The sequence below is a fragment of the Emydura macquarii genome, unplaced genomic scaffold (assembly GCF_026122565.2).
Source record: "Emydura macquarii macquarii isolate MOO-44397 ecotype Brisbane River unplaced genomic scaffold, CSIRO-AGI_Emac_v2 contig_3477, whole genome shotgun sequence".
NCBI classification, from domain to species: Eukaryota; Metazoa; Chordata; order Testudines; family Chelidae; genus Emydura; species Emydura macquarii.
Window position 1 is genome coordinate 8,092,087 of NW_027133614.1, and position 288,358 is coordinate 8,380,444.

General features: G+C 39.3%; 3 protein-coding genes across 4 annotated transcripts in view; 1 reads left to right on the top strand and 2 right to left on the bottom strand.

The window, feature by feature from the left end:
• The window catches only part of GLRX2 (glutaredoxin 2), a 6,011-nt gene extending 256 nt beyond the window's left edge, over nucleotides 1–5,755 (bottom strand). Inside the window, exons 1-4 of the mRNA XM_067535183.1 lie at nucleotides 5,499–5,755; nucleotides 4,313–4,376; nucleotides 1,725–1,901; nucleotides 1–1,013 (exon numbers count right to left, since the gene is read on the bottom strand). The exon at nucleotides 1–1,013 is cut by the window's left edge and continues 256 nt beyond it. Of these exons, the coding sequence (XP_067391284.1) occupies nucleotides 867–1,013; nucleotides 1,725–1,901; nucleotides 4,313–4,376; nucleotides 5,499–5,755 (645 nt within the window). The 3' untranslated portion in view covers nucleotides 1–866. The remainder of the gene's footprint in view (nucleotides 1,014–1,724; nucleotides 1,902–4,312; nucleotides 4,377–5,498) is intronic.
• An 8,261-nt stretch (nucleotides 5,756–14,016) lies between these two features.
• Nucleotides 14,017–156,273, top strand: CDC73 (cell division cycle 73). Its single transcript, XM_067535087.1, has 17 exons — nucleotides 14,017–14,370; nucleotides 22,009–22,114; nucleotides 25,150–25,219; nucleotides 25,994–26,056; nucleotides 26,145–26,197; nucleotides 29,380–29,468; nucleotides 32,525–32,741; nucleotides 46,363–46,461; nucleotides 48,188–48,266; nucleotides 61,931–61,995; nucleotides 120,254–120,311; nucleotides 124,266–124,301; nucleotides 124,515–124,602; nucleotides 140,600–140,761; nucleotides 142,670–142,770; nucleotides 150,346–150,487; nucleotides 152,663–156,273. The coding sequence occupies exons 1-17, from the start codon at nucleotides 14,240–14,242 to the stop codon at nucleotides 152,697–152,699; spliced, it is 1,596 nt and encodes a 531-aa protein (XP_067391188.1). The 5' UTR covers nucleotides 14,017–14,239; the 3' UTR covers nucleotides 152,700–156,273.
• On the bottom strand, nucleotides 90,108–99,958 carry B3GALT2 (beta-1,3-galactosyltransferase 2). Of its 2 annotated transcripts, none has more exons than XM_067535163.1 (2): nucleotides 99,461–99,958; nucleotides 90,108–94,465 (listed from the first exon to the last, which is right to left on the bottom strand). In XM_067535163.1, the coding sequence occupies exon 2, from the start codon at nucleotides 94,325–94,327 to the stop codon at nucleotides 93,059–93,061; it is 1,269 nt and encodes a 422-aa protein (XP_067391264.1). In that variant the 5' UTR covers nucleotides 94,328–94,465; nucleotides 99,461–99,958; the 3' UTR covers nucleotides 90,108–93,058. The 2 variants fall into 2 exon arrangements, with proteins under 2 accessions (XP_067391264.1, XP_067391263.1); XM_067535162.1 differs by having other exon boundaries at nucleotides 90,108–94,468.
• Nucleotides 156,274–288,358: the final 132,085 nt, after the last annotated feature.

The window sequence follows — 288,358 nt, forward strand, 5'->3', positions numbered from 1 at the left end:
ATGTTTCCAACTGTTACATGAGGAGTATATACAGAACTGTAAGAAAAACAATTGTAGCTGATCATGATACTGCCTTTAATAACAGTAGAACTTTTACTCTGGCACAAATGCTGCAGAAATTAATTAAAATCACAATAACTGCAGACTTTATATGAATAAAAAACATTAAATGGTTCTTTTTAGTGTCTTCAGTGTACATAATTTGACATGAAGAAAACAATCAATTTCCAGCAGACTTGATTTTATAGGAAACACTAAATTGCACTGTCAACCTTTGTTCTAACACAATTACAGTAAAATTAGCTAGAAAGTGTAGCAAACCAACTCACATTGCAATCAACAGGATCCAACAAGGCGTTGAAGGTGATAAGCAGTGCAAGTTTTCACAAGTTGTGTCACCTATTTCACAGAACCTGGTTTAGCACTTTTTAACATACTTAAAACATATATAGTCCTTTACATCTCCAAAGATGTAACAAAAATATTAGCTAACCCACACAAATGGCCTGTGAGGTAGGTAATTGTTTTTACCTCCATTTTAACAACAGTGAAACTGAGGCAGGGAGGGATTAAGTATTTCCCCAAGCTGTAATGCCTATGTTAGAGAAATGATTTCAAATTAATAAATTACTGGCTCCAAGCCCTAGTTAGTCTACTGGACCATGCTGCACACCGAGGCCTAAATTTTCAAGTTTGGATGCCTAAAGATCAGCACCTAAATCCATAGTTAGCCCCCCCAAATAAATGGCCTAGTTTTAGACCATGTGCGTTCTCAGTACCTCTGAAAGTCAGGTCATTTATTTAGAAGCCTAAAGATGGATTTTAGGTACCTAACATCTAGATAAGGGGTACTTCTGTAACTAAGGCTAAGGTAGGCTACATGGCAGATTAGAATTTTCTGCTCTTCTCATTTGACACTGATGAACTAATGGAAGTAGTTTGCCTTCTTGGTGAAGCCTTTGAGTATCTGTAGCACCTCCGATGAAAGCTCCATTAATAAACACTCTTGGAACCTGTTAAGTATATAAAAATTCCATTAGTTATTTTGTGGAGATAGGAAAAAAACCAAGTGTGGTCATGCATACTGCCATATAAACTTATGAATTCTAAGCTTTTTTTTTTTTAAAACAACATACTTGCTATTCTATGCACCACATTAGTGGACAGTTTTACATTTCCATAATAACTTTCTATAAAAGGGGTCCCAAAATGCTTTATATTAAACATAGGCATCACTTCACCTTCTCCTTAAAAGTAAGATATGTCACTTACACATGGGTTTAGAAAAGCAGTAAAAAAATACTGATTCAAATGAAATTACAGGGAACTTTTATAAAGGCAGAATGTAATTCCCAAAGTTCCCAGGACACTGGGGCTAACACTTCTATCCAAGCAAAAAGTGCCATGATTCTTTAATGTCCCTGATGGATTTCAGTTGTATGTCTTTGATGTGACGTTTGTTGTCTCATCTGAAAGACAGCATCATCAGCAGTACAGTAACTATCATGACTCTGGAGTGGCAGGTCAGTACCAGGAGGAGAGAGAGACCTTACAGAATCCTTGCTACAGCTTCTTGCAGCATCTTGTTTTACTGAGCAGCTCATATATAAGGTTCAACCCTGCTAGCATGCAAGATCTGATGAGGTCACAATCTATTAGCTATTGCGTTAGTACATGGACCCTCCACTCTATTTTAATTACTACATCTGAGAAGATGTACTCACCGTCCTACCACCAGTCATTTGATGAAGAATATCTTGAAACTCGCTTCCATATTCATACATGTCTAGTTCTACTGCTGTGTAATTTACATTCATATCCTGGAACAGTTTCTTTGCCATTTTGCAGTAAGAGCATGTTGTTTTGGAGAAAATCACTACACAGTTGTCCGAAATGGTTTCCTGTATTTTTTTTAAAGTTTCAGTCAATGTATTCTGCATATAAATTAATACATTTAATTTGTATCTAACACATTCTTAAAGACAAAGACTTAGACAAAATCAATATGTTTTATCTTTTCATTATGGTAACAAATACCATATTGAGTGGGTGTTCCAATGGGTCCGGCCAGGATTGCTTCTTGACCCTATACTATTTCACATTTTTTATCAACAATAATGAAGAAAACAAAAAATTATTACTGATCAAGTTTACAAATGACACAAAGATTGGGGGAGTGGTAAATAATGAAGAGGACAGGTCACTGATAAAGAGCAATCATGATAGCTCTGTAATCTGGGAACAAGCAAACAATGTGTGTTTTGAAATGGCCAAATGGGAAGTATACATCTAGGAACAAAGAATTTAGATGGTAATACAGTATGGGGGACTGTATCCCAGGAAGTCTCAAAAGGATTTGGGGGGTCATGGTGGATAATCAGCTCAACGGGCTCCTAATGAGACACTGTGGCAAACTGGCTAATGCAATACTTGGATGTATAAACAGAGGAATAGCAAGTAGGAGTAGAGGTGTTATTTTACCCCGGTATCTGGAACTGGTGCAAGCACTACTGAAATATGGTGTCAAGTTTTGGTTACAGTTCAAGAAGGATGTTGGTAAATTGGAGAAGGTTCATAGAAGAGTCAAGAGAATGTTAAAGGATTAGAGAATGTGCCTTATAGTGATAAACTAAATAGAATGAACTCTGGGACCCTGTCTACACTTACCTCCGAGATTCAGCGGGAGTTACACAAGCTACACAAAAAACGTGTGTAACTCCCGTCGACTTCTCTGCTCCTCTTCTGCGCGCCATCTTCACTGCACTGCGGCGACGGGAACCAGGTTCCCATTGACACAGCGCTACGCCACTTGCAAAGGTGGTCTTAGTACGTCGATTTCTGGATCGAGTCAGCGGGTCTTCACTGACTACTCAGTCGATCCAGAGAAATCGATTTGATGGCGGCCAGTGTAGCCGTAACCTGAGTCTAACAAAGAAAAAGTTAAAGGGTGACTTGATTACAGTTTACAATTACCTACATGGGTAACAAATATTTAATACTACGCTGTTTATTCTAGCAAAGAAACATATAACACAATTCAATGGCTGGAAGTGGAAGCTAGACAAGTCAGACTGCAAATAAGGCATACATTTTTAACAGTGAGGGTAATTAACATTGGAACAATTTACCAGGGGGTGTGGTAGTTCTCCATCACTGGATACCCTTCTAAAAGTTCAAACATGAATTTAATTCAGGGATGTTGTATGGCCAGTGTTATGCAGATCATTCTAACTGATCACAATAGCCCCTTCTGGCCTTACAACCCATGATGCAAGACTAGCTGGGCAAGGGAACAAGGACCTGGAGGGGTCGGGGTAAGACTAGGACTGGCTGGGCAAGGAGAGTGGTACTTGGATGAGAAGCTTGAGGACCGGAGACCAGGTAGGTGAGGAGAATGGGACTGGGATGAGAAGCCAGGAGTGTGGAAGAGGCAGGACTGGCACAGGGACAAGTTGTAAGGGATGGGGGAAAAGAGACCCCCCCACTTGGGGGGAAATTGGCAAAAGGGTCTGGGACCACTAGAGCATACTCTCCTCCAAAACCCACTTAAAAGTTAGAGGGACAAGATATCTTAATTCTGACGTTTCCTAACTAGAATTCTTGATTTTGCAATTTTAATAATGTATTTGCAACAATGGGTGTGTGTAATTTTACACTGTTTGGGTGATAAAATGCAAGGGTGGAACAAAGAAGATGCCTCTAAAGAGATTTGAGGACAGACTGTAGACAGGGTATATAACAAACCCCAGGGAACAGAACGTTGTAGTGGTCTGGCATGACAAGACTGACCCTTTCAAGAATCCCCAAAAGCATAACAGAGCTGTGGATAACACGGCTGTGATAAGTCATCTAAAAGTAAAAAATGATGCATGTCTGACAGGCTCTTTAATCAAAAGGATGAATGTGGAAAGAATGATAAAGTTCTCTCTAGAAAGTCTAGAAAGCCTCTGTTACTTTACTGAAGCTAAACCTGAGATATTTTCTAGCTCTCATTGGTGAAGTCACTGATTTCATGGGGTTTAACCCCCAAGACATCATCGGTTAATAATGACACCAGTGCTGAACTTAACTGATTTGAATGGGACAGTGGGAAAGTATAAGGGTCTGCCCACATGGATCAGATTGCAGAACTGGAGATCAAAAACATAACACATTATTTACTAAACTCACAGCTCAGATTCCGTAGGCTGATGTAATAAAAAACAATCCTTGTAATGGTTAGAAAAAAAAGGAAATTAGTAAATTACTACCCCTTTTTCAAAGGCTAGAAATAATTATTCTTTCTGAATTAATAAATGACCTCTTTATTTACCTGGATCTTGTTCACAGTAGCAGCATTAGACAATCCCATTGAAGTAGATGGACTATTTCCCATTCTAAAAACAAAAATATTATACAGATAGACATATAAAACCTCTTTTTGTAAAACAGTCACTCATTTTTATGGTTCTCGGGTTATTTCAGATATTATACGATGGCTTTCTGTCAAACCACCTTCACTCCCCACACCCCACTATATGTTGGTTTCTTTAAATGGTCATTTCTAAGGTCTAGTTCAAGACTGAAAGTTCTTTGGAGCAACAGCTGTCATTTCTTAGGTATTCACAACATACCCAGCACAGAGATAGCTTGACTCTGAGTTTAGGCACAACCACAATATAAATATGAAAAAAATAACAATATGCCATCATATACAATTGTGGCAAAATGTCACATTTGAACACATTAAGCCACATTCCAAGAAGTTAAGAAAAGGAACAGCACCTACTTTTGATGCCCATAGCCCACAACCCTCTGGTATCTCAGGGTTTTGTCTCTGCAGGCTTTGACATTGCAGCCATTAGCTGGACATGAATTACAGAAACGTTCCTTTTAAAAATGCCACTGAACTAAAGGATTCGCTGCTTTAAAAGGTTGGTTGCTTTAATCATCCTAGTGTAATTAAAGGGGCTAATCTGCCCTAGCCATGATTCAGTGGCAGTGATACAGAGCGGCCCGCACCGGTATGGCTTCTTCTGGTTTACACGCTAGACCTTCCAGCGATGTAACTTGACCAGTAATACACAACAACAAAACTCACACAAACACCCCGCACCCGCAATACCGGTGTAGGCAGCTCTCCTAACGCAGATCAGCGCCGCCATGGGAAACGGGGAGGGCTCGGGTGTTTTATCTGCTCGGCTGCGGCAGGCGATGGGGGGCGAGCAGATCCGGGGGGATCAGCGGCTGGCAAGTGGGGCTCGCTCCCTTCCAATCCGGGCCAGGAGCGCCCAGCACCCGAGGCGGGGAGCGGATCCTGACCCGAAGGACGGCGGGGCTGGACGCCGGCAGCACTCCCCGCTCGGCGGCGACAGGGGGCCGGTGACAGCGGGGTAGCCCCGCAGCAGCCACGGAGCAAGCGGGCGACTCCACGGAGCGCCAGAGCCGCCCATCCCCAGAGCCCCGGTGGGTCCCAGGCGAGTGGCGAGTCAGCCCCAGGGCGACCCCGCCGCACCGACCTGAGCTGAGCTGAGCTGGCGGCGTAACGCAGCGCTCCTGAGTCTGAGCTCGACTCCTCCTCTCCGGGGACCGTGCGCTTCCCGGACCAGGGGAGGAGCCCGGCTACGGCCGCCTGCGCGAGCTGAGCTGCCCGCCGCGCTGCCTGCCTGCGTCTCGCGCGGCCCCCGCCACAGGAGCAGCGACAGCGCCCCGGGACCGCCTCGCGAGCCCTGTTCCCACCGCGCTGGGGCGGGAGCTGGCGGTGCGGTGCGGGCATAACGAGAGAGGCTGACCCGGGAAAGGAGCCCCCACCCCGCCCCACTCCTGGCAGCGTTTGTTGGGCTCCCCCCGCCCGGCCTCCTTCATAGACAACCCGAAACCCAGCCCGCTGGCCTGTGGGACACGCCGTGGTACTGAGCCGCCTTCTGCTGGGCGGTGCATTAAGTCAGGCCAGGTGGTTGCTAGGTCATCCTGGCCCCTGGGGCAGAGGTGGGCACGCGGTGTGGCTTGTTTTGGAAGGGTTTCGTTCTTGGTGTCAGAGAAGGCAGGGGCAGAGAAACGTCCTGGCGCACGGAGCAGAAGGCGGTGAGGTTTGTGATGGTTCTGGGGTGAGTTTATTTCACTCTCTTAGAGTGACCAGATGTCCCGATTGCATAGGGACAGTCATGATATTCGGGGCTTTTTCTTATATAGCTGCCTATTGCCTCCCACCCTGTCCCTATTTTTCACACTTGCTATCTGCTCACTCTTAGCCTGACTTCTAGTGAAGTTCGGTCTCTTGCACGATGAGGTTTTACGCATGTTATTTATATAGAGTTCCTCTGTGCCAGAAGAGCAAGTTGTCCACCTTCCTCGCCCTGGAGCTTTAGGTAGTCTTTTAGAAACACTGGGCCCAGGCCAGAGAATGCCTTGAAGATCAGGCCTTGAATGTTATTTGGCATTCTATGGTAAGCCAATTTAGAGAGGAGAGGACAGGTACCAGGTGCTTATAGTAGCCCACAAAACACTATTGTCTCTCAACTCCTCCACTGCCAAAGCCACTGAAGAAGCAGGTTACAGTGGAACACTTGCTGCCACTCAGGCAGGGAAGCTGGTGAAGATGGTCAGAAAGAGAAGTTAGGGAAATGATGAACACAGGGAGGCCAGGAGAAGAGAGGAATATTTTCAAGGCACTGGAAGAGAGAGAGAAAAATCCAGGGAGATACTGGCTAAAGAACAAATAGTCACAGGCAGTGCAAATATTATTTTAAGGTTAAAAAGCAAGTTTTGAGATTGTCATATTTTATCTGAAGCCAAGGGTGTTATAATACTGTTTACCAGGGCAATAGCAATGAAATACTGTATTCCTCTTATGGGAAAAATAATGTTGGGCATTAGATTGCTCTATAGTAAATTTTGGAACATTCCTATGAAATAGATATTATACAGTGGAGGTGCTTAGAGATTAAGTGACTTTCCCAAGGTTGCAAGAGTGAATTTCAGAACTGAGAAAAGAAGCCAAGAGCACTGCTTTCTATTCCTGTCAGCTAACCACTAGGAAACACCAGAATGGTTTTGTCATACTTCTATTTATTAGTTCTCCATTTCATTTTAAATTTCCATTGCAAAAAAACCCCATCTTTTCTTCCTTTTAGTTTCTTTCTTCCCCTGCTATTATTTATCTTTGTAATTGTATTACAGTACAACTTCAAATATACAAACAAAATCTCCCTGTTATATGAAACCGTCATGAAAAATCCATATATTACCTGAATCCTCAATTATCTGAACATGTTCAATATCACTCATGCCATTTGGATAATCAAGGTTGTACTATATTTAACTCTGTAAAAATACAGTCTGTAGTAAAGAGGCTATAGAAAAGAAAACTTCATTGTATTGCACATTCTAGTGGCCTGTATAGAGATCTCCAGAGACAGACAGTGGACTTTGATATGTCATAGGGATATTATATTTGGGACTATATAATATACAAATTAAGCAAATGTTTTTACCAACGTCTAAACTAAAACATTCAGCTTCGTAGTCTTCTAAATCTTAACATGTTTTTCTTTGTTTTAGAATTCCAAGTATTGTGCAATAATACATGCTATAGTTGTTCTGTAACGTACACATGCCTCATCCATGTCATGAAAGGTCCTTCAGCATGCTAGTACTGGAATGTGTGAGCTTTCTGGCCAAATGTCCCATTGGATAGCCATACTCGTATAGGCCCTCTGAGCTTGCCAATCAGGATATATACTATGATTCCATTAGTGCAGCAGAGCTACTAGCACTCTCCCACTTCCTTTTGAAACTAGTAAGAAATGCACTATTCAATATCATTCTCAGTGATTCTAGTTTTTTCCCCAAATGATAGCTGAAAGGTAAGAATTGAGAATTGAATAATTGGTATTATTTTGTTCTTACTTTCCTAAAATAAATTAAAAATCTTCTTCAACATGCAAATGTTTACTAATGAACTACAAAAATAGTATAAGCATTACTAATTTGATATTTGGTAATTAGGAAAATAGCAAGTAATGGGTCAATTGGAACTGACGGATTGTTTTGGCAACTTTATACTTATTTTACAACACAAACATAATGTGCTAGACTAAACTATATAATATTCATAAAGTACAGTTCCATAATACTGTATTTAATACATTTTGATATTGGTACAATACTAATATGCTTTCTCATTTCAGATAATTTCCTCCACATTTGAAAAGAGAATTGGTAAATGTCTTATAAGTGCACGAAAAAGCTGCAGTTTGCTTTTTTGCTTAATTTATCACTTATTAAGACTATCTTTGTGATGCTGAAATTCTTGTGCTCACATATGTGCCATAATGATATCAAATTGCAAGGTACATTCTTGTATTGGCTGTTACCCCAACTCGCCAGTGGCAAAATTTTATCTGTGAGATCTATACAAAGGAAATACCGGCATTCATGCAAAGAAGGAGAAAAAAACAAAAATAGAGCTATGACTAAAAAAAGCCAGTAGTTTTCTGACATTTAATCAAGCTAATATTGAAGATATTCTAGCTCATTTGTGATGAAACTGATAAGAATGAAGTATCCAGTACCACATGAAAACAGTCGTATATCTTTCAGCTCTGTCAACAGATCTTAACTAATAGAAAGCTGTCTAAGCTGATGACATAGATTTTGATTACAGTGTAACACAAATAAATACACAAAACAAATGGCAGAATCTATTTTATAACCTCCAATATTTATAATTTTTATTTAAGATATATCAACGCGAAAGAGAAAAACACTGTACAATACATTTTTTTTCAGCCATGCATATGGTTGACTACTTACTGTGGCAGGCATTGCTCACCTATCAACAGACTGAGGGATTATTAATTTGAGTACTTTTTCATTCATCAGAATTATGATGATTGTGGTTCGTGGATAAAGGAAGGTTGTACATACAGACTAGAGGCTGTGCCATACAGATCCACATCTATTTTAGGTTTACTTTGTACTGACAAATCTACGTATGAGCCTGCCTGGAGTGTAACACACAGTTTGAAGAAGTGTGTTGCAAAAATTGCTGTCTTTTGGATGGGACATAAAACCAAGATCTTGACCATTTGCGTTCTCTAAAAGTTCCATTATTGTTTTTTGCAAGAGTAAGGCTTTTAGCTCCAGTGACCTGAGCAAACTCCAGTTGAGTAATTAAATTCTGCCTACCTAAAATTATCCTTAATTTTAATTTTTCATCTTCTAAATAGCTGTGCACTGTTGCATTATGCATGTTAAACAGTTGCTCAGAGTTGGTAGCATTTTGGTAGGTAATGTAATTCATTATATTACTATGTATTATAGTATATTCATATGTTACATTATGATATAATATGTGTTTCATTATGTGTGTATAATATATATTAAGTATGCTGCATAGTTTTTTGTTATAACATGAATGGTAATATTTATAGTATCTCAAAACAGGAAATGCTGTGAAAAATGCCCGTTTCTCTATATCTCACCATGCGCTACTTTGAAGAACATAAATTCTGTAAGTCTCTCTTTCATTTCATTCCTGCTAGTCTTGAAAAACTTTAAGGAACCTCAGAGCATCCAGGATTTGAATGTCAGCTACTGAACTGTACTGTAGGCCTAACAATTCAGTGTAGTATTATTCCTGAGGAGGTAACAGAATCTCATTTTCAGGTGTCACTCTAAAACATAAAGGATTTCTAGTGTGTATAGACTTGAATGGACTTCCATTCAACTTCAACTTCCAAGGAAGTCCTACCCTGCGATCATGAGAAAACAGATAAACCTGCCAGAAGAGATCTGCTACCACCTCAACTATTTAATTTCCCCAGGATGCAAACCCAGTGTAACAAGTGAAACATAACATGATTTTTTTAAAAGTAGTGGCAGTAAATATGTGATTCTGATGTTTGCATGAAGTTTTGTTGCTGTTGTTATTATGGTATGTTTTCAGATACCACAAGAAAATAAATATTGATTCTTCCTCCCACTCTTTTAATGATGCTGTGGTATTTGACTTTTTAGCATTTTGTTTTTTATTGCATTGGTTGTGATGTGTTTTATTATTATTGGTATCACCTTTAATTTTAAAGGGAGAGTGCCAAGGCTGCTATGCCGCAAATTTGCCCCACTTTCCCCCTTATAAAAACATTTTTTTTCTGATGTCTTTTATTTTCATGACAAACACACACAAGTTAGATAAAAGCATAAACTACTCTTGCTGGAAGGCTGTGGAGGGTGGCAGTGCTCAGACAGTGGCTGCTGCAGCTCACCGAATGACTGGAGATGGGGGCTGACAAAGCTCTAGTTCATGAAGAGTCTCATCCAAGATGCTCCTGACTGGGAGAGATGTCTAGCCCCACCAATTGGCTGGGACGCACTACTTAAGGCAAAAAGAGGTACAGGAAGTTATCTGAGTAACTAGGTAAATCCTTGGCTGCTGCTACTACCGGCCCTGCTTACTTGTCTGACTCCTGGTTCCTCCCTGTTCCTGTCCTTGTTCCAGACCCCTGTCTTCTCCCAGTTCTTGCTTTTCTGCCTCACATCAGGTCCTTACTTCTGTGCCTTAAACCTGACACTGACTCTGTCCCTTGCCTTGATGCCTGACTATGATTCCAGTTTTGAGCTTTGGCTTCACACGTGAAGCTGACCGCAACTCTGGTTCCAGACACCTGACCTGATTCTAACCCTTAGGCCTGACTGTCCACAGCCCCTCTCTACAGTTGCAGCATAACACACTTTTATTTCTTATAGTTCAGAATAATACAGAAGAACCTCAAAACAGAGAGAGAGAGAAAGCAGGCTGCTCCTTAAAACAGAGAGGCACAACTCATCCCACCATACTCATCTTTCTATACAAGCTGTCTTCAAATTGACTCTGCTTGGCCCAGATCATACACTTGCTTACAGAGCTTCTTAGTCTGCAAGCAGGATCAGGAAACCTCTGTGAGCATTTAAAGTGACAGATCATAATTTTAATACAGTTGTCAATACACTGTACTCTCTAATCCAGGATCAGTGTTTGGAAAAATGTTGTGGTTCCAAAAGCATTTGTACGTGTCTCCCAAAGTAGGTCTAATGGGACATCTCATTAAGCAGTATAACTAGCAAACTAATAGTTCAGTCATTATGAACAGCAATTAATAATAAAAATAGTGTAGGTTATTGGTGCAGTACAACAATATTGACTGAAAGTATGCTACACCAAGATCTGAGTCTTTTCACAGCCCAAACTACCTACTTGTGATGGATAAATGAGATGCCAGTTAATAGATTGCGTAAACCAGCATATGATCATTCCTCTTTCTTGTGTGCTTTGATCAGTAGTGAAACAGCAACATTGCTGTTAACTTATCATTAAGTTTCTTATAAAGTTTTGACACCATGCGATTTTGCTTGCATGAATGGATTTTGTAATACTTGCTTACAAAAATCAAAGGATTTATTGGAACACTGCAATAGTCTAAGCAGCAATACCTGCACCCATTACACATGGTGATTTCAGTCAGAGAGACTACATCAGAAAGAACCAACTTTATTGGTAATGGCCAAAATTTTAAAAAGTACCTAGTGATTTTAAAAACTCAGGTTTTTGGTGCCCAGTTTGAGACACCTGAAAGAGGCCTCATTTTTCAGAATTTTTTGAGCACCTGAAAATCAGGCCTCTTTCTGGAGAGTCTCAGTTGATATGCCCAAAATTACTGGTCACTTTTGAAAATTTTGTCTAACATGCACAACTCCCCATAAAAATAACTACAACATAGTTAACAATCAGCATTTCTTCAGAATATTATACAGCCTATAGTCAGTTTAACAGAATTTGTAAAACTATCTATAGTAATGCCATCTGGTGACTCCCAATAATATTACACAGTCACGGTGCATGGGGCAGTTCACATCTCTCAGAGATTGTTTGGGGCTCTCTGCAGCACTGCAGACTCATGCAGACATTCCTGCACCAGTTACACTTGGTTCACATTTTGAAGGATATCTTCTCAACTATAAAGTCTAGATAGTTCTGGTTTATTTTCAGATAAGCACCGACAGTTTCCATAAATTTCAACAGGAGACACAGGTGCTTTGAAAATTAGGCCACTAATTTTTTTAAAATGAAAGCTTACATTCAGAAGTTGGATGATGGTTTGCACAGTCTACTGTCAGATGGTAGGTTGTAGAAAATGTACCAGATTGTCAATGGAGTGAGACCTGATGCAAGCCAAATGTACATACTGTAGAACCTCAGAGTTACAAACACCTATGAATGGAGGTTGTTCATAACTCTGAAATGCTCATAACTGAACAAAACATTATGGTGGTTCTTTCAAAAGTTTACAGCTGAACATTGACTTAATACAGCTTTAAAACTACTATGCAGAAGAAAAATGCTGCTTTTAACCATCTTAATTTAAATGAAACAAGCACAGAAACAATTTCCTTACCTTGTCACTTTTTTTTTATAGTTTCCCTTTATTTTTTTAATTTCTGTTGCTGTCTGATTGCATACTTCCCATCCAAATGAGGTGTGTGGTTGACTGCTCAGTTCATAACTCCAGTGTTTGTACTCTGAGGTTCTACTGTAACTGTATTTGTGAACTATGTGGTACTTTTTATAGAGTGGCCTGAGTATGTGCACTACTGCCTTCCATTGGATGGAAGTCACTGCCTCAAGTGTTCATCAGTTATTTTTAGTGGTTGACCAGTAAATTTGCTAATTTTGTAATTTCGCTTTGTGAATTAATTCCCTTTACTGGAGTGAGACCTAGTTTAGGTTGACCTAGTTATGGCACTTGGGTGAGAAAAATCCACACCTTTGAGTGCTGCAGCGATACCAACCTAACCTCTGGTGTAGACATGGCTAGATCAATGGAAGAATGCTTCTGTTGACATACCATCATCACTTGGGGAGTTGCTACAGCAATGGGAAAACTCCTTCCACCACTGTAGTGTGCGTCTAGAGTATGACGCTACTGTGATATAACTACGGCATTGTAGTGTGCTGCTGCAGCTCCTGTAGCACAGACATGGCCTGAGTGATTGATTCATTCAGCTTTCTGGGTTCAGGCCTGTATTTCTGGAGCTGCAGTTCAGATTTGTAGTCCTGTACTGATAGAACATGGTTGCCTGAAAATTGTGGTGCCTCATTAGATGTGCAGCTATGGACATTTGCAATACACCAAACAAGGCCCTGGGCTTGAGCAATACAAAGATACAATGTATGCCAGATACATAAGACAGGAAGTGCTTGTTCATGTATGCTCTGAGAATATACTCTTACAACAGATACTTTATAAGAGTTTATGAGAGGTTCAGAAAAGGGGCCCTAGAATCTTAAAACTCCATCCTGGTTGCTGTAGTTCCTCAAGCCGCAAGCTTGACATGGCTGACACAAAAGCCTACGTTATCAGCTTGTTGGAAACCCAAGGATGCGCTATCAAACATACCAGACTTGAAGGGCTTGTCTCTCTCTTCAACAGATATTGGTCTAGTAAAAGCTACCACCTTCCTCCGGTCTCGCTCTACACATTTAGCTCTTCTATAACACAAGATGAACATGCTCCCCAGCCAAGAGCTGAGTTTACAGCTAGCCAGACTAAGAGCAATCTTATACAAACCTGAGATTGGCTCCCAGGCTGCAGGGTCAGGCAGAGGGAGCTGCCTATTCAGGCAGGCCTATAGGGCAGGGTGAGAGGAGGATGCAGTGTTGCCAACTCTCATGAGTCACATGATACTTATTGTTTTCCTTAAAGCCCCAGCTCCTGGAGTCAAGTGAACATGTGATGATTTCAGCCTTCATGCTTAGAGAAGAAGTAAGTTTCTAGCCTGCGTGGCTGTGGAGAAAGCTTCAAAATGTAACCCCCGTGCACCTAAAAGACAAGCAGCAGGGAAATAAAAATCTCTTATTTTTAGGTAGTCTCAGGCTGGTAAAGCCGATTTGATGAGTTCTGGAGAGCCTGACTCATGATTTTCTACATGTAGGGTTAGCAGTACTGAGGCTGAAAGGCGGACGGGGGTGGAGAGAAGAGGAGCGGCGGGGGCAGGGCCCGGTGCAGGAGGTGGGGCAGACGGACCCTGTGGGCGGTGCTCCCCTGGCGGCGGGCGGAGCCGGCTGGCGGTTGCGCTCAGGCGTTCGGCGAAGGCAGCCCGGCCGGGCCCTAGCGGCTGGAGGCGGAGGGGTCCTCGCGCGGCGGCTGGCTGGGTCTGGGTCCAGGCTCAGGCTCAGGCGGCGGCGGAGCGGGGGGGCCCGGGCCGGCGGCGCGGCGCGAAGATGGCGGACGTGCTGAGCGTGCTGCGGCAGTACAACACGCAGAAGAAGGAGATCGTGGTGAAGGGGGACGAGGTGATCTTCGGCGAGTTCTCCTGGCCCAAGAACGTCAAGACCAACTATGTCATCTGGGGGTGAGTCGCGCGGCCGCCGCAGGTGCCCCCCTCGCCCGCGGGCAGGGGGTGAAAGCTGCCCTGGAGTTGCTACGGCTGAGCGGGGGCGCGGCCCCTCGATCTCCCTCTTGGACCCGCGGGGGTCCCGTCTCTGCTGCGGGCTCTGCCATGTGCTGAGAGCCGCCCCCCCCCCCTCCCCGGGACCGGCCGTTTGTTTGTTGGGTGGGTGGGTGGGTGGTTGGTTGCTCCTCCGGAGGCTCCCGGGGCTGGACGTGGCCCCTTGTTTCCTGGTGCAGCGTCCAGCAGGGAGCGCGTCCTGGCTGGCAAAGCGCGGGTGGGGACGGGCGTGAGGGACCCGAGCATGCCGGGGAGGGCTGAACGCGGTGCGTGCCCCTGGGAGGGGGGGGGGGATCCCGGGGGCTTTTCTGTCATCCTGAGAGCCTTGATCTCAAGTCAAACGACGAAGTGGCTTTTCTTCCTTTTGGGAGGAGCCTGCCTTCACCCAGCGCTGAGATTCAGCCGGTTCGAGAGAGCCGATCCGGCCTCCCGCAGGGAAGAGACGCTGATTTCTCTCTCTCCTGCCCCGGAGCTGGCAAGAGGGTTGTGTCCATTTCTCGCGTTGGGGTTGTAAACTCCTGCTCTAAGAGGGCACCTATAGATGAGGACCTACTGGCTTAGGTGAGAGTTGTTTTTTCTGACTTACCTAGAAGATTAGTAGTAAAACCCCTTCTAGGATAATTGGCACTTGGTTGGTTTCCTTTCAGTAGGAGGTACTAAGTTTTCAGTAGTCTTTGCTTACTTTATTTACCTTTTCATGAGGCTTTGTTTCCAAAGTGTTCTCTTTTCCTTGGGTAGGGAGTACAGTTGGGCTCAGTTAGAGGCTCCTGATCTGACCACCTGTGAACTTAGCAGAAGTTTGGAGTCAGCTCTGCAGTCTGGGGGTCGTACAGGTCTATCCTTACTGGGGCCCCCTCCTTGCTGTAGTACCAATGTAATTTGTGTCTCAACTTTTCTGGGAGACAAAAGCTGTAAACAAGTACATTCACAATGCAAATACCTCCCCAGATAGAAAGAGGGTGTGTTTATTTTTTAAAGTGAACTATTAAAATGTTAGTCTTTGTACCTGATGAATTTCGTAGCTCAACAGAGTTATTGTCTAAAAGCCAAGGGGTTGCTTTTTCTTCCTCCTTGAAAATCAGTATCTGCCACCTAGAACCTGTATTTTTTAGTTGGACTTAAGTAACTGTCATTAAATTGTAGTAAAACATTCCGTTTCTCCCAAAAACAAAAGTGTTGAGAAAGCTGGAGATGAAAGGGAACAAATAATTTTCCCAAAGAAGCTCCATAGGCAGGGAAAGGGGAGATAACACTCTCAGGCCTGGTCTGCAACAGAGTTACCTTGAGGTAAAGCAGCTTAAGTCAACCTAATTATGTCAGTGTTTACACTACTGCCTTGCTCCTATTGATGTAAGTGCCCTATTACATTGACATAATAACTCTACCTCCATGGGAGATGTAGTGCTTATGTCAGTGTAGTTAGGACGATGCAGTGTCAGTGTAGACACTGCCTTACTTACTGTTAGCTGTCATTCTTGGCTGTTGGCTGTCATTCTTGTCAGTTTCACAGCTCCACTCTGCAGCAGGTCTCTCACAGCTGGAGCCCTGAAATTGATGAAATACTATGAAATTGAGCCTGGCCACAGGTTTCACAGCTGCCCCTTTCATCCCCCAACTGTCAGCTGGGTATTGGGCTCACAGTTGGAGCCCCTGTTCCCCAGCTTGGGTAACAGCCCCATCTGTGAGATCCTGCCAGGCTCAATTTCACAGCAGGAAGCCTACCAGCCTTTCTTGTCAATTTCACAGCTTCAGCTGGGAGCCCCTGCTGCTCTGAGCTTGAGGCTGAAATTGACAAAAGAGGCTGGTAGGCTCCCAGCTTGGACTGTCACCCTGGTGTGGGTGGTAGGCTCCAGCTGTGCGCCCAGCTACTGCCTGGGCTCTCAGCTCCCCACTCCTTATGGAGCTAACCAGCTGGAGCCCAGGTGGCAGCTGGGCTCCCAGTGGGGAGCTCCACATAAGCTGAGAGCTCTCAGCCCTCCACATTGTCCCTCTTAAATCAGTGCAAGCGCTCCTGGTGAGGATGTGCACCACCAACAAAAGGAGGATAGTGTGGATGTGAAAAACCATAGTAATTACTGCGGTGGTTATGTGTCGACTTAAGTTAAGGTCAACTTAAGTTTGTAGTGTAGACATGCCCTCAAGGATCTTTCAGCTGGTCATCTGAGATCTGGGGGTTTTATTGAAGATCACCTGAATTAGGATAAAACATTAGATTTGTCAACCGGACCAGACCAATGGTCCAGCATTCTACTTACAGCAGTGGCCTGAACTTTTAGAAGAAGGCAAAAATCACCACCACAATGCAACTAGCTAATTGTTCATTCTTGTTAATTTGGGGTTAGAGTTGGGGATTTGTTTCTGACCCTTTCAAGTAATCAGTTTATAATCTGAAATATGTGACTTTATTACCCTTCTTCCAGGGTGTTCAAAAATCTGCTTGAGTTGTATAAGCACTTCCTGGTTATATGAGGGAGGTGACTGAATTACCCATTTTGGCAGAATTTAAGGCGAGAGGAGTGATTGCTTAAATATCTTTCCAAATGTTAAATGATTTGGTGCTGTCTCATTGAGCAAGCGGGGAGACAACTTTGGGGTGTCTCTTGCTCAGAGCTTTCCCAAATAGCAACCAATAACATTTAACAAGACTCTGGTCAGTTTCATTACTGCTATTCAGAACTAAATGGGGCAGCAGAGATGCTAACATCATAGAGTCGAAGAGATGTAGGGCTGGAAGAGACCTGGAGAGGTCATCTCCTCTGAGGCAGGACTAAGTAAACCCAGATCATCCCTGACAGGTGTTTGTCCAACCAGTTTGTAGAAGCCTTCAATGATGGGGATTCCCCAACCTCCCTTAGAAGCCTCTTCCAGTGTTTAACTATCATTAGAGTTATTGTACAAGGTTTTTCCTAATATCTAAGCTAAATCTCCTTTGGTAAAGATTAGGCACATTACTTCTTGTCCTACCTTCAGTGGACATGGAGAACAATTGATCACCAACATGTTGAAGACTTATCAGGTTCCTCCTCAGTCATTTTTTTCTAGATTAAACATATGCAGTTTTTTTTAACCTTTCCTCACAGATCAAGTTTTCTAAACTTTGTATCACTTTTGTTGCTCTCCTCCAGACTCTCTCCAGTTGGTCAACATCTTTCTTATAGTGTGGCACCCAAAACTGGATACAGTAGTCCAACTGAGGCCTCGCCAGTGCGGAGCAGAGCAGGACAATTACCTCCCTTGTCTTACATATACTGTTCCTGTTTATATACTCCATAGTGATATTAGCCTTCTCCACAACCACACCACAGTGTTGACTCATGTTCAATTTATGATCCACTTTAACCTTTTTCTGAAGTACCTCTGTCTAACCAGTCATTCCCTATTGTGTAATTTGCATTTCATTTTTTTCTTCTCAAGTGTAGTAATTTGCACTTGTCTTTATTGAGTTTCATCTTGGTTGAATTCAGACCAATTCTTCAATTTGTCAAGGTTGTTTTGAATTCTAATCCTGTCCTTGGAAGTGCTTGCTGTGGACAAGATGCTGTGGGTGTGTGGAAGGGAAAACCAAGAGTCTTTGGTTTTGTGGAAAGAGTGTTTTGGGAGGCAGAAGGAATAGGAGGGGAGGCTGATTCAAAAGAAGCTGCTTTGAGCAGGGTCCAAGGATAGCATCATGAGGAGAATCTCAGTTTCTTCTTTTTCCTAGCAATATGAGGGTTGCATGTTACTTCTGGACCTTCCTGGTGGGTGTTCCTTCCCTTTGTTTCATATCTGCCTTGGTGGAAGAAATCCAATAAATCTTTCAAATCTTAAGTTAGACTAAATAATTATTCATGTAACTACCCAGTTCTTGTAGGGGAGTGGGACCCACCTGGCTTAGAAAATTAGTAATAGGATTCAGAGCTTTTTATAGCTAGGTCACTGGATAGAGTCTAGTCCTTGTTCATAGTTGTTAATGCCTGACTGTATAGTGTGTATGGTTTCAGTCCGGTATCTAGTAGTGTGTGTCCTCACTTCATTGTAACTGACAACCTTCACTGCAGTCTGGAAAGAAGGGTCAAAGACTGCATGGTCATGGAGACAGAACTATCCTGTGAGCCTTAGAATTAGTCCCTCTAGAATTAAACGTAGATATATTATCAAGATCATACGGGAAAGTTTCCATTGCTACTGTATGTGTTCTGGGGATAAATAGCTTTTACTTCCAAAGGATTACATTTGCTCTGAAATCCTTTCTTTAGCTGTCTTTTAACATCAGTTTGTTTTCAGTGGACATAGGGCAATTTTAAAATTGCTTTTATCATTCTTTCACTGCTAAATAGATTACTCTCACAGGGTTGTTAAACAGTGTGAGAGTTGTTTCTTGGCCTGTGATTTGCTGTTTGTTGCTCCTGAAAGGCAAGCAAAGAGTCAAGGGGCAGACAAGTAGATCCAGAGAAAGACCTTAAGGAAATCTGTTAACCAAGCAGAAGGGACAATCTCTAGGGTTGAGAGGTTAGTGAATAGTGAACAACTAGTTCATTGTTGCTGTAATTTGTGTGATGGACAGTGTACATGTTTATTTTGTATGTGCGTGTTTCTGAAGATATATCCTTCCCTTGAGGTAATGGAGCTGTCCATGTTGTTGCTTCTTTTGTGCATGAGAGAGAAGTTTTTACAGCAGCAAAAATCAATATCTTTCACATCTTCCAGTGTGAAAGAGAATAGAAGATAGTCTGGTGGATTAATAAACTCCTAGCATCTATGGATTGAGGGTAAATGGATGAACTGGAAATACAAGTGTCTGGTTTAAAAAACAAAAAAATTTTTGCTCTTGCTTAATGCAAATATTCTATTTTACCAGTATAGAATTAAATTGTTAATCTGGAGTTACATGTAAATGGAGAAACACACAAGGTGAAATGAAAAGTATTCTATTTGTGCAGGCCTAAATTCAGAATATTTTGTTTCTTTTGAAACACTCCATGACATTACTAACACCAAAAGTAGGAGACTGCATTAGTCCTTGTCCTGGTTTGGATGTTTGTGGTATCAACTGCAGCAAGCTACAGTTTAGATCTTAACATGTAAGCAAGGAGAAGAACTGACTTTCAAAGGGACTGCCTATAAAAGAAATGTAAATTTTAAAGTCTTGGCATGTATTCAGTTGCACACCCTCTCATGGTTTCTTGAGGTGGTAGTAGGCTGTTGTTAAACCACGTAGATGCATTGTAAGACTTGGGGCCAAATGCCTTCAATTGCCCAAGTACACCCTGGGGTGGCTAATTTCTGTTCATATAAGAAAATGTTTTGAAAAAAATCATTGTGGGATTTATATAATGTCATTCTACTATGAAAAGTTGTGCCTCTAAAAAAGGATGAGTGATAAGAGCATGGAAAGTTATACATTGCTTTTGTGCACTGTTTTTGAGTATATTTATTTAGCTGTTTTTTCCTCTCAAGGTCCGTTTATTATTTTGACTTGCCCTTTCAGCAGCAGCTTATGACCCAATAGCCCCTTTCAGATTATTTTTCGTTTATATAATATGCTTATTGAAGAAGCTCCCATTTGACTTTTGTGCCACAAAGTGAGTCTGAAGTGTCTAAAAGACTGAAAACTGCTGCTTCAGTATCAGTTTTGCACTTCCCACTAAGTGCTGTTTAGACTGGTTTTCCGTCTTCAGCTTCTCACCATCTTACCTAACTGTCTCTTTTCTCCCACCTCCCGGTAGTGTGCCTTATCGTAGTGTCCTTGCTCCCTATTACCTTTCCCCTCACCCATGATGGGAGTAGGAATTTTTTCTAGGGGTTTAACCAATGAAGTACTTGAAGTGCACTGTTGTGAGTTGCTGATGGCTGTTAGATCATCAAAATAGCCTATCAGAATGTGGCTTTGTAATACCACATCCTGAGCCAGAGTAGTAATAAAGAATCAGCAGTTTTTTGTCTTTTTATTGATCAATTGCATACTCAAACTCAAATTATTGGTTATTTTGCCTGATCACATAGTAGTTCAAAGAAACAAGGACTTGCTCTGAAGTGAGACCATCTAAAATGATTTAAAAAAAAATGTGCTAGCACTATTGCACAAACCAGGTATCTGTTGTGGATGACGACATGCTAAATGATGCTAAGTGAAGGAGGAGCTTTCATTACTTACAGGGTTCAAGACATTTTCTAGACACCTACTAGCCAGTGATAGAGAGAGATGGAGGGGCGATGACTTGGGCCTGTTCCCTCCCTCTCACCTTTATCAACTTCTGGGGATGGCAGGTTGCTGAGATTTCTACCCGCGTGCTGACCCCAAACCCTGGCTTTGTGGGTTCTAGTTTTAAAACCAGCTTTTGGCTAGTATGTATCTAACTGATTTGAAGCTATACACCCCTCTCTCTCTCTTCTACTTCCCTCCTCAGTGACATGATTTTTGATAGTTTGGCTGAGGATCTGTGGTTCTGGATAGTATAACTGAAACTGACCAGTCTGGTTAATTTCACTCTACTGTTGGTTAGTAAAGCAACAGTCAAAGCACCTGTAGAGGACAGGTGTCCGCAGTATTGGGATCACTACTACTAGTACTATATCCATTTATACTTGGTTCATATTTGGTAGATGATCTTTAAAGCATAAAGGCTCAGTAAGCTAAAATTCTGCAGATGGTGATGTCTTATGCCCCCCACTTACAAGCGAATAAGCTTGTCATTTCTGGGCGGGGAGGGATTTCTACTAGGTGCTAGTTTCATGGCTAATAGTTGGTCACGAGGCACAGAAATAGCTATTTAGGTTTTCTGAGATATGCTGGAAAAGTGGTTTATACTTCTGCAAAGGAGACATTACTTTGAAGATCAGGCTGAGCTCTTTGTGTTTTGGACAGCTCTGTTGCTGAAAAATGACACTGTCTGACACCAGCAATCTGGGAGTTCAGTATAATTTTGTAAATCTATTTCCATCTTACTGTTTTACCTTCTGAATAGCTTGCTGTTATGTTCCTTGTGAGAATCCCTTGATAAAATTTTGCTCGTATCCAGACTCTCTTGCACCTCAAATGCTTAGAATACACTTAGTTTGTGAAGTCTCTGAGCTCGTCACTATCATAGATTTTACAGTGAAGTGTCTTTCATGATATCTTGGGAACACTGTAAGTTATTTCCCAATGGATGTTGAAAATCTCCCCACCCCCGTCCCTAAGAGTCTGAATAAATTAGTGCAGCTCTTTTGAAGATCAGAGGAATAAACATGAAGTCGTGGTTTGTCTTTCAAAACTGTTTAAAAGAAAAACAAATGTTAGGTCTTATATTCCAATTCTTGACTTCAATATACCTTCATTAGCTGGCCTGTTCTCTTGCACCTAATTATTCTGGCTGCTTTTGGAGTTTTGAATCCATTCCATGTAGAAGCTGTAGGTATGTGGTGATCCATTGATAAAATATCTGTTGTACTCAAATTTGTCGGCATGATCAGTGGCTTTTCAATCTTTTTTGAAAATAGCTTGATATAACAAATGAGATTCATAAGGAGTATGTATGTGAGGGAAATATGGTTGTAAATAAAATCTGTTTCTTGATGTTACAGGACAGGGAAAGAGGGCCAGCCCAGGGAATACTACACTTTGGATTCTATATTGTTCCTGCTGAATAATGTGCACCTTTCACATCCTGTTTATGTCCGGCGTGCTGCAGTAAGTAGACCAAATGTAACTTTGTTCTTTGATAACGTTGGAGGGTGCATGCTTAACAGCTAAAAGTTTTGAGTGTTCATGTTAGTATTTTCAGGAAATTAGGGGAATAGTTAAAAATCTCTATCAAAGTATTATGGCATTAACTAACGTACTGATAAATACTAAGCTGTTTCTTGAGAGTTATTTGGCAAACAACATGATATAGTGTAGTTTTAATCATGAACAGTAAAAACATAACTTTCATAAGCACAGCTTTCAGTGACTTGCATTATTGTTTTCACAACTCACCTACCTGGAAGTGTGGTTGGTTGGTATAGTCACGCTGTAATTTTAGGTACAAAGGAATGTTCGGTAATAGTCTCCTTTCCTCTGAAAAATTGAAACCATCTGCATTTTTATAATGAAACATCACCACCATTTTCTGACAAAATGCCCACTCCAGACTAAATTTGTGCAAACTAATTTTACTGCTCTTAGTTCTTCCCATAATGTGTTGTATACTTTTTCAACTGTAAGAGGTAAGTTGTTTATAGCCTGTTCACACATGCTCCTTAAAGAAGTTTTTTTCATAAAAAGCACTTGCTAACCCAGATCAGAGTAACAGGAGTGAAAACAATACAGGGCTACTAAAGAGCACATAGAAAATATTTCAACATCATTACTATATTGCTGAAAAAGGCTATCATCTTGTGGATTTATCAGTATTTTAATACTTCAGTATTGACAGTACAAGTAAATCACTTTGTGACCTATTTCTTCTTTCTTGGATGTTTCATAAACATCAAGGTTAATCCAAGTTAGTACAATATTTTGTATGCTGTTAGTGTCTCTAGTTAGTCTGAAATATTGAAACTGACTAAAATCTTTGACCTGAAGAAGAGCTTTTTGTAGCTCAAAAGCTTGTCTTTTTCACCAACCTCTCACGTACCTTGTGTCTCAGGTCTTTAGATTAACTTGCTCTTAGTTTGTTTTATTGAATGAGTAGAAAGAAACCGAGTCACTTTCATTGTAATTATAATATGTAACATACTGAGTACTGGACTTAAAGTGCACTTTGACATTCTTTGGAAAGAAGAGAATTTAAGAGAGAACCTTACAAAATCATAGGGAAAAGTAGTCATAATAGTAAAAGATTGTGTGTTAATCTGAAGCAATGCTGGTTATGGTAACTGAGCAGATACATCCTTTGGAAAAATGTGTGCATTTGAAAGTGCCTCTGCTATTCTGAATTCATGTGGGAAGAGGGAGTTAAATGTAAAATAATCTATTACTACTTATTTGTAAGTTTGAAAACAGGAGAGAAAAAAGATTTTGCCTTTCTTACTCTTTCAGCTAGGAATTCTTTGGTATATTTGAGCAGACTTTAAAAAGCATTCTTTTGTTCATAAGTCAATGGCAAAACTAACAGAAAGACATGACAAGGATGTTTTATTGGTTCATTAATCTGTGTTTCATTTGAAGCATAGCATCCCTGCTATGTGTGCTTAGTGATAGTTTAAACCCTGGTATTTAAAACTATCAAAACAAGGGCTTTGGGGCACATACGGTCATTTATCTTTTCAAAAGATTTCTATTTAGTACATCTAAAGAACCAGATTAACACGAATGTTTGTACATAGCTACTTTCTTACTTTTGCCCTTTTGAAGATATCTTTTACTTAAAGCATCTTTAAGGTTTCATTTTGAACAGCAGTTGAATTAGTAGGAGAAATATAAATGCTGTTTCTTAACTTGAAATGAAAACGGGAAAGGCTGACCCTGCAAAAATGTAGGATCAGATATGTGCTCTTCAGTGGCAATAGCTTCAATGTTTTTCCAGATATTCTGTGTTTGTGACAAACTAACTGAACTGAAAGGGATACTGTAAAGATTTTTAGGCTAAGCATTTGCTTACCTTCAAAGTGTTTCCATCTAGTAGACTTTACTTGAAGGTAATTTAGTTTATTTTGTACTCCAATTACATACATAATCATAAGACTATTGTAGGCAAATGCACTACCTAAATCCAAATAGTAGCTAATTACTATGATGTAAATTGGAGCTCAGGTGGCTAAAATAATAGGCTAGTCTGAAATTCTAACAGATTTAGAAATAAACCTATCAACCAGAATTGTACTTGACGTGGCATAGATGACCCCAGAAAGGAGCCAAGATGTTAAATGCCATGCCCAATCTTGCTGTTGATTTATCTGGTTAATTTTAAGTAAGTGAGAATAGAATGTGCACCTTGAATTTTGGATGCAGCTAAATGAATTATGCATCCAGCAATGTCGAGCAGCTACCTAATATGTATGTTATGTACCTAGAACATTGCTGGATGCTTAAAAACTAATTGCAGTCTGTTGGCTGTTGACCTGTTCATTGTGTTGGTGTTACACTTACCTTGATGCATTTAAGTGGAGCTAGCTGTTTCTTTGAATGTGTTATTGAAAGGGTTTGCGTAGGCTGGCGATAAAGCTTACTATGCTTTTCTCTTCTTCCTATTTTAGCTTATGGTTTATTGTCTAATCATGCAGGAACAATGACAAGTGCTTAAAAAAAAAAAAAAAAAAAGCCTTCCTCACTTTGTTCATTTATGAAATAATTCATTCCCTGATGAAGTGCTGCTTTATGTGCAAACGCTAAATTTAAACTCAAATACTCAACACATTTACTGTAAAAGAAACAGTGTTGAAAAATAGGATCTTTCTTGTGAACAATTTAAAAGGAAAAAGATATTGTGAAACTTAGTGGTTTGGTTTTTGTTATGTATTGCTAGCAACATTTTTCCACAAAAACAGCTTGCATGTGGTTGTGTAGTTACTAAGCACTATGCGTAAAGTTAGAATCCACGTCTACTAGGTTTTCTCCAGCTTTCCATTTCTAACAATCTTACACAAATTATCTGGTAACTAAATTGTTTGTGAACAGCAACTTCTAATTAAAGGAAACGGCTTCCCCACAACCTTTATACCTATCAGATTATTTTGGGTTTTGTTCTGAGGCATCATGTTTTAGGGTGTGGTCTATCTAATATCAAATCTTATTCTTTTCAGACTGAAAACATTCCTGTGGTAAGAAGACCTGACAGAAAAGATCTACTTGCGTACCTAAATGGGGAAACAAGTGAGTGAAGTTTTTCCTTTTTAACGTGGCTAAAGTGCATTTTATTTCTTCACTTTTGGGGAGAGGAGGGAGATATGAAATCAGAGGGGACATGTGAACCTGTATATGTGTTTGAATATATAAGGCCTGTTCAAATACCTAACAGGTATTCTTCCACCTCATTATTCTAAATTTCACTCGCCTATCCCTGTGTGTCATTAGTAACTATCATAACGTAAATAGTGCCAGCTGAGTTGAGAACTTCTTCATATATTAATGCTGCGCTGTGGTAGGGACGTGTGTGTACTTTTTTCCAGAGTGTTCAGTAACAATCTCAATTCTGGGATACTAGGTTGTGTGGTTTGAGTCCTAAAGTATGCTCAAATATGATATACTACATGCTAACACTTATTCATTACCAACATAGCAATTGGTTTGGTCTTCAGCATTAAAATCTAGGTACCAGTAGTCAGAGAAGAGAGGTGCTTGAAGATGTTAGCATGTCTGTAGATGAATACTAAGGCACATGGTGTGTTCAGCTATTTTCTTCACAGTTTTTTTACAGTATCTTTTTAGTAAATTGGAATTTGAGGCTACTCACTTTTTGTAATATGTATGAAAAACATGCTTTTATTTCAAACGGGGCCCATTCTTTTAATTTTCTCTTACAAATGTAACTGAACTTGCAGAGAGAATTGATTCCAGGTTACAAAATATTTTTACCTTTGTGGTGCTGTTTGGTTTGTGTGCTCACATCTTCTGATACTTACATCAAATTTTATGTTTAAACCTTAGCAACATCATCAAGTATAGACAGAAGTGCGCCACTTGAAATTGGTCTTCAACGATCCACTCAAGGTATGATTTCACTGCTAAGCAATCTTGGTATGAATTTTATGAAAGCCCACCACAATCCTGCATTTTTAATTACCTTTTTTTCTTGTAGTTAAAAGAGCAGCAGATGAAATATTAGCAGAAGCAAAGAAACCAAGAATAGAGGTAATACAAGTGGCTAATGTCATCCATATGAATTTCTTGTGGGACTAACTTGATTTTTTTTATCTGGTATTGTAATTTAGATAGATTTCCTTTCCTGAAGGTTCCCATTCTTCCCCCATTAATGTGAAGGAGAGTTGTTTATGTGAATTAAAGGGAGACTGTACTTAGTACTTAGTAGGAATTTCAACCTCTGCTTTGAACTTGAATGTTTGACTTACTGGCTTAAAATTCTAACATCCCTAAGTGGTCTGTAGTGTGGAAGGAGAAATCTGCAATACACACTTTTAAGTTACATTTATAGCTCATGGATGTATACTGTGTATTGTGTGCTGAAAGTTAGCCTACTTGCTTAAGTAAGGGCTGCAGGATTGGGACACAAATCCTATTTCTTGGGAAGCGGAGGTGGGGGGAGGGTGGGAAACCTAGGCACATTTCATCACCTTAACATCTAGCTACTCTTACTTCCCCATTCAAGACTTGGGCGTTGTAAATAAATGTCAGTGTTCCCATCATTATTCTAGGTGTCTTTTTAAATGGATCCTTCTCATTCTTGGTTTATCTGTTCTGATACTGCAATGCCCTTGGTAAAATGTAAAACTTCAGTCCTCCATTGCTACTGTTCGTTTGGCCTAACATTCTGGAAATTCATTTCATGGTGTATTTACACAAGTGCATCTTCAAAATAATATATTCCATTTATCTCTTCATTTAGTAGGTGGTTAGCATTACTTACAGTCAAGGCCATGATTCTGTGAGAAAATCTGATTTCATGTTTTTTCTCAGTTGGTTACAAGTTTTCTCTGTGAAATTGGCTATATGTATGTCCTGTGTATTGCAGGCTTCTTTTTAGATGGTTTGAAACCAACAGTTGAATATTACTAAAGATTACTACTATTTTATTTAAAAAAAACCAAACTTTTATTATTTCCCATAGGGAAACAATTAAAATATTGTCCTGTGTCTCGGCTATTTTAAACTACAATCATGACTTATTTTTACCATTCAGCTGTGGAAAAGTATGGACTCTGTCCATTATTTTGTGACAAGAAGCAACTTTTCTTACAGTACAATCACCCCCAAAAGATTTAGGAGGGGGTGATGCCGTTGCTGATAAAGTGGATGAGACATGCTCACCATTAGTCCATTAGTGAAGCTATGGCAGATTATGCCACCCCTTCGGTAGCCTGCTGCTTAGTAGATGAGTGATTCAAGCAGCACTAATATCAGTAATTGGCTATATGACTAATGGTCTCTTTACCCCTTTTTGCTTCATTTTCAGATGTATGCAGAAAAGCATACAACATAGCTTCACTTTAAGAGCTTGTCTGTGCTATGCCCCAGCAATGCCCATTTTTTATGTTTACATCACAGACGTGTTATGGTATAGTTAAAGCAAGATTGGACAGGCCATGGGCTGTGCAGCACAGTATAGACGCTCAGTTGTCTCTGGACACAGTCTAGTTTTTATAGACTAAAATCCTGTTTTAGTGTGTCCTGGAACTATGCTACAGCCTTGTTCTGTCCGGCCATGTTTTAACATCAGGAGACAAATATGAAACCAGGTCCCCTGAAAAGTGGTTCTTACAGTATACATGGACCCTGTCTAGCTGTTTCATATGATTGCTCGGTTTACTAACCATGCTAATGAACGCTCATTAGTCTTTTCAATAGCAAAATATTTAAAAGCTAATGAATTTAAGGCTAACCCGTGCTGATTAGTGGTCACTGCAAAGAATTTGTTGGCTACTACTTGATGAAAGCAAATAATCTTTTTGAAAAACCAATTAGACATATTTAAATTAACTGGGAGCAGAGAGGCACCTGTTTCTTAAAGTTAACGTTTCTCCACTGTGTTTCTATTTTTACTTTCTTGGCTAACAGTCTTCAGCTCAGAGGCCCACATCAGTATGTTAACATTTGTCACAGTTGTTTAACTTCAGTCTTCACCTTCTAATAGGCTGCATACAGTGCAACCTCGCTAATTCACGCTAATGTCTGGGAGCCCCTTTTCCAATTAGCATTTATGCCTTTCAATTATTTGTAAAATAAACAGGGAGCGGCCACATCAGTTTCCAGCTGTCACTCTGGATTTGCTTCTCAGAGTCTTTGCAGACACTTCAACTTTGCAATAGTCAAATTTTTACTGGAGCATGGTTTGTGCAGCAAAGACACTAGGGGGCAGTCGGATGTACTGCTCTACAGTTTTATTGCATTATCCTATGAAGCCATGGTTCTGCTACTCTTCAGCGACACTGCAGTTTTCTTACATTTGCTGTGGTCTTCCGAATAAACCAGATTTCTTTGTAAATAGTTATTAAAGAAAACGCTGGGCTGTTCTAGCAGCTCAAAGTTTATAAAGCCTGTTTAACTAGCTATCTGAGGATTCTCCCTGTGCAATGGGTCCACATCTGCCTGATGGCTGTACTGTGCTTCAGTGATCTGTAGCTGCCAAAATGGTCCCTTCAAGCTATAGGCAGTGGGATGCAACTTGGAACAGACTTGAGGCTACTTTTAAGTTTTTCTGTGAGCCAAACTGACTTTGGTTGGCCCTAGTTCAAGGAGCTGAAAAGATAAACCCACCTTTGCCATCTCCTCCCCTTGCATTTCTGCTTTCAGCACAGTTCAACCAACCGGAGGATCTAGCTCTTTTTTTTTTTTTTTTAACTAGTTAATTACTTTAATTTATGTTGAGAGTATCATTTGGAGAGGATCTGCATTAAGACAAACCAGATTTGACTTTCTTCGTGCTAATACATCACTTAAATATCTGTGCAAATCTTAAATACCACTTAGATCCTTGTTTGGGAGGGAAAGTGAGGTGATGGAATTACATGTTTCAAGAAATGTGTTCTGGCAGCCAACATAAAAGCCTTTACTGTTTTGCCATTCTCTAAATTGTTGTTTGACTGTGACTTTCAATATGTGACTAGTAGCTTTCTTTAGTTACGTTAACTACTCAATGCCGTTCTTTCAAGAGTCACTTTTTAGTAGTCCACCACTCTGCAATCATGTATGCAGCATGGTGACAAAACCACACCGGATTGGCAAAGAATTCCCTTAGTCACAAAAGGTTAACCATGGTGATTTCTGTGAAGCTTCAGGTTTAATCTTACTCACTTTCAGAGCAAAGAGAGAGATTGTACTGAAGCTGTTTTATAGATAAACATTGCTATTGCTACTAGGATGAAGAGTGTGTGCGTCTTGACAAGGAGCGGCTGGCAGCTCGGTTGGAGGGGCATAAAGAAGGTATTGTGCAGACAGAGCAGATCAGGTAAGAAATCTTACTTCACTCCTGGACTGATAGTTGCTAGTTTTAAGGACTGTAAAGGAGACCATTTATTTTAACTGCTGTCAAATGTATGTCCAGCCACCCCACTGAATTTCCTTCGATTTCTGCAGAAAAACTGCCTCAGTCTGTGGAAGAATCTCAGCCATCAGACTGAGAGACAGAGCTTCATGTGAGTGGAGGTCAGACTCCTCTTTTGGAGGGGGGACGTCGCAGCAGTGACTGACCAGTCAGCACCTAGAAGTGATCAGACTGTTGCTTTGTTGCTAGCGATTTCCTTTTTCCTTCCGTTTCTGCCACAGTATTATATAGACATACTAATAAAATGGGAAGCACCAGAAAGGAAGCTGCTGCATTAAAAACAAACCAAAAAAACCCAACCCCCCCCCCTTCCCTCCCTCCCCAGCTGTTGAGGAATGTGGGTATATTCACTTTGCCTCCAGAAGGAGGAAAACCTTGCAAGAAACAAGCTCAGGGGCAGATAGGTCTCCTATTGGGTCCCTAAACAGGACTGCTCTTCAGTTATATGTGTAGGTGAAGCTCTGCTAAACATGCAGAGAAGGGAGGAATAATGGAACAATTGGAGGACAGTGCACTTTCATTGGCACAAGAAATCATCAGCATCTTAAGGATTCAAATAGCTCAGCAGTTTCCTTTCCTTGTCCTTTGTATCTATACAAAATTCTGTAGGGAGAAAGATGATTCTTTCAGTGCCTTAGACTGGGTCTTCCTAAACCTGGGCAGAGAAGCTTAATAGAGCCATGGCAAAGCCTGGCTGATGTAAAGGCCGTGGGTTTAGTTGGCATAACTGCCTATCATTTCCCTCCTGTCTCTTTTTCCTTCTTTAGACCTATCCGTTCATTATTACCCCAGGATGCCTCCAGGTTCTGTCCTTGGCCCATCCTAGTTCCCTAGGACAGATTGCTAAAGCATGGAGCAAGCATATTATATTTCGGGACATCTTGAGTTTGACATTGTGGAATGTGTCAGGCCCTAGTTGGTTGGAGTAAAAAAACTAAAGAGACATGGGAGAAGAGACCAAGATTTTGGAGGTTTCCTTTTTCTAGCAGCTCTAAACTATGAAAGAACAAAAAAGGGTCCCAAGCAGTTCTAGAGCAAACAGGCAGAACTTCAGAGCCAGGCAGAACATTTCTAGAAGTAGGGAACTCTTCATAAGACAAGCATTATGAAAAGGTACAAAAATACCCATTTTTCCCTAAAATACTTTGAACCAACTATTAAAAAAATCCTGGAGCTCTAATTGGAGCAGTCCCAGTGGAGCAAAAAGGTTTGTCATTTCTCTGTCTGTTCCTTTGTCCTGAAGAATACAATAATTGAGAATGTCAGAGTTGTATACTAAACATATTCTTTGTCTGTTTACAATGGACAAACGAGTGATCTTTTTAAGACTCTGCACTGGGACTCAGAAGGTCTGGATTCAGTTCTCGCCTCTGCCGCAGACCTTTCGGGTGCCTTGTGCACATCACTTCATCTCTTCCGTGCCACAGTTTCCTAGCTGTAAAATGGGGATAAAGCTTCCCAATCTCCTGGGGATATGGTGGATGAATTAGTTTGTGAGGCGCTCAGATGCTGGGGTGAGTGCCATAGTGAACAAGACTTCAAGGTTGATAAAGCAGTTTAGATTGTACAGACAGTGTGATAGGGAGGCCTCAGTTGTCACTATTCCAATGTTCATCTCTATCGACTAGCTTTGGAAGAGCTTTTGGAACCTGGTGAAGTGGGTAGTCTAGAATCCACAAATGACATCTGAATCCATGATAAAATATACCTTTTGTTGATACAAAGGAGACGGCCACCTGCATAGATGCCGTTAAAGGCTAACTGCAATAAAAGAGTTCTTAATCAGTGTCTAACTTCAAAAAGTTTAGTGACCTGCTCTTTGTACTGAGTTAGGTCAATGAGGGCCGTGGTGTTCCTGATGCTCTGACAGCGTCACAGACTGCCTTCTGTTCTGTTCTGTGGAGTACCAGGCAATGCTGCACTGAGGGTTGCTGAATATTTATCAGTATTTTTTGTATCACATGCTTTGTGTTTTTTTAGTAGTACAAAAGACATCCTTTTAAAATGCAAGTGACACAATATTTAAAGGTATTAAAGTGTATGCACATGCCTATTAAGCTACTAAAAAAACCACACAAACAAAAAGATCCCCTTCTGGATACCTTACTTTCATAAATAGAATGCATCCCAATCACATGTTCCTTAGGTAAACCTTTTAGTGTGAACTGCAGAATAAAATGAAAATTGACTTAGACACAGACTACTTTGCCTAACTCAATTTTCATTTTATTCTGCAATTCACCTTGAGAATGATGGTATCTGAATTGGTGGAATTGGGCTGTCAGGTAGCTGGGTTGCATACATGTGTTTACATTTAAATGCGAACAAAATGAAACTTAAAAAATATAGGATGGGGTAATCTTGGATCAAGAAGAATTCTTTCAAATGCAGCACAGATTCATTGTGATAAAGTTTAATACTATCTTGACTCTTTAGTCTGGGTGAAATGTACTGGTTATGTTGGTCCACTTCTTAATGGACAAGTGGCAACATAATAAAACCACTACTATAGCTGGAACTAAACTACACTCTTTTTATCAACCCCAGCAATGGCCAAGGTTTGAATAGAAAGGGAACATGAATTATATTTATTTGTGGGTAACCGAGGGATAAGTGTTGTCCATACGGAAGATGGAAGCATTTAGTCCCAGGCTGTACATTTCACAAGACATTGGCCTGTCTCTGTCTCTTTTGTACTAGTTTTCTTGTGATGTTATTATTACTTGGCAAGTCATCTGTCTGGGGAATGGCTCCAATTGCCAAAGTTATAGTGCTGAGATGGTGTAAACACCTTCATGTAAATCTAGGGAGACATGGAGACCACCTTATGCTATATGGCACAGGTATACACTTTAGTAGTTCAGGAGGAAATCAAGGTTGATTGTTCATGTGCAGTTCAGCATATACAACTTATAATTGATTTATGCCTTTACTCAGTCTCCTCTGATGTTCTTGTTTAGATCCTTGTCTGAAGCCATGTCTGTGGAAAAAATTGCAGCTATCAAAGCGAAAATCATGGCAAAGAAAAGATCCACAATCAAGACAGATCTGGATGATGACATAACTGCTCTTAAACAAAGAAGTTTTGTTGATGCAGAGGTAGATGTAACCAGAGATATTGTCAGCAGGGAGAGAGTGTGGAGGACAAGAACTACAATTTTACAAAGCACAGGCAAGGTAATACTTTTATCTTTTTTGAACCAGCAGGTAGAGGCTAAATGCATTGTCAATACTGAGTAGCCGAGGAAAAATCCCTTCTCTTTTTTAAAATTGAACAGAATGATTACCAACATGTATTAATTACACCTAGGTAAGAAGCCATTTAATTCTCTTTTCATCTTTGTAATTTTCTTTGCCAACCCTTCTGTATTGACAGCTACAAATAGTAACTGAAGATACTGTTGGTCATGAAGATCCTTATACCATATTTTATAAATAACTAGTCATCTTGCTCATGTTACTTGTAGGATATAAAGATAGGGTTTAAAAAAAAATGCTAAAGAGTTTCATTGTTAAATCAATTTCTACCTTTTTGCCCAACTTTTGTGCCTATGGTTTTTTTCACTAAAAATTATAAATAGTTTGATACAAAAAATGTAAGATTAACAAAACACAGAGTGGCAGGAAAACAGTAGGCTGGATGGCTACTGGCACATCTGGAAAAAGCTTAGTTGAGAGAGGAGGTTATTTTTATCTTCCTTATACTGGGCCTTGTCATTTGCTTAGACTTAGTAAAGTCTAAACTGGAATAGTTCAAAGAGAAGCTAAGTAGTTTGGGCTTCGTGCTGACCTTATCTTAACTCATCCTGGAATAAAGCTGGCGTGAGCCCTGGAATTGGCAAGGTTCCTGCTCATTGTCATGCTGAGAAGATTTCTGCCTGGTTCAACCCCTTGTTAGCTAACAGATATTAAACTGGCAGGGAGAGTAATAACACACACAAAAAACCTCTTTAGTCTTGGGACCTAGGTGGTGGGATTTACAAGGAGGGAAAACTCAGAGGAATAAACAAAGATATATTGTAATTGTTAGAATGATGGAGCTGCTCTTCTGGCTTTCCTACCTAAACACTGTCTTGCTGAAAGAATATTGCTAGAGCTAATCATGTTCCTGCTGCTGTTTGAGTCTGGCTGGGGTTAGTAACAATCTCACTTACTAAATAAAATTAAGGTATGAATATTCAGGATTTTAGCAATTGTCTCAGAAAACATGTAGGAACTGCAGAAGCCTCGGTGGCTTTTTCCCTCCCCCAGATTGTGGCACTGAGCAAGAGGGGGCATTGCCATCCTTACTATGGGACTTCCACAGGAACCAGATGCAGTGGAGTTAGGGGAGGACGTGGGAATCCCACCTCAGAAGCTCTGCTATGGGAGGGAATCAGGGAATAATGGAGTTGGGCAGATTCTAGAACAGGCCTCTCCACAAAGGTGGGGGAAAGATAAAGGATGAGGCATGTGGGTTGTCACTAAGCTTGTTCTTCTCGATGGGACCATTGCAGCCAGTGTGAGGAAGAGAATGAGCATGGAAGAAATTCTTCACTTCCAGTCTACCCACAGGAACCAGGGGAGAGCAGTGGGTTACTGAGGGCAGTGATAGAGAGTGATCAAATCTTAGGACCTCTGCTGGGGCATAGAGTGCAGTGAGGTAAAGTGGAAGGGCAGAGAAATGGATCTCTTCACAAAACCCTACTTGCACAGTTCTCTGTGCTGGGTTGGGACCTTGGTCCCTTGTTCTACCAGTAGTTCAAGGTGTTCTATGCAAGTGTGAGAAATAATAAACTAAAGACAAAGTTATTTGGCTTCACCAACTGAATATGAAATGAAAGTAACCACATTTTGCTTTCACAGCAAAAAATTGCTAAATTTGTTAGTGTGCTTGGGCTCGGAAAAGTGGTGGTGTAAAAATGGTAGTATGGCCTTCCATGTTTATAGTGTGTCCACAGTTTGGGACTCAGATATGTTCAGTCCACAAGCTTAAAAAAAATCCTAACTGACCATTCTGTCTGGATTCTGAATATTGAGCAGTTCAGTATATATAAGTTCAGTTAAATCTGTATTAGAAGTTGGCAGATATGACTTAATACACAAAGGAACAGATGTATTGAGTAAACAGGTGCCATTTTTGTAAAATCACTTTTCAGAGCCAAACCACACTTTGTGATATCAGTTATTTAGTTTATTTTTTCTTAAAAGCAGCTCACTTTGAGAACTGCTTTGGAAGATAAATTGTTTAGAAGTAATTTAGCAGTGCTGCATACCTTGAGGTTTGAGTTAAAGCATCTAACTTGGAACACAGTTGACTTGTCTTAAAGGGACACTGCCAGTTTGATCTGTAGTGAACTATTAAAAGACAGAGTAAGTCGTTTCCAACATTACATTTGCTTCTCAATCCCTTTACAAGTGTTTGAGGTATTTTTACAGCCACAATTTCCTATTTTAAGGCATTTTGCTCATCTTTGTGTGAAAGACCAAGACAAAGTAGAAACTGATCGTATGCAATGTACTGTCAAATGCACAAAATAAATAGAAGTATAGAGGAAAATCACTTTTTTCCCCAGTGTAAATCTAGGTGTTACTTAAAAGAGTAGTTAAAAATATTTTCAACAGAAGTGAAATATTTACACTTATTTCTAATTAGATTGGAGATCAACCTTCCCTTTAATTTGGACAAGTCTTGCTACTGTAGTTCACGCTTCTACTTCAGTGATAGTAAATAGCAGTTTCATTTACAAAGTGATTTGTTTTATATGCAGTTAAATGGAGTCAGAAATATCGACATTCACCAGATTAGGTGGTATAAGGTCTTGCCACTGTAGTCACTTTATTAACAACTAAATCAGTTTCTAGAGAGAAGGTGTGACTTATCTTGTCAGATGTTGTGTTATAATTTCAAGCAATTTGAACTGAAATAGTGACTGGTTCAGATATACCAAAAAAGATATTTACCTTTTTTAAAGCTACAAATCTTAGGAAAAAAATTAATGAGATAAGAGATGCCTCTTGTAAGTTCTTCAACTACAATTTTTTTTTTTTTTTTTTTTTACCAAAGTGGATATATACTCTGTCAAAGATAATAGATTGGAGCTTTAAATAGAACAGCTGTGGAATAAAAATATTGAGAATCAGGAGTGTTGCTTTCCTGCTCCAAAGATGCACCAGACAAGAAGGGAAACTTAATTTCAAGTATCTGAACTACATTTTGTAAAACAAAGGGCTAAATAGACAACGAAACCCTTACCTTGTGCTGAAACAATTATTCCTTAATCGATTCCTTCCTTTCACCCTGTTTTCTGCCCCCAGTCCCAAATAACCTGCAAGTTGAGTATTTGAATTTTTCCTACAGCAGATTTTGATGGCCTGTCTGTAAGCAAAGAGCATTTCCTTTGTTTAGTATGTACTATGAGAGGGTTAGTGGCACTTTTTCTTCCTTTATAAAAAAATAAACTAGTCTGTGCTGGAGCTGGAAGGAAGAGCTGCAAAGTTCACAGGAATATTGGCAGGGAGTCTTTCCATCGCAGTGATTTTTTGATGTACCCAGCTTAAAAACCTTTTCTCACAGCATGCCCAGAAATATTTCTCAGATACTAAGCAGTGTGGTAACTCAGTGTTGGGTTGAACATGTGAGAGTTGTGTGAGGAAGAAATCTCCAAATTGAAATCGAACAAATGCCCTATAATTATGCTTGTGTATTTATGCTCTCCTTTGAAGTAAGCCTCCATTCTCGTGGTAGTAGGGTGTTTTGAGAACTTCGTGAGGTTTTCCACGTTTATTTTTTTCCTCTAGAAGCCATTTCCAATGTACTTCAGTTTAAGCAATAAACTCCAACATTAACTAAAGTGAGAGCCTTTAATCATGTTTTATTGCTGAATATTTTTCCACAATCTAAAGTATGGGATGTTTCAAAGTTAATTTTTCTGAGATTTCTGATGAGATTGAGTCCTACCCACGGAAGTGAGGGAACATTAGCTAGCCCCATTCTTTTCCTATCCTACCCAGTCTATGGGAAGGACTACACCAGAGTACTTCCATGCTGCCTACTTCAACCAGCAAGTTGGAATAGTTGCTAGATCTCTTTTTATGATGCTTATGCTGAGAGTTCCCAGCTACTGTCTTTGTGGATTTCATGGCCCATTTCTTGACATGCCCCTGAATCCCTTCTTTGTTGGGCTCTTTGGGGGTGGTGCTTTCACAGTTCAGGACAACTGTACCTGTATTTCATCTCTGTAGTCCAGCAAGGGCACCAGTTCTCAGGCTTCCAGCTCCCCAGCTGGCATCTCTCTCTTCCTCCTGACTGGGGTATTTCTAGGCACAGTTCACTGCCTATACTATGATATCCCTATCAAGACACGCTGCCTGAACAGGCCAGCATCTCTGCTTTCTCTTCAAAGGCTATGAACAATGTAACTGCTTGTGATTTTAAGTTACCACTCAGCTTTTTCTAAGCAAGCACATTTATTCTTGGGATAGAAGCATTACACAGAAAACCTTTTAAAAACAGCAAAAGAACCTACACACTGGATAACAAACTTACCAGAGATCACCCCCATCTCCACAAGGCCTCTAGTAAGTGTCAGTCTTTCCAGCCCTTCCCTAAGGATTGGGGCCCTCCTGCTGGACAGAAGGAGCTGTCCGTTTGCTGGATCAGAAAGGAAGGCTCAGACTAAACTCAGACTATTTATCCTTCTTTGTCTGTTGGACTCCGGAGAATCCACTTTAAACTAGTATATGCAAGCCTCCCTAGTAGGTGATGCCTCTCTGAAGGGTACAACCTGAGTGAATTTACCTTATTGCCATCCACTGTTCTTACTTCCTGGATGGCTGTGGTTATCCTCCACCATGGAATTACATGCAACTCCTGGCACTCAATGAATATTGTAAGATATCCCAAAGATATTTCAGGAAGTTTCCGTATCGGTCACAAGTGCCATATCTCTCACTCTGGAGAGTGGGCTGTGGCACTAAACAACCCTACTTAAGTGGCATAGAAGGCCTCACACCAACTGTCTATGCCTGGGTGAATTTCATCGTAGGGCAGTAGAATGCCCAGAGGAAAGACTGGAGAGACAAGGTGGATGAGGCAACATCTTTTAGTGGACCAACTTCTGTTGGTGGGAGAGAGACATTTTCGAGCCACACGGAGCTCTTGTTTGAAAGTTTGTCTCTCTCACCAACCGAAATCGGTCCACTAAAAGATATTACCTCACCTACCTTGTTTTTCTCATGCTGGAACTGACACAGCTACAACTACACATGAGTAGAATAGTCTCCCATCATCCCCAGAACAGTATATAATAACGTTAGAAATTTAATATTCTGTACTTTTTTATATAAGGGTATTGTTGCAAGATTCTGTATAGCTGTAGCTGAGTAGGCTTTGCTGTTGCTGTAGCACTTTAATAAGACCTCTTTAAGGTTGTGGGATGAAGCTTGGAAATTTAAAGAAAAAACATTTTGTTCTTTGAGAGTAAAAGCAATTTTATGTATGAGCACTAGGTGGCAGAATTGTTCTGTGCCCCTGAAATTCAGTTGTTGCAGTGAACTTGATATCTGAAACAATCAATAAGGGTGAGGCATGCCCAGTTAAATTATAAACTAGTATCCTTGTTACTAGCTTGTTCAGACTGAATACATTTGTAGTTTAAAAAGGATGACTGTCTAACAGTATGAATGTGAGGTTACTTCACCCTCCTTGTCTCTGTAATATCATGGGACCAACACTGCCACAACAACTTTGCAATTCTCATGGTAGTTTCATTTTATCATCCAAATCCCCATTTCATTCTTACGGGAATTTACTTGGATCTGCATTAGTATTTGTAATGGAGATCAGCATACATATTTTGAATGTAAGTTTCTTGTTTTTCTGGATAAAAACACCCCCAGTATGTATTTTACCTGCAATTAAGAGCCAGATTCCTATGCCCTTACTCACGTAGAGTACTATTCAACTTTACTCTACAAATAGTCCCATTGAATTCCTTGGAACTACTTGTGAAGTAAAGTACTGTCTGAATAAGTGTTTTGGAATTTGGTCCTAAATAAATAAATAAATCACACAGGAGCAGCATTTCTAATAAGAGCTTGTCTACACTGGGGAAATAGCCTAAATAGCTATTGTGGAAGAGCTCTCCATGTGAATGGTTACTCCACATTGAGTACCATTGTGCAGTTTAGATTAATCCACTTCCAAAGTGGATTAACATAAACTGCACAAAAGCACGCTTAGTGCAGAATAATTGTGTCGAAACAGGGAGCTAGCACAGAATAGCTATTGCATTTTAAATTCACACCCTTGCTTATTTCACAATAGCTTCCTTGTGTAGACCAGCCTCATGAGAACCTTAAAGGTAGTCTGTTTTCAATAAATTTGTCTATAGGAAAAAATAGTAATGAAGCAAATGAAGCACACTTTTCTGCAGTTTTAATCATTGTCTTTCTTTGACATATTGTAATGTTTATGGCTGTTTCAAACTCCTGAATTAGTCTTTATTCTGTTTCACGTAAAAATTTCAAATGTCTTTTTCATGTAATACCTTTTTAATATAAAAAGACTAGTGGAATAAAGTATAATAATGCAGAACAAATGAGGTGTGAAATCTGTTCAGCAAAACATAATCCACGCCTATTTAGTGGAAATATCTATCTATATTTTCTGCCCAGACTGTAGTAGGCTATCTTACTGCTGAAACCTCTAACTGGAACCTTAGGAAGTAACACTTGATTCAAAGAGAAGCTTTTTGTGAACGTTAGTGTGTGGTTGTTGTATTTAGACTTCTACAAAATTTAATTCAGCCTCTCATTGTTTCACATTCTTTAAACATCTGACACAATCTTAAAATGTATTACTGTGATGTCGTAATAAACCTCATCCACACTAACCTAACCACAGACTCAGTAGAACTTAGTTGTCAGTGCCTTGGCCTACTTCTATCCTAAAAACCCAACTAAAACAATTGCTTAAATGTGGGTACCTCACACATTAGAATGATGCTTGAAGTGTTGTCCAGCTACCAAGTAGCTAACAAGCCACAATACAGACAAAATCTGCATGTAATATAATTTGACCTAGAGGTCTGCTTGGACCTGAATCAAAGAGGGTAGAGTTGTTTTCTGATCCAAATCTCTCCTCTACCCCTCCAAGCCTGAGTCAGCAACCATTTCCTGCCCATGCGTTTGGAATGGCAGGGTTGTATGTGCTGGTGACAATCTGCCCTGCTGTCTGCCGCCCCCGATGCACTGTGAATGTGGCGGATTGAGAGGTGCTGCATCTCATCGGCACACATCCTGCAGCTGAGGCAGAGCAGTGACGTGGAGGCGGCCGGCAGAAGCAGGGCACACCACTGCTGCAGTGCCAATCCCATAGGCGAGGAGGAGGAGAACTGAACTGATCCAAGCCAGGGAGGGTCTGGGTTGTCTTCTCAAGTGACCTGACCTGGACCCAACACTTGTGGTCGGGTCACAATGGGTTAAGGTCGAATTGTGGGGCTCTAGTTTGACCGACGTCTTACTTGCCACCAGAGACTTCCATTCTGCAGTGAGCTTTCTGCAGGCACTCTTGTATCTTGTAGAAGTGGCACTTGAGTTGGCACCAGTTGGGCAGCGTGTGCACTTCCCCAGGTCATTTAAAAACAAATGGATTATTCTGGAAGTGAAGGTGGACTACTTAGCCTGTGGGGCGCTCTGAAAATAAAAGTCTGATTTAAAAGAAAATGATTAATTTTATTTGCCTGACTTTTATCACATTTTCCTTGCTCCCTATCAGCTGCTGTCCTGTTTTCCCACACTTCTCTCTTCCCTTCAGTCTTTTTTCCCTTTGCTTGATATTTTGGTCACTGAAGGGTTTTTAAAAGAATAAATGGGAAATTCTGATTAACTTTTATTTGCAAACAAGTTTGTCAGTATAACATGATGAATAAATAGCAGGTACAGATGTCCTCGGAAGCAACAAATAGCTTCCGCACAGCTAACAAATGTAACCAGACAAAGAGAAACCACAAATGTTTGGGTTGTCTTTAAATACCAGGGTATTTCCATGTAGTCACTGGATCTTTAAAGCACTTTTCAAGTTACCCAAAGATTTCCATAAAGAAGCCATTATTAGTTTGTGCCCCAAAATGGGGGAATTTTAGTAATTGAAAAGTGCACAATTTGATATTTAAACTAAATTTGGAGCAGAAGCTAGAGGGATTTTCAGAGACCAGTGTGGATAGATATGAAAAGTGAGAGCTTAATGTTGCTTCTATCTTTCAGAAGTGCTAGCTTTGAAGGTCAGCTGTTTGCAGTACTGACTTTTCAACTCCATCTTTTTTCTGTCACACCATTGTAATCTTGCGTTCCAGAACGAGCTCACGTACAACAGTGAGATCCTCATTTGTGGATGTTTACTTTTAATATAGAGGTTGGACTAAAGAGAGAGACAAATATTAATCTTGGTCTTGGGAACCTGTATTTTCACACTGTTGGAAACCTCAGCACAAACATTTTACAGTTCTGCATTTTATTAATGACTGGTAATATAACTTATTTGAGCAGGCTAGGAAAAATTCTATTGTGTGTCTGCATGCAAAACCAAAAACCTGGTCCGGACACATGACATTTTTACTTACTTGCCAGCTGAGAAACTCTCAATCTTTGCTTAAAAATCCTTCACGTGTTGATTGACTGGCGTGTCTGACCTAGGGCTGAAAATGAAAATTGAACTTAGTTTCCCTGTAAATGCAGATGAAATGATTTTCACCCAGACTACTACTTAGGTAAATTCCTCCCTGGTCTCAGCATATTCAGTTTTACCTCCTGGGTTTCAGAAGTGGTTAATGAGTTGTTCAATCACTCCAAGATGCAGTATAGGGTGAAGGGCAAGGAAACTAAGGCATGAAGGCAACTAGTGATATGCTGACACAATTGTAACACAGGGCTTGCTAGAATTGATTTCACAGGTGATACACACAGTATGCTTTAATAGATACCTTTCCCTTCCCACCCCATCAAACAATCCATCACTCCTCCCACACGCTTCCATTCCTAGCCCAGTATCTCTCTATTTCCCTTCCTCAGCATTTCAGATGCTCTTCTAGGTGCTTCTCCTACCTGACAGGTGTTCCTTATGGCAGTAGTGAATGTGTCAGGCATGTATCCTGTGGCCTTTACTGCCAGGGTGGGGGACAGATAACCTTTGACTATGGTGGTGGGGGGAAGGAGGGGTTAGGCAAGGAGAAAGTACACCATAGAGTTGGGCTGGATAGTCAGTTGGAGGCTGAATCCATTTCTGTTTCAGAGGTGGCCAGGTCTCAGCTCACAGATGGCAGTCTTCCTTGCAAGTGGAGGAATTGTCTCCCTTTTCTGATGTAGGGAGTTGGGAGCAGCAGTTCAATCCTAACTGGTTTTGAGTAGTGGATTTATGTGCGTGCTGGAGTTAGACTTGGGGAGCAGAACTCCAGGCTTCCTCTCATTGCTGGGTCTGGACAGACAAGTATCAGAGGCAGGCTGCCATGTCTTCAGAGCTTGTGTTCAGTGCAGAATTTTAACCCTACCTTCTTTCCTCTTCATGCCCTTGTTAGAGCAGCCAGTGGGGGGGTTTGCGCTGATTAAGGGAGCAGGAGGGGAATTCACAGTGCAATAGCTTCTGTGGCCACAGCCAAAACACACCTACAGCTGCCTCAGTGAGCCATAGCTAACAAAGCCCCAGCCACGACTGACCATTGTAACCAGCAGCCCTGACTTTGTGTGTGTTGCCATCTCTTTTCTCCCATACAAAACTAATTCTTGTCTACAATAACACCACTGTACGGAGAGCTGGTCTGACCATTTTGGGATTGAGTAGCCAGATGATCCTTTTGACGTGCACCCCAGATTTAACTGACTTTACATAAGCATTTGTGTGGATGAGTTTTTAGATATCCTTCTGTAGCTAAGCCCAGCTGGAGAATCGGGGGTGGGGGGGGGGGGAGCGGGGAGTTCAGAACTTACTTAGAGATCTGTGGAAATCTCCTGCTGTTCTATATGTCTCTGACTGCATCTTTGATAGTCACGTCTTTATACATGTTGTCAGGCTGACAATATGCTGCTGCTTGTCTCATATCTAAAGAAATAGTGATTTAGTCATGGTTTTTACATTGGATCATGTTACTGAAAGCTATATTCCACTGCAATTTCTCTTTAAAGAGACTCTTTTAACTTGCATTTAAATACACTGTAGCATCTACATGCACGTATCTTTGCAGTCATAAACGACTGAGTATTTTCTAGTTTAAAAGGATACTGTTTCAGAACAATAAATCGAAAGTAGCTTTGCTTTGGTGTTCAGGCATGCATTGCACAGGTGTGACACGCTGTACCCCATGTACACTCTGATGGTGTGATTTGTGTATCATTCATGTTCACCCTTACAGTGTAACTGTGTATTGTATGATGCAAAGTATGGCATGTAAGGTGTTTTTGGAATGCTCATGACATACTGAACATTATTATTATGGTAGCATTTTTCCTGCAGTGTACAGATATAACACTCTGCTAGGTCATATCCCCAGATGTGTGTGTCACATGGCTTGAATAGATGCAGACAAACACAGAGCTGAAGGTACACACCCCGCAGAGGCATGCATACAGGAATAATGGATTTGCCTAAACACTTTTGAGCACTTTGGCTCAAGAGGGAAAAATCACACCCATTACCGGACATTGACTATCACCTGATCCCACGGGGTGTCCAGGAAACTTGCCCATGGGGGGGAGCCTAGTTGCTAGAGGCATTGCAGCCAGCCTGTGTGGTAAGCTAATGTCATAGACTGGAAGCTACTGAAATATTAATCTTAATTTAGGATGCGAGTTATCCTTCAGTTTATTGTAACCAACTCCTTGACTCGTTATTAATCTCTTGATTTATATTAATCTGATTTATATTCACTTAAGTTTATTGACTATAGCAAGATTTTATTTGTTTGTTTTATCTAAAACAGTGCATGTGGATTGAATGTGTGCAGAGACCTCACTTAGAGTGACAGAGCTGGTGCATATCAATGTCTTTGATAAATTGACAGACAAATATAAATGAGCTTGCAGGATGCAGTGTACAGCACTGAACCCTGTAAGATGACAGTTCCCTGGGTTGCATTTGGGACTGGTGGTGTTTGGTGAGAGTCTATCCATGAGTAGCTGGCCAGAAGTGCTCCTTCACTAGGTCAGGGACCCATTACTTGCAGGAGGCTGAGAGTGGACTGACCCAGAAGTGGGTGATTGACACTCCAAAGTGGAGTAAGTCGGGGTCCAGGAGTGAGGAATTGGGATGACACAGCTACACCCCAGTCCAGATTGCAGGGGGGAATGTCACAGCAGGCCATCCATTCCAGGCTATTCTTGTAAGCAGATAGGCATTGTTCATACAAAGATCTTGTTCTGATTGGAGAACTTGAGACTTCTATTACAGGCTCTTTTAGTAGGACAGTGTGATTGATGGATGCTTGCATTGACAGACAAACCTCCAGTGCTCCAGGATTGGTGGTTGTTAAATCACCCAGTTTAGAAACTGGGAAATTCTCTGAAGCTCTGCTAAAAATGCATACTTGGAATTATTTTTTCTTAATGGATTCATGTTTGAGTGTCAACACTGTAGTCCTTTAATGAAGGTTTCTGCTCAGATTTCTCCACCCGAAAGAACTTTCAAATCGGTTTTGAGAGAAGTTCCTTTAAACTTTTTCTTTCAAAACAACCATTTCAATTCAAGGAAATCCTTATCCCTAAGAACAACTTTCTGGAGAGGAAGCATTGGAGTTAACTGACAACCTATTCACTAGAGCCAAGTAAATTAACTTTGAACAGATTTTGCATTAGTGTTTTGTTCCTTAACATCTCGTTTAGGTGATTTCCTATAGATTGATTCCGATTCAGAACTCTTTCTTGCTCTGCCTTGATTGGATATCCAGTTTTTAGTGTTAATACCAAATATGTTGACCTAGAAATGTATATTACTGTGGGAGAATCTTCTGGGATTTTTAAACTCTTGTATTTCCGAGGTATAAAAACTGCTGTAACACTTACAGAAAAAGCTAAGTGTGTGATGCAAAATATATTTAGCTGTAATTAAATGATATACAGTATATTTGAGAAGTGATGCATTTAATGCATAGGTAAATATATTTGTGTATTTGTTTACTGTACTTTATTTGTTAATATCTTAATTTTTCAGTGCTGACTAGGGAAAAGCCATCGTGCTATAAATGGTTTATAAGAAGTTCCTTTTACTTTTGCAATCATTTTACAGAACTAAGGTTTATCAGTAATGAAGGACATCTGTTGTGTACATATGTCATTTGCTTAATTTGAGGTGCATCTTGACTGTTGATGCAAAGCGTTAAGTAGGTGCCAAATTAGCATTTATATTCCTATTTTGAAACACAGAAAATAATCCTAGAAATATTATTTAGTACAGAACATCTTAAAACACTGGATAAAACATAATAGGAAACCTGTCCAATAGTAAATTAGGGGCTGGGGTACACGACACATGAATGAATCAAAATTCTTAGAATGAAATCTTTGTCTGAGTAGAGAGATTCAAATGCCTTTTAATATAATTTTCTGTACTTGCCTTCCTACATTCAGTACATATAGAAACTATTTCAAATATTTTTTTTTGTTCATCACAATAGTGAGGTGCCAATTCAAAATTAAATATTAAATTTATAATCTCTTTATAATCTGAATCTACTCCCATCTGCACAGTTAACCTAACTCAAAAACTTGTACCCATTTATTTTAAAGTTGTAGACATGGCTGTTTTCCTCCCTCTAGAAGAACATGATTTCAGAGCAGGCATCTCTCTTTGCTTGCCAAAAGTGTTCTGCTCTGCCTTGTTTGCCCTGGTGGTTTTACTTTGAGAACAGATGGAGTTCTGGCCACTTGAAACTGTTATGACAAACCATGGGCTGAGCTGGTTTCAAATAACTGGATTCATAAGGTTAGTTAGGGCTTTATGTACAACCAACATCTTGTATTACATCCATAAGCAGACTCAGAGCTGGTGAAACAAACCTTGTGTTCATAGTGGCTTGCCTCTAATAAAAGGAGAGGGGGGATTCTTCCATAACTAAAGTTTTTGAGTAGTTATGCTGTTAGTTGAGCATTTCTTAAAATACTCCAGCCTGGAGGTGAGAGTAGCAAAGGAGAGGACTGCATTGAAGGAGTTAGCCAAAGATGGGAAGGCACTTCATACTGCTGCTGTGACCTGGGAATCTAGGCGCACCCACGGGTCCAGTAAACTCTTTTGATTACAAACCCTCGAGATAAGAGAAGCCATGCTATCTCAGTTAAGTAGCAATTATAATCGGATAGCTTTCTCCTTCCTGCCAGCATCATTGAAATTGACACATCAAATCAGACCAGTAATCAGTCTAGTTGGGGTATATCACCTTTGCTTTGAGTTTGACGGCTGGCTTTCAGCCAGAGCCCTATGTTATGGAAAGGAAGAAAATCTTAGAATCTAATTTCAATCAGGAGAGCATAGTGTTTGGTACTGACAGACTTATGATTCCTGAACTCAGTTGTCTCCATATCTCTGAGTGGTCTCACCTCAATTGAACAGATAGGGTGATGTGATGGAAATCCATGAGAAATGTGAGAGTTCTTGCATGACGATTCAGTTCTTTAGATCCTCCCAAAAAGCAGTGAACGAAATCACCGTAATTGGTATGCAGTTTTCCTCTGTGTTTACAAGTAGGCATACGTTCTTTGAAACGCATGTATTTCTAGTGCTCCGAGCAGCTTAGATGGTCAGTGGGATTTCATAAGTGTCTAACTTGTTTTCCAGAATTTTGCCAAGAATATTTTTGCAATTCTTCAGTCAGTAAAAGCCAGAGAAGAAGGTCGTGCACCTGAACAGAGACCTGCACCGAATACAGCACCAGCGGTAAGAATAGCTCTTCTTATTATGGAGGTGCTGGTCATGGCTCCATAGCTGAGGTTGCCTTGAGTAAATAATGGCAAGAATTCTTCTGAAACTACTTTTTACTTTGTTTGGTTCTGATTGAATAAATTACAGTAACTTTTCATGCAGAATTTTTCCTTAGACCATCCTTACCTTAAATTGTATATAGTGGTATTGGAAGAATTGAATATGCTTCATTTGTTCAATATGTGTTTGCTACTTACAGACTGAACAGTTCATGCCAACTACTGTATGTACCAACCATTCGCTAGCATTCTGCAGCTACTTGGCAGAGGCTATCGCCATTTCCAGCAAAATGCCTTGCTAACTGTATTTTTTTGACAGATGAGGTAGCAAAATGTTTAAGAATCTGGAACATGACTCATGAGCCTCAACAGATTGAACCAGCTTTCCTATGCCTGTGTCAAATCAATAAGACAGATAAACCTGAACAATAAAAACGTATATCTAGGCATTAGATCAGTGGTCCTCAGACTGTGAGGTGTGCCTCCCTAGAGGGGCGCCCCGGAACTTTGAGCAGGGGTGTATGTGGCATGTCTGGGCCAGCTTCCATGGGGGGGGGGGGTAGGGGGAGCTTCACCCAGCTCTGTTCTGCTGCCCCTTCTGCCCCACTATGGCCCCAGCCGCAGCTCTGCTTGGCCCCCTCACCTTCCTCCCATCCCCGCCCAGGTCCAGCCCCAGCCGTAGCTCCGTTCTGCCCCCACCTCCTCACCCAGGTCTGGCCCCAGCCGCAGCTCTGCTCTGCCCCTTCCTCCCCCGCCCAGCTCTGCGTTCAGCCCAAATTCCTCTGCTGAGCTAACTGTGCAGGAATGGGTGGGGGGACAGGGAGCGGACAGATTGCATTACTGGTAAGGGGAGTCGTGACAGGAAAAGTTGGGCACCACTGCATTAGAAAAAGAATTGTTTTGAATTGTGATGTTTACTGTTGAGTTTTATGAAACTTAACTATTCTTGAACTCCTAATGGTAATCTGCTATGAAAGCCAGTTAGTCTTACGTCGATTTATTTTTATGTCCCTTTGTTACATGCCAATATAGCAGATTGGAGTGGCAAGATGAATTTCAACATTTAAATGCTTGCCTTACACTGAATTTCATAAATTGTTCATTGGACTATTCAAACATACTGTTTGGAATGATTGTAACTGTGTGACTAAGTCACCTACGTAAAAGATGCATGAATTGATATTTAGTGCATCATTAAATTGGCAGCATTTTGAAAGTGCATTTTAAGTATGCCTTTTTTCCTCCCAATTTAATCTTGTTCTATAGGTTCAGCATCACTTTAGCTTAATTTTTGGTTCACTCTTTGCCATATGTTGTCAGATGACCATTCATTCTTGAGCCCCAACATGTTAGCAAATACATGAGATTGATAATTATGGATTTCATTCATTTTACTCAGTTAACATGGCTTTCTATTGTTACTTCTGTCTTGCTTTCAGAATGTTGTCAGTTCTCTAGATTTGCATGTCACTAAGTATTTTTTTTTAAACCTACTATCTTAATAAGGGGTTAAAATGAAGTATATTAATTAAAAGTACAAATCTGTCTGAAAACTTCCACCTAGTTAACTGCTCAAAACTGTAAAGTTTACATACATTTTAGTTCTTGAACTTTGGAAAATATTGTGTTATGCTACACATCTCAAAAGGATGTTAATTATCTTGTTTGCTAATTTGTTTTAGGATCCCACTTTACGGAATAAGCAGCCTATTCCAGCTGCCTACAACAGATACGATCAGGAAAGATTCAAAGGAAAGGAAGGTAAGCTGATCTCACAATGCTAATTAGTATTAAGGAAACATTGCATTTGAGAACTGAAAAGTAGAAACTGACTAGTCTGCTTTTACTGTCAAAAGCTGAATAAATTGCAAACTATAAGCCCATAAATGGTGACTGAAATGTCTTCACACACAGTCTCTTACATTAACACAAGCTAGGAATCTTATTTATTAAAATAATTTTTTAGCCTTCACCTTTAAGAAACAGACTATCTATTTAAAAACAAAACCTAAATGTTAAACACTTTTTTGGTTCAGTTTCAAGGCACAGACAGTCCCTTATGTATAGTGTAAGCAGTTTCAATTCATAAGGCCTGGGTACGTAGCATATATTAGTCAAGCCAATAATCAATTTTCAATACTAATTAAAAAATAATTTGATAGAGCATCCTTTAAATAGTATGTCCTGAAATTAAAGAGGGGAAAAATCCTTTTTTAGAAAAAACTGAGTTCTTCTGTTTCTCAATGGGTGCTTAGAGTATTTTGATCCAAGTACATAATATGTTCAGGTCCATTCTTCTGTCCCCTACCTGTACTCTTTTTACAAACTCCTCTGCCTGTTGCCTCAACCATTTGACACTGCTTTACTGCTCTCGCAACATCTGGGAAGGGTGTGTACCATTAAGAAAATGCAAACATAGTGTTATCAAATGCACAAAGTAAACTAGAAAGACTTGAATTTCAATTACAATAATTTGAGAGGTTATTTGTAATGATGATATGTTAACAATTTTCTGATAGATATATGGGTTTTTGTAGTTGGTGTGCCTTTAAATTTTCAAGAAAGAGTTGAGCTCAGAAATGAGCCCTGCGTTCGAGGAGAAGATTCACGCAATATAGAGTATATAAAATCACTGATCAGCTTCAGTTTCCATCGTGGTTAAACTTGTGTAAACTTTTATGGAATTAAATTCAACTAAATTGTCTTCTACGCCTTTTCCTTTTCCTCACTCTTGAACATGGACTGAATTAATGCTGTCTTCTCATATATTGAAAATCATAAGAATAACTTTTTGCAAATGCCAAGGCAAACTTCCTAAATAATATTCTGAGTGACCTCTTCCCTCTTTAAATCTCAGAATAAGAGTTGTCGTCATCTTCTTTTTTTTTTAAATTGAAACCTGTCTGTGAGATCAGTAGTAATGGTAGAATGTATGTGCTGCCAGAAGCCGTTTTAACTTGTGGATAGCTGTAGAATTCAATGTATGTCATTAAAGATTTGGCACTGTGCAACTTCCATTCTTACTTAGCTAGTCTAAATAACCTACAGACACTATCCTGTAAAGTAGATGTTGACTCTAGCTGGTTACATTGAAATAACTTTTTTCATACAAAGAAATTAGAAATCACTATTGCAATCTTACTTAAATGTTTAGTTTTTAACTTTGTATTGGAGAGAAGATAAGACATGAGATATGATGCTTGAGGGGATTTTTATGCCGGCAGAATTAATTTTGAGGTCGGATTCTATATACAATTGTGTACCCAAAACTCCCACAATATCATGTACAAGAAGTTCAGGATCAGACCTTCCCACATCCATTTAATTGGTTTGTATGATAGTTTTGCAAATAGGTTTCTACATGTGGTTTTATGATTCTACAGATGAATTTGTGTGTGTGTGTGCTTGCTGTAGTCTGTTTAGATTTAATTTGATCACACATGTGCTTTTAATTTATAGACTTTGACATTGCTGTACTTTTATTCCACTCCCATTGTCTTTATTTATTACTTGCATCGAGGATGACACTAAAAGAAAATGCAGACAGGATATTAGCTAGTTTTAGAGTTCTGAAATTTGTAAATGCAGTCCAGAAGGATCATGCATCCTTTAGAGAACTGAAAGGACAATGCCACATTTCTCCCCTCATATTCTTATTTCTGGGTAGCCTTTTTAAAATCGACAGAGGATTATTTTTTCCTCTTAGTGAAAAATAAGTTCTATTACATTCTAATATTACACTTCTAGCATCTTCTTTGTTTGTCAGTTATGTCATTTATAACTTTCAGTCTTCAAGATTTAACACTTACCTATTCATTTGTTTTATTTGTTGACGAAAATGATAAATAGCTTTTTGGGAGACTTTGTATTGTAATATGTCAGTTTAAATTAGTGGGGGGAGGGGACATAATGCTTAAATGAACATGTGGCTGAGTGGTGTTTTCGCAACGAAACCTCACCATTTTGATTAAACTCCCACTAATGTCCTTTCCTTCCAGATGACCAATTAAACTTTTTCAGTAAGCAAATTCTTCTGGTACACATCTTTATTAAACCGGTGAACATGTTTATGATTCTCTCAGGAGGATGAGTGGCTAATGGAGGAATAGAAAAGAGCCACGTCTACATTTGGCAGGAGAAAGAAACCAGAAAAATTTCTCCAGCTGGTTACCAGAAAGCTAGTTTTTGTTAACCAAATCGGTTTCATCAAGGGGTTGTCATTTGTACAGTAGGGCTCTAGATAACAAGAATAATGGTTATATAGTACTGCAGCTAGAACTATATTTGCCAGAATTCAATATGGACCTCCACTTTGGAATGCATCTTTAGTCTGATCTCCGTGAGTATGTAATCCTGACGATGCATGGAGTTTTGGACTTCTGCTCAGGATTTGAAGTGAAAACGTTAGCACCATTGCTTGTGGTGGCTGTTAGAAGGCTGACCTGAGGTGAGTAAATTAGGTAAAGATTTAGTTTTCCCTCCTTGCTGTATGTGCTGCTGATGAGGGAAGTCTACTGCTGTTCATAAGTGAAATGTAGAAGTCAGTCAGTAAATGGAATGAAAATTGAATTGTTCCAAATATAGCTCTAGCTGCATCATTGTATAACCACTATTCTTATTACCCAGAGTTGTACTGTACGTTGGGCATCCCTTTGGTGAAACCAGAAGAGTAGTCTTAACAGAATCACTTGCCATTGGGACCTTTATGAAGTCCCTTTCTGTCTAGCCATGTGGATGTCAGAATCCTGAAGAATATACTGTGTTCATCAAATCGAAAAATTAGGTGTTTAAAGGAAAATTGTAACGAAATAAAATTTCATCACTTGATTGAATACAAACCAGGACTACTCGATTTTTTTTTTTAAGTTGCCCTACGTAAAAACTGCAGTCTGAAATAAGCAATGAAGCAGACATAATGTCAGTCAGATGTGTCTGCAGGCTGATATAAAGGAATTCTCTACAACTCTTTTTAGATACGTTCTATATCCTTTCAGTTTACTATGTACATCTAAGTAATACCTTTCATCTGATCAAGAGGTCCTGCACAGATCACCTTTGAAATTTTTGTCCTCTGCCCTGTAGCTTTGTAACCAGGTAGCAGGTGGCATGCCAAAGCTAAAAACAAGCAACTCTGCTCTTAGCTGATTTCCTCTCTTTGCTTTGACTCGGTCAGTCCCTTCTCCTTGACCGACCCCAACTCGGCATGATAAATCTGACCAGAATTCATCTGGGACTTCATTGGGTCTCTGAAAGAGCACAGATGTCTGCCTGGGTGGAGCAGTTTGCTGGATCAGTACCTTGGGGAATTCAGTACAGTCCCACCATGTGCCAAGGGTTCTGGCTTTACCTGGACAAGCAAGAGAAAGATAAACTTGGTGTCCTGATTAGCACTGGAAGTAAGGGGTCAACTCCCTTCTTATAGGCTTTCTGGGCTTTGAGTGGGTTTATGCTGCCACCTCTGTGGCTTAGTTGGCCTGTTTGGAGGCTATGGAACACCTTATTGGTTGAGCCCCTTCCTTCTGTCAAGCCCCTGGGAACTCAGTCAGTGCCTGTAATTTCATCTCCACCCTCCTCCATTGCCTTGTGATTGATAGTGTCCACAATTTATTGCTGTTGGACTTTCTGTTCTGCTCTCAGTTCTTCCAGAGCCTTTCTGAGGTTAGGAAGGTGTCTTCTTTTAATGCAAATTGGTACCGATTTTTGTGGGTTTTTCATTTTCCTCAGAGCATGCAGCAAGGGGCTTAGTCTGACTTGAGAAGGAATTGTTCTTCTTCTGCTATAGCAAATTCTTTAGGTGATCAGTAGAGATTAATTGAAGTAAGGGATGGGAAAAGAATGGCAGAGTTGTCATTACAATTCCTGCTTATTAGATAGGTGCAATCTGATTGCTGTGCTGTGCTGTTTTGAAGACCTCATCTTGCAACTCCTGGGTAGAAGGTTGACCCTTGTCTCTAATGAAGAAAGGATGATATGGCAGCCTTTGTCCTAATCTAAGCATTATTTAGTAAGAGGGAGCTAGGGGTGGCACCTTTTAGGATATGGGCTTGGCCTTCATGGAAACTTGCCAGGTGACCATGCTGGATTAGCCCTATTGGGTAATTTGAGGAAGTGAAGAGGGAGTAATCTTCCCTGTTTCTGTTCATGTAACAGGTAATCCCTTCTGCCTGCCTTTTTAAATCTTTTCCTGTGTGGTGTCTTATTTCCTGCGTTGTCTGGACCAGTGAAAGGAATAGTGCATTTTATGTGATTGTACCTAGCCAAAAGTTTATTTTTCTTGTTAAAAAAATCTCGTTTCTTTGACTAGATTCCAGTGATATATAAAAGAATGAAACAATTTGCCTTTTTTCTGGGTAGAACTGATATGTTAAAAGAGAATATACTGCCTCGTTGGCGATTTGTTGCAAGTGGTTTTCTTAATGCTAAGAACTATTGTTCTGTCGTGTGGGAAAGGGAAAAAGTGACTTTCATTTGGGTGTGAGAAGCAAGGTTTGTGGTCATTTGAGCTTCTATGGAATTTACTTCTGAAAGTATTGGAGTAGTTGCTCAGAGAGTCTGATTCTAACTCATGTGACCTTCATCTTTTGAGGCAGAGTTCCCTTTTTCTTGAGTAGAACATTGGAGATCCCAAAAATCTAGATGATGATCTAAATATTTGGGACCTATTGAAAATATTGAGGACAATTTTAAACTTGACTTTATGAACAACAGGGAAGTGATGGATAGCCATATTGCGGGGATTGTTTGCTCATGGATCTTTGATAAGGCAGGCTACTGCATTCTGAACCAGTTGCAAAGTTGCAAGACCTGAAAAAGTTTAAAAGTACAGTTTAGCACACTGCAGTAGTCTGGGGTGGGAAGCAACACCAGCACGAGTGACTGAGGCTTTCTTCTATGCTGTATAGTGCAAATAATGCATGTGTCTTAAAATCAAATCCCACAGTTCTTCATATTTACAATGTATTTATGTATACTGACAGTGAGCCCCTGCTCTGAGGTGCTTATAATCTAAAGACAAAACAGGCACAATAAATCTATCAAGTTGTTAGCGTTGCCTGTGGTTATCTTTTTATGGAGACCTTATGGGGCTTGAGATTCTGGGAGAGATTTGAAGGAAAACAGGGCTTATTACTTGCCCTTGAGGCACAGTAACTCGCAATACCTGAGCCACATAACTGCCATTATCACTAATGGTGATTAATAATTGAGACAAACTTGGATCCTTTAGCACTCCGTCTGCATTCAAATATTCCAACCCAGGTGGGTACTCTAATCTATTCTCTGTATGGCTTCTTTTTGGTTGGGGGAGATTGAGAGTCAAGGGGTCTTCTCAGGTGCCCATATCTTTATAAAAAAGGAAACATTCACATTCTTATTTCTAAAACTACTCCATATCCTCAAAGATAACCGAAGCCATGGCTTTACATCTTTAAAAACAAAAAGCCCTGTGGGCTTAGCAGAGCATGGTAATAAACACTGACAAACATTTAAGCAGAGCACATCAGCCTTTGATAAAGTGCAAATAATTTTTGGAAATGGTAACCATCTGATAAAAATGATAACCTTCACTATATGATGTACTAAACATTCAAGTGGAAAATAGGTTTAAGCTGCAAAAACAGAAACGCTTCATAACTATCAGCAGCTAAATGTCTGTTGCCCTCAGTCTTTTGCTCTATAGTGTCAACTTAATATTCTGCAGGTCATGCAACTTTCATGGCATCCTTTAAACTTGTTATGGTTCTGTGCTATTTCTAGCAAATTAAGCCAGACAGCTGACCTTTAACAATTTGATTTTATTAAAATAAAAAGCTGGTAGACCTGCATATTCATATGTTTCTATTGTGTATCCATTCATTTTGTGGATGAAATCACATACAAAAACGTGGATGTTAAACATATAAATGAATGCATGGTGAACTGCATTTGGAGGATCAGTTGGCCTGGGTGAGAGCAAATCATATTGGGCACTAATGCCAGTCTTGAGAACATAATAGAAAAAAAACAGTCTTCTTGAGTGAAGAGTTGAATATATAGTGAGGCATTCATTCTTGTTACCAACAGGATTGGTTTTTGTATGGTTGCCTCTAATATGCTAACTCTCTTTTAGAAAAAGACAGAAGAATGTAATAATTCATTATAGAAAGAAGAGTGCAGTATGCCCAAACTTGGTGACTACAACACTTTAATCTCCCCAAACGAGGATCTTTTAAGCTACAAAATTCTCCCAACTGTCCAGATTTCTTTTGCTTGTACCATATTTTATAAACCCGCTTTTGCAATTTTAAACCTAAACCTGTTTAGGTCTAAACCTGTTTCAGCCATAGCAATGTGCACTTCTTGGAAAGACTAATGGTTCACCTATCAATTGCACTAGCTACTACTTGCTTTCTATATGGTATAAAATGTCAGGAGAGGGGAAAATCATGTTTTTCATGGGGAAAATTGTGGTTCCAATCCTTGTTATATCTGGATGGCTCAATAGCAGTCTGCCTCATTGCTAAATTTGTATTCATTGAATCACCCACAAACTACAGTAAAGTGAAAAAGTAAATTGTAGATATGTGCAGCATAGTGATTATATATGCACACACACAGTAATCTCACTATTGTAAAAGCAAACAAACTGAATTCTAATGAAATTGATAAGAGCTCTTTTAAATCCAGTACAATCTACAACCAAGAATTCTGAATCTCGTTTCACAAAAAAAAAAGGCCCCCGTCTCTCAATCTGCCTCATGCATAAGCAAGGAGGGTGCAGTTTTCCCATGGAATTAATTAACTCCAAAGAGTAACTGGCTGTCAGCATTCTTGTTCCTATGACTAGGATTGATGGCACTTACTGGAAAATGCTTAATGAACCTTGTGTTTGGGTTGGGCAATCCTGGCGTAGGAACCCAAGGAGCAGCTAACCCTAGAGAGAAGGCTTGAGTTTAGTTTTATCTTGTGAAATCTTACAATGTTAATTAAGACTAATTCTACTAAGGGGGTGAGAGTTTTTTTTTGGTTCTTCACAGTGTAGGAAGTGTTTTAGAACATTATTGGAAAAGCACATGCTTTAAAAAAGTTTCTGAGGTGCTACATTTTCATAGTTTGTACAAAGGCGGAGTACAGAACCTACTGCGAACATAGTCCTCAACCTGAAGCTGGAGTGCTGAGCAACTGTGCAGCTATTCTGCAACACCTGCTGCAGTCTGTGGGGACGGGGTTAAAGGAGAAGAATTCCTTACATTATATATTTTATCACAGCACTTATTTTTAAACATTTCTAGTTCTCTAATACAATGTTGTTAATAAGTAAAACTTTGGATTTCATATTTATCATTGGAAGTTTAATTATCTTATTAAAGATAAGACATCTCAAGGGAGCCTGATTTTTCAGAAGGTGCTGAAGTGCAAATATCATGTTGGGCAGCCAAAATCATTAGTTACTTGTGAAAATCGTGGAATCAGCATATAAATGTTGGGTGAAATTCTAGGGCCTATGATATGCAGGAAGTCATATTAGATTATCATAATGGACCCTTCTCCATTATGATAATCTAATATGACTTCCTGCATATTAGAGGCCCTAGAATTTCACCCAGTGATTATATGCTGAGACCATGATTAAAACTCATTGTTATTAACCTATGAGAATAACAGGAAAACTCACAGAATTTACCGCTATTTCCTTTAAAGCTAACAGCTATAAGGATACCCGAAAGCATTACCTATGCTGTCCTAAATAACCTGTTAAAATACTGGAACTAAATTATATGTACAACTTGCCACAAAAATAGTGTGTGCAGTGATTTTTAGCTGAAGGTTGAAACGAAGCCAACAGAAACAATGACACACTTGTGTGTCTTCACTGGAGCCTATCTATTTGCTCATTTATCAGAGGATCTTGAAACATGAGAAGGGTTTCCTAGTATTAAACTAACAATTACTTCATCAGTATGGCTAAGCATGGATTTAGATTCTTTTAATCTCAATTTTACTACGGTATTATCCATGGCAGACTTAACTAGGAAATTCCTTGCTTATATGGGTTTGTTTCTACCTTGGATATTTCAGTGTGTTGGCTTAATATGGGAATCAGGTTGCTTGTTAACATAAGCAATTTAAAATGTGTAGATTTAAGATAATGGGTTAAAACACTTTAACTTGGCAAGATATGGTAAGTAGACTGCTGACTTACAGCCAAGTTTCTGTATGTCCTGGGATGGATCATTATTCAGAAAGTGGTATCAGTGTGCTCACCTAGCGGGCTCTCCTTACGGTCTCTATGCCAAATAGGACAAGTTTTATTACAGGAATGCTTTAGTCAAGGTAGCTGCGATTGTAAATGAGTTTTTAGATGTTAAGTACTATTCTTTGAGAGAGCAAAGAAGAAATCTATTATACCTGGAGTAAATTGAACTGCTTTAGCAGTCCTGTACTAGACACAGACCAGTGATTGTTCTCAAGCATGCTTTTTTATTATTCCAGCTGTGGGTGAAAGGAGAAAAGTTGTCTCATCTTTAAAATTAAATTGTTGTTATATATCACATTAAACATGTAAGAATGTTTCTTACAGCTCCATCCATCACAAATGGTCTATCTATCCTCACCATGGACAATCATGTTACTTGGCTGTACACCTGGCCAGTTCTATTATCCCCGCCTCAAAACAATTTGAACTGTTAAGGCAAACACACAGCAATTACTTTGCTCAGCCATTATTTCCTCACTTCTGGCTTTGTGACTTTCAAATTGCCAGTGAGCAGCCACACACTCATTAACAATACAAAATTGACTTGCATACTGGATTTTCTCCCTTTCCTCTTACCCTTTACATTTAACTCATTTTAATTTTGACTGAGCACTAAGAAAGTCAGAGAGAATTTCATGCATGTCATCATTTTGATGGCATAGACCACTTCTTTCTAATGTCTAACCTGCTGCATCTATCTTGGCAATATAACAAGCTGTATTTTTGATTCATAACTGCTTCTGAAACAAAGGCAATACCCTGTCTTTGAACAGCACAGCTGGCATCCTTCTCCCGCTTACATCAAGGCTTATCCTTCATTTTGAACACAATGGGCACTTAATTTAGCCAGTGACATGCTTGACCACTGAGCAGTGGCAGGGTGTTCTTTGTTCTTTAGGACACTCAAGTAATAAACTGCTTTAAAAGCAGTGTCTAAATTGTTGTGCACTGACCTTTTAGACTGCTTTACCTGCAGAATTCCTTTCCATCAATCAGATTTTTCAAAGTGGTGTTAGTACATGTGAAAAGTGCTGGAATGATAGCCCTGAAGATTTGCATCATCTTATCTATAGAACATGTTCAGCTGAGGTGGCAGTAATATAAACTTTTCCTCACCGCCCCAACAATGCTTTCTCCCCTGACCTTGGGGGACTACCCACAGAAGTGAGATACTGGCCTTTGTTTCTCTGCTGAGACTGCTATCTAGGTTCCCACACTCAAAAAAAGAATTGCTATCGGAACTGACCCTTTTTGTGATCCCATCTAGTATAAACTGGATAGAGATTTGTTGGACAGCCATCTGATAGCATTCTTTCTGTCATCACAGGCCACAATGTCTTGTTTGCCACACCTAAATGTTTTCCAGTGTTTAACAGAAAGCCTTGCTGTTGGATTTACAATGTAGACGTCAGTCTTTCACCCACCCTTGTAATTTAGCTTCATGTTTAAGTACAGTTGAATTTACACAATAAATCTAATATGCTCAGATTGCCTACTTTTGAACTATACATTTATAAAATAGAGGGGGGAGTCCCAGTTTCTAAGGCTGCTTTTTCAGGTACTAAACAAATTTGTTATCAGAACCAAGTGGTCAATGAGGTTGTACTGTGAATTTATTTCTTGTCTTGTCATGGGGATTTTAAGAGCATGCTGCTGTTTTATAAATGAGTAGTAGCATTTTCTACTAAAATTCTAAATTTTAATTATACACAATGGCCAAGATTTATTTCTTTTGTGCTTAGAATTAAATCTTAATTTAGAAATAAATAGAATCCTACAATCATAAAATGAATGTAATTAATAGTAGAGAATAAGTATGCAAGGCATCCACAGATTTTGATTTGAAGAAATACAGGCTACCGTGTGTCTTCATATTTTTCCAGCTTGGTGTAGGTGAGCTCAGCGATATTTTACATCTGAGTATTAGAAGACTATGAAATTAATATTTGTACATAAAGCTTCAGTTATTATACTCAGGTTGGTATTAAGAGAGGCTGTTAAGAATTCAGTATGAACTTTCAGTTGTAAAGTTATTGAACTGTTTGATATATGATTATAGGATGGGGATTTATAAACAGTCTCTCTTAATATCTGATGTATTTTATACAGTTCAATTATTTTTGTTAATGTAGTTTAGTAACTGCTGCATGGAGCCCTTTGTTTTTTATTTGACTTCTAGTAAATAGGGTTATATTCACCTCTTGTTTGGAGTGAAATTCGGTGTCTGATTTCATTAGCATAGTGGTTCTTAAAACAGATTAGTGGATCACTTCGATATGGTCTAAAGAGCTGATGCCATCAGTCATGAAACATGTATAGCTGAAAAGGAAAGTGGTATCCAGTCTTCGTTTCAGATATGGATGAATCAGCCTTCAACCAGAGCTGCTTTGTGTTCCTAGCAGTGCTCCCTTGTTGTGCTGCTTCTGCCTTTTTGGGTTCCTTCCCGGGAACTCAAGTCTGTTCAGTCTTTTTTTGTCATTTTTTACTTAATGTGGAGAGTAGAAATAAAGAGTATGTATAAAAATTGTGGTGGTGGAATGTAACCAGACTGAAAAACTCACTTCAGCATACTGGGTTATTTTTGCTTTTGGGCCTTCTCCTTTTACATGGAATCAGGTGTGGTGTTTGCTGCAGAATGAGGCTGGGAGAGAAAATGATTCAAGATTTCTCAAATGGTCCACAGTGTGTAAAAATTTGACACGTGCCAGGTTATTGAACCATCTGAAATTACTGATAGGCTATAACATGGGAATTGCTATACCATAATAGACAACGATTCAGTGGTGTTGGGTGAAAAATGAGACCCACTTCAATTTAGGCCTAAGCAGTTTATTTTAGCCGTTATTTTGTACATTTTAAGACAATGCTATTATCACCTATGAATGACATATACATGCAAAAACAGAAAAGGCAAGAAAGGTAACTAATCAAGTTCTCTCTCCTGGGGCCAGAGCGACACTTTTCATATCTCTGATCTCTGCTATGTTCTTCCCTGTGTCGTCTCCGCTCTTGTTGTCAATCACCTATCTTTGCGCAGAATCAGTTTACCAAGTTACCTCATCTGTGTACCTGTCTTATTAAAACATTCTCATGTATGGAGGGGATGGTATGATGAGAGTGCCTGCAGTGGCATGTAGCTGTTCTGTGACTGCTGGCAGCAAATATCTCCAAAGGCCAGTGATGGGATATTAGAGGGGGAGGGCTCTGATTTACTACAGAGAATTCTTTCCCAGGTGTCTGGCTGGTGGGTCTTCCCCACATTTCCAGGGTCTAACTGATTGCCATATTTGGGGTCAGAAAGGAATTGGCAGAGGTCAGATGGGTCAGGTTATATTGGCAGAGGCCCTGGGGGGTTTTTGCCTTCCTCTGCAGCATGGGTCACAGGTCACTTGCAGGTTTAAATTAGTATGGATTCTCTGTAACTAGCAGTATTTAAATCATACTTAAGGACTTCAGGAACTCAGCCAGAGGTTATGGGTTTATTATGAGAGTGGGTGGGCAAGGTTCTGTGGTCTGCTATATGCAAGAGGTCAGACTAGATGATCATGATGGTTCCTTCTGACATTAAAGTCTGAGTCTATTAATTACAATAGCTAACCTAAACTAAAACGTTTTTCCTTATCCTGCTAAAACTTACTTTTATCTGTCTACTTCTGTCATCTGTTTGCTACTGTCCAATCCACTGGCTCTATCCAGTTCTTATTTATAATAGTTGTTCTCTTTACTGGTCCGTTTTTATGGCCTTGAGTTTTTTCTTGTTGGAGGGAAGGTGGCATACCTGGAGCTTGACATCCTGCTTTACTCTGCTGTTTACATGGACCAAAGTTTTTATAAATAAGACACACAAACTAGGTTTTATGATTTACATAGTCCTGAAGCTGTTTCAGCTAAGTTCTGAAATTCTGCATCAGCAGAGACATGCAAAAATTCCTTTGTTTTCTTGTAATACTATATATAATATTGATTTCTCTAGTTGGTATGTATATTTGACTAACAATTTGTGGCACAGTTTTTTAATAGTAGTTACTGTCACATACTCCAGAGGAAGTTATAACTAACCTTTCAATGCATCTCTTGAGGAGTAGTAGGGGAAATTTCTTCCTAATCTTACTGGTGATCGGTTTATGTTCTGAAGAATGAGGATTGATTAGTCATTAACACTTTTATGCTATTAGTGTAACTTCAGTTACTATTGTATTCAAGTAAATGTCTAATCTTTCTTGGTTTATTGCGATTTTAATAGTGTGTACATGCACGTTTATAAAATTAATTTTATCTGGCTTTGAATGTGTACAATGCAGTTCATGAAACTGTATGTTAGGAGTGCAGTTTTTGGTTGCATAATTGGGTCTTCTGCCTCTGTTAGAACTGCATTTAAAATTGACTACTTTTATCCTATTAAAGGTGAACATGCTAGAGTGAATTCATATATCTTATTTTGCTATTGTACTAATTCCAGTTTGTTAAAGTCTCCATCAGGTTTCCTTTGAGTATTCTGCATATGTTGAGTTGTAAAACTAACATGCATGTCAGGATATCAGAACCAAATTTAAGGGCCAAATAATGCACTCACAACTCTTGTTCTCAGGTCTTATTCTTTTTGAGCCACTGTCCTGTTTTACTCTAACAGGAATAAGTGTATGAGGATGTGTATTTAGAGCAGCACAAGCAGCAATGCACTCGTGCAATATTGCAGAGAGATCAGAGGAAGAAAGATGACCAGTCAAACTGGTTTCATAGGCATGGGTAGTGGAGTGTTGTCCATATAGCACTGCTGCTGAACTGCTTATAGGAAAATTGGTTACAGGAAAACAAACATGCAAAAATAGGTATCTGCTCAAAACAAAACACTGTGAGCTATCATGTTTACGAGCCACGTTTTTAACCAGTGTTAAACATAGAGAGAATTCCTGATCCCTACTGAAGTTTTTGGCAGAACTCCCTGGGACCTCAGTGAGACCAAGACTTCACCTAACCAGTCATAGGCTGTGTTTAGAGCCAACCAGGGTAGTAACAGTAACTAATACAGTTAAAAATTAGTGTATGTACAGAGTTAAAACACTGCAGCAGGAAGGCTTATTTCCTCCCAAAAGTGACTGGAAAAGAATTTCCTATTCTAGTAGTTTAAACATAGGCATTGTTCTGACACTTGCATGTGGAATGATTTACAAGAGACTCTTTTGCTTTACAGAGACGGAAGGCTTCAAAATTGACACTATGGGCACCTACCATGGGATGACTTTGAAGTCTGTAACGGTAAGTTAAAAAAAGCATTTCTAAAACGTAGTACGCCTCTGTGATAGCATATATAAATGCTTCAGGTTTACTTTTCCTTTGCCTCTCAACAAAGTTGTGTATTTGTTTGTTAGCAGCATTAATGAGAAATCAACATCTGATTTTAAAACCAGGGAAAAGCACTACTTGTGTATAAATTAAAGAGCTCTTTTTTAAGGTGTTTGTAACCCTGTGTAGAGACTAACACTTTGCCTACACTAGAAAGGATTTGCCAGTATAGCTGTACCAGCAACCCTCCCCAGCGAAGTGCAGATGATACCATCAATAATTCTTTTGCTGGTACTGGCAAGAGTTCTTTTTTTGTTGGTCTAACCGTGCTGCCCTAAGGCTTTTGCTGGCCTAACTGTGTTGGTTAGTGGTGTGGATCCTCTCCCCTTTTCCCCCCAACTGACATAGCGAAACTTTCAACTGTAGAGTTGGAGTATTGTCCCACATCCTACTTTCTGTTTGGATTTAGTTCAGTGGTGGTAGAGTTCACTGAGCACTGCAGTACGTGTTTAAGCTTTTTCTTCCATCTAGCCTGGTCAGATTGACAACCATTTGTACCAAATGGCTTGATTTATCTTTTTAGTGTAGATTGCTCTATATATAGATGAGAAAGCAGATACTTTTAACCAGACTTTTTGTTCATGTGGGTCTTAAAATGTCTATTTGTATGGAAGTTGGTTGAACGTTTTCAAACAATGCTTATAAATAGGACAGATGCTCCAAAACGAACATAAAGGCCTCATTAAGACTTTTGCCATCTGTATACCTATATAAATCTGATGAATAGAAAGCACTAAACATTCTTCCAAATCTGTGCACCTGCTACTAGTGTGTGCTCCTAATTTGAGTATAAAATAATGCCTAGAATCTAAATATCTCAAAACCAATTGGTTCTTGTTTGAATTTTTTTACTTGGTCTAATCAAAATGGTTGTTTGTCATTGCCCTCCTCCAACTGAAAACATTGGCATCCAGTTCATTTTAATATTTAATTTAGGTAATGAATCCATTTGCTGCCAAAAGTCTGCGTTTTAGATTAATCCAAATGCATTGGTGTGTAGAACTGAGGAAAAAAATGTGGCTTCTTTTTCAAGTGCTTGCTCGTGTCCATTCCCTTGTAAGTGTGTGCGCGCCCCGTGCACAGTTACCAGAAACATTTTCCCCTTAGCAGATCCCATAAGGCAGGCTCTGGCGCCCCTTGGAGCCTTGCGCATATGCCACAGTATATGAGGCGCTGCCAGCCCTACGCCCCCTCAGTTCCTTTTTCCCGCCACTGATGATTTTTGCTTGCTTCGGCGAGTGCCTCTTAGCTGTAGCCTTTTGTTTTATAAGTACTTCTTAAGTAGTTGTTTAGATAGTTCTTAGTTACTGTTGTTGTAGTTGATCAGGTAGTGCCATTAGGGACCTCCACCTGGCATCGGGGTATGCTCTGATCTCCGAGCTTTCAGCCTTGTAAATCCTGCCTTTCTGATTAGCGATCCCCACAAAGACTGCTTAAAGTGCCTTGGGGAGTCTCTCATTGAAAGGACAAGTGCTGCATCTGCAAGGCATTCAGACCGAGGACTCAAAAGGACCAAGATATCCATCTGAAGGCCTTGTTAATGGAGGTGCCCTTGAGACCGGCATTGGAGCCGTCCCACTCCCTTTCGGCACCGAGCACCAGGTCAGTGCAGAGTGCGCTGCCGGCACTGACTTCATCGCAGCACCGGGCTTCCTCTTCACCAAAGGAAGAGGCCCAGAAAACAATGCCTGGCAGATGACCGCTTCCCTGTGCAGAAGAGATATAAGGATTCAGGGTTGAGCTCCAGGGCAGCTCAGAGCCAGTGCTCTGAGCAACCCCCGCAGGGGCAGGTTTCACCCGGTACTGTGAGCCCTTCCGCAGAGCGTCCCCCATCTCCGGAGTGTGGAAGGGGACTGCCGGAGGCTCTTCAGGTGGCAACCGATTTGTTGGCCTTGCCCATCCCACACACCCCCTCGGCCCAGATGGAAAGGGCGAGGGGTAGAGCGCCTGCATCGAGAGGAAAACCCCCAATGGGGCCCCTGCAGTGACTGCACACCTCACCGGACCCCCGAGGAGATGGATCCCCCTGAGAGGCTGATCCCCTAGGTCATGTTTCCCGACACCGAGGTGGTCTCCAGGAGCAGATCACCAGTACCGCAGGAGCCAAGACAGCACGAAGTGTCACTCATGATCGCTGGCACCAAGGGCCGTGGCATCGATGAGTCGACACAGGTCCCACTCAGTATTAAGCAGATACTCCCCATCTGGGGCCAAGTACAATTCTAGGTCACCGGCACCGATGAGTTCGCCTGCACATGGGTAGTGCAGAACCGTCACCAGCATCGCGACGCTCACCTAGAGAAGACCCCCACTGGCAGTGGGCTTCGATACTGAGAGGCTCCCAGTCGCCGCTCCTGCTCCTCCTCTTACCATGGGCAGTCCTTCTCACCGAGTCGGTCCAGGCAGCAGACTCGTACTCCCAGCCACTGAGACGTCGGTCAAGGGAGTGCCGGGAAGAGGTGCATATACTGCTCCCCCTCCCCTTGGTACCATGATACAGGGAAACAATTGAGCTCTGGATGATGCTGGTCCCCGGCAGGAGGGTCTGGCGATTCCAGGAAGGGAAAGGACCCAGTGGATCCCCCCACCTAGCCTTCCTGACCTGAAGGACAAGAGCAAGGTCCCTACCTGCCCCCTCAAGAGTGGTCTCAGGGCCAATGGCCACCCCAATGGCAATACTGGAAGCCCTGAGGGTTACAGGTGACCTCGGGACTCTACTCCCTGGTCTCGTCAGTGAAGCAATCAGGGCCCCCAGCACCGCCGGCAGAGGCCCATGATTCCGAGTAGGGAGAGGAGTTGGACCCTATGGAGGGTACATCTGCAGGGCCTCCCATACATTCAGCAGAAGTGCCAGCCTCTCTGGCACCGGGTCAGTCATCCTCTTCCTCTCCAGATGAGGCACTGGAGACAGGCCCATTGGCTCCTCTGGATCACTTCTGAGCACACCAGGAGCTTCTAAAAAGGGTGGCCTCCAACTTCAGGCTGGAGGTGGAAGAGCTGCAGGAACAGACGGATGACCTGTTTAATGTAGTGGCGGCGGCAGTACCGTCCCAATTCACCCTGCTAGTGCACAAAGGGATCCTAAAGCTGGCGTAGGATGTCTGGCAAACTTCATTCCCCTTCCCCCGACCTCGAAGATGGTGGAGAAAAAGTATTACATTCCCTCAAAAGAATTCAAATACTTGTTCACCCACCCAGCGCTGAGCTCCTTAGTAGTGGAGGTGACAAATGAGAGAGACGGGCAGGGTCAGCCTGGCTCAACTCCCAAAAATAAGGACCGCAAGAAACTAGACTTGTTTGGAAGAAAAATTTATTCTACAGCCAACCTCTAGTTCCACATCACCAATCAACAGGTGTTGTTAGGGAAGTATAATTATAATTTGTGGGACTCTCTCAAGCGTTTTGGGGAAGCCGTACCTCCGGATCAGGCCCAGGACTTTTCCACAGTCTCAAAGGAGGGTAAGACAGTGACCAGAGCAGCTTTGCAGGCTGCCTTGACGGCAAGGGCAATGGCCTTGGGGATCTCCATGTGCCATTGCTCATGGCTCCAAGTCGTCCGGTCTCTCCCAGGAGGTGCAGCGGTCCATACAGGATCTACTGTTTGTTGGGGCTGTGTTCTTCTCGGAACAGACGGATGTGAAGCTCTATGGGCTTAGGGACTCTCAGGCAACACTGCGTTCGTTGGGTCTGTACATGCCACAAGCTTCCAGGAGGTGGCTTCGGCCCCAGCAGAGCCAGCAGCAGCCCAGGTTCCCAGGCACAGCGCTTCAGGACCTGCAGGAGGGGAGGAGAGAGGCGCTCAGGCAGTCAGCAGCACTCATTTTGATGGTGCGCAAGAGGACAGCATACCAGCCTTGCACCTGGATCCTGCATCCCTACCTTTCTTAAACTGTCCTTTCCTTCTGGCCTGGACCCATATAACATCGGACTGCTGGGTCCTGGACAACATTGGAACGGGCTGTACCCTCCAATTTTCCTCTCCTCCTCCCTGCACCTTCCCGTCCCTCTTCAGGGACCCCTCTCACAAGCAAATCCTCCTACAAGAGGTGCGCAATATTTTCATACTGGGAGCTGTAGAGGAGGTCCCGAAGGATATGAGAGGACGAGGTTTCTACTCCCGATATTTCCTCATCCCAAAGGCCAAAGGGGGTCTCCGGCCCATTCTGGACCTGCGGGGCCTAAACAGATACATCAGAAGGCAAAAATTTCCCATTGTTTCTCTGGTCCCTATTATCCCATCCCTGGATTCAGGAGACTGGTGTGCTGCCCTCGATTTGAAAGACGCATATTTTCACATACAATCTTTCTGGTTCACATAAGATTACTCAGGTTCATGGTGGGGGGTTCCCACTACCAGTTTACAGCCCTCCCGTTTGGCCTATCGTCAGCCCCGAGGGTGTTCACAAAGTGCATGGCAGTGGTGACTGCTTATCTCAGGTGTTGAGGGGTGGAGTTCTACCCATATCTGGATGACTGGTTAATCAGAGGCAGGTCGAAGGCTCAGGCCCAAGCCAGTCTGGACCTTGTGCAAGCCACCTGTCACAGGCGAGGCCTCCTAGTAAACAAGCGAAGTCTACTCTAGTGCCTGTGCAAAGGATAGAGTATATCGGGTCAGTTCTCGACTTGATTCAGGCCAGAGCGTTCCTGCCACACGCCCAGTTCAAGGCCATGTCCAGCCTCATCAGGAACCTCCGTGCCTGCCCCCTTACCACAATGTGAGTCTGCTTGCAGCTACTGGGCCATATGGCAGCATGCACCTATGTGCTCTGCCACGCTCACCTGAAGCTCAGACTGCTTCAGCTATGGCTGGCCTTGGCTTATGCCCCAAGCAGACACCCCATGGACAGTGTTGTCATGGAGCCCTCACAGGTCCTGGCCTCCCTAGGGTGGTGGTTGGATCCCCAAATGGAGATGGAGGGAAAGCCCTTTGCAGATAGGTGCCCCGCAATGACTCTAGTGTCAGATGCTTTGGACCTGGGCTGGGGGGCGCACATCAGCTCTGGTCACAGTCCCCAGAGGACCTGGTTGGAAGAGGACCAGAGGCTCCACATAAACATCAGGGAGCTCCGAGCGATCCGCCTAGCATGCGCGGTGTTCCTTCCCTTCTTGAAAGGCAAGGTGATTCAAGTCCTAACGGACAACATTGCTGCAATATATTATATCAACAGACAGGGTGGGGCTCGTTCCTCAGCCCTCTGTCTGGAGGCATGGGTCTTTGAAATTTGGTGATAGGCCACAATTTTCACCTGGTGACCTCTCATCTCCCTGATATAAAGAATGCCACAGCGGACCGCCTCGGCAGGTCCTTTGTACCTTCTCACGAGTGGTCTCGCCACCCGTAAGTTGCCAACATGATCTTCCGGAGCTGGGAGTTTCCCCACGTGGATCTCTTCACCTCCAAGGTCAAGAAGAAGTGCAGCCAGTTCTGCTCCTTTCAAGGGCGGGACGAAGGGGACCATGTCAGATACTTTCCTCATTCCCTGGTTGAGTGGGCTGCTGTACACCTTCCCTCCTATTAGAAGGTCCTATTAGAGATTAAGAAAGACAAGGCGAGGATCATCCTTATTGCACCCGAGTGGCCCAGGCAGCACTGGTTCACGACGCTCCTGGAGCTGTCAGTCGCCCCTCTCCTGGAGCTACCATGGTGGCACAACCTACTTTCCCAGGACCAGGGGCGCTTTTTGTACCCGGACCTGGAGTCCCTCCACTTGACAGTGTGGAGGCTGAATGGCTGAGCTTGGAGGAACAAGCTTGCTCGTCTCAGGTGCAGACTGTGCTGATAAGTAGCAGGAAGCTCTCCACGAGGGCATCATATTTGGCCAAGGGGGAGAGAGGTTCATTGCTGGGCCACAGTGCAGCAGGTTGGCACCAAGCGCCAATCCAAGTGGTCCTAGACTACCTGTTGCATCTTAAGCTTCAGGGTGTAGCTACTGCCTCGCTAAAGGTGCATCTGGCTGCCATCTCAGCATTCTATCCCCCAATTCATAGGAGATCAGTTTTTTCCCATGCCATGGCAGCGAGATTTCTGAAGAGCATAGAAAAGCTCTACCTGCAGGTCAGGGATCCTGTATTGCCCTGGGACCTGAATTTGGTTCTCTCTAGGCTCACGAGGGCGCTATTCAAGCCCATGGCAACTTGCCCACTGCTGCTGCTGTCATGGAAGGTGGCCTTCTTAGTAGCTATCCCATTGGCTAGGAGAGTGTCTGAAATCAGGGCATTCACCTCGGAGCCACCCTATATGATTTTTTTATAAAGGTAAGGTCCAGCTGAGGCCTTACCTGACCTTCCTGCTCAAGGTAGTATCACAATTCCACACCAACCAGGACATTTCCTGCCAGTGTTTTTTCCGACGGTGCACGCTTCCGAAGAGGAAAAGAGATGGCATATGTTGGATGTACGTAGACCCCTGGCTTTCTACTTGAAGAGGACGAAGCCATTCCATAAGTCCACGCAGTTGTTCATCGCGAAGGATGAAAGGCTTATCTGTCTCATTGCAGTGAATCTCCTCCTGGATAACTGCCTGCATATGCTTCTGCTACGAGCAGGCAAAGGTTCCGCTTCTGGCCAACGTCAAAGCTCACTCCACCAGAGAGCACAAATCTTCTGTAGCATTTTTGGCACGGGTGCTTATGCAGGACATGTGCAAAGCTGCTACATGGTCATTGGTTGATACCTTTACGTCCCATTGTGCAACAGGCTAGGGATGACACCAGATTCGGTAGGGCAGTGTTGCAGTCAACTGTGAATGCCGAACCCGCCTCCAAGGTACTGCTTGCAAGTCATCTAAAATGGAATGGACATGAGCAAGCACTTGAAGAAAAGACGGTTACTTACCTTGTTCTTTAAGATGTGTTGCTCATGTCCATTCCATGACCTGCCCTCCATCCCCACTGTCAGTTGATGGCTAGAAGGAACTGAGAGGGGGTAGGGCCAGCAGCGCTTTCAATGCCACAGCATGTGCACGGGGCTCCAGGAGATGCCTGAGCCAACCCTATGGGATACGCTAAGGGGAAAAAGTTTCCAGTAACCATGCACGGGGCGTGCACGCACCTACAATGGAATGGACATGAGCAACACATCTCGAAGAACAACAGGTACAAGGTTGTTGTCCAGTTTTTTCCCGTTGGCTTCTTACTATTAAAAACTTGGAGTTTCTCCTAGTCTGCCTCTCCCACCTGCTGTCATCTTCCTATACTGTAACTGCTTTGCATTGATTTATATGAAACTCTCAAGTATAAATATATTGCAACTGAAGAAACTTTTCTCTGGATTATCACAGATATTTGAGAGACTCTTGGATACCTGCATTTTTATACAAATAAACAAAAGTACATTTTAACTGCTGTCTTTGTTGGTGTTGAGAACTCCCATTAGCATTCAAAATTTGTAACAAAACAGATTGTGAGTAGCGGGCTCTTTTGAAGCAATGTCAGCTAAAATAACCTGTGCTGCTGTTTGTTCTTCCCTGGGTATGGGAATATTTAAAGTTACTTTAAAGAGAACTGACTTTCTTGAATGAATTCTTATTGCTAAACCATGAAGTTTATAATTTCTGTTGGTGAAATGTTTATAGTTATATAACTTCCTCAGGAGTGATTTGTTCTCTTACCTGCCACATCTCCCCATTTTACTGGGATGGCTGTGATTAAGGAACCAGTAAACTAGTGGTATCAGCATTATGCTATTTAGTTACTCAGCCGTTGATACTGTGAAATGGACAGCACCTTCATTGTGTCTTAGAAACATATGATAGACCTTCCATCCTACCTGCAGGTTTCATTTCAAACCATAATCTCATGTACAGGTTTAATTTTTTTTTTCCATTTTAAAATGGGAATGCTCACTGTCAAGGCAATTAGATAAGGAGCTGTAGGGTCAGTGGAAACATGAATATGGAAGATGATCATCCTGGTAGTCCTACTCCTATGTCATGTATACAGCGTGGGATGATACTTGGCATTTGTTCACCCAGTGAATGCTGAGGAAGAATTTTCCACGTTTTTACGCTTGTATTCTTAAGAGCACAAACATACTGGTTTAAAATGGACACACATAAAACGTTACCTCTTGCTTTTTTTTAAATCTGACCTTGTTAAAGGAAAGATGCTCAGCTGAAAGTCAAACTATTGCCATCTAGCGGAAACCTAAACAACAGTTTGACCTTTACCTTTCATTATACATAATGAAACTGAATTCTGGACTAATAGTATTGCTGGAACTGGAAAACATAAAGCCCTTAGCTGTCACCACAGCTTGATGTGGTTGTAAAGGTCAGCACAAATGAGCTGTCTGCAGGCTCGTCTCAGAATATTGGAGTAATGAGGAGTTGCTTGTGATTTGCATGTACAATAAAGTTGGCTTTTGTAGACTTATGCTTTGGTAATGATGTTTATGTGCTCTGTATTGACCATGCATACATACAAAAAGTACTTACTTCCCCGGAACAAAGATGTGGTTTAGTCCATGTGGCCTAAATTTTTACCTCTAGCTGACTTCCATGCCACTGTATTTTTCTTCTCCTGTGCCCCGGTTTTCCTCCTTCCCTTCACGTAGGTGTATTGGCACACTGTATAATCCTGTATCACATCTTCTCTTGCAAGGATAACGTTCCCATTAACTGGAGTGGAAAGGGTCTATACAGGGACTCCTTATCAATATCACCACCTGAAATGTGGTTTTCAGTTTTTGAATAAGCAGATTAGAGCTGCATGTTTATTTTCATAGTGGATGTAATAGATTCTACTTTTTGCTTTTCCTAGATTCTAGGAAACTGGATGTTTTTAATACTTCTGTTTTTCCTTTGGAAATCACAGCCTGTGAAGCACAGAGGATCTTTGTTTTTGTTATTTTGACTGCTGGTATTGGAGATTGTCATTGGAGGTCATATTCAGCTACACCCATTGTTAATACTCCTCTCCCTTACCAAAGATCTACCCACAGGTTGGAAACCTCTGCCAGAAGGCATGAATTTGATTCCCTAAGGCTGGCATGCTAGGGGTCTGTGGGGTTAGGGGAAGAAGTGCAACATTATGTGTGCACACAGTCTTTACATGAAAGACTTGGATAATTGAGGTACTCCTGTATAACTAAATCATAAGATGCTGGTCAATTAATTACAAAGAATTATTCAGAGGAAATTAGAGAACAGAAGGTATCTCGGTAAAAGAATAAATGCATGTCTAAATCCAAATATTCAGTGTGATTTAGGACTAGAGTGGTGTAGAAATGAAAATATGTAATTGAATTTTCATTGGATACGTGGTTTTAAAAATCCACAAATTAAATTAAAACTACTACTTCCAGGTATTGCTCTGCAGAAGAGGCCAGCCAGCATGATGCAAGCTCTCATGCTGTTGCTGCCCATCAAAAAGGCAAGCTGCAGAGCTTCCCAGCAGTGCAAAACCAATTAGACGTGACTATGCTGTTAGCCTCTCGTTTGCGAAATAAACAATTTTACAGGATTTTCAAAAATATAATAAAAAAGATACAAATCCAACCACATGAAATTTTTATACAATTTTTAGCTTGGACCTAGAGGGTAATTCAAGGTGTTTTTAATTTTAGTTTTAAAATTAGAATTGTGCCCTGTGCAAGATTGCTTGCATGTGCGTGGATTACATGTAGGTAAATTAACCCATTTGCTGCTTGCAGATATTTAAAACTGCATGAGAAGCATTTGGTGGTATTCTGTGTTTGGTACTAATCTTGCTTTTATCTATTTCTTATACATGGGTAAATTGTAACATCTTCTTCAGATTTATTTTTTAAAGTTAGTATTTAGTGCTAGAAAAGGAACAGCTACTTTCAAAACTATTAGCATGTGGGTGACGAAGATTTTTATATTCTGAAATGGGTTGTGACAACGGGGGAGGGAGACTGGAAGAAGAGGCCATTAAACAATAGATGCTTTGCTGACTTCTTACTGAAATTAATCACAGTTGGCATGCAATCTCTACATAACAAACTGGTAATTTATTCTCTGTAGAAGTATAACCTCAGTCCAGTCTCTCTCTATGTGGTGAACTGTGTTCTGTTTGTGGACATAATGGTAACTTGTTTTGCAACTGTAAACTGTAGCATTTTTTGTTCTGGGTTAGTCAAGTTTAACCATAAAAACAGGAAGAAACCAATCATTGAGATGGCAGAATGGTATTTAAAGGTGCATGGTCATATAGGTCAGGCCCATAGCATAGGTTTTAGCTATCTTTTAAAAAATGAAAACATAACCTAGGGAAAAAAATTTTTCTTTGTTTAAATGTCTTTATATATAATTTTTTGTGCCAGATGACTTAACTCCAAAGAGGAGAATAGGAAAGGTACAACAAAGTTCTCTTGGTACTACTTCTTTCTTGGATTAAAGGAATGCCTAGAGACCCCAATTTACATCAAGTTCTCATTGTAAAATGCCTATCACAAATACGTAATAAGATGGGCCCTGCCCCAGGGAACATACAGTCTAAATCAGTGGTTCTCAACTCGTGGCCCATGGGCCAAAAGTGGCTGGCGGGGTCTTTCAAAGTGGCCCACCACTCCCTTCCCACAGGCTGCAGAAGGAAGAGGCTGCCTGAGGACCCAGGTGGAGAACACGTGGCTACAGGACGCATGCAGTTTCCCCTGCTGCAGCCAGCGGGACAGGAGATGAGCGAGGAACTCCTTCCTTCTGGCTGCAGTGGGGAGGAGGGGGGCTGCTGGTGGAGACTGGCCCTTCAGAGTTGTAAAAATGATATCTGTGGCCCTCAAGCCAAAAAGGTTGGGAACCACTGGTCTAAATAGACAAGTCTGACAAAGAGTAGGGGGGCAAATAGGGCCTTGCTCAAGGTTACACAACGGCATTGGGTGGAGCTGGGGATCGTACACAGGTGTTACTCTCAATACATTTGCCTATCTACTGGACAATGCTGCCTTTCAAATGTGAATCTAAACTAATTGCTTCTGTATAAATAAGAAGAGAAAATAGAAAGCTGGTCTTAATGTTAACTATAGCAGACCATTTTTGTATTTTGATGTGTGAACCATCAATTCAGAAAAAGTAAAGTATTGTAACTTTTTTCGTTTCTATAAACAAAAATGCACCCTCTGCTCAAAATGCTTGAGAGTAAATAGGAGTGTCCAATGGATTTCCCTGTTCTCAGGTATTATCAGGATCCTGTGAAAGCACTCTGTGTGTATGGGATTTTAATCTTCAGAGCAAGCAGCCACAGTATTGGACAGACAATTTTACTCTTCCCTGAGACTCATCAAGCTCCTAGCTTTTTTTCCTTGTGAGCCTGCTTTTCAAATGTTTCTCATGAGAGTCATAATGTTCTTGATAGTCGGAATATATTTTTTTAAAGTTAGATGTAACTACATTCAGTAAATTCATATACTGTCATAAAAGTCTTGCAGTTTCTGACTGTTAACCCAGTCTTTTTAGCTTTCCCAAGACTAGTTAATTTGAAATACAGTAGAACCTCAGAGTTACGAAACCAGAGTTACTAGCTGTCCAGTCAACCGCGCATCTTATTTGTAACTGGAAATACACAATTAGGCAGCCCCAGAGACGACCCCCCCCCCCCAAAAAAAAAAAAAAAAAAAAAAAAGGCAAATACAGACAGTATCATGTTACATGTAAACTACTAAAAAAAGGGGAAAGTAAAAAGATTTGACGAAGAAAGGAAACTGTTTCTGTGCTTGATTCATTTAAATTAAGATGGTTAAAAGCAGCATTTTTTTCTGAAGAGTAAAGTTTCAAAGCTGTATTAAGTCAGTGTTTAGTTGTAAACTTTTTGAAAGAATAGCCATAACATTTTGTTCAAAAGTTACAAACATTTCAGAGTTAATCAACCTCCCTTCTCATAACTCTGAGATTCTACTGTAGTGTCAGGGTTCTGTGGATGTTGGATTATGTGAACAAGTTTTCTTTTAGCTAGCATGCGCTCAAACAGGCAATTGTGTTTCTAAGTTATTTAATGAGATAAAGAAGCATTATATACAGATGTTGGTTTGAAAAAGTCAGATTTAAAAGCTGAATAATTCAGTCCTTAAATTTTCCTTTGGGTAGTTTTCAAATCATGTATAAATGCAATAAGGCATTTTGTGTTGGCTACTGTGTTGGCTTGATGTCAGCATCCTAAATCATACAATAGGGCTATTTGTTTTATTCATCAGAATGGGATGCATTTTATTGTGAGAGAATTGTTTTGTGAATTTGCAGATCTCAGCTAGCCCAAAGTGGGTATTGGCAGATATGGCAATTTCCGGCGTATCATTGTGAGTCCTTATTGAATTTAAGTATTTTTGGGGTCCATTATATTAAATGCAAAGTTTATGTACTGTTGCTGGCTGGGATTGTGTGTAACCTCTCTCGGAGGGAGAAGTGATGTGAGTCTTAGAAGTTCAAAGGACTATATTGAAAATGTCCCAGAATGGACTTTTGGGACATAAGTGTTAAGAGGATTTCTTGGGGAATAACTAGGGGGAAGTTTAATACAAACTCCCCCACCCTTACACCCCTCTGGTTATTCAAAAACCCTGCCTTTTGAAACTACACCCATGGGTCTTTGCCTACTAATTACCTTTTCCCAGAGACAGGAGATCAAAGGCCTGACCCGTATAAAGAAACGGCTGATCTGTCCTGCTGGAATTCTCGTTCTGAATCTGAGGTAGTTATGAACCTATAATCATGGGGAAGACACAGGTGTGGGTTTTGAAGACTGGACGCCTAACAGAGCCCTTGCTGGAGTTCCGGGTGACCTCTGGTTAGCTTTTTAACACGCACATAGGTTCTTTTATTGTTTTTAATACATTTCCTCTGTAATGGTTTCACCTTAAGAATACGTGTGCTTGCTTACGAAGAGCTGTGTCATATATTATAGCTGCAGGCAATATGCTATTCATACCCTTAGGAGAGAAAGCAAAGCAGAGATGCTGGTCTGTTTAGGCAGTCTAGCTGCTGGGAGTATCAGTCTCAGAAGGGATCTGTGCAGCCTGGAAAATTCAGGTCAGGAGGGAAAGAGGAGGTCTCTGTCCAAGAGGTGATGATTGGGAGCTGGGAACCTTTAAATATGTGCCCTTGAGGGACGACAGAGGGAATAGAAGTGCTGTTACCTTGAAGCTATTATAACAGTTGTTATATAACCACATAATGTGTGTGATATGGGACTCTTTTTTCCTAATAAACGTCTTCATATGACAAGTTCTAGTCAGTGTCTAACAGAAAAGACAAGGGCAGAAGAGCTTGGATTATCATGCAGGGTACTGATTCATTCTACATTTTCTCTTCAGCTACAGTATGTAGCTTTTATGACTTTGGGTTTCAGAAAACAGTTAGCTGTGAGCATATTTTTAGTATCTTTCCTATCCCTGTCTAACAGTCCTCACTGTGAAATGTCTAACATTTTCTATGAGAAACCCATGAAATCAGTAATTTATTTCTCAGATATACACCGGGGACATTGCTTACAATGTATTAGTTGCAGTATAAATTATAATCCACATGGCAGTTTTATGAATTGCTTTAACAAATTTGAGGTAATTACCCTTGCTGTTTTTTTAATTATCTAGCAGTAGCACCAATGGACTTCAGTCAAACTCAGGATCCCTGTGTGCTAGCTACTGAACCAACATATAGAAAGACACAGATTACATCTCCACTGTAGCAGGAAGTATAATTTGCAGCTCAGGTAGAAATAGCTGCCCTAGCTCTGATGCAGCTAGCATGCTAAAAATAGTAATGTAGCTGCAACTGCACAAGCAGTGGAATGGGTTTGCTGCCCCAAGTTCTGTCCCATCTGAAACCCTAGGCATATGGTTGGTGTGGCTAGCCTTCCTACTGTTTGCACTGCTGGGACTACACTGCTGTTTTTAGAGTGCCAACTTGATCAGAGCTAGCACAGGTATGTCTGTCTGATCTGGAAGTTACACTTCCAGTATCAGTGTGGACATACCCACAGTTCTTGCCCTGAGAAATGTACAATCTAATTTAAGACAAGATACAAGTGTAGCAAACGGTAGGAGACAATTGGAGGGTAACAGTGTAGTGTGGATTATGCGGTTACATAAGCCAGTAATCGGCACAGTGTGATGGCTCAGAATCATTTAAATGAGAAGGGAACTCCAGTGATAGAAGTGAGGGAGTCAGGAGCAGGTTAGGTTGGAGGGAGGGATGTCTGGATGGGGGGCATATATGAGAAAATGAAGGCAAAGATTAGGAGGGCAAAAACCAGATGATTAGGGTAAGGTGGTGATATTAGTAAATGTAGCACAACTATTAAATGAGTCAGTTTTCTGGAGGAGATGGTTGGACTTGTCGCTCACCCCTGGTATTGTGAGTCAAAAGCTAAAAATGCCATACCAGCAAAGATATGGTTTATAGCTGGAGCCTGGGAAGAAGGCTTCTGAAGCTCTGGTCTTGTGAAGGAGCAGTGATGTTGAAGGGTAGGTGTACAAAGTGGACATCGGCTCCCAGAGGATGTGAAGACCTTTCCCTTCTCTCTGGCTCTTACGAGGTGGTTTGTTACCTATGGGCAACTGTCCACTTTTATTATGCGTAGAATAGTTAGGATGGTTCTACTTTACAAAACAGTAATTGTATCACAGGCAGAAATCAGTTAAATATTGTGTCATCCTATTAATATTTGAAACTAAGTTGTTTCAGGGTCGGTCCCCCCATCTCATGCCGGGCGCCCAGCTCTAAAGACAGCACTGCTGCCAGCAGCAGTGCAGAAGTAAGGGTGGCAGGTAACGTTTTATTACCCTCACTTCTGCACTACTACTGGTGGGGACCCAGAAGTAAGAGGTGGCAGTACCATACCATGCCAGGAGCTTCCTGCAGCTGGGGGAGTTTCCTGGAGGTAGGTCTAATCTAGCCCTGGGAGCAGCACCTGAATGGGAAGAGGAAGTCCCATCCCTTCCCAGCCCAGCTGGGACAATCAGCTGGAGCCTTGCGCACAGTAAAAGCCTCTGGATGGGGTGACCCCAGCCCTACGGCACCCTGGCTCTGGGCCCAGTGCTCTGGAGTTAAAGGGACCTTGAGCTGTCCGTGTGTGTGGCATGGGGATCAACACACCACCATCCCAACCATGGGGCCCTGGGTGGTCACCCTCTCGCCCACCCATAAGGCCAGTCCTTTTCTCCGCTCCCGCAAATGATGACACCCCTCCCCCATACTGTGCGACTCTCACTTCTGCGCTGCTGACAGTGGCGCTCCGTTTACAGCTGGGCACCTGGCCAGGAGCCTCTGCTATCCGGCTGCCCAGCTCTGAAGGCAGCACTGTCGCCAGCAGCGCAGAAGTAAGAATGGCAGTACCACGATCCCCCCTACAACAGCCTTGGGTCCCCAAGGAAACTCTGAAATTGACATTTTTTAAAATCCTATGACCATGAAATTGATCAAAATGAACCAGGGATTTGGTAGGGCGCTCTATCCGTAAGATAAAAATACATGGAACAGATAATCTTTAATATTCATGTAAAATGACTGGTCTGAGGAGAACTTCAGTATGACTGACCAAAGTGTTAGTGATATGTGCTCTGGAAGTCTTTAAATTGTAAGAGCATTCCTAGAAACCACTACTCACTGAGCTCGATGTCAAAGTAACTTTATTATTATTTTTTAAATTTTCACCAACTCCTTAATTTCTTATTTTTCTTTCCTACAAACCCCTTTCGGCACAAGTCTCCTTGTATATTCTAGAGCAAGGAGTTTGGAGTGTGCACTGCATTGCTGCAGTCCTGCTTGCTAGCTAACATTGGGGAATTATTGGGTATAGGACAAACAAATTGCAACGTTAAAGAGTATTAATGGTCATTTAGTTATGTCTTAAGAAAATGAATTGCTTGCATAACCTGTTCTGGTTCTATTCTTATTTATAAAACTCAGTGGAATACTTCTGGGCAAAATGTGCTTAATACACATTGCACCTAGTATTCTACTGCTTATGTTCTAGTTAATTTAACTAACTGCTGATAATATGTACAGTTGCCTCATGTAGGCATATAAATTAACTTGTAATTTAGTGCGGTGTTATGTGCGGTTACAGTAGAGTATAAGTTAAAGAATTTCAGATCCTGAAAATCTCACTTTATGCTTCACTACATGGAGAAAATTTGCAAACGTAGCTGGACTTGGATAGAAAGACTTACAGAAGATCACATGTATTACAGCAATAAAAATGATAGAAGACAATAAATCCTAAACTTATTCAGCATATTGCCTTATTTTCAGCCTGCTTAAAAGCTGGTCTTTTCCAAGAATTTCTTCCAGTTCTTACAAATTTCACCTTTAAAATTTAAACCTGAAAATCAGAATATTTATACAATTGACTGCCTTATTTGTGCCCACAATTGGGTTTATAGGCACAATACTCAAGAGTGCCTGTAATTCAGATGAGAACAAGTAAATAGATGCAAATTGCATGAAAGGAAACCACCTTCAGAAATCTTGTCCCACTGTGATTTTGGAAAAAAGTATTTATCGAGGCCAGCTTTCATATTTGTACCACATAACAGACATGGATTCAGGCATGTGTATGGTGAGAAGGTGCCCTAGGCTGAATTTTGGATATGTTCTTTCATTCCAGCAGACTCCTTTCCTATCCTTTTCAGTTCATAGAATCTTTTTTGAGATCTTAGTGCAGCTTTACTTTATGCTCTTTAAGGCTACCTTCCCTTAATTTCAATGTTAAATTGTACAAACTGTAACTAATTCACATATGAATAGGAATTCCATATGGTTATTACAATGTGTATAATTTTAAAAAATCTGATGCTGAGAATACATCTTAATATGATGTAAAATATATTGATTAGAATTAGAAGGAAACAGTGTTCTCTCCTGTCTGTGAGGGGCTAAGAAGTTCATGGGGTGGATGGTGTTTCAATGGCCAGCCTACAGAGGGTTGGAGCCACCTGCATTCCCAAAATATTCTCTCTCCAGATGGCCCTCTATCCTCTAAAAATCTTCTGAAATTTTTTTTGGTAGAATGGAGATGAAAGTTTTCTCGGAGTTGTTTTTAAAGCTCCTTTTTGAACAATATGACGTTGTTTGAGTCTTTTCTTCCTTCTTCTGTTTTCCACATTGTTTACTCACTTTGCTACTCATTCCATAGCAGGGTGGATTGATTTAAATTCCGATTCCAAATTACCAAAAAAGCTAAGACTGTGGCCATGATGTTCCAAAATAAGGGGCATGTATTATGTAATATAAAATAAGAAAATGACACCCAGTGTCAATGGGCAATTCTAGATTTCTTTTACTGCAGCTTTCTGGACCATATACTTGGGTGATAGTCTAAACCTCGTTAACTAATTAAACAAGCTATAAGGATTAGCTCAGCTAAACCTTTTTTTTCTAGCAACATCTAACATAGCAAACAACTTGGGAATTTACTTGTTAAATCACACTTATACTAAAAGGCAGAGAGAGTCTTGAAGAATGATGCACTGCAAAGTGAATTATTTAAGTTACTAAGCAGTTGATCCACATTGTTCTTCAGACATAGCCTCACCTTCATCCACATCATTTTCTCCCAATAAGCAGTTTTCATTAAGATGTTTCATTCTTGCAGCTAGGCCCTGCATCTCCTTCTTGCATTGCTCACACTTGACACGTTCTTTTTTTTTTTTTTTTTTTTTTACCCAGAAAAGGAATTTCTTCAAAATATTCCCAGATAGGGTCTCTCTTATGCCCAGAAGCCATGACAATTTTTCTGAGACAAAAGTGTGGGGGAATATAGGAAGCTGTGTGTGTACTGAATGTCTTCCCTTTTTCTTTCCAGTCCATTCCACTGTTCCTTTCTTCTCTGCCTCCGTCCTTTGTCTCTCTGTCTTTAACACAGTGTCTTAACTAACTCCTCTGCCTTGCTTGGCCCAGCTTCACCACCACATAAGCGCAAAACAACAACAATCCTAACCAGCCTGTCTTTCTTTGCACATGTGATTTTAGTCTGCTGAGAAACAGAACTGAAAGCCCAGAACTTTCAAGAAGCAAGAGCTGGTAGTTAGGCTGGACAGACTAGAGCCATTAATTCATTTTTTATGAGACTAAATGTAGGTTTAGCATGTTTGTGATGAGCTTTAATTGTAACTATTTTTTAAATGAGAGAGAAATTTAGTATTTTGATTTAAAAAAAAATCTGATTTAAATAAAAAATCTGAATTTTTTTATTTAAAAAAAAAAAAATCATTGTTTTTTATCCACTCCGTTCCATAGTGAATATGTTTTACATTAGTGTAAATTTAGACTTGTTGCTGTAAATTATATTTTGTTTTGTAATCTTTTGGCTCCGATGGCCAAAGATGGATTTTCTAAGTAAGCTTTTTCTGTATACTTAGGGTATGTCTTTACTAACGACAGCAAATTTGCCACTGTCGGATCGATTTATCCGGATCAATTTAGGAGAAGTGAAGACCTGTTGGATTGATCTGGAAGTCGATTTAGCAAAACCACCTCCACAAAAAGCGTAGTGCTGCATCGATGGGTACACATTTCCCGTCAGCGCAGCATAGTGGAGACGGCATGCAGAAACTAGGAAGTTGACGTAAGTTACGCAAGCTACTCTTGGTAGCTTGCATAACTCCAGTCCACTGCTTCTGAGTTTGCCAGTAAGTATAGACCAGGCCTTTGTCTTCAAGTCTGTGTATCAGTTTCTTTTCCAGGTCTGTCTTGATAGATTTTTCTTTTAGTGTTGTTTCTCTCGTGTATGCTGTTACAGCCCTAGCTGAGCTCCCACTTGTGGATGGTCTCCAGGCTGCAAGTGACCCATAATGTCGATCACATGTGTTTTTACGCCTGCTGAGTCTGGTCTTTCAGGCACACTCCCAGGGTACAGAATATAATGTTCATATGTCTTTGTGGAGTGTGGGACTCAAAGGTCCAGCTGCCATAGGCCCAAAGACCAGTGCGGATCCCCGTCTCAAATCTTCCCAATAGTTTAAGTATGCCCTCCCCAGAGCTCTCTCCTAGTTTACAGTAATGCACTGACTTTCTGAAGGCACTTCTAAACCATTCTTTTTCTTATAGACAAAGCACAAAAGATATATAGATCCATGGAAAAATAACAAATCTGAACAAGGCTGTCGCTGAGTTTCCTCAGCTGTTTTTGGTTCTGAAGAGTCTGTGTTCTTCCAGAGAGTCCTGGATTCTTGGCAACCCGTCTCATCCTGCCCAGCCTTCTCTTCTGATTCTGGTCTAATCTCCCTGTGCTGAAAGTCTTTTAACAGCAGATTCAAACATCTTATCTTTCCTTTGTCATAACAAATCCCATCTCATTTGTGTTTTTAGGGATTGATCACTGCTGTTGTTAATCTTTGATCAGTTACATTTTGGGTTTGCTTGCTTTTTTCAGGTTTTTATTCCCATTGTTCAATGCTAATGGGAGACTGTCCTATTTTTACAAATGAATGAAACCAACTCATTGCTTTATATAGTAATATCATTTAAGGATTAGATCAGTAAGAGGAATACTTCTTGGGAATTAAACACTGAATTAGATAATGGATTTGTAAGAATTAGAGATGGAAAAGACTTGTTACAGTAGTCATTTTGAACTATCTGCCAATGCAGGATTGTTCCCTCTGGGATATTCTTGAGTGTCTTGTGCAGGATAGATTTATAGTCTCAAGCAATAGGGTGCCCCAGCAGACTTGATGGTAGCTCTTGTAAGACTCTTGTGTTGCTGCTTTGTGTCTTCCTCCATTGAATATTTGGGATTATTTTCCTGACATGTACTGGATAATGTTTTATGAGGCTGAATCTCATTTTATTCCTTGTCTCTGTTAACCTGAAATATTTTCAAGGAGGTTAAGATTCTGTCATGGTATTTTTTAGTAAAAGTCAGGGATAGGTCATGGCAATAATAAAAAATTCACAGAAGCCCGTGACTTTTACTAAAAATACCCTGGGGCAAGAGGGACAAACAGACTGCTGCTGGGGCTTGCAGATGCTTCAGCCCTGCCATTGCTCCTGTGGCAGCGGCTGAGGCGGCTGGTCCAGCCCCAGGGGGCTGACCCAACCTGGCTACTGATCTGGTGAGCTGAGCCCTTTGCTTTGGCAACCCGGGGGCTGACTGCCAATCAGCTGTTCAGCAGGGGCCAGAATCATGACCTCCAGGACAGAATCGTATCCTTATTAATATTTCTATCCTTACTGGAGTTGCAGAACTTGTTTTCATTTAATACAATATATGCTAACTTAATGTGGTGGTTACTACTGTTTACCTGCATATCCTACTTAAGTGCTAATTTAAACCAATCCTATAGCAGAATCTGCAGCAACCTCCTAAATATCTCTCAACACCAGCTAGATATATAGATGTTATCACCTTCAATTTATAGTATTTCAGCCACTTGTATGTTCATGTGACAGTGCTCCTGTCCACGCTAGCTTGAAGTAATTTTTCAAATGTTTGAGTTACCTGAGCAAGTACTCTAACATTGCTATAATAGATCTTCTGCCTTCTCTTCATCCACTAATTTTATAATTCTCTTTGAGCAATCAAATGCTTGTGTAGCATTTTTTCTAAATCTTTCTACGATTTGTCATAGACACACAGATTCTAAGCTATTTAACCTTTTAAAGATACGATGTTTGTTGCTTTTAATTCATTCTTCCTACTATTCCATTTTTTGCATGATTTAGCCAAACGTTTTGCATAAATAGGAGGAATAATCCTGTATAATCTGAATTATTCTGTAAAATGTAATATGAACAGTTAAAGTAGGTAAATATTTTAATGATGCATTTCGGCTCATTAGACTAAAATTTCAATATACGTAAGTCATTGCTACAGTGTAATCGAATTCAAACAAACCAAGTCCAGCTGACCTTACTTGAAGACATTTTAAGCAGACAAAGTAATCTGTGATTTGGCACCCAGTCTCTGATCCCACCTAGGACAGTCCAGCTTGTATGTAGCCATTCTGTAGGGACCTTCAGTTGTAGAAATGTTAGATGCCCTTATGACATCAAGACATTTGAGAGCTACAGGATGGGATTCATCAGAAATACTTAGACTGCCTGTGTTCTGAATGCATATGTCAAAAAAAGGGTGTGTGGTGTGTGTGTTGGAATCTCTCTTTTAGGAGAGGAAACCTGCACAAAAGAGGGAAGAGAATGTGCTCATCTGGTTTGGGTGGGGGTTTTATTGTTTTATTTTGTTTTTGCTGTTTTTAAGAGAAATTAAATCTCTGGAAAATATTTAAATTTTTGATACCCTAAGATGTTTTTAACTTGCAAAAGTTATAAGCACATAAGTTTCTTAGGTACACAATTTTTTATGGTTTACCAGCAGAAAAGTGGGTTGGGAGGGCATTGGGCTCTGAAAGGGGGTAGTTCATGGGCAGTGGGTAAGGAGGGTAAATGGTCAAGAAGTCTTCCCTAGGTATGTATGAAGGCCAGAGGAGAGGAACTCCACTCCAGTAGACTAAGGTAAGCTGCACATGTGCAAATCGCAATGCACCAATATAAATGGTTTCTAGTTTAAGGGTTTACAGTGGCTAAAATCCCAGCACTGAAAAGGTTTTGCAAGTGTCTCTAATTGAATCAGGTTTCAGCTCTGAAACGTAATTAATTTCTTCGTTGAAGGGTTTTAAAACAGGTAGATTTACCAAAATTCAGCAAGATGTTATTTTTTTAAAAGTGCTTAATTCATAAAATAATTAAGATTTACTCCTTCGTAGAAGAGGTTATATTATATTATATTATTCATGCTTTAAGTGCAAATCTCAAAGCATCCTTAACGCTGTAACAGATAGTACTGTATCCTTAAAAATGCGTCTCTTTGTCTCTGTCTCTGTGGGTCCTGTTGTATCCCAGTGATACAAAGCCTTGCACATATACGGTGTGTGGGTGTGTATATGTAATGTGTATGTATGTATATTTATTTGTGTGTTCATGTGCCTTTGGACTTATCTACACTTAAAATGCCTCAGTGCCGCCACTGTAGTGCTTCAGTGAAGACGCTACCTACGCTGATGGGAGGGCTTCCCATCAATGTGTAGGTACTCCACCTCCCTGAGAAGCAGTAGCTTTGTCAATGAGAGCTCTCTCATCGACACAGCTCCCACCAGGAGTTGGTTCAGTACAACTGTGTCACTCAAGGTGTGGATTTTGACTGTGGCAAGATAGAAGGGTGATATAGAATAACAACATTTTTAATGGAAAACTCTTAATATTAAAATGATGACAGATTTATTTCTTTTACAGAATGAGAAGTGCTGAAGTATAGGTATGGCAGCCAGATAATATAGTTTTGGGACAAGCTTTTTATGCAACAAAATCAGACATCTTATAAAAATTTGTAGACTTCTTTGGAAGATATGAATATACACTTTATATAATTATCAATTGTGCACGGTTGTTTAGATGAACAGAAGAAGAGATGGGGAAGAAATAGTTTCTCGCGATCATACATTTTATTGCTAGTTTTTCCATTCCGCTTTACTAGTGTGAAAATTAGACAATAAATCACTGCAGTCATTTGACTGTAAGAGAGAAAGTGGGGTAATGGGACCACCATCATATTTTTTTCTTTAAACCATATGGTACAGGGATAATGAACATATAATACTTATTCTTTACTCAGATTTAAATCCTGAAATTTTTAGTTGAGCTCTCGTTTCCTTCCTTTGATTTTAGTTTCCAGCGTTAATGAAAGTTGGACATAACAGGTTTGTTTGCAACATCAATCTTCACAGTTAAATCTTGACTAGAAAATAAATCACATCTTACTGGATGTAGAAAGCAGATTGTCTGAAAGGAAGAAAAGTGTTTCACCAGTTATTGAAAAGTCTAAATGTTAAAAATAGATGGAAACTTTTGTGTCTTTTAACCTTGAACAAATTACATGAGTCTTAACTTCTATGATTGAGAGCACCATTACTGAATAATGCTTTCATATATTTGTGACCATATTCTGTAATTATCAATCCATCATATTTTGGGAAGGCGGGGAAGAAAAGAGTTAACTTTTAAACTCTTAACATTTAATAGATAAACTTCTACAGAATAAGCATTTATTATTTCTTTTGTGTTTTTGGATGTGGTGAAGTAGTAAAATGTCTTTTGTATACACTTGAAAATGGATCCATAATTTAAAAAATTGATAAGTCCCATTGACGTTAAAACAGAATTATCAGAGAATATTTATTGTTAGATGTATCTTTTACTTCAAGAACAAATTTAATTTTTATATGTACCCATATGTTTACAAAATAAGCTTTACAATATGCTTTTTCAGCACCAGGTGTGTCAGTTGTCCCCTCAGCTGTATGCTTGATATTGACTTAGTTTAGCATCTGAATTAAGTAATGTTAAAAGCACATCTGAACTATAGCCTTGTTCCTTTCAAATATTGAAACATAAAAATGCTATCTTTTTCTACGTTAAAAAACAATCTATAAGAACACAATGCTTTAAAAGATGCTATGGAGTAAATTGGTTTTTCCACAAGGTTAGATAATTAAGTTGAATTTTTATGTCTACAAAAAATCAGTGTCTAGGTGAAATTTAGAGGAATGCCTGTAAGAAGACCGGCCTTTCTATTAAGTGGAAGTACTAACATTTGACTTAAAATTTAGAGCGACTGTCATATGGCTATTTCCACAGTGCTTTTACCTTGCTTTACTATGCTATACTGTCTGTGGACTGTAGTTACAATGGCTGTTAATGCTGAGGCTGATTTCATATGCCAAAGTTCACATCTGTATTGGAGGTGATGTATGCTGCATGGAAATCATACAAGGGACATGCAATCTACCTCCCTTCCTCCCCTCCTTTCCCCCCCCAGATGTTTCTTACAACTCCACTTCCTCAAATGCAGCATATATGAAATATTTAATTGACAGTTCAGCAAAATGTGTTTCCTGTGGGCAAAGATATCTAGTATTTTATTAAGCAAAGCTTTTTTTTGGTGGTCAGACTTTTTGTTGTTTAAAGCCTGAAGCATACTGAGGCATGGGAACACTTGGCATTTTCACAAGAAGAGCTGTTGTTTTTAAAAGAGAGCTTGTGGGATTTAGTGGTTTTATGAACCAAGGCATCATACTGCTTTTTAACCTAGTATGACGTTTTGAAAAGTGTTAACAGGAGGGGGTACTTAACTCTTTGATAATCTTTTGTGTTGGCAATATGAAATGAATTACTTTCTTGCAAGCTTCTAATAGTGTTTGTGGCTATAGAGTGCTTCGATTTCAGGTATCTGTAATCAGTATTCAGAGAATTGATTAGTTACTGGAATTATCAGTTTTCTTTTTAACATACATACAAGTAGACCAGCAACACCTTGTAAGAGCAACCGCTGCTTATGATCAACATTTCCCCTGGGAACACTTTCCCTATGGTGAATTGACATTTCCCTTAACAGCAACAGCTGTTTAGGAGCAACACAGCAAAGGACACCAACGCGTTACTGCTAATGAGCATCTACCGTGCTAAACTGTATCTTGTTGACAATTGACCACTCAACTATCCTATTGTTAACTTCAGAATTAAAAACAAAATAAAAGCTAGAATACTTATTTAATCTTTTACACTGTAGTAGGTGTGAAATGTTTTGAAGACTTGCTCTTTTTTTTTGGAGGAGGAAGTGTTTAAATTATGCCTATTTATACACTTGCCTTTCCTTTGATGTCCCCAGTGAGTTAAGATTGCCTTCGATATTCTTTTGATGAAAATGGCAAAGGGCATACGGTTCAAGATTGGAAAAGATGATAGGTCTGTCTTCTGGTCTCTCAAGGGATTTTTTGAAGATATCCCCATAAATTCTCTTCTCTATTTAGACAGACTACATCCTTTTCTCAAACATACTTATATTACTTTCTTGACCATTTATTGCAAGAGTATAACCCTTTGAGAGAGAACCTATCAAAGATTTTAGCTGTATTGACTCTTCAGCTTTTACTCCAACAAAGCTTAATGTAAGTGGTTTAGGTGGAACCTTGGAGACTACATAAAGGCATAGCCATGAGCGTTTCTTATGCTGAAGGGACCTTTTTTAAAGATAAGTCATTCAAGGTTACAGGCTTGGTCAGAGTACTCTGACCAAGAGTTAGTTCTTGAAAAGAATGAAGAAAATGGTTAATAGTGTGTGATTTGAGCAGTAAAGCAAAATATAGCATTAACATCATTCAGTTAGTGTTGTTGTGAAACTGTCAGATTTAAATACTTAGGAGAGTGCTTGTGTAACTGTTGCCATGGTAATACCAAATGGCAACATGGTAGTTTTTATCTATATCCTTTTTCAGCTGAATTCTTTTGTAGTCATTTAACTGTGAAAGGAAGGTTCCATTCTGTAGCCAGGTTAGTTTTCTTTTGATTAGTGCTGTAATAAATGAGAACTGTAATTAATAATTTCATGGTAAATGAAACTGTTTAAATTTTAGATACATCAGATCTATTTTTCATTCCTTTTTTATTTGAATATTCATTGAGAGCTGTCTATGGAAAAGATTGCCTGTGGAGTTAGTGACCTGAAGTTATGCTTTCATGTCACTTTTTCTAGTATTACCTCTGATCAAGGTATAGTTGTTAAAAAGCATGTCTTTGTAATTGTAAAATGACTTGAAACTTTGACATGAAAATGGATTTACCCCTACCTTGTACTTTATTTCTTTCCAAATGGACAGCTCCGTAGGCCCTTCTATCTATAGATTCAAACATTGTTTTCTAGTTTGGCCTCCTCTTTAAAAATATTTCTTAACATTAGACTGGTGTCCTATTTTCTTTACGTGAATATGATGTTTGATTAGCTGTCTCATTTGTAATACCTGACAATTTCATCTTTCTATAGCCTGACGACCAGATATTCATCTAACTGAGGTGACCCAAGTACCTATCTTTATTCCTTACACCTGCAGCTTTATTTTTGCCTTGGATACAGAGCAAAGGTAGCATTCTTGCCTTCTCCTTCCCCCTTTTTTACATCTTTGTACAGCTGACTAGATGGATACATTAATAGTTCAGCAGACAAAAATAGATATTGATGATCAGTGCTTGAGGTAGGATGCTGAACTAGAGGGACCAAAGATCTGAATTGCAATGCTGTATTCCTAAAGTATGGCTTACAGTCTTGAGTCACTTTAGTCCACTAAGGCAGTAGCACACACCAACTATAACATAGACTATTTTGAAAGACATTGTCTTTAAGTCTCTATCCTTGCAAATTCTGCTTTGGTCTATCTACATCCAGTAAAATTTAAGGGGAGATAACATAGTTTGAGTTACTGTAATAGTCCTGCATTCACTCAGCCTGTGGCTTAATATATTGTTTTTTTAAAGGCATAAAATATTGTACATGATATACATCAAAATGGAGAATTAAGAAAAACAATGTTTTCTGAGTTTGGCGAATGTACTTGAGACTTATGGATTCAGCTAAGCACCAGTATTTACTGTTAACAAGAAATGTGAAGGGAAGTGACGTTTTTATATTACCTGCTTTCACTCTCAAGTTTTCCTCATAGCTTTTGATTACTTATGGCTGTAAGTTTTAATTTCATTGCTAGTTTCTTCAATTATTTCATACTGACACATGTATGAGGCTTGTGCTGGGTTAGAGCACATCGGAAAAATGGATAGGGGAAAAAAGATCCTTCAGAGTAGTGGTATTTTTGTTGCACTTTTACACTTTTTTAGATAAAAATGCTTAGAATATTAGGGATACCAGGCTATACCAGAATGGGTATTAGGGATACCAGGATGTAATGGTTGGTTTAATATAGGTATGCCCTGAAACATAACTTGTAATATATGTGAGATTCTATGTTTATCTTCTCACAGGATCAGATGGACTTTTTAAAATTTACTGAGAAAGACGACTGTCTGTTTACCAGCACTGCACTCTCAACCTAGAATCTTAAACTTTGCTGATTATTCTACTGTATGTCAGCGCTAGGAAATATTTAGTTAATTTTGAACTTAGTTAAGAACACTTTGCTCTTTTGTAATATCTTCCATTTAAAAGTCTCAAAAGCATCTTACAGACAATACATTTCTCCCTGCAACACCACTCGAGGGTGGGAAATGTTGTTATCCTTATTTTGCATGTGGAAACTGAGATATAGTGACGTTTTGAGACTTGCCCAAGTTGACACAGGAAACCTATCAGGACCGGGAATGGGTTTCAAGTCTTCTGTCTCCCAACCTGTGCTGTTAGCCATAAGACCTCATTTTCCCACGGAGAAGTGTATTGATGTTTGAGCTGGCAAAGAACCTTGCTCACTTGCTTAGCTGAAGATGCTCAGGGAACAGATATTGTTAGATGATGCCCATTTTCAATAGATACCTTGTGGATCTCACACAGTTAATTTTGTATGCATGTCTCTTTTTAGTTGAGGAAGTATCAACTATTAGGCAAAAACGATGAAATTTCCCTGATAACACACTGTTTTAGTCATTTAAGGACTGCTCTTAACTCTGTTCCCTTTTGTTATATTTTTCTGAGTATATTACTGTTGTCTTACAGTTTGATTCATTTTGTTGTTCTTTTTCTCATCTCACATCCAGAAAACATATAAGTGAAGGTATTTCATTTAACATTGGAAATTAAGGTATATATTGAGTTGTAGATTATGTGGATTATAAAAACATACCGTAGAACAGATGGTTGCATCTGTATCTTGAGCCACAAATGCTCAAACTACTTTTACGGAAAATGTAATTTCTGTCCATCTTAATTTGGAAAGGTGACAATGTAAAACACCAAACTTCTTTTTTTTCTTATGAAGAGAAAATTGTAAGTGAAAAATTACAAACAAAACATAATAAAAAAGAAGAGTAAAGATTTTGTAATGAAAATAATTGCTTTTGCACTATTTTAAACATTAATGCTTTCATATTTTTTACTCGGGTGAGCAGAAACGAAGTGGTGTCTAACAAAAATTGCTTTCCATTTCCATCCTTGTATTTTATTTTTTTAAAGGGAGGAAGATTTTACTATTTCATCCTGTGATACTCTTTCAGTGTTCAAGGCCCACTTCACTTCTGAAAGTTCTGAACAAGCCAAAAGAGAACAATAGTCAGGGGCAAAAAGACTTCAGTAGACGGGCTGCCTTGTTAATAGTCCAAATATTTATTTTATGTATTTATAAAGTGCCTTCAAGTTACATGTAGGCACTAATACAGATTTTTAAAAACTATGATTTATAGCTTATAAAACTAAGCAGCTTTTCTTTCACACACACAATGCACCTGATTGCTAACAAATCCTCTGCCAGTTACAGTGCCGGACTAAACTGATAGATGCAACCTGTCATAGAATGCTGCCAAACTCTGGCAGACTTGAAGGAGGAACAAGTTCCAAAGATGAGTCCATTAAAGGATACCTTGCTTGCTAGAGTTCAAGTGCCAGGCCAGATAGGGTTTAGCTATTACCTCCTTTGATTAATCTTTCAGCAAGCAGAATTCTAGTAGAAAGAAGTGTTGTGTGCTGTGTATGTCTTGTTCACACTGATTAAACAACATTCTGGACTAGCTGAAACTTCTGAATACCTCAAGTAAATAGTACACTTCAGTGGTCCAGCTGGGCAGTGCCAAAGGCATGGCTAAGTGCTGAGATCCTCCTTAGAGAGGAAGCATTCTCTAAGTATTCTTTGGGTCAGCTGTTGATGGGGGGGGCGGGGCATCTTGAGCCTTCGCTCTTAACTGAAGATCAAGGACTGGAGCTGGATGCATTTTGGACCCATGATAACATATACCCCAGAATCAAGGAGCAGCATACATCTTTATGGAGGGACCAGTTGGCCCCCAACCATCTCTCCAGCATCATTATTTCCATCTTGTCTGCATTAAACTTAAGCCATCTAGCTTTCATTCAGAATGCCATCTCTGACAAGCATCAACTGGAAAGCAAACTGTTAGATCTGAATTTGAAGGATAACTAAAAATGGGTATCAGCACACTAGTAAAGCGGCAGCCCCAAAGTCTGTTTCCCTAAGCCACCTTCATGTACATTAAGAGTGAATGGCCATGGACATCATCATTTTCAGAAATAAATGAGATTTATTTCTTCATTGCAGCTTTCACTTAATAATTCAAGTAGCATATCCATTCTCTCATGCAAATACCATAAACTAGTCAAGCAATTTTCTCCATAGGCCTGGAAAGAAGAGAGATGGTTCTATTTAATCCTTTGAAGATGCTCATATATTATAGTTGTAGTGCCATCTGAGTAGTTAAGATTGAATACAGAAGGGTGGCGAGATAGAACATAGTAGGACCTCCTAAAATGGCAATCAGATTGCTCATTTTATCCAAGAGCTCAGTGTTCCCTTGGAGGAATAAGCACAACCACTGTAATACAGCTTGTTCATACCTACTAGTACTTGCCTTGGAGTCAATCATATCAAAGGTTGCTAAGAGTAAACCGTATCTGTCTGGACTCATGATCTCTCTTTCCATTATTACCTGAAGATCAACCAAAAATCAATGCAGTTTCTGTGCCATACATAGTTTGAAAACCCAGTGCAATAAAGATTAGAAGAGACCAGAGAAGTCTTAGATAATGCTGAAGCTGGCTAACCACTACCTTCTGAGTAACCTTCCTGTCAAGGAATGTTTGAGTGACCATAGATATAGTCTGTTTTTAATAAAATAAATAACAAAAGTGAATCAAATAATATAACTATTACCCTAATGTATCAAGCATTCATGTTTTTGCTTTTTGTCCAGAAAAGGTGCTAGTGAAGGTTGCAGGATAGTTTTCTACCAAATCAAAGATATATCATTGTAAACCTGGCACTCTGACAACAAATAATGACCTAAATATCTAGCATTAATAGGCAGCAACGTGTTGGGAAACAAGCTTCCTATATATATGTTCATTGGTAGAGTGAAAACCTATAAATCTATATCTTCACCTTTCACTTTCAGTGGGACATGACTGTCACATAACATTGCACTCGTGTTTTTTGTTTTAGACAATTTTACTATACAGAAGTGTCAATTTTGCTAAACTATCACTTCCATCCCATCTTTATAGACAATAAGAATGTTTTGTTTACTTTCCTCAAATGACTATTTTCACTTAACTGGTAGTTTTTTTGAGAATCCTTTCCTCCAGAGATAGGACCATTTTTGAGACCAGATCAAAGGTGTTGAATTTTGCATTTTTCATACACCTTTAACTACCTCAGGGAAAGTGAATGCAGTAGCAGATATAATGGACTTGCATGGTGAGCAGTATATTAGGACTAGGATGTTCTTTGGCATCATAATTATGGTGTCATCCTCAGAATACAATTTAGAGTTTGAAGTAACCTTCAGTAACGTCTCAATTTACATTTTAATCTAAAGCTCAGTTCACATTACAAGCTGTCACACAGCAAAATAGCAGCCTTCTAAACTGAGGGTTTTGTTTGTCTTACTGTAGTAAAGTATGTTCTCAGTCCTTTAAAATGCATTGGTAGTTTCTTCTCAAATTGTAAATGTTACATTACTAAACTCTTATTGCCTGTGAAACAGCCATGTAATCACTTTTTAATATGGTTTTGAAGTTAGGGAAGAAAACTTTGTAAATGTATAAAATGTCCTTAACTTGCCTTGGATAGTTTTATTTACAACAGTTCTGGATAACAAAAGGAAATCCTTAATGGCTGCAGAGGAAAGTATTTTTTGAACTAGGACAGTAAGTGCATTTGTTAAATAATAATAATAATTTAGTGTGAAAAATATGCTCAATTATATTTTATTGGCACATAAAATATCAATTGTACCACCAAAGTGTGCATGCTTATTATTGCACATTAACACAGAAGAATCCTTGTACAGCATCTCTTTTTCCTCAAATTTGTTTGGAAAACCTTTTGGTTATAGTTTCGTAATATCACTGTCTTCAAGAATTATATTCTTCTAAAATTAAAAAAATAATTTTCAAACTCCATTATGTGATGAGGGCTTAACTAAAGACTGTCCCATTAAGCTCATCCGTTTTCACTGTACATGCTTTCAGCAATATTTACAAATTGCACAGGGGATACTTTTATAGAGGGAGTATTGTCCTTTTTAGTGCAGTTTACGATGGCGATACCTGCCAGCTTTTTCTTTTGCTGCATTGGCACAGGCATTGTGCTTATTTTGTTGTAAGTGGTTCCAGTATTTGATCAGTTCACTAGGCTGGAACTGATGGGAGGTAATTAGGTGGCTATATTTACAGCTGGAATAAGAAACTCGCCAGTGATTGAAGACAAACTCATTAGGTGGGGGCATAGGGTCAATTCGCAACTTGGCAAGACAGATCCCCACATATACATCCTCTAAGTGCAAGCGTCTGATGCTTAAGGAGACTTTAAAGATCTTTTCTGCCAAATCTCCAGAAAAAACATAACCAGTTCCTGAGCAGAATACAGGGTAACGCTCACTTGGATACAAATCAGGTGGCATATACCACTTGCTATCCCTGTTCCTATTAGGTGCATACCCTCTCATTAGGTAACCTGTAAAATACTTGTGCCTTGGAGGCAGTTCTGGCTTCAGAAGCTTATGTATTAAATACTCAGTATTGACAAACATATCACTGTCTGTTTTCATAACATAGGGAACATTTGGACAGTAGGTGGCAACCCAGTTCATCCCCATAAGCGTTTTAATGGTTAAGTTATAATAAGTGTCTAGATATTCTTGTTGAATAACGTCATGGTATTGTCGGCTTTCTTCCAGTATGGCACGTTGGAGGTATCCATTTAGTTTAATGCTTAAACCCAACAAAAATATGCGAACAATTTGGCTACCCGGAGCCAGGCTTTCATTACCCCACGTTTGCCTAATAGCTTGTCTAGCTTCCACTTGGCCTGGTTCTGCAGCTATGAGCAGTATTAGAAAAGGACTCTTCTCCTGGCATTTTTCAGGCTCATTTATTATATACTTAAAATGATATGAAGTTGGATGTCCAGTACCTTTCTCATTATAAATACTTCCATTGGCACTGAGTGTATTCTCTAAACCAGTTACTCCTTGTGGTGACAGGTCAGTGTTGTTGGAATTAGTGACTGTCTGAGGCCTAAGAGTCTGAGGGACTGTATCCTTCCAAATGTTCCTCAGAGAGCTGTGGTTTGTCTCGCTTTTTGTAGACCTAAATCCTCGAATAGTGTAAGCCACAGGATTTTCTTTGAATCCAGCCCTGCCTGGCAGCCAGTCATGATGATTAAAGAACAGAAACATAGCAAAAAGAAACACCAGAGAAAGCAGACCAATAAGATGGGTCCGAAAGAGAGATCTTTTGGTATTCCACGTCATTTTTGCAAAACAGCAGAGTCGTCTTCTCCACTGAAGCATGTTGTACGTATCCAATAATGGGATGTGAGCTAGTGGTTGAACAAAATTATTTTTCTTTTCCTTTTGAATCCACTGCTATTCTTTGGTATTCATCTTCTGTTATATTCACATTGATAATTCTCTGCAAAAGGGTTACTCCTGCTGCGAAGGTGGAAAAAAAAACAACCTTTTAAAATTCACCTTAGGATCTGATTTTTATAATATAAAGTTACAATGAAAAATAAGAAGCAAATAAAATTTGAATTTTAATTATAAAGTATTAGTCCCAGTGTAATTATCTAAACAGAAAGTTGAATTCCACACTAAAAGGCAAACTTAATTTTCTTAGGTTAAAATATGCTTTTGACTTCTTAGTGTTTGGGAAAGTGTACCGCTTTTTTAAACTACAAAAAGCCTTGCTTTATATGGGTAGTGTATCCTAGATACTAATGATTTGTCTTCTCTTTCCACTGTGCAATAAAAGCTAGCTTGTTCATCTCTGGACAAGAAAATCTGAAGTTGACTTGCATCAGCTCTATGTATAGAGAATGTAAAACTGTTCTACAGTTCTTGAGAAAGGCCAAGTGAGAAGGCCTTGATACCAGATGGAAGGTTTATTGGCATTAATTAAAATTGATTTAACATGCAATGGGTAGTATGGTTCACAGTCAGAGGCCCTTTTTGTAAAATGGTCATGTATTGATAGTGGGACAGACGGTGCAAGGTTGATTATAGCAGAGTTCTGTTAGTCACAGTACACTGCTTGGCATGTTTCCATTGGCCCCTACTGTGTTCAGAAACTAAGTGAGAAGATGCACCTGTCAAAATTAATTTTCAGGGTCCAGTAACCTCACTGCACAGTTTTCAGACAGTAACAAATCATAAATGCTTTCGTTCATCTTTGACTCCCCTTTAACCTTTCATTCCACAATGAGGAGTTGGAAAGAACATTTTCCTTACCTGAATCTCCTGTAGTTAATTTTAAAATTAAATATTTAATTTGCTATAGTCATGGAGATTTCAGTTGTGTGTGTAAAATGGGAAGTAAAATTACACAGTAATTTCTCAATTTTTATAGTAAACCACAGATTACTTTTAATGCTTTCATTGTTTTTAAAGTAACTAACTTGTATGCTTCTGGGACAATATTACAGTTAAGGCAATATTCTGTTATCAGCTGCACCTATAGAAAATTTTATAAACTAGCTTTACAGCATCACTTCCCATTTCCTTGTAAATTTATTTTGAGATTCAAGAGCAGAGTCAATATGGCAGCTTCATGATGCTGCATATTAAAAGCTGATCACATCATCTCATAAATGAGCCTTTCATTGCACAGTACAAATTTGTTCGTGATTTTCAATTTGCTCTAATTTATTTCTAGACCCTAGGGTTTTGAGTAGGAAAAAAAGAAGCCAATCTTGCAGGAGTCCCATGGAAAACACTTCTTTTATGTAAATGTGTAATTTATTTAATTACTTTGCTATCTTCCAAAGCCAATATTTGGATTAATTCTTCATTTTAAAAAAGGTAGTGACATGTTACATGGATAATTACAAGATTTAAACTGTAAAGATGTAATTTGAAAGGGTTGGCACAGAGATGATTTATTAAATCATACAATGGATTGAAAAATAAAACTCTCTCACACGTGTATGTGTGTATGTGTATATATAACCTACAAGTCTGTGCCCAAAACATGTAGAAAAAATAAAAAATTATTCTAAAAACTTTTATGTAGATATTTTTTTGAAGTGTCCATATGTTAGGCTAAATTTAAAGTGAAAAAATTAATATATCTTTATGCAGAGGAAAGCTCATTGAAAAAATTTAGATACAGTGCTGGAAGTATTATGTTACTGAATGAAAGCTGTAGTTTGTCTATCTTATTAACCTCCACTAGGAGGAGCAAGTAAGTGGGGATTTTAACAATGATTTGTATCAATATAAATGTGTCTGAAAATGCTATATGGTTCCAAAATTCTGTTTCTGAAAGAGTAAAATGTTTATATGGTGATATATTAAACGCTTCTGTCTGAAGATTTTCTATTATTGTCTGCAGTGCCTAAACCCACTGAGTTAAAATAGTTCTGTATGAAGCTGAAATTGTTTAGTAGTTCATGTGGTTTACTTCATACTGAGTTTAGAATGCATACATTTCATACCTGTAACATGGACACTAAAGTAGTAAGTGACAAAAATTTAATTTGAGAACTAACCTGAAATTGTGTACTATCCCTTGATACTTCTGTAACTCTTATTACAAATGATGTCTGTGTAAGATGAAGTGTGTGTGTGTGTGTGTGTGTGTGTGTGTGTGTGTGTTTGTTTTAAAAAATTTACATAAAAGCAAATCTAACAGACTCCCTTCACATGTGTCTGTTCAGCTTACATTTTTCAGTGCAATGCATATTTAATGCCAGCTTCGGATGGTGGGGATATATTTGGTAAAACATCGTTATTCCATTTTATATGCATTTATTCTGTTGTAGCTTTCAGGAAGGTAAAATACAGAATTTCTTGAGACACTGAATAAAGGATAGCAACTGCAGTTCTGTTTACTTTGTAGCCAGATTGAATTATTCCACTACCACAACTTCCTCATATTAAATGCAAATGAATTCAGTGAATTTACATAGGGAGCTATAACTATGAATCAAGTAATATTTTAATGTTTAACTGATGTAACTTTTTGCTGTGCATGAGGAACATGAAAGTATCTGAGAATCATCTTGTGTGCAAATGTATACAGCGAGATTCTGAAAACTTGTTTTCAGTTAGTTTTTGCAAGAAAATATAGAAATTGAAGATTTTAAAAGCTGAAGCTTATTTAGGATCTGCATGCTTATGCAGTCTGTTTAAATTTCTTAATATTTTAAGCCTACCCTCAACTCAAAACTTCTTATAAATGAGATAATTGCTTCAAATGTTTGATTTTCATGTATTTTCATAAGAATTGTATATTCAAAAATTGTATAATTTTTCTTGTATTTAAAAATGTTTGTTCCCTAGTCTTGTGGAAATATTTACTGGAAGAATAAATTAAAACGTGATGTCTTCATTATGCCATTTGTAATTGTGGTTCAAAATATTTTAAAATGCGTGAAGGAAATTAAGAACTTTATCTCTTGAAGTATAAACAGTAATTGTCCTTTTTGGGGGAAAAAAAAGTATAAGACAGATGAATACCTCATAAATTTTGCCTAATGTTTAACTGATGGTGTGAGAAGTTGGCAGTATATATTTAAAATGGCATTATGAAAAGCATTAACGGTTTTCTTTGTTTCCTGACACTTGATTATTTCATTAGGTAAAGTATTATTAAACACTTCTTCAGTCAATAATATTAAATTGCATTTTTTAAATAAGCTTAGAATTAACACATCCTGTCTTACTGATAAGTTGGATAAACCTACCTAGAGAGTCGGATAGTCACCTTGTCCTTTGAATGTGCTATAGTATGCAGCTGTGCATTTTAAACATATTATTTATAAAAGCTCTGTTTGTTTCTCAACAGTTGAATGTGCAGTGATTGATACATTGTGAAATGACAAGGTTAGACTGTAGAATGCCTCTTGAATGTTTTATTTTTGGTCTTTGCTCCACTTGTGTTTTGGCTCCTTGTATTTCCAGTAGTGCTTAATAATTATGGCTCTGCAAATTGAAGCATTAGTTTCAGCTCTGCATTTATACATCTTGGATTTTCATATTTTGATTAGCTCTGTGGGCAAATCCTTAATTAGAGGGAAAAGTTCAGAAGGCAGCCTGAGAGTTGGTGTACTGATGGTAAATAACAACAGGGTTTAAGCACATTATGCAGGGCCTAATATCTGTGTTGACATATTAACTGCATTAATCAGTTGCACCAAACTGACTATACTCAAACTGATGTTTCTTTTTTGCTTATTAAAGTTCAATAATTTCAAAGTATGTAATTCACAAAATTAACTATCGTTCATTGGAGTATTTGCTTGAGGTTAGATTTTTTCAGTATATTTTTACAAAATTAAAGTTTTGGAAAAAATCAACCCAGTTATATGTTCTGTTGTCAAGCTGCCACTCACACTGTTCAAGTTACATTATCTTGCTGCACCTCCTGTTAAATTAGACATGCAGACTTCATCCACAGTTGCACTAGTTTTATTGCATGTTAGAATTGACTGACAAAGTAAGCACCCTCTTTAATGATTTATGATGTTTTATTGGTAGATTTTGCAGATAAGAATGTTCACTCTGTAGCACTATTAGATTCCTACAGATTCAGATCTTTAATTTTTATTGCAGATAGTAACATCTATCAATAAAGTATCTTAAATAAGATTACTGATCTTAAACAATAGATAAACTGATTTTCAATCATTTCCATCATGGTGACTTTTTTATAGTCAGAGTTAAACAATCAATGTGTTACATATTTTAAAGAGAGAACTTGTAATGATGGCATGATATAATAAATTACATGATCACCATTTTGAGTGATACAGTGTATTAAGGTTTCCTTTGGGGATCTCAGTGGAGCCTGGTATTTGTAAAATGTGGTTGTTAATTGTATTGCTGGTGGCTTAAATCATGTCCGTTCTTTTGCATGCTTTTTTTAGTCCTAAATTAGGCATGCTGATGATATTTAATCTGATAACATTTTGCTTGTGTTTAAGAACACTACAGGAGCAATAGTAAATGCGAAAAGGATTGAAAGTGCTATTTAACTAATGTAATTTGACTGCATGGTCTGTTTTGATGGTTCAGGGCTCTCACCAAGTCACATCATAGTCATTTTATCAGGGCTTCACAATTACTTCAGCTAAGGATTAAATCTGACCTAGTTTGAGAGGATGGTTAACTGATTTTTTTTTTTAAACTAGTTTTAAAATTTAATTTCTCAAACACAATAGCCACAGATAGCTACATTATCCCCATAATCCCTCTTCCCCACCCTCAACCCTCAATTGACTGTGAGAAACATATTTAATAACTAAGTAGTATAACAGTAGTGACATTTGTTCTCTGTTGTGTGGGTTGGAGGGGGGATTGCTGGAATTTTTTTCCACTGTTCATGGAAATGTTATCTCTGAGAACTATAGTTGGCAACGATCTATACCTATAGAATGCAAAGGTAACAGATAATTGAATATCACACACACGGTTTAGACATACCTTCCTTGGTTAGGCCATTTATGGTGATAGGATTATGCCCACTGAAAATAGTTTTGGCACGCCATCACTTCAGCAAAAAAGATGCTATCGAACATGCGCACATCCCCCAAACGTCTGCTTCCTGCGATTGCTTTTCACGGTATCTAATCTGTCCATCTGTCTGCTCGTTGCTGTGTTACCTTCCTTGCTTATAAGTGTCCACGTCTTGTGGTCTTTTGTTCATCTTTCAAACAAAAGGGCAGTAGTTCTTGGTTCTGTTCCAAGCAGGGTTGTCTGCTCCTGACAATTGATGCATTGAAGCTTTTACATCTGGTGTTTCCCTTGTTGGACAATGCAGTGCTGTATTCTCTTCTCAGTATCCATATTTCTAGCGATAATGTTAAGCAGCAAGTGCTAGAATGTAGTGGTTCAGTTGCATTCAATAATGAGATTTACCTCTTCCTTCATTCCTCCCTTGTTGCTAGGCAGTAACTGAAAAGGTTTTGAGCAATTTTAACTAAGGGTTTTGGTCTGTAAAATCCATTCCGTAGTTCTTCAGCTGCTGCACAGGCAGGCAGCAGTTTAAATGTGGGCTTTGACAGATGCTGTCTTCTGACAGAGCAGAATTTAACGTCATTGCTTGGCTGAATCCCACGTGATTGTTTGCATTCATTTTGACTAAATCCTAAGGCAGCCAGAAAGCTTACAGGTTTTTGCTTCTATTTGATAAATGATACATATTCAGTACAAGTGTAGTGATGGGTGAATAATATGAAAATGGGATGATTATTAAATGAATGATTGAGTTTATTTTTCAAATTGTGTTCTCTTATCTTTAGTGCCATAATTTACAGTTTTAATCTTTTATAATGTTAGATGTTCCATTTTCTTATTCCAGATATATTTCTGCAGTGGTTCAGAACTATAAGCTTTTAAACATCTGAGCTTGAGTTAACCCCTTCACTGCTCTGTTAGCATGCTTGATTATTCTGTGCATAATAGGACATATGTCCTGCCATATTATAACATTAAAATAAAAATAGAATGCCCCGACCTTTATTTCCTACACCCATGACTGCTCATGTGGAAACGCTTCTTCATGATCTGAATTTAGTCAAAGGAGCTCGCAGCAGCTAATGTACAAACACCGGGACATTGAGCCACCTCCCTGCCATTAGTGGTTTCCTTCAATGATAGAGGTCACAAAGTTCAGCATTGCAGAATTAGGGAAACCAAAAGACCATAAGGGACTCTGATACTTTTATAAATTCTTTTATTCTTCTTTTGAAATATCTAAAGTATGTAATTTGTCTTGATATTTTTAATACAAGTTGTATTAAATTTTCCTTTCTCTTCTTTCAACAATCTGATCCTTTTATGGAAAAATATCACAGTAAATTATAAGTTGTATGCAATACATAAGCAAAAACTATAGAGTTGACCCAATTATAGGGAACACAGTTGTACCGAAGAATGAATATTGGGGTATTTATCCATCTCGTCCTTTGAAAATGGTTCACTAATTTTTCACCTCTGCAGTTCTTCTAATGGGACACTAGCCTTTGACTAAAATTGAGAATTTTTTCATAGGGTAATCCAATCATATGATACCTCTGACATCTGTAGTGCACTGTGCAAGTACCTGTTGTAATGGAAATTAAATGACAATTCATGCTTCCCCATGTGTAGTCAATGTGGTTTGCTATTCCAGCCGTTCTGATAATGTTCTGATAATTTACTGAAAATATTTAATCAGATATATACCTTTTTGACCAAAACATCTATGTATAAAAATCTATCTAATTAATTAGGATAACCTTTTCTCAGTCTGTGTATTTCCAATCCTAATGACAATTTGTGTAAACTCTGCTACCCTCTTGGGGGTACTATATATATTGGTAAAGATTTGATCTGCTTTGGTTTAAAATAGTGATTTTAAGAAAAACCAGAAGGGTGAGTAATTACAGGCAGTGACTATACTGCCCAAAGTGTCTATAAATATTGACGAATCAGTATTTAGAAAGGTATGTATGCCTCCTGCCTCTCTGTTGATTTGTGTGTTTAAACATTGGAACACATAAAATTCATCCTCCTCTCCTTCTGAAACTTAAATGTATTAAGGCTTGGTCTACATTACCAATTTATGTTGTTATAACTATGTCACTTAGGGGTGTGAAAAATCCACACCCCCTGAGTAATGTAGTTATACCAACCTATGCCCTGGTGTAAAAGCAGGTCGATGGGAGGACTTCTCCTATTAACATAGCTACTGCCTCTCGTTGAGGTGGATTAACTACGCCGATGGGAGAAGCTCTCCCATCAGCATAGATAGCATCTTCACTGAGCACCGCAGCAGCGCCTCTGTAAGCGTAAATAAGTCCATAGTTGGTGTATGTATAGTAGTAGATTGCACCAAACATGACATGTTGAGTTAAGGTGGTTGGGTGAGTTAAGTTGAAAGCCAGCTTTCTGTTTTCTGAAGTACTGGCTGGAAAATCAAAAACTATTCATGTAGTCAGTTTGCTGATAGTGACTTATATAGGTATAGGCAGTGCTTTTGAATATCAACCCAAAAGGCTGCTGATTTTTTTTTTTTCTTTTTAATTTGTGGATGTCATTAAACCCAATGTATGGAAAAGGTGGACTTATCTGAAGTGGAGTAGCAAGTGTGAGGTAGCTCACGGAATTCCATTTACTGTTTCTATTTGCTTTCATTTATTTACTGCCTTGCCACACCTAAAAACAATCTGCTATGAAGGACTATATATTCCAACATGTGCCTAAGTGCTTTAATGCACAATGATCCTGGTGTTTATCTGTAAATGCTTTATAAAGATATATACAAAAATATAAGATGTCTACTCCTGAGGGCCAAATTTCCATGCTGTTTTTAGTTAGTGACCACTTCATAGTTATGGGTGACATATTCCTCATGGCTGATTGATTTACAATATATGAAATCCCTGATTAATTATTTCTGTATATAAAGTTCATTGTCATGCCAAGAGACTAAATAAAGTTCAGGTAACCAAACTATATTCAGTATTTTAAATCTTGAAATGAGCAAACATCTTTGTTACTATTTACAATCATGTTCATGTTTCCAGGGTGAGAGAGTGGCTGTGTTTTTAACTAAAAAGGAAGGAAGTATCTAACTCTGCTACTTTTCTTCTTTGTGAAACCTCTTTGAAAGGAAGTGGGGAATTTCAAAGGAGTCCCTTTTGAGCACTGAGTTTTATTTGCCTGAGTAATTTGGGTCCTTCGCTATTGCACTATATGGCACTCCCTTGGTATTTTGGTAAGACAGTGCTGGCCTTACTTTCTGGTAATGTAGTCTGAAGAAGACTAAGTAGCCAAAAAGCTATTATTTTATCTTGAATTAAAATGATCTTTATTTAGGCTGTGTAGCCTTGTCTCTCATTTTGGAGGATTACTGGACTCCCCCCAACATAATAAAACTACCTAAACTAGTGACGGTAGCTATGTCAGCAGGAGAGTGCGAACATAGCACTGTCCACACAAGAGCTTATGCCGGCAAAACTTATGTCGCTTGGGGGTGTTTTTCTCTCACCTCTGAGTGACAAAAGTTTTGCCAGCAAAAGCGCTAGTGTAGACAAGATCTAAATCCAGGTATATACTCCAGTATTTATGGCTGGAAAGGGTGAAGATATTCTGCAGAGCTAGCCATATGTATGGTGATGCTATTCCAGGATGTATATGTTGTAGAGTTTTCACCATATTACAACAAACAGTTTATCACTAATGACATAGTTTTCGAGTTCCTTGTTTTGGCCTTAGTTGAATGCTATGAATAATTCATTGCCTAGACACACACACATTGTTTTTCCCTTATTGGTAATTATTTACTCACACACGGAATTGACTGTTTTTCAGAAATATATTAGATTTAATTATCTTTAGTTTTAATTCAGTTAGAGAAGATTCTGTATCTTAAAAGCTGTATGCATATAAGCATTTATTCATATACCAGTAACTCTGTTCTTCGTTTTAAATAGAGAAATTATTCAGTTTGTGTTGTAAGTCAGTGTTGCAATGCTTTATTTGTGGTTTATTTTGTGCTCAGAACACAGTAGCATACCCAGTATCACAAGCATTTTCTTAACGGAATGAAAAATGACAATCTAGGAATGACCACAAGTGTCAGTGTTGCCTTCTTTATTTCCCTCTCACACTTTCACTATTGCTTAATTACTTCATATACACTATAGTTGCTTAAAAATATTTCTAAAAACAGTTTTGGAATTTTGCCTCTTCAAGTTTAACTACTGCTAAACTACAGAATTTTAATGTTTACATTAACTTGTGAGTGTCTTTAATTCTTGATCACTTACCACAGTTATGTGCTCTCTCTCTCTGTACTTGATGGTAAATGATACCAGGGCAAATCTTAACAAACCTGCCAGAGAAACACAAACACACAGGGCCTTGTTTTTTAAGGTCAGGAAAGATGCTGCTTATTACTACTCCAGGTGTCTTGCTGAATTATCCCAGTACCTTTATGTAATGTAAATCATTAAAAACAACCAAGGCAGTTCAGGGGAATGGTTCATAGTTGTGTAGATTGAGTTTCGGCTTGTGTAGTGCAAATGAATTTGTAAAATACCAGACAGCAGCGTGGTCAGTACCTTACTACAGGAGGCATACAAAAAAACTTAAAACTTGAGTATGGAAGAAAAGAATAAAATTAGAGTAATTGCTAGCCTGCACACTTTTCTGTTTGCTCTTGTATTATATGTGACTATAACATAAAGAGCTACTCTTGTCTCCCTGAATAATCCATTGATTTTTCTCCCTCTTTATCCCATCTCCCTTTTTTCTCTATTGTTTAAATTTTCACTATTTTCTCTGAGTCTTCTGTCTAAAGATATGTCTGCACTTAAAACACTGCAGCTGTGCCACTGTAGCGCTTCAGTATAGACCAGTGTTTCTCAATTATACTTCGCTGCGGCACCCTTGCACGGCCATGCGATACCCTCCGCCGACAAGTCCAGGAAATCTTCCCCTTTTCGGCGGCGCGGTGTAGGCTGGTTTCGGCGGCGTGATCAGCTGTTCGGCGGCGCCATCAGTTGTTCAGCGGCACGCTCACAGCTGTTCTGTGGCGCACTGCCAGCTGTTCGGCGGTGCGTGATTTGTGTTGATTTCGGCGCGCGGTTCCACTTTTTCACAGAACCCTTCAACTCAGCCCCCGGAACCCCAGGGTTCCGCAGAACACTATTTGAGAAACACTGGTATAGACACTACCTACGCTGACAGGAGAGTTTGTGCTGTCAGCGTAGGTAATCCACCTCCTCGAGAGGTGGTTGCTAGGTCAACGGAAGAATTCTTCCATTGACATAGCAATGGCTACACCGGGGTTAGTTTGATATAGCTACATCTCTCAGGGGTGTGGATTTTTTTACACCCCAGAGAAACATAGCTGTATGATGTAAGTTTCTTGTGTGGACCAGGCCTCACTCTTGCTATTGTTAAATGAGTGTTAAAAACACACTTCCTGTGCACAAACACACTTCTCGTGCACACTTCCTGTTTCATTCCCATTGTACGGTATTGTGGCTTTTGCGGTGCTCAGCTGCTGCACTGATGTATCCGTTCTAGTAGTAGTGCTTCCTGCTTGTCATGACTGCTGCTTTTGCATTCTAAAAGACTGTGACTTTATGAAGTTTTGATTGGGCACAGCAGGGGAGAGAAGGCTAACCTGCAACAGTATCCAACGTTTCCAGGCAGTTAAAAAATAGAAAATTGTTAAATTAAATTCATGTTCCCCATATAACAACTTTTGTGCTGCACCTGTTTGTATAACATGATGAAATAGGGAGAGGGAAAACCTGGTAAATAAAAGAATGCAAAACTGGAACCTCTTGGTGCCTTTTGATCACTAGTGATATTAAGCATGATAACACTGTCACCATGAAAAATGTATACTGTGTGAATATCTAGAACTTTCTATGGAGATTTTTATAAAAGAAAAACGTAGCACAAGCACTACTTAAATGAGCAGAGGTGCACGTTTTAACCTCTTGCTGGTATATACAGAATTGCCATGTTAAATATTCAAAAATCATGATTCAGCTCTTGCAAAATCATAAGATTTTTTTAAAAATTGGGTTATTTTTATTTATTTCCACCCCTTCTTTTGAACATTTATGGTTCACATTTTAAAGTTTTTCTCCGCAATCACGAGTGCTACACATTTCCTTTTTTATGAAACCTATGATTCTTACCTCATCACATGACTCTGAGAGCAGGGGCTCAGAAAACATCAAACATTGTGGAACTTGTAAAAATTGTAAGATTTTGCAACACTGGCTGGCTTGCCAGGCCTATCCTAGCCACATCAGAAGTGCAAATTGATCTCCTAATGAGAATTTACATAACTTGCTGGAACAATTTTTATAATGGGGGTGCGGAGAGTTATTGAACCAAACTGTAAACCATGTATATAATGGAAACCACTTCAAGCGAGAGGGTGCAGTAGCACTCCTTACACTGCTAGTTTCAGCATCTTTGTAACTTCATCTTGATTTATGTAACTAATGAGAAGTTGGGAGGCAGACATAGTCCACTACTTCATTGGTGTCTGACTTTTAAATGATGAATTATGGAGAAAAATTAAAATCCTTAGGATCACAAATGTAAACTGGAATCTAAAGGAAAATCAAGTCAATAGGTCTTCTGCCTACCATACCAGGAGTCAGACATATTGGGAATTATGCACTACATTATGGACACAAAACACATGAAATTGGAAGAATCCATGAGTTAGTTTTAATAAATAAGGTGCAAAATTTTGTGGAGTTTGTACTCTAAGAAAAGATGATTCAAACCATTCCAGCCAGGGGTACGTTTACAGGGCTCTGAGCCTCATCATCCACAGCTTACCTACTGCTATACAGATTTGTGACCTGACTTAATCATAAATTTATTATTTAGCTTGGGTTGGTCCTGCTTTGGGCAAGGGGTTGTACTAGATGACCTCCCGAGGTCTCTTCGAACCCTAATCTTCCTCTATGGAGGGCATACTTCCTATGTGTTGACCGATCAGATAATGTCACTTAACCACCTGTTTGACCATGGTAAAATATTGTCAGATATTCCAGCAAGAATGCCCTAATGTTAGGTGACAGCCTACTTTTTTTGATTGCATCGTAGTGCCACCTGTTAGCAAGCCTATTTAAATATCTTGATCACTCACTTTACTACCACACTCACTGTTTGGGAGAAAGGTGAACTAATTGAAAGTTGAGCATCTTGATTGGCTGGAATCTTCTGGAACAAACACTGTTACATATACATCTTTATTTGTATACCAGCTCATCAGTTTACAGGATGGGTTACAAAGTACATTAAAGAAGTTAAGACACCGCTGAAGATCTTACAGTCTGAACTGACTAGACACAGTCACTGAACCTTCTCCCCCAACTCCAAGAGCAAAGACACATAGCCATTAAGCTTCTCCCATAACAAACAAAAGTCATCTTAGCTATTAACCCCCAACACCACCTCCACCCTCAACAAAATGACAGCCCATATTAAGTACCCCTGTAAATAGTGTCCCTTTCCCTGTTAACAAAAATCCCCTTCATAACCTCCCTTCCTCCCCCCCCCCACACGTATCCCCAGCCAAATCTCATTTGATAATATGAAAAGTTAAATGGTAATGAGGGGGTGTGACATCAGATTTCTGAAAAGACACTTCCTTCTTGCTGCTGCTGAGTCCGTTGTGTTTGCTACAGGAAGGAAGGACTGCCTGCCCTCTCTTCTTCCATGTGATCTGGGGTTCTGTAAGGGTCATGGGAGCGAGAGGGTAGCATACCTGAAACTTTTGATTGACTGGATTCTTCTGGAAGAGCAGCAGTTTGAAATAGAACTGAATTGCTACTGGTTTACTGAAATAAGAGAAACTTCATAATGTGGAGAGTATTCTAGAAGAACAGGGACATAAATTATGCAGTCAGGGAAAACCAAAATCATCTGTTCATATTTTTTTTACTAGACACGAACATGGGAAAACTATTAAAGCTAAGTGCACGTTCTGTTCTTTTGTGTATGTGATACATGTGGATAAATGGATAAACATTTACTGAATTCTTGGCATGTGTTCAGCTACTGTCAAAGATAAACTATTGTAGTCAAACAGCAAGAAAAGGAAAACTGGTCTGCATCAAACATTTTCTTCTCTGCATCCCCCTTCCGCTTCATCTTCATGCGTGGTGGTGATGCTGCCAGAGTCTTTTTTTTTATTAAGAGAGTGATATGGGCAGAGATAGGTTTTGCTACTTCATCTGCTTCAAAAACTCTTACTCTTGGAAGGTCCCCAGATGTTCATCAGGTGGGTTTAAAACATTTTTGGATAGAGTGTGCCATGACCAGAAAACTAACAGTCCACTTATAAAAGCTGAAGAGAAAAATATAACTGGTAAAACAGCTCCCACACATAAGACTGCCTACATTTTTGATCACTCTTCTAAGGCCAAGATTTTATTGATGATGAATTTGGATGAAGCTTGTGACCTCATAGTTGCTGTTGCAATTTTAAAAGGATGTGCAAATGAATAACCAATTTGGACAAAGGGAGTAAATTTCAAAACAAAAAGCAACCTTTTCAGCTGTAAAACAGTGTGGAGTACAATCCCAGTGGTTGAATGAAAATAGTTTATCTTCCATTCAAGCATCCATGCAAAAACCATAATTAGACAGTAGACTTCCATTGCTGGGACTCTGGTGACCATGTTACTGGCTTTTGAGAGTATGTCTAGCCTGCAATAAAAGACCCACAGCATGGCCACCACCGGCCCAGGTCAGCTGACCGGAGCTTGTGGGGCTTGGGCTGTGGGGCCAAAAATTGCAGTGTAGGCATTTGGGCTTGGGCTTAAGCCAGGCTCTGAAACCCCACACGGAGCATGAACATCTTTCTATACTGCTATTTTTAGCCCTGCAGCCTGAACTCTGTGAACCCAAGTCAAATGACGTGGGCTCCAAGTACTCAGTATTGCAGGTTTTTTATTGCAATGTTAGACGTTCCCTGAGATACTAGCATGGTCTTCATCCCTGCTTCTTATAACAAACCAAAGTATAACTTTCAGGAAAATTGGTAATTGTGTCGTCTTTGTTAGTCTGTCATCCATTATTTTTTCCCATTTCATTGCTCATGGCACTTTAAATAACTTCACTTGGATAACTGTTTTCTCTTGCTAGAATTTACATCATGTGGTTAAAATGAAAATAGTCACTTTATGCCTCTTTCATAGTTTGGAACAATGAAGTGTCTGTTGTATACGTGTCTAGTTTCCAGGTACACACTTGCCCAAAAAGTTATTGTAATCTGTTTGATTGTGGTCTGCAGTCTTGAAGATTCATGCATAGAAATAATATTGAACATGTTGATATTTATGTATTTCTAACCAATTCTTAGTAGCAAAGCATTAACCTACCTCTTAACAAGTTAATAGGCAATCATGCTGTGCTTGATACAGGTAAGATGTAGCATTTTAGTTTGAAACACTATCAAGGTTACATGATTACAAAAAAATTGAATTTTAGAATGATTTTTCATCCTGACAGAGTTGGATTTGTTTTTTTTTTTGTCTTCCATTTGATTGAAACCAAGCAGAAGGCTTTATAATTTCTGGTTCATACTTCAATTGGACGGGTGGAGGAACTCATTAACGTGGCAAACATGTATCAGATCTGTTCATTTTCAAAATAGATATTTTTCTTCAGTTGTGACAAAATAAGCCTGCGTCTGGTAAGTGCAAACTATGGTATGCTTAGTTTCTGTTGAGAACAGTCAGTCATTGTCTGACATAGGTGTTTTTAATGGGACTTGCTCACTAAATGACAATTGACTTTCCCTGTGTGCTTTATTATGGATTAGATTTTTGTTTCATTGTTAAAACTCTTAATCAAGAATAGATCTGTTACTCGGAATACATGGTTAATTTGTCGTCAAGGAGTATTGAAGTATTTCATATTAAGGGAGTGTGGGGGAAGAAACTGGTCTAGCAGCAATTTATCAGTAAATTTATTTTTCCCCTAATAGCGAATATTACTTTCATTTCAGACTAACAGCTTTGTTGAAAGGGATAGCCATCTTTTGTAAATAGGAAATTGTATATAACAGCACTTATACTTGTACATTTTTAATCTTGGAACAATCTTGTATATTTATTTGTGTTGCCTAGCATACAGAGACTTCAACATTTTGTTAATTTTCCTGTGTGTGAGGCTGAAAAACAAAGGATTTGAAAATCAAGGGAGAATAAAATTTTAAAATGTTTCCCTTGCCTTGTCTGAAGCATGACTTTTCTGGCATTATAGCAGAGAATAAGTACAATTTCTTGTTTCTCCATAATAATTCCTTTGGTCATATTCTAACTTGATTCATTCATGAGCATCAGTGGTAGTGTACAGATTTTTTTCCTTTCTGCTGCAGGCTTGATGTAGGCTATCTGTGGTATAATGGAAGGGGATGGGAACTTGATTCCATAGTACTATTAGCAGTCAGTGGTTGAAATGTGTCTCTAGTTCCAGTTTGCTTGATCATGTGGTATTTTTCTTTGAGTATGTGTTAGATTTTAAGATAAGTCTGTAAACTTCCAGGGGTAGACCACAGTGGTACTACAACCTTGTTTGGAGAAGGAGAGTTCTCACCTATCCCTGGTAGAGTGGGAATCACAGAATAACAAGGGGCATAATTGTTTTTGCCCTGCCCCTGTCCACATACAGCCCGAAGAAGTTGCAGTGTGTGACTATGTGTAGACCCAGAGATTACCTGAAAGAAAACAGTTATATCATCAGAGTAGAAATGCTTTGAGATGGCTCTAGTCCATCATTTTAGACCAGACTTGGAAACTTGTGGTAAAGAACTATTCATCAGCCTCTGAGGCTTTCATGTGTGAAGTCCCCACAAATCTGTCATCCCCACCCTGATGTCTTGTTCAGTATCTTTTTATCAGCAGTTCTTAAACTGGTCCCTGGACTGCTGGATGCCCATAGACTACTTATTGGTTATGTGAGAGACTTGAGGGGTCACATGATGCTGGTTTCCAAATTTAACAGAAAGTCTGATAAAAGCACATTACTTCTTCCAAGTATTACTTTTACATGCAATGGCTATATTTTCCACATAGATGATGAGAAATTGTAAATGAGATGTGTGATGTGATTGGTAATAGGACTCTCTCTTAAGGTGTAGTCCATGCTAAAGTTTGAGAACCTCTGATCTGTGTGAAACCATTGAAGGATAATCCGCGATACCATAAACTCCAACTGCAAGCAGTACGTGGATAAGTATAGCTTATTTATCCTCCAGCACTAATTGTTCCTCAGGGGATATAGAAACATAACCAAGGGCGTGGTCTTGATATTCAAAGACTTTTACTTGAAAAACTGCCTTGACCACTCATGAAGTCGTGTTCTGCTGACAGAGAATCGTAAACCACAAGGGAAAAAAAATCATTGTGAGCTAGGGTTGCTCAAACTAATAAGGTATAGAAGAATAAAGTTAAATGAAATTTTTCCAGTGAATGGAAGAGAGGAGACTATCACAGAACGTAAAATTATTTTTTTTTAAAAATAGTGTGGATAATTAATAGATAATTAATATTCTGAGAGATAGTAAGAGACATATAAAACCCTCATTTTTCTCCACTTACTTTCTGAACAAATTATCTGGCATATCACAATATTGGAAACACCTTTTTGAATCATTAAGGAGAGACAGGTAAGGGAGCCTGTTGCTCTTTTTCCCAGCATTGAGCCTTTTTAAATAATACCAGTCAGTAATGAGGGCAACTGCACCTGTACTCCCCCTCTATGTTCCTGCAAGGGCCACCCACTCAAGGATCCCAGCTCTTTGGCCAATTCTTTTAGATTGAGACCTGCATTTTTTTCCCTCCTGACTGGGACTTTTCCAGGCTGCACTGTTTCCTCACTACACTGTGAGTTCCCCAGCAAGCCAGACAGCCTCAACAGTCTATGCTTTGCTTTCTGCTCAGAGGCCATAAACAGCGTAATTGCCGTCAGTTATAAGTTACTGCACAGACCTTTCTAAGCAAATACATTTATTCTTAGGGTGAAAGCATTATAGAGAAAACATATTAAAAATAATAAAAGAATCTACATGCATGCTAATGAGCTTACCAGAACTGCTTCCCTTCAGCGCAACTCCAACAGGAGTTCTGGTAGGTATCAGCCCTTAAACACCGCACATGGGAGTTGCTGTGGTTACAAGTTCATGCCAGCTTTTGCTCAGAGCAAAAACATATGCATAGAATAGCCTCTCATTTTACAGCCTGGATGTTTGATTGTCAGAGACTGTGAACAGATAATCAGCCAGGCAACGGTTCTCTACCTGGGGTGTAGCCTTCAAAGTTTGGGTCCAGAGCAGGGATATTCATACCCCTTTCCCTAGGAATTTCCTAGGAAACACACTTAACTTAGTTGTACCCAAAGTTCCTTCTTGTCTGGCGCATTGTCTAAAATACTCCTTTGATGCTCGTAACACTTTCTGGAGTTTACACTGGACATATATCCCCCCCTAAAGAAGTTAAATAGAATTCCCCAATAATACATTAAATTTGCATTTATAATACAATGGATCTCCAAAGCTATTTAAACTTAATTGATTAAGTTCCAAAAATAACATAATAGCATTTTCCTTTTTAAAAATCATACACTAAACGTCCGTCTCCACCAGTTCAACCATCTGCTGTGCTTGTAGATATGCTCAGGCACACACAAAGTTGCTAATATTTTACAGGTTTAATATTTTAGAATTGCACCTTTTTGGAATAAATCTTAGTGTCTTTTTCTCTCCTAATTAATTGCACACTAGTGTGAAGAGGAGTTTGCAGTTGCCCCTCACTGAAATTATATTCTTTTGAACATAATGTCACTCTTCCCTTGAGTAGAAGTTTTTAAATAGCATTTGCAAAACTGTGATCAAATTGCATATTAGATGTGTATTTGACTACATATCATGAATGTTCCCATTTCTTTGTTGTGCTATTTACTATCAGGAAACCATCTGAGCTATATTTTAAAATTAAGATCCCAGAGTGCATTGGTACCAGAAGTCCTGTATAACATCACAAACCCAAGGATAATTTATATCCTGCCATAACACACATCTATCCCTGATAGTTGTTTTAAAACTTGAATAAAAGATATTTTAATCCATATATATATCCTTCTAATTAAGATGGATCTTAAACTCCAGGAAAAAAAAAAAGAACAAGGGTGGTATTTATTTTGTAACTCCTTCATCTAGTCCACAATGTTAGAGATGTCTAGTTAAAGAGATGTCTCAATTTTTTTAGATATTCACCTGCCTATTTCCTGTGAGGCTTTTGCATCAAAATGCACTGTTACATACATGTCAGGTCAATCCCTGTCATAGTCACAGGTGATTTTGGAACCACAAATTCATGCACAAACGTGTAATGCAGGAGTTTTAATATTACCCACTATTAATATTAAGTTTATAATTCTCTGTTACCGATCTTCCTTACATACCTGAAGGTTGGTAACCGTCAGAGTTGAGATCTTTAGATAGAAAGCAACTCATGGGACAGGAGAGTTTGTCCACTAATTACTCTGACCTTTCCTTTTTTTTTCCCTCTGTGGGGTTGGGGTAGGAGGATTAAGTAGGCTTCCGACACACATCACTGAGAACGGTTAAAAAATGTTAGGAGGTCTCAGAGCTGTACTCTGGCTTTTAATATAGCTTTCAATATTTAAACCCTAAATTTCATAGCAGCTCAATAATTTCCATTCACTCTTATGAGTGTGCGAAAGGACTCCTATTTTTTAATCATTTGTGTCTGTCTCTGGCCAAACAGTTGTGCTTCGCCGTTAGTCTCTGGTGCTTATTCCATACCTTCAGTTTTGCGTGTGACATGAGCTGTTTAAGTGCTCAGTGTATTTGCAGCAGGTGAAATAGTATTAAATAATAGTATCAGCAGGTGAAATAAGGTGTTACTAATCCTGTATGTCAGATGTTTACCTTGTTACTGCACTTAAGAAATGGCAGTGAATTTTTTCATTCTGATCCCCTACTGAAACAATTGAGCACTCTTTTTATTGCCAGCACACTCTTTCTGATGACTTTCTCAAGCTCCAAAAATAATTATATAATAGTTCTGATACTTTTTAGAAGTTAGCCTAAACGTGACTGCAAAATTTTTAAGCAAACAACTTTGGACTAAAAGTTATGAAACAGAAATTGTCCAGGTCCAAACCCAAGTTATTATATACCCCACCCGATGCTATAAAATCTCCTTTACTTTTTCAAAAACTGATTACTTTCTAATGTTCCTGCCATACTTTGCCTAACGCGCAAAAAACAAACAAACAAAAAACACCTGCTTGTAAAATGCCCTATTCATTCAAAGCAATTTGTATCTGTCTTCAGCATTCTTAACTTGTGGAGTATTTGGATGTAGACATTTATATAATATTCCAAAAAGGCATTCTCCCCCAAGGGTGAAATTTACCTTTTTTCTTTGTAATCTTTCATGATGGGAATCTATTCTTGATTTTGAGATGAAGTATAGAATTGGCCATTTTCACTTTTTTCTGTTTTGTTCAAATTATCTAGAAAATGGCTTCTTTGGTTTGAGCAGTTTCATAGCAGTTCATTTTCAGACAAATGTAATTGAGCATATGTTCTAAGCTTTTGTGACCATATTATTTTTTGCCTTATGCCTGAATAGTTGATTATTAATTGGCTTGCATGAAGATTCTTAATTGTGATTCTTGGGGTGGGGGGAGTGGAAATAAATGGAGGAACCATAGCAGAGTTTTGTTTGATATTGTATCAAATGGTATCAAATTAATTCTGAATTATGGTCCAGGGGCCACGTCTATAAAATAGGCTCCCTGTTACGCTCAATTAACATAAGTTTTCCCAGTGATCAGTGGTAGATATCGCCCTTAAATAGTATACTAGTTATAGAAGTTTAAGCTACTATTGCATTCAGTTACCACAGTAAGGAGTCTGGTATAAGAACCTGAATACAATGAAATAAAGTAGGATTCAGTAGTAAAAATATAATGTAAAATTATGCTAGATTTCAGATTTAAATTTATTTCAGCCCTTTGACTATTTGCATATTCAGTTTGTATGCACAGAAGTGTGCAAACAAGCCATATCAGTCACACACCTAAAATATTTAAAAAATCATGTGGTTGGCAGCATCATTTGTGTTAACAGAGAGCACACCGTTGAGATGAATGGGGGCAGTTTACATTTGAGTTATTTGGTTGTGTTTGATTCATATTTGTAAGGTTTTTTCCCCCAAAGATATACGGGCAAGAAACTTTTTAAATTAATTCTTGTATTCTGCAGAATCTGAATCATTTATGTGGGAAAGATAAATATCTGTCAGGCCACATTTTTCCACCTCTGCTAAATCTTTGTGATTCTTGACTTTACATCTTTAATTGCTTGTCCCTTTTGTAGTACTTTAAAGCACAAACCTTAATTTCTATTTAAAAAAAAAGTATACTTCATGTAGACTGTAAACCTTCAACTTTTTCAAAAGTACAGAACTCATTCAACAATAATTCTGGATTTCATTTGTTTGGTTCTCTAAGTTTTGCAGGCATTGCTACCGCACACGTTTGTGCAGCTTTCCCAACATAATACTACATAATAGTAGTTTCAAATCAGACCATTTTTATACCTTCTTCTCTCTGAAATTGAATAGGTAAATGTTCCTTATTAATATTTATGGAGTTTACAAGCTCACTATTAGCTGAGGTTTTTCATTCTTGCCTAGGATTGAAATGCCAAAACTTTTAATAAGTAGAAAAACTTAATTATGAAATATGTTGAATATGTTAGACTTGCTATAGTGGCAATGAAATTGAAAGTTGCTTTACATTTTATTTCCAAGATGGAAATTTCTGAAGATGGACCATGCGAATTATTAATATTTTCTGTTGCCATGTTGTCCTCTTTACTTGCATTTATGCTATATTTCAGTAGTGTGGATGTATTTAAATTTTGTTGTTTCTAAGTAAAACACTAGCAAAAGTTTATTTTTAAATGTGATAAAGGGCAAAAACGTTGAAAGAATCAGAATGAGAATTCAACTCTCACAATTAGGAAAGCCCCAAGATGGGCATTAAGATTAAAGCCCTCTTGATGCATTTTTTTAGTTGATGTGTCTATAATACTACACGAGCAAGGAGTACAGAAATGAAACGAATGACACTTCACTGAAAACATATACATTGGACACTGTTATTGCATATCTGCAACAGATAATGAAAGCTGATTAAGACCCTAATGTTAAGTGTGTAAGTCATGAGTTAACTATATACAACTTTGCAAGGTAAATTCGGAAAACTAAACTAACTTGTTTGTGATTAAAATATTGTGTAAGAAGTCTGTCTATGGAAGATTTGTGTTTTTGAAATTGCAGGGTTTTGTGACTAAATTAGTTTATGAATATTCATCATCTACTCCTTAGCACAGTTTATGCATAAGAATTAGGCATGTCATCCTTTGAACAAAAATGTTCAAGTTATTCAGAAACTTTTATGAGACAATGAGTGTCATTCATTCTACAGCTGAGGGATGATCATTGCTGCTACTCCTGATGTTTACTGTATCAACTAAACTTTTCGAAGTTAGCTTTTTCCCCCCCCAGGAAAATCGCTTCTCGGCTTATTGAAGGCTAAGATCAAGTGTTGTACCTGCAGTGATAGTTGCCATATAAACTGAAGTAATGCCAATGAACATTAGAGACTCAGGTATATAAAATCTCTATCCTTACTTGAGGAAAAGAATTGAAAAGTAATATTTATTCTCTACTTAAAATCAGCATCTTTCTTTTTTAGGGCAGCCCTGAAGTATTAGCAAAATTGTCATGCTGATGACTTTCATAGAGAGAGCACATTTTCCTCTCCAATTAACACATTGTGTCATCTCTTGTTTTGTATCAGTATGTATTTTTCTCCAGCTTGATGATATATTTGTCTCATTACAGGAAATTTTAAACAGTTAGTGTTGAAATCTCATACTAATTAAACAGCTATTGTTAATTGCACAGTTTTTAATATAGTGAGGGTCTGGAAGGTTTAAACCATCAGGAATCTCAAAGGGAAAAGAGGTAGAATAAAGCAATTTCAAAAGAAGGTGCCTTTTATAGGAGTATTTATCAGTTGTCAGCAGTTTTTTAGCTGTTTTTACTGAAAAGTTGGAATGATTGGAGGAGTGGATCTTTTTAAGCTGTCTAAAGTAAGTTTTTCATCCACCATTTTGCTGTCATTGGTCATATAAGGTCGTATGAGGAGAGTCTTAGTTGTTTTTTGTTCAATCTTATTCCTTCATTGTTTTGAATAACAGATAATTTCACACAAAATGTTCTTGGCTTTTCCTATTACTCGATGGGAAAACTTCTTTTTCCCCTCCTGGCTATGTATTTCTGTACTACTTCATGCACAAATTTTCAGCTTGCTGATGGCTTTTTTTAATCTGGGATGAACCCTTCTTTGTACTTCACTTCTCTCCTTCATTACAATCCTTACTTTGGCCCTAATTCTTTATTCTTCATTTGTCTGAGGATTTCAAATAATTTTTCCCCTCCCAGATGGTGGCCACTTTTGTATATTATCCATTCATTTAAATAGAATTGTTGAAATTATTTGCTACAGCACAACTAATCAGATATCTTTACACTTTCCAGTTGAAATGTTTAATCTTAAATGCTTCCATTCTCTAGTTATTTGGTATTATTTGTTTATCTTTGACTTCACTAGTGAGTTATTGATCAGTTTTCTCATGGTTCTCTGTACAAGAAAGATGAAAATTCAGGGAAAAGTTTGTGCCTGTTGAAAATCATGATATCCTCAGGCTAGTTTTATATACATACTGTTCTGTGACTGTATGTCTATTCTAGGAACCATACAAACTACAAAATAAGTTTTACTGAAGAAAAGTTTGCCATTAGAATTCATAATTCACAAAACTAAGATAATCAGATGTACAATCCTTTTTAGTGCCAATTTCTGTGTGCTCCCATCAGAAAACAGATGCTATGAGACAGCATGCCGTTCAAAACAACAATTTATCATAAAAATTCTTTTTTAGCCTTTGAAGAAGGTGCATAATGTTCTAATCTACACTAAATAAGAATTAGCTGTATCCTTTGGAAAAGTGCCGTATGGTTTTAACATTAAGTACAAACGGTTTATCCTGGGTTAGCTTGGGGATGGATACTTAAGACCTTGTGGTAGTTTTCAGCACTGGCTAGAAAGGCCTGCCTGTGTTAGATTCCTTTATCTCATCCTCCTCCCCCCAGTATTGGGATTGAGTGTGCCCTGTGCGTGTCTGCTGACTGATGTAAGGAATTACTGAAGAATTCCATCCTGTCTGACCTACCTTAGAAGTATGACAACTCTAACACAATGTTAGTGTAGGGGGGATTTGCTCAGGGCTCTTACAACACTGTTGAAAATGTCAGAGAATGGAGCTATGTGAGCTCACCCCTGATTTCAGGAAATTTACTAATTTGGGAATTTTTTTTTACAGTAAGTTTATGGAAGGCAGCATTAAGGGTGTGCTTCAAAATATACAATTAAAACTTCTTTGTGGCAACATTGTCTTCACACAGAGCATGAGATTGACTTTCCAATACAGATGGCCTTGGGAAATCTTATTCTCACTTTCTCAGAAAAAAGAGAGGGGTGTTGAGTTTTGCATTCCAGCTGTTCTTTAGTAGCAAGAGGTATCTCAAAGGTAGCCATCCTTTGCTCTTGCTAGCTCAGCTTGCTGCTTTGCCCTAGAGTGTAATGTTTTTTAACTATTTCTTTTTTATCGATTTCTGTCCAGTTTGGTGGTAGTTCTGTACGGACAGTGGCAAAAATACCTTTTCTATAGAGATGCAGCCTGTCTTGAAAAAGTTATTTTTTAAAATTAATGTAGAAGCATACATAGATCATGGTATTTAGCCAACAGAAAACAAAGTACATGCAGGGCCCAAGCATAATTTTTTCAGGCCCAGTACAAACTTGTAACATGGGCTCCCTCCCATACACATACTACAATCCCTCATCCCATACATACAATCCCATGAGCCATGAAATTTTTTTCCCTTATGGTTATAGGGGTAGCAGCTTGGGCTGGGCCACCCAGGGCCTCCGGGGCCCGGAAACGTTCCCCCTGCACCCACCCCTGTGGGGGCCCTGAGTACATGAAATTCAGGATTAATCCTTTTCTTCTGAGGAGTTAAATTCTTGTTGCTAGGTCAACAGGAGTGTAGTTGCTTTAGAAGTTGGAGAAGCTGACTATATGCTAAGCAGAGTTTTACCCATATGTAATTAATCAGGCATTTTCTTTTGAAGTTTATTGGAGAGATGGCTGGCTGAATTTCAGCCTTTTAGTAAGTTGAAAACTGTTTCATCTTTACACTCATATCACATTGTTTTGTAAGCCAAGATTGGGTTTTAACTTACACTGGAGAAACTTTTAAGATTTAGAGGGTCTGTGACTTTAATAATGTCATTGCTCTTGTAGTTCCTGGTCTTCAGTTTCCTACTGATGAATTTTCTTAGTTACAGAACACAATTACTTGTTTACATGCCCACATGGGAAGCATGTGATGGCCTCTTTTTCGTAGCTCTTTTGAAAATCTTTCCTCATTTATGGTTGCTGGGCACTTCAGGAGGTGTCCCTCACTTGATAACAATGGTATTTTGGGGTTTAGTGTTTATAAAGGCTCGGTGATTTCCAGATCAAGCGTGTGCTCAGTTTACATATAAAAAGGTGATTATCCAGTAGGACCTGCAAACTTAAGCTAGTCTCTTTTGCATTTATGCATTATCTAAGGATTTTATATCCAATATAGTTTCATAGGAATAAGTGAACAGAATTTGTCCTTCCATTTGAAACAACTGTAATGTTGCTTCAAAACCAATTACAATTGGCTCACTCTTTATTAATGGGTTGGCTTTGCAGAGCTAACAGGAGTAAAGTGTGCAGATTTAGTTTTTACATTAAAGTAAACAGATAAAACATGGAACACACATGCTCAGATCTACTGAGTGGAAGGTACAAATTTTATATACAACTTTTCAGAACAGAAATGCCTTTCAAAATCATGGCCATAGCTTTCCAGTCCAGAACATCTCATGAGTAGATTCCGAGAATCTTGCCTGTTTTGTGATGTGGACAGTCCGCCACTTTCAGTCACACATTAGACCTTGAATCTAAGTGAGCATATGTAAAAGGGGAGGTACTATTTCCTAGTGGACAGAGCACTGCACTGCACTGGGACTCAGGAGACCTGGGTTCCATTCCTGGCTCTGCTACTAGTCTGCTGGGAGACCTTGGTCAAGTGACTTCACCTCTCTGCCTCAGTTGCTCTATCTCTAAAATAGGGGTAATGACACTAACCTGCTTTGTAAAGTGCTCTAAAATCTACTGGTTAAGATCACTATTTAAGAGCTAGATATTTTTATTTACTTATTAAAAGGTGAGAACGTTAATCGTGTAAGTCAGCAGTTTCTCCTTATGATAAAATGTTGACTGACATCTACTAATTGTGGTGGATAGACCTTTAAGATAAAAAGGAAGGTTTTGTTTTTTTAATATTCAGACTAAGTCCAAAACAGTGGTCGTGAAGAATTTTAAATGTTGTGATCAAAGTTTTCTGCATATTTAGTTTTGGTAAATATGCTATGTCTTAATCATCTTCAAAAAGCTGTTCTACATTTAACTGAAAGGGAATCTGAGTAAGAGGCAAGCTATTGATGCAAATGTTGACTCTTTTTCTCTTCTTAAAGGAGGGTGCTTCTGCCAGGAAAACTCAAACCCCAGCAGCACAGCCTGTGCCAAGACCAGGTAAACAAAATTACTTTATTTGTGTATTATTTGGAATGAGAGCATTTTGCATTAAGACAAGACTAGCTAAAAGCCTAACACATTTTGTTAAGATATGTATTGGAGATATATAGCCACTGTGTATGAATTAACATGTTACCATGCGTGGATTGAGAATTGCAGTGATCCAGCGTCTGGGACTAGGTGTGTTCACACTGAACTAATGCCGAAATAGCACCGCTCGGCTGACAGACTAGTGACAGTTTTACACTCTGATTTCTTGTGAACTACCAGGGCTAGACTCAAATGACATATGCTGTTGGAATGCTTTGAAATCCAGCTTTGGCATACCATCCAGCATTTATTCCTACACCTAGCAATTCAAGAGCTACTGGATCCCAAAACTTAAGTGTGTGTGTGGGAGGGGGGATAGAGGGAGTGGTGTTTCATTTCAATTTTGAGATGAATTTAACAGCTGATTTCTTATGAACCATTAAGGCAAAAAACCCTATGCTTTATACTTTCTGCAGTATTTAATACCAGCATTGAAATGGTGTGTAGTATTCATTTTCTATTCTGTAGTTTCCTGAGACTGACAGCTAAAATGTTGAAATTCAACTGTCATGAAAGCAGTGGTAAATAGAATGACTAAGTTTCAATATCGCTACACCTGCTAGAGCAACCCAAAATTTGGCAGCTGGCACAAACGCTTTCAGGAATAGTATAGTTCTTCCAAGCACTGGTCTTAGACTAGTGATAGGGTTTGGGGGAGATGCCATTCTGGAATGATTTTCTTTTCTTAGTCATGCATTGGGCACTCCTGTTCATTTTCAAGACCCTTTCCACAAATTCCCCTTATTATTCACTAAGCATCCAAAAATGTGCTAGATGCTATCATGGTTTTAGTAGAATTAGTATTACGGTAGTTCCTAGAGCCCCCAGTCAAGATCAGGACCCCATTGTGCTCTGTTCAAATGCATTGCAAGAGACTATCCTTTTCCTGAAGTGCTTGCAATCTAAATAGAAGAAACAAAGTTAAAAGAAAAGGCAACCTCAACTCCAAAATCAAGCTTTCTCTCAAAAAATCTCAATTTAAGAGATTTCAGATAAAACAGTTTGTCTCATTAAAAAGACATGGTATTTGCACTAAAGAGCCTACCATCTAAGGTTTAAAGAGTCTGGGCTTATCTACACTTACCTCGGAGATTCGGCGGCAGTCGACGGGAGTTACACAAGCTATGCAAAAAACTTGCGTAACTCCCGTCGACTTCTCTGCTCCTCTTCTGCGCGCTGTCTTCACTGCACTGTGCCTACGGGAACCAAGTTCCCATTGACGCAGCGTTACGCCACTTGAGAAGGTGGTCTTAATACATCGATTTCTTGATAGACTGAGCGGGTCTTCACTGACCGCTCAGTCGATCCAGAGAAGTCGATATCAGTGTAGACATAGCCTCTGAGAGTACAAACAGAGAGGAGGGGAAAGGAAAAACTGTTATACAGTAGCTTAGATGTGTCAGGAATATACTGTGATGCTTTTTGGTGGGTATATACATCTACTCATGGCTTCCTTTGAATATATTACAATATTGGTGGCTTACATGCTAAGGCAACTTTTGTGTGTTGGGAGACAAGAAGAACTGATGGGAGAGGACGAGTAAGAACATGGGGGAAAGTGAGTATAGGACAGGCTGGGTTTGACAGAACAGTCAGGGATGTGAACAGTGACATTGCTAAAGCAAGGTATAAAACTGCTTTGTGTGGCATTGGTAGGTCACCAGATAATGTGGGCACATACCTTTTTAATTCCTTGGGATCTTTTTCATAAGAATAATGCTTAAAGATTTGCATTTGTAAAATATTTTTCTCATGAAAGTCTATTAAATATTAAATATTCTAAATGGTTTTTAGATTGTGCTGTGGTATTGATTCGTTTTTGGTTCTTTATCATCTTCCCAGTTGTTCTGGTGATAGAAAGGTCACCCTGCTTGTCGTATTTATCTCACTAGGGCTATTGAGAATATGAATGTATTTGGAACTGACAAACAAGGATATGAAAAGGATAGAAATAGCAAGAGCAGAAATCCAACTGGATAAACCACTGTCATGAACAGGGCCACGCTGCTAGATGAAATTTCACACATGTTAACTGACAGACCCGTGTATTTGTATAAAAATAGGTTATGTTGGTGTTTTCCCCTAGTTGGCCTTACATATTGTAAAGTGCAAAGAAAATTAAGAAGCAAGGTATTAAGGATCTGGAGCAAGTATGTCTCTTGGATTTTTGCTCCAAAATAGATTCATGTCATGCCCATCCTGGGACAATTGCTTTCCTCTTCTTTTAAAATGCTAGACTAAGAGCAGAGCAAATATTGGGACTATGTCTGTAGGAGAATGCTGTCTTCTTATAGCATGGAAATGTTTGCTTGGTCCATCAAATGAGACTATTTTGTAACACTTTGTCATTCAGCTGTTTTTACTGTTAGAATTTATTATAGTGCTTTTTATTGTATATAATAGTTAATTAAACCTTAAAACAAGGTGCCCAAATACAGTTTCATGTCTTCCAGAAAGAAGGAATATTTATTTGGGGATTATTTTAACACTTAAATACCATATATTTTTAATATTAATTAATGAAGTTACTAAACCATAAAAGACTTTGTAGTTAAAGATGGTGTCATCAATTATTTCCATGCTTTTGACAGTGTCAGGTAGAGATAATTAAAAATATGGTTCCTATCTTCTGACAGTAGGTATGTGTGAGGTGAATACTTTCAGTACCACAGGTTGGTTCTGAAACAGTTGGTCATAAATAACAAGTGTGTTATAACACTGGAAGTCAGTTAAGGAAATTTGTCATGCTTAGTACCATTGTGACTTGAAGGGGTATTGTACTTTCTATAATTTCTGAACTGGGCTAAACCCATATGATAAAAATTCTCATCCTCAGCAGCAAGTTTGTTTGGAGTCTTGAAAATGTTATGAACTCTTTGCAAAAAAGTCATCTATGGGATTTTCTAATCAATGGCAAGCCAACCTATTTAGTAGTACCAAGGCCTGCACAATTTTGTCATGACCTGGGCTGGCATTGTTGGAAGAGATGGCCAAAGAAAACTAACATATTAGAAGAGAGCTCATTACTGTAAAACTTTGGTAATGGGTCTCTTTGTCTTATTTTGCCAGGTTGTTTAAAGTGAGCCATGGCTGCATTCATTTTATAGCCATCAAATAATCCCATACTTGAACTGGAACATCTGCCATGTGAGCAGGTCACTGAACTTGGAAGCTTGAAAACAAAACTTTAAAAAGAAGAAATAATCCTGTGTCTCAGCTCGGGGAAAACGTTCCTCATCTGTTGAAGGGATTTCTACCCTAATGCAGTTGTTAAATCTTCTTGATTATTTCTGGCCAGCTTTTCAGTCTGAATGCTGCTATGCCTATCTGCCATGCTTTATTGTAGCTGGCATCTGAGGAGTTCACACAATTCAGATAGTTGGGGACACCAAACGTGCCTGGGGGTGTCCCTGACATTCAAATTTGGCAATTGTGAACTCTATGTTAAAGGGCAACCAAGTTTTCATACTGCCATTTGTCACTATTGCCATTAGTGGAAAGGATGAAGCTCTGTAAAGATCTTTTCTTCATGCATAGATCCTCAACTCAGTCCCACATCATAACACAATGAAATATTCGTGAAACTTTCTGCCACTGAAAATCCTCAGAAGCGTGTATTTTGTTGGTATGAGATGGGGAGAGGTCAGAGAAAAGCATAGAGATTAGTTTCAGTATACTTTTTGACTTTGGTGAATTTAACTTTCAGGATTATTTTATTAATATCAAAGATGTTTAGATTCCAAATATTAATAGCTAGATTGTGAACCCTTTGTTCACTTGGTACATAGTTACTCATATGAGTGGTAAACGATAAGCATTTGTGTCTATATATTAGTCATTAATATTTTCTCTGTTTTATAGTTTCCCAAGCAAGACCACCTCCAAACCAGAAAAAAGGTGAGCTATTTATAGCTATATAAATCCCTTTATAAAACAAACCTTCATGTAAATATACTTTTTTATCCTGAATTGAGAATGCTGAAGATGGAGAGGATTTACAATTAGATTTTGATATTTTTTCATAATTTTGAGCTGTAAGGCAAGTGATAAAAGATTTTTAATTGCATTTTGTTAAAATTATATTTGCCTCTTTTTATTCTCTCTCTACAGGATCTCGAACTCCCATAATCATTATTCCAGCAGCTACAACTTCTTTAATAACTATGCTTAATGCAAAAGACCTTTTGCAGGATCTAAAGTAAGTAGCTGACAAAAATATGCTTCATAAAAGATTGTCTTCAGATATAAAGATATAGCCAGAATAGTAATTATTCCAGAAACAGTACCTATTATCTCATGACAACTGAATTTTAATTTTGCAGTCCAAATTTTAAAGCAAGCATAGGCATCCTTGAATGGTAGGTAAAAGTATTAGTATGAATGTTATTTAAAGGAATGGTGACCTCTCCAGCCAAATACATTAACTGGAAGAAAGTGTTAATGTCTAAAGGCTGACTTTTTTTACTCTTCCATTTTAAAAGGTAAATTTTACCCATTCTCTGAGTCATTGCTAAATAAGGAATCAGTTGCACTTCAGTCTAGAATGGGTGAATATTTAAAAGTTCATATGTTACTAAAAATATAAATAAAGCAACAACTTGAAATATTTATAGCAACATAAATTAACACATAGAAATATTTGTTGAACAACTAATAAATTATTCTATCATTTCCGTACCCTGCAAACCATGATGCTATAGTATTATGATTGCTGTTTCTTAAAGAAGCACATCCAGTTGACAGTTTAAAATCAAACTCAGCATGGCTGAACCAACTAAAAGTAAGATTTGCTATTTCATTGTAAACTAGCTACTCTTCTGGTTAAAAAAGTAATACATGAGTAGATCATAATGTGAAAAGTTGCATATTTCTCACCAGCCATTACTTCCGTGCGTCTAAAAGAAGTAGTAATTTTTGCTTAGAAATGTATTCCCATAAATAAATTCTCTTGATATAAACTACACAAGAAGAAAAGAAAAATTTCTTCTCTCACTGTTAATACCTGAGTAATGGAGCGCTTTATAAATTATATGATGTCTCCTTTAAAAATGACTTTTCCTTGCAGAGATATGGCAAGTTGTTGCTCTAGGATCTTTTGAGACTATATTGTACACTTTGAGGTGTCTGTGAGCTCCAAATATGCCCAGTCACAGCTCACTGAAGAAAACCAAACACGAATTAGTTAATGCTGGTAGTTGGCATTGAAGGTGCACTAGGAGCGTATATGCTAATTGCAGTGAACCTATAGAAACTGTTGTGAAGTGTTGTTGTAACCAGTAGAAAAGATTGTGTATTTTCTGAGCCTAAAAATTTTACTAAAAGCTTATATTGTACTGGTAAAACTATTTTGGTTAGGGAGGGTGTGATTTTTTTAGTGGAAAAAAGTTATACCAGTACAGCTCCAAGTCTGGATTGAATTATACTTGTGTAAAGGTGTCTTATGTAGTGTATGAAAATAGCTATACCAGTATAAAGGACTTTTATGCAGGTATAACTGTCTGCAGTGGGCAGTTGTACCAGTATAGTTAACACAGTTCAACTTTTGTGAGTAAACAGCTCCTAAGAGTAATCTGACCATTATAGCACAGACTGTATGCTTCCTCCAGAAGTAAAAGAAGTGAAGGTTAAAGGGAAATGGGGGCAACCCAGGTTTAGTGTGTTTAAAACGGACCAAAAAAATCAGGTTGAGGGAGAAGGCAAATTCCATGAAGTGGTAGTGGAAGAGAAGAATTCAAGAAAATAGTTCAATTGGCTGTGAGTGTCATAGCCCGTCTTTAGCTAATTGGATACTATTTTCAGCATTCCAAGTTATTGCCCTTCATTAGGCCATCAAAGTCTGTAAATATATATAAATAAAATAATACTTTAGCTTCACATTAAGACTTTGTAAACTTCAAAATACTTGCTGTAAATAATACTTTTATATTTTTCTAACTTTAAACAGTAACCAAACTAACTTGTCCTAATGCCTGAAAATGTAGTTGGAGTGCTCCACGTGAAAATTGGTATATGTGACTCAAATTTAAATTAGAAAAGCACATAGTGCACTGTACAGGTGGTGATCATGTTTCCAAGTGTGTGTATGTGTACATGTATGTATAATATACATACATACACACACAAAAGTATGCACATGCTAAATCAGCTCTGAAACATAGAAAAGAATAATTTAGTTTACAGTATATTTTAAATGGCCACAAGGTTTTCAGCACTGAAATAGGCGTAAGTTAAGGATTTGCAATATAACCACTGCAGGTTTTATACTATCTAAAATGTAAACCTGTACACAACATGAATCCGATGGCAATATCTATTCCTTTACATACCGACTTTTGGTTTAAAAGAATATAGAGAAGAAAATGGTTTATAAGGGCACGGAGAGAAAATTGCATACACATGTAACTTTTGTGCATTTTTTTTATTTTTTCCATTCGCGTTTCCTCTTCTGCTTGCACCATCCCCCTCCCCCACTTCTTTACATAGCATGATTCTGTTGATTCAGGGTGGTAATGTAGGCTCAATACTTCTGCAATTCCTGCCTGTCAAGTATTTCTGAGAAATCTCTAGTTATTAAAACAATGTGGTTTTAAGTGCATTGGTCTCCATTTAATACCTTTAACTATACACTATCCTTTATATCTGGGAATATAATCTTAATTTACATAACTATCTTTCTTTTGTTTTTGTAATCTTTATTGCATTTTGAGTATTCTCTTCAAATCTAATACCATGTCAGAATTGCTGTCATCACCCATAGTAACAGTGGCTGTCACAATTAAATTTATAGACCAGTTGTAACAATGGTGGAATATATTTGCGTCCTTTGAATATATTTTAATACATAACCCTAACCAGAACACCACTTTCACATAGCGCGATAATATACTTTAATTTACTGGTCAATGACTACTTCAGATGCTGTTCTAGTTAATCGTTTAATCAGCCTTTTCTCCCACATAACGCTTGTGAATCATATTAACTATTTTAAAGGTGATTATGTGGAGTGTTTGTACATTAGTGGTGCTAGGGGAGTTTAGTTCCATAGGTGTCGCTTGTTTTCTGAGGAGCATGTGCATGTCACTAGCCAGGGTTGTCCTTTTAACTTTTAGTTAACAGCTAAGTCATTGAGAAATGTTCAGTGGGTTGTTTTGCGTAAACAAATAAAATTGGGAGGGTAACATAATTGCAACAGTGATTAAAAATAAGAAGGATGTTATTGGTGCAAATACTTGATTAATTTTCAACAAATCTATTTGGACACATTGAGCAGAGCTGTAATTGGTCATGAGGGACACCTGTAGATTTACGTACTATCCATTTTTGATGCTAACACTGATATAATTCACAACAAAATGTTTGCTTAGTTCCTATCATAATTTTAGCATTGCACTTTGAAAAACACAATTTGGACTAAGTATAGTAGCTGGCAAGGAAGGGAAAGATAGTACATATTTTGGAGTGGGGGACTCGACTATGCACAGCATCAACTCCCGAAGGAGTAATATATGGAGGTCTAAAGCCTAGTTATGCCCAACATGTACACTCCTGAGGATTCATAATTGTCCCCTGGCCTCTGGGCTCTGGTCTACACTTACCTAGAAATTCGGCCGCACTCGACGGGAGTTACGCAAGCTGCTCTGCGTAGCTTGCATAACTCCCGTCGACTGCTGTGCTTCCCTTCTGTGCGCCGTCTTCACTGCACTGCACCGATGGGAACCACTAGTTGAGGGGGTGGATTTACTGCGTCGACTTCCTGATCGATTGAGCAGGTCTACACTGACCGCTCAATCGATGTAGAAAGATCGATCTGACAGCGGCGACTTTGCTGCCGTCATTATAAACATACCCTGGGATTCTGTGATGAGAAACACCTTAATCTACAAATAGCAGCAGTCTCCACTCCATTTTCATCTGTGCTACAGTCCTAGTGTAAGCAAGGCCTTTGAAGTGATTTTTAGTTACAATACAGTTGCACTAATTCACACTGATGACTAGGAGACACAGTGTGGCTTATCAAACTTCACCAATTTGATATTAAGTGAACAAGTTGAATGAAAGGGATAATGCATTATAAAATGTCCTTTGTTCACTTATTTTGTCAAGTCTAGTTTTGTTTGTCACTTTGTGCTAGTAAATGTGTTGTGTATTTTATAAGAGTACGGTCATAATAATAATATGAGATCTAATCATGACTGCCTGCTTTTGAGCCTTTGCTGAAAAGTGGGATGAAAGTGCCAGATTTTTGTGAGAATGTGAGAAGCGTTGCCAATTGAAGTAAGAATGAATGAAGCTGTATTAATTTCAGTCTCTTAGTCATAAAAGTTTGTGTGTAACACAATGTTTATTTATGTGACCAGTGACCACTTTGTGTGTCAATTTTTGGAGTGATGGATTCTGAGTAGATCTGAAAAGAATCAACTTTTCTTCATTCTACCTCTGCATCTGACGAAGTGAGCTGAGTCTCACGAAAGCTTATGCCTACAAAAATTAAATTTGTTAGTCTTTAAAGTGCCACAGAACTCTCGTTGGTTTTTTTGGTAACTTTTCTTGACTAAATTTACAAAAAGTTACTTGGAAAAACAACTGAAAAATTATAAGGAGGACCATTAATGGTCAAATTTTAAAACTCCTTGTTTGCGGTGATATTGTAGCTGTCTTGGTCTCAGGTTATTAGAGAGACAATTATTACCTGACCCACCTTGTTTCTGTCAACTTTAAAAGAGTTGGACTTTTAATATGGTGGATGACCAAACATAAGTTTGTCAATTGCATACTGTAGTCAACTGTACTCACAATTGTATATTTGTAGATAATCCTCAAAAGGAGCAAGTGTTTAAATGTTTTTACATCCAGTGTTTAGATGTTTTTAAAGTTTGTAAGCACAGGAATGTTTAGCTAGACCTTTCATATTTGGTGATCATAAAATGGATCTTTTCCAAGTCTTTATTTTGGAACTAATTGTAGTTTTATTTCTTGTACTTTAAAGATGAATCATTTAAACATATAATAAAATGGAGTTAAAATTGAACTTGTATATGTAAAATATGCATCATTTTAGTGTGTAGCCTGCATACTGCTTTATTCATTTACTAATGCTTCCTTGGTAGTCTTCTCAGATGCCAGTGTTCCATTTGCAGACAGAAGCATCTGCAGTTTATTTTTTAAAATTGTAGGAAACTATAGAATTGAAATGTATAATGTTATGAACAGTTTGTCAGTTTACTGTTCCAGTTCCTACCCATATAGAGTGTACCAAAAAAATTGATTAGAAAATGACTGTCATGACAATATTTTTTAAAGTAAAAAGTATAGAATGCATTTCAGACTCCCCAACAGCTAGTAACTTAATATTTTCCTGTGGTTTTCTCTTTGGTGAGTATATATCATCCTTTGCCTCGTCCTGCTCTTATTTTGTTCTATTAGGTTCTTATCCTACACCCACCACTGTAGTGAGCTGAGGACCTAGTCATACAGAAATAGCAAATCGAGAACTGATTATCAAAACTTGGCATACATCAGCCCAGCAATAATTGCATGCAAAAACAAAGGAGATACATTTCCACTTACAATAATGTGTGGGTGCAGATTTGATGCACAATGACTCAACTTGCATTCTCCAATATTCAGTTTTCAGGCCCACTCCAAAATAGGCCTATCTGGCCCTGTGCATCCCTTCTTTTGGAAATCAGTCCTGTAGGGTAAGAGTGCTTCACTCCTTTGTGGGATGCCTAAGGGAGGGCAACAGTGCTAGGATCTGAAGGCCTCTGCTGCTGCCCTTACCTTCTCTGAAGGTGAGGAAAGGAGGATGGGGCCATCACAGACTTTCCTTTTGCCTCTTCCTTATCTTCCATGCATCTAGCATTAGAGGTATTGAGGTAGCCTCCGAGATCTCTTCCATTCAGTTCCCCAAGAATTCAGTCTCCAATCTCTGGACTAAGCTTGGAGGTCCCCTGCTGGTGGCCTCAGGGTCCTGCCACACTCGTCCCGGGAAAGAAGCAATGGAGAGGTCTTTCAAGCTGGCTAGAGTGGCGGCAGGGAAGCAGTCAATCAGAGCCTAGGAGGGCCATATAAAAAGGAGCTGCAATACAGACCAGAGGCAGTTCCTTGTTGGAGCCGGAGGAGTGCAGATGGTGCTCCAGGTGGGCCAAAGGGAACTGCAGCATCATGGACATCTCAGTGGTGGCAGGTACTGGGGTGCAAGAGAGAGTTCCTAGCTGGCTGCTGGGCCTGAATGCAGGAGAGCCCTAAGATAAGAGTAGAGCTTTAGCGAAGGCTGGGGATGTGGGGAAGTGGCCTCAGGAATTGAAGGCAGTTTTCCTAAAGGGACATGGCAGTGCGTGGCTGCTATTCTTAGGGTCTTTAGGCTGGGACCTGGAGTAGTGGGAGGGCCTGGGTCTTCCCCCCTTTCTTCCATTTCCCCCATGGCCTACGGGGGGGGATCTACGGTTGAACTGTGATACACCCCGAGAAGTGAACTGAACTGTTAAGAGGCCCAGATGAAGAGCTGAGTCCTGAACAGACCAAGAGGGCAAAACCATTGTCGCCTGGGGGGACAGCTTTGGAGGGGCATCCTGATACCAGGGCCAGGACTGCTTAAAGACAGCAGATACACCCAACCAGAAGGGGGTGCTCACAAGAGGTGGATGCCACCCTGTACAAGCACACAGCACAGCTATGCTGAGTTGATCAGACTCAAATGTAGGGGGGTATACTACATATCCAAAGTTTGCTTAGTTGTCATCATGAAGTAGCTTTGCACTTTGAAGTGTAGAATTTGGACTAAGTGTAGTCCAGCAAGGAAGGGACAATAACACATTTGTTGGGGTGGGGGATTTGACTATACACATCCAAAATTACGCAGAGACCCCCTTCCGTTATATACATTTATACACCACATTACATTCACTATATCTTGCATCACATGTGTTGGGATTGACTTGGTTACTTTGCAGGAACTAATCCCTATATAGCATGCCCTGTCCATGTTTGACTTTATCTCATCTTTAGGCTCTCAACTTCTCTTGTCCATTATTTTCTTGTTTTTAGTAAAAGATCTTCTGGGTGTTCCTCCTCATATTTTATCTAGCTCAGACATTCTGTCTTTCGCCTTACTGGCCCACTTAATTTAGCACAAACATTGCATTTTCAGCCTGCTGATTTTGTTATCTCCCCAGTCCTGTCTTCCAAAAATGAAGCCTCCACCCATGCTTAATTACTCATGCAAGCCAAGCCTGCATTGTGGCTTCTGGAAGCATTAAGCCAGCCTGGAGCACAGTGCTCCTGGAGCTTGCTGTTAAATGGTCCCTCACCACTCTCTGTAGCATAAATACAAATTAAAGAATTAGAGTTAGTTTAAGGAAATATGTATGTGTTGTAAAAAAAGACCCTGACTTGCAAGTAGAAGGAAGGTCTTGAAAATAATGAGTTAAAAGGCCAGGAGGAAGGAAATAGGGAGGATATCTGGTTCAAAGAATAACTAATACTTTAAGAGGAAGTTTCTAAAAAGAAGGCCTCTGCTTAATAGGGGTGACTACAGATGGTTTTAAATAAGACAAAATAAATGTCTTAAAATGAGCCAAGATGGCCTTCCCACCCCAAATACCAGTTTTATCTCAAAATGTATGGTCTGTGTCAACCCAGGCGTAAAAGACAAACCATTGGTCAGCAAGAAAGAGGTGAGGAAAGGCTTTTTGGGGAAAGGAGGTTGTAAATCTTATCTCGATTAAGACTGGAAATAAGGGTGAACTGTTTAAAATTGGATTTTAGTTGGAGTCAATAATTGACAATGACATCACTTGTTTGTTAAAGAGTATAAAAAGTAAACTCTTAAAGAGTTCAGTGCTAATATCTGCCTGACCACATTGGAGCTGACCAATATGGGTTTAATCATCCCCTGGGGGCTTAGCCCAATTATAAGTGTCTTCATCAAATGCTTATAAATGCGGTGTTACCATTTGGATGTAGTAAATTGTTTATTATTAGACTTTTCAGGAATCTTTAGAGCAATTGCATAAGTACCATTTGGCCTTTAATTTAACTATAAATTCCTTTATTAAATCCAGTGTTTGGTTTCCCATATTAATAATTACAAATATTAATAATTCCAGTGCTCCCAGGTGCAGGACGGTAGGTATAAGCTACTACCCAAACCTTAGTGTTTTAGAGGGTCATTGTCATCTTAAAAATCACAGTTCACTTTGAAAATGTATTACTCACTTTTGTTGCAAATGACATTTTAGCCGTTTGTAACAGATTAAAAAGAATTTTTTTCTTTATATTTTAGTGTTTATTTCGAGCATATGTCAATAGTTTGTATATACTCAATATAACCAATTTCCCCTATGATTATTTACCCCATTTGTGTGTGTTTCAGACAGCAACAGATGAGGGAAATGAGATTTTTAAAGTCTTAAAAATGTGTGGGGGGTTCTGGGGCAAGTATTTAACTTGTATTTAACTTGTAACTAATTAAAAAAAAAAAAAGATTTCAAGTTGGTGTTTCTATAAAAGTACCAGTCTTCTCCATTGACCACACTGACACAGAACATAACTTTTCTAGCTATGAAAATCTGAGGAATAATAGCAGTAAATTCCTGGACTGACTAACTTTTGTCACTTTTTCAGAATATAACTGGAAACATGTTTTGTGCTACTTTCCTGGAAAGCCTTAGAGAGAGGGTTAATGAAAACTAACCTGGCAAGTTAATTGAAAAGGGATTTTATTATATGCACTTGACACATTTTATTTTGCTTTTGATCAGATTTTGAAAATTGTGGTTGCATTGCTACAGAAGCTTGGAATTCCACAGTGTTTGTATGAAACATTCTGTAGGATATCAGCTATTCGTGTACTGCTTGTACGTGTCTGATCTAATTTTTTTCTGCATCACTTTTTTTACTGTATCTTTTCTTCTCTTCTTTGCATAGTATCTCTTGTCCATTAACTTCTCTTCTCTTGTAGTTCAGAATATTAAGGTAGCAATATACTGGGTTTCCAGGAGGAATGAGTTGGAGACTACTCAGGCTTTTACATTAAATCAAAATTGAATTAAAGCCAACGTAAACCAAGGGTTACAGCCATTGAGGAGGCTTTCAATTATGCATTAATTATATAGCACAGCCTCCAGCTGACTTTCAATTGTGGGAGAGCTGTCAATAAAGTAATGTTGAAATGAGTTGTTAAACACAGAAATATTTAAGCCTAAAAAGTAGAATTAAGAATAGTGCTTCAACCAAATATTGTCACAGATCTAACTATAGTAATTGAAAAAGACTTATCACTATTGTACAGCACAGCAAGCATGTGTTCAAGATAAACAGTATTTGTCTTCTAAACTGATTTCAGTTTACCATACAATACATTTAAAGTTTAAGTGTCTGTCTGTTTGTTATACTTCTAAACTGAATTTGCAGATGTGACCATTTCCATCCATATGAGAATCCAGTTATCACAATCAGATACAAGTTGCTTTATACAGTCTGTATTTACTTTAATTTGATCACACATTTGTTCTGAAGGAATCCTGCCTCCATCAGTACACAGGATGGATGAATAGTTAATGAGGCAGAGTACAGCAAGAAGACAATCTTGTTCAGCATTTAAAGGGCTGGACGAACACCCAGCAAAGTGGGGTTCTATCTCTGGCTCTGCCATAGACCCAATGTTGCCATTTCTTCTGACCTTATCAAGTCTAACAATATTTGGTGGTGTTTCTTAGCATCAGTTCCTGAAGTCACGTTTTTATGTGAGAATCTCAGATTTGGTTTTAAAAAAAAAATGTTCCTGGCCCTCGTGGTTGGGGAGAGAACCTTGAGAACGTGAACCATAAAGGCTCCCAAACCAAAGATAAAAAGAACCCTACATTTATTAATTTTTAAAAACCTCATGATTTTAAGCCAAATTAATGATTTTGGAGCACTTAATCCATGATTTTTTAATCCTTAGGTTTCTCAATACCCAACTTCCTGTATGATGATGGACAAAATTGTCATATGCATTCTCTCAAGGAGGCTGAATTAAGGTTGTCCTGTCCTTTGAAAATTTTTGAGTGCTTCAGTTGACCACCATAAAGTGCTTCTAATATAGTGTTTTGCATATAATGCCACATTGCATTACCAAAGGGAATCATGTTGTGTGAACGTATAGTGTAGATAAACCCTTAAACTTAAAGGTATCTTGTGTTTAAGAAAATCCTATGCTGCTAACTGAATTAATTTAAAATGAAACAATTTTACTATATACAGTTTGCTTACTTGTATTTCTCTATAAAGTGAAAATCCGCATGCTTAGTTTCACCTTTCAAGTTCAGTGTTGCAAAGTTTTGGCTTTGTTCCATGGCTTGTCTGTTTTAAAATCTGTTAGTGATAAGATTCCTTTGGGAGTCCGTCACTATTTCACCATGCCGGTTTGTTTTTAAAACATGAAAATTTTGACTCAGTATTCATTAGATGAAGAGGAAGGAGATACTGATTAATTTGATGATGACAACAATATAGATGAAGCAAGTGAGGATGATAAAGAAATGGATAACAAAAAGCAAGAAGCTTGAAAAAATTGGCCTGCTGCCTACCTAGCAAATATACATGCAAATATTTTTTATTTTATAGTGGCAGTTTTTTGTTTTGTTTCATTTTTAATTTTTTTTGTAACAGTTCAATCTTGAATAGTGTTCACATTTAAATGCTAACCTGACATTGCTTAAAAAAAAAAAGTTTTTGTTAGAACTTCATTTAATTTAATTCATTTCACGTTTTTCTGAATTGAAAAAACTCAGTTACGTAATTGAGGATTTTTTGATAATTAGGTATAAATATCTGTCTAATGCTAAGCCTAGTTGGGGCCATAGTCTTACTCTCTTCTGTTATACTTCTAATAAATGAGTACTTTAAAATATTTGACCACTTTTGGTATTAATAATTCACCAGTGTTTGACTGGTTTGATCAATCATTTGGGCCAACCCCAGTTTGAGAGATGTATTACAGTTAATTATTTATTTTTAGGGAATGATTTGAATACGGAGCCAGATCCTATGATATGCAGAGCAATGCTTGGCACAGGCCTGTGGGTGTAGGGAAAACAGTGGTGCTTTAAGCCCAGGACTACCAGGCTAGTGCTTGGAGAAAAAGCTGTTCCTAATTTGTACGTGGCTTCCCACAATCCTGAGGGAGTCATTCCAGCAGCTGGGAATCAGCTGAATGCAAGGGCCGCTTTGCCATATCTTCACACTGGGAGCCAGGAAGCACGTTCCTGGTGTAAGAGCAGCTGCGACTGTTGTCACCAGAGGATTCCCCAGTGCCCAGATCCACTGGCTTTTACGGACACATTGTGGGAGCGGATCAACACACAATGACCAGCATAGGACTCCGAATATGACATGTGATGAGATCCTAATTCGGTATTCAAATTTCCTGTGGTCTGCTTGTTCATTTGGAATTTGGGGAGGGGGTGGGACACTATAGACATCAAGTAATATCCAGTCAAGAATAGTAGAAGATTAATATCCTTAGTTTGAGTAACTCGACATTGGGTTGCTATATTCTCTCATAATCATGGTTGGCTATAGCCCAACAGACTTGAAAATATTGGAATCCCCATTGTGAAATCGACTAGGTCCTGTTCTTTCCCATCTTGGAATTTTCAGATGCAGTCACTTTCTTTGAGGCTATGGTGATGTGATGCTCAGGGACTGTCTCTTGTTAGAATACCTACTTGGTTAGTAATGTCCAGCATCACTGTTAAAATAAATTGTAGTTCTTGTTCCAAAACAGAACTAATTCTGGTGGTGATGTCTTAGTGGCAGCATCAGAGGCATATTAATGCATCTCCAGCAATTGTTGGTTGCCATGAGTTGCTCCATAAAAAGCTGTGTTGTGGTCCATTATGAATATTTTTATTCCTAATAAACAGTGAGTAAAATAAATTTTGATATATTGCCCCTTCACATTGTTTAATCATTTCAAAGCCTAAATCAGAAGAATGTTTGTCTTAAAATATCTTATACTATTTTGAAGGGTATAAAAGATGTTTATAAAAATCAACATCTTTATAAATCTATTCATTTTTGCTTTACCATGTGTTTTCCAGGATGCATTATTCACAGCCATTTCTGATTCGAGTGCTCAACAGTGTTGCATGCATTAGACCAGAACAATTAAATGATAATTTGTCTTGTACCTCATGAATCACACTTTTATCAACATAACTGCAATTTTACTTCCCAAATCTGAGTCATTTCTAGCTTTTTACTATCCCAGTGCAATTAAGTCCTGTTAAAGGTGACCTGCGAAGCACATTTTAAAAATTGGGATTATGCCCTTTTCTGCAGTTTTAAAATGTATTAAAGAAGTCCTGAAAGGTTTTAAGGTGGATTTTTTCACTTTCTCCTTGAAACACGAGAAAAGTCATGTCTGATCTTTCCTAATTTTGCTGGAAGATTTATTATGGGTCTCTGATATATATTATAAGTTCTCACTTCCTAATTAAAGGGGTAGTGGTGTTGAATCTGAAACAAACTTCCTTTTCCAACTTGTTAGTCACTGAAAATAAATAGGTGTTAACAAAAGCTGGAATATATAATCAGCCTGACTAAAATCCTTTTCCCATTCTAGTTTTTCAGCTTTCATTATCTTGGCTCTTTTGCCTAGTTTTCCAGACATTTACAGTTAATATCTTCCTGTCTAAGCAGGACCTGATTTTTCAAATGTATTAAAGTAATCAGGAGAAAAAATATAGAAAAACTAATTGAATGTTCTTCTATCATAATGAAACAAAAAGCATGCAGCCTATTTTTTAGTGTTGCTTTATTTCCAATAACTGTTTATCTTCCTAATTATGTACAAGATAACGTTTTAAAATTTGGCACCAGAACTTCTGATTTATCTTGGCATTAAAAGTGAAACATATTCTGATTTCCTTTTTTAGTTGTTTGTAATTACACAAAAAATACAGGTTTCACTGTCTTTGGTTCTAAGAATCCAGAATCAACCATAATTGCTATTAGAGGTGTGGGAATTACTGATTCTTCAGGTCGTTGGCAATTCTGGGGAAAAACATAGTTTTGGGTCAACCTGAAACCAAAACTTTTAAAAACTTTTAGCAAATCTGAAAGGATTTCCCTTTTGATTTTGGGGAATTTTAACCATTTTTAATAAAAGCAAAGGGAATTTGGGAACAGGGCTAGATTCCCATAGGGACTTAGGGCATGTCTACACTGCAGTTAGACACCCGCAGCTGGCCTGTGCCAGCTGATTCAGACGCCCAAGGCTCAGGCTAAGAGGCTGTTTAATTGGAGTATTTGAATAAATTGAAATTAAGATATTATCTCTGCACCTGTAGAAGAGGCTATTGATGTTAAAAGCTGGTTTAACATTTCAACAAACTCTGGTTCGAGGTGCTTAGCTAGTGATTTCCCCCGTTCAGGGGATTAACTTTCTTTAAAGCTTGACAGAAAACATGTACTACTTTAATATTTATTTTTTATTGAAATTATTTTAATAAATGTAGGCCTTAACATATATTTAATTTGATTTTGTATTAAATTTAAATTAAAAAAATCCTATTTAAATTTTAAAAACCTCAATTTTTTCTTTTTTTAACATTAATTTTTATTCACCCTGCTCAGCTGGGCTGCAGTGGGTTCAGATTCCTACTTTAGAGTCGGGATTTAAATCTTAGTCTCTCACATCCCAGCTGAGTGCTTCCTGGGCTATGCAATCTATGGGGGCACCACAACATCTCTTCCTTCTTCAGGGATTTGTGAATGGGGCCTAAGTCTCCTTCCTTATTTAGTTAAACAATTTGGAAGATTCATTTTGAAAATGCTGAAATAGTTAATTTTGACATTAAAAAGATGCTTTGAATCAATTTGCCAAATTGACACACATTCGTAAAGTCTTTTAATCATCCCAAATGTGCATTTTTTTTTGAGACAGATATATCAACTGAAAAATTTTGCCCAACTCTAATTACGAGTATAAAAACCTATATATATTAATTATTTTGGAGAGGCAGTGTTATCTAGTATTTAGAGCTCTGGACTGGGACTAGGACACCTGGGTTCTACCTCATCTCTGCCACTGGTCTCTGGTTAACTGTCAGCTAGTCACCTCACATCTATGCTACAGTTTCCCCACCTGGATATGGAACAGTCATACCTCCTTTTTAAAGCATGTTGGGATCTACTGATTAAAAGCACTTATATATACACACACACACACACACTATATCAATATTATTTTTTCTATTATTGGGATCTAAGATTCCAGTTCTTCAAACTGCACCATGCATTTTATTTAACAGCTGGATAAAGAAGAGGCTCCTTCAACTACATAGAGCATTTTTAGGACTGGAACTAGGAGGATTTATTTTGTCTTTAAGAGATTATCTAAGACATGAGAATCATATTGTCTTAATTGTTCATGCACAGTTAAGTATTATTGAGAAAAAACCCCACAACCTCAGACTAGGCATTCAAAAATCCAGAATTGTACTAACAAGTTCAATAATTCATCTCTGTGTTACATTCACCATCTAACTAGATGAAAAATCTTTATCTTTATCATTATGATAAAAAGCAAAATCTTTTGGGCCTTGCTAAGAGAGAATTTTGATGGATAAAATCAAGTCCCAAAAACTATAAAATCTGCACTAACAAACAATAATTTTAGTATTTCAGCTTCAGGACATTACTTAAATTGTTGTCAGGGGTAAACTGTAGGTATCCACCTGTTCTTGCCATGACTTTCTGACTTCCCATCCAGCACATGATATGTAGATGAGTGGGCAGGCCCCCAGAGGCATGGCAGTAACTCACACTTCGATTTTCAAAAATCAACTCTGCTCCCTTTAGTCAAACTACTTGGAACAATCTGTACTTTGGGAAATAAATAGATGAGGAGTGGTCACATTTGTTTATATAGCCCTTTCTGTTTAAGGTGCAATTTAATTCCAGTATAAAGGCTGCTGTTTTCAAAAACATCCTGACTTGAGTACAAGGACAATGACTGTTGTTGTATGCAGGAGTTGAGGATTACAATGACTACTGGATTTCTTTAGCTATACTTTCATTGGCAATGAAAGGTCACATACCACATGCTAGCAAGAACTAACTTAAAACTAGTGAAAGGACGGAAATTCTATTTAATTCTAAATTGGTTTTTATAGCGTTGGTATTTATTCAAATGAAATAGTCATTATTTACATACGAGTTTCTGTATTAGGGCAGGACTTTTAGAACCTTTTGTGCTACAATATATGTTGATAGGTGAGCATAATGTCTCCATGGTTTGGATTCGCAATGTATATTTATAAGGTGTTGTTGTATCAAAGGTTTATATTACTGTCGTCTAAGATTTGTGTAATCCATTGTCTGTTAATGTATATGATAGACTAAAAGTAGAGAATTAAATAATTAATGTTATACATTGTCAAAGGAATTTTGGGTTAATGCCTTAGTCTTCAAGAATTTTGGAGGCCTACATTCACATCTTCCATAGAAAGCTGTGAAATGGGGTTGGGTCTTCTAATGTCTGGTGCAGCAAGGGAGACAACCTTGTTTTTCCCAGTCACTTAACCCTCATATGAGGGGAGGTGGTGGAGTCCCATAGAGTGGCTGGACCAGAGGTGGGGGGCTGACCGCAGTTCTTAAATAGATGGAAAAAATTAAGAAAGTAGCGATGACCTGCACTGAATAAGTTATTGCCGATAGTTCCCAAATGAATTAAGTTAAGAAAGTTGTGGCCTAATTAAACAAGGTCCCTTGCATCTTTTCTGTTTTCTTGCATGTCTGGGACAAAGATCTGATAGACATTTTCTTATACCACAAACTGTGTAAATACATGTTTAAATCCATATATATCTAGTGCAAAAGCTCCAGATATTAACACTTGTCTTTGTGATTTTTTTTTTTTTTTTTTTTGGCTACAAAAAAGTAGTTAAACCCCCTATGTTCAGAGAAAATTTTTGTAAAATTAGAGAGGATTAAACTTTCTTAGCAAAGCTTTCTGCTATACAGAGGGGTTTCAGAAACAAAGCATAGCAAGTTAAAGAATAGTTTTAACCCTGTTAAACTTCTAGCTGTGGTCTTGTCAGATAACTTGCATTATCAGAAGAGGACAGTTTATGGTTTGATTATATTTCTCATTGACCATAACAAACAAATAATATGGGTCTGCTAAGTGCCTCTTTATTCCCTAGGTTTGTACCATCAGATGAAAAGAAAAAGCAAGGCTGTCAACGAGAAAATGAAACTCTAATACAGAGAAGGAAGGACCAGATGCAGCCTGGGGGCACAACAATCAGCGTTACTGTACCTTATCGAGTGGTAGACCAGCCTCTGAAACTTATGCCACAAGATTGGTAAAGCAGAGCTGCTATTTTAAATTAGTTTTTTACATTTTTACTTGTCTTTTTCAGGACAAGAACATAGAGCTTGAAATGAGCTAATAAAATAACCATAAGCTAATTGGTGCATAATACATTTAATACATGTGTCTAGAAATGGTCAGATAGCAATTATATAGCCATTTGTTCCTTTCAAGATGTGATCATGTTCTGTCAGGTTTGTCAAAGGGACTTTTTTAAAGAAAAAAATGTGATCTCTTAATTCAATGATATGAACAATATTCCTGCCTTATCCCATGGTTTTTTGTTTGAAACCCTCCAGGAGTATTAAGATAGCACTTGAATTGTTCAGGACCAGAGCTACTATGGTACTACATTCAATCAAACATGTTGGATCTCTGAAAGAAAAATCCTTGTCTATAGCCAGCCTTTCTGAATGGGACTCCGTTTGGAAGGGAAATTTTGGGTGGCTTATACTTCTGACTGTAAATTTAAAAAAAAAAGCTGGAAATGCAACAGCTTTAAGCTAACATACATAATGGTCAGCGATGCTGACACACTTCAGCATGGGGCTCTATGAAGGGGGACAGCCAGTCATGGGGAATCTTTTTGCAAATATGTCATAGATTTGTGTGTGTTTAACCAGCAGGTTAATTTGTGAGGGCCTGTAAAAAGATCAGATATCTGTCAGTACTTTTGTGCTTCAGGATGGTTTGTAAAAAAGATAGCCTTTTAGTATTGATCAATCAAATAACCAATATTGTTTCTTTATCCTCCTAGTTTAAGAATATTTTAGGCATGTACAAGACCTATTGGTGTCTTGTAATATTCACAGTAGGATGTTAAAAGGGAATAAGATCTAACTCTCCAAATAATTAGGCATTCTCTGTGTTGGGGGCAGCGGATAAACAATAATAGTTTCTGAAGAACCAAAAGGCAACTTGTATCTTCAATAGACCATAAACATTTTTGACAAAGGTAAAACCTTTGTGATTGCTTTCCCAGAGCATAATCAGTGACAGGAAATTAATGTTAAAATTTTATTGTTTCAACTTCATAACAACTAACGTGAGAAATGTTTTTAAGTGTTCTTACCATTTTGAGAGAGAATTGATGATTTTTCTTCTTTGGGGTTTTTGTAATCCTTACAGTAATGTAAATTTAGGCATTAGATTATGGGATTAATTATTGGTAATGTGGTATTGCTTAGAAACCCCAGCCCTCTTGCTGTACACATGCATAGCAAAGAGACAGTGCCTGTCCCAAAGAACTTTCTATTTGTGAACAACTTATTTTTCTAGTATATGAATTTGATCTTCTGTATCAACAGTGAATAGATTTTCTTAGACTTCAGGTGGTGGTTGCATATACTCATAATAAAAAATGCACTTTGAAAATATAGGTTGAATTGTTGCAGCTGTCAATCTTGTTGTAATAAACTTTTTGTGCCAAAAGTTTAAAGTATATACTGAATAAGCATTTTTAAATTGCTGCATCTCAATACAATTCATAGAGGATTATTTTTTAAATTTCAAGACGTTAAAAAAAAATCAAAACCCTAAACAGTACTCACAAGAAATGAACAGAATTTGATTTCTGTTGAATATAAAATTTGAAATTCAGCTGCATGCAAAAAGCAGACATCAAGTCCAGAAATATCACAAACAAAAATAGTGTGTGTTAGTGCTGAAGAGACTTCCATGTAGAAAAAGATGATGTATTGGAAGTACAGCAATCGTTATGTGCTATAACAGTGACATTATAAAGAAAAATTATGCTAATGTATGATGTTTGCCTCATGGTAGCGTTGACAGCAACCTGTGTCATAGGAATAATTGAGTTTTTTTTTTCCCCTTTGGGATTTACAGTGACTATAAACTCAAGTCCTCTAATGTGTGTTTGTGTCTCCTTCTATATTTATAGGGATCGTGTAGTGGCAGTTTTTGTACAGGGTCCTGCTTGGCAGTTCAAAGGCTGGCCATGGCTATTGCCTGATGGATCCCCTGTCGATATCTTTGCAAAAAGTAAGCTTCTACTTATAGATCGATGCTCTTACAAGTTTTTATCGTCAGTGCATGCCTGCCATTGGTCCCGATTTGTCTGGGACAGTTGTGGGATTTGGACATGGTGGGAAGCCGGTGCCCTGGCACCGTTGGCAAGTATGGCTCCCGCTGTTTGCAGCTCCTTTGCCTCCAGGAAATGAAGTAGCACCCTGACTTCCACCCCTCTTCAGGAAAACTAGTTTTACAGCAAGGTAGATTTCTTGAAGGTAAAGGGGCTGTTGTTTTACAGCAGCTGGGTTCTGTTCTACTTCTGGGAGACACCTGAGTGGCTCAAGCAGTTCTGGTTTCCCTTTATCCCCAGAAATACTGCGATAGCATATGTTAACCGAGTCTGAACTCTGAATCTTCCATGAGGAGAAGGTCTGCTGTTACAGAACTGCTCCTCCCCCAGCCTTTAGCCAGGCAGAGACCATCAGACAACTTGTCTATATTTTCTCCAAGACACCCAACAGCCATATCCGTCCACTCCACCCTAGCAGCTCTCAGAAATCTTGCTGCTTCATGAAGTTCACAGTACTCACCAGTTGTTTCTGAAACAGCAAGTATGCAAATGTGCACTTTCTTCATTCTCACAAACACTCTGAAATGTAGAGTATTACAGGGTGGCAACCAGCTCATCTCTCTCCAGATTCCAATGCCTGACATGGATGGTTAATTCCGTTTGTATTTTGCTATGTGTATTTTATAAACGTGGCATTTTTTATAAAATAACGTGCTGTACTAAAACTTTAAGCTCCGACATAGGTTAAGCTACTTCTAAGGTCCAAGCTAAATGAAATGCAGTTAGTGTGCTGATTTTTGATATTGACGTGCAGCCCCTGGATTTAAACCCCTGTGCAGCCTGTAGTTTGCCTACTGTGCCTTGGGGCCAGTGCTGTTTGCTTACATGGGCAAGCACAGATGGATGGATGCTCATTCTTCTGGCTGCAACATGTAGACCAACATCTAAGGAAACTCCAGGCCTCTACTGCTTCTGCTTTGTGCTCCCATTTCATGTGCAGCTGTTGCAGGGTACATGGCTTTTATAGATTTCACAAGAACCTTTGAGATGGTTAATCGAGCAGGGCGTTGCATTGTTTTGAAGAAGCTTGGCTGTCCCCCTGTATTGCTAAACCTTGTGAAATCCTCACACAACGACATGAAAGCAACTGTAACGTATGAAAACCAAGAGTCTGACTCGTTTAACATCAACATGGGAGTGAAGCAGGGTTGCATACTGGCACCTACATTGATTAATGTTTACTTTTCATTCCTGCTTCAACATGCGTTCTGTGATGTTTGAGAGGGTGTCTGTCTTAGACATGATGGAGGTTTGTTTGATGTTGCAAGGTTCAGAGCTAAGATGAAAGTGAAGGAGATGATCATGAGGAACCTGTTTGCAGATGATGCAGCCCTTGAGGCTCACAGTGTTGATGCCCTGCAGCATTTGATTATCAAGTTCTCTGGTTCATGCAAAATCTTTTGAGCTAGCAGTGAGCTTGAAGAAGACTGTTATCATGCACCAAGGCTCTTCAGAGCCAGTTCCAGATATCCCCGTAGATGGTGGTGTTGATCAGTTTTGCTACCTTGTTTCCACTGTTACCAGCAATGTTGCTCTTGATGCTGAGCTCACTAGTAGAATTGGCAAAGCAGCAAGACACTTCAGTCTTTTATAAAACAGAGCCTGGAACAATAACAAGTTGTTAAATAAAGTGAAAACCTTAGTTACAAAATGTTGTTTTATCCACTGTTGTATATGGCTCAGAAACATGGACTACTTACGTCAAACATCAAAAGACTAAATAGTTTTCATATCCGATGCTTGTATAAAATTCTTCGAATAAGATGGCAAGACAGGGTGACAAATGTGGAAGTGTTAAATGGAGCGGGTGTGTCATTCATGAGAATGTTAAATGGTTAGAAAAGACTCAAGTGGGTTGGACATGTCAAGTGAATGCTGGTTACAGGATTCCAAAGAGTGTACTCTACTCTGAAGCTCACAAAGGGTCTAGAAAGAGTCAGATCGCTACACAGATTTCAGGATGCTTGCAGGATGACTTAGTATCTTCCTTAGTATTGGAATCTCTCGATGGTGGGAAGGGAGTGCAGAATGCTGCTCTGGTTGGTGGAATCAGCTTGTAGATGGAGCGAGGTGTTGTGAGAGGGACTGTGGATCAAGCTTTGTGATGATTGGTGTCAGAGGAGGAACGAATCTGCTATTTGGATTCAGAGCACTACTAGTGCATGGGTGTGCCCTTCCTGTAGACGAGACTATCCCTCACACATCAGACTCCACAGCCATCAAATAACTTATTGGCACATATACCATGCTCTGTAAAGAGCAATGGAGCCATTGATTGATTGCCAGGTGGATTGATTGATTTTTAAATCAGCAATTTAAATCAGCAAGTGGAAAACCTCGATGTGAATCAATTTTAATCAGCTTTTTCCATTTGTACTTCAGTTATTTTCTAAAGAAAGGTGCATTCTCATTGGTCGATATAATAGTTGAAATATATTGATTTACAACTAAAAAGAGCCTTTACAGTCGATTTGGGACATCTTTGTGCTGCCTAGGAGTGAACACTATACGTACTTTTATTTAAGCAATGATATAGCTTAATGTTTTCAGATTCTTATTATCGGTACATTTTTAATGATGAATGATATATTGGTTATTTACTGATAATTAACTTTTTGCTCATGATTTGCGTCAAGTTGCATTAGAATGGTAGCTGGAATTTATTTAAACACACAAAACAGCATACTTATTTTTTTTATTTAAATGTTTTAAGAGAGTATACATTTAGACCTTAACATATTTTGTATTAAATTCATCCTTCATTTAAACAGGTTTATTTTAAAGAAAAGCTTACTGTAATTTAAAGAACAATAAAATAATCCTAGATTTGTATCCACCCTGTGCTGTTGCTACAGCCTTCAGAAAACTGACGTCCTCTTCAGCCCTCAAACACGCTCACTCTTCCCCTGTGTTTTCTGAGCTATAGTTAAAAATCCCTAGGTTCTGCTACCACTGCCCAGTCAAGGAAAGAAGAGAATAGTGTGTTGTGTAAGAGAAATGTGTGAGAGGTGCTAGTTTAGAAGAAAGAAGCTGAAACTGCGGGGGAGGAATGAGAACGAAAAACATGAAGAAGGGCGCACAACATGGAGAAAGGAAGATGTGAAAGTGAGAAAAGGGACAAGTTAACAGTAGGCACTGAAAATGAAAAGAAAAGAGAGAACTCAAAGCCTAATGGACAAAATGGAGGGAAGGAGATGTAAAATCAAGAAAAATATTGTTAAATATTAAGTGAAAATTATTCAGTAACTGTGTATATATTTGTGGGGGGAAATGTGTAGAGAGGGTGTTACTGTGCGAGAGGTAAGCTATACCAGAAAAAGATATCCTTGCCCTGAAAAGGTTAGTCTGAAGAGATTGTGAGAGTTGCAACCTACAATATATTGTATGTCTCAAAGACATGCATGTGTTCAAATTGAAAGGGGAAAGTAACTACTTTTATCTCTGGCTCATAAAGGTACTTCTGAAAAGCAAACCATTTTTGAACTAGAAATGTGCCAAATTGCCTTAGATGCCAGATACTTCAAAAATGTTTTCTTGAAAAAGAATCTCTCTAGATCTTCCTAAAAGAGCTTTATTCCATCCTCCAAACAAACTACTTAGTATTTCCTAGGTTATTCAAAAGCAAGAGTGCAGGCTGCCACTCTGGCTCCATTTATCATTTTGCACATACAGAATGTCTTTAATAGCCTAACTAAATATGATCAGCAGCTTCTGCACCAGTCCATTACTAACCTGTAATCTGCCAGCATTTATACAAGCTAAAAGCCATCAGAGGCAACCTGGCCTGTTTCCAGAATGATGATTAACAGAGATTTAAAGCTGGTTACTGTAGATTGGAATTTTGGAAAATAAGAAGTTGATTGCCATAAATTCTAAGCAAATAGATCAAAATGCATCTAGTAAATCATGGATTAGACTCTACCCAGATCATATCACACTAGTTTTACCGTCTTAATCACTTTATGCTGGTTAAAATCCTATGAAGTTTTTCATGAATGGAGCTTAAAATGTTATTTTCCTTATTCCTTGTTTTCTTTTCAATCTACAGCTTTTGGCCCTGCTTATGAAACCATTTTGAGTCTATTTTTGGACTGAGTGCATAATACTCATATAAATAACAATTTTCTTACCAGTATACTCTTTACATCCATAAGTGGACATTTCAAATGAAGTTTAATATTTTGCCATTTTAACAGAGATATTTTATTTGAATGCCATTTGAAAGGTCTTCTTGCAATAATGTGTTAATGCACTTCTGTTGAACCTAAAGGTCAGTTTTAGCGGGTTGACTTTTGTTCAATAATCTTTAGCCTTAACTCAACGGTTCTGTTTGACATTCAGAGACTTGTTTTGTCAATGCATAACCTTGGCATGCAGTTGTCTATTCTTTGTGTGCTTATTGTGAAAAGTTTGGCCCCATTTGAAACGACAACGCTAGCTTTGTTGTTCTTAATTTTCAGTCAAAAGGTTTGAAGTTTACTTCACAATCTAGTACATAGAGTGATTTATTTATTGAGGTGACTTCTTACTTGCTAACACAAAGAAATGAAAAGTTTTGTACAAAAAAGGCCAACCGGAGACACTGTTTTGTGCATACATTGGTGTTCTAAGTTTACATTTTTCAAGCACATAGGGACTTCCTGTGGCTAGAGGACAGCAATGACAGTTACTAGACCAGTTGGGTTAAGAATTTGAGATAGATTTGGGAAAGATAGATTAAGGGCTGATGCACTGGACAAGAAAACTGCAAGTGAAACTATGGCTAGAGTTAAATAAAATAATTACATAGCAAAATCTGGTCACATGTTCTTCTGTTTCTTCTCCTATCCTACAAGAATGGAAAGGAATTCAAAAGGCTGCAAACTTAATAAAATAGAATGAAATAAGCTTCAGTGCATGTTATTAGTCTGTGGAACTCCCTACTGGAGGATATAAAGGCAAATATTGTTGCTTAGACATTTGAAAACTGGAGATCTGAACCGAGTAGCATGTACAGTTAAGCCTTGAAATTTTATCCTGGATTATCAGTTTTCATCCTTTATGGCATAAGCTCATCAGGTGGAGTCCGAGAAATCTCCCCTTTCTTCTCCTGTATTAGACAATTACATGTATGGTGGAAGGCAAGAGCTGATGCTTTTCTTTAGGGTCCAGCATTTTCCACTGTTGACAGCAAGATACTGGACTAAATGGACCACTGATCCAGTGTAGCATAAGCCATTCATATGGTCTCAGCCCTTGCTGAATAACAACCTTTTTATTTTAGTAGTCATTTCCAATAAGAGATCAAATGCTATAAAATCCTTTTGAAAAGCCAACAAATATGAACTGGAACCACACTGTAGATTCTGAAATGTTAGTTTTGACTACTTCTACTTGTATCTAAGCTACAGTGTCACTTCAGTTGCTGCCATATCAAAATATGCAAGGGCTTTCTGAAAACCATGTGTTTTGTCTATTTGCTCACCTAAACCCCAGTTAAATTCATTCCCTTCTGGGTTGGAATGCAGCATTTGTTGAATACCAAAGCAAAGTTACAGACCCATTTAGTTCCAGAAGGGTAGCCGTGTTAGTCTGTATACAGCAAAAACGAGAGTTAAATTTAATTTGTTAGTCTTTAAAGTGCTACAGGACTCTCATTGTTTAGACCCATTTAGGACAGCAAATGCATCAGAATATCTTATCCAGTTGAAGCTGCGGGGGTAATTTTAAATATTAAAGACTGGGTGTAACATCTAAATTGGAATTTGGCCAAGAGTGGCAAGTAACATTCTTAGTACTGTAAAAAATACCATTGGATGGATAGATACAGATATATTTTAAATTTCCACTGGGGTCAGTTCTTAGGTTTTATGTAATCCCCAAGAGACAGCACTTCCAATAGCATAGTGACTCTTAATGTCATGCTGGTGCATTAGCCAAGTACCAATTCAGTGGTAAGCGTCAGCTACTGCTACTGAATCATTAAAAACATTTCCTGCCGCACCTTAGGATTACTTTGGTGTTCTATCAAAATACTGATTGGGACTGACCCAAAGTAATTTGAGATCTGATGAAATCACAGCCCAAGATACCATTTAGACAAATAAATATGTAAACAGTGAATATTATCTGACCGCAAAGCCCAGTGTATGTTTAGCATTATGTAGGGAGACTTGTCTTGGTTGGGAAGCAGCCTCCTCATTGGTTTTAACTCATTTCTATTGCAGATGTGGAGTGTGTATCAGAGTTGAGACTCATGAGTGCACTGTTGAAAATCACTAGAGCAGCATGCTCTGCTCATGAGGAGCCAAGAGCCACCCATGGGAATACTGATATTGACCAAGGTAGCGCTATTCTCATCACTGGCCAACCCCACAACCTCAGCAGTGTGAGAGCAGTACTCTTCTTTGCCAGGATGGGGCAGCAGCTGTAGTAGCAGAATAAAAGTTCTGGTGGGCACTACTTGTGCGTCAGTGTAACAAAGTGCTGCAATGATTCCAAGAGACTAAACTCTGATAAACACTGCATTATGTCTTCAATAGACATCAGTAATAATAAATGAAGCAATCCTGGAGCGAAGGCAAGAAAGGTGAGATCCTAACAGCCTTGAGTGGGAGACGGAATCCCACTGTATATTTGTGTGGCATTTGAACTTATAAACTCAATCTCAAATATGTGCGATAAGACAGAGCAGTTGTAATAAGGGGAGGAAAAGAAGAAGGATTCTACCTCTGGGGGGAAATAATGCTTTCGGAGACCCGCATCGGGAACACAGAACATAACAAGAATCCTAGTACTGGATCTGGTATAATTGTGATTTGCACTCATGTTGTAAGTACTTTTAGCAGGCTATTGAGTAAAGCAATTCTGTGTTTTCTTTCCTTAAACTATTTTATTAACCTCTACAGTGTTTAGAAAACTAATGCTTTTGTACTGACCCAAAATAATAACTCTTCCATTTAGGCTAATAGGCTTGCTGTTCAGAGTACTGTTTTATGTAAAACAAAAAAGTTAAATTTAAGCAAACTAAATGGCACCCTAGCATTTCACTTTCAGTCAGCTTATGTTGCTGCATAGAGTTCCATTAAATGATCAAGATGGCTTCAAAAGGTTTAAATTTACTGTTTTTCATCCTTTGACAGCTCAGAAATGCCACATAGAAAGTCAATTTCCCCCCAAAAAATCACGTTTGACTTGAATCCAACCCAATGAGCTATTTTTCCAAGAATCTCTACATTAAAAATAGGGACTGGCACCTCACCCATAATCCATAGCATTGCTACTAAGATATACTAAGAGGGTTGGGTCATGGGTCCCATATGAGATCAGCTGTGTGCCCTTTATTACCTTTTCATTTTCTTAGAGATGGTTAATTGTTTCTGGTGTGTAGACTTAACTGTGAAGAATGTTGTGTTTTGATTGTCTAATGAAGATGATCCTATAATGTAAACTCAGTTGGGGTTATAGTCTAAATATTGCTCCCTTGTGTCCTGTAGTTAAAGCTTTCCATCTCAAGTATGATGAAGTACGTCTAGATCCAAATGTACAGAAATGGGATGTAACAGTATTAGAATTAAGCTACCACAAACGGCACTTGGACAGACCAGTATTCCTACGTTTCTGGGAAACTTTGGACAGGTAAATATGCTGAAAACCTTTTACTGTGAGTTGTTTGTAGGAAGGGAGAGTAGAGAGAGCCCATTAAAGGTTCAAGGAAATTGGATAAGGAAAGATCCGAGCAATGGCTCGGAGACAAAATATTTCTTGCTATTCATGATTATGGAGCTGCAAAGCCACCTTAAATTGTCTGCCAAAACAGTACAGACAGATCCAGGGGGAATAACCAATTTGTTTTGAATAAGTGTCAGATTATTGCAAAAGAGTGTGACAGTTAAACTTCTGCAAAACCATCTACTAGTACCAAGTCCAAACCTACAATTTTTTCATAGCGTAGCAAAGGAGCTTGAGGAGCGAATCCTACAAACAGTTTCCCATATAGCGGTTCAAAAGACATTAAAAAATAGGTGAGCCTATTTGCATCAGTGTGTAAATTTAGTTTGATTTTGATGCAGTCATTAACAACAAAATATATTAAAAAAAAATAATAATAAGGCTGGGATTTTCAAAACAGCCCAAGGGTATTAGATACCTAAATCCTATTGAAGTTAAAATGCCTTCAGGCTTCTCTGAAAATCTCAGTGAAATCACTCATTTCCAAACTTTGTTACTCTGGTATCTCTCCATCAATATCTTCCACAAATAACTGCACGAAGATTTCTAAAGGCTGCCCCGTAGTGACTGACCAAAATTAACTTTAGATTCCTTTTCGTATTGTCTTAAAATTTCTTATAACATGTAATATAATGTGTTCAGTAAGACATTGGACGCAGTCCCACATGACATTCTCATAAGCAGACTATGGAAATGGGGTCCAGATTAAATTGCTATAGGGTGGGTGCAAAACTAGTTAAAAGACTGTACTCAGTGTAGTTATCAATGGTGTGCTGTCAGACTGCGGGGGTGGGGAAGGATGAAGATGATCCTATAATGTAAACTCAGTTGGGGTTATAGTCTAAATATTGCTCCCTTGTGTCCTGTAGTTAAAGCTTTCCATCTCAAGTATGATGAAGTACATCTATCCTGGGTCTATCCTGGATCCAGTACTATTCAATATTGTCATTTTATGACCTAGCGATGGAGAGGAGTGTGCCTATATCATTTGTGGATGACATCAAGGAGGAATTGTAGAATTGGTCTGAAATCCATGAGACGAAATTTAATGAAGGCTAGCGCAAAGTATTGCACTTAGGAAGAAAAAAATCAAATGCACAATTACAAAATGGAAAATGACTGGCTAGGCAGTAATACTGATTAAAAGAATTTGGGGGTTAGTGGATCACCAATGGAATATAAGTCAACAGTCTGATGCAGTTGCAAAAAAGGCTGATATCATTCTAGAGTGTATCAACGGGAGTTTTATAAGAAAGAAATGGGAAGTAATTGTTCCACTGTATCGGCACTGGTGAGGCACTGTGTCCAGCTTAGGGCACTATGCTGTGAGAAAGATGTGGAGAAACTGGAGAGAGTCCAGAGGAGAGCAACAAAAATGATGAAAGGCTTAAAATACCTGACCTATGAGGAAAGGTTAAACAAACAAAAACTGGGCATGTTTAGTCTTCAGGGAAAAAAGACTTGCGGGGTTTGGGGCGTGAGGTGGTGGGTGGGATCAGACAAATAAAGCCTGTTAGAGAGAGGTACAATGATCAATTATTCTCTGTGTCCACTGAAGGTAGGACTAGAAATAATTGGGTTAATCTGCAGCAAGGAAGATTTAGGATAGATATTAGAAAATCTTTGTAACTACAAGGATAATAACGCACTGGAATAGGCTTTCAAGGGAGGCTATGGAATCTGTCATTGGAGGCTTTTAAGAATAGGTTAGACAAACCCCTGTCAGGGGGATGGTCTAGGTTTACTTGGCCCTGCTCAGAGCAGGGGGCTGGAGTAGATGACCTCTCAAGGTCCCTTTCAGCCCTCCATTTTAGTGTTCTATAGACCAAGCCAGAGTTCCCAAAGAGGAAACCGTCCTTCATGCATGTGGGACACAGCACTGTACAGAACTTTCATGACTCTTGAAGAACTTTCTTTTCATATCTTTTAAAATTGGTTAATGTTGTAAGAATTAATGTTTTAAAGAATTTTACTTTTCTTCCTCCTGTGCAGCATTGTTCCTTGAATGAACACTTTCTAGAACTACCACAAGATGCTGTTAATGCTGTTTTTTGTTTTTGTTTTTGTTTTTAAACATTGCAGGTACATGGTAAAGCACAAATCCCATTTGAGATTCTGAATCCTCTGGCTGCCATTAATTTCCTGGAGCATGATTGAGAAATATGAAAGATGCTCCAGTCTGGAGACTAGGGCCCTCACTGTATGAATTTCTCAAGAACTTTACAAATGAAGAAAGGGTCACAGTTTAATCTTTTATAAGATCTTGTTTGGATGCTTCATGCTGCGGCAGGTTGATACCTGCTATTATAACAAGCAAAAGGGTTTTGCTTAAAACTATTTTTTTAATAATGTTTAACCCTCTAGTCTGCAAATCAAATTGTATATTTTGATAGCAGCAGTTTCTTCCCCATTTTGTTAAGTTAGCAAAATTTTTAAACAAGTATGTTTTGTTCCTCGTTAGAAAATAGATTGCTCTTCACTGCAGGTTACAAAGTGTGTATATATAGATGTTACGAGGCTTTCAAAATGACTTCGCTTCTGAGATTAGCTCTGGATTCCTTTGCTTTATTGTTTCACTTACTGAAAATATTTTGTTGTGAATGGTATTATGTTTTAGTCTATAGGACTTGCAAAACTAAGCAAAGTGACAATTGTTTTGGATAAATCAAAATGTCAACCTGTATATGTACTGTATATTCTGTTTTGTTGAAAAGGGATAATGAAAAATCAAGAACCACTTCTTTGGGATTATAATATTCCAGTTTACCAAATCTTTAAACTTTATTATGAATACATTCAAGTAATGTTAACATTGAATGTCCATCCTCCACACAAATCCTTTCAGTTTTAAATTAAAGTGTGTATGTGTACACTACCATCTATCAAATACTTTATATACGAGTCCAAACATTATATAAGTTAAACCATGAATAGAAATGGGGAGAGTTTGCTTTTTTAAATCATTACATAGAATTAATACTTTTAATGCCATTACATTTATAGCAGACAACTTCTAATATTTTCCCTTATGACAAAAGTAGCCCAAACCTTGTCTTCCGGAGTTGTAATTTTCTGATCTAAGCAGCTAATGCAACCTTCCAGCAGTACTGCATTAGTTTTCATAATAAACCTAGTCCAGTTACCAAAGAACACATTTGCTTAATATGGATAAATATTTAGATTATGCACATAACTATGGCAAGAAAACACTGGTATTTGTATGAGTTTATTATAACTACTTACTTCATGACACAATAATTTAATACAGTATTCCAGCTGATACCCAAAATGATTAAATACTATAACATACATATGGATTTTCTGGGTTAGAAAAAAGGTGCTTATATTTCTGCTCTTAAAATTCACAACCATGTTTCTTATGTTTTGCCAATGAGGTTTGACAACAGTAAAATATCCTACATATTCATTTTCTTTTCCTTTTATTTCACATTTTATCTTCATTTTTTAATGCAACTGGGAGCATAGCTCCTACACAACTTTTAGAATCATTATGTTTTACTGGCACACCAGGGCTCTGAGGTCTCCGTGACTTCAGTGATACTTGACATTTTCATCTCAACTGGACTAAGGCTACAATTTTTATATTTAAACTAGGAAAAATAAAAACCTCCCCATTCATATTTTTCATAGCAATTAAAATCCACATCGGTAATAGTAAGTAGTAGTAGAGTTTTGAATGGATATCATGAAATCACTGGGAAGGAGCAAACAATTCAAGACTGTAAAATAAATAAAATAAAATTCTTTCTAGAAAGTTCCTCTAACTTGTGTAAAACGTTTGGTCAGATTCAGGTCACTGACTTTCCCAATAATTGATTCATCGAATGAATCAGCATTTTTCCTTCTTTGTGTTTTTAAATCTTAGGGTAAAACTAGGGAACAATTGTCAATAACACAGCACTCATTATTGTGAAGAAATGATCAACACAATTTGGTTTTTCATACTGCTGACATTTTGGGGCATCTGATATTTCTGTCTCTGCTGCTCAGAAATGACTGATGAGCAATAAGAAATTTTGCAGCTTTACTCAGTACTATATATGTGGCCAACATACTGAGATTTAAAAAGACTACTGTAACGGGCAGCAGCATCTTTTCCCAGAACGGTTTTTGTATGTACATGTACTGCTCACTTGTATTATAACTTACAGATTATACAGGGTTTTTTTAAAATATGCAAAGTCCAATTGACAGTGTCTCTTCTCCATCCTATGTTTGTTGTATTACATGTTAAAAGCACATGGTGCTGCAGCTCATCAGTCAGTCTCAGACCCTGCAAATGCTTAGGTTCAATGTGGCACACTGGAGGACAGCCTGATTCTGATTTCATTTACACTGGTGTACATCAGGAATGACTCCATAGAGTCAGTGAAGTAATGCAGGTGTGAAACTGGCAGGGGAGCAGAATGTGTGAAATTCGTTGAGTGAACTGTACAATTTTTTGTGAATTCAAAGCCAGACTTTTAATATTTGGGATTTTTCTTATTTGCAATATAATATGTGATTACGATCTAAAACGTATTTATGAAGGAGATGGCACTTTTAAGTTTTTTCACTCATGAAGGTAGTGACATATCTAAGTGATTGTGCAGTTAGGTTCCCATTGACTTCTGTGGGAGTTGGTTCAGGACTTCAGAGATTAGCTCTCATATGTTCTTTCTATATATATGTATATATTTATACACACATTATGGAACTACTTGGATTTAAAGTTTAGCCATACAGCATCATTTTACAGCAGATCAGAAGTTTGATATCATTTTATGCTTAATTTAGCGACAAATTAATTAATTGTAAGGAAAACCGGTACCATGAACTGGAGAAGCTATGCTATCAGCCGTTTGTTTGAGTGAGCTGCATTCATTTTGGTGAGTAGTTTTGAGAGCCCGCGGTGTTGAGATGTGTAAAAATTGTGTAAACTGTATTGAAAATTAAATTGTATAATTAAGAATGTGAGCTATTTTACTGACTATAGTTTTACTGAAAAGCTAAATGACACAAGCAGTATAGGAATCAAATATCAAATGGACTGTTTCCCCTGTATTCTAGTACGGCTTTAATAATCAAAACGACTTTTAAATATCTAAACAATAACACTTGTAATATCATTGTTTAAAAAGTACTAAAGCAAGATGGAAACTGGCTTACAGTGTGATATTGGGGTTCCATACTGCCAGCGTTTAAAAAAAATATTCAGCAAAATTATAGCTGCCAACAGGGACCTTTGAAATACTGATTTATATTAAAAATGTTACTGCTTATAATTCATACAAAGTAAGAACTGTCTGTACACTACTTGAGCTTTCTGAACGCTGCACTGAACTAAGTAACAGAAGCAGATTTCTTAAGTAGATGCACAGATAATTTATTTTTAAATAGACTGGTATGCCTGAAGAAATAACAGATCAGCACCTTCAACTGAGTAGGCTTAAAACTATTTATTGGCAGGGAGCTTTTTTTCTATCATGATAATTCTACAAGGATGTGCTAAAGCCAGTGTTTGAGCTACATGAATTAAAGAACTAGTCTACATTACTGTAAACTTCTTATTTTTGAATACTGATAGGGAATATATGTGGAAAGTGTACCATGTGTTAAGTTCACAAAGAGCTGAACCTATGATCAAGGATAATGAGATATTTGATGTCAGATAAATGTTTATCTGAATAGCACATTTGTTTTTGGCTTTCATTCGATGTTCAATCAGTGTATAAAACATTATTGTTCTCTTCAATGACTTGCAAAACAAGTTTTATTGGTATAACTTTTCATTCCATGCCCAATGAAATATGCACTTAGTTTCTAATACTTGCTAATGCTATACGAAAAGAAGCAGGTCAAAATTAATGGCTTTGATGGTGTGTTTAAAATTTAATGTTGAGGCTGTGCTCATTTTAATTCAAAAGTCATAACTAATGCCAAGTACCTTATTAAACCAATGTGTTCATGAAAAATTAAAAATCCCTGCTTGAAGAAATTGTTGGCCTAACAGGTTAAAGTTCTCCTGGAATACTAAAAGAAATCATCTGTGAAAAAATATGCCATAATGATTGGATTCTGTAAATGTCAAATTCTAGCTCTTTAAATCGTTATGTAACACCCATTTTTTAAGGGACTGTGGTCCTGTTAGTTTTATTTGTCTGGATGGATACATGCTTCATTAGAAATTGTAAGTACACATTTATCTTTTGGTTTGCTATGCTGTCTTTCTTTCTCCAGAGACCTTTAACATTTTATGTAAATCCTGAGGTAATAAGGAGTGGAAGGAAATAATTAAAAATGTGAAGACGGTGAAGTGAAGTTCCTTACTTTTGGCAGTATAAGCATGGTATGCTTAGTTCAACAGTGCCTGGTGCCAATGAGTTTAGAGAATACTGCAAGGTAACACATACTGGAAGGCCGCTGTTGACTTCCATGACTTTCATTTTTCTCTCTGCTGGTGAGAAATATAATTGCTGTAAACGCAGAGAAAATGGAAACATCTTTACTGAAGCAGAGCACATTTTGGTAAGAAGCAAATGCTGACGGGCTGTTTCCAAGCTGTTTCCAAGCTGACTTCACTGAATTAATTAATTTTTCTTTAAACAGAAGTTGTTTTCAGATTTATAAATGAGTGCAGATCCAAAGAATATTCTCAAATGTTTGAAATTTAAATCCATAAGCTAGTTTACATGTAAAGCTGGAAAAGGTCTGAGGTAATATATAAAATCTATATAAAAAAGTATCACTGTTCATGGATTTTATTTGCATATATAAATTCCCTTTCCATCTACTCTGCATTTATCCTAAAGTCAGAAAACCTTATTACCATGCTTGTGTATAGTCCAGAAATTGTCAAATGTAAATCTTCCTAAAACTAATTGCCTGAAGTTCTGAGTGCAGATTTGTCTAAAATAACAAGCAACGAAGGAAGTAAAAAAATGAAGCTTAACTTTAAATCTAGTTTGGCAGGCTGGCTAATGAAGGTGCTTGAGTGGCCATGTGTGAACTAGAGTTTTTCAATTCCAGCTGCTGCCTTCTCAGATCGTAAATGGGGATGGAGTGGGGAGAGAAATCCTGGACACACAGAAGTCGGTGGGAGTTTTGCCATCGACTTCAGTCAGGCCTACATTTACCCAATGTTTTAAAAGTTGCGAGTTTTAAAATGAGAGATTCTCTAGAATCTTGCAGGAATTAAGAGTAGCAAGTAGGGATAGAGGAGACATTTTTAAAAAGTGTAAGGCCTAAATCTTGGACAATTGTCTTAGATTTTCGAAAAAATTGATCACAGGATAGGGGTCCCATAAACGTTTTTTTAAAGGGTTAGTAAATGGTTAATTAGTCTAACAGGTCAATAGTTTTCTTTATTACTATATTTTATGATCCAGTATAGCTTATGATCTATAACAGCTTTTACTGATGCATTTAGAATCATCTTTAACATACTATTGATGTGCTAACATGTTTCTAACGACTATTAATCATTTATTAATGGAACCTTGATATAAAGTCTGACCAAACATTTACTGTGGACTCTTGGTACTGATCGTGTGACATCAATGGAGAGGGGAATTGTAGTGCTATCTCTGCTTGCAAGAAAAACATCATCAGACTGTGTTTTGACTTGACAGGGGAATTGGTTGTAATCAAAAACTGGATACCTCAAGTATTTATTAATCTCACAGGATTGTTGTGTTCTCAAGTAGTATGGTGTGTGATAGTGCTTCTATCAGTGCATCTACTTATCTAAGCATAAGCATATGTTTAAACATACACTGTGATTGTTACAGGTTTAGTTTCACCTCTCACCCATGTAATGCGCCCATCACCTCTCAGTTCTCATGTCTTCACCTCTCCTGCTGGTGGAATCAGGTGATTTCTCACATTCTTAGATGGGGTCCTGGGCTACAGAAGTCTGTACCAACCGTGCTCGCCCAGCTGATCTAATTGAGTTTGGCATCTACAGTTCTTCCTTTCAGGCGTCTGTGATCTGCAGTGAATACAATTACGAGACAGCCATTTTAAAACAAACACATTGTTTAATCTCAAAAGTAGCAGCAAAGCATAATGGGGTTTTTACATGTATGTTTATCTTACCTAGAGTCCTAGGCAGGCCTGTGTCTTCCTAACCTTTGGGAGTCTAGGTCTCAGTCTCTTCTCTTAACACATTCTCCCTCTGTCTTTAAACACCTCTAATTAATCCAGTCAAAGGCCTTTGTTCTCAATTTCCCAGATTTGGATATGCTGCCCAAAACCAGTTTGAACTCTGCAGATGGTGGAACCAGAGCATCAAAGCAAGAGGCCCTTGCATTATGTCTCAAGTGTTTTGTAATGGCCCCTCAAGTGTGTGTTCGTGGCTCTCTTATCTCAAGTTCTTGTCTTGCCTTCCTGGTTTTTTCCCAACAGTTGAATTAATCCAACATAGTCATATTGTAATTATCCCAATAACCAGGTCAAGATACAGCATGCATAAATTATTACAGGCAGTTCTAAATCAGTGTCATCTTCCACAAATAATGAGCACCAGGCAGATAATTAATATCCTGATTCAAACAATGGACAAATGAGCAAATGTTCTGCCTTAGAACCTGCTTTTTAGTGCAGGCTTTAATGGATTTTATCTGAATAGAATTTGTAATTTCCTTTCAGTGCAAAAGGGTAGTCCACTAAGTCAGGGAACAGTGTGCTGCAGTTGCTTTAAACTTCTGTTCTTCAAGGGCATTCTATTCCTGAGATGTATTATTCTGTCCTGTTGTAATTACGATAGGAGTTCCTTCTGATAATCAGATTTATATGCTTAATTGTATGCTGACAGGCAAACGTGCTGGTAAAGCATTACAATGTTTTTTATCTTTGAGAGGATCGTGATGGGTGAGTTGCTCCTTGTCCCAGGTAGCTCCACAAGTCAGCCCTGTTCCCTCCTCTTTTTAACACATACTCCATATAAGTCCCCAAGGAGAAGAGGTGTGACTCCACTGCTACCAATTTGCTTCACATCTTTTCTGCTGATATTTATACCATCACATATATTAATGGCCCCAAGAAATGTGAAACTGAATAAAAGATATCTGGCGAAGTCAGCTCAGGCAAGACTGTAGTTACCTAGTAGGAAGAAGGAAGTACTTGGATCAATTAGCAGTAACCTTGACCCTCCCATTAACTACATCTGTCCTCTGATGGTCAAAAAGTGCAAAGTATAAAGTTTCAGTAGATTGTTCAGCAAGAAGTGACTGTAACTGGAAACTTTCACTTCCAGCTTTCCAGGGATCTACATTCCATCATCTCGGATGAAGACTTAGCAAGCATGACCTATCTGAGCCAGACTGATGGCCGACAGCTGTGCCTTCCACTGGCTGACTGTTCTTTTTGGGGTCCAGTTTTGAGACCTGGTACTAACCTCTGACACCTGCCTATTTGCTTTCTACTGAGATACGTGTACTAACCAGGTAGACTGAAAATTGGAGCCTACGTTAACACTCAAAGGATGTGGAAGTGCTTATATTTCCCCCTTATTTTTAAGAGTTTGCAATCTGTGGGCTTTGGCTCAGGCCCTAAATCAAAGTCTCCACTTTTGAGAAGAGATACCATTAAAACATCCCTCCCAGAATGGGACCAGGAGGCTCCAGCTTTTTTAGTACCCTTCACCTGGGCTAGATTGGGATAAGCTTTCCCTCCCAGAAATGTCCCTGCATTATGTTCTTAGGTTTCTTGCAGAGTCAGATGTGTAGCCTGAGACCACTGATGGAGAATGTTGTACCACTTCACATTTTATTTTGCCATACATCTAATCTGACAGGTTAAATTTTCACTGTGGCAAAATTTCCAAGCTATAAAAAAATCTCACTCAGAGACTGTGTTAGATTTGTGTTCTTCCTCTAAGGGGGTGACCAGGCATAGGCAGTAAAACATTCTCAACACCTTATGGAGGGAAGTAAATGAAATGTTGATCCTTGTAGAAGGGATCCCTCAAGATCAGGGTTAGGGCATGTTGGCAGACTAGTATAGGGAAACTAGTATTACTACATCCAGTACCTTTCACAAGCACTAAAATTCACATGAAATGCTGAAAAGACCCTTCTAAGGCTTAGAAGTTGTACTGGTATCATTATTTTGGTTAGAAAGGTGTGAATTCTTAATAATTATACTGGTAAAAAGCCCTTATGTGGCTACATTTATTCTGGTGTGAAGGTGACTTATATCAGAATAGTTATTCCCTCCCTCCCTCTGAATAGCTATGCCAGTACAAAAGCACCTTTATCAGAAAATAACTGCATCCACACTGGGTTGTGTGTGTGGTGAGTTTGTTTGTTTTGGTTTTTGTTTTTTTTGTTGTTGTCATTTTTACTATACTGGTGTAGCACTACAACTTTCTAGTATAGGCCGGCCCTAAGCTTTGTACCCAGCTTAGCCAGCCAACGCTAATTAATATGCTTCTCTATCCCAATTGCTATCTTTCCTCAAACCAGGCACCAAACATACAAATAACAAATGTGAATTTATAAGCAGTCTTATTTCCAATAAAAATGTTCAAGTACATTTTTTTTATCTTAACAATTTGTCTTACTCTGGTCATACATGCAAATTTCTTTTTTAATACAATTTTCATCACCAATAGCAAACCATATTCAAGCCCCTCTAGCTCCCCCATGTAAACATGTCACATAGTAACCCTAGAGAGACAAGGTGGATGAGGTAAAATATCTTTCATTGGACCAACTTCTGCTGGTGAGGGAGACAAGCTTTTGAGTTTACACAGAGCTCTGCTTCAGGTCTGGGAAACTAACTCAAAGTGTCACTGCTAAATACAAGTTTTGAAGATTGTTTAGCATGAGTAGGTAACACGCATTTCAAGTTAACATGGATCACTTCACCTTGAATGGTCCATTGAAATACGTGAAAGACGCTGTTAGAGCTAGACTGAAAATTTATCAGAACAGAATTTCTGTGAAACATTGAGCATTTTTGCAACTGGTCCTCCTAGCATAAGAGGAAAAAACAACTCCCACCCATATTCATGACTTAATTTTGGTCACATATTTAGGCAAACGGCTGCTCAGAATACACTCTCTGTGCTTGCTTGCTAGTTTTTAACATTAACATCAAGAATTTCAAAATATGTATCTTACCAGCTAGAATCCAACTGTTAATTTCAAAATTTCTCAGCTAAAAGTAGAGCCTAGTAACCATTTCTAAGCACAGATTACGGATTTGCCTAATGAATGTCTGGACCAATTAATGTGACCTGTTAGGGTCAATGTACGCAGCCAGAAGTTAACTGCTGTCATTCTAAAGACGAAATGCAGTGTTACTCCCAATGGCCTTTTTTCAATATGGGTGTTTCAAGCAGTACTGACAGTAAAAGACACTCTTGCTGCTACTTAGGTAGTTGTGGTAGAGCAGTGACCAAGCTGTCAAGACCTAATCTCCAGTGTGTTATATATTGATTGGTTAGCTTTTTGTATGACACATACTGGCTCTTTACAATGGAGCTTCTTTTTATGGTAGTCTAAGTGCTGACAAGCTGAAAAATTGTTACTGTTTTTATCCCACTGGAAGACTAATAGAAGAATATAATAAGCAGAACATAAAAATAGTTTACTGTGAAGTGGGTAAAACTTAGCTCTTCATTGCGGAAAGGCTTATATTGAAAAGAGTAACTGAAATACAGAGAACAACTCTCCAGCTGCGAGGCCATGTTCCAGGATACACTTCGTCTCAGTTTCATATAGGGGTGTGTGTATGTGCAGTAAAAACAGAGCTGACTCCCTGTTCTTATTCTGAGATGGTTCTTCACGTACAAGAGTAGTAACATGCATTTGCTTGGCTTTAATTCTGGATGTGTTTAGTAAAATGCATTGTAATTAAACGTTTGCAAATTGTTGAGGTGCTCAGGCTTATCATGGGTATATGATCTTTTATTAAAGCTATCAGTTGAGAAAAATTTGAAATTAAAAACAAAACCTGAACACTTACTGTTGCTTCTCATAAAATAAATTGATGTTTCTAGGTAGTTGGGTAGAAAATTGCTTTGACAATAATTACAATGCAATCGCATTGCATGAGTAAGTGATGTGCTCAGATTAAATATCTTGCCATACTTCTCTTCATGTTCATTGCCAGGGTTTCAAAATACAGTTGTTTATTAGTAGTAGTTATTTGGATTACACTAACAGCTAGAGACCCCATTGTGCTAGGTGTTGTATATACACATACAATGGAACCCCATTTATCTGACCCTGCATTATCCGGCTTTCCGTATTAACTGAACCACCAGTGCACACAGGTGCAGAAGCAGGTACTCTCTCCTGTGTCCAGTAGATGGCGTTGCAGCTTCCCTTGGATTATCTACACTTGATTATCCGATCTGGCCCTGTTCTCAATTTGATCGGATAAAGAGAGTTCTGCTGTACTAAAGCCATCCCTGCCATCTAGAGTGTACAGTCTAAATAGACAAAACCACCAATGGAAGGATGGGGATAATTCACCCCATTTTAAAGATGGCAAACTGAACTTAGGTGATTAGCCTGAGGACCACCTGAAATCTATGTCAGAGTCAGAAGTTGAAGCCAGATCTTCCAAGTTCCAGTCTAGAACCTTAACTACAAGGCAACCCTTTTTTATGTTCATGGGCAAAAAATAAGAAAACCATAACCAAAGAAAAATCCTTGCCTTGAGTGTCCAAGGCAAAGCAAATTCTCAATTTAATAGGTAGTAGTTCACAAAAGGACTTTGCCTTTTTTCACTCTTATTTATAGCATCTGCATTACTTCCCAATGCAGAACATAAAAGATCAGTTTGCCTCCTTAAATCATCACTAATATTTGGCATGGGCATAATCATTTTGTCAAGAATCTCAGGACACTTTTTAAATTGTGGGGTTTGTCCCCATTTTACACATGGGAATTGGAAGCACAGAATGGTGAAGAGACTTGGCCAGGGTTGGATTCAATATAACTGTAAATAATAATTCTAAATGCTTAGTTACCTGGCAGCCTTCGTGAAGAAGTTGACAAATAGCTTGGGGAGCACCAGGTTAGTTTTCTTTCATATTGATTTTATGCAAGGCAGATCTTCTGCCTTCAAAGAAATCCTGAACACTGTGGAAAACTAGAGCAGGTATTGGGTTTATCAGATGTGAGTGCATTAGATACTTGCATCAACCACGGCTGCTTATTATTTCATGTGAGCTTGTTTTTTTTAAAATAGCTGTGTGGTATCTGCATTTTGACTGAATGTGCTCATTTTAAATATATTTAAACTTGCACATTCACTTAAAAGGAGTCGATTCCTTGCTTTTGGTACTATTTGTCAAGTCTTCAATATACAGTCATGAACCAGACACCTCCAGTGAATTCCACCTCCTTCTCTTACTTGAATCAAGGTCTCCAGAGCAACTAGCTCTAAACCAGCAGCAAAGAGTATCCTTAAGATTGATAAGATCTCCCACCAGATCCTTCCCATTCCCTCACAGTCCACCAAAAGCAGTGGGCCTTGCAACCTGCCCTGCAGGCCGGTAACTTAGGGATGTTGTGAACTGAGGGGAGGAGAGAATTCTGAGCTAAAGAGGATGCACCACCAACTGCCCCTCTTTTTTTATGGGTGAGGCTTCAGCTCAGGTGTTCCAATTGACTGCATCTTTTGGAATATTTCATGGGGCAGAGAGGCCATGTAAGTAGATCCCAGACTGAGAAGGACAACTAATTGCATTTGTGCATGTCATGGCTTTGGACTAAACACTGACATTAGCACCCATCACTTTTTTTAACGGCTGGAAATGACAGTGACATATTTCACTTAATGCATAGTCTAAATGAATAACTTGTTGAGACACGTAGGGCATGTATACACAGCAATTACAAACCCACAGGTGACCCTCTAAGCTGACTCAGGCTCATAGGGCTTGGGCTGTTTAACTGTGCTGTGTACACTAGGGCTGGAGTCTGAACTCTTGGCCTGTCCCCACTTGCAGGTTCTGCTGCCTGATCCATTTAAATGGTTTATTATGCTTGTAGTGATTACCAGTTGATCTGATTTAATGAGCTGAAGATAACAGGGTTCTTGTCCCAGAATCAGGCTACACAGAACTAAACCCAACGAGTTCAATGTCTTGTGGGGAACGTTGAGGTGTAGGTAAGGACACTCACACTGAGGGCAAAGCAAAGCCTTAGAGATTTTTATTAAGAGTAATAAAGCCAGAAAAGCTCCAAACCACATAAGGAGATAGGAATAATACAGTATGGGGATACCTGTGATATCATTCTTAGCATATGCTCTTAGATTTACTTCCTTGAGGACCTGATGGTAAAAGATAAAGGACCAGCCCTATCTCTGACATGCTGAATGAGTCCGATGGTTCAGGTCTCTGAATGCCCAAGACTGATGGTGGATAACAATAGAGCTGACGCGTCAAATGATGGAGGGCTAGCCCCCTCCACATGTCGCTATTGTCCTATCATAAATATTCATTCTAATGCTCAGCCTTCCATGTCCAAATCTAACTTCCTCACCCTCATAATATTTGGGTGCACTTACCCTATAGGGTAATGTATTGATACATATTAATGCCATTTAACTCATTATCATACCTCACCTCTTGCTCAAGCAGATTTGTGGTTAGACATCTGCTAGCTATTCTGTCCTAAAACATCCCAGCCCAGTATCACTTCCATGTATTTTGCTTTTGCTAGGGCCAACTCCTGCTTTTGAGCAAACTATTCCTAGTTCCACAAATCTAAGGGGAGCTCAGGCCATTTATCTATGCCGAGGATCGCAGGCCGACTATACTTATGCTGACTTGCTTCCGCTAATGCCTTACAGGATACAGGCCTGAAGGTTTCTTGCATTACAGCTGAATATAAGGCTGAACTAGCCCTATGGGCTGCAGGTCCTAGAACTGGGGTTCCAGCTCAAGCCTGAATGTCTACTCTGCAATTAAATGGCCCCTTAACCTGAGTCCATTGAGTTCACGTCAGCTGACATGAGCTAGCCCTGGGGTTTAATTGTAGTGCAGACAGACCCAAAAGGGTGGAAAACAGCCATAGGCAAGTAGCCCTTGAGAGGGGATCTCATTTTCTCAAGTGGTATGTGTGACTCAGGCATTCTTTATAGTGATCCTCCCAATGGGGGACATAGTGGTTCTTGAAATGGCAACTGACTGCTGGAGGCAATCTATGAATATTGGAAGGATTAAGCACTCAGAAGGGAGAAGGAATTATTTAGTTATTCCTGGAGCTGAAATGATAGAGATCTGTGCTCAAGGTCCAGGAAACAAACTCTGCTAATGATAGAGGTGAGCATTAGAGTTACACATACATTAACTTTTTCAGAAACCAAGTAGTAAGTTAGCTGCCATATGTAACTATGTAGAATTCTTAATGTTACCCTGGCCCGTCCTTCCCCCTTCTCCATCCTGTTGTATCCTTAAACCCAGTAGGTGTATTATGTCTCGAATTTAGATTGTAAACTCTGTAGGATGGGGGTCACCATTTAGTCTGTACAGTGTATAGCATTTATTGCAATTGGGGTCTTTGAGTGCTAACACCATACAAACAATGAGCAACAATTAGGGTGGTACAAAAAGGATTAGATTGACTAAGCTACATTGCTCAGGGCTGTGAAAAATTTTGCACCCTGAGCAGCATACATTGGTCGACCTAGTACCCAAAGTAGACGTCGTGAGGTCAATGGACAAAGTATTCTGTTGATCTAACTACCACCTCTCAGAGAGATGGATTAATCAGTGGAGAAACCCCTTCTGTCAATGTTGGAAAAATCTACACTATGGCGCTATAGCAGTACAGCTGCAGCAGCTGTAGTATAGACATGCCCTTCACACCAAATGCCCACACACATGCCCTTGACACCAAAATGAGAGTAGGGTGGACAGGAAGGAAAAGGGGGAAGTGAGGCGTCAAAGGGACACTTGTCCACCAGATAGAAATATCAGATGGGGAAACTGAACAAGGGGCTATAGTGCAAGATAATTTTGGGATGGGGATTGTAGGAAGGTGCAGTGGCCTTCCCCAGAGCCTGGGCCTGAGGAAGGCCCTCAATGCCCAGAGCAGACACTGAAAGGGCCAACAGCCCAGTCTGCCCGGCAATCAGGTAGCCAGCTAGTGATAGGCCCTGCCGGCCGACCAATCCGGCAACAGAGGGGTGGAGCCTCAGCCGGGGCTGGGAGTATAAAGAGCAGGCCCCACAGCTCACTGAGGGACAGGCTGCTGCCGGAGGCAGATGTGCTGTCTCGCCAGCTGCAGCCAAGGCCTGAACCCAGCCGTGCCGCTGCCGCAAGCAAACGCATCCCAAAGCATAGGACCAGGGAGCAGCACAAGTGACCAAGCCCTAAGGGTTGGATAGGGCCTCCGGGCCCCCTAGACTGGGACAGTCCCCTGGACCCCAGTGACTGGACCAAGTCCCCTGAGCCTGAGGGCTGGGAGATCCCTCACCGAGGCCGGACCAGACCTGGAGGAGCTGCCTGAGGCCGAGCCATCCCCTGAGCTCTGTGACCTGGAGGAGCTGCCCCTCGCAGAGGAGCTCCCCGCTTTGCCACCTGTGGATGAGGAGGGACTGACGGGTCTACCCTGGTCCGTGTACCCCAGCGACCCCGAGGACCCGGCGGACACAGGTAGCCGGGGATACGGGGAGGAAGTGGCCCAGGGACAGCCATAGCCGTGGCTGAGACGGGCAAGACCCCGTCAGCGTGTTGCGGCAGGAGCCCCGCCGACTGAGTGGCAACACCTTTGCCACTGCTAAGGCTCTGGGCTGGGACGCAGTGAAGTCGGGTGGGCCTGTTTCCCCCGCCTCTCCCCCTTGTCCTTGCCACCCAGGGAGTGATTACTGTCCCCTGCTCCCCTGACTAGAGAACACTGCTTGCTTGCCTGCCCTTCCTGAGGGCCGAGGCATTAGACATCTTGTTCGCCCGCCCCACCGAGGGCCAGGGCGATAGACTGCTTGCTCGCCCGCCCTGCCTGAGCACCCAGACTGTGACTTAGCCGGACGCTAACATCCCCCTTTTTTGGATGGTGCAGTGGCCTTCCTCAGAGCCTGGACCCGAGGAAGGGCTGCAACGACCAGGTCGGGCAGGAGCCCGTACTACAGGGATCTTACTCTGTTTTTATAAACATTTAGTTGATATATTGTGTTTTACCAAATAATGCTGTATGCCTTTCTCCCTTAATAATGGTTTCTTTGTTTTATACACAGACCCAGTGTTTGTAAGGCCTTGTCTACACTAGAAAAATAAGTCAACATAAAATATGTTGACTTTCAGCCACCACTATAATTGCAGCGGTGGCTGATGTACACACTGCTTTCCTTAGGTCGATGGAGTGTGTACTCACTAGGAGTACTTCCACTCACTTAAGGGCAGTGTGGGGAGCTGAGAGACCCATCTCACAGCTCCCTGCCGGGAGCCCACAGACTCCTGGGGTCCCTATGGGCTGTTCCCCCACCCTCCAACATAACCTGGTCCCAGTGCGCAGATGGCTAGCCACCCGCATCCTGCCAAGTCCCAGCACTCAGGCAGCCACCTGCATCCTGCCCGATCCCAGCGCGCAGCTGGGAACCAGGTGGCAGCTGCCCACGTCCCTGCTGGCAGCGGGCAGCAGCCGCCCAGTTCCCTCTGGTCCCAGCAAGAGTCAGGCTCCAGCTGCCCCTGGCTTTCTGATCAATTTCACCACTCCAGTGACGTGGTGAAATTGACCAGAATGACAGCCCATCCACAGCTGCAAGGGGACGCACTGTCTACACTGACACTGCGTCACCCTAGCTCTGCCAACAGAGCTCTGCTTTTTTTTTTTTTTTTTTTTTTTGCACTATGATTTTTACAGTACACCATGATAAAAGTACAAAGCTCTCACATTGAGTGATTTTATATTACACCAAGTTCACATGGGAGGAAGGTGTATATGGGGTCTAAAATCAAGGTAGGACCTACGCCACCTAATCTAAAACTGCATATGATAGTAGCTGTGTGGGTATTGGTACAATGCTATGCTTCTCAAAATACAATTGTACAAACTTCCAAGATTGAAAATGTAGATGGCTAGGAAGATGACAGAAGAAAGCTATGGTCACTTTAATCATTTTATCAAAGTCAGAAATGACCTGAGAGAATTATAACAGAGCAGATACTTGTCAAAACTTCAGCTTAAGTAAGAGCTTACAAATGATTGGGGTTTGATATGGTCTGTGTTTTAGACAGTATCAGTAGGAGGATATGGCTATGGGACATCATGCAGTCTGTCTCAACAGTGCTTTTATCCTCCCCACAGTCTGAAAGCCAAAATTAGTACTAAGTCACTGCCAGTATTCCAGGAAAAGTTTGACACTGTGCCATAAAACATGATGATCAGTGTCTTAAAACCTTTGCCTTTACTTAATCATTGGGCTTGTACCATGATTTATGCCAGCATTTTGCAAGTGATGCCTTCAGATGATATGGAGTATCTAGAAATATATAATGCTATGAAATATGCTAAATTTGCTTTTATTCTAAAACCAGATGCATAACCCCAGGACCATGGACTGGTGAAGGTATTTCCATAAATGACATTAAAATAAATACATAAGCTGGGAAGTCAATAACTCATGAGTGATTTGTCCTAAGTAATGAACTGAGATAAATTCAACGCTCTCTGTAACACGAACAAATTTATACATAGTTGGCGGACCCCTTGTAGTTTTCTCTTTTTCCAGTTTTCCGTTCATTACAGAATAATTGAAATGTTTGACTTCTATTTTCAAGTCTTGTTTCAAAGAAAAAATGAGCCTATTTACACTGATAGTGACCAATGCAAAGGGCCTTATAACAAAGTAATGTCATCTATAACTTTGTTGTCCTTTCACTAACTGAAACATGGCAAGCAACAATATGGCAGGGAAGTGTGCGCGTGTGCGCACGCGTGTGCAAGGAAACGGGAAGGGTGGCAATGTTATTTTTTAAAAGTGCCTTGTTGAGAAAACTATTGCTAAAATATTTGGGAAAATAAGGGTGAAGATCTTGATAGAAAAGCGGGGGGAAAAGGAATGATAATTTTTAGTTTTTTAAATGCAAGGCAACATTTAAAAAAAAAAAAAGTCTTCATTGCTTTATCCATTTGCTGTAGATAATGTTGCTAAAGTCTACTGAGATGCTTATTGAGAACTGCAAGGTTTTGCTGTCCAACACAGGTCTTCACTGTTCTGTGAAGTGAGAGTATTTGGTGGCAAAGAGAGTGGAAGGAAGGATTTGAGGACAAGCTAGAATGCCAGCTAGAATGTGGCCAATGGCTCTGCTAGATACTTTACTGGCCACAGTGATAAGGGGGCTACACAGTAGTTTAGGGCCACTAATTTAGCTCAGAGAGTACTTTAGTATGGTTTCTCTGTGCCCTGCCTTTATGTTCTTAAATAAGTTTTCTTCTCAGTTCCTTTCCCCTTCCTTTTTATTATCTTTAGGTTTTGGTACTGTGTCCATCACCATGGTTTCAGAGCACCAGTCCTTTTGCTTTTCATCTATTGTTTAATAGAAATAATCCAACACAGCACAGAACACTGTCTACATTCTTTTAAATGTCCACTAGTCAGACAGTGTCTACAGCCTTTTAATATGTCTTACAATAGCCAAACATGAGATAAATGATATATCTTAAATGTGAGGATAACCAGTTTTCGTAAGTACAGTCCTTGATCTTCTGCTGAAATTTGTCAGCACAAAGCAACCCAGAGGATGGCATAGCCTGAAGTCCAGAAGACCCCTTCAGAACCTGCAGCCTGAAGCAGCAAGATGGTGAGAAGGGTTTCACTGAGTCACAAAAAGAAAATGGGGCATAGGAATATCAAAGGAGTAATTTATGTTCCATAATAACTCCAAGAAATCATGCTTTTTTAAACTTACTTGGTAACTATTTTACAGTACTTTGGGCTCTAGAGATTACAGATATGTTAGGAAGTTTCTCTATCTGACATGTCAAGAGAGAAATCTAAATGGCAACTTTCAGCCTAAAATTTTCATGCAGAAACATAGCTTGAATTCTAGATCATGCCACCTTTACTGGAGCACGTACCCATGTAAGTTACATAAAACAATGTAACAAAAATACAATATTCTCTTAGTCCATTCCCTAGCTATTACATCTTCACCTGAAGCTAAAATAATCCTGTTTGTATATCACCATTTAAAAGTTGGTCCCGGCAACAAATGCCTCCCTGGAGTTGCCCCTTTATAAACCTATTAATCTGCCCCAAATAATTACCTGTGGGTAGATGAGATCCAACTGGCCAAAATTTCAGCTTGGTGTGGTATTGAATAGTATCACTGAAGTTCAAGCCAGGTCGGGGTGTGTGTGTCTGGATGGATGGATTAGACCGTCAGTTGGTGTAAATTAGTGTGGTCCTACTAACTCCAGTGGAGCTAAGCTGATTTACACCATCTGGGGCTCGACCCCAGGAGACTGCTCGAGAGAAGAATTTAGCTACTAGCAATGAAGTATGTTCATCACTATTTAAATTATACTTTAAAAAGTGTCTCAAAACTACTTGGGTGTGTAGATAAGAAGGTAGGCACTGTGCTATGAGCCTGTGAGGACAATTGCCCTGGTAGACCTATGCTTCATTCTGGCCTTGGCAACAACCTTTCTGCTTGCATCAAAGTGTGATGATTCTTAAGTACTTATTATACAGCTGGTAGGTTTTAATCTTTAACTTCTAGAAATCTACTGTTTCCATTGTGTAGCAAGAGGTTACCATTCACCAGTGTCTTCTCATCAAACATTGAAGCTGCCCTTCATGCCTGGAAAGCAACAAATAAGGGTCTGGTTCCAATGGCCTTTGAAATCAACGGAAAGACTCCTATTAACTTCACCGTGTGATGGTGCCCAGCCCAATTGAGTAGTTTTCAGTAGCACTGGACACACTGGTATTTATATCCATTATGCCATGTGTGATTTTAGGAAGGGCAGTTGCTCCCTACACCCTTTTCACTTCCATTATTCTGAAAGAGCAAGTGTCTCTTCCACCATATGGTAAACCTGGATAACTGAAGCTATGGGTTGAAACACAAATACCACTATCACTATGCAGGCTTTGCAGAGCTAAGAGGATTTTGCTGGAATTTTCCACAGATTTCTCTTGACTGTTATGTTTGCAAGGAGGCACCGCTTATAAAAATGAGTCGTATTGGGTCGAGTGAGGCCCCAGAGGCAGGGATAAAACAAGTTTACCTAACCATCAGAAAGAGAAGATCCCTGGATTCCATTAAGCTCTCAATGGATTTTAGGTAACATTTTCAAAAGTGGCTGTGGCCCATATTCCACTGAAAATCAATGGAACTTAGGCTCCAGGATCTTTTAGGTGCTTTTGAAAATGTTACATTTTGCTATTGTCAATCTAATGTGGAAGACATTCAAATCCTATGCTGATTGGTGGCAGCCCAAACCTCAATGCAGATTGATAAACCAATTTTTGCCTTCACCCACGTTTGATGCTTTGTTGCAGTGGGTCATCCGATAATCAATGAGGTGTGTTGCCTAACCAACCACTGCAAGATTGGGCCCTTCACGGGACTACTCTATTTTATTTATATAAAATTACAATCTTTTGCTTAAAATAAGATAATGGGTATTTTATTTACAGATAGTGTTTCCAATATGAAAATACAGTACATTTCTAGGAAACAGGTTGCAACTTGTTTTAATTTCTCTCATTTATGTGGTACGATTCTCCTATGTTGGCTAGAAGCCCTGTCTGATTTTCCATTATAGTTATTGTATTTATGTGTTTGTTTTTCTTTCTCTTTCCAATATTTTTGAGAATTAGTCATTTGGCAATAAAAGAGGCCTTATTGGTACATTGCAGTGCTCCAAGTATAAATATTTGTGGATCTCTGGGCACATTGGAATGTAAGTTTAGTTTAATTATTATGATTTCCAGAAGGAATTAACTATCTGATGAATCCACATTTAATGATGGTTATGGTGCCCAATAATACAGGTCCTTACTTGCATGAACAGGCATACTGATGTCAATAGGGCCACTCTCCTAAAGACAAACTGCTCGAGTGAGTTAGGCCTGGAGAATGCAGCCCCAAGTCTCCATTTTTGCCCTTGAAATTCCAGCTTTTTGTTTGTTCTCTTTTGAAAATCTTGGCTGAAGTGATTAGTGATTTTGGGTGTCCAACTTGAGACACTTAAAGGATCTGGATTTTCAGAGGGGTGGTGTAAAGCACTATCTGGAAAATCAGGCCCCTTTAAAGTGTATTCAGTTGGACATTCAAAAATGGAGGCACCCCCAAATCATTTAACTTTTGAACATCCCAGACTCTCATTTGATAGCATATTTTAAATATCCCTTGTTATCACTTTTAATATAAGAAGATCTATGGTACTTCTCATAGATTATAAAGCCAGAGAAGACCATTGTGATCGTCTAGTCTGATCTCCTATATAACACAGCCAGAGAACTTTCCCACTATAATTTCTAGGGCATAGCTTTTCAAAAACCTCTAATTTTCATTTAAAAAATTGTCAGAATCCACCATGACCCTTGGTAAATGGTTCTGATGGTTCACTACTCTCTCTGCTAAAACAATTAGGGCTTATTTTCCATCTGAATTTGTCTAGCTTCAACTTCCAGCCATTGTTATGCCTTTCTCTGGATTGAAGAGCCCATTATTAAATATTTGTTCAGCATGTAGGTACTTATAGACTTTAAACAAGTCACCCCTTAACTTTCTCTTTGTTAAGCTAAATAAATTGAACTCCTTGAGTTTATCACTTTAAGGCACATTTTCTAATCCTTTAATTCTTCTTGTGGCTCTTCTCTGAATCCTCCGATGTATCAAGATCCTTCTTGAATTCTGGGCACCAGTGCTGGACACAGTATTCCAGCAGCGGTTGCACCAGTGCCAAATACACCGGTCAAATGATCTCTACTCCTACTCGAGATTCTCCTGCTTTTGCATCCCGAGATCAGATTAGCTCTTCAGCCCCAGCATCACATTGGGAGCTTATGTTGAGCTGATCATGCACAGTTGTACAAGTTGTCCCAAATCCAATATTTTATTTACTATTCTAGCCAAGATATTTCCACCGCTGTAGTATCTGGGAGGTAAATACAGTGTATTATCATTCATTATTTGGAGCCATTTCAGTAAGGAATTTAAACACGTCTCTAACTTTAGAGACATGAGTTATCTCCTGGAAGTAAGTGGGATTACTCATCTATTTAAAGTTAGACATTTGCTTATGTAGCTCGTTGAACTGGGAGTTTATAGAGCTTAGAGGTTTGCAACATGCTTTACAGAAAAATAACACAAGATTTGTATCCCAAGAATGTGAGGCCTCAATCCTGCTCCAACTGAAATCAATGACAAAGTAATCACTGGCTTCAAAAGGAGTTGGATTAGGCCCTATAGTAAACAAGAGATTGTAAGCATTATGACAGATGGTGGGCTTGAGGTTTGGGAAAGAGGAGACATTTAAAAAAAATGAAAATGAAATGAAAATGAAAAGCTGAAACTTGCTCATAAGTATTACATATCAAGTCTGTTCTCCTTAGGTTAAGCAATTGGTTTATATTTAGTGGAAGATTAGGGTATTTAAATGTTGTTGAAGCTAATCTTCCAGTAATAATGAGGCTGATGTTCTATGCAAATATCCGCAATCAGGTTTATTAGCTGATCATCTTTCCTAACTGTAAATAGTGCCAATTATTATGTTCACTTAATTCATACAGATCTCTGCTTAAGAAGAGAAACACGTTATGAAAGAGTTGCTTTCTAATAGTTTCTTTTTTCTATTCAAGTCAGATAAATTATTTTTGTAATCCATTTTAAATGCAACGATGTCCCAGAATATAGCGTACTCATGGAAAAGTGGATTAATGCTATTTCTCGAAAATGTTAGTTATTTCCTTCCTTGTGCAATTAATGCTATTTCTCAAAAATGTTAGTTATTTCCTTCCTTGTGCAATTGTGAGAGGCAAAGCGCTTTCATAAATTGATATCTCAGCCTTGGATGGATAATCAGTCTCCTTCTGGACTTCAGACCACTTTAAGGAACTAGTTAGAGATTGAACTGCAAGGAGGCTATGTCTCTTTGGGATTCACCAGGATTCATAGACTATTGAGACCAGAAGAGACCATTGTGCTGGTGGTGGTGGTGATAATGATGGTCTGAATCACTGGACCATTGTTCCTCTCACTTGTAGCTCAACCATTCTAAGCCAGGTATTTGCTCACTTCTAAATAATGAAATATTTTCTAAGATTGTTTTCCTTAATTTCCTTTTTTTTGGGGGGGGGAATTGGCTTCTAGTTACATAAAAATATATTTCTGCTTTGACAATGCTTGTCCTTATTTCCTGTCCTAAACTGCTATGGAGTGCAAAATTTTCTAAAGAACTCCACTTCTATGTATGCACATCACTCAGGGTCTGATTTTTAGAAGCTTCATCACTCAGCAGGTGGAGGTCTTTTGAAAATCTGCCCCTTAGTGTGTTTCTGCACTTATGTATGTCTTTGATTTGTGTAGTTCCTTGAGAGGGGCAAGGTCAGTGGTGAAAGTCAAGAATCTTTTTTGCCAAAGCAACTATACAAATAATCTAGACGTCTATAAAGCACGACGCGAAAGCTGGCCAGTTGGTTGCACGTTATTAGTCACTGATGTTGGGCAAATTGTGCTTCATGTTAATCTTCAAATTGTTCCATTATTTTTGTATAGAACTTTTATGTTAAGATGCCTACACAATACAATCCAAATCATGGTGTTTTAATGCAGCAATACATAAGTGCAGAAGAGGACATTTTTAATAAACACATGACACTCATAAGATACCAGTAGATTGCTAGTCCTTGTCTCCCCTTTGCAAACAGCCCCCTCCCCTTCCCAAAACACTTTGATTGTTTAGAGTAAAAATATGGGGTTGTGCATGGGCTAGATCCTTTGAAGTGACAAGCACACACTGCCAATTGCTAAGGACTCTGAACTATCTTTGACAGAGCTCATTTCTCAGTGACTAAAATCTGGTTTTGATCATTCAGTGTTGCATGATTATTGAGAAAGTCAAGGGCGGGAGTGGGGGCAGAACTATGTGCCTGTGTGCAGACCAGAAACGTAGGTTTCAAAGCTGAAGAAAGCCATGGGAGTTATTCAATATCTAATTGCAGACATAAAATATATATTTTGCAGCTGCCTCTTCTGTGGGAGATGTTTATGTAGCTGGCATTTTGCGTGGAGAGTGGTTTTGTAGCTGATTACTCAGGTCAGAGTAGGTTTGCAATCTGAATACTGATGAAAGAACTTCTATAGAAGCTGGGACCAAAGATGATTGGTGAGGTAAATGACCATTTGTATTTCCTTTTGTACTGGAAAGTAGTGTATGCTTTTATAGTAATGGGATCTGGGGGTCACTTGTTTAAATAGTGAGAGTTAGTGCAATTGTACTTCATTAGACAGACGGGGTGATTTTTAGTTCAGAAGCGCAAGGTAGTTTTAAAAGAAAAGGTGCTGTGCATCACGGCCTGGACAACAGTGCTGACTCACCTCTCCCTAAACTAAAACCAGCAGTTCATTTTATAGGTTCTTAGGTTTTAAGACACAATTTTCCCAAGGGACTAGTAAACTAGGGTGATTCAGTTTTTGGGTGTCCAATCTGAACCACTTTAGAGCCCTGATTTTTGGGAAGTGCTGAGCACCCACTTTGTGGAAATCAGGTCCCTTTTTGGTGTCTCGACTTGGGCATCCAAAGCCACTGGTCACTTTTCAAGATATTTCCCCTAACCTGCAAGCTAAAAACAGGACAAATACAATTTCCAGCCTACTCCAAAGATGAGGTTTGGTTTTTGGATTGTTACAAGCTTCACCCTCTATTTCTCCCCCTCCCCCCAGTTTTGCAGCTGCCCAAGTTGTCCCTACTTTGAGGATAAAAAGAGGACTACACTCTCCAAATCTGCAGGGCTGTCAATCCAGCATTCAACTATCGTTCTGACGCACATCAGGGAAAGGTTAAACAACGGGCATATTTGAAGCAGAAAGGAAAATGGCAATTGCTTATTTCATGTGTGCTTTTCTGTGCTGAAAAGCATCATGGGATTGGAAGACCACAAAGCTCTCTTGCGAATGAAGTCCAAGTTAGGTTTTGTTTGAGGAAGGCACTTTGAGGGTGAGCTCCAGCTTAAACGTGTTTTCCCACTTTTCAAACCTAGTTCAAGCATCTTTGAGTATCCAAAATCCACCACTCTATCACAGTAAATACTCTGTTGTTTTCCAAGTTATTGCTGATTTCAATGACTTCTTACAGTCTGAGTCTTCACCTTTATCTGACCAATACCTTTGTCAAGTATGGCAACAGAATGTGCTTTACATTACTGCATTCTCTTTTACATGAAGAATTCACACTGGAAATACTGGTAAGGCTTTTAAAAGATAGCACCTGTCACCACACAAAGAAAAGGTCACAGAGCAATCTCCAATGAAAGAAGAAGTTTCAGTAAATGAAAGAATTAGAAAAAATGTTTCTTCTTCGAGTGCTTGTTCATGTCCATTCCACCATAGGTGTGTGCGCGCCTCTGTGCACGGTTACCTGGAACTTTTTTCCCCTTAGCAGATCCCGTAGGGCCGGCTCCGGCGCCCCCTGGAGCCCCACACACATGACACAGTATATGAGGCGCTGCCAGCCCTACGCCCCCTCAGTTCCTTATTTCCGCCCGGGACAGTTGCTGGAACTAGCCTTGCTCACAGCAAGTACTATTCCCCTTGTTTGGACTTGTTTTGTATTGAGTTTAGTTTTAGTTAGTTCAGTAGTTAAGTGTTGTTAAGTGTAGTCAGAGATAAGGCAATCCCTGCTGGGACTTCGTGCGGCTGGGCCATGCCCTGGTCGCCGGGCTTCAAGCCGTGTGCCTCCTGCGGGAAGGCCTTCCCGCTCAGTGACCTCAGTGACTGCTGCCTTAAGTGCCTGGGGGAAGCCCACAGAAAGGACAAGTGCAAAATTTGCAGGGCTTTCAAACCGAGGACTCAAAAAGACTGAGAAATTGGGTTGAAAGCCCTGTTGATGGAGGCAGCACTCCGCCCAGTGTCCAAGCCGACCCGCTCCACCTCGATACCGAGTGTGGCTTCGGTACAAAGCACACTGTTGGCGCCGCCCGTGACTCAGCACCACGCAACGTCACTGGTACTGAAGAAGAAGCAGTGTGCGGAGTGCGGACACTCCTCTGGGCCGTCGGTTCGGGCAGGGTCGAGTACGGAGATGCACCGAACTCGGCCCGTTGAGACTTTTTCCGGTGCCTCCATCTCCGATCAGGGAGCCTCCCCTGACTCCTGGGAGTGGGAGAGTGTCCCTGCCGACCCTGTCAACACCGGAGGCTTTTCATGAGGCAAGAGCCTTGTTGGCCTTACTTACACCACCTCCGCTCCTCTGAAGAGGGAGAAGGGGCTGGTGTCATGGGGGAAACCCATGTTGGGTCCCCCTGAATGATGGAGGAGATCCCCGATACGTGGAAAAAGATCTCCCTCCAGATGGTCACCGAGGGTAGAGCAGAGCCGCTCCTCTAGTAGTCGCTCCAGGTCGGTGTTGTCGAGCCGACCTGCACAGGATGTGGAGTCTCCCTCTTGGCGCCGACGTCGATCCCTGGCACCGGAGGCAGCGCAAGCCAGGAGATGGCACTGTTCAAGGTCTGCCAGGCGGCGCTCGGACAGCTCCCGTTCCCACTCCCTGGCACTGATGAGTTCGCCCGCACTGCGGTGGAGTGGAAGCCGGTCATCGTTGTCGGACCCGGCACCACAGAGTTTGCGGCGCAGAACTCGGTTGCTGGAGTCTGGCTCGGTTCCGAGGAGTTTGGGACGGCACTGACCTCAGTCATCGAAGGCTTCCACAGAGCTGCAAGGAAATCGTCAGTACCAAGACGACGCTCTGGTACATCTAGCTCTTTGGAGTGCAACCCCGCTCGTCGGGCGAGTTGACGCCCCCATAAAGTGCCAGAGCCCGTGGTGCAGTTAGCCCCAGGCAGGTCCCAGGAACAATGGCCACAACAATGGCCTCACTGGGCTCCATGGGGTCTCCAGGTGGGACCTGGGCCCCAATCCATTAAATCGTCGAGGGTGCAGTCCGGGCCTCCTGTACAGGAGAAGGGCCATCGGCATCGCTCCTCGGACGAGGAGTCAGACCCCCAGGAAGGAACCTCAGTGGGTACAACCCTTCGCCAGGAGGGGGCACACCCGCAGGCTGCACTACTTCAATCCTCCTCCTCCGCACCTGACAAGGCAGTCTCCCAGGACCACTCTGTGCCACTGGATGATTTCAGGGCGCACCAGGAGCTGCTCAAGAGGGTTGCCTCCAACTTGGGGCTGGAGATGGAGGAGCTCAAAAAGGCCGCAGATAGCCTCTTTAATGTGCTGGCGGCAGCTGCTCCAGCTTGAGTGGCTCTCCCAGTCCACAAAGTGGTCCTTAAGATTGTGAAGGCCTTGTGGCAAACCCCTTCCTCAGTTGCCCTGATGTCAAAGGCGGCCGAGAAGAAATATTATGTCCCTGCCAAGGGGTTTGAGTATGTGTTCACACACCCTGCCCCAGGAACCCTGGTAGTAGATGTGGCTAGCCAGTGGAATAGGCAAGGTCAGCCACGGTCGACTCCCAAGAACAAGGACAATAAGAAGCTGGACTTGTTTGGGGGAGAGATTTATTCCATAGCAAGCCTTCAGTTTAGGGGATTGCCAACCAGCAGGCTCTCCTGGGCAGGTATAATTTCAACCTGTGGGACTCCTTCAGACGGTTCGCTGAGGCCCTGCCCGAGGACCAGGCCATAGACTTTAACACTATCATGGAGGAGGGAACCGCGGTAGCTAGAGCAGTGCTCCAGATGTCCTGGGATGCTGCTGACTCGGCGGGCAGGGCTATAGCCTCTGCCATCTGTATGCGAAGGTGCTTGTGGCTGCAGTCCTCAGGCCTGTCCCAGGAGGTGCAACAGTCTATCCAGGACCTCCCCTTTGATGGGTCGTCCTTATTCTCAGACCAGACTGATGCAAAGTTGCATGGCCTGAAGGACTCCAGGGCCACGCTTCACTCCTTGGGCCTTTATATGCCCCAGTTTTCCAGGCGCAGCCCAGGCCTTTCCAACCCTATAGGCAGAGGGATAGAAATAGGAGGTTTAGAAGAAGAAATCAGCCCCCTAGCTCATCCTCAGCTCCCCAGCAAGGGCCCCCCAGGAGGTCAGGCAATCAAAGGAGACAGTTTTGATGGTGCACCCGAGGGTGGTGCCCCAGCTGCTTTCCTGGATCCGACCCGCCCCTTCCAAGGTCCTTCTACCCCGAATCACTTTGGACTGTTGGGTCCTTGGGATAGTCTTGGTGGGGTTATGCCCTGCAGTTTATGTCTACCCCCACCCCCAACAAGCCTCCCCCTCTGTCCCTCTTCAGGGACCCCTCTCACGAGCAGCTCCTCTTACAGGAGGTGGACTCCCTCCTCAGTCTGGGAGGGTGGAAACGGTCCTCAAGGCAGAAGGGGGAAGGGGTTCTATTCGAAGTATTTCTTCATCCCCAAGGCGAAGGGGGGTCTGAGACCCATATCAGACCTGCGTCATCTAAACAAATATGTCAAATGGCTCAGATTTCGCATGGTCTCCCTAGCCTCCATAATCTCTTCCCTGGATCCAGGAGACTGGTATGCTGCCCTCGATCTCAAGGACGCATTTTTTTTCATGTGTCTATCCTCCCCAGTCACAGGCGCTTTCGTCGCTTCATGGTGGCTTGCTCCCACTACCAGTTTACAGCCCTGCCCGTTGGCCTATCTTCGGATCCTAGGGTGTTTATGAAGTGCATGGCAGTAGTGGCTGCCCACCTGAGATGAAAAGGTGTGCAAATTTTTCCTTACCTAGATGATTGGCTGATCAGAGGCAGGTCCAGGTCCCAAGTGCAGGACAGCGTGACCCTCACTTGCTCCATGTGACGCAGGCTGGGGCTACTCATAAACGAACATAAGTCCACATTAACCCCAGTGCAATGTATAAAATTCATTGGGGCTACCCTGGACGCTTCCCAGGCCAGAGCCTTCCTGCCTCAGCCACGTTTCAAGGCAATGATCTCTATCATCTCCCAGCTGCACTGATGCCCCAAGACAACAGCCAGGCGCTGCCTACAGCTGTTAGGCCACATGGTGGCCTGCACGTATGTAGTGAGACTAGCTCGCCTGAAGCTCAGACCGCTTCAGGCCTGGTTAGCCTCGGTATATGTTCTGAGCAGACACCCACTGGACCAGGTGGTCACAGTTCCCCCACCCGTCCTAGCCTCCCTAGACTGGTGGTGGACTCCCGGGCAGTGATGAAGGGCGATCCGTTCGAGGAACTGGTCCCGTCGGTCACCCTAATTTACGATGCTTCAGATGTAGGTTGGGGAGCCCACATCAGCGCCAGCCTAGGCACTCAGGGGTGTTGGTCGAGGGAGGAGAAGTGCTTGCACATCAACGTAAAGGAGCTGAGGACCATTCGCCTTGCGTACAAGGTGTTTCTCCGATTCCTGACAGGAAGGGTGGTGCAGGTGCTGATGGACAACATGGCAGCCAGGTTTTACATAAACAGGGAGGGGGGAGCGTGCTGCTCGGCCCTCTGTGGGGAAGCTATCTATCTGTGGGACCTTGCCATGAGGCATGATTTCCACCTGATGGTCTCTCACCTCCCGGGTGTGAGGAATGACAAGGCGGATCACCTCAGCAGGTCATTTCTACCCCGCCACAACTGGTCGCTACACCCAGAGGTGGCGGCTGTGATCTTCCGGAAATGGGGCGTTCCCCAAGTGGACCTATTCACGTCATCCTGGAACAAGAAGTGTCCGAGGTCTGCTCTTTCCAGGGTCGCGAGACCAGGTCAATTTCCAATGCATTCCTTATGGACTGGACGGGGAACCTCACGTATGCATTTCCACCCATTCCACTCCTGCTCGGGGTCCTGCTGAAAGTAAAGAGGGACAGAGTGGACATTATACTGATCACTCCATCCTGGCCGAGACAGCCCTGTTTCAGCTCACCCCTGGAGCTCCTGAGACGACACTACCTTCTATCCCAGGACAATGGTTGCCTGTTGCACCCTGGACCTGGACTCCCTGCACCTCACAGCCTGGAGACTCTGTGGCTGACGGAAGGAGAGAGAGCCTGCTCTGTGCAGATCCAGCAAGACCTGCTTGGCAGCAGGAATCCTTCTACACAGGTTGTGTATCGGGCTAAGTGGAGGCGGTTTACCTGTTGAGCGGAGTCCCGGGGTATCCTGCCCAGCCTCTTGCCTATACAGGTGATCCTGGAGTACCTGCTCCAGCTAAAGCACTGGGGTCTGGCGCTGGCATTGTTGAAGGTTCACCTGGCGACCATTTCGGCCTTCCATTAGCCTCTAGAGGGGAGATCACTGTTCTTCCATCCCATGTCGGTCAGGTTTCTCAAGGAGGTGGAGAGGCTTTATCCGCAGGTCTGTGACCCCGTGTCTCCGTGGGATCTCAACCTGATCTTCTCGAGACTCACAGGGCCCCCCTTCGAATGCATGGCTTCATGACCTCTGCTCATCCTTTCATGGAAGGTAGCCTTCCTGGTGGCCATTACCTCAGCTAGACGGGTCTCCAAGATTAGGGCCTTGACCTCAGAGCCCCCTTATACAGTGTTCTATAAGGACATGGTTCAGGTGAGGCTGCATCCAGCCTTTCTGCCCAAGGCGGTTTCATTGTAATCAGGATATTTTTCTTCCCATGTTTTTTCCCAAACCACACAGTTCGAAGGAGGAGAGGAGATGGCACTCGCTGGACGTGAGATGAGCCCTGGCCTTCTACATTGAGCATACAAAGCCGTTCTAGAAATCAGTGGCTGACTGGATGAAAGGCTCACCTATCTCCACCCAGAGCATCGCCTCGTGGATTACATCATGCATCAAGTTCTACTACGAGCAGGCGAGGATGCCACTTCCGGGAACCATCACAGCGCACTCAACCAGAGCTCAAGCCTCCTCTACAGCCTTCCTGGACAGAGTGCCCATGCAGGACATCTGCAAAGCCGCCACCTGGTCGTCGGTGCATACCTTCACATCCCACTACACCATCGTGCAGCAGGAGAGAGAGGATGTGGGATTTGGCAGAGCGGTGCTGAGGGCAGCTCACGGGTAACTCTGACCCACCTCCAAAGGTATTTCTTGTTAGTCACCTATAGTGGCATGGACATGAGCAAGCACTCGGAGAAGAAAACAAGGTTACTTACCAGTAACTGATGTTCTTCGAGATATATTGATCATGTCCATTCCACAACCCATCCTCTGTCCCCACTGCCGGAGTTGGCAGAAAGAAGGGACTGAGGGGGCGTAGGGCCAGCAATGCCTCATATACCGCGGCATGTGCACAGGGCTCTGGGGGGCGCCGGAGCCAGCCGTATGGGACCTGCTAAGGGGAAAAAAGTTCCGGGTAACTGTGCACAGAGGCGTGCATACACCTATAGTGGAATGGACATGAGCAACACATCTTGAAGAACATCAGTCACTGGTAAGTAACCTTGTTTTGTTGTACAGAATGTTGGTAAATCAGTTGCTTTTGTCTCTCAAAGTTTAAACAAACACACATTTCCTAGTTTATAACCTGATAGTTCACATAAGTAATGATGTGAAATAAAAAGCCTGGGTTTTTGAACAATACTTCTATGTGTATTTTATGAACAATACTTCTATACTTATTTTATGGTTGGAGAAATCTGTGAAATATGTTCCATGTTCCTAGTCGGTGATTTACAAGGGCACTGATGCATGTAGTAGAAAACACACACAGCACGAAAACAGTAGGCATGGGTAACTAAAAGAGGCAAGAAGTAGGAAATTTGGAGGCAACTAGACACAGAAGTGATTTCAGTCTATTTTGTACAGCAGGCTGTTATATTTCACATTGAATATACTTCATCTGAACATTCAAATTACCTTTCTCTCACTCTGAAGCTTTCTGTAGGATTTACTTGGCATTATTTCCCCTTATATTTTTCCTGTGTGTTGGCAAAAATTAGAGACACCACAACTTCCATTTATTATGGCCAATGATGTGTATTTAGAATTGCTGCCTGTGATTAATTTGAAGTTATTTTGCTCCAAGATGTGCTGTGGCTGTGACAGGCAAGTACCTCACACAAAGTGTTTTAAAGATCCTTGTACACAATACTATGGGCACATGCACACAGACCATGGTTTCTAAGTCTGGGCTGCTGGCACCTGTAGGACTTCTCTAGAAAGACCAGAAGAGCTGCTCCTTGGGAAACACCAAGGATGATCAGGCCTGGAGAACCTCTTCCCTGATGGGTCAAGGGAAAGTAAAGCAGGCCTGGGAACCACACCCAATGCTCTGGGCTTGGAGCAAAAGAAGAGGATACTCGGAGTAAGCTGTTGGACAGCTCCCAAAAAGTTCTACAGTGGTTGCAGGTGCCATCTATTGCCCTGCCACAGTTAGGGAATCTCATTCTCTCAAAGCCATCAAGTATTTCCTGCCCATTACTGAGAGTCACAGTCCTTTGTAGCGGGAGGCGATTAATGGCCCTGCACACTTGCATCACTGCAACCCCACAGTGGGCGTTCCAATTCCAAACTGATTCACGGGACTGACTAGTAGTAATCTGGAATTGACAGCTTCCACAGTGATTGCCACTCACTTTTCCACAGTGAAGGCAGCTCTCTTTCTGGTGTGCAGACACACACATACACTGGACCAAAGGGGCTCACAAGAGGTGGGTGCCGCACCAATACATGGTGTTGGTGAAAGGATGTTGATTTCAGCAACAATAAACCTTTACTCTGAACCTGATGGAAGTCAAGAAAATATTCATAAGTAGCTGAAACTTTTTTGCGCTCCTGGTATTAACTTGTGAAGGGACAGGATGTTTAAAACTCCCCAGATTACTGAATGAAACACATCCATCCTGTTACCACTGAATGAAATAGAAGCATACAAGAATTGTTGATAAAGAATTACATCACTACCCAAAATGCTGCAGCTTTGGAAATGTATGCTTTCATTAGAAATAAGGTCGCCAATTTTGGTTGGACATATTCCTGGAGGTTTCACCACATGATGATCGTTCACCGAGGATTAATCTTTAGTTCCTGGAGCCTCCAGGACCATCCTGGAGGGTTGGTGACCTAGATTAGAAAGGATGTGTTTGTATGAGACACAGATAAGCTGAAAGACAACAGAAGAGCTGCGCTTGAGGAATATATGTGAAACGGCTTTTTAAATAAATAATTTAGTGATTTATGCATATTTTAGGCCAACAGTGGAAGCTATTTTATTGCAGTTTTTCCTTTTAAGCAACAACTATGAAAATCTCTGGTCTTATTACTGCTTTGTGGCTCCAACTAATCTTTAGATACATAGGGTATAGTAGCATTTTATCGGCATGGCTTTCTAATGCCAAAGCTGTGTACTATCTTGACATTTCTCTGAAGACTCTGCTGATTACCATAAATTACAATACATACTGTAAATTCAGAAGTGTCTGAACAGTCTTGAAAAATGTATACACTGCTAATCTCAGTAGAAAGGGATGTCTAGATGATCTCTATAAGGCCAGGTATTGCCTGCTGATATACAATCCCATTCCAAACTAGTGGGTTGGGTTGTTTGGACTAAAAAAGAGGGAGATTTTCAAAGGCAAAATGGCATTGATGTCCATATTGCCATTTGTGCCTTTGAATATTTTCTCTGGAGCCCATCATGAACACAGAAGACGGATGATCAGGGAAGCCTCTCTGTCTTAATAACCAAGGCTAAGACTTTCAAAAGCAACTAGTTATGCCCAGTTTGAGAAATCTGGAAGGATCCCAGTTTGCAGAGATCAAATGCTCAGCACTTTTTGAAAACCAGGCTCTTCTTTCAGTGCCCAGAATCAAGGGCTATCAAAATCACTAGTTTCTTTTCAACATATTGGCCTAAAAGCCCAAATTTCCAAGGTGTTGAGCATCCTCAACTCCCATTAGCTTTAATGGATTAGTTCAGAAAAGACACAATCTGGTTGCCTCCTCTCAAATTCCTTTTTAGGCTACCTTGTTTCTTTCTTGCACTGTTCTTTTAACCATTGCCATTCCTGTAGGATTCTGTGCTACCATAAATTCAGGAAATCCTTCCAGGTGGTTTACAGAGCTGTTTCCATCACAATGACTATATATACATAGCTGAAACAAGAGGTGGTCCTCCAGTCCCAGAAAGCATTGCATTCATGTTTGTCTCCAAGTAGAGCTGCCTTGTGTGCTGCTGTCTCTGGCTTGCTGCAAGAGAAATGAAGCCTGTGAATGAATCTCTTCCTTTGGCAGGTAGTTCTGTGGTGTAAACACAAATATGGTCCAATTTCCTGCACCACCGAAATTGGAGATGTAGCAAATGCTCAAAGGAACAGACCTGAAGTGCCAAATGATGGAGAGAGATGAGAGCAATAGGGTGTTACAGGCAACAGGGGTGAACTTGAGAACTCTCGCTGGAACTGGTTCAGCTGTTCATACTACGGTATCCGCCCACAGGCAAATATCCCAAAATATCAAGCCATGGATATTTATAATGTGGCAATCAAGGAATCTGCGACAGCTGTGGTAAAATGCAACTTTACTCATGATCTCCTGGAAATTCTATACAGTCTGGCAAAATTTTGTCCTAGTCCTGAAAAATATGATCCTCTTGTGCTTTTTCTCTTTTGCCATCCTCAGAGCAAGTGTTATGACATCAATTAGTGACAGCAAAGAAATTAATCCCAGATGTGAGGGTTACTGTGAGGGGAGGGGGGAGGATTGAAGGGTGTTCAGCTCCATTTTCTCTGCAAAATGGAAAAGGGGGAGTTGCTTCTTCCTGATTTGGAGGAGCCCTCTTTCCTTAGGGTCCCTCCTTTCTCTGGTTGGTGAAGTGAGGACTTCATCAGGAAAACTGGAAGAACTGGTGTCCAGCAAGGGGAAATTTGGGGTTTGACCACCTTCCCGCTAAGGTGCAACACTTGATGGGAATAAGAAGAGATACTGCAGCAGGGAGTCCCTGTTGTGCCTTGTCTTCAAAGGAAGATCTGCTCTTACTGGAGGGTAAAAAAAAAATCTTGAGCTCCTTTCTTCTCCAGATGGAGAGGGGAAGAATAGATCTGCCTCTGTCCTGATAGCTCCCCTTCACATCCAAGGGGAAGGCAGTCCTTCTCAGCCTCCAGAGGCAGCAAAATAGCTCATTTAGCACCATCTCTCCCTCATTTCTTTTCATGGTTATGGAGAGGTAAGAGTAGGTGATAGGGGATGAGGAGGCAGTAAGGAGTAACTGAGGTGAGGAGGGTCAAAAGAGGACTAAGAAGAAAGGAAATGGAAGAGGATTGGGGGGAGTTTCGGGGGGAGGACAGAGGATTAAAATGGAAGGAGATATGGAACAGAACAGAAAGGGGGGGTGTGGAGTGGTAGGGGAAAAAATTGAGAGGGAAATCTGGCTTTCTTTACATTGAACGGGCATGACCCACTCCTGGAAGCAGTGTAGAGTATTAGATGAACTGGAGGATGGAGAGAGAATGGTAGAGGGTTGGGGATGGGAGAGAGGAGGGCAGGAATGGAAGATGAGAAGAACAGAAGAGAGGGAAGGAAATGTTACTCATGAGAACAGACTGAAAGAACAGCATAGGCAGACAGATGGGAAAGCAAATAAGTTTGGGCAACTGCATGAGCAGGTGCAGCAGATAACCAACTTCAAATTGCTTTTTGGTGGCAAAGCAACCACAGATAAAACACCCCCTCCTTCCTTCCTTCTTTCTCTGTAGCAATAGACATCAGGGGCTCAGATGGGCTAGAACAGAGCCAACCCTATTGGAATCCTTCCTGTCACCTGTTCATTTAATATGCTAGCAAAGCTGTAGGTAAGTTGGGGTAAAGGCAGCATCTAAATTGTGGGCTGTTTTGGAAGAGACTGGAGCAAGTGAAAGATTTCGTGGTTGTCCGAAGAGGCAGGTGGGAAGTGGAAGCAGCCACAAAGGGTGGGAGTAAGTGCAGAAGATAACTAGAGCCAGTGGTTGGAAGCAGCTAGGGAGGAGGAAGCCTGGACCAGAAGGGAGGGAAGAAATTGGAGTGGTGGGAAGAGATCAGGCACGGAGGAAGGGAGTTTGCAGCAGCGACAGTAGAGGTGGAGCATGGGGAGTTGGAAGGCAGGTGGATTGGAATCATAATAAATTAAATGACAACTTTGGCAACTGCTTAATCACTGAACATTTTAACAGAAACATCTAGTGAACAGGCTCATCCCACAATCCCAAATCGCCTTCTATATCCTTGTAAGTGTCAAAATCCCAAGTTATCCTTCGCCTGGGGCATAACCTCTAGCTTCCTTCAACAATGTTTCCACTGCTGCCGAGTTTTCAGGAAATTGAAAATATAGGGGCAATATAAAATAAATTGAATATCAAATAACACATGGATCCTATATGCATTGTATTACCCCATTCACATTTAATAGTCTTCATTGTTTAATCTTCCTGAAGATGCTGCGGGGCTTCCTATCTGCCACAACAATGTGCTGTAGATACCAGGGGCTTTGTTTAAAGTGTCCTGACATGTTATGAGATGAACAATGATATTGTGCTTACAAACATGCCTGCCAAAGGCTTCCTGTGAGACTGTAGACAAAATACTGAAACCTATTGTTGGCTAAGTTTTTTCAGGTGTAAAATTGGGGTAATACATATCTGGCCAGGGTACACTGTGGCTAAATTAATGTGTTGAACTCTTCAGGTGGGCAGTGTCATAGACGCACAGTTACCTCATGTGTCTAATGGGGACAGTATTTATATTTTCCGTGTAACTCAATTACTAAGGGAATATTTTTCCGATGATTCACAAGTAAAAGCAGCTTGATGTTGTTATAGTCTCTCTAACTTTATCTCTGTTGCTGTTATCTCGGGTGGGAAGAGAGGAGTGGCACACTAACTTTATTAGACTATACTCCATCCATCCTTAAATAGTTAGAACTTATAAATTATCCCTCATTCAGAGTCAATGATACAGTGCTATTCGTTCAACACGTAAAACATTTGGTGACATGTAGCCTTTCTAATCTGAATGTCAGTAGCATAAAGACGGGTCCTTTTTTGATGCAATAAATAAAAATGACAGTCCACTTAGATCCTTTGCATGGTTTTTCAGCTTCAATTCTTGTCTGTGCTTTGTTTTCTCTTATGTGTTAGGATCAGAACATGCTTCTGAATAACTTACCAAGTATGATGTTTTTTGTAAAATGAAATAAGATCTAACACGTCTCATGGAGACAAGGTGAAATTGTAAGAGCAGCTCTGCACTCCAATCTTAATGTTTCCTACACTGCATTGAGGTGGATTAACTATGTAGGTAAAAGCTCTAATTCTTCGTGGGCTTGTATCTTGTCTCATCACTTACAAAGTGGATGTAAAATGCTGCTAAATCAGAAAAATAGAATATTTTCACCCTCTTTACATTAACTTTGCAGAAGTGTGAATTGCAGCATAAAGTGCGCAGCATTGAGGAATCAGACCTTTTACCTATATTCCTATGAACTGTGAAAGGAACTGTTATTAAAATATTATCCCCATTAGTAACAATATGATGCTTTAACTTTAAATTAAAATGACTATAAAGTGATAGATTTTAACAGACAGAAAAGACCATTATGATCATCTAGTCCAACTTCATGCATAAGACAAGCTGTAGATTTCTTGACCAACTATGCGTGAACTAGAGCACATCTTTTGAGAAAGACATCTTGATTTAAAGACTCCGTGATGGAAAATTTACCACATCCCTTGGTAAGTGGTTGATTATCTTCATTGCTAAAAATGTGCAACTCTGAACTTTGCTGACTTCAAGTTCCAGCGACTGAATCTTCTAACACTGTTGCCTACTAGATTAGAGTCATCTAGTATCAGAGTCAATTCAGTGTTTTGTGTTTTAAATAAGCTCCTGTATTGGTTTTGCTCCTGATATTTCTTGCTCCCCAAAATATATGTATATATAACCTTTTAAATCAAACAATTCACTAATAATCAGAGAGTGAAAACTATGTCTGTCAAAACAAGCCTGAATTGGGTTAAATTTTAGATTGGTCAGATGGGTAATGTTTCACTTTACATGACCTTACATTTCACAGTAGCCTTTGGATGCCCTTTAATTTAAAGTGCACTAAATCCTTGCTGCCAGGGGTAACTCATGGCTTATTGGATTCCCTGGCAACATTGATTCATTAAATGAAAGGGAGAACTGAGAATAAAGGAATGTCATAGTTAGAGCTGTGTGAATAATGGAATTTTCAACTCACTAGCAAGTTCACTAGCAAACAAGTTTTTGGTTAAACAAAATATTGTTTCATTTTTGAGTTTTTTAAAATGTATTTAACTTTAAAAAAAATGAAGTCAATTTCAAAATGAAAAAATAATATTGAATTGAAACGTTCAACAAATTTTTATACAAATTCACAAAATGTCTGTCAGCTTGGATCTGCATTGTTTTGGTGAAAAACAGTTCTGGCCAAAAAATTTTGCCCAGCTCTATTCATAATACTTGTCATATATTTATTTAAATAGAGTTATGGTTGAGAGTACAATATCAGTAATTTGGGGTTAAATATATCATAGAATTAATGCAGTTATCCTCAAAACAAAAGCATGACAAGCCCTGGAAACTCAGTTAGGGTTGCATTTAAAAGAAATCCAAGCCTACCAAGGTAGGGAAATGCATAGTTAGGGCACATAAAGGCTGCTCTGTAGAGATTATTTTAGTGTTTGATGTTCTAGATAAGACGAAATTGATTTTAGACACACATGAAGTCCCTGTCTTCCCCAGGAGAGTGACGCCAAGCTGCCCTGAGGGGAGATGTTAGCCCATTATAAGGTTGAGGCAGAGAACACCACTCTGAGCAGGTGAATACGGACAGCGGTCATCTTTGCCAAGAGCAGTTTGTGGCCTCAGTCCCACTGAAAACAATAGAACGTGGCAGCCATTTTGAGATACTTTGTACTTTATTAGAGATTGAAAAATAAACTTTAATTTACGTTTTGAAGAAAAATGGTGGAAAATTACCATTAATCCAAATCCAGGTTGCTAAATTTCTTAGAGGACTCATTTTTAAACTTTAACCCCTCAAAAAATTAATGGATTTACTTGTGATTTCTCAGAAAATTCATTCTGTGCCCAAAAAGTGCTTTATTTGGGGAGGATACTCTGTTTTTTCATACTAACATAAAGATTGAATCACTACTTTAAGTGCAAAATGTAACTCAATGAATGGACTTGCCTTGATGTTTATTCAAGCAATCTGTGATCACTGTATTGTGCTGAAAGGTTTTCATATGAGTGAGTGGATAAGGACTATGCACTAGGGGAGATGGAGTGTCAAATAGCCATGGCGGTATGTGTATTTTGAATCCCGTTGAAACAGTTTTTCAGTAATGGTATCAGATATAGTGTCTTCTCCTTCCCAGTGTGTCCTGTGCTTCTGGTTCTACTCAATACAGACCCAATGTTTATCATCTGGTAAATATAGCAAATAATGACAGACTCACTTCTGAGGTTCATTGTAGCTGTAATTGTGAAATATATGGAGATAGAAAAATAATAAAGGTTGAGGTGATTTTACTGAAAGCTTCAAATCTGTCTTTCAAGTATTCATAAATGGAAAAATAGCAACTGTCAGTAGTACTGCTGTACAGAGTCTGCTGCAGTCTGCCATTTGGGTTCTCACATGATAATATAGGGCATTGAAAACTGGCTGATATCACCTCCCATTTATCAAATTCATCCTTATTTTGGTGACTATCTTGGAAGCTCATTTTCATCATTCTAAAGGCTCCCTGGCAACAACTACACACAATGCAGTGTCCCTGCTGATGCTTTTGGCCTTATGCAAGTTTGTTGTGAGAATGTGCAGTGGGATGACACATTCTGTATCCTTTAAATCATAAAGGAATCTATTTATACCTCCTGGTGTATTCTGACTTCATATGCTCCCTCGAGAATCCAAAATATATAGAAAAGTCAGAGGAAAACGACAGCATCCGTCTCTAATATCTGTTTGTTTTGGCTGCAAAAACACTCTCAAACTTTGAATTATTGATGCCTTTCATAATGGGTTGGCTATTTCTTGACCATTTCACTCAGTGACAAGGTGACGCCGGAGCCGAAGATAGAGTATAGGCTTGGATTAGTTCCATGTGTTGCAACAGGAGCAGATATCAACAGAGAGAGTTTGCCTAGTCATTTGGATGCTGACTCAGTAGAATATTGATGGGGCAGGCTTCTCAGATTTTGGATTCTTCTTGTGGCCAGAACTTTCAAATTGGGTGTCTAAAGTTAGGGTCCTAAATACATATTTACGCATACATGACGTGACTCAAAAGGGCTGAACAGGGGCAGCTGCTAACTTCAGTGGGTTTTGTGAGTGCTCAGATTGTCTGACAAAAAGTGGATAGCACTCTGGACTGGGACTCAGGAGTTCTGGGTTCTCTTCCCATCTCTGCACTGGCCTGCTGGATGACCTTGGGCAAGTCATTTCTGCTCTCTGTGCCTCATTTTCCCCATTTGTAAAATGGGGATAATGATATTTACCTCTTTTGTAAAGTGCTTTGAGAGCTATTGATGAAAAGCAGAATATAAGAGCTAGGTGGTGGTTTTATTTTTAATTATTTAATTTAATAATTTTTGTTTTATTATTTAGATGTCTAAATATGTATTTAGGACCCTCACTTCAGGCACCCAGTTTTGTAAAGATTGGACTGATTTTTACTTTCAAATTAAGTCCATTTGCTTTATTCGTGCAGAATAAACTAAATTTGGACTTTCCTGATTCTGGAGTGCGTTGGTTGGCTTTTTTAACATAGATCTTTGAATTGACTATCCTCATCCACTACACTGGCTCTTTTATCTCCAGCAGTCTGCTTCCATAACCATGAGCCCACCAATTAGAGTTAATCATTCAAGGAGGTAGCCCCAGGATTGTAATATTACCTTAGCATTCATAATCAGTTCTTGCGATAAAGTTGCACTCACTCAGTGCCAATAAGAGCGTAATCTATTCTTAGAGCTAGTGCATGAGTCAAGACTCTCTGGTATACCACTTGATCTGGTCTACCACTTGACTGGACCTAAAAAACTCTCTGTGCCTCTGTTTGTCCATATATACAATTGATATAATGGTTACTCTGCCTCCTTCTGGTGGTGTAAAATGTAATGTTTTATAATGTATTTTGAGAGCCTTGCTTCTAGGGGAACCTAAATGGAACACATTTACAATATGCAACCTTCACAAGCAATAGTGTCACATTTTTCTTTCTTTACACGTCTCTCTTGAGCAGGTCTTATTCCTAGAGAGGCACTAACATTTGTTGCTGTGTATTATAGCTACCCACACAATTTATAACAACCTTTTGTTTGTTACAAAAGGTAGTGTAGCTATTGAGAAAAAAGTGGCACACCAGAAGCAACATGAGAAAGCAGTTGATCTTACATAATATTTTGACTTCCTTTGAATCAAAGAAAGTGATTATCATGATCTTTCAGATATACTATAGCAACATCAGGTGAGTGAGAAATATCTTCCAGAAAAAAGAAAACCAATACAATGTAAATAATAAGCTCACTGATATAAGATTTTTAGAAACTCAACATTGTGTAGCTGATTCCGGCTTTTAAAAGCAAACTACCTGAAGTGGTGTTTTCTGTATACGATTTCAATAATAAATTTTAGGTCCTAAATATAGTTGTACAGACATTTTTTTACAGCAACTTGACCTTTTGAGGATTGTAGCTCAAAACGCTAGATGGATGAAAATGGTACTGAGAGCTGTTGCTGTTTTTATTCTATCACATCTCAGCATGTATGTTCAAACCACTCACATCCTGTTATATTTTTAGACTGTAAGTCAGATTCTGGACAGCCACATAGCGGTGGGCTATTTGTTTCTTTGTAGATGGGTAAGTAGCTACAAGTGTGTAGCGGGAGGGTGATGGGAGGAAACGAAGTGCAGTGTTTATAAAGTGGTGGTGTGGGGGAGTGACTTCAATGGGATTACTTGCATGCTTAAAGTTAAGCAGTTGCTTAAATGCATTTCTTGACGGAGTCCTAGTTTTTGTTTCTTTGTTTTTTAAAGTCACCCAGAGTAAGCTAGTGGAACAGCCGTTTGAAGCTGCCACCATTATTATGATGGAGAACACAATAACATACAGAGCTCGCTCGCTCTTTCTAGGTTGTGGGTTTGGGATGAGGTTTGCTTTAAGATTAAAGGAGTAATGGAGCACAATTGAGTTCAGAAGGCCCCACCCCTTCAGTAACGGCCAGGTCTGCTCCTTATGGAGGACCTGGTAAAGAGGGAGCTGTGGCAGTAAAGCGGGAGGAGAGTGAAGAAGAGGCTGGCTGCAAGAATGCTGACAGATGGTAGCTGCTGAAGCAGAGCCATCTACGGGGGACTGTGAGTAAGACTTGGCTGGGGGTCTGACATCACCCACTCTCCCTGACTAGAGGGAGCAACTGGATTCTGAGAGTGAGCTGGGAAACTCCCATGCCCCGGCTGAGGCTCTGAATTACTGAGACTGTAAGGAGAAGACAGGGAAGGTGGGTAATGGCCCAAAGGAGGCTGATCTGGAGTGACAACCAGAAAGGACTCGGTCACCCATGTCTCTCTCTTCTTGGGCCGGGTCCCCCTACCTTTCCTTCTTCCCCCAGCTGCCTGAGACATCCTGAAGTCCTCCCAGAGGACAGAGGAGATGAACTGTGACTTGGCAGCTGTCCCACCTCCCCTGGACTGTGTGGAAGAGCCATCCCAAAAATCAGAGCTCTAGAAATGGATTTCGATGGAGAGGGGTGGGAGAGAGGATTAGTGATGGTTTAAATTTGAGGAAAAATTCATTTGTTCTCTCTAGCTATTTCAACCAAAGAGCTGCCACTTGCATATCCTTTCCTGTACTTAAAATGTTTTTTGCTGTGTCCTAAAGGGAATGAATTCCATTTGCAGTCACCTCTGTAATCTCAGGATTACCAGACAGCTTGGCTGAAAATACCTTTTGCAGGTGCGTTAAGTCCACAGTATTTCCCATTAACTTTGTAAATTTGTAAGTCATTTCCCACTTTATTTTCATAGCAGTGCTGGTCCCAATATATCCAATTTGTGAGCGAGGTTTGAGGAAGTGTACAGGGGGTGTTTATCAGAAACTGAATCTTAACTGAGTTTTTTTTAATAGACATGTTGTCTTCAAGTAGAATTTGGGACCCAGTGATTCTAGAATAAGAATCTCTATGTAATACAGGAAAAAGGATGATCTGCTCCCTCACTACTGAAAAATGTGCATAAACTCCCATAGCTTCAAAAGTCAGGAGATCATGATGCAAGGCTAATTTTGCTGACAGGGCCTCAGGCAACTAATATTTTAAGCAGCATCAACGGAAGACATTACCATTTGATGTTAGATGGTCCATGGGGACCTGACTTGCTTCTATGTGCAAGAAACTGAGAGAGAATGATTATACTAAGCAGCATCCAAAAAAACGGAAAGCTCTTTTCCTAAGTTCTTTCCCCTTTTGACTTCTTCAGAAAAAATGTTTAGAAAGGCAGAGAATTAAGAGGTGAATATGGGATGATACCAGAAATCAGTGATCTTGAGGAATTATGAAGATGTGCAGGAAGACACCACACATCCTTCTGTAAACATTCAGTACCAAGGATATATCAAAAAGATGCACTGAGAAAATGAAAGAACGGACAGTGTGGGAAGAACAGGAAAAATAGTGATGAGAAACAGCAAGGGAGAGGGGAAATAGTGTACATATATGGTAATATATAGTATGTATATATATCACAACATTCACATGAGGAGAGAATAGTGTACATATATCACAACATTCACATGGCATTCTTAGAAATGTTATTGAAACCTCACAACACTCCTGCCCCGGGTGGATCATCAGCAGAAGAGATCAAACCTGGAACCTCTGGATCGCAAAGCATGAATCTTTACTGCCTGCACTAAAATATCAGGCTCTATTAGCGTAGGCTGAAGTAGACTCATCAATCTCCACGTATGGCCCAACTACCAGTAGACGGGGACAGCACCACAGTGAGTGGGTATGAGCTATATACTATACTCACTTTTCAGATAGGGCTCTGATGCTCAGATTACGTGATCCAGTTAGGTACTGAAGCACATGCTTAGCTTTAAGCATGTAAGTAGTCTAATTGAAATCAATGGGACTAATTATGTGGATGAAGTAAATCACGTGTTTAAGTTCTTTTGCTATGAGACCAAATTGTGTTGGCTGTGATCACACAGCGACTCACTGGAGTCCACATTAGTACCAGGATTCCAAGTCCCTTGTTCTAATATCTGTACTGCACTGCCTTCCCAACTGGATTGGTGAAATGGCTCTTAAACTGTCTATTGTGGTCCATTGACTTCAAATTCAGTGGTGTTAGTTGCTAAATCAATAATCTTTTCCTGGTTCAATTGTATTGATCACTTTTTTTGTTAACAGAAAGTTTGGGCGGAGGAGACAGACAAAAGAAAATGGAGCAATATCCAAACTTATCAAGGTCACTTTGATGTCCAGAATCCTTCAAAAGCTTCTGTTTTGTTCAAACCTTCACTAGATTTTTATTTAACAAATTTTGTGTCTATTTTCTTCAAGATACAGTAGTAAAAAGAAACAAAAATCTGCACTCACTGCTTTATCCTGCCTTTCACCTGCTGTCTTTCACCTCGATGGAGAAATCTGCCTCTGACATTCCTGTCCATGCTACTTTCCTTTTTACATTAAAGTAGTGTTTTAAAAGTCACCATAACAATCGCAACATCCGTGAAGGAACATTACTGTACTGTGACAAATTCATTACTGAATCCTTTGTTGAGATAGGCAGTGAAAACTTTCACGTGTTTTTCAAGGAATTCATCCTTTGAACAACTTGGCTTTAGTCATACAGGTTGTCTCGAATAATCTTCCGTTTTTTGTTGTGAGAAGAATGGCATAAAGTCCATCCCGAAAACATGTGGATTTGTGTCTATTCTAGGGTGACCTCACCTGAGAATGAGTTTATAAAAGCATATTGCTACACTATCATTCATAGAATATAGTATCTTCAAACTGGAAGCTGTTTACTATAGCACCCATATAAAAGACTTTGTAGTAACACACTTTATGGTGAATTTCTTATGGTAGCCTTTTATATATTCAATGGTGCAGCGTTGTGAGATTCTATATCATTTGTTTGCCAGGAATGAATGGCAGAAGGATTTGTAGTTTCTCTAGTAAACCTGTAACATCAGACATGAGATGACATAATAGTTGTGGGGGGGAATTTTATTTTAGAATATTTTTTCTGCTTTTCAACTGCCTGAAATAGCACCTCCAAAGCATAAAACTGGTGTGTGTGTGTGTGTGTGTGTGTGTGTGTGTGTGTTTGTATGATAGTAGGAATTAATAAAAAGTCTAGCATAGTATAAATACATTAGATGCTATTCCTTTTTATGCTTAGTCAGTATTTTTTATAGTTTATGGGCCAACTTCTTGGGGGGTGTAAATCTGGATAACTCCATTGAAATCAATGGATTTATGCTGATTTTGACCAACTGAGGATCTGGTCCTATGTTTTTACTGGATTTATTGATCATATCATAATCGACCTTTCTTTCATGCAAGTTCATCAAGAATTTTGGGTAGGTTATTTTGGCATATTAATTTGCCCATATACTTTTCCCCATGTGGGGGCTGTAAATATTGTCATTGTCATAAGTGCCTATGGGAAAAATACTAAACCACTTTATTTTCCCCAAAGATTGTTTTCTGATCCATTAAAATAGATTGATACTGGAGAATGCACACACTGTTGAATAGTTTGAGCTGTAACTTGTTTATATATGCTGTATTTTGTGTTTGTCATTTATTAATTGAGGCCAGAATTTTCAATGGACTCTGAGGGAGTGAGATGCCCAGTTCCTATTGAATGCCATCTGCAGATCTGCTTTTTCAGATGCAAAAGTTTTAAAATCTATATAGTGATATTACAAAGGACAGGATTTCAGAATTCTCACGTGCCCTAATGGGAACTTACGGGTGCAGTTCCCCCCCCCCAGGTAGGCCAATGTGATGCCAATTTTTTAAAAAGGCTCCAGAGGAGATCCTGGCAATTACAGGCTGATAAGCCTAACTTCAGTTCCAGGCAAATTGGTTGGAACTATAGTAAAGAACAGAATTATCAGACACATAGATGAATACTATTTGTTGGGGAAGAGTCAACATGGCTTTTGTAAAGGGAAATCTTGCCTCACCAATCTACTAGAATTCTTTGAGAGGGTCAACAAAGTGGACAAGGATGATCCAGTGGATGCAGTGTACTTAGATTTTCAGAAAGCCCTTGACACGGTCCCTCTTTGAAGGCTTTTAAGCATAGTACGCGGTCATGGGATAAGATGGATGAAGGTCCTTTCCTGGATCAATAACTGGTTAAAAGATAGGGAACAAAGGGTAGGAATAAATGGTCAGTTTTCACAAAGGAGAGCAGTAAATAGTGGTGTCCTCCAGGGGACTGTACTGGGATCAGTACTGTTCAACATATTCATAAATTATTTGAAAAAAGGGGTAAACAATGAAGTGGCAAAATTTTCAGATGATAAAAACTACTCAAGATAGTTAAGTCCAAAGCAGACTGTGAAGTGTTACAAAGAGCTCTCAGAAAAATGGATGTCTGGGTAAAAAAATGGCAGATGAAATTCAATGTTGATAAATGCAAAGTAATACACTTCGGAAAAACATAATCCTAACTATACATAAATTAGCTGCTACCATTCAAGATATTTCTCTGAAAACATCTATACACTGTGCAGCGGCAGTAAAAAAAGCTAACAGAATGTTAGGAATCATTAGGAAAGGGATAGAAATAAGACAGAAAATATCATGTTTCCTCTTTATAAATCCATGGTATGCCCACATCTTGAATACTGCGTGCAGATCTGGTTGCTCCATCTCAAAAAAGATATATCAGAATTGGAAAAAACAGAAAAGGGCAGCAAAAATGATTAGGTGTATGGAACAGCTTCAGTGGCATATAGCGACCATCCCATCTGAGCTGGCGCCGGGCTGGAGCAGCAGGTAAGTGCACTCCAGGTCAGCCCTTCATGATGGGTGGAGGACGGGAGTCCCAGGACGCTTTGCGCCACTCAGAGTCTCTTGCGCCCCCACCTCCTTCACGTCATGAAGGGCCGGCCCAATGAACCCCCACCCGCAGGCTGGTGCCCGGGAGCCTGGCCCTTCCCATCTCCCCCACCATATGTCACTGAACAGCTTCCATATGAGGAGAGATTAATAAGACTAGAACTTTTCAGCTTGGAAAAGAGAGGACTAAAGGGGGATATGACAGAGGTCTATAAAATCATGATTTGTAGAGAAAGTAAATAAGGAAGTGTTATTTACTCTTTTTTTATAACACAAGAACCAGGGGGTCACCAAATGAAATTATTAGGCAGCAGGTTTAAAATGAACAAAAGGAAGTATTTCTTCACATAGTGCACAGTCAACCTGTTGAACTCCTTGCCAGAGGATGTTGTGAAGGCCAAGACTATGAGGGGGTTCAAAAAAGAGCTAGATAAGTTGATGGAGGATAGATCCATCAATGGCTATTAGCCAGATGGGCAGGAATTGCTGTTTGCCAAAAGCTGGGCATGGCTGATGGGATAGATCACTTGATGATTACCTGTTCTGTTCATTCCCTCTGAAGCACCTGGCACTGGCCACTGTCAAAAGACAGGATACTGGGTTAGATAGACCATTGGGTCTGACCCAATATGGCTATTCTTATATTCCTATGGTCTTATGATATATCTGCCCTACAAAAGGAAACCATTTCAGGAACATAGTGTACAGACCAGCAGCTCTGTGGGCATGCTACCCGGTGTTTTTGACAGAATATTTTAGCGGATCTGCACTCCTTACTGTACCATTTCATTTTGGGATTTGTGAAGCCACTTACCCCATGGTGCCTAGCATTATTGTTAGCAAGGAATTTCTGGTAACCTCCAACACTGAGGCACCATTATGAAATGGACTGAGTAGGACCAGTTAAACTTGTGCAACTGCAGTACTTGTGGGAGTTTCCTTTGAAGCCTGCACCAGTTTGGCTGGACCTGAGCTAAAAATATGGTTGCACATATTGCAAGCAGTTCTTTTTAAAACACGTTGGAGGACGATGGCTGTGGTTGCAAAACTTCTAAGATGGCTGATGCAAGACGTTATACAGGTGGTTCAAGCTCAAGATTTTCCAACCAATGTGTTTTTGCAATGTCTTTTTGACTAGTGTAAATGGGTCACAAGCTAACATTTGAAGGCAAAACAATGTTACTGAAAAATGTTTTTAAACTGGAGATCTTTGTAGAGAAGACATTTCCTTCCCCTTTGGAAAGCTTTTGTTTCTTTTTTAAGGTTGGGCATGCTCAGGGTTCACTCCAAATGGATAGAGATATCTGCTGTACCTTATCTCTGACAGTCATTGGTTTTAAGAGTTGGATAACATTGTACAGGGTTGAAATTATCAGAAGCTACTAGATGTTAGAATAATTCTTTCGCTAAAGAAGGGTCACTCAGTAACATTTCTGTCAGGGATGGAATCAAAAGGTACATCTGTAAAAATGTTTTGTATTATATTGCTGCAGGCTGTCTCATGGCAAGTAACATAATTTTACATTTTTATACGTTCATTATCCATGAAAATAGCTGCTTATGTGGGTTTCTAACTGGTACATTGTTTTGTGAAGAATCATGCTGGGTTACATCAATCATACTGTGTTATCTCATTCAATGGGATGTGAACTGACACAACCCAGTATAAAGTCAGCTGGAAACTGTGGAAGAAAAACAATTTTCTACATAGGTCTAGTGATTGGAAATAAATAAATACAAGTTCTTTGACAGACAAAATTTGAGTCCATTTTACTTTCTGAATATGTCTGAGTTGGGGGAAATTAGATTTGCAACACGTAGCACCGCATCTACATGTTGGCAGCCGTTCTCAGGAGTGTGGTGGAGAGAAGCACTATATAGTAACAACAGCCTGAGGTTTAACTGGTACTTTTCCTTCAATAGTAACCTCCCCTCTTGCCATTCTTTGTCCCACCTAATTATATTAACTTACTATTCATTTTCACCAACATACACTGCATACTTGCAATTGCTTAATAATCAGATCAATGCAAATTTAGACTCCCTTTTAACAGCATTGCTGACATGGATTCAAACCCTCCATGAACACAGAAAATAGAAGTGGGCTGCCTCTTCAACTTGGGACAAATGGGACATTGACAAACATAATTAATCTTGACGTTCTGCAGTCTGGAGATTCTGATGTTAATTGCTAATCCATTTGAATTTGCTAGTGCTGAGATCTGGGAAAACCCTATTCCCAGTGTTTTGGGTCTAACTTATTTCAGTGAATGGGATCTGTTCAGAGAACATTTACATCAAATGTAAACTCAAATCAGAGTTTACTAATTTCTCAATTTATTGTAATTTGAAGTTGCCATCTAGAGGCGAATTACTCCATTATCACACTGATCAGTAAATATAAAAGGTGGGATTTCCAAAAGTACTCAGCGTTAAATCTCTCTCTGCCCCTAATGAAGCCAAATGGAATTTTACCATTGTCATCAAGAGCTTTTGAAAATCCTGCCCTTAGCTCTGTGCAGTAACTCTTCCTAAGCATTTTGCTTCTAGGGCTTATTTTAGGAAATTCCTCCGCTCAAGGAATGGAGGTAAATCCATATTTAATTAACAGTGATGGGATCAAGACACAAACTTCCCTGAAAGCTATTGCTCTTTGCTTCCATCTTTGTAAGTGTAGAGCTTTTTTTAAAATTTATTTTATTTATTTTTTTAAAAAGGATTTGTGTGTGCAGGGAAGCCTTTAGGTTTCAGTAGGGCCTCCTGAAAATCAGAAGACTTTGTGACCCAGGGACTTGCTGATACCAGTTGGCAGAGGACCCAGGTGATGCACAAAGTTTTACAGCAATCCTCTGGGTCAGGTATATGTATAATTTACTAAAGGTGGTATGTGAAGTCTCTTTTAAGAGCCAGTAGCCCCCTGGTCAACGTAATCATTTCAAGTTTTATTTATGCCTGTTTAAGGTGTCATGTATCTGTACTGGCAATTATGTTCTCAGAGCCTTGGAGTTAAGGCAGGTACACAGAAGGTGATGTGTCTCAGACTGGTTACTTTCAGGCAGAGATTTCCTCCCTGGAGATCTGTGTTGTCTGCTTTGCAATATAGGCATAGTTGCATATGGAGCCAAAATGCTAATCAAAAGAGGAAATGTACAGGAAGAAATAAAAGAGCAGGAGGGGATCCCATTTGAGTAAAAACAATGGATTTTTTAAAAAAAAATCTGGGGGCAGAGATGGTACCCCTCTCGATCTTTTCCACAGGAGAGGGAAGCTGTCAGCATGCCTTGTCTCAAGACTGGAAGATCACAGCCAAATGTGGCTGTAATATGCTGGAAGGATTTTGGGTGATCCTTTGCTCTATAAGACATGACAGTAAGTAGTTAAATAAGTCTAGGTTCTAGAATTAGTCTTAGGTTTTGTATTTAAGATATAACAATTTGTTTCCAGTATTTCTACGTGCTGTCATTTGAGTCTCTACTCCTTTGCTAAATAAACTTTTTTGCTTGTTTTCACTAGAATTATATCTAGCTTGGGGAGGATGGGGGGGTAGAGTATTCCTTTGGGAGCAGTGAATCTGTGAGTGTCTAGCAGACCAGGGTCAGGACACCCCTGGGAACGCTCAGCGTGCAGTGGGGTTGGAGCGTGCCTGTTACTGACCTGCAAAGGGACAGCAGAGTCTCTGAGGCTTGTGCTGCTTGTGGCTGGTAGAGTAAAGGAGCTGACCCCCAGCAGGCACAGACAAGACTTCCTCACACAGCTAGTAGTGAGGTGCCTCACAAACCTGGGTCCTGGAAAGAATCAGAGACTTCCGTGAGGACCTTATCTCCTGCAATGTTGCTTGATCATGCCCGGTACTGCCTGAGAAATCCAGCCCACCCTGACGAGAAACTGGGACTCTTGGAGTACTGTAGACTGGGTGCCCATATCTGATTTTTGAGACCGTACATGTTTAAGTTCAGTTATGTTAAGGCTTTGGAATACTTTAGGCAAAACCAAAAACTATTGAGTCTAGAGCAGCTTTATGGGCTCATGTAATCCTGTTACCTTGTCCTATACCCATAGGGGATATACTGTATAATATAAATAATAATGAGATGTCACCCAAAGTTCTTTAATCTAGCAGACAAAGGCATAACAAAGTCCAATGGCTAGAAGTTGAAGCTGGACACATTCAGCCTGGAAATAAAGCACACATTTTATACAGTGAGGGTAAATAAACATTGCAACAACTTACCCCTGGGGATATGGTGCATTCTCTGTCACTTGACATCTTTAAACCATGATTGGATAACTTCCTAAAAACACTGTACTCAGACAGATGTTATGGAGCCAGATGCAGAAATTATAGGGTGAAAGTTCGATGGTCTATGTTATGCAGAAGGTCAGACTAGGTGATCATAGTGATGCTCCCTTCGTGACTCTGTTCAATCTCCATAGCTGGACAGACAGGAGATTGACAAGCACAAGCCTCAGTATAGAACAGAACCCTGGTTTCATTTTACGATTATATGAATTATGATTTTAAAAATAGTATTTATTCCATATATAGTTTTTTGGACATCAGAACACAACGTACCTATTATAATGAGATCAATCAGAATGTGATTTATATGATGAAGATATATATTACATATTTTGTATTTTGTCTGTTTCCATGAAAACCGTAAAATACATGGTCCAGTTTCTGCCACCGAATGAGGAGTCCCTTACTTGGTAAGTAGGATTCACTGAAATAAATGAGATTGCTCAGGGAGGAAGCTACTATTCAACATCAATGAAGGATGCAGAATCTAGACTTCTAGTAAAAATAAAATGGTAAGCTTTATTCAGATTAATGCACTGACAAGGATAAATAGCATAAATTAAAATACTAAGCAGGACTTGTGAGAGGAATTTGTAATACTCTGTTTAGCATACACATCCTACATTTAATAATAACCTTATTTTTGCTCTACAATGGGCAATTGTTGAAACATATACATTTATCGCTATTGCTTTGATTTTTTTTTTTCATTTTAAAAAATTTCTTACTATGTTTCATTTCTCATGATGATGTTGAAATGGATTTATGGCTAGTCTACAGTATAAGTGCTACAGTTGTGCATGTGGTGAAGATATTACCCCATCAGCATGATAAAACCACCTGCACACAAGGCGGTAGCTAAATTGGTGGGAGAAGCTCTCCCGCTGACATAGAGCTATCCACAGTGGTGCTTAGGTTGGTGAAACTTACATGGCTCAGGAGTTGGCTTATTCGTACTGCTGAGCGACATAAGTTATACTGACATAAGTGGTAGTGTGTACAAGTCCTTAGAGTCTTGGCTAAACTGATTTTTCTTTTTCCAACAAGAACTCAGTATACCTCATATTTTTAGGTGTGTGTGTGTCCATCTTCCTTCTTACCACCCCTCTTCCCCCCGGATTTTTTCTTTCTCTCTCCCCCTAGACCTTTCTCTTAGCAAGAGATTTTGTTACTCTGTTGTGATATTTCTTCATATCCTGTGGCTTTTAGAAGGGGAAGGGGAAAGAAGTCTTTGTGAAAAGTATTCTCTTCCCTTGAGGGCTAGCAAAGACAAAATCTTCCCTTTCTTGTAAGAGTCAAAAACTTGAGGCATGGAACTTCTTTGTTCTTTGTTAAAACAAGACAGGAAAAACGCATGAAGTGCATATCTGAATTTAAAGTTTTTGATATGGGGGAGGTGGGAAAGATTTAACTTCCTTATTGACAGCCACACAGAGAGTGAATGCTTTTTCAGAAGCACAAAAGGGTATATGAAAGGCTTTCATGAATATTCTTCCCCTCTTCCTGATAGTAAACTTCTCTCTCTGATAGTAAACTTCTCTCTTTATCTCATCTCCTTCCCCACGTATTCAGGGTGACAGCCTCATCAAAATGTGGATGGAAAATGTGTCATAATCAGAGAAATTCATCTCATGGCCCAATCCCTTTCATGAATATTTATTTACTTTTCAGCTGAAACTTCTCTTACTCATCTGAAAGGACGTTAACAATCTTAAATAGCCTCTTCTGACATCTTGGATATCTTTGTTCCCTTCCTAACATAAACAGTGTTTCGTTAGCATGCTGATGTTATACTTAGATGACCTCTGAAGACCACTTTCTTGAAATTTTACTATCCCACCTGGGGTTTAATTTGTCAGTCCTGACCTTCATGAAGAGATGAAGAGAAAAATTAGCCTCTAGCAAATGCTAGTTTACTTTAGTAAAATTATTTTTTAAGGTCAATGCTTTTCTGGAACTGGAGGTTCAGCAGAAGCCTTGGTCAAGTCTGAGAAGGTTTATAGTGTTTTATACTTTTACTTTTGAAAGTCTTTTTTTCTTTCTTTCTGAATCCATGAAATCTGTGTTTTCTTTTTGTAGCAGCTGTATTAGAGATCACCTGGAACAGTGTATCTATCCTGGTAATCCATCCTTTTTCACTAATAGTGCTAACCTAACCATGACCCACTTGATATCTGAAATCATGTGGGTTATATGTCAGTAGCCAAACTAGATACCTGAAATGATGTTCCAGGGCTGAGCATTTAATTATTAGTGAGCAAAAAGAGCATTAAGAAGGAAAACATGTTTTTTTCTGTGAACTTTCGTTATGGGTCTCATCCAAGTGAACTGAAATCAATGGGAATCTTTTCATTGATTTTGGTGGCCTCTGGATTAGGTTTTATAGTAACGTTTCCTATCACTAAATAAGTTTTGTATGAAGCAAATGGCATGTGACATGTTCTGCAGATTAGTGATCACATTAGTTTAGATATGTAACATACAGGCATTTTAGTTGTACATATAGTGTTAGCCATGCATCCATTATTTGCTACATAAAAGGAGGAAAAGTCTATTAAATTGCCTTGCTTCTCTATTTAGTAGAAATTAGAGGGGGCAGCCCAGCTTTAGGGTGAAATTCTAGCCCTATTAAAGTCAATGTCAAAACACACATTGACTTCAGTAAGGCCAGAATTTCATCCTTAATCTCTAACTATAGTGTTGGTAGGAAAATGGAATTTTCTTTCTATGGGAAATTCAAATATTTGGAAATTTCTTTTTCTTTAAAATTGGAACAATAAGTTGAAGTTTTGAAATTTCTTGAGTGGAACTTTCCCAAAATTGAGTCAGATATGTTAAGTTGTTGAATTCTGATGATGTCAAAATATTATAGTACAATATTAAATATAATATGATCTTAACCACAGATTGAAATAAAACAAAATTATAAAGGTGAAACAAAACATTTTACCTGCTCTAAAAGAAACAAGAGGATCAAAATGGTTAGTTTAGATACTGTCCCTGTCAAATTTCATTGAAATTGACATATTTACACCAAATCCTTAGATTTTTGATGAAACTGCATTTTCCAGCAGAAAACTCTTCTGCTGGAACATTTTTAGACAGGCTCTAACAGCCCGTAGACATTCATATATATGTATATAATCTCAAATACACAGCCTACGTCACTTGGGAGAGAATTTTTTTAAAAAATTACTAAAAGGCTTGATTTTTGAATTCCCACACGCCCCCCCAAAGAATTCAATGAACATATCTTTCATCAAATTTTGCATTCATTCTCAGGATTTCTGCGTCTCAGATTCGAAAAGTGACTAAGGACTCACCTTTATGTTTCATGAGATGTCCTTGGGTTGAAAGATTCTGAGGAGAAGGACCAGGCCAGTAGCATAGTCTTAAGGTGAGTGTTCTTCTAGAAATCTGTATCCTTCCAAAGAAAAAGTATCATTCTTGATTCTTGCATTGAAATGTGTAAAGTTGAAAAGGTATTTATCTTTCTAACCGTTCTACAGATTTGACTGTGTATAGGTTTGTAACATTTCTCTACCAGTGTAGTACTGCCAACCTCAAAGTGTTGTTTTTTTTTTTGGTTTTTTTTTTAAAAAAGATTAGGGCTCAGACTCTCGATCTGCCGCCCACAAAAAAGATCATTGGCAAAAGATCATCATTGGCTTAAAAAAATCATAAGGTTTTAAAAATACTTTTCAGCCCATTTATTTGCTTCTTGGTTTTTTAGCCTTTAAAATTCCTGTTTTTTCATGCTTTTCTCTGCATGAGACCTATAAATGTTTTTTTAATAAATGGAAGCTGAGATTTTGCCATAGTCACCTACTTCAAGAGCAGGGGCTTCAAGTAAAGCATCAAATATCCTGAGAGTTTGCAACACTGTGTTTATACTCTTCAATGATCTCTTTGCTGTCAGATGGTCTGTATATTTTTTTCACGAAAGAGAGGCATCTGTAAGTAGCAGGAGGTGCAGTTATAGTGTCAGCACCTAATATAACATTAGACTGAAGATATATCACCACCACACAGTATCCAGTTGATGGAGAATGTTAACTAAGGATGGGCTCAAATATCAAAGTTCAGATCTGGATTTGATTTTTCATAAATTTCAGGTGGGTCCAGATCTACAGCTTAGTTTGAATCTATCCTTTAATGGAAACAAACATGGTAATAAGACTTCTGTGGTGTGGAAAACGAGGAGGGAGTAAAAAATGAAACTGTTTTTTCCTGTTGTGTGTGTGTGTGTGTGTGAGAGAGAGAGAGAGAGAGTGTGTGTGTGTGTGTGTTTCAGGGCAACTGCGCCATATTTCCCTGCTGTAGCCCCTGGAGGGCACCTACTCTTGGCTCCCGGCTCTCATGCTCCTGGGTAAAGATCCATATCTCTTTTGCTCCTGACTGGGATTTTTCTAGGCTGCACAGTTCCTTGCCTGCAATGTGGTGTTCTCTAGCAAGCCAGACTTTCAAAAACAGGCCAGCATCTGTGCTTTGCTTTCTCTTTGAAGGCTATGGACAGCACAGCAGGCTGCAGTTATAAGTTACCACACAGCTTTTTATAAGCAAACACATTTATTCTTATGGGGCTCTGGTAGGTGTGAGTCCTTCAAAACCCACAACCTAGTTTTCCCCATAGCTACACGTTCATAACTGTCTCAGATTTAGAACCAGAACTTACTTATGTAGCTTGGGCCTCTGATCTTGGCTTCATGTAACAGCAGACAATGGCCCACTCCTCAGGGCCCAGCTTCTGAAGCCTGGGTTTTTGCATAACTGGAGGTGGGGAATTTGCATTCACCTCCCTCTAGATATTCCCCAGGAAAACCACATAACATGTTTTGTTCCAAAAGTCACCGTTGTCTGGCACATTTTTCAGTGTAGTCCTTTGAACCCTCCAGTTTCACACCTGTCACCTCTGCCCCCTCAAGAGATAACATGCATCCCAGTCCACAATAATACTTAATCTTCATTTAATACAATGGACCCCAAAGATCCTTGTGACAGAGGGCTAGCAGCAGTTTTCTGGCCACTGAGGTTGCTGCAGCTTGATGAAGGCTGCAGGCTCAGCTATGATCAATTAAACACTTTAATTTGGGGGACTGAGCCCCTGGGCAGTAATGACTAGGCTAATGAAGTAACTGGGAGGATATAAGTAGAAGGAACAGGAGGCAAGGGAGAGCGTACAGGGGAAGATCAGAAAGTGAGTTTTGCTGAGGAGGTAGGCTGCGTGGGAAGTTTCTGCTGCAAGATAAATGTGTTATGTTCTGGGTGTAAAAAAACAGAGGAATGAAAGGTACGTGTGGTGAAAGGAAAAGAGAGTGGGTGTGTTTATGACTGGGAGGTGACAGAAACAGGGTAGGCAGTGAAACACATCAGGTAATCTTGACTTCTTCACTGAAGGAAGATGATGTTCAGTTCACATGTGCAATATCTAAGGCTCTTCAGGCTAACCCTGGAGTGTTCATGCAAGCAGGCTTAAGCAGTGGAAAAGTATTTCTCAACTTGTAAGTGACCGTCTGTCCCTGATGCACTGTGCTGGGAAGCATCGTCTGGTGCAGAGAACTGATGTGTCAGAGACATTGGAGTGAGTCACACTCCAGACTAATGCTACAGTTTCTACAAAAAATCATGCAAAAAAGTCTGAACTAAGCCTTACTGTGGCCAGTGTAAGAGGTTTCCTATTGTCACAGGGGTTAGACTTTGGCAAGGCAGAGTAGAAGTTTTTTTAATGTAGTTTGATGGACAAATATTAAGCTATTACTATTTAACAGTGTTTCCCCACTTTGTGAGACGGGTTTCTCTTGGGACAGCTCAGACAAATCTGGGGTGGTTTAGGGCAGAAGAAAAAAAAAAAAGTGGGATGGGAAATCTGGCAGGACTGAAGATTCACTTCAAGACCTAGTGCAGGTGCTACTGTGACCATAGGCAAGAGCTCCCATTGTTTCCACTTGGCATTGTATTGAGCCCCAAGAAAGCAAAATGAATAAAAATGAAGAAGCACAAAACTATCCAAAAGTGGAAAAAAAAAAAAGGGGGGGGGGCAGGGGGAGAGGGGAAGCATAAAAGGAGAATTAGAAAGGACTGTCTGAAAGTATAGTGGCAATGATGATGTTTCTCACTTCTCCCACTATACCTTCCTATTTTCTCATATCTTTCCTTCTCTCTCAATTTCTTAAATCATTCTTGCCTCTTCTCTGGTTTCTCTTCTTATGTTATTAAACCTCCCTAATCATACTCTTCTGTTCTTTCCTATGATCTCTGGCACCATCCCATCCTTTACCTTATATTTGGTCTTCTGTACTTTTCTCAACACTTTTCCACACCCCTATTCTCCTGGTCAACCATTTTATATCGTCTTCCGAATTCTGATGACTTTCTTGGCTAATCTTTAGATTATGATTATTATGTAGATGTAAATGGTGTTTTACATACTTATTGGAAGACAATATCTCTGCCTTGGGGAGCCTGTAATATAATTTAGATGGGTGTTGTACAAAACAGCCAAGAATCAAGCATAATAGTGAGAACAAAGTGCACCAGAGGTCATCTGCTTTTTTGGGGGGGTAGAAGGAGGAGAAGGAAAGTTTTTCTGTCTTAGCTTTCAAAAATGAAAATCAGGGATCATTCAGGCTAAATTAAAGCATTTGAGTTAATTAAATTATGTAAGTTTAAAATGTCAGATAATTTGTAGCTTTTTTCTAATCGGCTGTGTTCCTTTACTCCATGCTGAATGGTGCTTTATAAATGCCTAGACACCATTTAATAGATAAAAGGGAATGTATATAGATTTGGTGACTTAGTCTAACAATTGTCTCTTAAATTATGTGGCTTTAGCAATGTGTTATCTCTTTCTGCTAATATTTTTCTGCATATTTTTGCACCTTGTCTGACGTTCTACCATTATTCCACCAGAATCTCATGTATTACTGATTGCATATACTGTCTCAATTTTCCTGTGCACATAGTATCTGTACCTTTACTAAGTAATGAATAATTTTCAAACTATAATGGCTTTTTAAATAGGAGGGGGAAAATTCCTTTCCCACTGACCATTTCTATGAATGAATTCTCATTAATATGTTTTATTTTCATTTTGTTTTAATGATATTATGCGTTGTAGCTGCAGTGGGGTCATCTCATTGTATCATCAATTGCATTCACAATCATGATTAAAATTGTACTAATACATCTAGTTTGCATTTCCCTCAAAGTTAATTGATATAGAAATTATATTTTTAATATTTGTTGCAATGATAGGAGTGATTTAAATTTCTGTGTGGGAGTCTGAATGTAACCTTAGTCAAAATAAGTTTTACACATCTCTCCTCAAAGAACCATGTGAAAAACCAGTTTCAGACTGATCATTAGAGTTCACTGTAGCTTTTGTGAAGGGAGCCTACTAATATTTTACTTCCCAGAGACTGAACAGACCCAAAGTAAGATGTGTAAAGTAATTTTTATTAATGTCAAACTTTCATATTTTATTCTACCCATGTAACTATATGATTGGTATTCTGCAAAGAAATTTGAATCATCCAACATTCTATCAGAACCTGTCATAAAGTTCACCAGGTTTGACTCTTGATGTTAACACAATTTCCATATATCCTTTTCAAAATTATTAGTACTATTTTATTTTAGTAATTTGTCTACCATCTATTTCCCTGTCAACTGTGGGGGAAAACACAAATTTAAAAATGTATATCAGATGTTTTATTTCCTCACAAGCATTGACAAAGAACCTGAGTGAGTTTTTTCTTATACTGCCATTCTTTCCCCCTTTCCAAATTTGCAAGCGGGTGGGGGGAACCATAAGCAGTCCTAAGGAGTGATTGACTCTCTGAAAGACCCATTGATAACACAGTTGCTACTAGAAGCCAGATGAGTGATAGCTCCTTTTTGGAAAGGGCAGATCCCCCAAAATGGTAGAGACGTGGAGAAATTAAGTATGGGGAATCATCTCAATACAAAATTGACAAATAACCTTCTATCATTATCCAGTAGATTTCATAATATATGTATGGTTATTCTTTCTGGAATTAGAACCAAATAAATACATAGATAAGAGGCTGACTAAACCCAAATGGCCCTTTTAAAGGTAACAAATACAGATTATGAATAAGATTTATTAATACTTTTATGGAAAATACATGTATGTTAAAAATGATAAAATAAACAGCCTGAAAAGAAAAAGGGGAGACAATAGGTTAAAATGTTAATTTGCATTTGTACAATTAAAAAACAATGGAGTATTTTATTTAACAAAAAGCTGCAGGTTATTAGTTCAATGCCCAATTTACAAACCCATTTTTTTCTACATACAAAACATTTTCTAAGCCTGTCTCTGAAGACAGTCAGTATGGGCTTAATTCTGCTAGGCAATTAGTGCTTCTAGTGAGGTATAGAATATGCTCAGCTCTCACTGAAGTAAATTGGATAGACATGTGTCCAAAGTTGTTAAGATGGCTCACTTTTATAAACTGTGAAATAAATAACAACTGGAAGTGGTTGGAAGATGGTAATGATAGACTGATGAGCACACATTATTACATACTGTGCATTAAATAGGAAGGTTTCTTTAAAAGAACATCATCTGAACTCCGTTTTGAGCAGTCAGTCTACTGACTTTGACATTGTTCAACACTCCATCTTCCTCATTTCTCTGCTGCCGGGGATTTCAGGATCTCTACTCTGCTGGTTTTCCTTTTACTGCTTTAATTGCTTCGTCAATGCATCTCATAGACTATAAGGTCAGAAGAGACCATTATGATCATGTAGTCTGACCTCCTGCACAATGCAGGCCACAGAACCTCACTCACCCACTCCTGTAATAGACCCCTAACCTATGACTGAGTTATTGAAGTCCTCAAATAATGATTTAAAGACTTCAAGCTAAAGAGAATCCACCAGCAAGTGACCTGTGCCCCATGCTGCAGAAGAAGGTGAAAACCCCCAGGACCTATGCCAGTCTGCCCTGGGGGAAAATTCCTTCTCGGTCTCAGATATAGCAATCAGTTAAACTCTGAGCATGTGGGCAAGTTTCACCAGCCAGACACCCAGAAAGAATCCTCTGTAGTAACTCGGAACCCATCCCACTAACATCCCTTCACAGGCCATTGGGCATATTTACTGTTAGTAGTCAAAGATCAGTCAATTGCCAAATTAGGCTGTCCCATCCTACCATCTGTGTGCTCTTTCTTCTTCTCACTCTCTGTTGGTTTTCCTCTGGGCTTTCATATAGAGTTTCTATTCTTGCTTTATGCTCTCTTCCTTGTTAACATCTTCTGACTTTACAGCCTCCGTTCCCGTCTTGATGCTGTCCACTCCAGATTGATTTCTATTGAGCTCTGTCCCTCTGTTCATAATTCCATCTACAGCTGTTTCTCTTGGATAGTGTGACAACAACACCACACACCATGGCTATACCTGAGCTCCTCAGAATTCCTTCTGAAGTCTCACCTATACTCCTTGGTCCCTTCTCCATCGCATCGAGCTACCACATTGCTGTCTTGAGGATAAGGAAGACAAACTTAGTGTTATATTGGTCTCTTCCCTCTTCCGCCACCAATACCTGTGGGGCAGGTATTGTCTTTTCATTGTGTGTGTGTATGCTGCCTAGCCCAATGAGGCTCAAACATCTAACTGGGGCCCCTAGGTACTACTGAAGTACAAATTTATAAATAAATTATATCCATGTCACGTAAGCAAGTTGGAGTGTCTGCCTCAGTAGCTCCCAAATCCATCTATTTTTCTCTCTCCATCTCTACAATCAAATCCCTTGTCCATCAGTCCTCTCTTCCTTCAACTAGTGCAGCCATCTTTTCTCTGATCTTCCTAACTAGGCTAACTAGGTCTCCCATCCAGGCTATCCAGCATGCTACTGCAAAAACCATTCTTATCCAGCTGCAAACACCAAGTCAGTCCCTACCCTTTTGTATCTCTCTCTCTCTCTCTTTCTTACCTGGCCTTCCTTATCCTTCCACATTGCTGTCAAATCTTTTGTCCTCCTCTTAACGCTCTGCCTTATTCTTTCCTTGCCAACATCTGAGCTTTCATCTCTTCATACACCCATTCTTGCACAGTCTTCTGTCTGCTAACTCTACACCTTTTCATACTGCCTTTGTCTTCGTCTCCTCCTCCTGACTCCATGACTTCTTTCACATTTTTCTCCCTTCATTGTTTACTTCCATAACAATAACATTCAGTTCTCCTCCACCTCCAGTATTCTAATTAACCTCTCTCTGTCTCATGAATTAAATACAGTTTTCCCTAGCCTTGTCATCCTTTTTCTTTCAGCAAATAATTGTCACAGAAAAGTTGCCTAAATTGGGTACTGAGTGTTACTTCCTTTGTATATTATGGAAAAACTTATTCTCTGCATTGTTTTTGTGGAACTGTCTTTCTATTCATTTTTATCATTGTGTCCAAATGTTCTATATTAATTATGTATAAAGTATAAATATAGGTTTCTTTTGCTGCGATAAACAATAATTGCACTTATGTGAACTATTCATACATCTCAAAGTGCTTTAAAATCATTGTTTCACAATGCCCCATTGATCTATTCATTATACTTAATTTCTGACTAGACAAACCAAGGCATAAAGAAGCTATGACTTGTGTAGCACAACTGAGCAAGTCCTGGGCAAAACTAAGAATAGGAGTAGTTCTGACTTGACTGTTCTAATGAGTCTTCCTCACTGCCCATGTAACAATACACAGTATTGTTAAAATTAATATTTTATCTTTGCATTGCCCAATGTTCCTTGGCTCATGCAATGTTGTCTGTGTGCCTATTTCTCTGTATGTCACAAAGAAAACTATGCTCATGACAGCCACAGGAGTAACGCTGCCCATTATTTACATGGTTTTATAAAATAACCATTTAGATTAATGTATATGTGAGAGTGAATGAGGGAGTGTGGGTGTATAAGTGAGATGTCACAGACTGGCTAGCTTTTTAAGGGTAGTTGGACTTGGCAAAGTCTGTGATGGATCAGCTAACCAGACCCTGATAGAATCATTGTAATGTTGAGTATCTCCATGAGGGGGTGCCAACAGGCCGGTGAGTCTATGAAATGGGGGTACCATTGCTGATAAATGTAGTAAAGTACATGAACATGCACAGGAAGATCCAAAGAAATGTATTTGTCATTGCTTATGTAGTATATATCAGTTGTGGATGCACTTCAACTGTAACTCAGCATTTAATTATTTTTCTTCAAATTACTATACATCAGTCAGTTTAAAACATAATCTCTCACAGAGTAGAGCTCCATCAAGTGCAAGAGGAGGCGTGGATTATTTTGCTCTGAGCCAGTTCCCTACAGTGTGTTACCATTGGAGCATCATAATAGGTAAGTCTCAGAGTACTACATACACCAGTTAGAAAATGTGAGGTGAGGGGGCAAAAGCACAGTGAAGACTAGGAGCAGAGAATTGGATGCAGAGATTATGGTATTTAGTCATATGGGGTAGCACATGCAGGATGTTATCTACACACAAGTTCCAGCAGTCTACTGTGTAATTAAATAATGTATCTTTCAGCGATTGTCCAACCCCAGCAAAGTGAACATAAACAAACATAGGGCTAGCACATACTGACAAAGCCTGTGCTCACAAGAAAAGTAAAAGGCAAAGGGTAATTAGCTGATACTCAAAAGGCAAGGTGCACTCTCAAACTTAAAAATCTAGTGATGGATTTTTATTTTTTTGAAGAAATACAGTGAAAATGCCTGTCTACAAAAGAAGTAGCAAACCAGAAGAAAAGTAAAAAAACAAAACAAAAAAAACAACTTGTATGTGTAGACCTATCCAGATGTATCCCAAAAAGTAATTTGGTATATAGAAAGGAAATATTTAAAATTTTGCATATATTAGGGTACACATCTCACCATTTTATAAATCCCCAGCTCATTAATTGGACTCAAATCTTGAAGAAGGAAGAGAAGTTTCTGTTCCTATCCGCAAACACAATGTCATATTTGACCATTACTCCATGCGATAAAGAAAAAATGCAATGTGTTTTCTGGGGAAAATATTTATCCAAAAAACTCTGCTTAGAAGCAATATCTGGTTCTCACTGAGCTTCTGAATTGTATGCAATTGTTTAGTAAGAATGACTAATAGTCATTCCCAATAGTCAAGAGTGATGCTGAAGATGAGTTACTGATGCACTGTATTCTTGGAGCCTGGGATGTTCCCAGACATTTTCAGTAATGTAAGCTGCAGTAGGATTGTGTGTTTCTGAGCACAGTCTCTTTTGATTAGTGTAGCGATTGTAAGCATGGAAGAATGAGCTAAATTTTCTGAGAATTTCACTTTTGTGTATGTGTAAGTGTACACCTGAGTGCTGTATGTCATGCAGTTCGGGAACCTGACTTCCAAGCCTTCTTATTTCCTCATGCACCAGATGCTTAGATTGTTCTTTTGAAAATATTTCTATTTGTTGTGTGGCTTATAGCATGCTCAGCCAGACTCTTGCTGCTATCTTTTAGCAAGGCTGCTCAGCCCTGTCTAATGGGTACTCGTCAGGAGGAAGAAGGGCATAAGAAGCCTTGCTCCATGATACTGCCTCATGATCCCTCTACTAAAGGCTAGAGCAATGTGGTTCTTGCATGTTCTGGGTGCATGGATGACACAAGGCCAAGAGCCAGGTGAATGACTGTTCATGAGTAACTGTTGCTACTCTTGTGCTATCAGCCTGAAAAAATTACATGGTTCTTACCGTCTTCTCTTAGGACTAGTCTGTCCTGGTTAAAGTTCTGTTACATGGATGGGGCAATGTGGGGGAAAACTGTCCAACTGCAGTCAATGCTATTTCCTGTTTTGTGGATAGATGGAGAATTTCAGCTATATTTTATCATCTCTGAAATCAGCTAAATAAAAAAGGAAAATGTTGCAGCTTTGGTTCTCATTCATCCTGAATAAATGTGGCCATTTCTATTTCTTTCCAGCTGATTTGTGCATCTGCTCTTCCAGATGAAAATGGAGACTATGAAAGATGTCTTTTTTTTTTAATTTTATTTTAAAGTCAAGTTCATGTTTCTGAATATAAAGATATGGTTTTTTGTGATACTAGAACACAAAACTCCCCAAAGATTATGTTTCAGTGATAGAAAGCTGGTTACACTTTTTTCCCCACCTTCTTTTATACCATTCCTCTTCACATCAATAATCCCCTCACTCTCCCTTACCTAAGCTGCCGTCATGTTTTACCTTGTATTCATTTTATTTAATTTAGGAGCTGATTCTGAGAGGGGTGACACACCTGCTGTGAGCTGAGTACTCCCCCTGAGCTCAGTGGGGGTTATGGGTTTTCAGCAGGTGCTTGGAGTCAGGTCTTTAGATTGTACAGTCTTTGGTGCTGCTGTAAGGAGACCCCTGCTTGAGTGATCCATGGGAGTTGAACCAGGTACGTCTGGATCTAAAAAGATGATCCTCTACTGCTGGAGCTAAAGAACTAGCTCCAATGGCTCCAGGATAGTCTATGTAAAACTCATTAGAGTCCATGTAGTCTTGCTACTAGAGCGGGCACAGAGCATTAGTATGGGAATGTGCATGACATAGGAATGTGTCTCACTACGTGTATAAAGTACTGGATAAACTTACAACATTAAGACATACAGGTGAGTTAGTAACTTAACAGGAACAGGGGTGGAACAGGAAAGTTACTTGTGGAAAATGTGAACAAAGTTTATAAATCAAATCTCTTCAAATTGTAAAAAGGAAATCTTCCTTTATCTTTTTCTTTAAACCACCAGAAAAACTCCTCTTACCTCAGGCTCAATTCCCTTTTTAGCATGTAGATGATTGTCACAAGACTTAGAATAAAATGCAGTTTTAATGCCTAGATGAGATGGTCAGTCACTCTTTGGGAATCTGCAGATAAAAACCTACCTGTCTGGCCTCATTAAATCCCTTATGTTCCTCTTTGCCAAGGAGATTAGTGTAGACAATTAGACACTCCTAAATTCAGTCTGCCTCCCAACATATGAGAGCATCTTCCCATGGTTAATATGATAGAGATAATTGGAGCACATTTGCTTATCTATCATTACAAGTGAAATTTGCATGGAGGAGTGCAGAACAAAAGGAATTTGCAGTATAATTATCATTATTAAAGGTAGCCTAATAAGAAGCACTGAGAGACAAACAGAAAGGAGAATGCTGCTGTATTACAACAGCACTCCTGGGTAATATAATTATTTCAGAGTCATCAGAGGAGTAGGAGGTTGACAGGACATTTTATCTAAAAAATAATAATGAAATTCCACCCAGTGTGATCAGCCATTTCCCCCGCCCTGTTAATAGAAATTGCCAGGTACAGCAAGTAGGATTTAAGAATTTAACTACAATGTCAGTTTTGCTGCTTCTCAGCTTTATCTTAGTTGTAATCCATGGTGGCTTCTCTAGCTGACGGCCCTCAACTGGTGTCCTGATTTTGCCATGAGTCACTTGGATTTTTTTCAGGAATTCTCCCCTTTCCTTCGCTCTAGATAACAACCTGGTTGTTGAACTGGAAAAAGATTTTTAATATTTTATATGCTTTTAATACAAAAACCTAAGTTCCCCCTCCCAGCCCCTCTTTGCTGTTGTCGTCTTGTCATGTGCTCTTTGCTAGCACAGGTGACTGGTGGTCTGCATTTCTCATCCGCTCTCTTACCGATGGATGTCCTGAGGTGATTTGTGATTCACTTAGGGTGTAGCACCTAGGGTGACTCACATGTTGAGCCAGACTGTGCTTTAGTAAATGAAAAGCCTGACATTGCTCTTCCTGATTCTCTTAAATATTGCTTTAGGGATGGGATTTTCCTTCATTTTCACTTTTGTCCTTCAGTAACAAGGGTTTAGGGTGTATGACCAACTGGTTCTTCCTTTAAGAGTATTCTGTCTGACACGCCCAGTGGCTTTCTCTTCACCTTGCCTCCTTTTTCTAAATCAGGTTTTTTCAATTAAAAGTGTTCCATGTATCTAGATGCTTCATGTTTGAAGCCAGTTTTGTTTGGATGCTATTTTTCTGGCTTGGGCCCTGGTCTTCCTTGGTATCTCTTAACATGGAGACAAGTTGACATCTTTGAATCTCTGCCACGTCAAGAAGAACTGTATTCTAACAGGGCAAAGCAGGTCTTGGGACAATTGCACTGGCTTTACTCAACCTAACAGTCTAAAAGTTTACAGAGCAAGAAGTGTTTGTCACTATAAACAGACTCCGAAATGTATTTTTCTCCCCAAAGTTTTTACACTATATTTTACATTTGACTCTGTTCTTTCATCGACCAAATTACTGAAGTAAGTCCCATTGAGTTGAATGAAACAAGCATATGTTTAAGTGCTTTGCTGAATCAGGGCCTAGAACAAGAGAGAACCGTCTTGCTGAAGAGTGCTGTTTGTGTCAGTGTGAGAGATGAAAGACGTTAACCACTGTACAATCTACTGTACTAACAGTTGAATAAACACTTGTACTGAATCAAAATGTTTGATGTAAATATTAATCGTTAATATAATTTTTTCTGTTAAAGCAGGTTTTAGCAACATGACCTCCTCCGCTACCGGGCTCACACATACTAGTTGTAATTAGAAACTAAATTAAAATTCATGTTAAAGTTTATTCATGGTGACAAGTCCTTGTAATATTGCAAAGTTTTAGAATACTGGTCTCCATCATAAAGCTGCTATTTTTTATTTTAGCTATGAGTTGATATTTAAATATAATTCCCTCCTTATCCTTCCTTCCCCACAGTATTAAGTGCTCATAAAGGGCAAAGACATATGTTAAACTTCCATTAAAACTGAATAAATAAGAATCAAGCAACTAACTCCAATTGGATCCTTTGACAAGCCCAGCCTAAATTCTGTCCCAATCTACCATGTGCAAGTTTAATTGAAGTCACTGGATCAATTTCTGCTCTGTTAAATGTGTATATCTGAGAGCAGAATTTGTCCCATTGCCTTAAAAATGCACTTAAAATGGCAAATAATTAATGTAGATTTTAATATGAACAGTCGTAATTTTTTACTTCTGTATAAAGAACTCCATATAAGAAAACTAAGTCTATAGAGTTGTAGTTCTGATGCCATCTCAAAGTTACTTTGTCCCCTCCACTCCTTAAAAGCCACATACTACAAGGTAATTGTGTGGTAGGTAACGTCTATATATGGGACAGATTTTGATAATTTTACTCAGGAGGAATAGTACCTTATTCCATGAGAGGTCCCACTGAAGGCAGTGGGGACACTCTTGGAGTAAGGTACTACTTTGTAAGTAAGGGTATTAGAATCCAGCTCTGGCTTAAGAGCAAAAGTAACAACTGAATGAGCAGGTGATCAAAATTACTGTTCAGTCACTTGATTTTCACTTTACTTTTTTCCTGAGCACGGGTATTTGAAACAGCTCTGTGTTGTATCCAATTAAAACAGGTGAAGAAGAGGAAAAACAGGTGCAGCCATTCAAATTGTTTCTATTCATATTTAATGTTTGTTTCTCAAATTAATGTGGTAGGCACAACAAAATGAAGAGTTTAATTGAAGTTTGAAAAATGTCAACATATGTTAACCATTTTATATACTGTACCAGGCATGTGTTATGTAATTTAGGACTTGTCCACCTTCTAGCACCTCCTTCCCCCACCACACCTAGTGAGGACACAGCTATAACAGTATAAAGATATTCTGTACCAGTACAGCTATTTTCAGGCCTTGTCCACACCAGATCCACAGTTTTGCCAGTATTAGCTGTGTCTACACTAAGACTTTTGATGCCACAGCCATGTTGGTCAAAAATCACATGTTGTCATACCTCTGACCGACAAAGCTATGTTGGTAAAAGTTTTTAGTGTAGACCTTCCTTGTGTGGCAAGGGGACTAACCATACTGGTAAAAGCCACCTTTATAACTGCATGCACATTAGAGATTGTACTGCTATAACTATATGAGTAAAACCCCTCACTTCTAATTGAAAGTCACACTGATATAATACGTCAAGTGAGATCAGGCCTAACTGCTCACTTGGGGAAGGCTTTCTCGCTCATCACTGTCACTCGTTTCTGAGTGTCCCTACCCTTTGCTCTTGCACAATTTAGATATTATAAGTATATTATTTAATTGAATTTTATAGTGTTAAATATTTGAGCCAAATATTGCTTTGAGATGCACACATATTGTTCCTATTGAAGTAAACATATATTTATGTTCTGTTAGTCCCAGAATATATTCTAACGTAAAATATATTGGGGCAAATCGTTCAGTTTTCTGGCTGTATTCTCTTCTACCTTTTCCTCTAGGTTGCCTTGTGCAAAGGGCGTATAAAACACTACTATTCTGATTAATGACATTTTTATGTGCACTTTGTACAGGTGTAAATGACAGTGAAAAGCACCAGGTAGTGGAGAATTTGGCTTTAGGAGCTGATTGGAGTAAGGAGTGAGACCTTTTCTATACAAGGAGGGTTTTGCCAGTATAGTTATATCAGCAAAACCCCCCTAATATGGGTGCAGTTATATCTGTGTAAAAGTGCCTCTATCTGTATAACTGATGCCAGTTGCCCTGCAGAGGCCATAAACTATACTATGTTGGTAAAAGCCCTAACGCATAGACTGTACCTGAATCATTTAGTCCATTACTTTTTTAAAATATATATTTCGGCGGTCATTCACATTGATCCTATTTGTGACACTTCAAATGTGCATTAATCTTTTTTAAATATGTGCAATATTTTAATAGAACATCATTATGGAAAATATGTTAAGTGACTGCAAGATTGTACACTGCTTTGGATGGCTAGAAAATCAATAGTCAATTGGCAGACAGAGACCAAGTTTCTCAGCAGATATCACTAATATTCTTAAAAGCACTCACCAATATCCTTAAGCACATGATTGTTATTGTAAACTAGTTAATAAAACACTTTGTTCCAGGGGGGATTAGTTATTATTACATATAGTGATTTTTAATGTCAATTGGCTTATGGGTGAGTAATTACAATACATAATAAATCGGTAATTAATTATCCATAATGACCACTGTCTTGGGGATTTTACCTAAATTACTAATAAACTGACCTCTGCTAACCATTCTTAAATTTATTTTTTGCATCCTTCTTTTCCCATAGCCCATCTCCCTTCTCATACAGTGTAGGGTAAGAGTCCAAGCCTCCCCCATCTTGCATGTCTGTGTGGGTTAGCTACTTTAACTGACATCTGCTGGTTTATTCCAATACTGTAGATGCTGCTACTGCTTGTTTATTTCATTTCCAGTTATTGGATTATATTTGGTTTCATTGATAGTCACCAATTTTTCCTAGCCTACTATTGTTATGGGTATTTCATGGGATTACCATTCCCTTACAGACCCTGCCCATATTTTTTTAACGTTTGCTTAAGAAAGTTATCATTTGTAGTATTTGTTGGGTCCTCTAATGGCTTCTCATATGGTGCTGAGAATTTCCACTGAGCTGATTTAAAGCCTCCTCCGCAAAGCCACTAGATTGAGGCAAGGAAATATAACATAATAAAGTTAAAATATTTATTTTTATTTTTTTACGAATTCGGTTGATGTTAAATGCTGTGTTTACTAGTTGCAGGCGAATACATGTGACTTGTAAGTGATATTTGATAGGGACTGGGGAGACAGAAAACCTTTTCCATTACTTGTCATCTTTATATTGGTCCTGAATAAAAAAAATGAAACAGATAATTAGTTTTGTGTCTTCTAGGTATGTTATTATTGAACCCTTATTCCTTCGTGCTAAGTACGTGTGTGCTCATGGTGGTAAAGGACAACGAGAGGTCTCAGCCCTGCCTCTAACTTACATTTGTCTTCCTGAATGTACCAAATTCTGGCAACCTAGAATATCTGGAGTGAAGAGATGTTATCTGGTATGTCCCCTTTCCCTCAGCTATCTTATGTTGGCTGAGGGTTTAGGAAGGGTGATATAGTAACTGCTTTGATGGCTTTACATCACTGGATTCCCTTAAGCAGAGAGAGCTGAATCCACTAGGTCTCACTGCTCTGCACAGCTGTAGTGTAACAAAGCAGTAGTAAAATCTAGAAAGAAAATACCAACCTTTCCATCTGACCTATGTAGCTAAAAAGGATCCTTTTCATGCTGAAAAGGATAGTTTATTAGACAATATATGTTGCTTTCTCTTCATAAACAAATTTCACCAGTAATCTTAATGTTGCATATCCCACATGCTAGAGCAATATTGTGCTAGCATCCCTTTAATACTTTCTTGAAACAGAAGGTAAAATTGTATCAATTAGCAGCAAAAGAAGCTTTTTAAATTTTTTTTCTCCATAGTGGGATTTTAGGATTATTGAACCTGAGAGTTTGTGTGATCCTTTCCTATAATAAAACTTAGATTTTTCTCCAATAATTTGTTGTAGCTAGACTTGGCATCCCTGATGAAACCTGATGAAAGGAGGTAGCTAGTTATCAGTTGACAGGTTTGACAAAGTAAAAGAAAATAATGAATGTTGAAAAGATAATGAAGCATGCATAATACACCCAAGATTATATATAATTTTGTTAAATTAATATACCGTGTATTAAGGGAATAGAAATACTGTGAAATCTCGTGATGGGAAAAGAAGAAGAAAATGTTTCATATTAATGCCTTTCTAATGGAAAACCACTTACAGTAAATAACTATAATTTGCATTCTGATCCCTGTTCTGTGAAGTGACTGATCAAAAAGCAATACTCCATTATTTCTCTATAAAAGTTCTAATTTTGTATTAAAAAAACCCACAAACTTTTCAGGTGGATCATTAGAATGAATTCACTTTTTTAAAAGCCTGTCTCTCCCATCACGGTGCGACTCACAAAAATACACTTTAAACAACTTTATTCTGTACATGACAGACTAATTTCTTCATTCAGAGCTAATTATTGAAATACAGAGTTTCTCTACATTCTCTCTCCCTCACTCTGACAGTTACTTTAGGGAAACCTTAGTCTGCTCATGGAAGGCTTTTGTATTGGAGCATTTTGTAAATATCAGTTGAAGTATGTTTCTCAAGAAAATGATGTATATTTGCATAAGTGGGGACAATTGCTGCTGCTGATAGGAGTTCTTAGCTTGTACATTGATTATGAGCAAACTAAAATTTACAAAGTATAATGGTCACGCTGCTTAATTTCAGCTATACTTATTCACCCTCACTTTCGGACCCTGGACTTATTGACTACAACTGGGCAGGAAGAATTTCTCTCTCCCAGTCTTTGTTTTTATCATCTGCTTTTTTTCAAGTTTTCAAGGCTTGGAGTGCCCAATATGAGACAATTTGAATGGGCCTGGCATTTTATGAAAATCAAGCCCTTTTAAGGTGTTCCCAGTTGGGCACTCAAAAACAGAGGCACTCAAAATAACTAATCATTGCAACAGCCTAATGGAGTGGGCCTGGTTTGTTATAAATTAGCTGGGACATGATGTATTTTAAGATTGCTCTTCCATGGCACATGAATAGCCATGAGTAGATGTAATTGTAGCTGCTTATTTAGTCAAGAAACTGAAATCTTGCTGTGATCTGGCAGGGGTAAAGACTTATTTATTGCTATCTTCTATTTTGACAGGCTTCATGACAAGCAGGGTTTTACATCTGGAACCCAGGAAATGGTGGATAGTCAGTAAAAATAAAGTGAGAAAGTCCACCTGTTTAAATTAGTTTAATTATTAGTAGGGAGCTGTGGATAGCAATCAATATTTACTTTATGCTTTCATGTCAAAGTAGTGTTGTCAATTTGTTTCCTCTGTCTACTTTATTTATGATTAAACAAATCTTTCTTGTTATTACCAAACTGAAATACAGTTCAGCCAATGCATAAAACATTTTCGATGCTTGGCTCCTGTTGATAGCTCCATAATGAGGTTGGAAATGTACTTATCGTATGTATTATATGAAGCCTAAGTATAGCTGTCAGAATACGAGCAATTGCTTTAGAAAACAGATTTCTGAAACACTTAAGGCTCTGCTGAATCATTTCAACTTTCTTCATGAATGATTACTGGGGACTTCAGCAGAGCAGCCAAGTGACCTGGTTTATAATAGGAGGGACCTGTGGCTCAGTGCTGTACAAACTTTTCTGTTCCAAATTAATGAAATGTATACCACAGGGCTCAGGCATGTTCACCTGGGAAAGGTTGCATAACGTGGGAGATGCAAAGGCAGGCAACAAATAGCATGTCCTAAATTAATAACTATGGATCAATTTCAGACCTAAGAAACTGTGAGATTTGGAATGCAAGGGGAGTGGGGGAATGGACAAAAGGAGTAGCAATGGGTAGATGATTTGAAACCTATTCAGTGTAATTATTTTGAAACAGATGACTCAGAAACCAACTTTAGATGCGTCTCATGAGGCATTCTTGGTTAGGTGTCATGAAATTATTATAGTCAGTTGCTGGGAAGAAAATGGTCCTGTGCTTTTAAATGCAGTGCATGGTGCAGTGACAACTTTTTGCAGAGTTTACTGATTTCTTGGATATTACAGTTCAAAATCTACAGCAAGGCAGAATAATTGCCTCGATTAAAATAAATATTTTTCTTATGGAAACATCCAGGAGCACGTGTGTGCAAGCATCATTTGGGGATAGCAGTGACCTACCAAGAAGTGTATTGGTTTCAACAGATCCCACCCTTGCTATTTATATAATTCACTAATGGTGGTGTAATTATCCATATAGGTCTTCTTATAAAAGAAAATGATATGTCAGTACCAGTTTTCTTCTCCATCTTCAATACTTCTTGCAATTAATCTAAGGCTTGACCTTCCATAACATTGGCCATCACAATAAATGAAATACCAATTAAATGAAATGTAGTTTAGGAGATTGGAACTAAATTAATGGGCTTCTGATTGACAGCTGTGTTAAAGGCTCATCTTCCTGATTTTTGGGCAGGGAGGGGGCAGACACAAAGACCGTCTTCAGGTGAAATATGGCTATAGAGATTACTAAATAAATGTGTAAGTAAGTACAGTAAAATCTTCTATGAGTGGAGCTAGCATAATTCCCTCTCTTGTTGGTCTGCTCCTTTTAGTCTATTTTTATAAGCAGAATCTGACATTGTGTCTCATGGTTAGTGAGTATGAAAGGTTCAGAAGCATGGATTATTCATATTGTTCTCTCCTTTTGTAACTTTTAAAAACTCTGCCCTTTCTATCTGTATTGTGTTTTGTGCAATGGCATATCTGAGAGCTTGGAAGCCAATAAACAAAATAATGTTATCTCTAGTAAGAGATTAAGGCTCCAATTCAGCAAAGCACATGTTTATGTCCCACTGGTTTAAGACTGTGCTTAAGGGTTTTGCTAAACTGGGATGTAATTCATCTGTATGGGTAACATGTATAGGGAGAAATCCACTTTTCTCAGGTTCTGCAGAAACCTTTAACACCAGCAGAGTTCCCCAGTCAGATATCAAATTATGGGAATTACATCATCAGCACAAATTTTTATCAGCTAATCATATTAAACTTAACTGACTCATCGTGTGTTAGAAGATGGGGAGAGGGTTCTTGAAGTTCCCACCTTCTCCTGCTGCAGGACAAGCGGAGCCCCACCGTTGGTACTAGGATTTAAAGATGTTTTAAACATTTTTGCAGGGGTCAATTGCCAAAGCTGGGGGATTTCAAGAGTCTCTAGGTTCCAACTTTTTGTGTGCATGCCCCTGAGTTTTAGCACACATATAACCCTGTGCAAACATTAGCTAATTATCAGAATCCTTCCCCCCCCCTCCAGTGAGGGGAGAAAGTGACACTTTACCTACACTTTAAAGATGGAAAATAATTTCTCTCTTTTAAAATGCCTTGATGAAAGGTACAGAAGGAGCCAAAATCAAGACCTGGGATTAGAATGCCAACAAGCCCTTGTTCGCAGTTGTGTGCTTTGTCTGCTATATCCTGCTGCCTTTCACAGTGCTGAGCTCAAGAGTTTTTTCTTGTGCCTAGAGACCGTGCAGCCTGTGTAGCAAAAGTGCTGGCTCAGTTACAAACATCTTGCGGGAAAGGAGCTTGCACCATCTGCCACCACTTCGGCGCCCCACCCCTCTTGAGATGTGAATTGGTTTATCACTTTCTCTAGAAATTGAGGGACTTGTGGTCTTGGGAGCTAAAGGCCAGCCTTGGATGGATGGAAAGTGGAGTGTAAATGTGACCTTTTGAAAAGGTTGGTAAGGTAAGAGGCTCAGTTTAACTCACAGTAACTACACTTCCATGGGACCTGTGTTGATGAGCTTTGTAGAGTGCCAGACTCACAGACTCTTCTTGTTTTCATCTGAGTCACTCTCTCTCCCCTTAAATATTATTTTTAGTGAGACAACTTGAGTCTTAGACTCTTGTTTGGTAATGTCATGCAGACTGTCTTGGAGAGGTGCAAAAACCTTCTATGATGATATAGGGAAGGAGGATGCCTGGAACCTGGAGATTCTCTCTCAAAGAGCACAGACTAAGCCCTGGTCTACACTTAACTGGAGATTCGGCGGCAGTCAATGGGAGTTACGCAAACTACGCAGAGTAGCTTGCGTAACTCACGTCGACTGCTCTGCTTCTCTTCTGCGCACTGTCTACACTGTGCTGTGCCGACGGGAACAGTGTTCTCGTTGACGCAGCACTATGCTACTTGAGGGGGTGGTTTACCAGCGTCGACTTCCTGATTGATTGAGCGGGTCTACACTGACCGCTCAATCGATCTAGAAAGATCGATCTGGCGGCGGCGAATTTGCCGCCGTCAGTATAGACATGGCCTTAGAGTACCTCTTCTGTAAGGTGTTTCCATTGCAGCACTGAGATCCAAGGAACAAATGGGGAACCACCTGCCCACCATGGATAAGAACGCAGCATGGAGTGCAAAATGTGACCATGGGTGGGATGAACACTCAGACCCCCACCTTGGGGTCTCGTTTGTTAAAACCCTAAAGTTCAAACGTCACAGACTTGTTTTGGTTTTAGTTCTCCCACTCCACAGTTGCTTCTGCCCCTTGCTGGGGCAGATCCTACTCCTTGGTATTGCCTTAAGCCTCGTTGCCCCTACTTCACCCTGAGGCCCTGCTTCTGCTTGGCCTCATCCCCAGTGGCCCTGCCCATGCTGCACCTCTTCCCCCAGAGTTCCTGTCCTTGCCCCGCCCCCTGCCCCTCTCCCAAGGCCCCTCGCCCACTGCTCACACCTCTCTCCCTCCCCTCCCCTGAGTCCCCTTTGCCTGCTGCTCGTGCCTCTCCACCCCACCCCCCCGAAAACCCACCACCTGCCCAAGTGGGGGGAAGCCCCATGTCCTCATCACTTTTAAAAGTGGTTCTGCCTCTCACTGGCTGGCCCAGCTGTGGGACTCCTCCTTTGCTGAAGCTGGAGCAATTTAGTTAAGGGGTGAGTGATGGGAGGAGGCAGTGGCCTCGGTGGAGGGGCGGAGAGGAGCGAGCAGTGGGTTGGGTGCCTCATGGAGGATGTGGCGTGTGGGTGGGGAGGAGGCTAAGCAGGAGTGGGGCCATGGTCTGGACACCAGTGGGGTGCCCCCCCAACTTCTAGGGAAGCTTCCATTGTGTGCACAGCCTCCCCAAATGCAAGAGTCCCATGCCACCTATGCTCTTACTTAAAGCTGTGCTGCTGCCCCTCACTTCAGACAACAAGGTCTTTTCATGTAGCCCCTAGCTGGCCCCATGCAGGTCACACTTTATAAATGGGAGACACCTGCATGCTGCTTATAGGAAGCGCTGCTTCTGGGCTACTCTTGCCTGATGCCTGATCTCCTGGCTTAACCACCAGTCCAAGTCCAAATGCATCACCTGCAGCTGGATAATGTAGGCACAGGTGGTGGGGCGGAGTGAGCCCATAAGGACTAGCCCACCCTGTGACATGACAGCGTTTCTAAGAAACATTCCCTGCCCCCACCCCAAACTCAGATGGTGCAGCTGTCAGTCACATCCTTCTGTTCCTTTGGCCAGGGACCATCTCACAGATCCAGCCTCTGCTTTCAGGGGGATCTTAACTCCAACTCAGATTCCTGGTCTTTATAGTCTGCTTTAATCCATTATTGTATCACATTAGGCATGCTGACCAACCTTATAATAGCATTTTTCAACAGCGTAATGTTTGATCGAGCGTACTATCGAGGGTACAGCAATGGTCTCTGTTCTCTGTACAATGATTCTTTCTGCTAACATCCCCCTGTGTAGTTCTGCAAATATTTTTCAATTTCTTCTTTCAAAATTCAGTATTTCAAATGCCCCTTTGATCTTGCCTAAACCTTATTCAGCCAAAAGCGTCAAGGTGACTTGATCCCAATTTGTATGTCAGTAGATCCTGGTTGGAGTCCAACTGAGTCAAGCTCAGTCTGTTTTAGAGCAAAATTATTGATATATATATATTGTATGACAATTGGTAAGAGGCTACTATAGATTAAATCAAGTATGAATTATTGGTGGACTAAAGTCCATCTGTCAGAAACTACCTACTTCAGCATCCCCTTATCTGCAGAAGTACCTGGCTTATTCTCTCTGTATCTGTCTTTACCTCGAAATACAGCTGATCATTGTCCAATCATCTTTCTCCATCTGGTTGCCTTTATAGTTGGCCTGCTTATCACCCTTATCTGACACTATTGATTGCTGTTTTTCTTGCTGTCTCTTTTTAAAAGCTTTCCAAGTATACAAGTCCAGAGAGAATTTACATAAGTCAAAAGGAAGAACTCCCCATCCCTTCCCACCTATCCTCACAAAAGCACTTAAATGTGTATGCTTTCTTGGCCCTCACAGATGTTCTTTCTCCTTGACGTCTCTCACTCCCTGGAAAAAACATCTGAGTCTCCTAATATAAACAATGTCAGCTTGTAGGCTTCTGTTTCACCTCCGAACCTAAGGGGCACACCTTGGGAAGTGCATGAGCCTTTCTGAGTGAGCTTTGTTCAAATCACGGGTGAACAAGCGTGCTGCAGCTTTAAAGAATGAAAAAGTCTTGTCGTGAGTGAGGCTGAGGAAGGAGTGTGTTTGTAAGTTTCTTGAATCTCATCCGCCATTCTGAACACGACATAGATGATTAGGAACTTTGGAAAGGAAAAGAGATGTCTCAGATTTTGTTATGTCTGCTCTACAGAGGTCTGATCCCTTTCATGCTGTCTAGATGTTGACATCAAAATGGCAACTAATTAAAAGCAAAAATGCTAGCCTCTTTTGAACTGGAGCATTCCTTTGGAGATGAGAGAGATGGCTGTCCTAGATATTTTCATAGCTGCTTACTTTTAACTCTTAAGCCTGCTTGGAAACATATTGGTCTCATAGTTAACACTGTGATAAATTTATTTTTGAGAGGAGGTAGATTCGTTAATTACCTAGTAACTATGGTTAATTCCCTCCCTCTCTCCAGTATTATTCAACATCTATAATTCTTTCTATGGCCTTAGAAATATTGGCAGACTCTACATCACTAGAATTCAAGGGAAAAATCATGAGGCTTGATCCTCACCTGGCATAAATTGGCATAGCTCCATCAAAGTCAGATGCTGTTTTACATCAGCTGACCCTGTAGGCGCATGGGGTATAGAGGAGGTGAAATCTATAGCTAGAGTGATTTCTGCTAACAGACACAGGGCAAAACTGATTGCCAAATCTGGGGTCAGGAAGGAATGGTCCCCTCAGTGTAGACTGGTAGTTCACTTGGGTTCCCCTTTCCGTTCACTTCATGGAGCATCAAAAAAAAAAAAAAAAAAAAAAAAAAAATCCACTGTTTGGATCCAGTGGGCCATGCTGTATCTATTCCACACAGTTTTATTCCTGTGACTGTAGGAGCAATGGTTAACTAATGGAGGCTGTTTACTCCCATCCTCTTCCGGGTTTATTCTTGTGTTGTGTATAAAATAGGGCTGGATGAGGTACCACCGGGCAGGGCATCCAAATACATTCTAATTCATTGAACCTCTTTCTAGCTGAAAAATATCCTAGTAGAGTCCTAAGACTCATCCAGTTTAATGGAATCCTAAAAGTTAGAGATGGAAAAGTTGTATTAAATCATGCAGTTCATCCTCGTGCCTGTAGCAGACTGTTGTCTGGTGTGCTTTTTTCCCAGTATTCAGTGTAGTTATAAGTGAAGGGGTCCCCATCAGTTCCCTTTGGGGACTATTCCACAGCCTAACAGAGCTTAGAGTCAAGAAGTTTTTCATGATATACATAATACATTTCCCCTTCATTCATTTAATTTCATCATCCCTAGTTATAACCCCAAATAACACAAATTGCTTTCATTTCTTGGTGTTTTAGATTTTCCCCCACTGCTTTCATAGTTATTTACCCAAGCTAAATGTGTGTTTTTGGATATATATATTCTTTTAATCATTCCTCATAATTCAATATCTTTAGCATCCCCAAAATTTTTGTTGCTCTTCTCTGGTTTGTCAGTATCTTTGTGGTAATGAGATGCCCAGAATGTAATTAATAACATAAGGTTCAGGCACACTAAGGCAATATAGAAAGATGGACAAACACCTCCCTTTTTTCTGATGTCCTACCTACTTACCTTTGCAGTCCAAAATTGCATTGACCCTTTTTCTTCCTGCCTTGTTGCATTTGTAAATGCTCTCATGTCTATTTTTTTTGTTTTTTTGTTTTTTTGCCTGCTATCTCCGAGCATTACTGCTTTCTGGGTATATCCTTCCCAATGGGTATTTGTCCTGTGAATTTTTCCTATTTGTATTAGGTTGCACTGTTCTACAATGAATCTCATCTTGTTTTCCAACCATGCTTTGAATCCTGTATTCAGCATTGTCAATCCCAAGTGTTCAACAATCATAAAATTTTAAGTAAAATACATTTTGGGTTATTTTCTTTTGCCTTCTGGTTATGAAGACTTTAAGATGCTCTCAGGTCACATAGTCTATTTTTTCCTTCACAGTCATGAGGGCTAGGAACATACTTTATTTTTAAATGAATGATGAATTTCTCATGTAATCATATGTCTTCTGGAGATTTAAGGAAAACACAATACCACAAGGCTCATGATAAAATGGAAAGTATTGGCAACAATGTGTATGTTGGCCAAAGGGGTACAACCTGCTCATATACTGAAGCTGTAGTTTTGCACTATTGGGTCTTCAACCTTCACACAATTTCAGTAGGACTGCTGTCTAAGGCCTACTTATGTTAGAAGGATTCAAAGTTCAGGCTCTGCACTCAGAGTGCAGCCATGTTTTTATCAATATGTATCTGTAATCTACTGGCCCAGTTGAGAATCAAGTTCTGCTGCCAGCAGCACAGTTATGAAAGGGTTGCAATGACTGTGCCAGTAGATTTAATGTAACAATGGCACATCTTCCAAACTATTTGACGCTTACTATATTCTTCTTGTAACAGTTAACTAGAAATGGATTGAAATTTTGGTGCTGGAAAGAACAGCAAAATGTATCCTTTTTACAGATTCAATAAAGAAAAAATCTTTGTGTACAGTCTAGAAGTTATCTTGTACATTTTATTCGTCTCGAAGCAGCCAAACCTGGATAATTAATACGATGAAGGAATATGAGTAAATAACGCTCATCTTGTTATTACTTACTAGCTGCACATCTGTACAAGAAAGGAAAGAAGGGCAAATGAAATTTTTTTTGGAGAAAATGTTATTGTTTAAGAAATATGTTGATGTGACCATGTTGCTCGTGCCCCTATGCTTTAAATTTCCCGATAAACAATCAGAACTATGTCCTAATGAGCAGAAAAACAGAACAAAAACCATTTTTTCTCACACAGACAATTAAGTGGCAGTTTCTCAATTTAATTTCTTTCTTTCTCTCTCTCAAACATCATCACCTGGCTTTAAAATTTGGTGCTTATAATACCCTGGCTGTAGAAATGAGATGATGAGGGAGAAATTCTTGGCTATCTTCCTAGCTGAGGGGACAAATCATTTCCCATGTTTTGGAATTATTCTGGTCCAGCTCATTTTGATACTGAATTTTCTGTTAGTTTTTCCGTCATCCCCCTCATTCCTACTTCACTAATTTTCTGGAAGACCAAGTTCACTATTGTCATAACTGGGTGCATTCACCCCTGTAGTGAGGACCAGCAGGAGGACCTGAGTGGAATTTAGGCCTTGCCCTGTATATTAGGGAGTTGTCCTGATAACAGCCAGCCAATGGCATAGCTGCACTGGTGCACGTCCTACTGTCAATAGGCAGAGCTGCTATTTGCACCTGAGCAGTTTACCCTGGTTTCTAGCTCAAGTAGAAATAGCAGCTTTGCCTGCCTATGCAGACAAAGCCACAAAGTGGTACTTAGGCCGTGTGTTGGTGCCCTGCATTCAGGGACCCATGGGCATTATTTGCTTGGATTTTTTGTTTCTCATTTTTTATTATGTTGACTGGATCTTGGTGAAATGATCACTGTTTTCAGCACCTAGTTGGAGGCATGGAGGATCAAAGTTGAGGATTCTGTAGGACATTAATTGATATGTGCAACGTAGGGGGTTTGATGCAGACATATAATGAACATCCGGTCACGCTGTCTGGAGTGGCTCAGGACTGAGTGTGCCTACCTCAAGGCAGACCCGCCCCCAAACTGGTGGTATGTTCTAGAATTAGATTTTACGAACGCAGTAACAAAGGTGGACTCTTGGGTCACCAGTCTTACCATGTAGTCACAGACAATCCCTTTAGGCTCTCCAGTGTATCTTGTTACCCAGGCAAGCTGAACATAGTGCCAAATGGTCACTTACACCAAAAATCAGAAAAATGTTCAGTTTGATCCCCGTCACAAGAGAACAGTCACTTTCCCCAGATCAATTTGTACCTTAGTGCTCGTGCCAAAGACAGCACTTGTAGCCAATCCTGTAATAAATTAACTAAAAGTTTATTAACTTGGAAAAATAAATGAGTTTATTTACAGATGATTCCTGAAGATGACAGAGATATAATCTGTCAATTCAAAATATCTTTCAGGGCAGACCCGGGGGTAACCCCTGGGGATCTGTGGCTTAGTTGAGTGTCTAACTCTGGGAGAGTTCAAACAGCAAAGAGAGAACCATTTCTTCTTCTTGTGAGCATCTTTATGCAACCTTCCTGCAGAGTTCTAACCCATGAGATGAGGGCTTCTGCACGTAACTTCTTCATGGGTGGATGGGGTAATCAGCAAAGCTTCTTGCCCTAGATGGCCCATTAAGTCTTGATAGTCCTTCTTGGTGGGCGAAGGAAACCACTTTTCCCATCTGAGTTCACAAGTTCAGAGCAGGCATTTTTACAACTATAAAACAACTTATATTTTACCTTGTACCATGGGGTACAGCCATTACAAGTGAGATTAATGCATGCAGCAATTTACAAGCAATTCAGAGTCTAAACACTAAATACGTTCATAGAAGACTAATATCTATTTTAAACAAAACTAACATACAGGTGAGCTGGTTTGGTTTCCAGCTATGAGTTTGTCAGTTCTTAATTAATGCCTATGGCCTTGCCAAAGTTGGCACTTGATTTACCAGCATCACACACACACCTCACAGGGTGTTTTTCTTCAGAGGTGGGCCCCTATTTAGTTATTCCAGTTGCAAGAGAGGATTGAAAAGATTCATTTTTGCAGGTGTACAGAGGTCCAGAGGTAAGTATCAGCTTAGCCTGCCAGTCCTGAAGAAGCACAGACAGTGTTATCATTGCTTATTCTCCCTTTGGATTTCTGTTGGGGAGGGCAACTTTATTTTCCAATCATCAGCTAGAATCACTCACTTTTTGAGAAAAGATGATTTTGTGCAGCCTACATTCTGCGTTCTCCATTTAGCACTGCTGGATTCTGAGCAGATGGATGTCTCCATTGAGCTATCCAGGGAGACTTCTAGATGTTTTATTTTTCCTGGTGAGGCTGCAGCTGTGCACAATGACTTTATATTGTTCAGTCCAATATGCATTATGCTGCATGTGTCTGCCCTACATTCATTTCCACCAGCCATCATGTTTCTTTAGGTCTTCCCAGAGTTCATCAATATCTGGTCTAGTTTTGACCAAATCAAATAATTTGAGGTCCTTAGAACATGGTGCTGTCTCTTTAATCAGTCTATACTCTGTATCACAATTAAATATATTCTAATCCAATGCCAAAATTTCTATGGGCCAGATTTTGGGCCCCAGTTCTAATTTCTTCATGATTTAAAACTACTATGGATTGTTGCATTTGTTCCTATATACATTTATGTTAACAGACTATGTGATTCTTTTTAAAAAAAAAATAAATACAGCAGTTAACTGTGATATATTGCAGGTATATAGTTCCATGTTGTCATGCATCCTATATATATGCAATATAAAGTACATTTACCAGTATATGTATAATGATTGAAAGAAGTGAAGCTAGCACACTTATAAATTGCATATTTTTCTTCCTGGTTCTTAATTTTCCTCCCATGTTTGTACTCTAATAGTTCTTCCCCATTGGGCAAAGATTGCAGGGCTCGGTTCAGTTAACTTAGATCATCTTACCATCATACTGGTCTAGACTAAAACTTCACAACCTGCCTGGATAAAGAAGGGAGGGTGTGTGGCAGCCATGCAGTGTCCCAGACCAGAGAATGAATTTTGATTTGGTCTCAATTCCTCCCTGCTCCCTTTTACTCTGGGGAAAAGTACATTTCTTTAATCTTTTTTGTGGATTAGTTTCCGCCACACTGTGCCCCTGGCCAGCTACTTCAGAACTCCTCCCACTCCTCATCACTTCTTGTCCTTTCCCCACACACTTGCTCGCTGTGAGGAGTATTTGAGGAACATCCTCTGCTCTTCCCACCATAGTCAAAGTGAAAATTTGAGTAGGGGAGCAAGGAAGAAGACCTTAATCCCTTTTCCTCCCTGGCACAGCCATGTAAGAGCTATGACAATCTAGGCCTTTGAGAGCCTGGCAAACTTTAAAGACGTTCAACTATATACATTTCTCATGTTAACAAGAACATTGAGCAGGGTAAATAGTTATATGGATGCAATCACAAAAGGTATTTACAATTCTATAACAATGGACAAAATATTATAGGTGGATTGCACAGTCAGAGAAATAGAACAAACTTCAGTATAAGGGGACAAGTTTACAAGGCACGGAAACAGTAAATTTGCTCATCAGATGTATTTACTCATGCTCAGCTGGTTCTACCTTTTTTAAATACAAGTGGCAGAGTTAAAATAATCCTTCTTGACTGACAGAGTAAATTATATTTTCATATTTCCCCCAGAAACTGCACAAACCTGCCGTTTAATAAGCATTCCTTGATTAAACTCTGTTTGTCTGTGGTTATGCCAGGCTAGATTGAGCAGAAAAAAAGACACAAGCCTGATAATGGCTTCTCATGTTTGAAATAATTTAATTTGGTTCAAGTGTGCAATTCAGTAAGGCTGAATCTTCCAGTGTAAATGTATTTTTAATTACACATTTGAGAATGCTAAGCAGAATCTGTTGACCTTCTTGTCAGAGCCTTCAAGCGACCATACTATTCAGCAGTCCCCACTTAAAACATGGCACAGGGCCCCGAGATAAAGGTCTTGAAGTTTATGTAGTTACAGAATGTTGTCTCAGTACACATTTAATTCGTTGACTGTCTCCAGTTTCCATAACTTGGAGGGTGGGGAAGATGCTAAAGTATAGCTACAGAATCTCCATTACATGCAATGTTATTTAAGCAGTTTACACTGTAATTGACTTTTAGAAATTATTTGTAGAGCTGAAATTCAATTAATTCTTGGTGGGCTTTTTAATTAAAAATATTTGATATGTTGCAACGGTACAGGAGCTGCATGTATTCTTCCCTGGCAACAACGGCTCTGCTGAAAGAAAAATGCCAAGTAGTCCCTCTGCTCCTTCAGGTCTAACCTCAGATATTGTCAATTGCCTGCTCCCTTACTTAATCCATACCTTTCCTCATTTTACATTCATCCTCTGGCTGGGAGAGGAGGCAGCCTCCTTTAAGACTGCAGTGCCACTCCATTCAGCTAGTGGGCTGTAAGTATCACCTCAGTGAGGCTGTTAGCGCTATGCTCTGAGCTAGATTTCAGTTTGGCTTGTTATAACAAAGAAAATTCTTCAGCGCAGAAAGCCCTACAGATTGATTGGAAGTGTGCTCTGTTTCCTTTCCTGCCTTCCCATGTTGTGGAAGATTCCTGCTCTCTCACCCCAGTTCTCCTTTGGCTTTTGGAGAAATAAGGGAGGATGGGAGGACACATGACAATCCTTCTACTATCATCACACAGGCCATTTCCTGTAAGTGGAAAATTTGAAGAGAAAATGTAACATTTTTGCTCTTGTGGGAAATTTAAAAAAAGAATTTCCATCAGATACAGAAGTGAGATGAATTTTTAAAACCATGAAAGTGCAGGGAGCAGAAATAAACACCGTGGAGGAGCTGAGTTTCATAGCAACTTTTAGGCAAGTCAATTTGTGTTGTAAAATGTCAGGCCCAAATGTGAACCCCTTACTTGAATTAATGAACAGTTTCTCCATGAGTAATCCCGTAACCTTTTTGGCTTAAATGAGCTCACCAATGTGAAGATCACAATCTAACTTTGTATATGCACCTAAATTGTGGAGATAACACAGTAATTCATAGTAAACTGTCTTGCTGATTTACATATTGGTGGACCCAAAATTTTGACTTCAAGGTTGTATAGGTAACTAAAGGCAAGTGGAACAGAAGTTCTTGCTGTTTGTGTGTGAAATAAAGAATTTCATCTCTTGGACAATTTTTGGTCTTAACTCAAGTTAATTAACAGAAGGTAAAATCCTACTGAACATAAAGCAGTTTGTAGTTTTCACATGAGCTAGCAGTTAAATGGAGTTAAATGGAGCAGGCCTAGGTTTGCCCTTGACCTGCCAACTCCTGTTAAGAACACACCTTTATCCTACTGATGACAACACATGGCGTCTGAACGCTGCTCATCTGAATAGAAGTTAGGGTTGAAACTTGCACAGCTACTTAACTGCAGAATCAGAAAGAGACGCACAAAATCACCGCTGATATCCATTACAAATGGTATTTGCACTGTTTTAGAACTGTGTGGAATTTTGTTGGGAACAAGTTTTCAGTGTTTACCTTTAAGCAGTTTTGCACCTGAGATGACATTCTGTGAAATCTCTGGGCAATTGTGGTAATGATCCCTTCTCACATGCGCGTGCCCGCACACACACAAAAAGCCACCTTTGCTCAACAGCTCAGTTTGTTTCACTCCATTTGTGAGGAGAGTTTCTGAGCATCTGCAGCAAAGCAGAGACAGAATTTGTCACTGTACCACTCAGTCACACAATGCTGCCTCTTGGTGAGGCAATGAAGAGGAAGTAAAGAGGCAGAATCCCATATTATCTCTCTTCAGTAATAGGTCTGACCAGACTAGGCAAGATGAAAGGCAGTGGAGATGAGACCTGGAATGTCCTTAATTTTTAAAGCTTTTCTTTTCCAATTTTAAAGCTTCAGTCTACTCAAAAGTAGACTTAAGTAGCAGATATAATAATTGTTCTTAACCTTAACTTCATTTTAAAGTTTTTTATGGCTGGAATTTTATCTGTAATAAGTGTGTAATATGATGTATTTACACAAACTATGTGTGTGAGAGAAATTCATCCCTTTTTGTTTTTGTTTTGTTTGTTAATATTTGCTCCCATGTATTACAGACCGCTGAATTTTTGTCTCCAGGTTAGGTTTGTTGACAGACACATGACATGCCTATCATCCTGAAGTTGTTAGAACTCTCTTGGGTCTTTTTGAATAACTAACACTGTTGGCCCATTGTGGCTTCAGGAAAACAGAAGCAATTACAGCATTAACTTTTAACAGCATAATAAATCTGTAATGGCACAGTCAATAACAGCACTTCCACATAGTAAATAATCTAGGGATGTTTTTCAGTTAATTAAAATTGTGTAAAGCAAGCTCTTATCCATTAATCTTTAACAAAAACCCCAATCAACAACAACAACAACAACAACAAAAAAATACACAACCCAAAACCAAAAACCAAAAAAAAAAAACCCCACCCGAAAGTGAAAAGTTGAGCATATAGCTTGCTACAAAACTATAACTAAACAATACTACATAAATTTTAATCCTTAGAAAATTGTTAAATCTTTATTTTACAGAATACTTTTTTCTGCTACAATATTTGAATATGACACTGTTTTATCTTATTCTCTTAAAAAGCTTTCTCATGTTACTATTGTGATACTAGCTGATCAAACTAATTGCTAGAAATAATCAGGAAGAGAATCACTAACGCCTCCTCATTTACCACCAGAATCACAATAGATATATAGTAATTTTCTTGGAAGCAAGCTTAATAACTCACTAAGCCTAGATATTTCTGTCATATGATCATATTTGTTTTTATAAAACCTTGTTTAGTTCATAAAATTGTTTTATCAAGCTGTATAGGAATTGTTCTGTTCTGGTATGGCAATCTAGTCTAGTATCTGTATCTGAAATGGCTAAAACCAGATGCTTCAAAGGATATTTCACCCCATTGCATGCTTAACCGAACATTACTTTAACATAGGGATTATTTTTCATAACTCCTGCATGTGAGCATGTTATGTCCTGAGGTATGAGAATATGAAAATTAGTACTCCTTGTAATTTTAGCTGTTAGCCTAGGTTGTATTCTTATTCATATAACTATATAAATAAAACCATTTTTACTATATTTCCTTCAGTAATGTCATATAGTAATCCAAATTCTGTCTCCAAGGCTTGTAGCCAACATCAGCTTGGATGAATGAACAGGTTATCCTATGGAGTTCATCAGTGGCATCAATTTTGTTTCCTGATAGTTCACTATTATGGACTGAATTCTACACTCAGGTATGTCTATACTGATGGCAGCAAAGTCACTGCCGTCAGATTGATCTTTCTGGATCGATTGAATGGTCAGTGTAGATCCCCTCAATCGGTCAGGAAGTCGACGCTTGGTTCCCGTTGGCATAGTGCAGTGAAGACACTGCGCGGAAGGGAATCACAGCAGTCGACGTGAGTTATGCAAGCTACTCTGCGTCGTTTGCGTAACTCCCATCGACTGCCGCCAAATCTCCAGGTAAGTGTAGACCAGGGCTCAGAAATATTCTTTTAATCAACTGGAGAACAGCAAAACAGTACTATTTCTGAATGACAACTTCCTTCAGAAATGTAGCCAGACTGCTAAACTTGTCTTGTGTTTAAAACAGAACTAATATTGTGACAGTTGGAAGAGTAAGGGTTTGTCTACATAGTGGGGTAATGCAATTTATAGGGGAGTGATTCCTAAAGTGAAGTAACATGTTGCATATTATTTGGTCCATGTAGACCCTGCTTGTGTGCACTGAAGGTTTCCCAGTGCACTTTAACAGTGTTTCAAACAGCACTATGTTAAAATCCACCATCAGGGTCTACACAGATCAATTAATATGCAACATATTAGTGTGCTTTAGAAATTACACCCCCATAGAGCGTATTACCCCACCATGTAGACAAGTCCTAAAGTCAAGTAAATAACATGCCTCAGTCACCTTTTAAAACACAATACTAGGGTGTGTATGGTTTGGGCACAGCAGAGCCAATGAAAAGGCATAGGATTCCTGGAGAACTGCCTGTTTTGGGAATGGCCCATTACCCTTCTCCAGCAGCAAGGACTCACCTTCAACAAAAAAGATCCTCTGAGGCTTCCTCCCACAGGGCTCAATCTGCACGTTTTTCCCTGATAGAGCTGGTTATGAGCCAATGTATTGCCCCAGAATAAAACCAGTGAGAATCAGGCTCATGTTATCTTGTGGTTGAGGGAACCTGTAAATATATTTTAAAGTTGCTCTTCAGCTAGGGAAGCTTTCAGTCGTCTTGATTCTGGTAAGTAGGCAAAAAAAAATTATACTGCATTCCTGACAAAATACCCTGTAATCTCCTGTAGCTACTTTTATTTAATTTGTAAAGCTACACAGTGTAACATGCTCTCATAGTTGCTTAACCAAGCCTGCTGCAATATTTTCTTCTGGAAAACAGTTTATTTACTAATATACTGTTAATTATATTTTTCAACAGCAAAGGTGGTGGTTAATGTAGTTAACAACTAATATGTTAGAGAATTAATGAAACTCATTGGCCCTTTCCTCCTGATACTCAACCATCAAACAAGTAATTAACTATGACTGATTACTGAGAAATTTCTTAGAAATTATAACTTAACTTAGTGTGTGAACAGCTTCCCACTTGCTCTTCACTGAATAAACAATAAACTAAACAGTCACCAATGTTTAGAGTTCTGCTCATTAGATTTGTGCATACAGCGGTATCAGTGCAATTGTAGTGTCAGGGAGTCTAGCTACAGCAAACAAGGTTACTGAAGGGTCGGTGGAAGACATTCAACCTCTCCAGATGGCCAAATCCAGTTTATTATTTACAGATCAGATTACAGATTATTTACAGACCAAGATAGGTCATTTAGAGGGTACTGTGTATTTGTATTCTGTTGTATTTAAAATGGCTTTTAATTACAGCTGAGTATGAATACCTCTCTTAGTGAGGACTAATGGTCTTTGCAGTCAACTCACTGGGCTGTTAGGAGATCTGGGTTCAAATTCAAGGCTGTGCCGCAAACTTCCTCTGTGACCTTGGCCAAGTCATTTTAATCTCTCTTTGCCTCAGTTCCCTCACATGAAAAAAATGGGGACAATACTATTTTTTTTCCCCACCCTTTGTCCACGTTATCTAGTTAGACTGCAAACTCTTGAGGGTGGAGACTGTCTTTTCCTGTGTTTGTATAGAGGTTAGCCCCAGGGGGCCCTGATTTTGGCTGGCAGGTACTAAGTGCTACTGTGATACAAAGAATCATTACTTTTAAATACTAAGTGCTTATGAAAATAAGTATCTGACTGTGTTTGCCTATATTCTATCTTACTTTTGCTAATATTATATGCAAACATTCTGCACAGCTCTGCACATTTCAGTTACTGATTACAACTTCCCCATTATTACTTCACAAAGGATGAGAAATAACTTGCACTTTGACTAAGTAGTTATTTTTATTGTCTCCCTTGTGTATTGACCCTGGCTCCTCCCCTCCTATCTGCTTTCTTTGTTTAAGTAACTTCTGCTGACTGGTACTTTAACTTCCCCTTGCAACTCACATGACAGAGGTAGGCACATTTCCTGGTATTTCTTCCCACCCAAATGGAATTAGAAAAACATGACCACGTGCTATTCACAACTTCCTTTTCACAGTCCACACTTGAAAGACTCCAAACTCATCCTTTTACTGGGTTAGGTTTTTATTAACACGGAACTTAACAATAATAAAACAAACTTGAGCTCAAGTTTTCCACAGACTTTGTTGATCCAGTCGTTCCTACCTCAGGATTGCTTAGCCTACACTCTCCATCTCTTTGGTGAGAGATTTACCTTTCTTATACCTGGCCATAGTAAATAACCACCTACTTCAGTGAGTCAACATAACTTCTTTAACGTTCCCCAGTAGGATCAGTGCCTGCTAGTTGGGAGTTTCAGGCAAATTCCACCACCCAGTACTAGATAGTCATGCATTTCATCTTGGGCCTTACTTATTTGGGTGGCCTACTACAATTTTGTAACAGGCCACAAGCATTGTTTGAACTGACCCTGACTAGAGCAAGTGTTTTCAATAGTATGAAATAATTTGTCCTATCTCAGGACTCCCAAAGGCTGACCAGACTTCACTTGACTCAAACACAGTAAAGCTGGACAGGCAGAAAATATTAGTTTATGGAAGACTGGTGGGAACTCTGAAGAATTTAGAAAAAATGTTCTCTTTTCAAAATAGCTGACCTTTTATTGAATTGTGTTGGCATTCTCAGGTGCTAATGCACATAATGAGAGCATATTTGCTATTATACCTGACATCTAGGCTGGGAACAAAACCAGAATGTCAGCAGATATAGTAAAGGTTATGATAATGGTTACAGCAGTCAGCCTGATAACAGCAGGGTGTGTTCTTTTGACTATCTTTAGATAAAACAAGCAAGTCCTTTAAAACATAAAAAGGATACTCACTGCTTTAAAGCATTTAGCAGGTCCAGGAAAAGGCTGAGTGTGTTTTATGTTTAGAAACACAAACTAAAATAGCCTTTCTGATTAGTATTTGGGCTGTTGATAACAGTTCAGAAGTGATCCAAATGTGAGAATTTAACAATGAATTAATTAGTTCAGCTTCTCTTTTTGTACCATTGAAAAGCAATAACCTCTAGAAAAAGTAGTACTTAGTATTTGGCATTTCACTTCTCAAAGTGTTTTATAGATATCAGAAAACAAATATGAATTTGTTCAAATTCAGAGCTACATCGAACTCTAATTGTATTGGGAAAAGTCCCTTTCCATGCACAACTGATGTCAGTTCTAGGGCCACTAAGGCATTAATCAGGCTCTGGGCCTTAAACAACCACAACCATGTCAAATAAGGTCCTGCTGCCAAGCCAGTTGCTGTCTTCAAAACTAATATGCCTTTGTTATTCACTGGATCAGAAGCATGTAATGCATTTTGGGCTTGGTCTGCCTCTAACTCAGGAAGTCTGTATAGAGGTGGGTGTTTTAATGTCTCACCCGTTCTGGTAGATACAGGGCCATTTGAGGACTGAATCAAATAGAAACGTTTCATGTAATCCGCTCATCATCATTTTTGGACCAGTATTCCTAGAGTAATAGAGTTTAAAGCCAGAAGGGACTATTGGATCATCTCGTCTGACCTCCTATATATCTCAGGCCACCTCCACTAGCCAGCACCTGCACACTAAACCTAGCAATGGAAATGAGACCCACAGGAGGCTAGCTTATTAGCCATTGGCAGAGACTAGGAGGGACCAAGGTACACCAGTGCTCGAGGCCCCTGCAATGGCAGGGAAATGATTAAATAAGATATACCCAGATAATCCTGGCAAGTGACCCACACCCACACACTGAAGAGGAAGGCAAAACTCTCCAATCACTGTCAATCTGATTCAGGGAAAATTCCTTTCTGATCCCACATAGTGGGATTAGTTAGTCTCTGAGTATGTGAGCAAGAACTAGCCAGCCAAGCAAATGAGAGGGAGAATGCTTGGATCCCTGGTCTACCCGCCCCAATATTTCATTTCCAGCCTTAGCTATGTCTGATGGTTCAGAGGAAGGAGATTAAAAAACCTTCCTGAATACCCTGGAGGGGGAGGGAGGAAATCCCTTCCTGAGCCCCACTGGTGGCTAGTTGAAACCCTGAAGCATAATCTTTGGGAACATAAGATATAAACTGGAGCTGAGCCCCAGGATTGTTGAGTCCCCTTTCCCCTCTCCCCCATCACACAACGTAGATAGGGGGTACATCACACTCCCAGTCATACAATCACACTCATACATTTGTCCAGCACACTCATAAAAATAGAGTTGTTTGACCCCACAACTCCTATTGGAAGGCTGTTCTAGAACTTCACCTTCTAATTTCCTGAATTTGTTCATGGCCAGTTTATATCCATTTGTTCTTGTGCCAGCATTGTCCTTTAGCTTAAATAGCTGTTCACCCCCCTTGGTGGGTCCGATGATAGACCCACACAGACAGGTCTCTTTTCTCCTCTGTTGCTTCCAGCTGATGAGTCCCAGTTTGTGGCAAAATTCTTATTAGACCCTAATAATAATAATAATTCTTGTACTTTGTATTATTGAATTTTGATGCCTCCCAGCTTTGTATCATCAGCAATGTCATTAGCACACACCTACTTTTTGTTGCAAGATCATTAATAAAAATATTGAGGACTATTCCTTGAAGAACTTCACTAGTAACCTCTCTCCAAATTCCCTTCTGCACAACCCATTGCCTTCTCCCCTTTAGCAAATCCCATAGCCACCTTACAGTGCTTGTACTGATACCCATCTTCCCTAATTTAATTATTTTTCCATGTGGTACCATGTCAAATGCTTTACTGAAGTTTAAATATATTAGGGTGACTGGCCTTCCCTTGACCAAAAAAATCAGTGATTTTTTTCAAAGAAGGAAATCAGGTTAGGCTGGCATGATTTACCTTGAGTTAAACCCATGTTACATTCCATCCCCTTTACCTCTATGAATTTAATTATTTGTTCCTCTCAATTTGCTCTAAAACCTTGCATAACTGAGGTCAGACTAACAGGTCTGTAATACTCTGAATCACTTTTTTCATAAGAACATAAAAACTGCCATAATGAGCAGACCAATTGTCCAGAGAATCATAGAAAATTAGGAATGGAAGGGACCTCAGGAGGTCATCTAGTCCAACCCCCTGCTCAAAGCAGGACCAACCCCAACTAAATCATCCCAGCCAGGGCTTTGTCAAGCCAGGTCTTAAAACCTCCGAGGATGGAGATTCCACCACCTCCCTAGGTAACCCATTTTAGTGCTTTACCTCCCTCCTAGTGAAAAACGTTTTCCTAATATCCAACCTAGACCTAGCCCAGTATCCTGTCTTTGGCAGTGGTCATTACCAGAGCTTCAGGGCAGTGAACAGAACAGGGAAGTTGGAGTGATCCACACCTGTCCTCCACTCTTGGCAGCTGGAAGTCAGTGGTTTAGCGTCTCCCTGAACACGGGGTTGCGTCCCTGACCTCTTGGCTAATAGCTATTGATGGCCCTATCCCCCAGGAACTTATCTAGTTCTTTTTTTTTAACCCCACTTATCCTTTGGTTATCAAGACACCACATGCCAATGTGTTCCACAGGTTAATTGTGTGAAAAAGTACTTCCTTTTTTTTGTATTAAACCTGCTGTTTATTCATTTAATTGGGTGACCCCTAGTTTTTGTATTGTGGGAAAGGGAAAATAACTTCTCTATTCACTTTGACTAGAAATATGGCACCAAAAAAAAAGTACCATCACATGTAGCCAAAGTCTTGAGCAGCAAAATATCTACCCAAATCTTTGAAATGCAGAGAAGAGTTTTAGGATCCTGTTTGTAGCATGTATTAAAAACAAAAAAAAAAAAACCCAACCAACCCTTATGGTATACTGCTTTGAGGGTTTTGGTTGTTATATGGTTATGTCCTCTCAGCATTGTATCTTCACACTAAGCAATTTTACTCTTTGCTCTATTTTACTCATTTCGCAGATTTCCTGAATTTCTGAGAGTCAAAATTCCAGTTATCCAAGCGTACTGTCTGCAGTTATCAACTCTTTTGTGAGCCTTTATCCTACTGCTCTATAAAGATGCAGTGGCATGGCAAAAATTGTTAGCTCTTTCTGGAGTGTTCGGGTGTTACAGAAAGGGTTTTGATTGTTCCTTGTTCTCTTATGCTCCTGAAGACAATAGGATCTACTTGTCAGCTCTGTAAAGAGAACTATAGGGATATAGATGTAGGAAAAATAGTTACCAAGACAAGGTAAGTGAGATGGAAGTGTAATTTATATGCATACAAATTTCTTGCTAGAGCAACTGTGGTCAAAACCCCTTTAGACTGGAGCGAGATGGAGGAAGTATAAGAAAACCACTTATGTTGGCTGCATAAACCAGCTAGGAGTGTATCCACCCTTTCTCACAATTGTATGCCTGCAATGGTGGTTTATGCATGACTGAAATTATTGTTTTGAAGCAGTTTATCTCTCCATTTTACAGTGGAGAAGCTATGTCTACCAGACTGTATGCATCTATCTCAGATATCCAGATGTGAAGCAAGCGACATCAGAACACTGGTCTTTTAAAAGTCATTACAGAATCATGAAACAGCGTTTTAAAAAAATATTTTGACACATCTTGAGATGATAGGCACAACTCTTCCAGGGTTGCCATCTATTCATTGTGATGACCAATAACATGATTGTAGTGTATAGGAATTAGGTAATGTCCCTTTAAATAGTTGGTAAGCCTTTTAATAGCTCTCACAGTTTTCTGTGTTCCAGAAACCACCAGAACCCTCCAAGAGCAAAAACATATATATATATGTAGCTAGTCCCTATATGACTATATGTTGCATATAGTTAGTAAACTCACCTGATCCCCAGTATGCCCAAGTAGTTCCTTCACGTTATGTAAGTGTACAAAGCAAAAGACACAACAATAATCCTATGGCTATATTGAAATCTTTTTATTTAGGGTTGGTTATTTTTTTTTAGTATCCATTGACCCATGAAGTGACAGTATTCTTGCAATGCCACATAATGGTCTCTAGTTTGTGCTTAGGAAAGGTGCCTAGTTGTGCCTCCATTGTGGGTCAGTTATGCAGAGCAGATCCCTCTGATTTGCATAACTTGACCACTTACCAGTGAAGGCACAAAGTTTATCTTATCTATAAGAGAGAGTGTGGTAGAGGAATGCGCCTTAGTTGCAATTCACATGCTAGGTATGGACTTGGGTCCAGAATGATTTATGTAGATATATTTTGCAAAGTTTGCAATATAATGTGAGTGACGTGGTCTGAGCCCTTCAACTCCCAACTCAAAAAACCCTCCTATGGAACTGGTGAAATGAATCCAAGCATGATCAATATTTTCTGAGATGTTTATGAAACAAAAAAGTCTCAAAATTGGTTGAGAGACAGGTCAATATCAATCATATCAGAACAGTCGCTCACAGAATTCCACTCTAGCTTAGGTATCTCTTTGCTTTAGGCAATAGTTTACCATCAGCAAATCTAAGAAAATAAGTTTGAGCTGCAAAAATCATTCCTGTTTTTTAAAGTAAAAAGCTAGGTGCATTGTTGTGATACTATATTTTAAATAATTCTACTTCTGTACAAGGCCTCCTGCTTTTCATCCCAGTGCACTTTCTATTGTTCTACACTAGTTACCTTTTGGTTGCAATAATAAAAGTTGACTAATTAATTAGTGCAAATGTATGATAATCATCACCAGAAGAAATAAATATAAAACACAACTGGTTTATAACTAATCAATAATTATGTACTCTGTTCTATCTTCACTATGCTGGGCATGTCTAAATGGCATCATTATCATGAAAATCAAATTATAGCACAGCTGTGTTAATTATGGAGACAGATTAAAGCTTCAGTCTTGCTCATTTTTGTTCCTATTTAAGTCACGCTTTTGTGCCTATTTCTTAGAAATGGGGGGAGGGAACCATTTTTTAAATTACAGTTCATATTGGTACGCAAAAAGTTTCATATTATAGTAGCTTCCTCAAAGTCTTTCACAGGTGTCAGAGACAAGCTCCACATTCTTTGACTGTATTACTGTGAAGCATAGAAGATTAAGCACAGACTTTAATGATATATATTCCTGCATTTGGATTTAATCTGTGCCTGAAGATATTTTGACCTAAATTACAAAATATATTGCAGTTTCATGAGAGGCAGCTGCAGCCAGTTCATTCTGAGCTACACAAATTTGACTTCATGGAATATGGAATGGGTAAAATTATTTATGACCCATTCCGTCACAAGTTCTTGAGTTGGACTGAAAAAAAGACTATAGATTTGTATTCTTGTTTCACTCCACTGTTCTTTTCTCCCCCTCCCTCCCAACCTCAAGCGGTGAGGGAAAGGTGTATGTAGTCCCACAAATCTGCTGAATTACAATACTACTAGGATGAAATGTCTCAACTAGATTCTTTTGGGCATATTCTTGTATTTCTAAATAAAGTTGGAGAAGGGCTCTGTCCAAAACTGTGGATACAAACCCTTCCAAAATGTGGCAATGTTTGAAATTCAAGCCTTCTTCTGGATCTGAATTTTACTAATTGTCCCTAATTTTATAATGGCCTGGCTGAGCCAAAACACTAAAATATAAAATTCAGACGACCTTAACAAGCACCTTTTAACCTGTTCTCCTAACATCAGCAATCTGTGGTGGTTTCAATGTGTTTGAATATATTGTCCTTCAAGGTGAAATGCACCCACAAGAAAGGGCACTACTCATTTGTGAAATGATCATCAACAAATATATTATGTATGATATTTCAAAGAAATACCTTTAGATAGTCTTTTTTTTTTTTCTGCTGCTGGGAAACTGTTGTTTGACTAATAATACAGTCAGAAGATTTTATGTGTTCAGTGGAGCCTAATGTTAACTGTTGAAAACAGTTTACAATTTCTGTGATAATAAACTGTTTGCTTAGATCATTAATGCTGAAAAGAATCAATAACATGAGCAAACTAGCTACCATCTTGCCAAGAAATGCTTGCCTTTAGAAGTAATATTTCCAACCTGCCTTAAAAATGGCTGTTAAGGCTATTATTCCTTCCTAATGAGTGACTTTTTGGAGACTCTTAATGAGTAAGAGCATTGCACTGTTCAATACCTACATGTAGACCATGCTGCTTCAGACCAGAATTGAAATTCATCAATGCCTGTCTTGTTGGCAAAATCATTAGGAAGCAATGCATTATTAAAGAGCTTTTCAGCCACACAGGGGATGGAATTGCTATTGATAATAAATGCTGCTAATGTTTTCCAGCAAAACAGACATTCTGAAAAAAGTAACGGTTCTAATGTTTTCAAGTACCATAAAAGCAAGGGGAGAAAAGAACTTAAATGCATAAGGTCAAATTATCTGCTCTCCATTGGCTTCAAAGGCTTGCAGAGAATTTGGCCCTTTCTTCAGGTATATACTTTATAACATAGTTAGCATTTGCACAACCTGGGCCTGATACCGGTTCCACTGAAGCGACAGAGAATTTTTACATCAATGTAAGTATGACTGGTACCTCCTTTAGTTAAATAGTTGTACAAAGTGTCCTATAGTCTGGAGTTTGCTGGGGAACCAGAAAAGGGTAGAGTATTTCTTTCCAGCGAAAGTTTATATTGTTAAAAGGTTTTTTATTTCAGTTAAAAGCATTTGAATGATTGTGTTATGCAGCAGTACAAGTATTGAGAGTGGGGATAGGTGGATGAACAGAGGCCATCAAACTCTAGGGCTGTCAAGCTAGCAGAGTTCCTATGGGTGGCATCCACTCACTCCTTAGACTCCATCATGGAGCAGTGAGTGCCGCCAGGGGGTCTCTGATCAGAGTCTCCATCTGGCTCTCTCATTTTAAACCTTTGAGCCCACTTCTGTTCCTGTTTTTTTTTTCTTTTGTTCAACACAATCAGTTGTTTTCTGGGCTCCATAGCTTCTGTTCTGTTCTGTTTCTTATACTGCGCTCATCACCATAATATCTGAGCGTCTTCCCGTGGTTCGTTATGCAACATGACTAATATCTATCATGTGTTTGTTCTCTCATCCTCTCCCCCAGGAGAAGCAGTGTGTGCAGAGCGGTGTTTTGTTTTGGCATTTTTCTATATGTACGTATATTGCAATATGTTTGCTAAAGAAGGCAAGGTCACCAAAACACACCTTGTGCTTGGAGCAGAAAGTGGTGAGGTTTATGATCGTCCTTATTCCTGTGGGAGTTCATTTGACAATCTTGGGCTGGCCACCAAGAAAACTCTGGCCCCTCTGGATCCCTTGTTTTATACATTTGACCCTGACTTGCACTCCATTTTATTTGTGTTTATTTGTGTGTGCCTTTTGTCCTTAGTGGGATTAGGTCCACCCTTCATGGAATCCAAATAGGCTGCCAGAGTTCAACAGGCCAGCATGCACCAACTCCTTGGATTCCTTCTCAGAGCATAGTCCGGGGTTCTCTGATTAGGGTTTCTTTCTGGATCCCTCATTTGGATTCTGTGATCTGTATCCCCTCCCTTCTGTTGTCACTCTTTGCCTCCTGTAATCAGTTATATTCTTTGGCCTGTCCCTCGTCTGAGGAGGTGGGCCTTTCATTACTTTGGTGGGCTCTGCCCTCTAATCCCAGGATTTAAATAGGCTGGCACTTTTTAGAAGCCTAACAGAATTAAGTTCATTTTTTAAAAAAATTGTTTTTTAATAATAAAGGAATGAAGATAGCACCTAATGGAAAACATAAGTACACTAAAATACTTTTGAAATTCACTGATAGCTTACTCAATTTAAATAATGTAACTTAATTTAAAAAAATAAATCATGGGAAGAAGGGGAGAAAAAAAAAAAACCTTGCTACCCTAGTAATTAATTATGCTTCAGTAATGGAAGTAATTTCAGCATAGAATTACACATATTAGTAAACTGTCATGTAATTCATCACACACAACTGTTGGACATAACTGAATTAGCAATATCTTACTGCAAGCAAATCAATGTTTTTGGGTTTGAACAATTTTTGATATAAGAATTGAAGACAATGGTGGGGTGCAGGAGCCATGTTAATTGTCTGTCTCTTGAGTTCAGGATCAGAATAATCCTGACCAGTTTACCTTGATGGTGTTGTTTACTCCTAATATGTAAACTGAGGTAAACCCACATTGTATAAGACAGGCCTAATGATCACCTTTACCTAGGCTAAAATCTCTGGTTTTAAACATCCTACAGAATTCATAACTTTACCTATAATGTTAATACATGCAATTTATAATTATATTAATTACCCCTGTGTTACTAGCTTTTGTATGATACTTCACAAGGCATATTTTATTCAAATATTGCAGTAGTGTGTAGGGTGTGAATACAGAAGTGCCTAGAGTCACACATGTGCCATAGGATTTCATCCAGTGATGTCTGCAGGATTAGGGCTGTAGAAAGCAGTCAAATGTGGCAGCCATTTTGAACTCCACTACACCACCTCTTGCAGAAATATATGTCGATGCAAACATCACAGTATGTTAATGGCACAATGATCCCCCCCCCCCCCCAAAAAAAAAAAAAAAATCAAACAAAAAAAAACAACTGAACATGTATGAGGGCAAGGCTAGCAGTGTTTGTCTTGGAGAAAATGGGCTGGCAGACAAATGAGCACCATGCCAGGAGAGCAGCACATATAAGAGAGATATGCTCTATTAAACACTTACTTTTCATACTTTAAATGAAATAATAATTCTATTTCTTTGTAGGTAATTTATTTGAAATTAGAGATGTAAACATAACTGTCAATGTATTTACTTTAAATGCTTGGCTAATTTATTGCAAAGCAAAAACAAATTTACTTGCGGAGAAGTGACAAGTTCCACACTTAATTTCAATTTAATTATCCTAATTAGTAATAGTTTAACTTAACACTTAGGAGATTGCAGAGCTTAATAAAACTACTTAATGGTGGTTCAGACAGACAAGTGTGGAACCAGAAATATTTTAGATCCCCAAATTTTAGGGAGGTCAGGCACCCTCAATATTAGAGATGATCTGGGTTTGAATCACCTACCCATTCCAGATCCTTGCCGATAACCTGACACCCACATTTGTGTATTTTGATTTTGTTATGTGATTAGGCTGGCATTTTGGAAGGAGCTTAAGGGAATTAGCTGACCAGCTCTGATTGAAATGAGAATCTAACTTCGTTAGGGTACTGTGAAAATCTCAGCCTTAATGATTGTGAAAGTTTACCTGAATGACAGCCCTGGAGACTGAAGCAGAAGAACAGAAAGATAGCGACAGTGCAAGCTTCTTCATTCCTAAACCAGGGCAACCATTTGTGAGAGAGAGAGGTAAAATCAATTTCCATGGACTTTCAGTCTGTGGTGCTTCTCCTGAGACTTCCAATGAAAAGTGGACACCTGTTCCTGAGAACTGGACTGATGCTAACAAGTTCTTTCATGTCGGCCACCAAACAGCCATCGCATGGTACCTTTTGTTCACTGGCTATCTGAGCTGGATTTGAACCTGTGGCCTAGAGACAGAAGTTTAACTGATTTCATATATATTTATTTTTATGCATACAATGTACTTATCCTCTGATTTATGGTGTACGAGGAGACATGTAGGCAGATTCCTTTTCAGGAATGGATCTTAATGGACTAAAACAGAAAACAGCAAAACTGACCAGAAAGTGCATAAGTAATCAAACTGAGCAAATAGAAAAAAAATCTTTAATCTCTTTCATTGTGTGTTACTAATAACAGTGTAGATTCAATTTCACCCAAAATAATGTGCTCTTTGAGTTGACAGCAATCCTTTAAGAGTATTGTTTGGGGATACCCAAACCCTGCATGTTTTTCTGTTTTGTCCTTCAGTTCTGAATCGCTTGTTTTTTTTTGTTTTTTGTTTTGCTTACAGTGCCTTATGGTTGCTTAATCCATTTTCCTTTTTGTGCGTGACACCTCTAGAAGAAAAAACATTCCAAAAGTGCTGACTTCTGTTCTATACTTGTCACAATTCCTCTTGGCCCAATCTTCCCTCTTATGTGTGGGATTCCTGATGAGACTCTTCTTGCAGCATGTGTTCTAAATGACGTCGTTTGTGATGGAATGATCTCTCCTGAACTTGATGCTTCATTTCAGCAGCACGGTTAGACTTCATGCTTGCACAAATGTACCTGGCCTGCTGGCTCTCGGACTGAAATTTCCACATTCTCTTTAGATCCAATCTAACAGACACATCAATGATGTCTATGAATGATAAGCTAGCCTGCTGGTTAGCAAAAATCATGTGGGCCAAATCCTCAGCTGGAGTAAAATGGCATCGCTCCATTTGAAGTCAATGGAGTGACGCCATTTTACACCAGCTGAGAATCTGGTCCCATGAGCACTGAGAGGACTTTGGGTAAGTCTTTTCTGGCTTGATATAGTATCTGCTCCTTAGGTAGATCCCGTGGAAGAGTATGGTGTTACTTACAGAGTTAGTTTCTAACCAATATAAGTAAAGGTATCAGAATCTGCTCCTTTAATAATATGTTAAAAAAAAAAAAGTGGACTGTTGCTACTTTGAAACAGAGCAGATTGTTCCATTTCTTCAATTCATTTTATTTTTCAGGGCTTGAATTGACTCTTGGTTGATCTGAGATTTTAGAGAGATACTCGGGACTACAATCACACCTTACGGGCCTGATCCAAACCCCACTCAGGTCAGTGGAAAGACTCCATTTCTTTTGAATGGGCTTTGGGTTGAGCCCATGTAAGTTCTCATAGTTTGAACTCTCTTGTAGTGTGAATATCTCACTATGATTATGTCTTTTGGAATGTGGTGTTCTGTTTATGATACTTCTCAATGACATTTTAATGGAAATGTGGGTGGCACAATAGGTGACAGAACCAGCCTTTCACCTCTGGAGAGCTAGGTTAAATCCTATGTACAGTTCATTGATCCTATGCAATCTTTTACAAAGGGGCTAACTAAATCATACCTGTTGTTCACGCGATGGAGCTGCAATCTTGGATCGCTTTCATGAGAAGAGGGAGTCTCTTAGTAGGAGCCTGGAAATGAAAATGAAGCTTATAAAGTTTCTGAAGCCACTGTCTCAGGGTGGGCTGGTCTTTGGGGGTTCTGCAAGATACTGCAAATTTCATTTTTCTTCTCCTTGCGGTGTTGGTAATGGGGGACATGAAACAATTCTGCAACTTTCTCCATAACACTTCTAATCCAGGAAGTCTTGTATGGCTTGCACAGATAATGTTAGTGCTGCATATGTACAGATTTTCTTAGCAGCCCCACTGAACTATCTCAAGAAATGGGGAGACAAGGAATAAGGATGAAAGAAAATTGCTACAGAAGGGAAGGGAGACAGTCACCATAAATATAGCATAAACTTTCTTCACTTCTTGTCACTTGGACTTAATGATGATGAACAGACAGAGCCCAAAACCTGTCATGGTGGAAAATTCAATGCTGCACATTTTTCCTGCCTCATTATGAAATGCAGATAAGTATGCATGCAGACAAAAAATAAATTTTTAGTTTTTTGGTTTTTTTTAAAGTTGTATTTCCTAGAAACACTAGGACTACGGCATGCTCATATTTCCACAAGTCAGCCATTCTGTGTTAAGCATTGATTTTGTGTCCCATTCATGTTATAAATAACAGCCAGGCCTTTGTAAAAATGTTTATTAGATTTCTTTGATTCGGGGAGATTTTTTGGAGATCTGTACACTTATAGGCAGAAACTCCTAATTTAGAAAGAAAGATACCCTTGGGGTAACTTATAGCATTATTGAATGTGTATCTCATTTCCTGAACACAGAATGGAGCTTCAGAGTTTCTTAAAAGGTACCTGCATAGATATTCTTTTTATAATCACTTTCCCAATTTGTATAATATATCACTACACCAAGAGATGTGAAAACATGCTACAAGAGCTGAACAATAATTCACAATCTTGGTTATATGTTCTGCAGGATAAGGCCAAAAATTGAAAATAAAAGGAATCCAATTGAGACTGCAGTTTTGATTATTAATTTCTTACTCTACTATGTTTAAAAATCATTAGAGGTACACATGTCATATTTGATATAGTAGAGATGATTTGGGATTAAACCAAGCCAAGCATATAGTGATGCTCTATGCTCTGAGTAATTAGGATTCATTCTACTACAAGTGCATGATGATATTTCCCCATATAAATCAGATTTCTGTCTTCATGTCATTTAGCCATGATTCTCTCCATTCCTTTACTTTCACTTTGGCTCTTTGTGTTGGGTACATTAGGATCTGATTTGTTTTTCTATATCAAGAAGTCTTTGGTTTTGATTTTCTTTAAAGTATGGCTGATGTCACCCCACTTTTCAAAAACAACCCCTCCACCACACAATAAAGCATAAAAAGCAACACATTCTCTAGTGTTCGCTGGGCAGGGAAGAGCACTCCAGAAAGATGGTGCTAAATGTCTCAAGAAAAGACAGCATGCTTACGCATTAGAAGTGAAATCCTTGCCTCATTGGAATCAATAGCAAAACTGCCATTTACTTCAGTGGGGCCAGGATTTCACCTTAGGACAGCATCAGCTGAGCTGGTGCTGAGTGGCTTGTAAGGAATTGCCTGATTAGAGAGACAGACAGATCAGACTGAGAGTACAAATGGAATTGAAGGTCAAGGTGACACACTGAATATAATATGGATTCACACAGGCAACCAATGTAACCGATCCAGAACCCGAGTTACTTTGCTTGCTGTGTCTGGCACAAGTCAGCATCCTGACAGCAGTGCTTTATATTAGCTGTAGGCTGTTAATTATGCATTCAAGGAGATCATCTTTAAAATAGTTTAAGTGGGAACGAAAGAAATGTGTGAATAAGGACCACTGCATCAGTAAGGGAAGGGTGAAGAGGACATACTCTGGCCATATGACTAAGGCGGTGAGGTATATAGGTAGCTCTAGTCAGAGGGGAGACATGAGATTCAAATCTCAGATCAGAGTCAGACAGAATGCCTGAGCTAGTTGCTATGGGAGAGGAATATATAACAAAGCTACTGAAAGACAGTGAAAGATGTAGGTGCTTGAGGCTGGTGTCTAGACAGCACAGACAAAAAGTTCTATTATTGCTGCATGAAGTTATTGGAAGTACATTATAGTAGACGTCTTGGAAGTACCTTCTTATTTCTAAGATGGTAAAAGGACTAATTTTAAAATAAATCTTTGTGATATTAAAATAACATAGAAACTCAGGACCTTGTTAGTCGGTCAAATTACCCCATGGTTATATAGGTCAAAAGTGATCTGAGGATGCGGACATCCAAAGCAAGAGATGCTTATGCCTAACCACTTGTGTTTAGATAAACGAGTGCTTGTCTCAAACCAGGACATGACTGGTCAGACCTTGCGGTTGGAGCAGAGGCCATCAGAGTCAGAGCAGGAACCAGGCAGGGGAGCAGGGCGGGAGCAGACTGGGTAGTACAGGAGCAAGGCTGGGAATAAGGGCGGATCAGCAAGGTGTAGGAGCAGGGCAGGCACAGAAGAGATCCCAGCTGTTGGCCCATGCAGTGAGCCAGCCGAGGATCATTCGGTTCCGCTGTTGGGCTTAAGAGCAGGCTTGCTGACTTCCTTGGCCAATCATGGTGGAGTGGTCAGTCAGGTGTCCCTGCTCTGGCTCAGCTGTGTTCATAGGCTGCCTGAAGACTGGGCAGGCACAGCTGCAAGGCCTTATCTCTGACGGTGCTGAGCTCAGAACAGTTAAACACAAGACTACAATTGTCTTGAGTGGTCTGTATCTATCTAAAACAACTACGGTGTTGAGGTTGAAAAGTGTATCCCACAAGTGGCATTTAAAAAGACAGCCTACAATTCGGCACCAAGTTTTCTCAGTGGAGGGTACAAAATGTGTGTCTCAGTCTCCTGCACTGCTTTGAAATCCTAGCTGTGTATTCATGCCGTCATGACTTCTGCTTATTCACACCTTACTTGAGTCCTCCTTCCTTTTGTGAGACTGAAGACCAATATACCTTCTGTACAGTGCAGTACACTGAGCAGAGCTCCTTTTCCCCTAGCTTTAGTGAACAAGCTGCCCTTCATGCTTGCTTGAATAATATACCTACTGCACCCTGAGCCTTCCTGATCTTAAATCTCAGAGTCCAGTTCCTTCTCAGAATGGTACCATTCCCTGGCCTGGCTGACTCTTTTTTTCCTATTGACACTTTGATTTCTCATTTTCTCCTGGGGGGTCTCTGGATTTTTGGTCTTTTCTTTGTTCTTGCTGGATGCTCCTGCTATCTTTTATTGCTGACGTCTAAAGTCTTTACAATTGTTCTCAGCCACTGTGTCTCCTCTATCAGATGCCATGTTGTGTGTTGCTGTGTTTAAGAGCTTTATTTCCCTGGCTGAAATGATTTGCTTAGAGGGCTCAGAGCAATGCTGCAGACTAGTGCATTTCTGCAGGAGAAGCTGTGCTTCCTTTCTGTGACAGACAGAAAAAGATCTGGCTACTTGAAACTGCTATGTTATACTCTGTGTGTTGAATGGACGAGAGGGAAGTGTAATTTGGCAGTTGCAGTGAAGGTTTTCTGTGTTATAAATAGACTGGCTTTCAAAGGGGGTTTTTATAAATTGGATTCTTTGGATTCTCAGCTAGCCAGGGGTCTGTGCTCAAGTTCTTTTGAGTTCTGGCATTGCTAATATCCATAGAAGAGTGTTTTAACTTCCACCCTTCTAGCCCTTTAACTATAACATATTCTTTTAAAATTCCATGCCACTTGCAGCCCCTTGGAGAATGGAAGGTGATGGTGGCTGTGGAGCTTGATATGTGGCTTTTCAGAAATGCTCAGCACTCCCAGCTTCCATTGACTCCACCTGGAGCTGTGGGTGATCAACACCTGTGAAAGTCTGACCCTAATTGCTGGTAGAAGGAGGTTTGCCTTTTTAGGTTTAATAACAGCTATTTTAGTGTTGAAGACTTTGTGAATTTTTTAAATCTATCTTTGTTTCTTTCAGATTCTTGCAGAATGTACATTTATTAAAATAAAAGGTTTTAAGATTCTTGGGGTTCAGTGCTAATTGAGTGATGAGGAATTTTAAATGCTTTTATCCCAGGCATATTAATATTCATACTTCTAATGGCTTTATTCTATAACTAAATATAAGTGTACAGTAGATTAGCTGTACATTATCCATTTTACCAATGGTGAAAGTGACTCTGAATTTAATGAAAAATGGAGTATTAGAAGCAATATTTATATATTTTTACTTTCTTTTGAATTAATTGAGCTGGAACCGAAATGTGAGATCTGAAGATCCCAAAGAGTGCCAGGAGTTCATAATCCAGACATGAGTTTTTCAGATGGTCCATATCCCTTGAACCAAAACCTTGGATGAGAACAGGCCAAACACACACACACGCTCCATTATTGTAATATTAAGGAACTATTTGAAGCTTAAAAAAAGAAAAGAAAAGTATTTAGAACATGGGGAATATATTAATTTGTATGTTTATATTCTCTTTCCAACTCAGTAACTTAAAAAAGAGCATTCTAATAGCTCTGACAGTTCTACTTCGTTACTCTGGCACATAGTGATCTCCTTTATATTTATTATACATTTAAAATTCACAGCTCATCGCTTACAACACAGCCTGAGTGACATGCATGTATGATGCCTTCTTTACATCTAAATCTCTGCTTTATCTAATATAGCACAGCCTCTTGTAACTTGACTGACTACTGGCTTAGTGAATTTCAAGTTCATTTTGAGATAGGATCTTGAGACTGTGTGCGTATTCGTTATAGGCCAAAGAGAACAGGACGAGGGGAAAAAACCCAGATTTGAATGATGATCCTTCCATTAGAGATCAACAAAACATCACGTCTGATTTCAACTGTTCAAGTGTCTTTCTCAGCTGTCCTCTTAAAACAATATCCCTTTGTGTTTGAAATTTTGGTATTCTTCTTGATGGATTGTTGATTACAATGCCAACCAAAATTTGAAATGTAATATGTCACTAAAAACTTGTCATACTATTTACAAAAACATGTACATTTCTTCCATGTGTGGGTCATATTGGACATGAGGCCTCCAAATTGTAGAAATTAAGGTGATAAGAGGTCACCACCTAATGTTTAAGAAACTTTAGCCAAGAAAATTGTCAAGAATAAAGCTAATTTTTATTGGATTGCTGTCAGCTAATAATACACACATTCACACACACTATATGAGAAGAGGGATGGTGTATTTAACTTTCTTGATTCAAAAGTGTTAAGGAGAACCTTACCTCATAAGAGGCTAAGTACTTGTTAGGGTCTAAGGAAGTCCTGGCTATCATGAGTATTTATCTGTCTCTCGAGCAGCCTGTCTCTTTAATGTTCCAGTCCACAATGCATTGTCACCCTGTCAGACCCTAACCTTATCGCTTGAACATAGTACTACCAGGATCTTGGAGTACTATGAAGATGGGAGGGGAAGGAAGGAGGAAGTAGCATATTCTCTTTATCCAATCCACTCTGGCTGATGAAAAGAGGGTATTTTCTGTGAATTCAAGAAGTACTGTGTTCAGTCCTCTTTGGCGTGACAGGATTTTGGATGTTAATATGTGTGTATGCATGGAGGTGTGGAATATGAAAACGCTAAGGGAATAGGGCTCACATGAAAACTAATACACACGATTATCTACTGTTACAGACTTTATGAAGAATAAAAGCTAGAAAAAATGGGCCTCATCCAATGAACTGTGCCTGGTTAATTCTTTGTCACTGCAGAGGAGGGTGAGTAAAATTTTTCACCTGCTCTGTCAACTACAATGTAGAGTTCTCAAATCTAGACTGATAGATGTGTGCAGCAGAGACAGTCAACCAACCCACCAATATATTAAAAAGAGATGACAGGCCTGATTAATTGAATGTTAATGTCATGAACTGTTGGTCTTAGTTTGACAGTTTTCTTTTTTGTGTGTATATTTAGCAATACGTAGGGAAAACTGTTCTCTGCTTCTGCTGAATCTGGAAATAGAGAAAATAATGGGTGAAAACCTGCTCTCAGTTACATCCATGAAATGTTATTGAAGTTAAGAAAGTTGCACTGGTGTAAGAAGCAGTAGAAGTTGACCTATTGTTTTCAAAATTTGTAAAAATTTCTCATTGATTTTAAGAAAGTAGCTGGTGATATGGTGGGTCAGGAATATGGTACATGGCAAAAGGTTTGTAGGCATTCAGTTCTTCTTTTGCAGTACGTGTTAAAATGAGCACTTGCATTCAGTTTAGCCCTTCTACACTTTAAAACTAACTTTCTGAGCATTGAAAGTCCTTCTAGCATGAATAAAAATAACAAGCTATGTTGTATGACATGAGGTTTAACCATGTAGATTTTTAGGAAATTGTAAACTGTCTGTTTTTTACAGTATTTTGGAAAATGGAACAATATTGTGATTAAACAGATGCCTTGCGACCACACCCATCCTCAAAGCTTTGTTCATTCATTGTAATACATATCTGGATGCAAACAACCATCGGTACTATTGTGGTTTAGCTGGGAAACATTTAAAGTCGGTGATCTATGAACTCAAGAACAAAATACCAGTTCCTTGTAAAAGAATGTTCTTTTATTCATGTGATAGAGACCTATGCTTTCAGAGCAGAAAGTCTAGAGATCATTTATGCAATTTAATTTATGACCATGGCTATAGAGATTGATTACAGATGGTTATATTTGAACTCATGTGAACCCCAGATATTTGAGGATGAGCTTTGTCTGTCTCAGGGGAATATATGTTATTGTTTATCCATAAGGTTGCCTTCTACTTTAGTGAAAAGTTTGCCTCTTTGTGATTTTGAATGTCACTCTCTAGGGGTTTGTTCACAGAAAATAAATGTAGACCATATCTATTTTTCAGGTTTAATTTTTTGGTTAAAAAGCTATGGGGCTTGTTATGTTTTTTATTAGTATTTTTAAAAATGTAAGGTTTTACACATTCACATTTTTGTGTTTACTCAAAATCTATGTTAAAAAGTTTCTCCAGAGACCCTAAAATTATTTTAAAAACAACAATTCTAGCTCTTAAATGAAGTACCCTGCACAATTGGTTGTGTCTTCAATGCTAATTCTCTGATGTTATTTTGTTCAGATTGCAAACAAAGTTTAAATAATATTTGCATTAATTGTGCATTTGGAGGTCAGTGGTGGCAATGGCAGAAAGTCAGTTTTTGTATGTTTTGGAGGGTGAGGTCCAATGGGGCAAATGGAGCTCAAACAGCGCTTAAGATGATTGTTTTTGCAATAGACTTTTAATGGCCAGATAAGGCTTGCTATGTGCAAGTTGCCTCTTTTCTAGTAGAGTGAATCTGAAGCGTTGACTTTCTGTTCATCCAGGGGTGCAATGCTATCCACAAAGAACCCAGATCAAATGGTGGCTGGCACATGAGGACACATACTTGTTTACACTTTTGTCATGCTTTCCATTTCTGGATCTAAAAAGTAGTTTAAGCAGGTGGGCAGCAATAATTATCTCCATTTTACACCCTGAGGGTTAAGAGTTGCCCAAGGTCACAATATAACTGGGAATAGAAACTACATCTCCAGACTTTCTGTTTTGTATCTTTATTCTCTGGCACATGGTCCCATTATATGACCCACTCCCAAGCTCATTGAAGTGAGTGGAAAGACTTTCATTGACCTCAGCGGGGTTGGTTCAGGTCCATAATACACTAGTGTGTACGTGCAGTACTACCTGGGCAGTATTCCACATTTGCTTGCATGTGTAACTGTTGCCCTCTAGCTGGATCACCTATAGAAGAAACATATCGTAATGCTACTATTATGCTAAACAGATTTTCCTTTAGCTCAAATGATAGTAGCCTGTGGTTTTTAGAGTAAGTGTCCCTTATTTTTATTCCTTATGCTGAATGGCTAGTGATGACAGTATCTACTTGTAGCCATGGATTTGTACAACATGGATTTATTGCAACATATTGATCAAGTCAGATGACTTAGTACCTAGTCCAGTGAATATTCTTTTACAACATATGCATTATTTCATTATGCTGCCAACTGAAAGAGAAGCATCTCTAGATAGTTTGCCATGTCAACAACACAATTCTAACTGGATTCAGGTCATCTGAATTTGATGTCACCACCATTTTGCTTTCAATTGAACTTTAGTGGAATTCCTAGAAAGTGGTGCAAACACTGAATGTAGGAGTGTGACAGATATGACAATATACTGTGATATCCTGGACAAACCTTACAGAACTAAGTTAAACCTTATTGAATTAAGTTTAAATATTTTAGGAGTTCATTGTATTTAAAATGGAAATATTCATGTACTCTTGAGGGATTGCATGAAATGCATGAGGGAGGGCGACCACAGCCGTTCAGGTATTAAGGACGGGGGGAATGGTTGGACAAACTCACTTAGATTATAACACCTCCAGACAGCTACCACCCCCTGAAGAGAGAGCTTGAATATACTCGTGCAAACTGGATTCTTCGTGGACCAACAGACAAAGAAAGGATTTTTTGGATAAATAGCCTGAGTTTAAACTCACTCAGGGCCTTCTTTCTGACCCAGCAAACGGATAGGACCTCTGGTCCAAAGTGGGGGGCAATCCTTACGGAAGTGTTGGCAGGACTTTGGCCCACTGAGGCCCCAGAAAACTGAAAGAGCTTATTCAGAGCTTAAGTTGTGATGGACTTGGGACTACAGGAAAACTCCTCGGTGGAGTTTGAAGCACTGGCTCACTGGCTAGAGCCCTTGTTGGAGAGGGTGATCTCTGGTAAGCTTATTAGCTTATTATGTTTGTTTTGCTATAATGCTTTTACCTTAAGAATACATGTACTTTCTTAAAAAGAGCAATGTTTAACTGGCAATGACCTTGTGTACTGTCTCTGAGGAGAGAAGTGAAGCAGCCCTGCTTAGGCAGTCTGCCTTTTTCTGAGGATTTCAGAGTATAGTCCTAGGGCTATGCAGCCTGGATATACCCTGGTCAGGAGAGAGAGAAACATGTGTCTCTACCCAAGAGCAGGTACTGCTGAAGAGCTTGGGGCCTGGAGTAAGTGCTCTTGCTGGACCATAGAAGACGAGTACAGATGCAGTTGCCCTGAACTGTTTCAAGGAACAGTGACTAAATTTCAGGATTTTTGAAAACATTCTCATTTTAGAAAACTTTGATGGCAGTGTGACTTCTACTGGAGTTAAGTAATAGATATTAATTCACGTTACTTTGGTATTGTCTCCAGAAGATCACTCAAATAGCGTCAACAAATTTATTAATGAACAACATTTCATATTTCTTCTACAAAAGGGATATGTTATGAATGTGTGATCTTAAAAAGGGCCCCAAATTCCCATATTTGAAGACATTCTTAAATCTGACAAAATCCTGAAATCTAGTTGCATTTCTTATTTAGGTTATTTTTATTTTAACATGATACACAAAAATAAAACTCCTAGTTTGTATCTCAACAGATGTCTCTTTGTCATTGTGTTTTGTTGCAAAAGAAAGCTTGGTTGAAATTCAATCTCTAATATGTAATAGAACTGAACATAATCCTCCTATGGAAGACAAATCCCCTTCTCAGAGTTCTATGGCTCACAAATTTGTTGTTAATTTAAAGCCAATGGAGAAAACTATTAAAGGCAAAAATTTGTTCTCATTAACACTAGTGTAAATCCAGAAGAATACCACTGAAGTTAATGTTTTTGTCTTGCTTTACACAAGTTTAACTGAGAAAAAGATTTGGCCCTAAATACTTCAAAACGTTTACTTAAACTTTAAAAACAACGAGAGTTCTGTAGCACTTTAAAGACTAACAAATTTAATTTCAGCAGTTAGTCTTTAAAATGCTACAAAACTCTCGTTGTTTTTCCTGTATTCAGACTAACACGGCTACCCCTTTGGAATTAAACTTTAAAATAGTCCCTTATTTCTGGAGTTTCACTCAGTTAATTTTACACTCTTTCCTTTTCTGACTTTCCGAGGCTAAAAAATAATTAAGCCCTTTAAAATAATTATTTTGAGGCTCAGTTCATCTTCTTCTTCACCAGCTTTCTCACTTTGTTGCTGATATTTAAAACAAGTGTATATATTTAAAATAGTGGTTTTTAATGTTGTAGTGCTAAACACTACATTTTTCATTTGCCTTTTTCTGACAGACATAAGCTCATCTGTAGCCTATCTCAGATATAAAACTTGCAATAACAGCAATCGTATTTATAACAAGAGCCTGACACATTGATCTCATTTTGAAGGTTAACCATTCAGTTCAGCAGCTTCATTGATTCCTACACAGTATCCATTTGTATTTCCAGTCATCTTGCAGATGCTATTGGATCTCAACTGTTAATGGGTGCCTTCAGGTTCAAGATATCGGGAAAATAACCAGTACTCTGTGGCCAATAACCAAATGGCAATTTGAGCATCAGCATAAAGCTGGGAGTTTAGATGTAGCATTTTGAATAGTTTGGTTTTGATCCTTCACTGGGCTCTTCTAGTCAGCGCTATGAAGAGCACCCTCATAGAGTGCTGCTGAGGAAATAAAAAGGCTGAAAGGCAGCTGTTGTAAATGGTTGAAGGGAGCATGTTCCATCAGGGGACTGAGAATCAGGATTCTCACCACAGGTTTTATTTATGATCTTGGGCAGGTCACTTAATCTCTCTGTGTCTCAGTTTACCTATCTATAAAATGGGGAATAAGTACTCAAGGTACTCAAGCACATGCCTAACTTTAAATGTACGAGTTCAATGGAATTACTCACTCTTAAATACTTTGCTGAATCAGAGCCCATCTTACCTACCTCTGAGATACTGTGAGACTTAATTCATAGTTTTATAAAGTACTTTGAGATTTTCAGATGGAAGCTTCAGTAACCATTCAAAGTATTACTATTTGCTGTGGAAGTAACTCTGAACTAACATGGAATACTAAAAATATTTTGATAAATAACAGTTTGCCTTGAGGAGAATCTGGTTTTCTCTACACCTCTTTGAACTGTACAATAAGTTGGTTCTGTAGCTCTAACTCATTTGTCTTCCTATTTATTAAAAATTAGAAAGCCACACTCAGCTGTTTTGAGAATTTAGCCAGGTATAAATTAATAGGTAGGATTATAGCACAGAAGAGTTAACTAAGCTCTCCTGCATTTTGGCGTTATTACCTTGGGAAGATGGAAAACACTATTATACATACTGCACTAATCATGTATTTTATTGAACTACTATCAATCTGCACAGTGTTTGGGAATAAAATATTCCCTCACAAAGCTAAGCAAAAGGGCAGATTCAGTTACACAAGTGGAGAAACTATTTGTGTCATCACAAAAGCATTTTCAAGGACATAAAAACATCAGTCTTGACTGCAAGTATTTTATTAGGCTGCTAAGCTGCTCAAGTTTTCTGCAGACTTTTTCAATTCAGACTTCCTTATTAAAAAAAAATCCAAAATTCTGTGGGGTTCTTTTAGCCTTTTTTTTTTTAAGTGTAGTTTTTGTGATTTCTCTCCATCTCATAGAAACGGAATAAGAAGAAACTCTTATTCACAGCTGTGAGGGCAAGATTGTGATAGCCTTGCTCATGCTGAACAGTGCCTTACACCTTGAGTTATCTCATTACAGTCTGGATGACAAATATGAAGGTAATACTCATGGGGTTAGACTGTGACTAGACATAGCTCTGAGCAAAGAATGGCGCGTAAGGAGCACTACCCCAAGAGTAGCACCATGCTGTCACCTCTTTCTCACAATTCCTACCCTGTTTCCTCCATGGGAGCATTTACTACTGATCTATATCAGTAGTCAATTACTATCCACCTTGTGGCTGACTCATCTTCTCTGCCCAGTGAGCAGTGGGGCTGGAGCTCATTTCCTGATCCTGCTCTATCCTTCCCAAATAGAAATGACTGGAAAACAATTTCTTCCAATCAAAAATTCTATTCTTTTTCCCAACTCTCCCAAAATGTCAATGAAAACAGATTTTGTTTAAAAGTTTTTTTTTTTCCAGTTTAAAAAAAGAGGTTTGATTGGATTCCTTTTTACTCCTTGTGCGTAGGTGGGTAGTCTAATTCTACATGAGTAAGGATATACTGCCCACTAGCTCAGTTTTAAGAGTTTGAGTATTTCCAATAATACCACACCTTGCAGTTAAAATTAATTAGATTTGGAATCATCAACAGCAGAATAGAAATTAGCAATGAATACAGATTTTCATCTCGTCACAGTTTATTATGCACAAAAATGCCATTGGGATAAGTGAAGCTCTAATCACAAGAGCTGCGTAGGGAGAAAGAGAGTCTCACTGACTCTTCTAAAGACTGTTGTGAACAATAGGGAAACAAACAGCAAAGATTAAACAAAGGATGGAATGTCTCATTTTTCATTCTGTTCAAATAACTATATTTATATTGTGCAATACTGTCTTCAGTAAGTTCAGTCTGTAAATTCTTCATAACAGAAGAGGCATTTGATATATAATACTGAAGTATGTACACTGCAAGTCATTTATAAAGTGCAAACATTTCATATTAGCTTTTTTACAGTACCACTTTCCCAGATGTGCCCAATTACTATATTAATTTACAGAGCTCCCCAGACACAGAATTACACGCAGTCTGTTTTGGATTTTTTGCTGCTTCTTGTGGACACTGTAGAAAAGTCTACATTCTAAGCACCTTGCAGGTGTTCCTGTTGGGACCTCTATAGGGAGACATCAAATGACCACAAATCCATTGGTCTTTTAGGGCAAAATTTAAAAAAAAAAAAAAAACCTCTGTCATTTGTACACATGACACAAATAATTGTGTGAGAAGTGGAGCATACAACTGCCCTTGTGCACATGAACACTTTCAACAGAGGACACCACAAATCCCAACACGCCTAAATCAGGGTAAAATTTAGCTTAGGTGGAACCATCTATTTAAAGTCACAAACCCATTTTTATATGATCTAGTAAAAGGCCACCTGTTTAGAAAGCTGTATGTTTGATTTCCTGCAAAACCAGGCCTTGATCTTGCCAGCACATATACACATGTTTAACTTAACACATAGAAGTAACCTCATTGACTCGTGTAAAGTTAAGCAGATCCTGAATAACTGAGGGATAGAGTAGTTTGTGTGTGAATATAGCAAGGGATTGTTTTTAAAATGTCCTTTCTGATAAAGTTGTAGGTCTAAAAACACTCAGCCAAAAATAAGAAATAATAATGGGAAGTACTAATAAAAGATAAAAATGAAATATATTTTATATCTGAAAAACACTCAAAATGGAAACACCTTATCTACATCTGATTCACTCACTCGCTCAGGTAACATCAAATTCAGTAATATGTTGTAGTTCATATCCCCACCACATATGACAAGGCTGCCAGATAGATCTCATCGAAATCCAAATGAGCTCTTTGTAATAGTTAAAAAGGTGAGTGTGTGTTATTCATGGTGAGGGAAACTAGGGGATAAGTAGTGAGGATATATTACTGATGAGATCTATTACTAAGGCCACAGTTCAGCAAAACACTTAAGTATATGTTTAAACCCATCACTATTCAGCAAAGCACTTAAGGCACATGCTTGAGTCTCATTAACTTCATTTAACTTTATGTTAAATCAAACTCTTTGGAAACTCAGCTAAAGGTCAACCCTAACACTCTCTGTGGGTCACACCAAATAAGGAGACAGCCTTTGGCACAGAAATTGACAGTCTTCAGTACTAAAAATTTCCACCAGAACAGCATTGCTCATAGCGGCAAGATTAGGTAAATTTTACTCCATTTCACATTTTAGTATTAATAAATTTGTATCCCTTTAGTCAGGCTGGTGGTTCAGATATTTACAGATGTGGCCTCTTTAATCCTATATAGCCGTTTGAGTCTCCTAACTCTGTCCATTCGTTAAATTCTGGAATGCCTCACCACATGCTTCAGCTTTTGTAAAGTGTGTAACCAAACTCCAAAAAAACTTACTGGGGGCAAATTCTCTGCTGATGTAAATCCACAGAAGTCAGTGGAGTTATGCCAGCAAAGAATTTGGCTTGCAGGAATTTACAAGTTTGCAGCCACAGGCTACAGATTTCTTAAAACCCATAGCAGCATTTAAAGGATTTGAGGCCAATCTGCCAAGGTGTTTGGAGAGCAAGGTTGAATAACAAAACCTCCCCCCCTCCCCTGCAGCAATTAACAAGCAGCTAGTTGTTGCTACTTATATGTGAAAGGCTACATCCCTTTAAATTATTTGTGTGTGTGTACGCACACGTGCACAAAACACATCTCCAAGTTGGATCCTGATGATAAAGGATGAAAGACATTTGATGGTGGAGGGCTTGACACAAGATTTCTGTCCCCCCCTGGCATTTAGGAGCTCAGCAGGCTGAAAAGATTGAGAGAGCACAAGGCAGATGTAATCAAATCTCCTTAGAGACATTTGCAGAAGTCCAAGGGGATGGAATTAAAGTTTTGATAGGTAGGTGGTTTTGTGATTTTCAGTGATATAAAAGAGAATTTATTGCTTGCTTTCTTGCTTATCACTGACTTCCTACAGTGCAAGTAGAAATATTTTTTTCCAGTGTAGACGGAGTTGTTTGGTTGTAGACAAGATGTGGCATGGACATGAAGGGAGAGAATGTGGCGAATTAAGTATGTGACTTGGCTTTGTAATTTTCTGCAGCTTCAGTATAAATTCCTTCTGAAACAACTCAGGACTGAAAGAATTTTTATTAGGATCTTCTGCAAGCTGGATGAATTCTTTAACTAAGGCTAGACTTTTCTTAGACTGCACAGGAGATATGGTACTGTACGTGTGGGAGCTATATCAACAATTTTCTCTCTTGCACTCTATTAGCTGCCAGTGGGTGCAGAAGGCTAAGTGTCAGTGTCTGGGGAAAGCAGTATAATGAATGATTTGATGAAGCAATAGTGCTTTACTGGCACGTTAAAAACTCGAAACAAAGTGTAACAAATTACATGACTTTCATCCATAGTTTGCTAAGGACATCTTCAGTATACAAACCAAAACTAGGAACTAGAAGATTTACTGTGAAACGGCTCTAAGCATTACGGATGAAATCGTGCTTCCACTGAAGTTGGTTGCAAAACTCTTTATAAGAGATGGCCTTTCCAACTTTCAGCTTCATATCTTTATTGGGGGAGAGGACGCATAAACCAGGCACCCTGTTTCACATACACCAAGTAAAATGATTAGCTGTTAGTAATATCCTTAACAGGAAGAAACATATTTGCACACGTGGATGGGTGTAAAACCTTTTCCAGTTCAAAAGCTGCTTTTTTGTGTCACTAATGGAGACAAGAATTCTGAAGTGGTAGAGGCTGCCTGATATGCTCATTTGCATGTAAATACCCACAATTAGGGCTGCTTGAAAATTTCCCATCAAAATGGTGTTTATATTAAATAGATTTTCAAAAGGACAAAAATCATTTGTGAAAAGTGTGATTTATGGTTTCAAATAGTGACCTTCACTTGACGTTGTAACCACCATTTTGAAACATGTGAGTGGGTAATGAAACTGCCTAGAGATGTCAAGGCAGTTTATTGTAATCTCTATCACCTCCCTGAAGTGACTAATGGAAGAGTAATGAATGGTGATTGCCTTAACGGTGGTTTTGCTACAGAGTGTGGCCAAGCTAAATGAAGCTGGTTTTCCTAGTTTGACTCCAAGGATAAGGGGAATGGATAGTCCCAGCTAACCACCTGACCAGGGCCCTGAAGTTGGTCATTTAGTCATAGGACAGAGAGGACTTCTTAGCATGTGCGCAAAGTGCCTCAGGTGGCACACGACCAGGTTGTATTGTATCCCTGAATCTGGTCTGCTGGTTGGATCATTAGCTTCCCCAGTTTGGCCCGGGTATTGACAGGGAATGTGATGTGAATGCTGATCCATGCCCCCCACCCACCAAGGACAAAAACCTTATAAAAGGGCTGGATCTGTCTAGGATTTCTCTCCCTCTGGGCAACCATTGCCAAACAACAGAAAAACTGCAGGTGGCTGAGGGCATGAGCAGCTTGCCTACCTGACACACTGACTGGGTGTAATGAATAAGCATAGTCTCAAAAGAGAGAGTGTATAGCTTGTTGGTTTGCCTAAAGATCTGTAACTCTTGTATGTTTTGAGAGTAAAAGTGACTGTGGTTTTAGAAACTCCTGTGTTAAGCCAGTGTTCCTCACTTTACCTTGTTAGATGGCCTGGCTAAGTGAAACAATAAACCTCTGTGCTCATGGAGCTGGAACTCTTAGGAGGAGGACTGTGCACATAAACAACTGGCCAGGCTTTGGAGGTCAGAGACTTGGATTCAGGGCAAAGGGCAATTAGACTGCAGAGTCCCACATCCCAGCGAAGGGGGCAAGGCAGGAGGTGTGCCCTTGGGAGTGTTCCTTAGAAACTCAGAGTTAGAAACAATGACTGGCCTCTTCTCAGATCCACCTGGCTTGGGAGCACCTGGGCTCCAAAGGTTGGATCCAATTACAGCAGATTGGTGACTGTCCATTAGGGGGACTTAGCCAAGTCTATAACAAAAAGCATTCTGCTTTCTGCAGAAAAAATTGAGGTTTTATTGAAAACTTTTCATATTAAATCATTTCCGTTTTTGATTGAAAATGTTCACATTTGAATTTTGGATGAAAAATTAATTTTCCAGTGAGAATTCGCCCCCCCCCCCCCCCCAACTATCTGTACACACAGTGAGAGGAAATGTGTCACCTTCTGGCTAGATAAAGATGAAACAAAATGCTGCTAGCCACTGCTTCTCTTTGGCTGTCCAGGAACAATGGCATATTTAGCAGGAACCTGAGGACTATGTACTACTTTGGCAACAGGGCAGGAAAGGGACAGGGAAAGTGATGCTCTTCGTAGAGAGTGAGGTCATAACTATTACCACACCTCAAATGCTTTCCTGTTCTTATCAACATCCCCCCCATCTTACCCAGCTTGAAGTCAGCTACTTTTCATCCAGTTTCTAAATTCCACCAAACGTTAAGGCATCTGGGAAACAGCACTGGAAATGGTTACTGAGAAAAAAGACATGGAAGTGGTGTTATCCAAGAATAAACCTATCGCACTGATATAGCTAGCCTTACTCTCAGAGCTAGCGAATGCTGGCTGCATTTATAATGGGAAAAAAAAGGGGCTGCAGTTGTCGGAAATATATCAAGAATAGCATTTTGAATAGCACAACCAAACCAATGTTGAATCTTGGTAGAAGCTGAAATCTGAAGCATGAGACACACAGTTCCACTGCAGTGTCAGTGCCCCTTTTTTGCATTTAAAAGCAGCCATATTACTTTCAAGGGCTCAGTAGAAAAGGCAAAAATGAAATGTAAACGGTACATGTAACTGAACTGTAACTTTGGGAAACTTTGGTCTAGTGGATAGGGCATTGATCCGGGAGTCAGGAGACCTCTTCCTAGTGCTGCTACTGACCTACTGTGTGACCTTGGCCAAGTTACTTTATATCTCTGTGCCTCTGGTTTTCTTCCCAGCCTTTGTTTGTCTTGTCTCTTTAGACTGTAAGTCTTTCAGAGGAGGGAGTGTATCTCACAGTATATTTGTGTAAGTTGCGTTTGAACAGTGCTTGGCACAATGGGGACCTGATCTTGGTTGGAGCCTCTTGGTGCTACTGTAATATAAATAACAACAACAATAATAATACAAATAATTGCATGCCCATTTGTTCCATTGTTCACAACAGACCAATCCTAACTCTGCAAAGGTAACTTGTAGAATAAGAATATTCCATATCTTGTATCAGGAATAAGTGAGTATCCTTTGATTCCTTGCTGGAGTTTTTCAGGAAAGAAATACAACTTGTTGACTTTACAGCAGGTTTTATCCTCATGGTTTTTTTTTTTAGTGTTTTCTTATTCTCTCACACACTAGGAAGGTTATTTGCTACAGATAAGTCTAATGCTTTTAAGTAGGCTTTAAATATTAAATGAGTGCTGGTATATTTAGTAGCTTTACCTGAACAGCATCTGAAGTAATTGGGATGTTAGTGAGAAAATGAATTTGCAGTTGTTTAATGTATTTATCTGCAAAATCAATTCAATGGTAGTTGTCAGATAATTTGAGCAATGAATTTATAGAGTAATTTTAATTTACATCAAGCACTGCAGGCAATTTTTACACTTCAATTTCCATTTCACTGATTATGCTCAGCTGAGACATAATGGTGGCTTTTTAAAACAATATGCTTATGTTTCACAAACATGGTCAATGCAACATTGAAGGGAGCTGGGAAATACAGAAGAAAATAAAAATTTTTCCCCAGTGCATCTTTAAATAAAATCTTAACACAGTAAAATGTAACAGAAGCTCAATATTCATTTGGAAATATAATTATTATGATCCTGTTTGCTTCCGATGTACAGTGCATGAACTAAGTTGGTATTCAGTAATACTTTAAAAAACGCAAAATAACTTTTTTGTGATCACAAATCTGAAATACAAAGCTTTACCTGGAACACAATGAAAACTGTATTATCAGGTTTTTAACTCTTTGCAGTTAAAAAGTGATGCATAGTACTGAATAAATAAGATTTAACCATCTCTAGAGGTGGCTGAACAAAGAAAAAATATTTTTGAATAATTTATTTGAAGAAAAATATGGCTATATCAATTGCAATGAATAATTTGGCCAATTCTAATTATGTTATCATGGAACTGAAACAAAAAGCATGTAGAGGGTCAGATTTTCAATTTAAGTACACTGGTGTCACTTCAGTTAAGTTGGTGTCAGTTAACATCCCCTGAGGATCTAGACCACAGTATCTTATTATCATAGTCATACTCAACGGTGAGCTTCTCCATCCTGCAAGTATATGAACCTGCACAATTATGGGAAGCATTTGAAGAGTTACAAAGAGATTTTGTCATAATAAGTGCAATTATTAGAGCTGGTTGAAAAAATGGGAAAAATTTTCATGAAAAATTGCCTTCCTTTTTTTTCATTGGGGAATTTCATAATTAAACATTGGTCCGTCACGTGTAAAATTATAATAGTGTTTAAATTGAGGTATAGCAGCCTTCAAATTTAGTAATATATGGTTCTAGACTTAAATACAAAGTTATTAATTTGTGTGCTGAGAAAGAGGCCTACCTAGTGGCACTGAATGGCTTAATAGTTAACTCTTGCCCTTCACTTCTGGATCCAATCCACTTTAATACTTTAAGGAAATTTGATTTAAGAGTTTCAGCTCAGCCTTTAGCCAAGTGATCATATCTCCAAATCCACCCCACATAATTAGCTTGGCACAACTCTTTCAGTCTCTATTCAGGAGATGAACTAGCATAAAAACTGAACTGGTCTACATTTACCTGGAAATTCAGCGGCAGTTGACAGGAGTTATGCAAGCTACGCAGCTGTTATGAACCCCAAACAAGGATCAGGGCCCCGCTGTATTAGGTCCTAGATAGACAAATAACAAAGACTGTACAATTTACATTTATATATATCTCCTCAGCAGTAAGATTTTCATGTAATATATATAAAACAGATAATAGAAATTCCAGAGGGAAAAGATTTGTTAAATTGCTTAGTCTATTCCCTTACTAATGCAGGATTGTTCACTATACTGTTGCCCCTTTTTTGACATGAGCAGTTAGTCAAAATTTGGGGTCCTGGGGAGGTTCAAGATGGCAGAAGAAACTGAGAGAGTCTGGTATTTTCTTTGTTGCAATCTGGATTGTTTACGAAGAATATACAAAATCCTGCTTCTTCAAATGCAGGAAGAATCAAGAACAAAGGAGCAGTTTCTTAGCTTACAGCTAAGGAACCGTTGGTCTCTTTAGTCAACAGACCCAAAAGTGTTTGTTCTCTCTCTCTCTCTCTCTCTCTTTTTTCCAGGTTGACACTCTCCTCACAGGCTACTGCTTGATTTTCTGGCTTTTTTGACTTTGCCTCTCTTTCATTCTGTGTGTACTGTCCCACTCAGATCCCTCCAAACACAAACAATATTCAGCAAAACCCTTCTGTCCACTCAGTACAAACTCCTGGGCCAACACCACATCCCTTCTGTCTTGGAAGGGTTGAGAGGAGAGCACTTCTGCTTAGCTCAGCTATGTTAATTCAACAGTGCATTCACACCCAGTCTCAAAGAGGTTTGTGATTCATGCAGTCACCATTATCTTTCAGCATAACAATACTATAGATGTATTATTTTCCAGTCCTTGGTCTGGTCTATTTTTAAATTAATCAACATCTCCTTTTGGACTTTATTCTACAGTCTAGTAGATCTTGCCTGAAATTCCCTTCCTACCTGGTTATGCTAAGTCCCCATCCTCTCAATCACATCCTTCTCAAAATACACATTTTTCATTTATGTTAATCCTCTCTTAAGGTGGTGCTATTCATGAAATTTAATAGCACACCCACAATTAAAGACAGACAAACCCCAGATCCCCAGAGCTGCATAACTATTCATTCTACCACAAGCTTGCGCCATGCTTTTGTGTATAGTCATTGAATAGGTTTGCCATTTTAGGCTTTGATCCTGCAAGATGTTCCCTGTGAGTGGACACCAGCATCCATGAAGGGACCCTCTAAAATCAACAGAGAGGCCTTAGATTGTAAAAGGCCAAATCAACTGAGGCCTTAGATTGTAAAAGTTTTTTATGAGGACTGTGTGTTCCTCCTACAGGCCAAGCACACTATCATTGCTCTGCAAAATAATCTAATCTATACATTTCTAATATGCCCATCAATGTGACATCTGTGTACCACAAGAATTATCAAAAGTATTACTGAGATCTGAATAAGATCATATTTTTGTCCATCTCAATGGTACAACAATAGTAATAGTGTAATGACAACTCACTGGTCCTTATGCCACACTGGGACCATGCAGTTAGAAACAGTGGCCACAAGAAATGATCCTCTAATCTGCATAGCTACCTTTCCACACTTTGCAAAAATTAATAACATTATAATAATAAGAATCTCCTTTGCAGGGCTTTCCATCTGTAGTTCTCAAAGTGCTTAAAATTAGTTATGTAGCTATCATTATCCCCCATTTGGCACATGGGGAAACTGAGGCACAGTAAGAGAAGATGACTTGTTTGAGGACAGACTGCAGGACTTGGTAAGGAATAGAACACAGGTCTCTTAATTCCCAATCCAGGGTCCTATCCACTAGACCATATAGCCTCTCAAGTTCTTGTGGTCCATCAACCATATGGAAAAAAAACATAGTAAGGAGCACAGGAAGGAGCCATGCTAATTGCAGTGTTCTTCTACCCACAACCCTTCCCCACCAATAGCTGGAAATTCTGCAGTAAGACCACAGAGTTAATGCCTCTTTCAGCCTAAATGTTCAAAGATTATTTTACTCATGATACAGTAGATTTCATTTTTTTTCTTTTTCACCTATATTACCAAACTTTCTCCACCCTTTTGCTTTACTAACTGGAGACCACAACCATTTCAGCACCTCCCAATTTTGAATCCTTTGCAAGTTTAATTAACAGGCCATTTAATAACCTCTTCCAACTTTGATAAAGATGTTAAAGAAGTCTGGGCCTTAAACCAATGCATGTTGCACCTCTCTGAATACCTCTCTAAAACCTGATAGGCTGCCATTTATCATTCCTCCTTTGTTAAAAGTCCTTGAGCCACTTTGCAGTTGTGCCTACGAACAAATCAGTTTGCATTATTTCTATAAAGTAAGATTCTGTTTGATTTACTAAAGTCTAGTTTACTATACCTCACTCAACTACTGTATTCCTTGCGTCCATTAGCTTTGAAAATTCCATTAGAGACATGATGTACTTTATATGGCGTGATGTCCTGTTTGGAAAGCCATGCCAGATAGTATTTTGCTGTGGTAGCTATGGCAATTATATAGCTACATAGTGGATATGATTTTATTTTTGCGCACTGCAACTTTAAATTTTTGGGGAATCTATTAAAACTATGCAGGAAACAGAACTTCTGTTTCATGGGTAATTCTGTGATTTCTGCTTTTGTTTTTGATCCAGATTGGAACACTTCATTTCATTTTTTTTCTAAACCAAATTTTTTCAGAATTGACACACTCTTGTGGAATGTTGTTATTTTTGATGAATTGGCATTTTCTGACTGAAAAACTTTCGACCAGTTCTAGAACCTATTTGCTGCCAGAAGCATCTGCCACTTGGTATTTGGACACAGATTGGTACAAAGAGGGGGCACACTTTGTTCTCTCAAGGAGAATTTGCTTTTTTGTTTTGTTTTGTTTGTTTGTTTACTTTTGGTGTTTCCTTAATCTGAAGTAAGCAATTTAGTCTGAAAAGATAGGCAGTTTGGCTTACTCTCATGATTCATTTGCAATTCTTTTGATATTTGGTATATTTCTTAAAGCCTCACCTGTTGGAACCAATAGATTGCATAAGAATCTGAGCTTTCATTTTTTTTAAAAGTAAGTTTTCTATCTTGAAATCGTAGGAGTGTAACCTAAAGGCTCAGAAACAACAAGGTGTACAAACAGAACCTAGGTGTTTTTTTTTTGTTTTTTTTTTAAATCTCATGATTTTTGAATGCTTGAGGTTGGCAGTATTGTAACGTGTGTGGAAAATATTATTTTTTCATTATTGAATGAGATCAGACTACATCATATGATACTAGTATATTTCAATTTGAAGGACTGGTAATATGAAATCTCACAAGTATTCTGATAACTAAAGCTCTTCAATCAATGAATCATGAAGAAGTGCGTTCTTTTCATTGACCTTTGCAGTATTTGAAAGTCACCTGGGCCTGAATCTAGGCTCCCTAAAACTAGTGTGAATCAAGAATAGCCCCATTGAAGATGATGTATTTACACTGGTGTGAGTGAGGAGAGATGCAAGACCCATATCTTTTCGCTATTATTTTGTCTTTCAACATTTAAACACATTTTATTCTTATATTAATGTTCTTAACAATAATAATAATAATTTATACCAAGAATAAAATGAATTTAGAGCATTGATTCTAGTGATTCAAATGCCACACATGCTGCCTAACCTAGCTCCAAATTATACCAATTATCTTGTAAACCTATAATAAATTGTTGTTATTGTTATTGTTACATTTCTAAAGGCAACTCTTGTACAGAGATGGCTTTTGTTAATATTTTTCCAAAGGGAAAATACAAACACACACACACATTGCTAGCACCCATTCCTTTAAGAAAATCTTTAAGGAAAAGGAAAATTTCCGTTAGGAAATCTTGCCTAGAAAAGTGCTATACATTACAATGTAGTGATAGCCTAGCTGGTAAATGCCTGCACTGCTTTTTAGGGCATTAGTTGACAAGAAACAGAGCTGTGAAGCCTCTGCTGATTTTAATTTCTTGCATGCCGAGTGGGAATTACCACAGCAATCTATAGTGCAGAATAATATAGCTCTGTAGTACATCAGCTGAGATACAAATCTTCTCCTTTAAAGCATGAGTTTTGCATAAACCCTCTAGTAGTAGTTAAGGCCAGCTGATTCTGGCCTGCTTGTCTTAGCAGATCTTAAAAGTGTCACAAAATGGATGGCTGTTGCATGAGCAATTGTTCTCTGGGACTCACTGTCCAAAGATGGCAGGGATACTGCCATTCTTTCACACTTCACATCAAAACTGAAGACTCACTTATTGTCCCTTTACTTTGAATGATTTGCTTAGAGTTGCAGAACTGTATTACTAAAGTATTGTATAATAGCACTTTTGTAAAGTGCCTTGGCATGATAAAGCATTTTCTGAATGGATGTTATTGAGGCTGCTTTTTAGAATGTCATAGCAGCCTCTGTGAGAAGAATGATGGAAAATAAATCAACTAAATGGTCTCATTAAGAATAGAGTGAATCAACATTTTCAAAATCAGTCTCTAATTTTGGGGTAATCCATTTTATCACAATTATGAACTTTATACGAAAGCTGTGAGAAATAAGACCTCTGATCTTGTTTCTGAGAGCAGTGACTATAGAAGCTAATAACTAGATTAGTCATTCAAACAAATAATGGCCCTTTATTAATCAAACATATCTACAAATAAAATGATCTTCTTTTTTCCTTTTTTCAATGCTGTGATTAATTTTCACTCATCAAAGAGTTATTCAGATAGTTTGAGTAGAAAAAGTTCAAAATCAGAACCTGGAGTACAGACTTCTTCAAATTTGAGGTGTTTGCATCTAAATCCTTAGATCCAAGTAATTTCCTACAGTTTTGATTTTAGCTCTGATATAAAATGAGCTTTGACATAAAACTAGAAGTGACCTAGCACCAAGTTTGTTTGGGTGGAAATAAAATCTATTGCAAAATTACCTTGTGATGGCAGAAAGCTCATGGGATGAATGGCTGTCACAAGGTTTCTAAATTCAGGAGGGCAGAAATCTCATAAGATCAACTTGGTTCATGAGTCTTTTGCTATCTTGAAGACTGGTGATTTGTCAGGATCAGCTCTTGAGATTTCATAGAATCATAGAATATTAGAGTTGGAAGGGACCTCAGGAAGTCACCTAGTCCAACCCCCTGCTCAAAGCAGGACTAACCTCAGCTATATAATCCCAGCCAGGGCTTTGTCAAGCCTCCGCTTAAAAACCTCTAAAGATGGAGATTCCACCACCTCCCTAGGTAACCCATTCCAGTGTATCACCACCCTCCTAGTGAAAAACTTTTTCCTCATGTCCAACCTAGACCTCCCCAACTGCAATTTGAGACCGTTGCTCCTTGTTCTGTCATCTGCTACCACCGAGAACAGCCTAGCCCCATCGTCCCTGGAACCCCCTTTCAGGTAGTTAAAGGCTGCTATCAAATCCCCCCTCATTCTTCTCTAAACAAGCCCAGTTCCCTCAGCCTCTCCTCATAAGTCCTGTGCTCCAGCCCCCTAATCATTTTGGTTGCCCTCCGCTGCACTCTCTCCAACTTGTCCACATCCTTTTTGTAGTGGGGGCCCAAAACTGGACACAATACTCTAAATGTGGCCTCACCAATGCCGAATAGAGGGGAATAATCACTTCCCGCGTCCTGCTGGCAATGCCCCTCCTAATGCAGCCCAATATGCTATTAGCCTTCTTGACAACCAGGGCACACTGCTGACTCATATCCAGCTTTTTATCCACTGTTACCCCCAGGTCCTTTTCTGCAGAACTGCTGCCCAGCTCGTCGATCCCCAATCTATAGCTGTGCATGGGATTCTTCCTTCCTAAGTGGAGGACTCTGCACTTTTCTTTGCTGAACCTCATTAGATTTCTTTTGGCCCAATCCTCCAGTTTGTTTAGGTCCTTCTGTATCCTATCCCTACCTTCCAGGGTATCTACCATTCCCCCCAGCTTAGTGTCATCCGCAAACTTGCTGAGGGTGCAATCTACTCCATCCTCCAGATCATTAATGAATATGTTGAACAAAACCGGCCCCAGTATCTCATAATCTAAACTCAGACCTGATTTGACTTTGAGCCCAAACTCTGACCACCCTCTTAAACCAAGTCTAGATCTGAACAACCAGTCTATAGTTATTACATTGTTTCATCCCTTGAGACGGGACCTGAGATTCTGAAATGTCTATTACATTATTTCTATCTTTATTCTAAAATGATACCTTGTGTTTTTCCCTCATAAAATTCCAGTGTTCAACTATCTTGATTTCAGCTGGACAGAATTGTAAACTTTCCTCTCCCTTTTCCTCCGCTTGCTCTTCATAGAGCTTTTTGCTGATCATCACTCAGCACCCTTTTGCCTCTAGAACATATGAGATATGAATTAGTTTCTGTTGTTCCTACAAACATTACATCTCAACTGGCCAGCAGAGCTATTTCTGCAAACAAAATGTCCATCCTGATAGCAGAATATCATCATCTTTATTGAGGCAGCAGCTTCCATTAGTGTAAAGCTCTGGGTTATAAACCTACCACTATAGCATTCCGATGATGTTTAACTTTCTTACTCTCTATTATACTGCATTACCAAGTGACTAAAATATAGTAGGTTTTATTATCAGAATAAGTACTTCACATATGTTCTTTAAGTTTATATTGACTATAGTGTAATTCCAATAAGAGGATAATGATTTTTCTGTGGATTAATCACTACACCTGGAGCCACATACTGAAGAAGAGAGAGTTATTGGGGTTTTTCAATTTGGTCATGCACTAATATTGTTGCTCAGTTTAAAAACAAATGATTAGTTCAAATTACAAAAAAGCACACATTATTAAACAAAATTCTAGCCCTTTCAGCTTTTCAAAACTAATAACCATTACTCTCTAACAAATCCCATGGTTAATTAGGTTGGACTATTTGTAGTTATTTATTTGTTATCGAATTTTCCCGAATTTTCAGTAGCAACGTATACAAAATTACAGTACATCAAAAAATGCCAATACAGAATACAATAAAACTTGATATGGTTCAATATACTGGTCTTTTTTTAGTGACTGAAAAGAACTGTGTGTTTTGGATGGTGGGTCAATATAAAATTGCTTTTATTTTTTAATTTTGTTTGCTTGGATGTCAACTATAGTATATTAACTTCTGAGCATTTTAAAAGTGTTGAATAATATTATTAAAAGGGGTAAAAAGAGGGAAGATATGAGCACTTAGAACAAAAACTGAGATTTCTGAGAAGAAAATTAATCAAGGAACCAAAGGACATGAAGAGAAGAAATTCCTGAATTGCCTGTACACTAGTGCTAGGATAGCAAACAAGAGGAACTAGAATTGCTCATTTATGAGCATAAATTCGATCTTGTTGGTATTACTGAAACCTGGTAGGATGATTTGCATGACTGGAATGTTAAAATAAATGGTTATAATCCATTTAGGAAGGATCAAGTGGGCAAAGGGGAGGGGAGTGGCACTCTGTCAAAAATAGCATTACCTGTTTCTGACTCACTGATAACTGAGAAGAAAATTATCTTCAATGCTTATGGATCAGGGTCCCAACAAATAAATCACAAGATGGAGGTATTAATGGGTGTCTGCTACAGACCACCAAATCACACTAGGGAAAAGGATGACTGCCTCCTGATGCACTTGTCTACAATGTGTAGGAAAAATTATGGAGGACATCAATTTGAGTGGTATATGCTGGTGTTCTAATGGTGTCAGTACTTAAACATCCTTTGAATTTCTAACCATCATAGATGACAATTGCCTAACTGAAAAAGTGCTTCAGCTAACAAGGGGGAATTCTTTATTAGACTTTGTACTAACCAATAAAGAGGGATTGATCACAGAACTAAAAATTAATGGTAGCTTAGGTACAAGTGATCATGACTTGATCACATTTATAATATGCAAGTAAAATAATGTTTAGCTGAGTAATATATATACTTGGTGTTTCTAGAGAGCCTGTTTTACGAAGCTGAAAACAATTGTGAGCCAAATAAATTGAGAGGAAGAATTTAATTAGAAAAATGTGAATGGTAATTGGGAATGATTTAAGAATGGCTTACTAGATACCCAAAAAGTCATAATTGAGGAAGAAGGCTGCAATGGTTAAAAAGCTGACGTGATTTAGAGCAGAAGTGGAGGCAACTATGAAAATAATATATAGCAAAGTTGAAGGAAGAGGAAGTTGATAGTAATTAATGTAAATCAGAAGTTAGGAAATGTAGAAAATTGATAAGGGAAGTAAAGGAACACTAGGAAAAATCTGTAGCCAGCAGAGTTAAGGACAATAATAAGGAGTTTTTAAAATATATTAGAAACAAAAAGAATTCTGACAATACTATTGACCCTTTGCTAGATGGAAAGGGTAGAATTATCAATAATAATGCAGAAAATGCAGAAATGTTCAATAAATACTTCTGTATCTGAGTAAAAATAGATGATATAATCTGATCATATGGTGATAATGACAGTCTTTCTATTCCACTAGTCTGGAGGGTGTTAAACAAAAACTACTAAAAATTAGACCTTTTTAAATTAGCAGGTCCAGATAACCTGGATCCAAGAGTTTTAAAAGAGCTGTTTAAGGAGCTTGGTGGACCATTAATGTTGATTTTCAATAAGTCTGGAGCACTGGGAAAGTTTCAGAAGATTGGAGGAAAGATAATGTTGTGCCAATTTTTAAAAAGGATAAACAGGGTGACCCAGTAATTATATGCCTGTCAGCCTGACATCGATTCTGGGCAAGTTAATGGCATGGCTGATACGGATCTCAGTTAATAAAGAATTAAAGGAGGGTAATGTAATTAATGCAAATCAACATGGCTTTACGGAAAATAGATTCATTCAAACTAATTTGATATCTTTTTTGATGTGATTACAAGCTTGGTTGATAAAGGTAATGGTGCTGACATAATATACTTAGACTTTTCTAAGGTGTTTGACTTAGTACTGCACAATATTTTGATTAAAAAACTAGAATGGTATAAAATTAACATGACACACATTAAATGGATTAAAAACTGGCTAATTGATAGGTCTCAAAATGTAATTGTAAATGAGGAATTATCATCAAGCAGGTGTTTTTCCAGTGAGGTCCTGCAGGGATTGATACCTGTCCCAATGCAATTTAACAGTTATATCAGTGACCTGGAAGAAATCATAAAATCATCACTGATAAAGTTTTCAGATGACACAAAAAATGGGAGAGTGGTAAATAACAAAGAGGACAGTAAGTAATTGATTCAGAATGATGTGGATCACTTGGTAAATTGGGTGCAAGCAAACAATGCATATTTTAATTCAGCCCAGTATAAATTTATACAACTAGGAACAAAGAATGTAGGCCGTATTTACAGAATGGGGGTCTTTATCTTGAGAAGTAGTGATTTGGTGGTCATAATCAGCTGAACATAATTTCCCAGTGCAATGTTGTGGCGAGAAGAGCTAATTTGATACATAAATAGGGGAATCTCAAGTAGGAATAGGGAGGTGATATTACCTCTGTATTTGTCACTGGTGCGACCACTGATGGAAGTTGTGTCCAGTTCTGGTGCTCCCAATTCAAGAAGGATGTTAATGAACTGTAGAGGATGCAGAGAAGAGCCATGAAAATGATTAAAAGATTAGAAAACATGCCTTAGAGTGATACTCAGATAACTCAGTCTACTTAGTATTACAAAGAGAAGATTAATGGGTGACTTGATTAGTTTATAAGTATCTAAATGGAAAATAAATATTTAATGGTGGGCTCTTCAATCTAGTAGAGAAAGGTCTGACATGATCCAATGGCTGGAAGTTGAAGCTAGACAAACTCAGACTGGAAATAAGGCTTAGATTTTTAATGGTGAGAGTAATTATCCATTGGAACAATTTACCAAGGGTCCTGGTGAATTCTCCCTCACTGATAATTTTTAAATCAAGATTGGATGTATTTCTGAAAGCTATGCTTTGGGAATAACTTTGGGGAAGTTCTATGGCCTGTGTTACTTAGGAGGTCAGACTAGATAGTCACAATGGTCCCTTCTGGCCTTGGAATCTTTTAATCTATTTTAAAAGAAACACAACTGATCCACGTCTTTGGGGATTTTTTTGATCTATAGTACTGCAGTGTTTTGCATATTTAAGACTAAATTATCCATTAAATTAACACAGTTGGAGGTAATATAATCCTTATTTAAGATGGTGATTTGAAAACTTTCACTAGAAAAAAAAATAGGTTGGCTGTGGCGCCAGTGTTTCAGCTATAACTCAGCCAAATTGTTCTATAATTCAGAGACCGTCCCTGCTTTGTTTTAAATAATTCTTCAAAATTTGTGTAAATGAGGACCTGCAAAATCAGATGATTAAAAGCCAGATCCTTGACTGGTGTAAATCAGAATAACTGCATGGAAGCCAGTGGAGCTATGCCACTTTACAGCAGCAGAGGCTCTGGCCCCTTATGATGTTTGCAATGTCTATAACTCCCTTTTACTTGCTTGCATTCTTTTGATCCTTTCAAAAATTTCCCATTGCAAATAAACATTGCTCTACCTTTAGGTTCTTTAATAAATCCTTACCTGGTACTTACTGAGCCACTGGAACAGCTGGGCAAAATTCATTCCAGGTGTAAGCAGATACAACTGGGCTGACTATAGTGGAACAACACCAATTTACTCCAAGCTTGAATTTGGCTCTGCTACTTTAAACTGCTGTTCAAGTCAATGGGATTCCTCATGTGTGCATGATTGCAAGCTCAGGCGCGGGGGTGGTTTATATGAAACTGCATAGGATACAACATATCCTATGCATAATATATCTGTATGTGCACTTCCCATAAGCTTCATGGACCAATGACACAATCAATGAGAGGAAAATATACCGCCATGTGATGATGTGTGGATGTGGAACATTGGCAGTTGATCTCTTAAACTCTGGACTTTGAATGTCCAAGGAAGGACACAATAGAAGACAGAAAGAATACATAAAAAAAAAATCAGGCTTTCGCATTGGGATCCACTGAGTGTCTTATTCCAAATCTCTCTGGGCCTGAGAAGGATGGGAATTTAGCCCCTTACATGAACATTAACCAAAGCTGCCTTCTCTTTGACTGCTTGGTCATTTCTGAACTCTCCAGTTTGGTTTCATTTAGTTATAGCAACCTTTCACACAATGCTCTTATCTAATAACTGGCTCTTTACATGTGGGAGTGACCACCAGCCTCAGCTGCAAAGCAGCCCTTTTGCAGTTTACTGCTGAAGGTTGCACCTCCCTACCTTCCAGCTGGTAAGAATTTTGACCCCGTCTGTTCTCACCAGACTTTCTCTTTCAAGCCTGAGGAAACCATCCCTATGTAGTCCCACATAGGTCTATATTGACCCTTGGGCCATGTCCTGAGATGCCTTGGTGTGGCAAGTCCCAAAGGGAATATCCCAAAGGAACAGACCCGGTAAGGGCATCACGGTTCCTTTCTGCTCAACCCTAGCTCCCAGAGAGAAGCATCTATGCTCCCCACTTGACAAAGTCAGATTCTCAGATGATATCTTACTCATGATCAGTTCTGTTGGCCAACATGTTTTGAGGGCAGAGCCAATGGTCTATCTGTTTCCTGCCTTCTCTCTGTCCTTTCCTTGCCCATCTGTTGTAGGGAGGAAATACTGGGTATGACTCATGCCCTCCCCTCCCCACTGCGCTTGAATGGAAAGTTCAGGGAGGCCACATGGGTGGCTGTGTGTGTGTGCATTTGTCTGTCTTTACTTCCCTTTATTGCCTCTGCATGGCTGTGTTAGGGTTGGTCATGATCTTGTCCATATGTAATGATGCAAACGTTTCTTGCCCTCATAATGCTAGTTCATGGTAGCAGCTAAATTGAAATTAAATTTTGACTCAAATCCATATCAACTATTTACCACAGGAGTATTTTTTATCTTTGTCTCTTGACAATGGTGCACCTGTCACATGTAACTGCTTTATTTGAATACTTCTTAACAAATAAGGATTGTATTTTACCTTCAACTTTTGAGAAAAATTCCCTGTAATTTCAATGGGATGTCTTCATTCAGCACAGGTAAATTTTAGACTTTTTAGTGTTAAAATACTAAACTTTCTGTACATAAGGTGCTGTGAATTGTCTGCTTGATAAGTATCCCTAAATATGCCCCAAATATCTGTAAGTACATGAGATAACTGTGTTTGAATGTAATTCAGGAAATGAGCCATTTAAAATTTCAAATCCCAGTTTCAAAGACTACATCTTTAGCTAGGAATGTGCCATGTTTTGTTCAGGCATGGGCTCATTTTTACTGGAAAAGTAGTTCATTTTCAAGCCTAAAATATGTGAAATGTATCATGTTTGACATCCCTTTCATTCTTGTAATATTTTCATATCCATGTGGTCTGTCTAGCCTATAAATGAACTTTATTTTCTATAACTGCATATCCAGAAAGAAAGAAAAACCCCAGTTGTCATTTCCCCTTGTTAGCAGAAAGTGGGAGTATAAAGCGAAAACACCTAGGGGAAAAAAGTGATTGGCAACAGATAACAGACTAAATTAGAGGAGTGAGTCCTAGTGCACCATAAAGCGAAAAGGAAAAAAAAAACTAGAAATAGATAATGACATGCCACACAATATGAAAGATCAAAACCAATGCATGGCAACTCATTAGAAGAACAGACATAAAACCTGGAATGAATACAAGGTCAAGAACAGAATTGTCACTTAGGACCTCAATTTCAGGAAACAAATCATATATGGCCAAGATGTTGTCATGAAAGGTTATTTCTTGCCCTTTCATTAGACTTTTTATTGTATTTTTGATTGATTGTCTCAAATGCAAGCAACAACAATATAGCACTAGGCAAAATTACTGAGCACATATTTAAACAGTATTATAAATAGACAAGTAAGACTGAGTGCAGTGGCTGTACAGTTTAACCCATCAGAGCACGGCTTTTCAAAGTAATAAGTGCTTTTTCTGTAATTAGGGCTTTATTGATTGTAATTGGAGCTCTTTATTATCACAAAGAGGATGAATTGCCAGAGGTTTTTTTCTGTTCTTCTTTCCTCTATTCTTTTGTCCTTTGGATCTAATTCTTCATTTATTGACTTAAATGAGAGTTCTGGGTGCTCCAGGATTGTGGGACTAGGTCTTTGGTTATTTGAAATGCCTTCTCTATACTCTTCTGATTTTGTTGCTCCCAGATTCCCAGGACACACAATATTTCCTGTAATTAAATGACTCTGGATAACAGTCAATCTCCCAAAGGGCTCATCAGATTTTCATGAGTCCTTTCATTTTGGTTGCCATTTTTTTTTACCTTAACCTAATTTGTGCTTGCTTGTGTTATAATATTTTTCATAAGAACAGATTTCTCTCTCTTGTCTTCAAAGTTTAGATAGTGGTTTGGGATGCCTCATGTATCCCTTTCACAATATGAAGGATTTTTATTCTTGTAGCAGGAAAACTATGAGGAAGGCAGAAAATGATAATCTCTCCCCTTTAGAAGCGTGATGCATTTAAAAGAGAATGAGATTCCTCTCACTAATGGAAGAGGCCTTATTCCAGATTTACTCTGGTATAACAAAGATCAGATTCAGCCTGTGCTTGTATAAGCACTTTCCTATTATTTGTGATATCAATGGACCAAACACTATTGGTTTGACTGTGAATGCCTTGTTCATATTGGTGAGAGTTACTCACACAATTAGTCCCACTGGAGTCATGGTAACTGTTTACTAACATGAGCAAGTAGGTCACCACGAGTCCCTATAGTAAAACATTAGTGTTTTGGCCTATGGCTGCACAATTCTGTAGTATATTTTATAATTGTACATAGGTATAGGCTAATAACTTTGCAATTCTCTGTTTTTCTTTGATGCTGAGTTATGCATTGTGTCTATGGTGTGGATGAACAAAAAGTAACTTTTAAAAATATATGAATACTGAAATATTCAGTTTTTTTATGTAATAAATTACAATGACTTTGTTTGAGGAGTTATGAACTCTTTCTTCTGATTGGTTTATGGCCACATTCTGTTCTCAGATGCATGTGTACAGCTCCTGTTAAGAATAGGAAGAACTCCATACATTTGAGAGCAGAATTTGGCCCTTAAATAGCATACTACCTGTGGTTGCTGGGGAATCTCAGCTAGGGTCGGTGGGTGGGAAAGGAGATGGAGGAGAGAGAATATAAAGTACTTGAAAGGAAGGGAAGCGGGAGAAAGAAGAGGCTGTGTGTCAATTTTATTTTCATTGTGCACTTAAGATAACTTTTTCATCCACCCAAAGGGAAGTATAATAAAATAAAAAATTAAAACTATTAAACATTTACTGTTTGGGGCGGGGGTAGGGGGAAGAGGAGGAGAGGTTTGCATGGTGGGTTAGGGATTGGTTAGTTATAAGTTTCTGTTCTTTTGGGTGTTTCCTGAGGTAAATATTCTCTATGTGCAGGGGCCCAGCAGTACAGCTTGTGCTGAGCACCTCATAATCTAAAAGATAAATCTGGAAAACCTCCAGTACATGTGTCACTCTAATTTATACCTATGAGGATAACCCTGACCAGAAAGGCCATGAAAATGACTAAATTTATTCACATTTGATCAATTACTGTCTCTCTTAAGGTAGAGTAGTGCAATATTTATAGATATATATTTAGTATACTTCATACACAATCTAGGAAATCTATGTCAGCAGCATGTATATGAATTCTATTAAGTGTATGAACTTTTTCCATTAAAAGTAGTTCTGAGAGTTATTCCCTAAAACATTTTTGCCACGCAAATCAGTAGCCATGAGCTGAATCACCCAGACACTGAGAGTGCGCCACTGCCAAGCTTGGAGCTTTCCGCAGAAAATGTCACTTGTCAGTTACTTGACCTAAGGTGAGTTAGGAGTGGGGTAGGGTGGCGGGAATCTGGTCAAAAAAAAAAAAAAAAAAAAAGAGAGAGAGAGAGAGAGAGAGAGAACCAGAACCTCAGCTACATCTGGTAGGAGTAGCTCCATTGACTTCATTGGAGCTGCACAGATTTACACCAGTGGAGGGTTTGGTCAACAGTCTGCAGCAGAGTACAGAAGAATTTTTGTTTCTATGCATTCTTCACCTTTCATCTATTCTCTATCTTTCTCTCTCCCTCTGATTTTTTTCTCCCCCACTCCTTCCACCCCTTTATTTGTGCCACAGTAAATAGTCCAATTTTCCGTTTCTATTTTCTTTCTAAAATAAATTTTAGGAAATAAAATGACCATGAGTTACAATTAAGTTTGAAATGGTTGGATGTTAAAAATAAACTTTCCCCCTGCCTCTCCTAGCAAAGAAGAAAAACACCTTAAAATGTATTTTGCCTCTGACTCTAGAAGCAATAATCCTTTGGTAGGTATTGCCTCATTCCATATACCAATGAGAGCTGCATAATTCATGTGAAGCAAGTTATTCAGCCAAAAAAGTAACTTGCAGAAGCAAAAGGAGGAACACTGCTTTTTATGATTTATATATAACTTGGTATTATTGCACTGGAGAGAAACTACCTCGAATTCCAATTTATAAAATTTGAAAACTCTAATAAAAGTAATGTCAGTGGCCAGGTGTGTAGCCTTTTCATTACTTTTAGAATGACTGCTCAATAAGAGAGTTGCTAGTGCAACAATGCTGTTGTATCATCCTGTTGGAGATTTTTGAGGTACACCATTGTGGTTAGGAAAGTCTGGAGATTTAAGATAAAACTTTAACATTTTGAGTTTATTGTCCTGTCGATCTAGGGATAGAACCTCAACTGGTATAAACTGATATATCTCCATTAAGACCCCAACCATTTTGAATACATAACTGAATCCAGGATGTAACCTTTGAGGATTGGGCAGTAGGAATTATTCCAACTTCACTGCAAAACTGAAGTACTGTGCAGGAAAATTACTGAATAGGGCCAAGAGGGTAAGATTCTAACCTCAGATGTGTCCTTGTACCTCTCAACATGGCCAGGCTCATTTTGGGACACGATGAGGGATAAAGACCCAAAATGAGGGGCACACAAAAAATGATGCATGTGGGGAAGTTAAAATGTT

Coding starts and splice junctions, on each gene's coding strand:
- CDC73 (XM_067535087.1), top strand. CDS start 14,240: ATGGCGGACGTGCTGAGCGTGCTGCGGCAGTACAACACGCAGAAGAAG. Junction 14,371..22,008: donor ACCAACTATGTCATCTGGGG/GTGAGTCGCGCG, acceptor TTGATGTTACAG/GACAGGGAAAGAGGGCCAGC. Junction 29,469..32,524: donor GTGCAGACAGAGCAGATCAG/GTAAGAAATCTT, acceptor GTTCTTGTTTAG/ATCCTTGTCTGAAGCCATGT.
- B3GALT2 (XM_067535163.1), bottom strand. CDS start 94,327: ATGCTTCAGTGGAGAAGACGACTCTGCTGTTTTGCAAAAATGACGTGG.